The following is a 271701-nucleotide window of genomic DNA, read 5'->3' as shown; positions in this document are numbered from 1 at the left end:
AAGTCGTGCCTCACAAATTTGATAGAATTTTTTGAGGAGGTAACTAAGTGTGTTGATGAAGGTAGGGCAGTTGATGTCATATACATGGATTTTAGTAAGGCGTTTGATAAGGTCCCCCATGGTCAGCTTATGATGAAAGTGAGGAGGTGTGGGATAGAGGGAAAGTTGGCCGATTGGATAGGTAACTGGCTGTCTGACCGAAGACAGAGGGTGGTGGTCGATGGAAAATTTTCGGATTGGAGGCAGGTTGCTAGCGGTGTGCCGCAGGGATCAGTGCTTGGTCCTCTGCTCTTTGTGATTTTTATTAATGACTTAGAGGAGGGGGCTGAAGGGTGGATCAGTAAATTTGCTGATGACACCAAGATTGGTGGAGTAGTGGATGAGGTGGAGGGCTGTTGTAGGCTGCAAAGAGACATAGATAGGATGCAAAGCTGGGCTGAAAAATGGCAAATGGAGTTTAACCCTGATAAATGTGAGGTGATTCATTTTGGTAGGACAAATTTAAATGTGGATTACAGGGTCAAAGGTAGGGTTCTGAAGACTGTGGAGGAACAGAGAGATCTTGGGGTCCATATCCACAGATCTCTAAAGGTTGCCAGTCAAGTGGATAGAGCTGTGAAGAAGGCCTATAGTGTGTTAGCTTTTATTAACAGGGGGTTGGAGTTTAAGAGCCGTGGGGTTATGCTGCAACTGTACAGGACCTTGGTGAGACCACATTTGGAATATTGTGTGCAGTTCTGGTCACCTCACTATAGGAAGGATGTGGAAGCGCTGGAAGGAGTGCAGAGGAGATTTACCAGGATGCTGCCTGGTTTGGAGGGTAGGTCATATGAGGAAAGGTTGAGGGAGCTAGGGCTGTTCTCTCTGGAGCGGAGGAGGCTGAGGGGAGACTTAATAGAGGTGTATAAAATGATGAAGGGGATAGATAGAGTGAACGTTCAAAGACTATTTCCTCGGGTGGATGGAGCTATTACAAGGGGGCATAACTATAGGGTTCGTGGTGGGAGATACAGGACGGATATCAGAGGTAGGTTCTTCACGCAGAGAGTGGTTGGGGTGTGGAATGGACTGCCTGCAGTGATAGTGGAGTCAGACACTTTAGAAACATTTAAGCGGTTATTGGATAGGCACATGGAGCACACCAGGATGGTAGGGAGTGGGATAGCTTGATCTTGGTTTCAGATAAAGCTCGGCACAACATCGTGGGCCGAAGGGCCTGTTCTGTGCTGTACTGTTCTATGTTCTATGTTCTATACAGATAAAAGTAAAATACTGCGGACGCTGGAATCTGAAACAAAAACAGAAAATGCTGGAAAATCTCAGCAGGTCTGATGAAGAATCAGCCTGACTTGAAACGTTGGCTCTATTCTCTCTCCACAGATGCTGTCAGACCTGCTGAGGCTTTCCAGCATTTTCTGTTTTTGTGTTGGAATATACAGGACAGTTTCAAATACAACCTGGCCAGTGTCAGTATTATGTGCAGCGGTTAAAATCTAGACAGTAACAGTTCTGTGAATATCTGAGATTTGTTCCATGAGTATGCTGTACGTTGGAACCTCATCAGGGCTGGAAGCCGTGTAAAACTCCTCGGGCTGTGCGTTTGACATGAAATGAATATTGTTAAATAGAATCTGTAATTGTAAGTGCCACATAGTGTATTGAAAAAAACTGATATGTTTTGCACTTTATGTAATGTCAACTCCGAACTGCAGTGTACTTTTAGAGATTTTGAGCAGTGTATATTTTCCTAAGAGAAAAAAGGTTGGAATCTTGATCGACATACTCAGCAAGTAGCTGGAGATTTACCATAACCTGTCCCCTGGGGTTTATCCATGCAAGGTGGGACAAGTGAAGGATAGACTCAATCATTCATTGCTCCATCTGCTGTTCCATAACTGGTATGACTTAGGTCCTTGCATCAAAGAACAACAAAGAACAAAGAACAATACAGCACAGGAACAGGCCCTTCGGCCCTCCAAGCCCGCGCCGCTCCCCGGTCCAGGATTGAATCCTGAATCCAGGATCCCCGCCCAATTTTCCAGCCTATCTACATACCAATATCCTATCCACCGAGCTGTCCCTCACAGCTACGATGCTTTGTTCATCACAACCTGTTAACTCACCCCCACCCCCCCATTCCAGACCATGTGATCTCCAGGGAGAGGCGAAAACCCAGAGTGAAAACCCCAGGGCCAATATGGGGAAAAGAAATCTGGGAAATTCCTCTCCGACCCCCTGAGGCGATCGAAACGAGTCCAGGAGATCACACTGGCCCTGATCGGAAAATGCTTCCCAACCCTAGTCATTTCCACTTCCACGAACACCATATGAATTCCCTGCCCCCGAGACAGGTTCCCAACTATCCGCAGTCTCGCTCTGTACTGGCACCAGCAAGATGATCATGGAATGAAGCCTTGAAACGAGAAACAAGGAACAATTAGCCCGCGCCGCTCCCTGGTCCAAACTAGACCACTCTTTTGTATCCCTTCATTCCCACTCCGTTCATATAGCTGTCTAGATAAGTCTTAAACGTTCCCAGTGTGTCCGCCTCCACCACCTTGCCCGGCAACACATTCCAGGCCCCCACCACCCTCTGTGTAAAATATGTCCTTCTGATATCTGTGTTAAACCTCCCCCCCTTCACCTTGAACCTATGACCCCTCGTGAACGTCACCACCGACCCGGGGAAAAGCTTCTCACCGTTCACCCTATCTATGCCTTTCATAATTTTATACACCTCTATTAAGTCTCCCCTCATCCTCCGTCTTTCCAAGGAGAACAACCCCAGTTTCCCCAATCTCTCCTCATAACCAAGCCCCTCCATACCAGGCAACATCCTGGTAAACCTCCTCTGTACTCTCTCCAAAGCCTCCACGTCCTTCTGGTAGTGTGGCGACTAGAACTGGACGCAGTATTCCAAATGCGGCCGAACCAACGTTCTATACATCTGCAACATCAGACCCCAACTCTTATACACTATGCCCCGTCCTATAAAGGCAAGCATGCCATATGCCTTCTTCACCACCTTCTCCACCTGTGACGTCACCTTCAAAGATCTGTGGACTTGCGCACCCAGGTCCCTCTGCGTCTCTACACCCTTTATGGTTCTTCCATTTATCATGTAGCTCCTCCCTACATTATTCCCACCAAAATGCATCACTTCGCATTTATCAGGATTGAACTCCATCTGCCATTTCCTTGCCCAAATTTCCAGCCTATCTATATCCTTCTGTAGCCTCTGACAATGTTCCTCACTATCTGCAAGTCCTGCCAGTTTTGTGTCGTCCGCAAACTTACTGATCACCCCAGTTACTCCTTCTTCCAGATCATTTATATAAATCACAAACAGCAGAGGTCCCACTACAGAGCCCTGCGGAACACCACTAGTCACAGGCCTCCAGCCGGAAAAAGACCCTTCCACTACCACCCTCTGTCTTCTGTGACCAAGCCAGTTCTCCACCCATCTAGCCACCTCCCCCTTTATCCCATGAGATCCAACTTTATCCCATGAGATTCACATCATGGAATGTGAATACCAGTCTGAAAGTACCACCATTGCCCTTTGGCAAGACACACTTAACCGGCGCCACGGTGGCACAGTGGCATAGTGATGGGCAATAAATGCCTCGACAGGGATGCTCACATCCCACGAATGAATAAAAAGAACATTTCTTCTCAGTACAGCCCCATGGGGGGGGGGGGGGGGGGGGGTGGCACGGTGGCACAGTGGTTGGCACTGTTGCCTCACAGCACCAGGGACCTGGGTTCAATTCCCAGTTTGGGTCACTCTCTGTGTGGAGTCTGCATGTTCTCCCTGTGTCTGCGTGGGTTTCCTCCAGGTGCTCCGGTTTCCTCCCACAGTCTGAAAGACGTGCGGGTTAGGTGCATTGGCCGTGCTAAATTCTCCCTCAGTGTACCCGAACAGGAATGTGGCGACTAGGGGATTTCCACAGTAACTTCATTGCAGTGTTAATGTAAGCCTACTTGTGAAACTAATAGACAAACTTTAACTTTAAACTTAAAGAAAAGTTTGACTTTGCAAACATTTAGAATGCTTATTTATTTGTTCATGGGACCTGGGTATCCATGGTAGGCCAGCATTTATTACCCATCCCCAATTGCCCCAGGAAAGGTGGTAATGAGCCGCTTTCTTGAACCGTTTCAGTCAGTGTGTTGTGGGAAAATTACCACCGGAGTCAGACTGGAGGTTCAATAACACAGTTTTATTTCGGATACAAAGCTTCGGGGAGAAAGCAGTGGTTCTCCGCAGTACTTGGCAGCGACCTTCTCAATCATACAATAGCAGTCGATCATCTTTATACTTCTCAGACAATGGATAGTCCGGACATTAGCCGTTTAACACATCGTTATAGTTGAGTAGACAGATCATGGTGATCGGTAGTTAACACATCGTTACAATCAGACAGGTACAGACATGGGCATTTAACATAGCATTGTTCATAGAATGGATACATTTCCTCTATCAATGACTATCAATGACTGGTTTCGGTCTTTACGTACAGTGATTGGTTTTGCTGCATTTATGTATTTATCTTCCCATCTATGGCTGATCTTATTATCAGACCTTGTTGTCCTGGTTATGTCCTTATCTTTAAAGTGCCTCAAGCTCTTACTGGCTTCCTGCAGTATCTGATTCCTGCATGTTTAACTTTAAATAACTGTCTGTGCTTTTTTTTATAATTTTAAGTAGCTGTCTGTGCTAAAAGTCAGTGCCTGCTTAATGTCTCTTCCCAGGTAACCATTTTATGTGCCAGGCAACCATTTTGTGTGTCAGGTACCCATCTCTGTGATTTTCCCCACTACATTCCCCTCTTTTGGTCCGGATTATTATTATTTTAATAATCCCCAGACCAACATCTGTAGTTTCACACGTAGAGGTCATTTTTCTTCTTTCCTTCTTCGCTTCTTCTGGTGACTTCAGGGGCTTCCATCATGGGTTCTTCCTCGATGGATACACTGGCTCCTGGCACAATTTGTGTTACCATTATCTTGCAACAGACATTAAGGCATCCAACAATTAGACAACAGACAATTACAATTGAAATGAGTATGACCAATCCATGCAATAAGTAAGATCCCCCAGGATCCCCCTACTAGCCATTCCAGCCAGTTACTTCCTTTCTTTGGTCCCTGTCTGAAGTTATCAAGTTGTTCTCTGATGCTATTGATGACTTGCGTAATGTTGTAGGATTTGTCTGTGACATAGGTTATGCATTTGTTGCCTATGATTGTGCACACTCCCCCTTGTTGTGCGAACTGATAGTCCACTGCGTATCATGTCTGTTGTGCACATAATCTCAGTTCAGCCATTTCTTGGTTAACAGCCTCCAGTGCTTTTGAAGTGCTGTTTCCCAGGACTGTTAGTCCACAAATAATATGATTCCTATTCTTTGCACTAATCACTCCTGCTGCCCCCCGCCCCCCAGAGATAAGGCTCCAAGGAACCCGTATCCCAGTGATGATCCCATTGTGCCCGGGGCTTCCCAATCAGCGCAGAATTCTTTGCTGATAGCCCGGGTTACTATTCTCCTCCGAATATGCCCCTTCTGAGGGCATGGAACAGTCAGTGGTCCGATTGTTCCTACTGCAAAACGGTTTGGGAGGTTTGGTGTTTCTGTCGTGTAAGTACCTTTGAAGAGGAACACATATCCCTTCTTAGCCCGGTAGCATTTAGTGTCCCGATTATGAGTTTGTTTATACTGCCAATTGCTCGGTTTACTTGACTCCCCATTTGATCCCACCATCTGGTAAGTATCAACTGGGTATGTCCATTTGTCTGAGCTTACGTGAGTCCCATTGCATTGTCCACAAATAAGCTGTCTTCCCGCAGTTATATTTCGACATTTCTGTTCGTCACAAGTGCAAGTAAACTGTCCCTTATTAACCCGACAATGTTGACGGACACACTGCGTCTGCACGCAGGAATCATTCTTGGGGACCAAGGCAGAGGCACATCCCCATCCCTGCCCCGTAAAACAAAGCGGATAGCTTGCAGTATCTGAACAAGCTCTTCCTCCCACCTGTTGGAACCCCCTGCACACAGGATCTGTGGAGTTTACAAGTTCCACACATCTCCCCTGTATACCTCTGTTATATTTGCCAATTTGTCCCTTACAGGGTGTCTCTGATGTATCTACAGTATATAAGTCATGAGGGGTCCACCCAGGGGTGGCTACAAATAGGGCTTCTACCGATTGTGCTAACGGGTAACATACAGTTCGATTCCCGTGTAAGTGTATATGAGCTTTGTAAAATAGGTTATCCTCCAATCCAGTCAAATTTATAGTTGCGACAACACAAAGTAGTACAGTTACATACGCGATTACATACATATCCGCAACGAGCAAATATCAATTCTAATACTATGATTTATACACTTTACAAAAGTTATACTATCAACCCGAACGTGCCAGTTGTTCTTGCTTGCAGTCTTTGCCTGTGTTGAGGAAAGCAATTTGGTTAATTCATTAATTCAGTCACTCATTTTCTTGTGTAATTTCAGCTGGGTCCAATGTTTCCAGACACCTTTCCCTCTTATGTCTATACAGGCACAGATGTCTCCACTAATTATAACTTCATACGGCCCATTCCATTTTGGTGCAAACCCTAGTTTGTCAGGTAATGTTTTTACTAGGACGCGACTTCCCGCTGTTGGGACGTCAGGGAGCATTGCAAGCTCTCTCTCTGCGTCTTTTATTTCTTGATTGTCTTTTACCAATTTGCGCATCCCTTTTAGTTGGGTGCTTAGTTCCAAAACATATCTCCTGATTTTATCTTTTAGTGGACCTACATCGGTCCCACCTGTTATGATGCTTTCTGGTAATTGCATCGCCCGTCCTGTCATTAGTTCATAAGGGGTTAATCCGGTTGTCCGGTTTGTGGTAGCTCTTAGTCTCATTAGTATAGTGGGCAATACCTCTGTCCACATTTTTCCCGATGTTTGTATGGCCTTAGCTAGTGCATTATACATTTAATTACACATCCCCCTTCCATAGAAAGCTTAGTGTGAATCAAATAACACTTTGCAGTAGGTCTGTCCTTATCTTTAAAGTGCCTCAAGCTCTTACTGGCTTCCTGCAGCTTTTGGTTCCTGCATGTTTAACTTTAAATAACTGTCTGTGCTGCATGTTTTAACTTTAAGTAGCTGTCTGTGCTAAAAGTCAGTGCCTGCTTAATGTCTCTTTCCCAGGTAACCATTTTATGTGCCAGGCAACCATTTTGTGTGTCAGGTACCCATCTCTGTGATTTTCCCCAGTACAGTGTGATAGGTGCACCCGCAGTGCTGTTGAGCATGGCGTTCCACAATTTTGATCCAGCAACAATGAAGCAACGGCAATAGATTTCCAAGCCAGGACGGCATGCGACTTGGCGGGGGGCGGGGGGGGGGGGGGGGGGGGGGTGGTGGGGCGAGGGGGGGGGGCGAGGGGGGGGGGGACTTGCAGGTGTTTTTATGCATCTGCTGCCCTTGTCTTTGATTGATTGATTGACTTATTTGTCACATGTATTGGGATACAGTGAAAAGTATTGTTTCTTGCGCGCTATACAGACAAAGCATACCGTTCATAGAGTACAAAGGGGAGAAGGAAAGGAGAGGGTGCAGAATGTAGTGTTACAGTCATAGCTAGGATGTCGAGAAAGATCAACTTAGTGCGAGGTAGGTCCATTCAAAAGTCTGACAGCAGCAGGGAAGAAGCTGCTCTTGAGTCGGTTGGTACGTGACCTCAGACTTTTGTATCTTTTTCCCGACGGAAGAAGGTGGAAGAGAGAATGTCCGGGGTGCGTGGAGTCCTTGATTATGCTGGCTGCTTTTCCGAGGCAGCGGGAAGTGTAGACAGAGTCAATGGTTGGGAGGTTGGTTTGTGTGATGGATTGGGCGACATTCATGACCTTTTGTAGTTTCTTGCGGTCTTGGGCAGAGCAGGAGCCAGACCAAGCTGTGATACAACCAGAAAGAATGCTTTCTATGGTGCATCTGTAAAAGTTGGTGAGAGTCATAGCGGACATGCCGAGCTTCCTTAGCCTTCTGAGAAAATGGTGACACAGTGGTTAACACTGCTGCCTCACAGCACCAGGGACCTGGGTTCAATTCCCGGCTTGGGTCACTGCCTGTGTAGAGTTTGTACATTCTCCCCATGTCTGCGTGGGTTTCCTCCGGGTGCTCTGGTTTCCTCTCACAGTTCGATTCGGTGCATTGGCTATGCTAAATTCTCCCTCGGTGTATCTGAACAGGCGCCGGAATTTGGTTACCAGGGGATTTTCACAGTAAATTCATTGCAGTGTTAATGTAAGCCTACTTGCGACATTAATAAATAAACTTTAAACTTTAAAGTAGAGGCGTTGGTGGGTTTTCCTAACTATAGCGTCGGGGTGGAGGGACCAGGACAGGCTGTTGGTGATCTGAACACCTAGAAACGCGAAGCTCTCAACCATCTCCATTTTAACCCCATTGATGTAGACAGGAACATGTCCTCCACTACGCTTCCTAAAGTTGATGACTATCTTCTTCTTTTTATTGACATTGAGGGAGAGATTATTGTCATCGCACCAGTTCACCAGATTCTCTATCTCATTCCTGGACTCCGTCTCATCATTGTTTAAGATCCGAACCCCTATGTTGGTGTCATCGGCAAACTTGGAAATGGAGTTGCAGTGGAATTTGGCTTTCTGGGTGGTGGAGGTCGAGCGTTTCAATGGTGCTGGTGAAGAAACCTGGCGACAATGCATCTTTTCGATGGCACAAACGGCAGCCACAGTGGTGGATAGGGTGCCAATAATCAAACAGGCTGCTTTGTCCTGGGTAATGTTGAGCTTACTGTGTTGGAGCTGCACTCATCAAGGAAAGGGGATGGGGGGGGACTTTTCCTTCATGCTTACGATTTTTGTCTCGGCAGGCTTTGGAGAGTCAGGAAGTATATCTCTGGGTTTTTTTCCTATTCATTCATGGGATGTGGGCATCGCTGGCTGGGACAGCATTTATGGCCCTTCCCCATTTGCCCTTCAAATGAGGGCATTTCAGAGTCAACCACTTTGGCCAGACCGGGTAAGGATGGCAGATTTCCTTCCCTAAAGGACATTAGTGAACCAGATGGGTTTTTCCGACAATGGTTTCATGGTCATCAGTAGATTCTTAATTCCAGATATTTTTTATTGAATTCAAATTCCACCATCTGCCGTGGCGGGATTCGAACCCGGGTCCCCAGAACATTACCTGAGTTTCTGGACTAATAGTCAAGTGATAATACCACTCGGACATCGCCTCCCCTCAGAGCGCAGTTCAGAGGCAGCCACATTGCTGTGGTTCTGGAGTCACATGTAGGCCAGACCGGGTAAGGACGGCAGATTTCCTTCCCTAAAGGACATTAGTGAACCAAATGAGTTTTTCCGACAATGGTTTCATGGTCATCAGTAGATTCTTAATTCCAGATATTTTTTATTGAATTCAACTTTCAACATCTGCCGTGGCGGGATTCGAACCCGGGTCCCCCAGAACATTAACTTAAACTTAAACATAAAGTCTTCAGCGACATTCACACTCCTCAGGTCCTGAAGCAGTTTGGGCCTGCATGCAACTAGACCTGGGCAATATTCGGGCGCCAGAGTGTGGCAACTAGGGGATTTTCACAGTGGCTTCATTGCAGTGTTAATGTAAACCTGCTTGTGACTAATAAATAAATAAAATTAAAAAATAACCACCTTGGACAAAGCAGCCCTGCTTGATTGGCCCCCCATCCACAAACATTCACTCCCTCCACCACCGACGAACAGTGGCAGCCGTGTGTACCATCTACAAGATGCACTGCAGCAACTCACCAAGACTTTGTTTCAATTCATCGGGCCAGCATTTATTACCCATCCGCAATTACCCTTGAGCATTTCAGGGGGTATTTCAGAGTCAGCCTCTCCACATTGCTGGTGATCTGGAGTCACATGTAATCCAGACTTCCACCCCTTAAAGGGACATCAGTGAAGCAGGTTTTGAACGACAATCTTTTAATTCCAGATATTTATCAAATTCAATTTTCACCAACTGCCATGGGTGGGATTTGAACCCGGGTCCCCCAGAGCATCAGCCCAGTGACAGTGCCAGTTTATTTATTATTGTCACAAGTAGACTTACTTAACACTGCAATGAAGTTACTGTGAAACTCCCCTAGTTGCCACACTCCTGTTCGGGTACACTGAGGGAGAATTTAGCACGGCCAATGCACCCTAACCAGCACGTCTTTAGACTGTGGGAGGAAACCAGAGCACCCGGAGGAAATCCATCCAAACAAGGGGAGAATGTGCAAACTCCACACAGACAGTGACCCAAGGCCGAAATCAAACTTGGATGCCTGGAATTATGAGGCAGCAGTGCTAACCACTGTGCCACCGTGCCGCCACCGTCTCCTCAGTAAATCATTGGTGATCAGGATCACCATACTTGTCGCTGTGGTATCAGGTACGGCTTCCAATTCTGAGCTGCTCACCATACTTGCAGAGTCAGTGTCACCGAGCTATCTTTCACTCTGTCCCATAACATGTTATAATATCTGTGAGAAGAAACTAACCTCGGCTTTCAGCTGCTTGACCTCTGCAATTATCGCGGCCACGTTTGTTGAATTAACGAGCTGGTCTGCGACGCATCAACAGGTGGATGTGGGCAACATTGGCTGCAGCTGCACCGAGTCTGTCAGTGAGTCTAATATATCAGGGCCATTACTGTTGCAAGAACTGGGAACAACATGGGATTTTTGATTTCACTCATTTCCATTTGTGCAACACATTTGCAATGTTTTGGGTGAGTTGGGATCATTTTAAGTTATCCGTGACCCCAGTATGCTTAGAAGAGTGAGAGGGGATCTCATAGAAACTTATAAAATTCTAACAGGGTTAGACAGGGTAGATTCAGAAAGAATGTTCCCGATGGTGGGGGAGTCCAGAACTAGGGGTCATAGTTTGAGGATAAGGGATAAACCTTTTAGGACTGAGGTGAGGAGAAATTTCTTCACCCAGAGGGTGGTGAATGTGTGGAATTCACTCCCACAGAAAGTAGTTGAGGCCAAAATGTTGTGTGATTTCAAGAAGAAATTAGATATCGCTCTTGGGGCTAAAGGGATCGAGGGATATGGGGAGAAGGGGGAATCAGGATATTGAATTTGATGATCAGCCATGATCATAACGAATGGCGGAGCAGGCTCGAAGGGCAGAATGGCCTCCTCCTGCTTCTAGTTTCTATGTTTGACTTGATTTGATATTGTCACATGTATTGGGATACAGTGAAAAGTATTGTTTCTTGCACGCTATACAGACAAAGCATACCATTCATAGAGTGCATAGGGGAGAAGGAAAGGAGAGGGTGCAGAATGTAGTGTTACAGTCACAGATAGGGTGTAGAGAAAGATCAACTTAATGCAAGGTAGGTCCATTCAAAAGTCTGACAGCAGCAGGGAAGACGCTGTTCTTGAGTCGGTTGGTACGTGTCCTCAGACTTTTGTATCTTTTTCCCGATGGAAGAAGCTGGAAGAGAGAATGTCCGGGGTGCGTGGGGTCCTTGATTATGCTGGCTGCTTTTCCGAGGCAGCGGCAAGTGTAGACAGAGTCAATGGATCAAGGGAGATGGTGGGGATCAGGATATTGAATTCGATGATCAGCCATGATCAAAATGAATGGCAGAGCAGGCTCGAAGGGCCAAATGGCCTCCTCCTGTTTCTAGTTTCTATGTTTCCATTAACACGATCAGGAAACTAGCTATCGTTCACAAACACCATTGGAAGAGAGCCTGATGAGTTGTTGTGACCACCATCATGTCATCGTGCAGATGTACTGAGTTGGCTTGTATTACAAAATAAAGGACATACTCCCTCCAAATCAACCTAACACTGGATATCAGAAATTAATCTGTTGTATAACCACGTTGTGGAACTCAGTTTACATTTACAGTAAACTCCATCCCCCGCCAATAAATACACTCAATCCATTTTCCCCAGGAAGCAAAGCTTTAGTTTATTAACCTTAAATCCCCTGGACCCACTATGGTGCTGGCTGCTCCAGTGTAAAATCTTGGCGTACAGTTCCTCTCCCCTGAGTTAGCTTGCTTTCTTTCTTTCAAATTAAGCTGTTTGAAATTCAGACTGAAACAGTGTTGCTTTGGCAAGCTCTCTAAATTTGCCCAGTCCCCACGCCCACCATAGATTAGGGCATGGGACCCAGAGATCTGATTCTGACGTGAGTGGATGGATTTTCATTACATTTCTTCCTCGCTGTCTCAGTCCTTTTACTCTCTGACTATTCTTTTCTCTACCGTAGCAGCACTGACAAGCTCACAGCAGGGTTAGCTTATTATGTTGTTAGTAGTCATCTACACTCTTCCACCATGCTGACATGCTGCAGGGGGTGTACATTTTTATCTCAGACCCCATTTGAAAATAAGAGGTGTTTTTCTCCGCAGGAGGGGTTTTCCACAAATTGCACAGATTTCCCAGCACACAGAATTTTGCTTTCCTGATCTCAGAGTACATAAGATTGAGAGCTCAGTGAAGCTAAAAATCCAATTTCATCTCCAAAGAAGCCTTCCTGATGGGCCACTGGGGAATACAGATGCAACTCCTAAGCTACTAATCATAGCTACTGGCATTATCTGTCTCTTTATCGGATCACTGGTTGTCTCAAGGGCTGGGCTTTGCTCCTGAAAGCACCTTAGGGTATCTGCCGACATTGAAGATGCTCCAGTTGGGTGCCCCAAACACACTGTGTCTCTTAATTCAAAGTCACTTCATTCAAATTCCCTGATAAATCATTCTTTAGTGCCAATTCCTGTATCACAATTATTCAATGTTTGGTTCCTTCAGTGCGACAAAGTGAAAAAAACAACATTGCATGATCAGGACTGAACTTCACATCAAACTTGCAACTGAAAAAAATATATATCTCAACAGCATCCCGGACATTCTCTCTTCCACCTTCTTCCATCGGGAAAAAGGTACAAACATCTGAGGTCACGTACCAACCGACTCAAGAACAGCTTCTTCCCTGCTGCCGTCAGACTTTTGAATGGACCGACCTTATATTAAGCTGATCTTTCTCTACACCCTAGCTATGATTGTAACACTACATTCCGCACCCTCTCCTTTCCTTCTCCCCTATGTACTCTATGAATGGTAAGTTTTGTCTGTATAGCGCGCAAGAAACAATACTTTTCACTGTGTCCCAATACATGTGACAATAATAAATCAAATCAAACATTAAGCTGATCTTTCTCTACACCCTAGCTATGGCTGTAACACTACATTCTGCATCCTCTCCTTTCCTTCTCTATGAATGGTAAGTTTTGTCTGTATAGTGCACAAGAAACAATACTTTTCACTGTATCCCAATACATGTGACAATAATAAATCAAATCAAATATTAAGCTGATCTTTCTCTACACCCTATCTGTAACTGTAACACTACATTCTGCACTCTCTCCTTTCCTTCTCTATGAACGGTATGCTTTGTCTGTATAGCGCGCAAGAAACAATACTTTTCACTGTATCCCAATACATGTGACAATAATAAATCAAATCAAATATTAAGCTGATCTTTCTCTACACCCTAGCTATGGCTGTAACACTACATTCCGCACTCTCTCCTTTCCTTCTCTATGAACGGTATGCTTTGTCTGTATAGCGCGCAAGAAACAATACTTTTCACTGTATCCCAATACATGTGACAATAATAAATCTAATATTAAGCTGATCTTTCTCTACACCCTAGCTATGACTGTAACACGACATTCTGCACCCTCTCCTTTCCTTCTCCCCTATGTACTCCATGAACGGTATGCTTTGTATAGCGCGCAAGAAGCAATACTTTTCACTGTATCCCAATACATGTGACAATAATAAATCAAATCAAATCAAATATGTTATACAGCCAAGATTAATTCTTGCAAGCATACCATTGAGGATAAGATAGAGACACTCCCCTTTCCTCAGTTTAGCTTCCATAGAATTGCAATTTGAGTATTATGTTTAAGAAAATAAAATTGGCATCACAATCTATTCTTTCTCTTCTTCCCTGCTGCAAAAGCAGGGGAGGTTGTTGTGGAAATTTGGGGTTTTGTCACTGTAGCGTTCAAATTTTTGACCAAAGCAATAGTTTCCTGTGGTCGATAAAATGAAGGGATTACATTTGCAGCACAAACAACTCAGTTATTGTGGAGATGCCGCAGTTACTTTGACAGCCATGAGTTTAGTTTTAAAAACAGTTTATGCACGCAGTCTGTACATCAGCGTTCTCGGGGAATTTTGTTTGCAATTCTTTTAACCACTATACATGCTTGCTACCCAACTCTTCCTTCCTGCACTCTATGCCCATTCAGCCTTCTCTCACAATGTCTTCTCATCTGCAGCAAGAGCCAACTGTATGAAATATTCTCTGCCCTCCGTGCTCCTATTTATTTAAATGTGCTGCACTCCACAAGTACTTCAATTGGTAAACACTCCTTGAATCTGCACTGGAAAGCTCCAAATAAAGTCAAAGCAGCTAAGGTTCCTACTTCTAGTCGCTTGAATCATTGCCTAAATTATAGAATCCCTACAGTGCAGAAGGAGGCCATTCAGCCCATCTGGTCTGCACCCACCACAATCCCACCCAGGCCCTATTCCCATGACCCCATGCATTTACCCTAGCTAGTCCCCCTGACACTAAGGGGTCATTTTGCATGGCCAATCCACCTAACCCACACATCTTTGGACACTAAGGAGCAATTTAGCATGGCCAATCCACCGAACCTACACATCTTTGGACACTAAGGGGCAATTTAGCATGGCCAATCCACCTAACCTACATATCTTTGGAAACTAAGGGGCAATTTAGCATGGCCAATCCACCTAACCTACATATCTTTGGAAACTAAGGGGCAATTTAGCATGGCCAATCCACCTTACCTACACATCTTTGGAGTGTGGGAGGAAACCGGAGCATCTGGAGGAAACCCACACAGACATGGGAAGAATGTGCAAACTCCACACAGACAGTGACCCAAGGCTGGGAATCGAACCGGGGGCCCAGGCACTGTGAGGCAGCAGTGCTAACCACTGTGCCACCGTGCCACCCGTTTGGTAGTACAGGACTTGAACATAGAACAGTACAGCACAGTACAGGCCCTTCAGCCCTCGATGTTGTGCCGAGCTTTGTCCGAAACCAAAATCAAGCTGTCCCACTCCCTATCATTCTGGTGTGCTCCATGTGCCTATACAATTACCGGTTGAAAGTTCCTAAAATGTCCGACTCCACTATCACAGCAGGCAGTCCATTCCACACCCCAACCACTCTCTGAGTAAAGAACCTACTTCGGACATCCCTCCTATATCTCCCACCATGAACCTTATAGTTATGCCCCCGAGTAACAGCTACATCCGCCCGAGGAAATAGTCTCTGAACGTCCACTCTATCTATCCCCCTCATCATCTTATAAACCTCTATTAAGTCGCCTCTCATCCTCCTCCTCCCTAAAGAGAAAAGCCCTCGCTCCCACAACCTTTCCTCATAAGACACACCCTCCAAACCAGGCAGCATCCTGGTAAATCTCCTTTGCACTCTTTCCAATGCTTCCAAGTCCTTCTTATAGTGAGGTGACCAGAACTGCACACAATATTCCAAATGTGGTCTCACCAAGGTCCTGTACAGTTGCAGCATAACCCCACGGCTCTTAAACTCCAACCCCCTGTTAATAAACGCTAACACACTATAGGCCTTCTTCACGGCTCTATCCACTTGAGTGGCAACCTTCAGAGATCTGTGGATATGAACCCCAAGATCTCTCTGTTCCTCCACATTCCTCAGAACCCTGCCGTTGACCCTGTAATCCGCATTCAAATTTGTCCTCCCAAAATGAATCACCTCGCACTTATCAGGGTTAAACTCCATCTGCCATTTTTCAGCCCAGCTCTGCATCCTATCTATATCTCTTTGCAGCCTACAACAGCCCTCCACCTCATCCACTACTCCACCAATCTTGGTGTCATCAGCAAATTTACTGATCTACCCTTCAGCCCCCTCCTCCAAGTCATTGATAAAAATCACAAATAGCAGAGGACCCAGCACTGATCCCTGTGGTACACCGCTGGTAACTGGTCTCCAGTCTGAAAATTTTCCATCCACCACCACCCTCTGTCTTCTATGAGATAGTCATGATGTGGAGATGCCGGCGTTGGGCTGGGGTGAACACAGTAAGAATTTTAACAACACCAGGTTAAAGTCCAACAGGTTTATTTGGTAGCAAATACCATAAGCTTTCGGAGCACTGCTCCTTCGTCAGATGGAGTGGAAATTTCCACTCCATCTGACGAAGGAGCAGTGCTCCGAAAGCTTATGGTATTTGCTAGCAAATAAACCTGTTGGACTTTAACCTGGTGTTGTGAGACTTCTTATTCTATGAGATAGCCAGTTACTTATCCAATCGGCCAAATTTCCCTCTATCCCATACCTCCTTACTTTCTTCATGAGCTGACCATGGGGAACCTTATCAAACGCCTTACTAAAATCCATGTATACGACATCAACCGCTCTACCCTCATCTACACACTTAGTTACCTCCTCAACGAATTCAATCAAATTTGTGAGGCACGACTTGCCCTTCACGAATCCGTGCTGACTATCCCGGATTAAGCTGCATCTTTCCAAATGGTCATAAATCCTTTCCCTCAGGACCTTTTCCATTAACTTACCGACCACCGAAGTAAGACTAACCGGCCTATAATTGCTTGGGTCATTCCTATTTCCTTTCTTGAACAGATGAACAACACTCTCCAGTCCTCTGGCACTATCCCCGTGAGAAGTTTAACAACACCAGGTTAAAGTCCAACAGGTTTATTTGGTAGCAAATGCCACTAGCTTTCGGAACAGGCAAATAAACCTGTTGGACTTTAACCTGGTGTTGTTAAACTTCTTACTGTGTTTACCCCAGTCCAACGCCGGCATCTCCACATCATGACTATCCCCGTGGACAGTGAGGACCCAAAGATCCAAGCCAAAGGCTCTGCAATCTCATCCCTTGCCTCCCAAAGAATCCTAGGATATATCCCATCTAGCCCAGGTGACTTATCGGCCCTCTGGTTTTTCAAAATTGCTAATACATCTTCCCTCAGAGCATCTACCTCCTCCAGCCTATCAGCCTGCATCTCACACTCATAAGGTGAGTTTTGCTATAAAAAAGTAAGATACATGTTGTCGAAGCTTTTCATCTTGCATTCATCAGTACCTCATCAAACAGTAATTTTTCATGAGCAAGCCCATTCAGTCGTATTGGTGGACTATTTGCCTAGGTGTGGCAGCATATATCAGTGATCTGCCCGCCTCCAACATCCACACCCATACATCTCTGCTGTCAGTCATTAGATGGCAGATGGCATCAAAAGTGGAAGAATTTGGGGACTTTTCACTCCCTTGCTCAAGTGTACAAAGGACAATTAGACTGCTTCGACTGCTGGCCCAGCCAAAAAAATCACCAAATGCAGCACGGATTGGGACTTGACTTTGGAACCTTTTCTTTTGTCTGGATGGCAAAAAGCCACACAGTGATTTTAACCATTGAGCCATCAGGAAAATGATGCTGTGGTCAAATAAAAGTCCTTTCATTTGACAAAAGGAACTTTGTTACTGAGCAAAAAAAAAATGAATCCAGGGAAATTGAAAATTACTGACCAGTCAAGAATAGAAAGTAATGGCTCTATAGTCAGAATATTGGAGATAATTGGCTCATTTAATTTGCTTTTAACTTAAAAGTACCAGCGGTTTCAGAATTCTCTTTCAGTTTTCAGCTCATTTGTCAACCAATGTGTGAAAATTAACGCAGAAGAAGTTAAGCTGAGAGTTTGGGTCGCTGTCTGTCTGGGGTTTGCACGTTCTCCCCATGTCTGCGTGGGTTTCCTCCGGGTGCTCCGGTTTCATCCCACAGTCCAAAGATGTGCAGGTTAGGTGGATTGGCCATGCTAAATTGCCCCTTAGTGTCCAATGATGTGCAGGTTAGGTGGATTGGCCATGCTAAATTGTCCCTTAGTGTCCAAAGATGTGTAGATTAGGTGGATTGGCCATGCTAAATTGCCCCTTAGTGTCCAAAGATGTGCAGGTTAGGTGGAATGGCCATGCTAAATTGTCCCTTCGTGTCCAAAGATGTGCAGGTTAGGTGGATTGGCCATGCTAAACTGCCCCTTAGTGTCCTAAGATGTGCAGGTTGGGTTAATTGGCCATGCTAAATTGCCCCTTAGACCGGAATTGTACCATCCTGCCTGTCACGGGAATTGGAGGGCAGACCATGGAAAGGTGCGTTAACCTCGGGCGGGATTTTACGGTTTTGGGACGAGCGAGGCCGTAAAACTCTACCCTCAGTGTCCCAAGATGTGTAGGTTAGGGGGATTGGCGGGATAAATATGTGGGGTTACGAGGATAGGCTGGAGGGTGGGACTTGGTAAGATGCTCGGTTGGAGAGTTGGTGTAGACTCGATGGGCCAAATGACCTCCTCCTGCACTATAGGGATTCTATGATTTCAGCATTAAAAATATTTGTCTCACCAGAATACATGATGAATCAAGTGGCCAAAAATGATGTAAAATGGGGTTTTTTCCTTTTGTTGTTCCAATCCACAGACTAATTCACATTAGTGGCAAATGTACTGTACCAGCAGGGGACAACCCAAAACACAAGTTGTATGCAAATCATAACACAGTTGTCACTGGACTTCTGAAAAGTGAACATTTGTAATCCACAGTCTAATTTTCTAGTGCACGATGGAATGAGAAACAATACTATTTCTTGAGTATTGCTGAAAAAGAGACATGCTGTGAAAGTTTTTTGCCTTGCACTCATCAGGACAGATTCACAAGAATACCGAATCTCAAAGGGAACACCAACTTATAGTGCACGGAAAAAGGATGCTGATTGGTTGGCAAGTGGACTCTGATTGGTAGAGGCATTGCTACAGGGAATGCACCAGGGAATAGTTAACTGCCAAGCTTTTGTTTAAATTCTAACCAGACAGGTCAATTCTGGTCAAGGCATTCTCTGTTCCTATGAGCGCAAGACAGGACGTTTTGGCAGAATGGTTCTTTTTCAGCAATGCTCATGTTCTATATTACCAAGCGACTTTTTTTGGTGCTGTAGTCAATGTAATTTAGCGTGTCACAATAACCATAATTATTTGCCATAAACAGGATGTGGATTTTGTTGGGAATCTGTGTGTTTGGTGACCTGGTCAATATTTGAATTTGATGGAAGGATATCCAACAATTCATCTCCTGGTGACTTGCGTAACGATTTGGCTTTTCTTCTGACACTCCACAGGAAAAATGCAGATTCCCATATAATCAGACTGAGTTTCTTCAACTTTGTTTCCCATGCATGAGATAGCATGCCACAGGAATAACAACTACTCTTTAATTGCAACACAAAGCACCAGAGACCATGAAGAATGTTTACTGGGACAGGAGACAAACCCACACTGGTAGAAGGCTTCCTTTCAAGCTAAAACTAATAACATTTAATCATACTTTAGATCATTAAAAACCACAATTCTTGAACACTGAACTATAATTGAGTAGCTATGTCACAAAGAGGCCGTTCATATGATAAATGCTAATCCAGAGACAATAAATACCTTCCTCTCAAATACAACCTCTATCGACTGAACTCATGGGATCACAGAATCCCTAAAGTTCAGAAGAGGCCATTCGGCCTATAGAGTTTGAACCAATTCTCCGAAACAGCATCCTATCTATGCCCAATTCCCCACCCTATCCCATAACCCCACGCATTTAGCATGGCCAATCGACCTAACCTACACATCTTTGGATACTAAGGGGCAATTTAGCATGGCCAATCCACCTAACCTGCACATCTTTGTACACTAAGGGACAATTTATCATGGCCAATCCATCTAACCTACACATCTTTGGACACTAAGGGACAATTTAGCATGGCCAATCCACCTAACCTACACATCTTTGGACACTAAGAGGCAATTTAGCATGGCCAATCCACCCAACCTGCACATCTTTGGACACTAAGAGGCAATTTAGCATGGCCAATCCATCTAACCTGCACATCTTGTGACACTAAGGGGCAATTTATCATGGCCAATCCACCTAACCTACACATCTTTGGACACTAAAGAACAATTTAGCATGGCCAATCCATCTAACCTACACATCTTTGGACACTAAGGGGCAATTTATCATGGCCAATCCACATAACCTACACATCTTTGGACACTAAGGAACAATGTAGCATGGCCAATCCACCTAACCTACACATCTTTGGACACTAAGGAACAATTTAGCATGGCCAATCCATCTCACCTACACATCTTTGGATACTAAGAGGCAATTTAGCATGGCCAATCCATCTAACCTGCACATCTTGTGACACTAAGGGGCAATTTATCATGGCCAATCCACCTAACCTACACATCTTTGGACACTAAGGAACAATTTAGCATGGCCAATCCACCTAACCTACACATCGTTGGACACTAAGGAACAATTTAGCATGGCCAATCCATCTCACCTACACATCTTTGGATACTAAGGGGCAATTTACCATGGCCAATCCACCTAACCTGTACACCTTTGGACACTAAGGAGCAATTTATCATGGCCAATCCACCTAACCAACACATCTTTGGATGCTAAAAATAATGCAGCAGATTTTCATCTCCCTTTTAGCATACATTTGGCAGATTGGGGGGTATCTGGGGGCGGAAGAGAGAAACGATGACACGGTGTGGTGCTGAGCCATACAGCTAGGGAACTGTGCAGCTGCTTGACTTCATGTTCTGTTCTCAGCGTCAGGTGGTGATTTCCATATACTCCATAGTCATCTTTGCAGAAAGGTCCACCTGCACATAGCTGTCGAAGGTAGTGCTGGGTTTATTTTTCGATATGCTCCACAATTAAATAGTTCCTGAATAATCACTCTTAAGGGAAAGTGGTGGCTTAGTGGCATTGTCACTGGCCTATTAATCCAGACCCAGAATTTGAATTTAATAATTTTTTAAAATCTGGAATTATAAATTCTAACGACGACCATGAAACTATACTGTTTGTCATAAAAACCCATCTGGTTCATTAAAGCCCTTTTGGGCAGGAAACAGGGGAAGGAAGCAGTGGTGCAGTGGTATTGTCACTTGAGTAATAATCTAGCAACAAGGTCTAGGGACCTGGGTTCAAATCCCACCACAATTTGAAATTTTTTTTTCAATTTGAAATCGATAAAATATCTGAAATTTAAAGTCCGATGATGACCATTGTCATTGTTGGAAAAACCCATCTGGCTCACTAATGTCCTTTGGAGAAGGAAATCTGGTCTACATGCGACTCCAGATCCACAGCAATGGATGCCCTCTGAAATGGATGACAGTTTGGCATGGGCAATAAACGTCTAGGGCAGCACGGTGGTTAGCACTGCTGCCTCACAGCACAAGGGACCCGGTTTGGGCGACTCTGTGCGGAGTTTGCTCCCCATGTCTGCGTGGGTTTCCTCCGGGTGCTCCGGTTTCCTCCCACAGTCCGAAAGACGTGCTGGTTTGGTGCATTGGCTATGCTAAATTCTCCCTCAGTGTACCCGAACAGGCGCCGGAGTGTGGCGACTCGGGGATTTTCACCGTAACTTCGTTGCAGTGTTAACGTAAGCCTACTTGTGACACTCATAAACTTTAAACTTGCATTTAAAAAAATCCTCACCTGGGGATCTGGCCTACATGTGACTAAGGAAATCTGCCGTCCTTACACAGTCTGACCTGCATGTGACATCAGAGGTGCAGCAATGTTGTTGTCTCTCAACTGCTCTCTCAAGGGCAATTAAGGATGGGTAATAAATGCTGGCTGAGTGACACTCACATCCTGTAAATGAACTTTAAAAAAATCAGGCTCACACACAGTCCAGAGACAAGAGGGATACAGAAGTCCAGATCACGTCATGGTGTTCAGGAGGAAGGTGGAATTAAACCATAGAAAATTTGCAATTTAGTAAGAAGCTTAGAGGGAGGGGTGTTCACGTCAAAGTCTCGCACAGTTCATGTTTGTCTGGAGTCTTGGTCGATTTTTTTTCATACCTTCTCAACAATTGACAATAGTGTTTAAACTGTAAGCATCAATTATCAGCATCACTGCTTCTCTATCTATAAATGGCCACATTCACAACTAATTAATGCAATTTGGCATCGCAACATTATGTCACATCCCTCCATTTTCTTTCCTCAGGTGAGTGACTCACCTGATGAAGGGGCAGCGCTCCGAAAGCTTGTGCTACCAAATAAAGCTGTTGGACTTTAACCTGGTGTTGTGAGACTTCTTACTGTGTTTACCCCAGTCCAACACCAGCATCTCCACATTATGAATACATGAAAATAGCATCTGGCTACTTTTTGGTTTTTAAAATGGCACAGCATGATAATGCCTTGTATTTTAGAATGTAGTCCTTCAGTAAATATCTGTTGATAAAATTATAGAACTCTCAAATGTTTATGATCATTTTTTAATTTTTAAAAATGACATTTATGTAATTCTACCATGTGTAACTTTTGGTTTTGCAACTACGAGTGCAGAAAAAAAGTTTAGTTTATTTATTAGTGTCATAAGTAGGCTTACATTAACACTGCAATGAAGTTACTGTGAAAATCCCCCAGTTGCCACACTCTGGTGCCTGTTTGGGTACACTGAGGGAGAATTTAGCACGGTCAATGCACCTAACCAGCACGTCTTTTGGACAGTGGGAGGAAACTGGAGCACTTGGAGAAAACCCACACAGACACGGGGAGAACGTGCAGACTCCGCACAGACAGTGACCCAAGCCGGGAATTGAACCTAGGTCCCTGGAGCTGTGAGGCAGCAGTGCTAACCAACTGTGCCACCTGGCCGGTCCTGTATGCCTGTCCTGTATGGTCATAGTGCAACGATGCTTTATGAGCCTTAGTGCCACCACCCCCCGCCCACCAGTAGTCACAAGATCTACAAAGGATAGGGGGGGGGGCACACATATTGGAACTAATCAGGAAAAACTAATCTGGAAAATTTCCTTCCAACTTCAAGAAAGTGCTCAAAATGAGTTCCAGGAAACCAGAGTGACTATGAGACACACCATCAACATATCTGATCACTGTCAATCATGTCCACCATGCTTCCGGGGAATCTGCGCTCACTCTTTTGGATTCATCATTATCTACAGGGCAGCACGGTGATACACTGGTGAGCACTGCTATTTCACAGCTTCAGGGGCCCAGGTTCTATTCCGGCCTCGGCGACTGTCTGTGTGGAGTTTTCATGGGTGGTACGGTGGCACAGTGGTTGGCACTGCTGCCTCACAGCGCCAGCGACCCGAGTTCAATTCCGGCCTTGGGTCACTGTCTGTGTGGAGTTTGCATGTTCTCCCTGTGTCTGCGTGGGTTTCCTCCGGGTGCTCCGGTTTCCTCCTACAGTCCAAGGATGTGCAGGTTAGATGGATTGGCCATGCTAAATAGCCCTTAATGTCAAGGAGATTAGTGGGGTAAATATGTGGGGTTACTGGGATAGTGCTTGGGCAGGATTGTTGTTGGTGCAGGCTCGATGGGCCAAATGGCCTCCTTCTATGCCGTAGGAATTCTACGGCTCATCCTCTTCCTCAGAGTGCTCTGTATCATGTGTCTTGTTGAGGAGTCTACCTCTTTGCTTCGGCAGTTTATCACATTATGATACTTCAAGTCACCTATTCGCTGTTCCTTGGGCATTACTGGGGTTTATTTGTAATATTATTGCTATGCTAATTCTATCTTCTGCTTTAATAGCCAGATCCGCTAAAGATGCTTTCATCCTCATTCTGCCTGTCTTTAACCCATCTGTTGTATTGGTGCCTGCATCTTGTATCTGGAGCATTTCAAATCCAGCAACCATCGAGTCGATATGTCACTGCGGAATGTCCCATTTATTCACTAAGGCTGAAGGAAATGACCATTTTCCCAGGAATTTGTTAAGGCAGGAGACATCTGATCTAACAGGGCCTCTCTTCCTCTTTGAGAATCAAAAACCAGTTGGAACGAAAACAGAAGATGCTGGAATAGCTCAGCCGGTCTGGCATCATTTCTGGGGGGTTAATGGGTGGGATTTTCTGGCTGCGCTCACCCCAAGACCAGAAAATCCCGTCCGAGGTCAACAGATCTTTGCAATGGTCTGCCCAACACCCGCCACCATGACGGGTGGAGCGGTAAAATTCTGCACAATGTTTCGAGTCCGAGACACAGGAGCAAGATGCAGATGTATAGAATGCTGGTTCGGCCGCATTTGGAATACTGCGTCCAGTTCTGGTCGCCGCACTACCAGAAGGACGTGGAGGCTTTAGAGAGAGTGCAGAGGAGGTTTATCAGGATGTTGCCTGGTATGGAGGGGCTTAGTTATGAGGAGAGATTGGGTAAACTGGGGTTGTTCTCACTGGAAAGACGGAGGATGAGGGGAGACCTAATAGAGGTGTATAAAATTATGAAAGGCATAGATAGGGTGAACGGTGGGAAGCTTTTTCCCAGGTCGGTGGTGACGTTCACGAGGGGTCATAGGTTCAAGGTGAGGGGGGGGAGGTTTAACACGGATATCAGAAGGACATATTTTACACAGAGGGTGGTGGGGGCCTGGAATGCGCTGCCAGGCAAGGTGGTGGAGGCGGGCACACTGGGAACGTTTAAGACTTATCTAGATAGCCACATGAACGGAGTGGGAATGGAGGGATACAAAAGAATGGTCTAGTTTGGACCAGGGAGCGGCGGGGGCTTGGAGGGTCGAAGGGCCTGTTCCTGTGCTGTATTGTTCTTTGTTCAAGGTTTTATACAGTGACAGTAACAGTGGGTTTTGTTTCATTTAGGATCATCCCAGCAATACATTCCAATACTGCTCAAGAAACTCACGCACGATAACACTTTGGTCTCTTTCCTGCTTGACAGATGTTAATTCAGAGTCCAGTATGATGCACATTAGCCCTACCCAAGTATATAACACTACATTTATCGATGTTAAATTACATATGCCATTTTCCCAGGAATTTGTTAAGGCAGGAGACATCTGATCTAACAGGGTCTCTCTTCCTCTTTGAGAATCAAAAACCAGTTGGAACGAAAACAGAAGATGCTGGAATAGCTCAGCCGGTCTGGCATCATTTCTGGGGGGTTAATGGGTGGGATTTTCTGGCTGCGCTCACCCCAAGACCGGAAAATCCCGTCTGAGGTCAACAGATCTTTGCATGGTCTGCCCAACACCCGCCACCATGACGGGTGGAGCGGTAAAATTCTGCACAATGTTTCGAGTCCGAGACACAGGAGCAAGATGCAGATGTATAGAATGTCGGCAGTCAAGAGTCAGCCTTGATTTTGATGGGCAGCACAGTGGTTAGCACCGCTGCCTCACAGCGCCAGGGACCCGGGTTCAGTTCCGGCCTTGGGTGACTGTCTGTGTGAAGTTTGCACATTCTCCCCGTGTCTGCGTGGGTTTCCTCCAGGTGCTCCAGTTTCCTCCCACACTCTGAAGATGCGCGGGTTAGGTGGGTGGCCGTGCTAACTTGCCTCTTGGGGTTTCCAAAGATGCGTAGGTTAGGTGGATTGGCCATTCTAAATTGCCCCCTGTTGACCAAAGGTGTTTAGGTTAGGTGGATTGGCTATGCTAAGTTGTCTCTTAGTGTCCAAAGACGTGCTGGTTAGATGGATTAGCCATGCTAATATGTCCCTTAGTGTCCAAAGATGTGTACATTAGGGAGATTGGCCATGATAAATTGCCCCTTAGCGTCCAAAGATGCGTAGGTTAGGTGGATTGGCCATGTTAAATTGACCCTGAGTGACCAAAGATGTATGGGGTAGGTGGGTTGGCTGTGCTGAATTGTTCCTTAATGTCCAAAGACGTGCTGGTAAGGTGGAGTAGCCGTACTAAATTGCCCCTATCCAACCTAGTGTTAAATCTTGAAATGGGCGGCATGGTGGTTAGCACTGCTGCCTCACAGCGCCAGGGATCCGGGTTCGATTCCTGGCTTGGGTCACTGTCTGTGTGGAGTCTGCACATTCTCCCCGTGTCTGCGTGGGTTTCCTCCGGGTGCTCTGGTTTCCTCCCACACTCCAAAAGATGTGCTGGTTCGGTGGATTGGCCATGGTAAATTCTCCCTCAGTGTACCCAAACAGGAGTGTGGCGATGAGGGGATTTTCACAGTAACTTCATTGCAGTGTTAATGTCAGCCTACTTGTGACTAAGAAATAAAGTTTGAAAAGAAAATGTGAGGCTCATTGCTTATATGACAGCTCTGGTTTGCAGAGTGGCCAATGGGGCTGGCAGAGTGCTCACGTGACCCCTCCCTCCTTGTCGCGAGAGTTGCCCGCCTGTTCCCGGGGCGGGTGGCTGAGTGCGGGCGGACACTCGCCTCTTCCTCAGCAACTCCGCCGGCGCCATGCTGTCCCGCTTGCTGAAAGATCATCAGGCCAAGCAGAACGAACGCAAAGAGCTGCAAGGTGGGTCCCGGCGCATTCGCGATTCTCCGGACTCAGAGCGCTCGGCTGCTGGGCACTAGCCCGGATGGCAAGGCCCAAATCTCCATGGAAACGGCCCTGTCCCGCCCGCTGATTGGTCCCCGCCGCCGGAAGACCCGCCCCAATCTGGAGCGTTTCCACAAATGCATGCTGCTGATTGGTGCAACCCGCTGTCAATCTGCTGAGGCTTTCCCTGCCTTGTTTTTACATATTAAAGATGGAATCATATGAGAAACATTGAATTAAAATTGTTTAATTGCACAACAGTGATTGTAGGACTGAAAATAGATTAAACTTTATAACCACTATAAAGTTCAATCTTTCTATGTCAAGCATTAATGTAGACTGCCTTGATAAACTTGTTTCTGTTACAATCCAGTTGGCCTTCTATTGCTAAACTTGTGTTTAGTCTGAAAATTTGCCCCCCCCCCAATAAAATCTGGATTGCCATCTCCATTGGAAACTGTCATGAGTTTGCTCAGTGCCAACTCGATGGGCCGAATGGATTCCTTCTGCTCTGCTGAATGGAATCCCACAGCACAAAAGGAGGCCCATTGAGCCTGCACCGACCACAATCCCAACCTATACCCGTAACCCCACATATTTACCCTGCTAATTCCTCTGACACTAAGGGGCAATTTAGCATAGCCAATCCACCTAACCTGCACATCTTTGGATACTAACAGGCAATTTAGCATGTTCAGTGCATCTAACCCGCACAGGTTTGGACTGTGGGAGGAAACCCGTGCACCTGGAGGAAACCCACGCAGACCCGCGGGAGAACGTGCAAACTCCACACAGTCAGCCAAGGCCGGAATTGAACCCTGGTTCTGTGGTGCTGTGAGGCAGCAGTGCTAACCACTGTGCCAGCGTGCACATCAAGATCTGATTTGATTCACTATTGTCACATGTATTGGGATACAGTGAAAAGTATTGTTTCTTGCGTGCTATACAGACAAAGCATACCGTTCACAGAGAAGGAAACGAGAGAGTGCAGAAAGTAGTGTTACAGTCATAGCTAGGGTGCAGAGAAAGATCACCTTAATGCAAGGTAAGTCTATTCAAAAGTCTGACAGCAGCAGGGAAGAAGCTGTTCTTGAGTCGGTTGGTACGTGACCTCAGACGTTTGCATCTTTTTCCCGATGGAAGAAAGTGGAAGAGAGAATGTCCGGGGTGCGTGGGATCCTTAATTATGCTGGCTGCTTTGCTGAGGCAGTGGGAAGTGTAGACAGAGTCAATGGACGGAAGGCTGGTTTGCATGATGGATTGGGCTACATTCATGACCTTTTGTAGTTTCCTGCGTTCTTGGGCAGAGCAGGAGCCATACCAAGCTGTGATACAACCAGAAAGAATACTTTCTATGGTGCATCTGTAAAAGTTGGTGAGAGTCGTAGCTGACATGCCAAATTTCCTTCATCTTCTGAGAAAGTAGAGGCGTTGGTGGGGCTTTCTTAACTATAGTGTCATGGAACCCATTCTTAACCAGGACAGGTTGTTGGTGATCTGGACACCTAAAAATATCAATAAAAATCCATAAAGCTCTAAAGTTCTCTCAGAATTTAAGGAAAAATTCCTATAACTTTAGCCATAATCTTAAGTTATGCAGGTGATGAAATATTGGTTATATCTGCATCATAAAGGCCCATGTCTGACTGCACTTCGAATGTAACTAACGTCATGGACTTATGTTTAGGGCTGGTTTTAAGTTGTTAGCTTTCTCGGTTTCTGTCAACTCTTTTGAGGTTGTTGCTCTATTTTTCCTGGTTTTTGTTGGGTTGATTGTGAAGATTTTCAAAACTAATTTCATCTTGAAGCCTAAATGGTCATTACATATAACTTGAATGTCTGAGTAATATGATTAAATTACCAGCTATCAGTCATGAGCCAAAATTTCAAATTATAAGACTGAAGGAATTCTGGCTGTGTATACATCTTCCTTGGAAAATTGCTCCCTTTATGTTTAACGTTTGATGGAAAAACAAAATGTTGACTAAATTTGCAGACGAGATGTCACAGCAAATACAGAACCTATGTAGATAGAGATGGAAGGTAATAGGGGATCAAGTACAAAGAGATACTCAGAGCAGCTCATAGTGGAATGGAGAGAGAGGAAGAAATATGCATGCAATTTAGGAAAGTGAGTGAAAAGACAGCTATCCTGAAATTAATTGGCCAGAAGTGATAAGGGAATGAGGTTTCTACATTGTGTACAGGAATCCTTTCTAGCTCCGTATTTAAGATACCCAGAAAGGGAGGATTCATAAAAACATCCACTACTGGATCTATCATGGAATCCCTACAGTGCAGAAGGAGGCCATTCGGCCCATCAAGTCTGCCCCGACAACAATCCCACCCAGGCCTCATCCCTGTAACCCCACATATTTACCCTGCTAATTCCCCCTGACACTAAGAGGCAATTTAGCATGGCCAATCCACCTAACCCACACATCTTTAGAGTGTGGGAGGAAACCGGAGCGCCCGAAGGAAACCCAGGCAGACACGGGGAGAACGTGCAAACTCCACACACACCATGACCCGAGGCCAGAATTGAATCTGGGTCCCTGGCGCCGTGAGGCAGCAGTGCCACCGTGCCGCCCTCAAAAGTAATGGGAAATGAATCCGAGCGAATAAGAGAAGTGAAAGAAGGGGAACATCTAGGCAATAGTGATCACCGTTTAATATGCTAAAAATAACGACGCAGGTTAAAAAGGCCTTAAACAAGCAAACCCAAGCACAAGGGTTTGTTTTTAGAGGGATAGAATTGAAAAGTAGAGAGTTTATGCTAAACTTGTATTGAACCTTGATTCGGCTACACTTGGAGTATTGTGTGCAGTTCTGGTCAATGTATTATAAAGGGGATATGGAAGCACTGGAGAGGATACAGAAAAGATTTAGTTATACTTATCATGAAAGGAAGTCAGCCTAGATTTATTTTCTCTTGGAAAGAGAAGGCTAAGGGATAGTCTAATGGAGACCTTTAAAAATCATGAAAGGTTTTGATTGAGTAAACATGGAGGAAGTCTTTCCACTTGTCGCAAAGGCAAAACCAAAGGATATCAATACAAGATTTCACCAAGCAATCAAATAGGAAATTTGGAAGAAACTTATTTTCGGTAGAGAATGGTGAGACTCTGGAAATTGCTCCCAAAGAAAGCAGTTGAGGTAAATAGTATTAATGCATTTAAGGAGCGAATGGACAAACGGATTGGTGAACAATGATGTAGAATAGAAATGAAAATGGGAGAAGGGAATAGGAGGGTTGTGTTGGTTGATCGAGTTTGATGAGGAAGGCTTGACTGGTTGGGCTGAATGGCCTTTTTCTGTCCAGTAAATTTGCTGTGATTCTATCTGATGACCCAGGACTTCTGTGGAGTGACAGTCACCAATGTGGGGAAGTGGGGTGGGGATGGGGTTACGCCCCCTTTTTGCGCACTAGCTACTGCCAACCAGATACAGGAAAATTAAAGGCCCCAGCCATTTCAAGAAGCCAGGGAGACAGTAAATGTCTAACGCAAGAGGGTGAGGGGTGGTGGGGTGGGGGCAGGTCAGGATCGGATGGTAGTTCAGGAGTAGTGGGGCTGGGGGTTGGTCTGGGACTTGGGGCCTAGTCGGCTGGGGTATTAGTGGGGGAACAGTGGGGTTTAGTTATGGAGTCGGAAAAGTTTTTTGTGACTGACTTTAAAATAGCTCCGTTACATTCTGAAGGCTGTCTATTTTTCCCAGGAAATAATGGTACAAAAGGCTAGTTGTTCACCCTGCCACTCTGAACTTTGCATAAGACCAAGTTGCAGTTCACAGGGAGTTTGGGCTATCTTGGAGAAGGTGTCTTTTGCACGAGAAAATGCATTTGGAGAAAGCTTGATGCTCACATACGCAGTGTTGCGCAAATGTCTTCTCATTCCAGGACGCAAGGGAACTATTTCTGGCTAACAACACTTGCAAGTGGCTCAATTATATGTTGCACTGCAATGTTTGCAAACAGACTCAGTGAGGTTTGTGGAGCCCTTATTTGTAAAGGCTTTAAAATAACTGAAATTATCGAGCAATTTTTAAGAACAGTAGGGTGATTTTTTAAAAATATAAGCAGTGTTTCCACCATCTGCCTCCACTAACCAGGAATTGTCATGAATGCTTGAAAAGTTTTGGAAAAAGTTTCAATCATTTGTCCTCTGGCCGTCATTAGAAAGTTATACCGTCAAGCTGTAAGCTTCAAATTGCTACCACTATGTAGATAATATTCAACATTGTATAATGTTTCATAATAGTGCAGAATTTTCCTATCCTAGGACTAAGTGCAGTGGCAGGAGCGGGAACGTGGAGTGCTTCCCGCTGTGGAGACTGGTGGGAAAACACACCACATATTCTGTCCCGGCCTCACTAGTTATGCAGCTGGGAATTTTGAACTGTATTCTGGGAGGGACGGGCATGATGGGGCGATTCTTGCCATCATATCTGGGTGCCATATTGAAAAGGCGCCCAGAAAATACACTGATCTACTATTAAACTTGGATCTCCAGGAACACTGTGAGGCTGGACGATGGACCCCCTCGATGCTGGAAGGTCCACCTGACAGATGCTCCCCCCCCCCCTCCCACTCACTGCTGTGGTTTTCGAGGGTCCAGGATTGCTGGTAACCTCCATCCTGAACTCTGGAGGTAGCCCCAGGCATTGTTTAGATGTTCAATTCCGGCCTTGGGTCACTGTCTGTGTGGAGTTTGCCCGTTCCCCCTGTGTCTGCGTGGATTTCCTCTGGGTGCTCCGGTTTCCTCCCACAGTCCAAAGGTTAGGTGGATTGGCCGTGCTAAATTCTCCCTTAGTGTCAGGGGGATTAGCAGGGTGAACACATGGGGTTACGGGGATAGGACCTGGGTGGGATTGTTGTTGGTGCAAGCTCGATGGGCCAAATGGCCTCTTTTTGCACTGTAGGGATTTTATGATTCTATGACTTCTGCATGGCAGGTTGTTCTCGACATGTTCAGCACCGGTGTGTTTTCCTGCTGGCATCACGGAGAATTGGGAATGGGTGGAAGATTCTGGTTGGGTCATCTCCTTGATCAATTTAAGTGGTCCTCATACCTCGTGTCCGAAAAGTCTTTCAAAGGGACTGAATTTCGTTGATTCATGTGATAAATGTGAGGTCATCCATTGGAAATGTGAGGTCATCCACTTTGGTAGGAATAACAGCAAAATGTTATTATTTAAATGGTAAAAAATTGCAGCATGCTGCTGTGCAGAGGGACCTGGGTGTCCTTGTGCAGGAATCACAAGGAGTTGGTTTGCAGGTGCAGCAGGTAATTAAGAAGGTAAATGGAATTTTGTCCTTCATTGCGAGAGGGATGGAGTTTAAAAACAGCGAAGTTATGTTGCAGCTGTATAAGGTGCTGGTGAGGCCACACCTGGAGTACTGTGTACAGTTTTGGTCTCCTTACTTGAGAAAGGATATACTGGCACTGGAGGGGGTGCAGAGGAGATTGTGGTGATATAAACAGGGCCTAGTTTTAAGGCTGATAAAATTGGATATCCTAAATTAAAGAATTGGGCATATTGAAATCAAACACAGTCAAACCTCAGGCAGGCCAATTGTACAATACACAAATGTGTCTGAGCCTGACCCATCAACCACCCATCAAAGGTCGTTACACTCGACTTGAGACTTAGCAGGAGATCATGGCACCTCATTGAAATTATGTGGAGATGCCGGCGTTGGACTGGGGTAAACACAGTAAGAAGTTTAACAACACCAGGTTAAAGTCCAACAGGTTTATTTGGTAGCAAAAGCCACACAAGCTTTCGAGGCTCTGAGCCCCTTCTTCAGGTGAGTGGGAATTCTGTTCACAAACAGAACTTATAAGACACAGACTCAATTTACATGAATAATGGTTGGAATGCGAATACTTACAACTAATCCAGTCTTTAAGAAACAAAACAATGGGAGTGGAGAGAGCATCAAGACAGGCTAAAAAGATGTGTATTGTCTCCAGACAAGACAGCCAGTGAAACTCTGCAGGTCCACGCAGTGGACAATGAAGGACATTGAAATGCATCGGTCTATTGTTAGAAGCCCAGATCGGGCCAGACTTTCTGTCACCAAGAGATCCTGTAGAAACCTTATCTGATAACAAGTTCAACACCATGGAGATGGACACCTGGGGGGCGGACCCTGGTGTCCTGTCAGGCAGACATCAAGAAACCCACTGGGTATCGGAACCCCCTCCTGGGACCTCATTGGCCGGAAGCCAGAGAAGTTTCTGGAAAGGCAAGCAGGCTGGGGATAAAGGGACACACTCAGAGGCACACAGCAGCGAAGACTCGACAGGGGAGGCGGCCGTGACCATTCGGAAGACTGACCAGAGAAGGAAGGAAGGAAGGAAGAAGCGGCCATCGAGACTCACCTTCGTGACGACAGACCAGAGGGACTCAGAGAATCGGGCCTGCAGTTTAACCAAACCACCTTTACGGGTAGTATACTTGAATCTGGAGTATCCTCTTGTTTTATGTGGGTAATTTAAGGGTTAATAGTGTTATTATTAATAAACTTGTTGAACCTTTACTTGTGTTTGTCCTTTGTCCACCTTGCAAATAAGGGCACCAGGGTAAAACCTTGGAGTAAGTAAACTGGTTGAAAGTATCTGAGAATTAACAGGTACAACAAGATTCACTAGGTTGATTCTGGAGTTGAGAGGGTTGGCTTATGAGGAGAGGCTGAGTAGACTGGGGCTATACTCATTGGAATTCAGAAGAATGAGGGGGACCTTTTGGAAACATATAGAATTATGAAGGGAATAGATAAGATGGAGGTTGGGCAGGGAGGTTGTTTCCACTGGCAGGTGAAACCAGAACTAGGGGGCATGGCCTCAAAATAAGGGGGAACAGATTTAAGACTGAGTTGAGGAGGAACTTCTTCACACAAAGGGTTGTGAATCTGTGGAATTTCCCGCCCAGTGAAGCAGTTGAGGCTACCTCATTGAATGTTTTTAAGGCAAGGATAGATAGATTTTTGAACAGTAAAGGAATTAAGGGTGAACGGGTGGGTAAGTGGAGCTGAGTCCACGAAAAGATCAGCCATGATCTTATTGAATGGCGGAGCAGGCTCGAGGGGCCAGATGGCCTACTCCTAGTTCTTATGAGAGCCACCCACATTGCTGTGGCTCTGGAGTCACATGTAGGCCAGACCGGGTAAGGACGGCAGATTTCCTTCCCTAAAGGACATTAGTGACAATGGTTTCATCAGTAGATTCTTAATTCCAGATATTTTATATTTGAATTCAAATTCCAACATCTGCCTTGCCTGGATTCGAACCTGGATCCCCAGAACACTTGCTGAGTTTCTGGATTAATAGTCTAGCGATAATACCACTGGGCCATCGCCTCCCGGTATTGTAATGCTCTTGGTAAGTGATCGTATAAATAATGCTTCCAGATGGTAGAATCCTACAAACAGAAGGAAAATTTAGGCAGGCTACTTACACTAAATAATGTGGTTCTACTTGCACCAACTGATAGTGTATGGTGAATAAGTGTTCACTAGTTGCATACACTTGACATCCTATGGTATAGTTTTATTGGTATCATTGGTTCCATGTACCTTCGAACTAGCATTCTGTACATAGAGGAACCGATTCTAGAGAACACAGCATGTATTGGTGCGAGGAAAGCTGTTATTTATTTTTCTAGTACTGGCTTTACAGGTAATAAGACTTGCACTCCAACCATTATTTTGTAAATTGAGTTTGTGTCTTTATATGCCCTGTTTGTGAACCGAATTCCCACTCGCCTGATGAAGGAGCAGCGCTCCGAAAGCTTGTGGCTTGTGCTACCAAATAAACCTGTTGGACTTTGACCTGGTGTTGTGAGATTTGTATCAAGTCAGCTTCTGTGAGCTGTGTAGGGGGCACTGCATTCTGATAGCAGCTGGCACCCAAGGGCATCTTTTTATTCTTTAATCTGATTATCACCACAGTCGTCCCAGAATTTATTTCCAATCCAGACCATCGTTAAGATAGAATAGCTGCTATGCAGAATGTAGCTTTGAAGTTTAAGATCTGAATTTTCTGGACCTCTGCCGGAATGGAGCATACTTGGCAAAAACACTTTGAATCTAATCACTTCTATCTAAAATCCTGAAACTAGGCCATTTGGACATCATGTTTAATATTGGAATGAAAGCAGAAGTCTGGTATATTAGGGATATCTTGCTCTGCTTGCCATTAGTAGATGCTTTGCAAATTTGCAATACACTGTAATGATGCCAGCGATAGCAAGGATATCATAGAGTTATATTTAATAGAAATTGGAGGCCATTCAGCCTATTGTTTCTGCGCCAGTGCTAGCACTATGGAAGCTATCTTTTCCAATTCCGTTTTCCATACTCTTTCTTATTTTCCTTTTGCAAATGCTGATCCAATCCTTACTTTTAAATTATCTGACACCGCTTCCCCCGCTCCATCTCAATAGCAACTTGCCGTAAAGCATTCCATGTTCTAATAACACTGAAGAAATTTATTCCAACTTCTAACCTCGCTGTCCTCATGACTCTGGGGCCAGCTTCGTTTTTAGGCGGGGTTTTCTGGTCATTCCCACCGACGTGATCTTCCAGTCCCGCTGGCACCAACGCCCGAACCCGTGGCGGGAGGGTGCAAACAACAGAGAACTCCGTTGACAGCATGGGACTGGAAGATTGCGCAACTGGACAATGGAGGGCTGCCGCAATGATTAGATTTATTATTGTCACATGTATTGGGATACAGTGAAAAGTATTGTTTATTGCGCGCTATACAGACAAAGCATACCATTCATAGAGTACATAGGGGAGAAGGAAAGGAGAGAGTGCAGAATATAGTGTTACAGTCATAGCTAGGGTGCAGGGAAAGGTCAGCTTAATATTTGATTTGTTTTATTATTGTCACGAGTTGGGATGCAGTGAAAAATATTGTTTCTTGCGCGCTATACAGACAAAGCATATTGTTCATAGAGTACATAGGGGAGAAGGAAAGGAGAGGGTGCAGAATGTAGTGTTACAGCCACAGGGTGTAGAGAAAGATCAGCTTAATATTTGATTTATTATTGTCACATGTATTGGGATACAGTGAAAAGTATTGTTTCTTGCGCACTATACAGACAAAGCATACCGTTCATAGAGTACATAGGGGAGAAGGAAAGGAGAGAGTGCAGAATATAGTGTTACAGTCATAGCTAGGGTGCAGAGAAAGATCAGCTTAATATTTGATTTGATTTATTATTGTCACGAGTTGGGATGCAGTGAAAAATATTGTTTCTTGCGCGCTATACAGACAAAGCATACCGTTCATAGAGAAGGAAAGGAGAGGGTGCAGAATGTAGTGTTACAGTCATAGCTAGGGTGTAGAGAAAGATCAACTTAGTGCGAGGTAGGTCCATTCAAAGGTCTGACAGCAGCAAGGAAGAAGCTGTTCTTGAGTCGGTTGGTAGGTGACCTCAGACTTTTGTATCTTTTTCCCGATGGAAGAAGGTGGAAGAGAGAATGTCCGGGGTGTGTGGGGTCCTTGATTATGCTGGCTGCTTTTCCGAGGCAGCGGGAAGTGTAGACAGAGTCAATGGATGGGAGGCTGGTTTGCGTGATGGATTGGGCTACATTCACAAACTTTTGTAGTTCCTTGCGGTCAAGGGCAGAGCACTGCAGGAGTGGAAAATCCCGCCCTTTATATTTTACCGTGGCTTCAGGCAGTATTTCAGCCAGCACTGGGGGTGGAGGTGAAAATGGCCAGCAGTGTAGAGGATAGACATTGGTAGACTCCCGTTAAAATTTATTGTTCCTGGCTCTGATGACGTGGCAACACCTACCAGTGCAGAACTGCCAATCTGTTGCCCCTAAATTGATTTGCAATCCTGCCTGGGCATTTAAATTCTTTGCCGTGAGTGTTGCACCTCATCTAGTAACTGAACGCTGCCATTTAGCGTTGCTGAGGAAATAATAATGGAAATGTGATACACAACAGAGCAGGTCCCACAGCAGGTTGCTGGAGTTAACAAGGTGCAATGGGTTCACAGGCAGCAAACATATCAAGCACAGTCTGCCCCAGTACAGGCGAAGTGTGCCAATGAACTGCGTGGCACTCAGCCATTGAGACAAAAGGCTTTGTCTTCACTTCCTGATCTGAGTGAGTTGGCCTCACAATGGATGGTTCCAATTTCTCTCTTGCGATTCTAGTCAAGAAAGGGAGTTCCCACTCCCAGTCGTTTAATCTAGTGACTCCCGTGGGAGAGTGCATGTTGGCTCAGTGGTGATAACCTGAGCATTTGAATAAGCTGTTGGCACTCGCTGTTTGGGCTCGCGCGTGAAGTGGCAACCAGTTGCGCAAGGCACCTCGGGGAAGCTGGCACTTGTGCAATTCACCCCAGCAAGACTCGGAGAAAACTGACAGAAAATAAAGCAAAGTTAGGCACTGGGACATTTGGCTTTGTGGCTCTTCATTTTGTGTAGCAACATCTCTCCTCTGTGATATTTATTGCTTTCCCTTCACTGGCGGTTCGTTGAAAAAGCTATTTGTTACAATAAACGTCACAATAAGTCAACCCAAAGTTATTCAGCTGTGAATTGCCCATAACTTCCAAGATGACTGCTACGGCAATAATGCCAACTTTCTGGCTGGAGCGATGCAGCTGATACGTGAAGTGTTTTCTACCCCTCGTCCCATAGTGTTTATCCCTTGCAACCATCCGATACACTAATCAGAGCAGCCTCTGTTTTCTTGTAAAGATAAAGCTCTTCCACATTCACAGTCCGCCCTTTTCTAATTACCCTGGAGACTCGAGTTATTCTCTAAGCAGAGAAGTTGAGGCCTAGCCAGCAGCTTTTCCCACACTCGGAGGAAGGAAAAATAATCTCCAAAAAACTGTTTAGTGTCGATCCAGCATCTGAGGGTCATTTTTAAAAAATAATTCAAGCAACCACACTGCATCGCACTCCATTTGATCCAACAAAGCCGTTGCAACCTAGCTACCAAATCCAGTTCATCGGCAGCCTTATTTAGCATGTTGTACCGAGGAAATGTTGCCTTAATGGTGCACAAGTAAGATCGAGACTGCAAGGTTAAAAAATGCAAACGCTGGAAATTCACAATCAGTCAATATCTAAGAAGAGAAAATGACAGGGTCACATTTCAGGTCACTGTCTGATGCTTAGACCGAATTGACTTGCCTGATGCCATCAATTTTCAGGGATCTGCAAAAATGTATGAAGCTGAGCTTTGATGATTAAATCAATACCACTTTATTGATTCATTTAATACATCAGTGCTGGAAGCAACGAGAAACACACGACAGACCTGTGAATCCTAGTACCCCACCACAGTGTTATTAAGCTTAAAATTCTCCCTGACCGAATCCATAGCTGCTTTCATATTGTACCACGCTGTGCTAATGCTGCTGGCTGCTGTCATATGGGTCTTACATGGCTCTCCCTCCTGTTCCTTTCCTCTTGCTTTGAAGTCTCTTCAGAATTGCCAACAATGGTGTTAAAACTACTGAGCTAATGGTGCGTTAATAAGGTAACTGCGAGCCTTGCTGTATTAAATGACAATTCGGAAGTCGCAGCCAGATGTAGCTTTTTGCTGTTCAGAGGCTTGAAAATGTGACTTGGGTCAGCAGTGATAATTGGTATGAAATTTCTTTAAAGCAACAGTAATTGTTTATCAGTCGTGAACTGCTTTCGATGTTACTGCTCAAAATTGTGCTCAGCTAACCAATAGTGACTCTCTTATTTCTTTTGCCCCTGTGCTTTTTCCTCTCCCTCTGTCTCTCTGGACAAGTTCCTGTTTCTGCTCGTCACTTAAGCATTATATGTCTCCTTGCCTGTGGCCAGGCCAAGATGGGGAATGCACCATGTGAGGATTTGCAGATATCATGGTGGTGCAGAGTTTCTCCGATTGCTGTCCTCTTATCTTACCAAAATAAAATGAAGAAACAAGTTTTCTTTTCATGTTAAATCAAACACTGGAACTCGCAAAATTAGCCAAGTGGGCAAATGGGCCACATGGTGTGATACCGAACTTCACAGACCAGAAAGGCTCCTGCTTTAATCTTGGGGTTGTGCTGCATGAGTGGATCCCAGCTGAAGACTTCAATTTTTGGGAGGGGAAAATCATTCGGTTTGTGGTAGTCATACAGTGATGCCTGAAACCGCGCCTCTGCCACCGGTAGATGTTGTCCAGAAGATGGGACTCGGCTTACCATTCAGACTTCACAGGATCATAGAATCTCGACAGTGTAGAAGAAGGCCATACAGCCCATCAAGTCTACACCGACGCTTACCCTGTAACCCCATGTAGTTACCCCGCTAATCGCCCTAATCTATATATCTTTGGACACTAAGGGGTAATTTAGCATGGCCAATCCACCTAACCTGCACCTCTTTGCACACTAAGGGGCAATTTAACATGGCCAATCCACCTAACCTACACATCTTTGAACACTAAGGGACAATTTAGCATGGCCAATCCACCTAACCTGCACATCTTTGGACACTAAGGGGCAATTTAGCATGGCCAATCCACCTAACCTGCACATCTTTGAACACTAAGGGACAATTTAGCATGGCCAATCCACCTAACCTGCACATCTTTGGACACTAAGGGACAATTTAGCATGGCCAATCCACCTAACCTGCACATCTTTGCACACTAAGGGGCAATTTAGCATAGCCAATCCACCTAACCTACACATCTTTGGACTGTGGGAGGAAAGACATGTGGAGAATGCACAAACTCCACATGACCCGAGGCCGGAATCGAACCCGGGTCCCTGGCGCTGTGATGCAGCAGTGCTAACCACTGCCACCGTTCCGCCCACAAAGTATCTTGAAAGAGGCACTAAGAGAGCTGTTTGTGCCTATAGAGCAGTTTCCCAGCTTGGGACGGATGGCTGAGGTGTGGGGGTGAGGAGAAGGTCCATTTTTTGGGGAAAAGAGGGAAAGCATTTTGATCTCTCTGTCGCAATTGGAGCACCTCAATGTGACACTGGCATGGAAATTTCGAATATCACGGTTCTTCCGTGAGAAAATTATTTTGGCACGCTTAGTAGTTTTGTAACGAAACAAACAAGTGCTCTGCTGCCTTGTTGCTATCACCAACCTTTTCATGCAAGGAGGCAACAAACATTTGGTGCCAAGGCCAGAGTCCGGAATGGTCGTTATGTATTCTGAGAAGTTTGCAGTGTGATCCTGGCTGGAGCAGTAGTTGTGATTGGCTCCAAGCTGTTCTGTCTGTCACACAATGGCACAATGTTATACTGCTCATTTGGAGAGCTGGTGTCGACACAGTGGGCTGAATGGCCTCCTTCGACGCCTGTTCTGTGTTCTGTAACAATTCTGTGACAGAGGGGAATTGGAACATTTGAATGCTTCGAGCCCATTCCTACATACGGATGAATGATGTGAGGGTCCGTAGGCTATTCGAATTGTGCATTTTCACAGCAACACTGGATAAAGTAAAGTTTATTTATTAGTCAGAAGTAAGGCTTACATTAACACTGCAATGAAGTTACTGTGAAATTCCCCTACTCGCCACACTCCGGCGCCTGTTCAGGTCAATGCACCCTAACCAGCACGTCTTTCAGACTGTGGGTGGAAACCGGAGCACCCGGAGGAAACCCACGCAGACACAGGGAGAATGTACAAACTCCACACAGACAGTGACCCAAGTTGGGGATTGAACCCGGGTCTCTGGTGCTGTGAGGCAGCAGTGCTAACCACTGTGTCACCGTGGTATTTAGAGGGCCAGGTGTTGTTTGGATGATGCATCTGTGGTTACTTTCCTCCCTCCTTCAGAGGGCTAGAATAGACCAGGATGGCTGTGCTGTTCGTCACCAACATTGTGTCTTCATTATCTTTCAGAAAAAAGGAGGAGGGAAGCTGTTGCAGCTGCTACACGTCTCACTGAAGCACTGGTGGATCATCTTAATGTTGGGTGGGTATTTGCTTTTATCAGTGATCTTAAAAAAAAAACATTTTGTACAATCCTTCAGAATTTATGAGAAAACGGGGAAATGATAATTTCTGTACAGATTTCTATCCTTTGTCTTTCTTCCTCCTTCAATTTGGTAAGATTTTCCTGACAGCCTTGTTATTCGTTATAAATGTTCAATCGTCTGCGATAATTGCAGGAGGATAATAGCCTGATTGCCCCAAGGCAGGATTATGCTCTGCTGTAGGTACTGTTTAGACAGGCCCAGTCATTTGTACCCCCTGAGTCTAAGCCTTTTTCACTTGCGCGCTAATCCTTATCATTTGTGAAAAGCCAAAGGCTTGACGCTGGGCAAGCCACTTGAAGCGAGAATGTTTTCTTTCCAAACCAAATGTAGCCGCTTGTTTTTGTTTACTGTGCTATGATGAAAAGGTGACAAATATGTAAGCATAAAATCCTACCTGCTTGAAAATAGACATTAATGTGAGCATTCATTGGTCTACCCGCTTCGGGTAGTTTACCTGGTTACTAATTACTGGCACCAAAAGAGAAAATGCTGGAAAATCTCAGCAGGTCTAGCAGCAGTAATTTGCTTTTATCTACTATTTACTGACCCTTTCCAGGTGTGTGGTTGGGTCATTTTCAGCCGCTGCCTGTCCTGTTTACGGTGGCACACTGGTTAGCACTGCTGCCTCACAGCGCCAGGGACCCGGGTTCAATTCCCGGCTTGGGTCTGTGCGGGGTTTGCATGTTCTCCCCGGGTTTCCTCCGGGTGCTCCGGTTTCCTCCCACAGTCCAAATGACGTGCTGGTTCGGTGCATTGGCCGTGCTAAATTCTCCCTCAGTGTACCCAAACAGGAGTGTGGCGACTAGGCGAGGGTGGTGATCCAGGCTGACTCCTGGAGCGGGGTTAGAGTGCCTTTGCTCCACTCCATCCAGCGTCCTGGTCAGGGCCCCCCTCGAGAAACATGGTGCTGCTTTCCTGACTCCATCCCCTGCAGTCGTTGTGGAACAAGTGCTAGAGAATGCTGGGGTGCCTTTTATATGGAGCTCCCCAGTATTTGCATCAGTTAAGTTGTTGTGGGGCAGGTGAATCAGAGGGAACATGCCGCTGGAGCGCTGGGAAACTCATGGGCGTAAAAATGATCACCAATGAGACTTAAGATTCAGCCCGAAAGCATGCTGGCGCCGTCGGTGAGAAACACTGCCTTTTTCACACTGGAACCAACACTTTTGGTAAGATTTCACCCATGATTCCAGGTGAAGGGCCCTCCCGCGGTGCGTTTTCTAGCAGCAGAGGCAGCTCACCATTGGCCGCTGGCGGGATCGTCCAATCCTGCTTGGCTTGCCCATCCCACTGCCATGGAACGCGTCGCGGGGAGGGGGGGGGTGCCTTTGGCAGGACTGGAAGATCCCACCGGTGGGAAGGGCTGGAAAATCCTGCTCACAATCTAACGGGCGGGGTTTTCCAGTCTTGTCCGGGGTGGGGCCTGTTGTGAGCGAGAATGGAAAATTTGACGTTCCGGCCAAAACTTGAAGCAGCACCAGGAAATCCCAGCCGTGAATGAGCTGGAAGATTTGGGCCAATGGGTCTGAAGATCTATTCTGAACATTGCCTGAGAGGAAACTCCCATTTGATTTCCTTTCATTTTTATAAATAAACCAGCATGCTTTTACATGAAGAAAATGAAACATGGTGGCGAGGGAGTAAAAGGGTGTGGTTGGGAATATTAAATGCTGCCAAGGGTATAATTTCCATAATAATGGGTATGATGTTTACAGAGACGGTTGGACAGCATGACATTCCAAAGTACCAGCTGTGCAAAAAGGCATGAACAGAGGGGAGGCAAACTAGGGAATGAGCTAAGCTCGAATTGCTTCTTGTGAGATTAGCCGAGTGAGTGGGGCGCCACTGCCGACAGTTTCTCAGTGTTCCATGTTTCAATGTAATCGCTGTCCTAGTATTTGAGCAGCAGTGGTCTTCAGGCATTGCTGGGCAGGGCGATTGTTTTATCTCCACTGTGTAATCCACTGCAATGGTAGATAATCATAGAATCATAGAAACCCTACAGTGCAGAAAGAGGCCATTCGGCCCATCGAGTCTGCACCGACCACAATCCCACCCAGGCCCTATCCGCTAATCCCTTTTTTTTTACCCGCTAATTTACCCGCTAATCCCTCTAACCTACGCATCCCAGGACTCTAAGGGGCAATTTTTAACCTGGCCAATCAACCTAACCCGCACATCTTTGGACTGTGGGAGGAAACCGGAGCACCCGGAGGAAACCCACGCAGACACGAGGAGAATGCGCAAACTCCACACAGACAGTGACCCGAGCCAGGAATCGAACCCGGGACCCTGGAGCTGTGAAGCAGCAGTGCTAACCACTGTGCTACCGTGCCGCCTCATGACCCATGACCCATAAGCATGACCCATCACTCGGCAGCGCTATAGCAGCTGCATGAAACAGATGTAGGGGTGGGCGGGGATGCTGAAATGCTTCATGCACTCATTTGATAAGAGTGCATGCTCTTTCTGGTATCTCAGCTGCACTGATGATAGAAATACACCCTCCCCCGTGCCCTGTCATCTCGTGCATGCACCAAGCCCCCTCGCCTATGTGCGTAATATCTGCAGCCACGTCTACCCAATTTGGTCGGCTATCTAACAAGGAACGTGGCTTGTCAATAGAAGGGCAAAGGTTTACAAGGCAGAGTCTGGAAAGGCACAGTGCTCATGACTTGAGAAGCGTCAAACCAAAGCTGAGTGTTTATGGGGCATGTGTGCGTCTCCTTATTTTTAAATCGTGTCCCCCGAGCTCTAGTCACTCCCACAAGGGGAAGCATCCTTTCAACATCCACCCTATCAAGTCACCTCAGGGTCTTGTATGTTTCAATAAGATCACCTCTCATTCTTCTAAACTCGAATGGAACAGATCCAACCCTTGCTCATAAGAGAACCTCTTCCTCCCAGGAATCAGCTGAGTGAACCTTCTCTCTACTGCATCCAATTCAATTTGATTTGATTTATTATTGTCACATGTATTGGGATACAGTGAAAAGTATTGTTTCTTGCGCACTATACAGACATGCATACCGTTCATGGAGTACATAGGGGAGAAGGAAAGGAGAGGGTGCAGAATATAGTGTTACAGTCACAGATAGGGTGTAGAGAAAGATCAGCTTAATATTTGATTTATTGTTATCACATGTATTGGGATACAGTGAAAAGTATTGTTTCTTGCACGCTATACGAAGCATACCATTCATAGAGTAGATAGGGGAGAAGGAAAGGAGAATTCTATCCCTTAAATAAGGAGACTGAAAATTTTAAAAAAGATCACTGTGGAGACTGCACATCACTATTTCTAGGGCAACAAGAGATGGGCAATTAAGCCTCATAAGTGTCCCTCACATCTGAAGACCAAACACAAAATGTCTCAGTTCCTTTGGGGCATTGCCAGGATATGGACAGACAGACACAAACACAATTGTGCTAATATAGATAGATTTGAGGTTTGGGTCCCGTTCTTACCTTGACCTTTCTGCAGGCAGATTTAAAGAATTCCTCAGTTACTGTTCTCAGCTGCTACACATGTGGTAAAATTGCATGCAGGAAATTCTACAGCCGTGGCACTTCCTCAGAGCCAAAAAATTTACAGCTGGGCAGTGTTACAATAGAGGGAAAATTCACTACAAATGTTGGTGTGCAATTTGCCAACTTTTTCTTTAAAGGAGATGTTTGTTTACTGGTCGGGGGGGCGGTGGGGTGGGGGGGGGGGGGTAGTGGGCTCAAATTCCCAGAACCGTTAATGGAGCCATAGTTGAGACCAAGGGAAGCAAATTTAATTATGTTTGAAAAGTTGAAGTGGAACATATTTAGAGGCTTGCGAAAAATTCTGTTGCGGTGAATATTTCTTTTTGTGTAGCAATAAAGGATTGTGGCAAATCAGTAGGAATCAGTTATTTAAATTTCACTTCAAATCTTAACTGTGCACCTTTTTCTTAACTTCTAACAAAAGCAATGATAGATTTATATGCAGAAAGTCTGTCAGAGGTATGTGGCCTGAGTATAAAGCTACAGTGTTGTTGGTTTTTCAAATTGAAACGTTTTTAAAAAATAAAGCTTTCTGAAATGACTCTTGTAAATCAGAAAGCATTGCTGTAACTCTTTCCAGAATTCAAATACTAAATACCTGAACCAGACCCATCGGGTGCCTTTTATTTTCTTGGCAGATTAATTCTTAACTGGCGCCTTCCATGTTATGAGTGCTATCAATTCGTTTCTCTTTCGGGTTAGAAGTGCATCCTCCTCATCGAGCTCATTATGGGCGGGATCTTATGGCCTTGCTCATCCCGAAACCGCAAAATCCCATCCGCGGTCAACGGACCTTTCCGTGGTCCGCCCCTCGCCCGCTCCGATTCCCATGGCGGGCGGGACGATAAAATTCAGGCTTGTATTTCTGTTTTGTTGACTGCATCGCAAAGACAGCCTTGTGTACTTTTACAGAAGCAAGGGATTCAGAGCATACTGCAACAATGATAGCTGAAGTATTTGCTTGGATGACACTTGAATCAAAAACCCTTTGAGAGAATGGGTTCACCATTGAATAGATAGTAGGCGGATGGTGTGAATACAATCAACCAATATATGTTGCTGCTTTTAATGTGTCAAAAAAAGCTTTTGACTCATTGAATAGAGATCGGCCATGATTCTTGTTACAACCTCTAGAGATCCCGTCCAAATTCTATCATTAATCAGAGGGCTTTGTGCCAACACAAGTCGCTGAGTCGACATTGATGGAATGCTTTCTGGGCATTTCAAATTTTATACTTGTGTTCTCGCCCCAACCTTATTTGTGCCGTGTGCCGGCCACGTTATCATCATAGAAATCATAGAAACCCTACAGTGCAGAAGGAGGCCATTCGGCCCATCGAGTCTGCACCGACCACAATCCCACCCAGGCCCTACCCCCACATATTTACCCGCTAATCCCACTACTCTAAGGGGCAATTTTTAACCTGGCCAATCAACCTAACCCGCACATCTTTGGACTGTGGGAGGAAACCGGAGCACCCGGAGGAAACCCACGCAGACACGAGGAGAATGTGCAAACTCCACACAGACAGTGACCCGAGCCGGGAATCGAACCCGGGACCCTGGAGCTGTGAAGCAGCAGTGCTAACCACTGTGCTACCGTGCCGCCCGTTATGAAATCAATAGGAAAAATAAATGGATGCGGAACCAGCCTGGGAAACCTGTGTGTGAACAGAGCTAGGCTTTGCCAACAATATCCAAAACTGGACACTGTACCAAAGCTTCTTCATCAAGCGTTGGTGGGAGCTGTCTCCCTAACAGCTGTAGATGCATTGCACTTGTGACCTTTCCCATGAATGGTGAGTGAACATAAGTTGTAATCTCAAAGTACGGCTCTACAATGCATGAGTTATATCCATATTTAAATATGGCTCAGATACATGGCCGTATAGCAAAGAAATGAACAATTGGATTCATAGATTCAATTCTAGATCACAACCTGAGGATAAAAGCTCGAATGTGAATCCGCAATCGCTGCTGTCCTGGCTGGTGCATTGTTACCAAGTCCACTGGATAGATGCCTTGTGCTCCATTCCAAGTCTAACCTTGCCAGATCATTCAACACCAAACTCCGAGCAAGATGGGATAAAAACATACAAGTATTCCTCAGCAGTATGGGCCTTGAGCAATGGGGTACAAGCGAGAGCCCTGAATTAGAACAGTCAGGAGAAGCTGGTAGCAGCAATGTCTCCAGATGACAGTAACAGTTTCTCGATTCAACCACCCTCAGCCCATCACCTGCGAGGTGTCAGTACCCCACATGGACCTCTACCCACCGCATCTGGAGTCTTCAGGCATCCCCTTCTAGTAAATGTTAACCCCCTTTGTGAGCTTTTCATGCAGCCTTCATAGAATCATAAAAACCCTTCAGTGCAGAAGAAGGCCATTTGGCCCATTGAGTCTGCACTGACTACGATCCCACCCCCTGCCCTATCCCCATAACCACACACATTTACCCCGCTAATCCACCTAACCTACACATCTTTGGAATGTGGGAGGAAACCGGAGCACCCGGAGGAAACCCACGCAGACACGGGGAGAATGTGCAAACTCCACACAGACAGTGACCCAAGCCGAGAATTGAACGCAGGTCCCTGGAGCTGTGAAGCAGCAGTGCTAACCACTGTGCTACCGTGCTGTTGGGGTCCAGATTCTCTTCCCTCTGCCTTCCGTTGTCTGGCTGTCTTTATCCACCTCTTTGCCCCTCTGCCTACCATTGTGAGCCCTTGCCCTTCTCCCTCCTCCTTGAACAGCCTTCCTTCCACATTGCCCCCCCCCCCCCTCCAGCTCGGCATGGAGATGGAGGGCAGGAGCCGGTCTGCCCCAGCAGAGCGGGGAACAGTACACGAGGAGCAGTGCAGCCCCGTGGCAGAAAGTTGTTGCCTTCACCTCAAAGTCTCTTGCAAACTGAGGACCGCCTTGTGCACACCACCCTTTAGCAATTGGGTTTGAGACCAACGTGACTTCCTGCTGGCGCGACGCAGGATTGAAAGGCCTGATTGGGTGCCGGCGGGCAGCTGAGCATTCATGAGATGCAAATAGCGTTCAGGCCACCAGCCAGCGAGGAGACCAACCCAGCATTAACCCGCCATTGGGAGAATTGCAATGAGATTTCACGCCAGCTAAATTCTCCACTCCCGTTCGCCCGCCACCAAACCCGCTGTGGGCAGGATCGGAGAATTCTCCCCGTTGTCTTTATCATTCGATTAGTCAAACATTTTGAGGTTGATCATACATATGTGATAGTGAATACTTTTGTTCGGTTAGCTTTCTTACTGTTGGAGTTTCTGGTGTCTCTGGGTCTGCGGGGCGATGGAGCAGAGGCTGTGGGAGAGGGGAAACTCTCTTAAGATGCCCTTTGCCAAGTTGGAGCCGGACTCCTTCATGCTCCTCGACAGTGACAAGGGGCCACTTGGCAGCCTTGCCAATGCATCCTGGTACCCTGGTCTGCAACCTCATTGGCATCGAGGGACTCCTTGGTGCCCAAATAATGGAACAGAATCTCAAAAGTGCGAGCACCCCAGGATGGGACCAGAGGAACTGGGTTTGGGACTCGTGGGATGCACGAGTGTGCACTGGATAATACATAAATGGAGCAGCTTTGACCAAAAACAAGCGCAGTCACACACACACACACACACACACACACACACACACACACACACACACACACACCCCCCCCCCCCCCCCCCCCCTCCCCCCGGTGAGCAGGAAGCACTGTGCGGATTGTGTCAACTGCTTATACAGCCCTTTTCTTTTGAGGGCAGCAGCTTGTTTCAGAGAGTGTACAGTAGCTGTACCCCTCCGAGTCGTCTTGCTAGGACTGAAACATTCCACTCACCAACCAGCAAGTTAATACCCAGTAGAAACAAAGGAACTGGCCAGCATCCAAGTTCCTTCAGTTATGCACTCCATCATCTTCAATCCCTATGTTGTTAAATCTTGCCGTTACTTGCTGCATTTGATCCACTGTAAAATTTTGCAGGTCTTTGTGATTCCCCCCCCCACTGACTGGCTTCTCTTTTATATTAAGGATGGATGTTATTTCTTTCTTGGATTAATTTTCAAGGGTTGGTGTTGATTCTTTACCCTCCCACGTCCGTACATCCCTTTGCACCGCTCCTAACCTATGGCACGGAACTATAAATGGCAGGCACCTGCCAGTACTTAACTCAAATTACTCACTTCACGTCTTAGTGGGGGGAATTTTAACTTCTCCACCAGGCAACGGGCGACCGAGGGGGTTGCCCAACCTGACTGTCTGCCCCTCTACTATATATGGCTATATTCGGGGCCGGGTGTCCCTGGAGCATGCAGTGTCCGAGGGTACCGTCGAGGCCTGCCATGCCTGTTGGGCACCGCAGGGACTGGGCTGGAGCATTGACACCCTTAATCGTATTTTGATTTGATGTTTTAAGTTTCCTTTTGCTTTGATTTTTGTTTCGGGCGTTTCCCTTTTTGGGGCCTGCCCTTCTTGCTTTGCCCCTGAGTTCATTTCATTTAGTTCCGTTGATTTACCCAAACGAATGCTTTCTGACAGGCCGGTGGCAGTTAAATTGGGACTAACCATTGGTACAGTGGTTGGCACTGCTGCCTCACAGCGCCAGGGGCCCGGGTTCAATTCCCGGCTTGGGTCACTGTCTGTGTGGAGTCTGCATGTTCTCCCCGTGTCTGCGTGGGTTTCCTTCGGGTGCTCCGGTTTCCTCCCACAGTCTGAAAGGCGTGCTGGTTAGGTGGATTGGCCAAGCTAAATTCTCCCTCAGTGTACCCGAACAGAAGTGTGGCGACTAGAGGATTTTCACAGTAACTTCATTGCAGTGTTATGTAAGCCTACTTGTGACACTAATAAATCAACCTAAACTTTCTGTCCACCATCTGGCCCACTGGAGTTATGATGTGGAGATGCCGGCGTTGGACTGGGGTAAACACAGTAAGAGTTTTAACAACACCAGGTTAAAGTCCAACAGGTTTATTTGTAGCAAATGCCATTCGCTTTCGGAGCCCTGCTCCTTCGTCAGATGGAGTGGATATCTACCTGGTGTTGTTAAAACTCCCACTGGAGTTATACATTGCAGGTGGCAAAGGGACCCGTTTGAAACAAGACGGTTCCTTCTTCAAATGTGCCATTGGACTCCAGTGTCACCAACGAGGACTGACTGCAGTATTGGCCTGAGCAAAGAAGGAGTGCTGGCTTCCCCACCAGACCATGGCGGATCACGATTCCGCTGGTGGCTGGAGTGAAACCAATTTGACACAAAGTGGATCCGGGGCCTGAAGAGACCCAGAAAGATAAGTAAGTGCAAAACCTTTACACTTATCCTGATGGGAATCCTGAGCTCCTCTGGGCCCCCCTGCCCCTGACCAACTGCTATCCCACACTCGCCTACAGTCCTGCCCGATCACTTGCCTCCGGGCCAGGGACTGTGTGCTCTGATCTTGGCACAGCCAGTGCTACCAGCTAGCTTGCTGCTGGCCTCCAGGACATTTTGATCGGGTATGTTAATGAGGCGCGCCTGTTAAAATCACCTGGACCTCTGCTTGGCTGGGCACTCTTCTTTTGGGCTGCGCTCCCAATGCTGGATGTAAAATTGAACTCTGTGTCTGCAGGCTGTTGAACTCTGGAGAGCATTGTGGCTGTGCACGATCCTTGGAGTCAGATTGAGTAGGGTTCTGTAATAAGTCCTCAGAGGCGGAAATCCCTTTATTTCTAAGTCTGACAACAGCGTACAGAGTGCTTTCAGTCAGCAGTCTACACTAAGAGCGCCAGAGGAACTGACACGCCTGGTTAAATACAAAGCAAGAGGCTCCCCGATTGGCCCATCAATTTGGTCCTTAATCAGGGACATCTTTTGTGTTTAACCAAATAAACAAAATCAAACTAACTTAAGGACAACTCAAAAAGGGCAGCTCCCTAAAAGGAGGGGAACCGCCCAAAACAAAAGACAACGCGGAAAGGAAACTTAAAACATGGCCCTTAATCAGGGAATTCATATTCTAACAGGCCCACCTCAATTGCCTGCTTCAAGTCATTACAGTCCAAAAGTCAGCTTCATGATGGCGGGATCTTCTGATACTGCCTATTATGGCGGCACGGTAGCACAGTGGTTAGCACTGCTGCTTCACAGCTCCAGGGAGCTGGGTTCGATTCCCGGCTTGGGTCACTGTCTGTGTGGAGTTTGCATATTCTCCTCGTGTCTGGGTGGGTTTCCTCCGGGTGCTCCGGTTTCCTCCCACAGTCCAAAGATGTGCGGATTAGGTTGATTGGCCATGCTAAAATTGCCCCTTAGTGTCCTGAGATGCGAAGGTTAGAGGGATTAGCAGGTAAATATGTAGGGATATGGGGTCGAACCTGGGTGGGATTGTGGTCGGTGCAGACTCGATGGGCCAGATGGCCTCTTTCTGCACTGTCGGGTTTCTGTGATCTTCTATTATGGCATATTGCGATTCCGCGCAGCTCACAGACCTCTGAGAAGGGAAGATGAAGGCCTCCATCTGCTGGACCCTGGAGCACTACGCGCAGCAGAGGGTGGGTGAGTTAATTCACGTGGTTCCTCCACGAAGCAGCTTCCAGAAGGTGGGAGTTCTCCACACAGCCCTGGGTCCAGCTTTGAACCTTCTCCCAGGGACTTGGCCATGGGTTCAGAGCTTCTCCCAGGGACAGTAATGTATCTAGGGAGTGATTCCTAGTACATGCTGAGTGAACTAATTCTATGGGCAGTATTCTCCTGTCTGGGATGAAGCCCCATGGCAGGGGGCGGGGACAGGGACTTTGTGGTGAGCCGGTCAGTATTGATGGAGGTGGGATTCTCGGGGATGAAGGGAAAATGTACGTTCACCTGGACGTTGTCAAAGGAAAGAGGTTTGGGTTCTCGCGAGCAGCTGAAGCTTTTCTTAGCCTGGCGGCGCAGATGAGGTCCTATTCCGCCATTGTTCAGCTGACCCGCGTTGGATAGCCTGGGCACTTGCAGCATCAGCGACCTGCGCCCATCGTTTCCCTGCCTGGCCCCCTCCTCCCATCAGCCGGGTAGAATACATCACCCCTGACTTCAACAAGGTCAAGGAGGGCAAATGAAGAGGTGTCACTGAACTTGGGCACTGGACCTTCACCCCCCCCCTCCTTCCTGGCATCTCGGCCGGTGGTGTTGACAGTAAGGATGTCCGGGCACCTTTTTAAATAAATGGCGCCCGACTATGAGGGCAGGGCACCCTCCATCCAGCTTGTCCCGTCGCACTAGACATTGGGAAACCCCCCGGCTGCATAATTAATGACGACACAGATACCTATGGGATTTCCCATTGGCCAGTGGGAAGCAGTCCATGTCTCACCCGCACCAAGGGACTTTGTCCCGGGTGGGAGAATTCCACCCACGGAGTTCATTCAGTGTGGACGAGGCATCACACCTCTGATCACGCCCTACATGCCTTACCGCCCCACCAGGCCACTGTGTCACCCTGGAAAGCTCTGCGCTTCTAATGGTGAAAAAAGTAATGAGAGATGCAAGAGCAAAATATATTTTCCAACACTGGCAAGCGCCACTGACTCTGCCTGTGGACGTGCAGTTTTGCTTCCAAAAGCAGTCGCTTGATTGTACATTGAGCTGCCTGCCCAGTTCCAACTGTTTTGAGTAGCAGCTTTAACACGGGACCCGGGAGATGAAACAGTGCTTTTTAAAACGATTTTCTAGCTTGCTACACCAACCACATGTCACCCGGGATACAAAGTCACCTGAACTGCAGACAAGTAGGGTTGCTAATTCTCAAAATCCTGATGCAGGTGGCGACGAGAAAGCCTGTCTTGACCACGTTGTCGTGCAGAATACAAATGGGGGCCTGTGCAGAATTAAGGCCCAAATCAACGTTTGCGTGATATTTCGAACAAGCCCCACTTCTCATTTTTAAAGTAGACTTTGACAAAAGTTCTTTTCAGTAGCCAAGCCCTTGCAGAGTCGAGCACCCGCTGTGATGAGTAAACGGCATAATGTAATGTAATTGTAATGCAGTTGAAATCCAAATAAATGCGCAAGTAGCTTGCCAAGAAATTTAAACGTTTGGATCAAACTTTTATGGGCCGCATATGAAAAAAGTTACCAATTTACAATATGCTGTTCCCCTGCCCTTTCTCCTGATAATTGGCAAAAACGAAGCTCGATTCGCTATTAAAATATCAAATGCGTACCTGTAAAGTAACGCAGCTTATTACAGACACGTTCGTTGGTGGTATTGGGTTTGAGGGGGGTATTCAGCTTGTTCTAATCATTCGGTTTGCTGTGTAGTTCAGTTTGTGCTGGTATGAATTAGCAGCCAGCATTCAGTCTTGGCCAGAAATCCCTCCATGCACACAGTTTCGGGAGCAAAGTCTTGTAACCGTTAGGATTTTCCCCATAAGGGAAATGTGGCGGAATTTGTAGCCACTTCAGTTGAAGTAATGAGTGCCTGGAACCAGGAAAATCTTAGTTCCAGCATTAGAGTGTGCCACTGGCTCTTGACAGCAGCCGGTCTGAGAAACGTCTACATTAGTGCTGATCAAAGAAAGGGGACATCTGCTGTTTCTCCCACTTGCTTTAGAACATCAAGGCCCAGGAGATGAAACTGTGCTTTTTAGAATGATTGTGCCAACTAGATTTCACCCTTGATTGACTCCTCCAGTTCAGCCATTGTGATGAGCCTCGCAATTCTTTTGAATGTTCTTTACCTCTCAGAGCAGCCATCAGCAGGAGACGAGGGGGTGGGCGGGCGGGCCGCGGGGAAAAGAAGAATTTGGTGTGGAGCCTCGCCCATCCGCACAAGCTGTCGCCTGTCATTTGGCACCAAGCAGCATTGATGGAGGCCATCTGCCTTGTCCATCCTGTGCAAAAGCACAGAGCGATCGTGAAGCGGGGGAGGAGGTAAAGTTTTCAAACTGTTCAAAAATTTGACTAAAATGAAGATGTTAAGTTCGCCGTATTCCTTTTTCACATCTTCACTGAAAAGCAAGGTTGGTAGTACCACGGAAAATAGCTCATCTTGTAGAAGACCCTGTGTATGGGAGTGAGAGTTTCACCAAGACACGTGAATTCAATTGAAGCAATGACGAGACGGCTTTTAAAGCATTTGAGCATCATGTCCTTGGTACTGGGATACTTGCGTTTGATTTGATGGTTTGTGCCACGTTGTCCAATTATCCTTTATATCCAAAGATGTGCGGGCTAGGTTGATTGGCCATTCTAAATTGTCCCTTAGTGTCCCGGGGTACATAGGTGAGAGGGATTAGTGGGCAAATATATAGGGATATGGGGGTGGGGCCTGGGTGGGATTGTGGTTGGTGCAGACTTGATGGGCCGAATGGCCTCTTTCTGCACTGTAGGATTCTATGAATCTTCACTACCTTTTCCACAGGTGGAGGCGGACACACTGGGAACGTTTAAGACTTATCTGGATAGCCACATGAACGGAGTGGGAATGGAGGGATGCAAAAGAATGGTCTAGTTTGGACCAGGGAGCGGCACGGGCTTGGAGGGCCGAAGGGCCTGTTCCTGCGCTGTATTGTTCTTTGTTTGTTTATGATATACCTATATTCAGAGATGTAGAGTAACATGTAGGTTTACAGCATGGAAACAGGTCCTTTGGACCAACTTGTCCATGGTGCCCCTATTTTTAACCCCTAAGCTGATCCCAATTGCCCGCGTTTGTCCCATATCCCTCTATACCCATCTTACCCATGTAACTGTCTAAACGCTTTTTAAAAGACAAAATTGTACCCGCCTCTACTACTGCCTCTGGCAGCTCGTTCCAGACACTCACCACCCTCTGCGTGAAAAAATTGCCCCCTCTAGACCCTTTTGTATCTCTCCCCTCTCACCTTCAACCTATACCCTCTAGTTTTAGACTCCCCTACCTTTGGGAAAAGATGTTGACTATCTAGCTGATCTGTGCCCCTCATTATTTTATAGACCTCTATAACATCACCCCTCAGCTTCCTACGCTCCAGAGAAAAAAGTCCCAGTCTATCCAGCCTGTCTTTATAATTCAAACCATCAAGTCCCGGTAGCATCCCATAGGATGCTCTATCCTACTCTCTATCTGGAGAGTAGGAAAGAGCATCCTACTCTCCAGAATGCAACCGATTCCGGAGAGTAGTCCATGGTGAGTCTGATGGTGGGATGGAACTTGTTGATGTTATCATGTAGTTGTTTCAGTGATTGTTCACCATGAGTCCAAAGGAAGAAAATATCATCAATGTATCTAGTGTATAGGGTCGTTTGAAGGTCCTGTGCGGTGAAGAGGTCTTGTTCGAACCTGTGCATGAAGATGTTGGCAGGTTGAGGTGCGAATTTGGTCCCCATGGCTGTTCCATGTGCCTGGATGAAGAACTGGTTGTTGAAGGTGAAGACGTTGTGGTCCAGGATGAAGCGAATGAGTTGTAGAATTGCATCTGGAGATTGGCAGTTGTCGGCGTTGAGTACTGAGGCAGTTGCAGCAATGCCGTTGTTGTGGGGGATGCTGGTGTAGAGTGCCGAGACATCCATTGTGACGAGGAGTGCTCCTGGTTCAACTGCTCCATGTGCGCTGAGTTTCTGCAAGAAGTCCGTAGTGTCGCGACAGAAGCTGGGGGTTCTTTGTACGATGGGTTTCAGGAGGCCCTCGACATAGCCGGAGAGGTTCTCGCACAGGGTCCCATTGCCTGATACGATGGGACGGCCGGGTGTGTTGGCCTTGTGTATCTTCGGGAGGCAGTAGAGATCTCCAATGTGAGGAGTACGTGGGATGAGGTACACTTTTTGAGGTACCCTTTTCCTTATAAAAGACTGACTTTTGCAATGTCTGTCTTTTCTTTTGAAAGTGAAATGAAGTGCAGTCAGCTCAGTCTTGGCTTTGGTTGAGAACTTCCTCATGAATTTGTTTTACTCTGAAGCATCAGCAGACTTTCTGGCATACATAAATTTCAGGAAATTGAAAACGGATAAGGCTCTTGAGGAATATAAAGATAGCAGAAAAGAGCTTAAACAGGAACTTAGGAGGGCAAAAAGGGGCCATGAAATGTCTTTGGCAGGTGGGATTAAGGAGAATCCCAAGGCATTTTATGCGTATATAAGGAGGAAGAGGGTAGCTGAAGGGTGGGTCCACTCGAGGACGGTGGAGGGAACTTGTGTGTGGAGCCAGGTAAGGTGGGTGAGGTCCTTAACGAGTACTTTGCATCAGTATTCACAAAGGAGATGGGTGTGGTGGATGGTGAGTGTAGAAAGGAGGATGTTGACATTCTAGGACATGTTGAGATAAAATGGGAGGAGGTATTGGAGGTTTTGAAAAACATTAAGGTGGACAAGTCCCCAGGGCCAGATAGGGTCTATCCCAGAATACTGAGAGAGGCAAGGGAAGAAATTGCTGAGGCCTTGGCCAAAATCTTTGTATCCTCCTTAGCTATGGGCGAGGTACCAGAGGATTGGAGAGCAGCTAACATTGTTCCTCTCTTTAAGAAGGGCAGAAGAAACAATCTGGGAAATTACAGGCCTGTGAGCCTTACATCAGTGATGGGGAAATTATTGGAGAAGATTCTTAGGGACAGGATGTACTCACATCTGGAACAGAATAGGCTTATTAACGATAGGCAGCATGGTTGTGTGAAGGGAAGGCCGTGTCTCACAAACTTGATTGAGTTCTTTGAGGAAGTGACAAGAAAAATTGACCAGGGCAGGGCAGTGGATGTTGTGTACATGGACTTTAATAAAGCCTTCGATAAGATTCCTCATGGCAGGCTGATACAGAAGGTGCAATCATATGGGACCCGAGGTGAGCTGGTAAGATGGATACAAAACTGGCTTGTCTGTGTCTTTATAAGCTCTGTTTGTGAACAGAATTCCCACTCACCTGAAGAAGGGGCTTAGAGCTCCGAAAGCTTGTGTGGCTTTTGCTACCAAATAAACCTGTTGGACTTTAACCTGGTGTTGTTAAACTTCTTACTGTGTTTACCCCAGTCCAACGCCGGCATCTCCACATCTTGGGCAGAGAAAGCAGAGAGTAGCAGTGGAAGGGGACTTTTCTAACTGGAGGCCTGTGACAAGCGATGTGTCAACAAGGATCAGTGCTGGGGCCTCTGTTGTTTGTAATATATACAAATGATTTGGAGGAAAATGTAGGTGGTCTGATTAGTAAATATGCAGACGATGCAAAAATTGGGGGAGTGGTGGATAGCGAGGAGGATTGTCAGAGGATACAGCAGGATATAAATCAGCTGGAGACCTGGGCCGAAAGATGGCAGGTGGAATTTAACCCAGACAAATGTGAAGTGCTGCGATTTGGAAGGTCTACTGCAGAAGGGAAGTATAGAATAAATGGTAGAGTCCTTAGAAATATTAGCATACAGAGGGATTTAGGTGTGCAGATCCACAGTTCCCTGAAGGTGGCAACTCAGGTGGACAAGGTCAGCAAGAAGGTGTAAGGTATGCTGGCCTTCATCGGTTGGGGCATTGAGTGTAGGAATTGGAAAATCATGTTGCAGCTGTAAAAAACTTTGGTTAGGCTGCATTTGGAGTATTGTGTACAATTCTGGTTGCCACACCACCGGAAGGATGTTGATGCATGGGAAAGGGTGCAGAAGAGATTTACCAGGATGTTGCCTGGTTTGGACGATATGGACTATGAAGAAACGTTGAACAAACTTCAGTTGTTTTCATTGCAGCGTCGGAGGATGAGGGAGGAACCTGATAGAGGTTTACAAGATTATGACAGGCTTGGATAGAGTGGATAGTCAGAGTCTTTTTCCCAGGGTCAAAGGGTCAATTACTCGGGGGCAATGGTTGAAAGTGAGAAGGGAAAAGTTTAAAAGAGATGTAAGGGACAGGTTTTTCACACAGGGGGTGATGAATGCCTGGAACGTGCTGCCGGAGGAGGTGGTGGAAGCAGATTCTATAACAATGTTCAAGAGGCATCTGGATAGATACATGACTAGACAGGGAATAGAGGGACATGGACCACATAGAGGCAAGAAAGTATTAGAGTGGAGAGGCACCTGTGTTGGCACAGACTTGGTGGGCCGAAGGGCCGAATCCTGTGCTGTACTGTTCTTTTATTCTTTGGTATTGCATAGCTTAGATGTGATATTTTATAGAATCGTAGAATAGAATCCCTACAGTGCAGAAGGAGGCCCATCGAGCCTGCACCAATAACAATCCCAGCTAGGCCCTATCCCCGTAACCTCAGGTTATTTACCCTGCTAATCCCCCTGACACTAAGGGTCAATTTAGCATGGCCAATCCACCTAATTTGCACATCTTTTGGACTGTGGGAGGAAACCGGAGCACCCGGAGGAAACCCACGCAGACACGGGGAGAACGTGCAAACTCCACACAGACGGTGACCCAAGGCTAGAATCAAACCCGGGTCCCTGGCGTTGTGAGGCAGCAATGCCAACCGCTGTGCCACCGTGCTGCCCAGCGGTGGTGCCCTGGCCTATGGTACCTGCGTGACAGGTTTGCATTGGTGCTGGATTCGACATATTGGCCCGAATTGGTCCCAGGAGATGATGAAGAATTATGAGGTGGTTGAATGATGGGGGTAGAAGATGCAAAGAGGGATGAAGGCTAGGTTTCCGGATGAAATCCTTCCAAATCTGGTCCCCCCCAGCTGACCTGTTCCCTGCCGGCAGACCCTGCATATTTTCCTTGGGCGTTCTTCTTTTTAATAGTGCATCTTTAACTGCTCTGCAATCAGCTGATGGCGGCTTCAGCCACTTCCTCCCCCGCTGTGTGATCGCTTATGCTTCATAAGCGTGTTCTCAGATAAAATTTGACTGAACCACATGAGTTATTAGGGCTTGGTCAAAGGGGTAGGCTTCAAGGAGTGTTTTAAAGAGATGGAAGTAGAGAGTTTAAGGAGGGAAAACCAGAGCTTACAGCTGAATATGCTCTTGTGAGCCACGCTTGTAAAATATCACAATTTTGTATCTTTCATAAAATACTGGGGAGGATTTGCTTCGATTGCAGCTTTCAATTCAATTTATCTTCTTTGAATCTGGGGTGAGTGCCCTTGGCACACTTTAGCTGATCTAATTGAGGGTGACGCACTTGCCCTCAATATATTTTATCAGCCAGATTTCCTCTTTCACATTTTAATTCAATGTCGCCTGTAAAGTGTGTGATCATCAGTTTTGGATGAGGATAGCATTGAGCTTGGCTTTCTTTTAGCCTCTTCCCAGGGTCAAACAACTTGCCAAGCTTTTCTTATTCTTTCATGGGATGTGAGTGTTGCTGGCAAGGCCACTTGGGTAGAGTACCAGGTGGCACTTGCTGCCCACGGGTTTGTAAACCAACATGAGTATCGTCCTACAGTGGAGAAGGGCAGGCAAAAAGTCATTTCTCTTCGGAATGCTGTGTAACCCCCTTTTCTCGAAGCTCATGTACTTGCCGTGTGTTTCCATCTCTTCTCCCACAGCCTCTTCTGTCCCCGGGGAGCAGCATTTGAGTTTTAAAAATGGGATAAGGTCCTGAGATTTAAAAATGAATGTCACCATGTGAACCTTTTCCTTCTATTTTTATTTCCAAGCTATTACAAGAAATGTGATACTTTCATCTTGCCATCTCTTTGCCAAGTTTTTTTGAAAGTATTATTTTTGAACAATAAATAACACTAATCTTGGGGGAACAAGGTTTGCAGGGCCCAATAGCATGTGAAAGCTAAATTATCACCACTTGATATTGTATGTATGTTCGAATCTATTGGGTTTAGTCATCCCTTGACTAGTTGTGTCACACCTGTTCTGTCCAAGACCGCAAGAAACTACAAAGGGTCGTGAGTGAAGCCCAGTCCATCACGCAAACCAGCCTCCCATCCATTGAAACCAAAAGAGAAAACGCTGGAAAATCTCAGCAGGTCTGGCAGCATCTGTGAGGAGAGAGAAGAGCTGACGTTTTGAGTGACTTCGGAGTTTAAAAATTTAGCTGGGCACCAGTTGCAACTATAGTGTGGCTGATGTACAGTGCAAGTTGTGTGAGGTCACCTGTTCATCTGGTTTCAGACACAAAACTGATGATATCTGAGCAACTGGGAGCATTGTATCCACATTTGGTGTACCACGCCCTGCGATCTACAATAACGTCAAACTTCGACCATCAGGGTTCACGATTATTATCATTTTTAAAAGCTTTCTTTTTCTATAAAGTGTCCCTTTTGCTCTCTCATGTATATTGAAAGACTATCATAGTGGAAAGTATTTGGCTCTTAACTGCCTTTTGCAGAAGATTATTTTTTCCATCTGTTCTCTGACACAAATCATGTGCATGCTTTTGGAAAACTGCAAGGTCCATTTGGTGCTCCAAACAGCCTCTTTGCCTTTTTAAGTTCCCACGTCTGGCTTGGTTTTTCCCTTGTGCTCGTGACTGCTGTTTGTTTTTGGTATTCCAGTTCAGAACCTCTTTTTTTTTTAACTGGTCCCACCCTTGGACTGATCCAGATCTTTTCTCGTCATTTTTTCCAACTTCCCACTAATAAAATTGTACAGTTGTGCTTTGCTGGAGTGAGGTTTACAATGTCTTGAGCTGCCTACAGTGGCCAGCAGCTGTGGGATGCCTGAGACTCTGAGATTTGGCAATCGAGACTTTCTTCAGCAACGTGCCAACAGTTTTTAACCCTTTCCTTTTAAAAAAAAAACTAACACGGAGCATATTTTGAAAGAAAACATTTATTTTTAAATCATCCAGAATATAAAAATTAAAACTGTGGGTGATGCTCTTGGTGCAAGTTTGATTAATTCAGTGCTCTCCTGACCAGCCCCCCATCTTCAACCTTCCGCCACTGTTGTCCTTCCATGTCAACTTCCATTCTCCTCCCGTGCCTCCATTTGAAAATGGTCATCTTTGCATTTTCAATCCCCCCTTGGCCTTGCCCCCGCTTATTTCTGTAACCTCCTCCATCACTACACCTCTTCCTCTAGCTCCTGTTCTAGAGGAAGCTAGGTATGGGCTCCTGCTCTGCCCAAGACCGGAAGAAACTACAAAGGGTTGTGAACGAAGCCCAGTCCATCACGCAAACCAGCCTCCCATCCATTGACTCCGTCTACACTTCCCGCTGCCTTGGAAAAGCAGCCAGCATAATTAAGGACCCCATGCACCCCGGACATTCTCTCTTCCACCTTCTTCCATCAGGAAAAAGATACCAAAGTCTGAGATCACATACCAACCGACTCAAGAACAGGTTCGTCCCTGCTGCCACCAGACTTTAGAATGGACCTACCTCGCATTAAGCTGATCTTTCTCTACACCCTAGCTATGACGAACACTACATTCTGCACTCTCATTTCCTTCTCTATGAATGGTATGCTTTGCCTGGGGAAACACTCCACATTCCCAAACCGCCACGGGACTTGGTTAACTGTGTTTTTCACCAGAGATGCTGCCAGACCTGCTGAGGTTTTCCAGCGTTTTGAGTTTTTATTTCAGTCCTGCTTGTCCAGTGACCCTTGTTGCCATGAAGAACCAGCTGGGCCAAATGGCAATGTACTAGCCAGTGGTTTAGGAGCTTATTTCACTTTTATTTCCAAGCCCGACCAGCATTCTGATTTCATCTGCAGAACGGAAAATCCTTGACTGCGATTCTCCCATCCCACTGCTCTAATTGTTTAGCGCAGCGGGCCAGGAGAATTGCGCATCGGCCGATTCGCGGAGTTCACGCCAGCGTTTGCGCCGCGCTTGCGTCTCCCAGTGCTGGATTTCCGGTGGCGTCTTCTCTGCGCCGGAAACTGGCAGGGAGACGTGGAAATGATTTAAATAATCATTTCCCTACAATTTAAATGAGATTAATGGGCCCAGGACTGAATTCTCCAGGCCTGCTAGCCTCAAACACTCTGGCGGAGTTTACAGTAGGTCCCCACTTTTGGGGAACATGGCCCGACCCTGCTGGAGTGCAGGGGGGCAATCAGGGCCTCCCAGGGGGTCGGGCTGTGGGAGGAGTGGTGCCCCCAGGGCATGGGCACACTGGCACTGCCGAAGGGGCAAAGTGCCCATGTCCAAGGGGGCAACTTGGCACTGCCCATCGGGCATCGGGTAGTGTCAAGGTGGCGGGGGCAATCGGTGGGGGGGCGGGTCCCTCTGACATTGGGATCAATGGGGGCAGGAGGGAGCTCAGCGATCAGGGGGGAAATGTCTGCACTGCGGGGGACTGGGGGGAATGGCACTGCGGGGCCGGGGGGGGGTTGGAGATCGGGGTGGACCAAGGCGGGGTTCGGAGCTGGGGCTGGGCCTGGGAATGGTCGGGGTGGGCCGTGGAGGGGGCAGCATTGTGGGGGTCGCGAGGCTGGCCAGCGATTGTGTTGGCCAGCAAGCGGGAGGCTGATAGTGCGGGGCCACTGCGCATGTGCAGAGTTCTGCTGGTCTCAGCCTCCCGCGCACGAATAGGCCCCGCCCCCTGAAATCTAATGATATTCACGCTGGTGGCCTCTGCATTGCGCAGAGTGTGGGAGATTCTAGTCTGAACTCCCACTGAAAAAACCAGCGTGAATTACACCAAGTTTTCCTGTGAATTCAACACTTCGAACTTTTTGGGGGGGAATTCTGTCCCTCCAGATTCTATGAAGGTGTTTTTTATTAAAAAGGCTTCACAGGGTAGAATTTTATGCTCCCCCCACCGCCCCCAGGTGGATCCTGAGGAGGGGGTGGGAGTATTAAATTGCATGGACGGACATTTCCCTGGAATTCCATCCACCCAAACCCAAATGCAATTTCACGGTTGGGCAGGCAGACTTTGGATGGGCAACCCACTCTTTCATTAATTAAGGCCCTTAAGTGGCCACTTTTTATGGCCCTTTCCCATCCACTCCCAATTTTTAGGCTGGTGGAAGCAGCGAGTGGGGCACAGAAATAAATTTTCCCCCATCTCGGGTGGAAAGGTCCCTTCAGTTTTGGTGTGCCATCAGAGACCTTGGATCCCCCCCCACTTCCCCAATGCCCCGAACCCCAGGGCATCCCCTACCCTTCCGCTCCCCCTCCCCCAGGACATACCTTAGGAACAGTCCTAGGGCTCAGTTCCAGACAGATCACTGCAGTACCACCTCTGGCCACTGCAGCGCTGTGCCTGAATTGGCTGGAGAGTTGCTAGCCAATCAGATTTGACTCTCACTGGCGGTCCTTCCTTCCAAGGGCAGCTGGAAGTGCTGCGTCCTGCCAATCAACGCTACAAATGAGCGTTAAATGGTAGCGGGCATCTGAGAGTTGGCAGTAGTGCGTTACTTGCCATCTCTCAGGATGGTGAGCACTTTTACTCATAGTTATTAAAAGTACTTCAGCCTTATGCACTGGAGTTTATAGGATTATAATGTAGCAAAAGTGTGTACCATCAGCATTAATTCTGTTTTCCTGTCAGGCAGAAGTGTTGGAAAGGGTGCAGAGATTTACCAGGATGTTGCCTGGTATGGTGGGAAAATCGTATGAGGAAAGGCTGAGGGGCTTGAGGTTGTTTTCGTTAGAGAGAAGAAGGTTAAGAGGTGACTTAATAGAGGCACACAAGATGATCAGAGGATTAGATAGGGTGGATAATGAGAGCCTTTTTCCTCGGATGGTGATGGCTAGCACGAGGGGACGTAGCTTTAAATTGAGGGGTGAGAGATATAGGACAGATGTCAGAGGTAGGTTCTTTACTCAGAGAGTAGTAAGGGCGTGGAATGCCCTGCCTGCAGCAGTGGTGGACTCGTCAACATTAAGAGCATTCAAATGGTTATTGGATAAACATATGGATGATATTGGAATAGTGTAGGTTAGAGGGGCTTTAGATTGGTTTCACTGGTTGGCGCAACATCGAGGGCCGGAGGGCCTGTACTGCGCTGTAATGTTCTATGTTCTATTACTGATTCTTCTTTATGCAAGAATGATAATTGTCATTTATCAGCGTGACATTTCAGAATATATCAAGAATAGTACCATGGATATATATATAATTTTTTTAATTCCCTCTCGATGAAAGATAACAGTTACATGGCTTCATAACAAACTTTACCTCTGTGAGTTATGTGGCTATCCAAGCTCTTAATTCAATTAGGGTTCGTGCGCCTGACTACCAGTTATCTATCAGCCTGAGTGTGCATCCATATATGCACATACTTCCATTTCTTCTTCAGAAAAATGCTCTCTTCCCATCATTTGGGAAGACCAAACGAGAGAGAGTAATGTGGGAACTTCAGCTGCCAGACACTCTGTCATACTCTCAGGGATTTAGATGGCTGTATAAACAGCTTAATCTTCACTCTTGTGTATGTTTCCAACATTTTCTGTGTTTGTACAAGACCTGCCACATCTGAAGGAAGAAAGATAAGCCCCCATTTCCCATGAAGATGTTCAGGCCTGAGGAAGGGCCTTTACCTGAAAGGTGAGTCTGTCTTTCTCCCAGTACCTGCTGGATCAATCTACTGTGTATTTCCACCGTTTCTTGATTTGCTGCTTAACTCCATTTACAGTTTTCCTTTCTTCTCATCACTGTAACATTTTGTGTTATCCTACCAATCCCTCGGGTATATTGCAGCCTGGCGGGTGTTTTGTTATTCTGTCTGATATGGACATAAAGAATTACATTGCGTCTATAGCACAGTAAAAGACCTTTCGGTCCAACAGGCCTCTGGTGATGTTTATGTTCAACAAGCACCTTCACCCACCCCTTGTCATCTCACCCTATTGCTATAGCATTCTATTCATAGAACCCCGACAGTGCAGAAAGAGGCCATTCGGCCCATCGAGTCTGCACTAACCTGCCAAAAGAGCCGATCCTTCCCTCCTTCCTATCCCCGTAACCCCATGCACTCATCATGAGTAATCCACCTAATTTACCCACATTTTGACACTAAGAGACAATTTAGCCTGGCTAATCCTCCTAACCTACACATCTTTGGACACTAAGGGACAATTTAGCATGGCTAATCCACCTAACCTATACATCTTTGGACACTAAGGGACAATTTAGCATGGCTAACCCTCCTAACCTGCACATCTTTGGACACTAAGGGACAATTTAGCATGGCCAATCCACCTAACCTGCACATCTTTGGACACTAAGGGGCAACAATTTAGCATGGCCAATCCACCTAACCCGCACATCCCCGCACGAGGAAACGGGAGCACCCGGAGGAAACCCACGCAGACATGGGGAGAACATGCAGACTCCACACAGACAGTCACCCAAGGCCGGAATCGAACCCGGATCCCTGGCGCTGTGAGGCAGCAGTGCTAACAGCTATCAGTTGCATAAAACATTGTCATGAAGATGTGCTTTATGATAATGATTTTGAAGTCGCAAACTGGTAACCTGAATTGAATTTTTCAAAACGGTCTTTTTAAAAACACGGAGATGAAAGTGTCTTGAACTCACGGGCCAAGATAGCTCATCCCAATTTGTATAACTATACATTCAATTTTCCCACAAAGTGGGCTGGAGTCAATCTGTCTGCAAAACTCGTCAAAGTTAATGGGTGGAATTTTCCAGCCCTTCCCACCAGTGGGATATTCCAGTCCCACCGATGGTGACCCCCCCCCCCGGTGCGGTGGGCTCCCCAGCGGCGGGCAAGGTGAATCACACAAAACGGACAGGAAGGTCCTGCCGGCGGCCAGTGGTGAGCTGCCTCCACCACTGGAAAATACGCCGGGGGGGTGTGGCGGGTGCGAAAATCCCGCCAAATGACCTCAGGGAGTGTGTCAGACTCGAATCCCCTGTCTCATTGACAAGGCATCTGTGGCAATCACCAGAGATATTCAGCTGTTGGAGATGGGCCATTAAGGCTAATCACTTGCACACTGGCTTTCAGGCTTGAGTTAATCTAGTCACTTTAGGAATACAATGTTGTTTTTTTGAATCCCCTGGCAGTTGGGGAAGGAAGATCACATGACAAACCCACCCTTTATGTTTCCGAGACATGTTTTCTCAGCAGAACTGAGGACAAACCTGTTAGGGAGAAGATCCAAGTGTGATCCCTCTTGCCAGGGTGATCAACTGTTCTGAATTTTACAGGATTGTCCCATAGTTGAGGTGACTGTTCTGGGTTGTATGTTGCTGGGCCGTTGTTCTTCCCCTATTTCAGACCTTTAAATTATGCTTCTGTGCGTTAGCACTGCTCCCAACTACCTCCTCTCACAGCCCCCCACCTCACAACTAAAGTCAACCTCTTCCTTTGTTAAATTCAAGAAAGTTCTTATGATCACAGCACATAAACAGTTAAATGCTCACTGAATTGGCAAGTATATCCTTTTAAAACAGAGTCTGTTGCAATCAAATGAGGGGAGAACAAAGAGGGGAGCCATTCAACTCCTCCTAAATACTGCGGATGCTGGAATGTGAAACACAAACAGAAAAAATGCTGGAAAATCTCAGCAGGTCTGACAGCATCTAGACTCGAAACATTTGTCCTACTCTCTCTCCACAGCTGCTGTCAGTCCTACTGAGATTTTCCGGCTTATTCTGTTTTTGTTGTGTGGAATTTGCCGAACATTGGTCCAGTGGTGAAAAGAAGCTGATGTTTAATATGAAACATTGAGTTTCCAAGACATTGGGTGGAAGACTGACTGGCATCGGTGCAGTGGGGGAATGTTATAATAGCAGAGAAACCATTCTTTGAACTGATTATTAACCCATTTAGCTTCCTTATGGAAGATGATTGGGAAGAGCTCACCGAACATTGGAGCTGGTGTTATTCAGGAAAACCTTCCGAGTCAATAGGAAACTCATGGGCTGGAATTTTCTGGCCGTTCATGCTCCGCCACCAGCGAGAACGGGAAATTTAGCGCTCAGCTCGCTGCAGCGGGACTGGAGAATCCCAGCTGCTGGTGTGCTAGAAGATTCCGGCCCTCGGTGTGCTCATATTGACACACTCTTTTCTAAAATACGATGCAAAAAGCATCTCCTTTCCCCCACGTTCCCACTGCTCGATTAAGTAACTTGGTGTCTTGAGCCATGGAGACCAGGATGTGCAAGATATAATGCCCTGGCACTATGTTAAGTCAGCTAATCTCAGAGGGGACACTGAGTGTGGGCTGTCCCCAGGCCTCCAAAATACAGCCTTACTAGTGACTATTGCTGGAAAGTGTGCCGCAGGGTGGGTCCACGCTGGGCAAGTGAAGGATCGGGCTTTGGCAGTTGCCTTTTGACACTTTGCTTTTGCTCTGACTCAGCATGCGAAGAATAGATGCTTTTGTACTGACGAGCTGTCAGCATCTGTAGAGTTATAACCCAGCCACAGAGGTTGATGTGGACATTTAAAAAGTGGCACTTAGTCCCTCTCTCCATCACCTCAACACTTTTGTACCTTCTGTGCCTGCAATGTATGAATCTGCCCAACAACACCTTGAATTTACATAGCGCCCTATATGCACCGAGTATCAAGAACTGATGGAGGTGTCTATTCCCGGCAAGAGTCATCGCCTTCAGGAAAAGAGTGTAGAACATTGGCAGTGCAGAATTTCAGAATGTAAACATTAATATATTGTAATACAGTACATAACTATAGCCGATAGACAAATCTCTTTTATCTTGCTGTGCTTTAGTTTGGCAGAATACAGCTGAACAAACTTTGTTAATCCCAAGTCCATATCTTAAAATAAATGGGAAAAGGTCACTTGTTAGTTCTGAGGTGAAGATGGTAAGCATGTTTCACAAGGGGCTTCTGTGACTCTTGCAGATTTGTGTTCCAGCTTTGGACTGTTCATCCATAAAAGCAAGTCAAGCAAGTCTCCTCTACACAAAGTCGCATGCCAAGCAAAATAATAAATTAATAACGCCTAAAATATCTTGCATGTTTTTTGCTTTTCTGTCCCTGAATCTGAAACATTTGAAACGGGGGTAGGCTTTTAGATTTTACTGGCCGTTTGATTCTTTTTTTTGCGGGAAGTGTAAGTAACATCCTGGAAATCGGAAGGGCATTCTGTGACAGTCTGAATCCACCCTGTTGGTTTATATTGGCATTTGTTTGAGATGGGTAATGGGAGTGGAATGTGGACTGCAAGGAGCACAGCACACAATGCCTTAAGCGAAGAAGTGTTCCTCCCCGGGACTGGGTGTGTGCCACTTTTGGCCTTTATTTTATATAGCATAGTCATCCTACTGAATCATATATTCCCAGCCCGCCTTGCTTCAATTGATACATTCCATTTGAATAGCCATCTCAATTGCCAATGGATCAAATCAATTTTCAAGGTGCAATATTGAATGATTTCATGCAGCAAGCTCACAAGTGGAGACTGGAAATTAGCTGCAGAAAGCAGTAGAGTGATAACATTAAGCACATGTCATATGTATTAGAAGTGAAGGACGTTTTCATCCATCTAACAAATCAGATTTTTTTTTACAGAGCAGGAGGAAATTCACAAATTCCAAATTTATTTCAACATGCATATCGCCCATGAGAACTTAATTTATTTTCAGATGGAGTTGCCAACCCTTATATGACAGCACATAAATGGAAAGCAAAACCGTTAGTGCTGGAATTTCTTTCTCCTCTCTGGAAGCCAGAACTTTCCCGAGGCAGTTACAGGAGTTTCTTGATGAATAAGGAGATCAGGGGTTATGGGGAAAAGGCAGGAGAATGGGGATGAGAAAGAAAAATCAGCCATGATTGAATGGTGGAGCAGACTCGATGGGCCGAGTGGCCTAATTCTGTTCCTATGCCTTCGAGGAGTGCTGATTGCAAATTTACCAACTTGAGTCATCAGAAGGGCTTGGTGATGGAACCTCCTGCAACCGTACAATACTCCGGAGATCTCCGTGCGCTTCTCCTGGCCTCTTGAGCATCCCCGATATTCATTCCTCCACCATCGATGGCCATGCCGTCAGCTGCTTTGGTCCAAAATTCTGTAATCCCCTCCCGACACCTCTCCACCCTCTCCCCTCCTTAAAGATACTCCATAAAACCTATTTGACCAACCTTTTGATCAGCATCCTCTAATATTTTCTTCTGTGGCTTAGTGGCAAACTTCATAACGCTCCTGTCACATGCCTCGGGGTGTTCTATTACATGAAAGGTGCTATATAAATGCAAGTTGGTGATGATCGGTTACCACTGTGACAATGCCCATCGTGTTACCTGATCGAAGGATGGATTGTTGAATGGGAGGAGCCAACTGGACCTGAAGGATTACGCTGCTCACAATTAGGGCTGGCGCATTCACCTAATAATACAAGCTGGCATCTTCTCCTTGAGACACGTCAGTCTCAATTTACCCTTCTCCATTCGTTCAGACAGCTACACATCCTGAGCTGAGAATGCTTATTGCAGAGTTTGGAAAGGCAAAGCAAACTTGATGTTGTACCTTTGCAGGTATAGGAGATCGCAATAATCACGACTAGCATCCCAGTCCCAGAGGACGTAAGCCCAATGTTCGTTGGGCACAGTTCCTTTACAAAGAGAGGTGCCCCTCCGCGTTCTCCCTGTGTCTGTGTGTTTCCTCCGGGTGCTCTGGTTTCCTCCCACAGTCCAAAGATGTGTGGGTTAGGTGGATTGGCCATGCTAAATTGCCCCTTAGTGTCCAAAGATGTGCAGGGTAGGTGGATTGGCCATGCTAAATTGCCCCTTAATGTCCAAAGATGTGCAGGTTAGGTGGATTGGCCATGCTAAATTGCCCCTTAGTGTCCAAAGATGTGTAGGTTAGGGGGATTGGCCGTGCTAAATTGCCCCTTAGTGTCCAAAGATGTGCAGGTTAGGTGGATTGGCCATGCTAAATTGCCCCTTAATGTCCAAAGATGTGCAGGTTAGGTGGATTGGCCATGCTAAATTGCCCCTTAGTGTCCAAAGATGTGTAGGTTAGGTGGATTGGCCATGCTAAATTGCCCCTTAGTGTCCAAAGATGTGCAGGTCAGGTGGATTGGCCACGCTAAATTGCCCCTTAATGTCCAAAGATGTGCAGGTTAGGTGGATTGGCCATGCTAAATTGCCCCTTAATGTCCAAAGATGTGCAGGTTAGGTGGATTGGCCATGCTAAATTGTCGCTTAGTGTCCAAAGATGTGCAGGTTAGGTGGATTGGCCATGCTAAATTGCCCCTTAGTGTCTAAAGATGTGCAGGTTAGGTGGATTAGTGGGGTAAATACATGGGGTTATGAGAATAGGGCCTGGGTGGGATGCTCTATCAGAGAGTTGGTACGGACTCGATGGGCTGAATGGCCTCCTGCACTGTGGGGATTCTGTGTATGCAGACCAGCGTTTCTGCATCTCTCCCAGATCAGGGAAATGCGTCATTGATTGAAAGTCACAGATTTATGAAATCGCTCTGAAATTTCACTTCTGCCTGCTGGACCTTACCCAGGAATTGTTTCTTAAACAGTTATACTTCCTATCATATTTTTCAGGAGTATCTAATTCTGTAAATCTTGTTCTATGATTGAAGTGATAATGTTTTAGAGTATTTTGTTTTAACTGGATCACACCTCTGAAAGGTGAGTATTCTTTTTCGAATCTGCCCTGTGTTGTTTCATGTAGACCCTTTGAACTCCTACTGTAATTACTTGTGCCATGCGTCTGCAATGAACTAACATCTGGTCCTTGTTGCAAGCTGTTCAGCTACATCTTGACAAATATGGAACTTGTTTGCTTAGATTTTATACTTTGATCAAAGTACACTGCATGCACAAATGCACAAAAATAAGCCATTTGCAAAATCAGTACAGTCCCTTATTTAATTTACTGAATTGATTGGTAAAATGAGGCCATGTGTTGGCAGTGATTTGCGTGATGGAAAGTGAAAACTTCAATCATTGCAAAGGGCGGGATGATTTTTTTTCAGCGAGCTCTCCAATATTAATTGAGCCCCTTTGCTCTTTTAAATCTGGTGTCCCCACTCCTCTTCCCCCGTCCGATTATATTGCACAACTTTCTCAAGTAAGAACAGTACAGCACAGGAACAGGCCCTTCGGCCCACCAATGCGCAGTTTCTATCCCTCTGTTCGCCTACCGTTCATGTGTCTGTCAAGATACACCTTAAATGTTGCTAATGTTCCTGCTTCCACCACCTCCTCTGGCAGCGCGTTCCAGGCACCCACCACTCTCTGTGTGCGAAAAGTTTTCCCCACACGTCTCCCCTAATCTTACCCCCTCTCACCTTGAACCTGTGCCCCCCTTGTAATTGACACTTCCACCCTGGGGAAAAAGCCTCTGACTATCCACCCTGTCTGTGCCTCTCATCATTTTGTAGACCAGGTCTCCCCTCAGCCTCCGTCTCTCCAGTGAAAACAATCCTAGTTTATTCAACCTCTCCTCAGAGCCAACACCCTCGAGACCAGGAAACACCCTGGTGATCCTTCTCTGCGCTCTCTCCAAAGCGTCCTTCTGGTAGTGTGGTGACCAGAACTGCACGCAATACTCCAAATGTAGAAGCAACACGTCAAAGCTCCTGGTGTTGGGGAATGCACTGCACGCTTTTTGTGGGCTGATTTCACAGAATGGCCGCAGTAGGCAAACCGCTTGCACGTTTCCTCCCATCAGACCTTCCCCATGCAGACCAGTGATGGAAAATAAAACTCAACACTGCCTTGTGAGAGTGAGCTGAACATTCAGCCCAACAGCAGCCAGGGGAATGGCGCCTGTGAACGGCAGCCATGCTTGCCGCTGGCATTGCTGCTCCCACCGGAGTAAAACCTGTCTTGTTTTGTTATTGGCATCTGTGGGGCTGACCAGCTTGCCTGCTTTACCTAGCATCATAGAAACCCTACAGTGCAGAAGGAGGCCATTCAGCCCATCGAGTCTGCACCGACCACAATCCCACCCAGGCCCCATCCCCGTAACCCCACACATTTACCCCACTAATCCCCCTAAGCTACGCATCCTGAGACACTAAGGGGGAATTTAGCATGGCCAATGCACCTAAACTGCACATCTTTGGACTAGTATTGAAGTCTGCCTAGTATTGTAGCCCATACCTGGACTGCTTTCTTTTTGGCAAATCAAATGAACCAAATTAAACAATCTCTGCCAGAAGGGAAGCGCCCGAAACAAAAGACAAAGCAGAAACTTAAAACATCAAATCAAAATGTGATTAAAAGGGTCAATAATACACCCCAGTCCCTGCGGTGCCCAACAAGCACGGAAGGCATCAACAGTACCCTCAGACACTGCATGCTTCCTCTCCAGGGACACCCGGCCGCGAATATACCCACGGTAGAGGGGCAGACAGTCGGGTTGGACGACCCCGTTGGTCGCTAGAGTGCGAGGCAAAGAAATCAGAGGAATCTAACGTGATTCTCTAGTCTAATATTGCATTAGGTGAGTCAGAATAAACAAATGCTCCTCGATATTTTAGCGTGCTTTGTTCACCAAGTGTGATCATGATGTGGTAACAGAAGGAACTGGAACACAAACAGAATATATGGGATAAAAACAGAAAATGCTGGAAAAGCCTTCACTGGCAGCATCTGTGGGGAGAGGAACAGAATTAACTAATTTAGTAGACTCGAAACACGAACTGTGTTTCTCTCTCCACAGTCTGCCAAACCTGCTGAATTTTTTCCCGCATTTTCTGTTTTGATTTCCACTTTCAAGCATCTGTGATATTTTGCTTTTATTTGAATGCATGGGATACTGGATAAACACATTTCCATCTGTGCAACAATGCAGTGAATAGTACCTTACTCCTTAATAAACAGGAATCCGTATGGAGTAAGTGAGTGAGCGAGCAAGGTGCAGTCAGTTAGGCCATTGTCTTGTATCACTGCCACCTTAGAGCCGTATCTTAGAAAGATGGGTCTGAATGTTCCTTGCTCTGCATCTAAAGGTTTGAAGTGAATTAAATTTGTCCAGCTTAGCCCAGCTCCAACTGGGTACTGATCCAACGGATAAGGCTGCACAGAGGAAGGTCCCTGAATAACAAAGTGACACTAAATTGGCTAATTAACCAGCAACATTAGTTCTGTACTCACGGAGGAAGACACAGATAACTTCCCAGAAATGCAAAGGATTCATATGAAGGATTCTAAGAAGGAGCAATAGAATGAAATTAGTATTACTAGAAAAGTAGTCCTGGATAGGGCCATGCTAAATTGCCCTGAATCCCAAGGTTAGGGGGATTAGCGGAGTGAATGTGTGAGGTTACGGAGATAGGGTGGGGTGGGCCTCGGCAAAGATGCTCAGAAAGGAGAGTCGGCGCAGACTTGATGGACCGAATGGCCTCCTCCTGCACTGAGGGGATTCTATGAAAATGAATGGGATTGAAAGCTGATAAATCCCCAAGGTCTGATAATCTGTGTCCCAGAGTACGAAAGGAGGTGGCCATGGAAACAGTGGATGTGTTAGTTGTCATCGTCCAAAATTCTGTAGATTCTGGAACATTCCCGGCAGATTGGAGGGTGGCAAATGGAACCCCGCTATTTAAAAAAGGAGGGAGGGAGAAAACGAGGTATTACAAACCGGATGTGATAACAGGACACTTAGGCCTGGATTTTATCATCCCGCACGCCATGGGAATCGGAGCGGGCGAGGGGCAGACCATAAAAAGGTCCGTTGACCTCGGGTGGGATTTTACGGTTTCGGATCGAGTGCGGCCGTAAAATCCCGCCCATAGAAATTGCCAATGCGATTAGACATAGTCAAGATGGATTTATGAAAGACAAGTCATGTTTGACAAACCTACTGTAGATTTTTGAGGATGTTGCTTATCGAATAGATCAGGAAGAACCAGTAGATGTAATGTATTTTGATTTTCAGAAAGCTTTTGATAAAGTCCCACGTAAGAGGTTAGTGTGCAAAATTAAAGCATGTGGGATTGGGGGTAATATGTTGGCATGGATTGAGAATTGGTTGGCAGACAGGAAACCGAGAGTAAGAATAAATGGGTCTTTTTCAGAATGGCAAGCAGTGATTAGTAGGATCTGACTGGAATCAGTGTTAGGACCCCAGCTATCCATAATATACATCAATGAATTGGATGAGGGAACCAAAAGTAACATTTCCAAGTTTGCTGATGACACAAAGCTTGGTGGGAATGCTGAGGAAGGTGTGAAGAGACTTCAAGGTGATTTAGACAAGTTCAGTGAGTGAGCATGGCAGATGGAGTATAATGTGGATAAATGTGAAGTTATCCACTTCGGATGGAGAAACAGAATGGAAGAATATTATTTAAATGGTGATAGATTGGGAAATGTCGATAGACATGGGGACCTGCGTGTCCGAGTACACCAGTTACTGAAAGCAAACATAGTTTCAGCAAGCAGTTAGGAAGGCAAATGGTACGTTGGCCTTCACTGCAAGAGGACTTGAGTACAGGAGCAAGGATGTCTTACTGCAGCTGTACGGGGCCTTGGTGAGGCCACACCTGGAGTATTGTGTGCAGTTTTGGTCTCCTTATCTAAGAAATGATAAACTTGCCATAGAGGGAGTGCAGCGAAGATTTACCAGACTGATTCCTGAGATGGCAGGACTGTCGTATGAGGAGAGATTGGGTCGACTGGGATGTATTTACTGGAATTTCGAAGACTGAGGGGGGGATCTGATTGAAACGTATAAAATTCTGACAGGGCTGGATGGACTGGATTCAGGGATGTTGCTTCTTCTGGCTGAGGGGGTGTCTAGAACAAGGGGTCACAGTCTCAGGATACGGGGGGGGGGAGGCCATTCAGAACTCAGATGTGGAATTCTCTACCACAGAAGGCTGTGGAGGCCATGTCACTGAATATCTTTAAGAAGGAACTAGATACATTTTTAGACTCTAAGGGGTATGGGGAGAGAGCGAAGGGGTATGTTTTTAAAAATTCATTCATGGGATGTGGGTGTCGCTGGCTGGCTAGCATTTGTTTGCCCATCCCAAGTTGCCCTTGTTGAGTTAGAGGATCAGTCATGATCACATTGAATGGGGGAGCAAGCTTTGAAGGCCGAATGGTGTACTCCAGCTCCTATTTCCTATGATTCATCTCATTTGGGCACAGTAAGAGGTCTCACAACACCAGGTTAAAGTCCGACAGGTTTATTTGGTATCACGAGCTTTCGGAGCGCTGCCCCTTCATCAGGTGTGTGGAGAGTTGGGTCTCCACTCACCTGATGAAGGAGCCGCGCTCCGAAAGCTCGTGATACCAAATAAACCTGTCGGACTTTAACCTGGTGCTGTGAGACTTCTTACTGTGCCCACCTCAGTCCAACACTGGCATCTCCACATCTCATTTGGGGTGGAGGTAGGGGGTTTGACTTGATTAGTGAGGGGAAAGTCCGACGGGGCTTCCACTCCTGATTGCTATCCGAGGGAATCCTGCTGGAAATACATATGAAAATGAGTACAGGAGCGCCAGTGACCAAGTGGCCCACCAACTCTCTCTGTCACGGTTCGCACGTGGGTAAGATACTGGAGGAGATTGGAATCTGCAGGTCACTCCTTCAGCTAGGAGACAGCACCTTTAGCAGAGGAAAAGGAATAACTGGAAAGAAACAAAATTAAGTGAGATGGATGGTGTGGAAAATAGAAGTGTCACGGTGGTTGTAGAATGGCATAGTTCCCTGAGAAAGAGAATGAGTAAGAGCACAATCTTGCATTTAAGCTTTGGCGTATCTAACCAGAGCAGCTGCAAGCTGTGGAAGGAGCTGCCATTCCTCAGGGCCAAAGCCCTTCCCTGTGAAAAGATCATTTAAAAAAATAAAATGGTGATTTGTGTGGCTGGTACTGTAAGAGTTAAAGGAACACACATTCCACATTGAAAATTGCAAACTTTCTTGCGTAGAGCTGAAGTTTGGAATATCTATTCGCGCCAACTAAAGGAATCTTGTTTCTAAGGCGCTCAGAACTACACTTGGATGGAGACCCATTTATCTAAAGTCAACTGCTTTATCTGCCTGTCCAGATGTAGACTCAAACCTTTGTTCTGACTTTTGCTTTAGGAAGGAAGTTTAAAAATAGATATATCTTGCAATTGCTTGTCGACTCAACGATGAGTAATATTGCTGGAGTAATGTCAGTGGACAAGAATGGTTATAATTGCTGCCTCTGAGGAGAGAATCTAAATTTGCCACCATAGCCAAGTGACTTTCATTTTTTGTGCTCAGCGTGAACTAGGGTGGGGCAGAGGCAAGGAGGAAATTAGGATTGAGTCTCACGTTTTGCCGTTTGCTGCTGGTGAACTTCATAAAAAAGCTTATGAATCTCAAATAAATGCAGCCATGTTCACAAGGCTTCGGTATATGTGGAGGAAAAACAGACTTTTATTGAGAAAAAAACACTTGATCTCTGACTTGTTGCAAATATCTAGTTTATGTTTCATGTTAACGTGTTAGAGGTGATGCTTAGTCCGAGAAGATTAGCGTTGGGAAGGTAAAGTAACTCGAATACTGGCCTTTAGAGATTGCTGGAACACCAAACAGAAAATGGCAGCCTAGAAGGTTCATTTCAATTCTTTTAGGAGATGTGGGCGTCGCTGCCGAGGCCAGCATTTATTGCCCATCCCCAAGTGACCTTAAGAAAGTGGTGGTGAGCCGCCTTTCTGAACCGCTGCAGTCCATGTGGTGTAGGTATACCCACAGTGCTGTTAGGGAGGGAGTTCCAGGATTGTTATTGGACATCAGTCAGTCCATGTGGTGTAGGTACACCCACAGTGCTATTGGGGAGGGAGTTCCAGGATTGTTATTGGACATCAGTCAGTCCATGTGGTGTAGGTACACCCACAGTGCTGTTAGGGAGGGAGTTCCAGGATTGTTATTGGACATCAGTCAGTCCATGTGGTGTAGGTGCACCCACAGTGCTGTTAGGGAGGGAGTTCCAGGATTGTTATTGGACATCAGTCAGTCCATGTGGTGTAGGTACACCCACAGTGCTGTTAGGGAGGGAGTTCCAGGATTGTTATTGGACATCAGTCAGTCCATGTGGTGTAGGTACACCCACAGTGCTGTTAGGGAGGGAGTTCCAGGATTGTTATTGGACATCAGTCAGTCCATGTGGTGTAGGTACACCCACAGTGCTGTTAGGGAGGGAGTTCCAGGATTGTTATTGGACATCAGTCAGTCCATGTGGTGTAGGTACACCCACAGTGCTGTTAGGGAGGGAGTTCCAGGATTGTTATTGGACATCAGTCAGTCCATGTGTGTAGGTACACCCACAGTGCTGTTAGGGAGAGAGTTCCAGGATTGTTATTGGACATCAGTCAGTCCATGTGGTGTAGGTACACCCACAGTGCTGTTAGGGAGGGAGTTCCAAGATTTTGACCCAGCGACAGTGAAGGAACGGCCGATATATTTCCAAGTCAGGATGGTGAGTGACTTGGAGGGGAACTTCCAGGTGGTGGTGTTCCCAGGTATCTGCTGCCTTGGGTGTTTGGAAGGCGTTGTCGAAGGAGCCTTGATGAGTTCCTACAGTGCATCGTGCAGGTGGTACATACAGCTATCGCTGAGTGTCAGTGGTGGAGGGAGAGAGTGTTTGTGGATGGGGGGCCGATCAAGCGGGGCTGCTTTGTCCTGGATGGTGTCGAGCTTCTTGAGTGTTGTTAGAGCCGCACCATCCAGGCAAGTTGGGAGTATTCCATCACACTCCTGACTTGTACCTTGTAGATGGTGGACAGGCTTTGGGGAGTCAGGAGGTGAGTTACTCACCGCAGGATTCCCAGCCTCTGACCTGCTCTTGTAGCCACAGTATTTTTCTGACTGGTCCGGTTGAGTTTCTGGTCAATGGTAACCCCCAGGATGTTGATAGTGGGGGATTCAGTGATGGTAACACCATTGACTGGCATGGGGAGATGGTTCGATCCTCTTTTGTTGGAGCTGATCATTGCCTGGCTCTTGTGTGGTGCTGATGTTACTTGCCACTTATCAGCCCAACCAATCTGAGGATTCACGAATGGTGCTGAACATTGTGCAGTTATCTTATGATGGAGGGAAGGTCATTGATGAAGCAGCTGAAGATGGTTGGGCCGAGGACACTAACCTGAGGAACTCCTGCAGTGATGTCCTGGAGCTGAGATGATCGACCTCCAACAACCACACCATAACCACCTTCCTTTGTGCCAGGTATGACTCGAACCAGCGGAGAGTTTGCCACCTGGAACCCATTGACTCCAGTTTTGCTCGGGCTCCTTGATGCCACACTCAGTCAAATGCTGCCTTGATGTCAAGGGCTGTCACTCTCACCTCACCTTTGGAGTTCAGCTCTTTTGTCCATGTTTGAACCAAGGCTATAATGAGATAGGAGCCGAGTGGCCTGAGCATAACCCAAACTGAGCGTCACTGAACAGGTTATTGCTGATTAAGTGCTGCTTAATAGCACTGTCGATGACCCCTCCCATCACTTTGCTGATGATTGAGAGTAGACTGATGGAGCAGTAATTGGCCGGGTTTAATTTGTCTTGTTTCTTGTGAACAGGACATACCCAGGTAGAATTCCACATTGATGGGTAGATGCCAGTGTTATAGCTTTGCTGGAACAGTTTGGCGCAGCTAATTCTGTAGCATAAGTCTTCAGTACTATTGCTGGAATATCATCAGGGCCCATAACCCTGTTGTATCTGTGACTGGGACATTGGTGAGGATGAGGTCAAGTCGGTTTTTCCCTCACCACCTGCCACAGACACAGTCGAGCAGCTATGTCCTTTCGGATATGGGCCAAATGCAGGCAAAAGGGACTAGTTCAGTTTAGGAAACCTGGTCGGCATGGACAAGTTGGGCCGAAGGGCCTGTTTCCTTTATGACTTGACCAGCTTGGTCAGTCAGTGAAAAATTGGAATCCCTCATGAGGGATACAGAATTTTAATAAGATATCGTGACTCTCAGAAGCCATTGTCATCTGGGTGAGTTGCTGCAAAATCCATGAGATCTGTCTTGGTCGCATCTGCCATTTAATGTGCAGTGTAGTGTATCTGGCCACAGTTTGCCTCATGTTAATTCTGAATGTTAGTGTACAAGATAGATGGTGGCACAGTGGTTAGCACTGCTGCCTCACGGCGCACAGGGACCCGGGTTCAATTCCGGCCTCGGGTCACTGTCTGTGTGGAGTTTGCACATTCTCCCTGTGTCTGCGTGGGTTTCCTCCGGGTGCTCTGGTTTCCTCCCACAGTCCAAAGATGTGCGGCTTAGGTGGATTGGCCATGCTAAATTGCCCCTAGTATCGGGGATTAGCAGGATAAATATGTGGGGGTGTGGGAATGGGGCGCAGGTGGGATTGTGGTCAGTGCAGACTCGATGGGCCAAATGGCCTCCTTCTGTAGGGATTCTATGATTTCTATGAAAATATTGTAGATGGTTTTACTTATTCTGACTTTGTGTAGCAAGGTTTATTTTGTTAGTTTAAAACCATGGAATCCTGTGGATTTATCCTCCTTGTGGATAACTGGGAATTCAAACTTTGTCCACTTTAAACAAAAAGTCCCGAACTGGTCCCTAACCAGGTTGTAACAGACTTCCTTTTTAAGAAATTCGGGATAATCTGCTCAGAACTGGGCTGTTGATGATCCAAGTCTTTCTTTTACTTTCTTGCATGACTCTAAAGTTTAGGGTTTGACAGTACTTGGCCCAGCGACAATGAAGGAATTGACAGTATATTTCCAAGCCTGGATGGTGTGTGACGTTTCTTTGCACCTCTTGCCCTTGCGCTTCTCGGTGATGGAGGGTCGTGGATTCAGGAGTTGCAGAGAAGTCTTGGCGAGATGCTACACTGTGTATCTTACAGATGGTGCGCTGGTCGTGGAGGGAGTTACTGTTTAAAAAAAGTGGATGGGGTGCCAATCAAATATCAGATGTGAATGACTCAACTGCTGAAATATTCCAGATATTAGAAAGAGGAGTTTAAGATAACATTTCACTGTTCATAAACTTGAGGAAAAATAACCAAGGCCGTCATGCCCTCCAATCTACTGTTTGCCTCCTCTATCATCCCTGCCAAGACTGCTCATCACATTGGGCAGCGCTGACCTTGCAATGATAGCAAGAAACCCTCAAAACAACAGAAAAAAGCAGAGTATGAGAACTGAAATGTAAGGCATTCACGCGCTTGCAACCCCGTGCAGTTAAAGATAGCTCACCTTGAGAAATGTTCCATCTGCTTTTATTTCTCGCTCATCCTACTATATGGCAAATATAGGGTGGAATTTTACCGGCATGTCCGCCCGAGGTTTGTACGATCCTTCCCGAGGCCAATGGAGATTGCCGTTCAGAATTGGGGCGGGTGTGCTGGTAAAATTCCGGCCATCGAGTGCTTTGGGAACATCTCCTTGACCGGTTTCCCCATTTGATACCTGCGACAACATTCTTGTTTTTAAAAATAATGAATTATTCACTGCCATCCCAATCTCTTCATTTTCCCTCCTTGTTCCTAATGCGGGAAATGTAGTGAGTTTTGAGGGAAATCTGTATTCATCAAGATAGAAGATGATGTTGAGAAATGTTTACTTTTCCATTTAGCGCTGAGTAATCCAAGCCTTTGAATGGTCTGGAATAGTTGAAAATAATTGGAAGTTGGATGCTTTTGCTTTTTGCACAGGATAATATTTTTTTTTGAGGCATTTTGCATGGATATGACGCTACATTGCATTTAAATTGCTGGAAGTATTCACTCCAAGCGGCTTCCTTCATGACTCAGTTGGTCAAGGAAGTTAGTCGCTGTGCCAAACATTCCAGAAGGTCCCAGGTTCAATTCAACTTTATGCTGGCCTTGCTAACACCTCAGCGCCACTTGAGCCAAGATGTGTCAAGGTGACAAGTGCCCAACTCCATCAGGGCCTTCACAAAAGTAGCTGAAGTCACTTGAAGGAAATGTTCAAAGTACAACTAAACCCTGACAACACAAAAGTAGATTAATCGAGCTGTAACAAAACCAGACTAAGAAGTAACAAACTCACCATTGTTTCTTTTTTTTTCAACAAAACTGCAGACTTTAAACTAACTTTTAGCATCAGTATGTTGCGAAGTCATAGAGTCATCGAGGTTTACAGCATGGAAACAGGCCCTTCGGTCCAACTTGTCCATGCCGCCCAGTTTTATACCACTAAGTCCCAATCGCCCACGTTTGGCCCATATCCCTCTATACCCATCATACCCATGTAACTGTCTAAATGCTTTTTAAAAGACAAAATTGTACCCGCCTCTACTACTACCTCTGGCAGCTTGTTCCAGACACTCACCACCCCCTGTGTGAAAGAATTGGCCCTCTGGACCCTTTTGTATCTCTCCCCTCTCACCTTAAACCTATGCCCTCTAGTTTTAGACTCCCCTACCTTTTGGAAAAGATATTGACTATCTAGCTGATCTATGCCCCTCGTTATTTTATAGATCTCTATAGCTTCCTAAGTTTCAGAGAAAAAAGTCCCAGTCTATCCAGCCTCTCCTTATAACGCAAACCATCAAGTCCCGGTAGCATCCTAGTAAATCTTTTCTGCACTCTATCTTGTTTAATAATATCCTTTCTATAATAGGGTGACCACTTGTGTCTAGCTTTCAATTATGTCATGGTTTTGTCACGCTTAGGCATTACTTTAAGCTGCAAGCTTTTGTACCTTCCATTAGGCTTGCCTTTCAGTTAACTCACCATAAGGTGGAACTGCTGTTCCTCCAACCGCCATCTCCCAGGTGCTTTCCTCAACATATGAGCCTGTAATTACATTTTATTCTCCTCCTCCTGCCAGTTGCCAGGTGAGTTTTAATTAATTTTTTTTCCTCCTCTTTCTTTTCCTCAACCCTCAAGCTTACTTGATTACTTTTATTCACGGGCCAATCATTGCCCAGTCTTGAACCAGCTTATCAAAATGAAATAGAACTGAGAGGCACAGATAGGGTTAACAGACCTTTTCCCCCAGAGTTGAAATGTCTAATACTCGGGGGCACGCACTGAAGGCGAGAGGGGGAAAGTTGGAAGGAGATGTGAGGGGCAAGTTTTTTTTACACAGAGTGGTGGGTGTCTGGAATGCGCTGCCAGGGGTGGCGGTGGAGGCAGATATGATAGGGGTGTTTAAGGGGCATTTATATAAGCACATGAATATGCGAGGAATAGAGGGACATGGAGCAAGGGCAGGCAGAAGGAATTAGTTTAATTTGACGTCATGTTTGGCACAACATGGTGGGCCGGAGGGCCTGTTCCTGTGTTGTACTGTTCTATGTTCTATATTCTATGCAGGTGTTCAACTCCCTCTCTGTGAAGGACTGAAATCCGTTGCCTCATATATACCCCAATCCCGACACTTTGGAATCCGACACCTGCTTCCAGTTACCCTTGGGCCAGGATCTACGAGATCCCTTCTGATGGGTATAAATGAGCCATGACAGTCGATGTTCAGGGGAGCTCCCCCCAACCTCCTCACCTCATTAGTGTTTGGCCACCAATTATCCCTCGGCTAACATCAGTACAAATCATCTAGTCATTCGTCACCTTATTGACCATGGGATCTTGCTGTGCTCCATTTTGTGTTTCTCTTACAGTCCACCATGACTCATGGCACCTCACTGGCTGCAAATCGTTTTGGGACATGAAAGTGGCTGTGTGAGCTCCACTTCTTTTTCTCTTGCTGCTACCTCTTTGCAGCCTGTCCTGCTTAACCCTGGTGCTGAAGGCTCTCGTGTCACTCCTAGTTCTCCGATTTGCCAGCTGAGAGGTTTCCAGTTTGGTTTAGAGGCAGCCCAGAGAAGGTTCACTAGGTCGATCCCGGGTAGGAAGGGATTTTCTTATGAGGAGAGGTTGAGTAGGTTGGGTCTGTACTCACTGGAGTTTGTAGGAATGAGAGGTGGCTTTATTGAGATATATCGGATTCTCAGGGGGCTTGACAGGGTAGATGCTGAGAGGCTGTTTCCCCTTGTGGGAGAGTCTGGGACCAGAGTTCATAATCTCAGAGTAAGGGGGTCACCCATTGAAGACAGATGAGGAGGAATTTCTTCTCTGAGGGAAGTGAATGTGTGGAATTCTTTACCGTAGAGGCTGGGGCATTAAGTATGTTCAAGGCTGAGATAGAACATATAGAATATAGAACAGTACAGCACAGTACAGGCCCTTCGGCCCTCAATGTTGTACCGAGCTTTGTCCAAAACCAAGATCAAGCCATCCCACTCCCTATCATTCTGGTGTGCTCCATGTGCCTATCCAATAACCGCTTGAAAGTTCCTAAAGTGTCCGACTCCACTATCACAGCAGGCAGTCCATTCCACACCCCAACCACTCTCTGAGATAGACAGATTTTTCATCAGTAAGGGAATCGAGGGTTAGGGAGATAAGGCAGGAAAGTGGAGACAAGGATTATCAGATCAGTCATGGGATCGGAATTCTCTGACCTCGCCCATGGCTGGGATTCTCCGGTCCCGTTGCAGTGAATGGGGTTTTGGCTGAGCGCCAGTTTCTCCGCTCTCGCTAGCAATGGGCGTGTACAGCCAGAGAATGCCAGCCATGATCTTATTGAATGGGGAGCAGACTTGATGGGCTGAATGGCCTACTACTGCTCCTACATCTTGTGGTATTGCGCTGAATGTATTCAAAGCAAAATTGTTGGTTGCCTGGCTCAGTGCTAGAGAGCTGGCAAAGCTCAGGTGCCACACAAGGGGTGAAAGGGTGGCAGTCATCACACTGGGAAAAGCTTTGGGACTCAGGGCAGTGTAGGGAGGGGAAGCAGGTGGCAAGGGGGTAGAGGGGACGTGGGAATGCTGATGGTGATGATAGTTGGAGGAGTACCCTGGATTGAGGAGAGAAAGTGGATGGGGTATGCCAATGCGATCTCAAGTGGGAGGAGTGAAAGTGGGTGTTTCCACCAACCAGTCTCTAAATTTGAGCTGATCCAAGGCTTGGCTGCCCGTATGCCTAACTTTCAGTAAGTCCCGTTTATCTATCACCTCCATACTTCATGACCTACATTGGCTCCCAGGGACATTGCAGTGAGTCGGAACTGGCAAGCTGCCCCAGGTTGGCCGGAACACTCCGGCTGTTCATGCACCGCTGCCAGCGAGGAGGGAGAATATGGCGCTCAGCCAAATCTCCATTCACTGCAGTGGGACAGGAGAATCCCGGTTGCGAGCGAAGTCGGAGAATCCGGCTCATCATTTTCCAGTCAAATGCCAGTGTGGTGCAGTCCTCATAATGGATTGGATCTCTCGCCCAGGCTATCAAATGATTAGTGGCTACCCAAATCTGTACTGGGGGTTAGGGGGGAATCTGCTCTCTTGAGTATCTGTGTGTCCATTCTATTCATACCCTAAGAGTATTACTGTTGGGCCCAAACCCAACATCCAGGGACATTTCAAATGCATCCATTTGGAGAGGGTACAGAAAAGATTTACCAGGATGTTGCCTGGTATGGGGGACATTAGCTATGAGGAGAGGTTGGAGAAACTCGGTTTGTTCTCACTGGAGCGACAGAGGTTGAGGGGCGACCTGATAGAAGTCTACAAGATTATGAGGGGCATGGACAGAGTGGATAGTCAGAAGCTTTTTCCCCAGGGTGGAAGAGTCAATTACTCGGGGGCACAGGTTTAAGGTGCGAGGGGCAAGGTTTAAAGGAGATGTACGAGGCAGATTTTTTACATAGAGGGTGGTGGGTGCCTGGAACTCGCTGCCGGGGGAGGTAGTGGAAGTGGATACGGTAGTGACTTAAGGGGCGTTTTGACAAGTACAGAAATAGGATGGGAATAGAGGGATATGGTCCCTGGAAGGGTAGGGGGTTTTAGTTCAATCGGGCAGCATGGTCGGTGCAGGCTTGGAGGGCCGAAGGGCCTGTACCTGTGCTGTAATTTTCTTTGCATTTTTCAGTGTTGGCCACTTGACAACAGTCAGGAGAGCAGGATACCCTACTCAGATGAAGGGTCACCCGGACACGAAACATTGGCTCCATTCTCTCTCCACAGATGCTGTCAGACCTACTGAGATTTTCCAGCATTTTCTGATTTTGTGTGAGCAACCCAGTGGCAGTGCTCTTATTGCTGCCCCTCAGTTGGATTAGCTGGCTGAGCCCAGACCAGAATATTGTGGCCTACTTGACTTGTCCATTTATCCCCCTCAAGCCACGACAGGAACCTATGCCCACTTTCTTTTCAGTCAACCCCACTCCACTAGGGATTAATGGCAGCAAAGCACATTTCACGTCTCTTTTTTCCCTCTTTTTCACTGTCTCCCCAACTACCAGCACACTGCTGTGCGATAGCGTACTCCAAGCATGTGACAGTCACAAAGATCTCATAAACACGAGTGCCTTGCAGAGTAGTCACTGATTGCAATGAGCTATTCCACAAGGTGGTGCCTTGCTCCAACCTTTTTGCAAGTAAACCTGAATTTGCAGTGAGGTTTGAGAATGTGAATTCCATCACGTAACTCCGATGGTTTAAGAACCTGCGAGAGTGATGCTCAAGCCGCCTTCCGAACAGCAGGAGAGACCAGACATTGAACTATTGCCTGGAGCCTACTGCAAGCTAATTATTTCTTTATAATTTGCGATGCTTTGTTTGGAGGTTTTCCTTTCTGTGGGGTAGTGATCACACTGGGTTCGCTGAAGGCAATGTGGCTGAAAGAGTAGTGAATAATGGTAATGATATTAGACCGAAAGGTATTCGTGACTGTTAGAACAATGCAAGCTTTGATTTCCATTGCTCATCAGTAGAAAACTGGAAAATCGCTGATGCACCATACTGTCATAGATCATAGAATCCCTACAATGCAGAAGGAGGCCATTCGGCCCATCGGGTCTGCACTGACCACAATCCCACCCAGGCCCTATCCCCATAACCCCATGCATTTACCCTAGCTAGTCCCCCTGACACTCAGGGGCAATTTAGCATGGCCAATCCACCTAACCTGCACATCTTTGGACACTAAGGGGCAATTTAGCATGGCCAATCCACCTAACCTACACATCTTTGGACACTAAGGGGCAATTTAGCATGGCCAATCCACCTAACCTGCACATCTTTGGACACTAAGGGGCAATTTAGCACGGCCAATCCACCTAACCTGCACATCTTTGGACTGTGGGAGGAAACCGGAGCACCTGGAGGAAACCCACGCAGACACGGGGAGAACGTGCGAACTCCACACACACACTGACCCAAGCCGGGAATCGAACCCGGGACCCTGGCGCTGTGAGGCAGCAGTGCTAACCACTGTGCCACCGTGCTGTTCTCCTTGTTCAGATTTTAAAGTCGTGCCTATTGAAAATGGATGTGAACCATTCGTTGTTGGTAACGGAAGTTCCTGGTCAATGGTAACCCCAGGATGTTGATAATGGGGGATTCAGCAATGGTAATGGCACTGAATGTCAGAGGAATTTATTGGTAAAGATTGGATAACCTGTTGTTTTTGAAATAAATGTAGGCAGGACATAGAGGAGAACTCTTATGTGGGTTTTCAGATAGTGTCATGGGATTTTTTTCGTGTCCACTTGAGAGACTCAGTTTACCATCTCACCCGAAAGACGGATACTTGATAAGTCCGCCACCCTTTCAACTTGGCTGGTGTCCTGCACCAGTTTCAGTTCGATTTCTGGGAAAAAAGAAAGATATTGCACAAATCGGAAACTGCAGAGACCCTTTGGCAGATGTTGTGTGACTGAAACCATGCCGATTTTCAAAGGAGAATTAGAAGAGTCCAGTTTAATCACTGGAATAGGGAGGAATAACTGGTGACCAAATTAATTGTGTTCTGCACAGTTGTACGTTACATCTGAAGAGGTGATTTTTACCAGAACACAAAGCTTTTGTTTTGTGTTGCAACTTCGCTGAATTATCTAATGTGAAATGATACTAGCAATCTTGGTTCTTGTGTGACAAACATCTGGTTTGATCATCACAGTAAACTTGGTTAAAACGTTCATGGGAATAGAGTTTATCGGAGTGTCCCAGGCACCATCAAGTAGTACAGACAATGCTGCTTATTGTTTATAATTTCACAAATCGAGATTGAGCAGGAATACAGAGAGAGGTTTTTTTTTCATTTTATTTTTGTCCCTCTCTTTTGAAGACACTGGCTGTTGCTGGGATACAATGGCCAGTTCTCTGCTGCCTTTCTAAAGGGACCTTTCCTTGTGCAGGCTTGGTGAGTGTCAGCAAACTATTCAGCACTAGAGCTGTGCCCAACACTGTTCTCCTCTGGCACTCAGTGCACTTTCTAGCTGGACGGCAATCAAAAATGGGAGCCCTGGCTAAGTTCTTTTCTTGCGCCCACCACAAGCTCCTCACGTACTGCCCTGTCTGAGATCGGCTAACTCAACGCAAACAAGATTGAGTGTGGGTGTGGGGGTGAGTCTGTGTGTGAGCGTGCCTGTTGGTGTGAGCACGTGTCTGACTAGCACTACATTCTGCACTCTCTCCTTCTCTATGAACTTTGTGTCGCGTGCAAGAAACAATACTTTTCACTGTATACTAATATGTGTGACAATAATAAATCAAATCAAAAGTATGTGTGCATACTCAAATAGTGCTCAGGATGAGCTTTTCTGCCATTTAGCCCCCATGAGCTTCTCTCTCTTGCTCACATCCTTTCTTGTACCTCAAACCTTGTTCTCTGGATATTTCTTTTGTGCCTTGATGAGCAGACTTGGGTGCGGTATTCAAGGTGCGACGTGACTCGAACCCCATACAGCTTTCAGCCTTTGACTCGACTGATTTGAAAGTGTCGTTAAGCGTTCTTTGTTTACCGTGTTAACTGCAGCCCTACATTGACATGGGCAATGTTGAGGTTAGTATGCTCCTGCAGCTTTCTAAGCCTCTTCCCGTCCTTTGTTCCACTCTATAGGAAGGGATACTGAATCGAGTGGGCAAACGTGATTAAGTCTCTGCTCACATCAAGGGTAATTGCCAGTCTGCATTGATTGGGCTTGTTTCTGTGTCATAACTTTGTGTAATTCACCACGTATGTAAAACCTTGAATTTATTTGTATTGGAATTTCATTTGGGGGGGGGGGGGGGGCGGTCTCCGCACTGAGGCATTCCACTAAGGACGTCACAGCTTGACCTTGCTGTTCTACTACTTGCTGTTTTTCTTCCTCCTTCGTCCACCTCCATGTTTAATCACAGCTAATCATTGCCTCAGGCTTGTGTGGAACCTTATTAAATGGTAAACAATATATTATTTTCTTTGACACCCTTTTTAAAAATTCATTCCTGGAACGTGGGTGTCGCTGGCCAGCATTTCTTGCCCATCCCTAGTTGCCCTTGTTCAGAGGGCATTTAAGAGTCAGCCCATTGCTGTGGATCTGGAGTCACATGTAGGCCAGACCGGGTAAGGACGGCAGATTTCCTTCCCTAAAGGACACTAGTGAACCAGATGGGTTTTTCTGACAATGGTTTCACGGTCATCAAGAGTGAATAAAGAACCTGAATTCGAATGAGGGCAGTGAGTGTGTAGGACCTGGCATGAAACAGGCCTCACCATTCACTGGCACAGGTCTGCCTCATCGTCTGAAGCTGCACTGTATTGTCTGAATGTAACATGAGATCCCAGGGGTTTCTCTGAATCCTTTAATGCCGAATGGTTTGGATGAGAATACAGGAGGCATGGTTAGTAAGTTTGCAGATGACACCAAGATTGGTGGCATAGTGGGCAGTGAAGAAGGTTATCTCAGATTGCAACAGGATCTTGGTCAATTGGGCCAGTGGGCTGACGAATGGCAGATGGAGTTTAATTTAGACAAATGCGAGGTGATGCATTTTAGTAGATTGAACCAGGGCAGGACTTACTCAGTTAATGGGAGGGCATTGGGGAGAGTTACAGAGCAAAGAGATCTAGGGGTACAGGTTCATAGCTCCTTGAAAGTGGAGTCACAGGTGGACAGAGTGGTGAAGAAGGCATTCGGCATGCTTGGTTTCATTGGTCAGAACATTGAATACAGGAGTTGGGACGTCTTGTTGAAGTTGTACAAGACATTGGTAAGGCCACACTTGGAATACTGTGTACAGCTCTGGTCACCCTATTATAGAAAGGATATTATTAAACTAGAAAGAGTGCAGAAAAGATTTAATAGGATGCTACCGGGACTTGATGGTTTGAGTTATAAGGACAGGCTGGATAGACTGGGATTTTTTTCTCTGGAGCGTAGGAGGCTGAGGGGTGATCTTATAGAGGTCTGTAAAATAATGAGGGGCATAGATCAGCTAGATAGTCAATATCTTTTCCCAAAGGTAGGAGAGTCTAAAACTAGAGGGTATAGGTTTAAGGTGAGAGGGGAGAGATACAAAAGGGTCCAGAGGGACAATTGTTTCACACAGAGGGTGGTGAGTGTCTGGAACAAGCTGCCAGAGGTAGTAGTAGAGGCGGGTACAATTTTGTCTTTTAAAAAGTGTTTAGACAGTTCCATGGGTAAGATGGGTATAGAGGGATATGGGCCAAATGCGGGCGATTGAGACGAGCCTCGTGGTTTTAAAAAAAAGGGCAACAAGTTGGGCCGAAGGGCCTGTTTCCTTGCTGTAAACCTCTGTGACCTCTCCTTTTAGGATGTCACTTCCTCAAAAGGATCAAGGACATTGGTCAAATCGAATCTAGTCGGGTTAATCGTGTTTCGATATGTTATTGTCATTTTCCATGATCATAACAGCCTAAAATCCTGTCATCTTGTTCCAAATGCCGGCAGTTGATGGGAAGGGACTTCCATCCCCATGTCGATGTACCTAACCCTGGCTGATATCCTAGGCTCGGTAATTATAAACTTGAGCAGGCGCCGGGATCATTTATCCTGCCTTTGGGTCGCTCACTTCACACGGGATGGGGAGGGGAAGTGCTGATGCACACACTATAGCAAAGCCAACAGTGGTGGACTTTATTATTTCAATTTTTAAAATTCTCCTTTTAATAGTGCTACTGATTTATTGCATTAGTAAAAATGTACCCATAAAATTTAACCACTTCCCCTGGCTCATAACAACACTGGGTGCCAGGAACATGCTTGCAATCCCTTTTGTTACTTTGCAAATGGCTGGCAATCCATTGCATGCTGTATTTCCATCACTTGTTTGGATTTATTGTGGGGTCAATGCTCCAGAAGTGGTGGAAACTCAACCCAATTATGTTTAAACCTGTTGTTTGGAGATCTATTCTTACTGATCTTTAAGCTAGTAAATTCCTTTGTTTTCATTTTGGGCTGTTCCCCTCGACCTGGGCTAATACGTTTGAATCCTTCCCTGCTGCTGTATTTGCCCTCCTCTGCCAGAATGTTGCTACCAATCCAATTTGGTTGCTGGGCATCCCATCGAAATAGCTTCCTCAGCCCTGACAAAGGGTCATCCTGACTCGAAACGTTGGTTCTGTTCTCTCTCCACAGACCCGCTGAGATTTTCTAGCATTTTCTATTTTTGTTTCCGATTCCAACACCCGCAGTCATTTGCTTTTATCCCCATATCTTGGGGATCTCAAGCCCTCTCCCACACCATCTGTCTCGCCACACTTGAAGACATCTAATCTATGTCTGCCAAACAGGCCGAGTGCATGGAAAATCCTGATGCCAACAGGGTTTTGCACCTCGATTTGAGGGAACCAAGTCCTCAAACTCCTTCAGGGGGACCTCCGCCTTCCTGTGTCCTGTATCATCAACGAGCCACTGCTTCTGATGGGCTTTCCATCCCTTTACAGAATCTCTTGAGCTTCTCTACCTTCTTTCCTTCATCCTTTGCCCTTTTATTTCCTCCCAGTTGTCCTCCTTACAACCTGCTCCCCAACCAAAACACATAGATGACTTGAAGAGCAGTATGGGGAGCTGAACGCGCCACCTTTTGGGTGAAGATTTTGCTACGTGTCGAGCAACTTTGAGTTCGAAGGGATCTCATAGAAACTTTTATAACAGGGTTAGACACGGTAGATTCAGAAAGAATGTTCCCGATGGTGGGGGGAGTCCAGAACTAGGGGTCATAGTTTGAGGATAAGGGGTAAACCTTTTCGGACTGAGGTGAGGAGAAATTTCTTCACCCAGAGGGCGGTGAATGTGTGGAATTCACTCCCACAGAAAGTAGTTGAGGCCAAAACGTTGTGTGATTTCAAGAAGAAATTAGATATCGCTCTTGGGGCTAAAGGGATCGAGGGATATTGGGGGGCGGGGGGGGGGGGGATCAGGATATTGAATTTGATGATCAGCCATGATCAAAATGAATGGCGGAGCAGGATCGAAGGGCCGAATGGCCTACTCCTGCTCCTAGTTTCTGTGTTTCCATGTAACTTGCGCTCCTGGTTTGCCCTCATGTTCTTCCTTCAAACACTTGCTTTAACCAGCCTTCAACTGTGATGAAGCCGTGTACTTCTCTGGATTATTGTGAGCTTGAGCATGAGTGTGGTTTATAAATTTGATATGTTCTGCGTCTGTTTGAACACAGTCTGACCATGTCAAGCGCGTGATAATCTGCTGACTGTAAAGATAAAGATATGGATGCTTTCATCCAAAGTATAGCGCTGTCTCAGATTGGCCTCCTTGGCAGAACACAAACCCTACAATTGGGGGCTCTTTCATAAAAGGAACAATTTATTTGCACAATGACTTAGTGTTGTGACTGACTTCAAAAGAAGGCATCTCTGTAACATCAACAAAAGAAATCATTTCACATCAGTGACACTTGTTTGAAGATGCAATGGTTCCACTTCCTCTCTCAATTTCCTTTGAATGCCTGGGACAAAATGTTGTCTTCCCTCAATGGAACCTAAACTTTGGAGTTTTGCTATCATCCTTTTACACACAAGTCTTTTTTTTATTCATTTGTGGGACACCGAGCGTCGCGAGCTGGACCCAGCATTTGCTGCCCATCCCTAGTCGCCCTTGAACTGAGTGTCTCGCTCGACCATTTCAGAGGGCAGTTGAGAGTCAACCACATTGCTGTGGCTCTGGAGTCACATGTAGGCCAGACCGGGTAAGGACGGCAGATTTCCTTCCCTAAAGGACATTAATGAACCCAGATGGGTTTTTCCGACAATGGTTTCATGATCTATTGAATTCACATTTCAACATTTGCCACAGTGGGATTCGAACCCAGGTCCCCAGAGAATTACCCATGGTCTCTGAATTGGCAGTCCAGTGACAATACCATTGCGCCATTGCCTCTCCTACGTGTGCACAGCAAGGTAGCAGAGAGGATTTCAGAAAGCAGTTTAGAAAGCTGTTCTGTTTCCTGAACTCTTATGTGGAGTGCCTTGTGTTTTGTTTTTCTGTTTTTGGTCAGTACTGGAATCCATCTCTTTCTCCAGCATGCCCACATCCACTTCTCACACTGGCGTGCAGTTCCTTGCCCTCTGATACTTGTATTTTGTTGCTCTGGCAATAGAGTTCAGCAGTTCTATTGACTTTGTTCATTGCTACACCACACGATTGAGCATGATGAGTGTCAAGTTTACGTAGGCTTGTAGGCTCTTTCAACTTCATAAATTCATAGAATCCCTACAGTGCAGAAGGAGGCCATTCGGCCCATCAAGTTTGCACCGATTACAAACCCATCCAGGCACCATCCCCGTAACCCCAGATATTTACCATGCTAGGCCCCCTGACAGTAAGAGGCAATTTAGCATGGCCAATCCATCTAACCTGCACATCTTTGGACACTAAGGGACAATTTAGCATGGCCAATCCACCTGACCTGCACATCTTTGGACACTAAGGGGCAATTTAGCATGGCCAATCCACCTAACCTGCATATCTTTGGACACTAAGGGGCAATTTAGCATGGCCAATCCATCTAACCTGCACATCTTTGGACACTAAGGGACAATTTAGCATGGCCAATCCACCTGACCTGCACATCTTTGGACACTAAGGGGCAATTTAGCATGGCCAATCCACCTGACCTGCACATCTTTGGACACTAAGGGACAATTTAGCATGGCCAATCCACCTGACCTGCACATCTTTGGACACTAAGGGGCAATTTAGCATGGCCAATCCACCTAACCTGCACATCTTCGGACACTAAGGGACAATTTAGCATGGCCAATCCACCTAATCTACACCTCTTTGAAGTGTGGGAGGAAACCGGAGTACCCGGAGGAAACTCACGCAGACACGGAGAGAACGTGCAGACTCCGCACCGACAGTGACCCAAGCCGGGAATCGAACCCAGGTCCCTGGAGCTGTGAGGCAGCAGTGCTAACCACTGTGCCACCGTGCCGCCCATCCTTGGCTATTACAGCAGCAATTCTGGAAGCTCGTCCGTCAGCCTTCCGAAGTAATCAGAACAGGAAATGCTGGAAATACTCAGCAGGTCAGGTAGCATCTGTAGCAAGAAAAACAGAATTCATGTTTCACATCTGTAATCTTTGATCAGAAAGGTCACGGAGTTGAAGGGTTAACTCTCTTTTTCTCTCCCTACGGGTGCTGCCAGACCAGTTGAGTATTTCCAGCATTTTTCTGTTTTAGTTTCAGATTTCCAGCATCCGCAGTTTTTTGCTTTTCCCTCCGAAGAGCTCGATTTCACACCTGTCTGCGCTAAATTTAACCTCCAGTTGTTCCACTCGCAAATTTTGCCCAACTCATTTTGTCGCGGCTTCCTGCAGTTCCACTGCTCCATTTTAATTTGGGATCCTGACTAGATTTCTGAATCCAAGTCACTGATGCAAATTGGAAATTGCACCGGCCCCAACACCAAATGGGTACCTCTCCAACCATGACGCAACTCCTTCAACAAATACCTGATGTTTTAGGTTGCTGGGGAGGTAATGGTGTAGTGGTAATGTCACTGGGCTAGTAATCTGGAGACCCAGGGCAATACTCCCACCACGACCGAGTTTAATAAAATATCTGGAATTAAAAGTCTAATGAACCATTGTTGTTAAAAACCCATCTGGGTCACTAATGTCCTTTAGGGAAGGAAATCTGCCATCCTTACCCGGTCTGGCCTACATGTGACTCCAGAGCCACAGCAATGTGGTTGACTCTTAAAATGTCCTCTGAAATGGCCGAGCGAGACACTCAGTTCAAGGGAAACTAGGGATGGGCAATAAATGCTGCCCAGCCAGCGACGCCCATGTCCCATGAATGAAAAGAAAATACCCGGAATTCTCCGGTCTCGCATGCCCTGCTCTTGGCGCTCAGTCAAACCTCTGTTCATGGCAGCGGGACTGGAGAATCCCAGCTGCGGGCGAGCTCGGAGAATCCGGCCCAATATCTTGAGCCAGTTTCTCATTCATCCCACAGCTTTGAACTTATCCGCAGGTCGCGTATCCTCGGAAACCCTCGGGACGATCGCAATTTGGGTTTCAGATCGTTTTGGATCCAGCATTTAGGCTCAGGCCAAGGCTAGCTATCGTCAAAAGTAAATACAATGACTAGAAATGTAAAATGTACAACTGAATAATAAATATAGGGTAGCTGGAGCGAGTTCCCACCCGTGGCGCCTTTGCGATTCTGCTAATAGGAGATGGTTCGCACGGTAAACTGCAGACAAAAACCTGCAAGTAAACAGTGCAAACAAACAACCACACTTGCCATGCTAAAGGTTAAGTGCAGTCAGCAAGGTTCATGTTGGCTTTGGACACCGACTTCCTGTGCTAAAGGTCAAATCAGTTCAAAAAGAGGCATAGGCAAGAAATGCTGGCCTAGCCAGCGACGCCCACATCCCTTAAATACATTTTTTCAAAATGTGGCTCTTGGATTTACGGATGAAGGATATTTGACCGATGTAAGCCTTTTGTGTGGAACTTTGTGCTGTGATTTTCAAAAAGCATTCGACACCAATACACGGCTTTCCACTGTCCACTTTATCCTTTCTTGAAGAAGCCAAAGAGATTGGCAAGGCAAGATCCCCACCTTCTGAATGCATGTAGGCCAAAAGCTTGATCTTTATTCATTCGACTATTTTACTTCGAGTTGAAATAAGACGAATGAGTCTGTCTTTTGGTCGTCTTCTTTTGTGGCCACCATTGTGGCCTATTTACTGGTGAATCCCAGTGGCCAGTGACTCTGTCATAATAGAATCAGAGAATCCCTACAGTGCAGAAGAATTCACTGATTCATTGAGTCTGCACTGAACTCTCTGACATTGTCTTACCCTAGCCCCCTTCCCACCGCGCTATCCCTGTAACCCCGCATGTTCACCGTGACTAATCCACCTAACCTACACATCTTTGGACACTAAGGGACAATTTAGCATGGCCAATCCACCTAACCCGCACATCTTTGGAGTGTGGGAGGAAACCCACGCAGACATGGGAAGAACATGCAAACTCCAGTTATCCAAGGCTGGAATTGAACCTGGGTCCCTGGTGCTGTGAGGCAGCAGTGTAGGGGCGGCACGGTAGCACAGTCGTTAGCACTGCTGCTTCACAGCTCCAGGGACCTGGGTTCGAATCCTGGCTCGGGTTGCTGTCTGTGTGGAGTCTGCACGTTCTCCCCGTGTCTGCGTGGGTTTCCTCCAGGTGCTCCGGTTTCCTCCCACAGTCCAAAGATGTGCGGGCTAGGTTGATTGGCCATTCTAAATTGCCCCTTAGTGTCCCGGGATGCATAGGTTAGAGGGGTTAGTGGGTAAATATGTAGGGATATGTGGATAGGGCCTGGGTGGGATTGTGGTTGGTGCAGACTCGATGGGCCGAATGGCCTCTTCCTGCACTGTAGAATTCTATGATTCAGTGCTAACCACTGTGCCACCATGCCTCTGGGAGCATATCATCTTTCCCTGGGCTTTGAAGCTTTTTTTTCTGATGTTGCAGATTATATTTCACTGGATGATATCATTCAATAAATTCAATAAATTTATCAGCACATTTTGTAAACCGGTCACGTGGTTGATCATTTGGAGATTTATGAAGCAAGTTAACCAAAGCTTTTTGATTCTGTATAAACTACCAAAGCTAGTGGATGTCTGAGCACCTCTTGACGAGTGTAATTAAAGTGTAGAATGCCCTCACATCAGCTCACGTCTTCCAGCTTCCCCGTTGCTGCCCAAGTTCACACGCTGACATGAAGAAGTGGCTGCCTCTGGCACTGAGCTAATCATGTCCCATGGTACAACCGCCTGTGAATTTGAGTCAAGGTAGATGCCATTGCTTCAGGGTTCCTAAGACACTAACCCTGCAAAGTAAGTGATGCGGTTCTTCAATTTTCATTTAAATATTTTGCATTGGAAAGCAGAAAGTTAAAATTTTATCTGGCACCCTTGCCAAAATAAAACTGAGGAATGGGGCGGGGGGGGGGGGGGGGGGGGGGGGGGGCGGGAGCAGAGAAGAGCGACTTTAAAATGGAAATTGAACTATCCTCATTAATTCTTGCCTCCTCTCCTGAAAGGACAAACTCGTGCTCAGAGACAGTTCCCCATGCCTGAATCATTCTTCACGCAAAAGCTTTGGCGATGACTTTTGGCAGCTGTTCGACCATGGCAGGACATCACAGTTGACATTTATGACCTCTATAATTGTGCACATACTGCACTTTTAAGTTTGTGACTGGGAATGACGTTTTGTCAGCTGTTTCTTATTGTACGCTGCCATTAGTGCTGGCTTGTTGGTTTCATTTCATGCTGGAGTTTACTTTGTTGTTAACCAATTAATCCTCAAGTGGATTTTTCAACCTTCTCCAAATCCAGTGCAACCTTGGTTTAAAGTTTATTGGTGTCACAAGTCAGCTTACATTCACACTGCAATGAAGTTACTGTGAAAATCCCCTAGTCGCCACACTCCGGCGCCTGTTCGGGTAACACTGAGGGAGAATTTAGCACGGCCAATCCACCTAACTAGCACATCTTTGAACACTAAGTGGCAATTTAGCACGGCCAATCTTCCTAACCTTAACACCTTGTGACACTAAGGGGTAATTTATCACGGCCAATCCACCTAACCCACACATCTTTGGACTGTGTGAGGAAACCGGAGCACCCGGAGGAAACCCACGCAGACACGGGGAGAATGTGCAGACTCCACACAGACAGTGACCCAAGCTGGGAATTGAACCCGGGTCCCTGGCACTGAGAGGCAACAGTGCTAACCACTGCGCCACTGTGCTGCTCCGCTTTTGGGGGCAGGACTTCCACCCCACAGGGGGCTGGATGACCCTGTGTTTTCCTGCTGGTGTCGTGGAGAATTGGGGGGGGGGGTTAGATTCTGGTTGGGCCTTCATTTGCATCCCATGAGTGGGATGCAATCAGCTTTTTGCCAACCTCCAGCGGGTTTCCTGATCTGCCATGGTGGGCACCATCGGAAAGTCCCGCTGGCGTCAAACCTGATTTGTGCGCCTCCTGGTGAATTCCCTCCCTGGCGCCGCTGATCTCACCGGGAGAATTCCGCCACGTCAGTTGAAGCGATAGCATTGCGCCTGCTCTTTCAGAAGCACAAGTGCCTCTAGCAGCAGCTAAAAACAGCTGCTACTGCTGGCACAAGCCATCATCTTGCCTGGCTGCATACAGGCGAAGCACACAACCTGTCTATCTCGGCTGAACATTGTGGTTTATTGGGCAGCACAGCTTTTGAGGAAAGCCCGAATGCAATAACAAAAGCTATATGGCACGGTTCACGTGTTGCTGCCAATGCTGTAGAATCCATCCCACTGTGTAAATAGCAGCAGCCTCTTGCGTTTATACAGCACTTTTAATGTCGCAAACATCCTGAGAACAGGAGCATTACCAAGTAGAAGTTTGACACCAATCCACATCAGATGTCAGGACAGCTCACTAAAAGCTGGGTCAAAGAGGAAGATTTGAGGGAGTGGTTTTGGGAGGGAATCCCACAGCCTAGGCAACGAAAGGGATGGCTCATGAAGACAGGACAACAAAAATTGGGGATGGTCTAGCGGCCAGAATTGGAGGAGTGCACTGCAGAGAGATAGAGGGTTATAGATGAGCCTAGAAGGTAAGGAAATTGTTCGGTGCAACTTGTGGGCCGAAGGGCCTGTTTGTGCTGTAGCTTTTCTATGTTCTAAGAAGATGCATTTGTGTGTTGCAGAATCACTTCAATTTGAAGTGACAGGAGATCATCTTGCTGGTGCCAGTACAGAGCGAGACTGCGGATAGTTGGGAACCTGTCTCGGGGGCAGGGAATTCAGATGGTGTTCGTAAAGCAGAAGTGGAAATGACTAGGGTTGGGAAGCATTTTCCGATCAGGGCCAGTGTGATCTCCTGGACTCGTTTCGATCGCCACAGGGGGTCGAAGAGGAATTTCCCAGATTTTTTTTTTCCCCATATTGGCCCTGGGGTTTTCACTCTGGGTTTTCGCCTCTCCCTGGAGATCACATGGTCTGGAATGGGGGGGTGGGGGTGAGTTAATAGGTTGTGATGAACAAAGCATCGTAGCTGTGAGGGACAGCTCGGTGGATAGGGTATTAGGATGTAGATAGGCTGGAAAATTGGGCGGGGATCCTGGATTCAGGATTCAATCCTGGACTGGGGAGCGGCGCGGGCTTGGAGGGCCGAAGGGCCTGTTCCTGTGCTGTATTGTTCTTTGTTCTTTGAGACGACATGGGTGGCAGAGTGGTTAGCACTGCTGCCTCACAGCGCCAGGGACCTGGGTTCGATTCCCAGCTTGGGTCACTGTCTGTGTGGAGTCTGCACATTCTCTGGACTGGGATTAGTTCACGACCGTTTGTGTTTTTTTGCGGTCTTGGGCAGAGCAGGAGCCAGACCAAGCTGTGATACAACCAGAAAGAATGCTTTCTAAGTGCATCTGTAAAAGTTGTGAGAATCGTAGCTGACATGCCAAATTTCCTTAGTCTTCTGAGAAAGTAGAGGCGTTGGTGGGCTTTCTTAACTATAGTGTCAGCATGGGGGGACCAGGACAGGTTGTTGGTGATCTGGACACCTAAAAACTTGAAGCTCTCGACCTTTTCCACTTCGTTCCTGTTGATGTAGACAGGGGCATGTTCTCCACTACGCTTCCTGAAGTCGATGACTATCTCCTTGTTGATGTTGAGGGAGAGATTATTGTTGCCGCACCAGTTCACCAGATTCTCTATCTCATTCCTGTACTCTGTCTCATCATTGTTTGAGATCCAACCTACTACGGTGGTGTCGTCAGCAAACTTGAAAGTGGAGTTGGAGGGGAATTTGGCCGCACAGGATAAATAAGGATAAATGATATACGTTCAAGCCAGACTGCTGTGTGAATTAAAAGGAGAACATGGTGAGGATGGTGTTCTGACAACATGGCTGCCCTTTCCTTGTCTTGATGGTAGCTGGCAAAGGAAGGAAAGTGCCGTTACAGAATGCAATGATTGCAGACAATGATTGTAAATTATTTTAAAAGTGCAAATGCGTTGTACTTTAAGCAAAATAATATATTCAGAATGTTTCCTGAGATAAATATTTATTGTGATGAAATTGTTCACCAGATCATATTTTGCCACTTGCGTGGCTGCATTAGCAACCAGCTACTTATTACCTCTGCAAGAATACTGACTGACATGTTGCTGTCTCCCTTTACAGAGTGGCACAGGCCTACGTGAATCAGCGGAAACTGGACAATGAAGTAAAAACACTGCAGATCCAGGCCGCCCAGTTTGCCAAACAGACTCAGCAGTGGCTTGGTATGGTAGATAACTTCAACCAAGCACTGAAGGTAAATTATAACAGGGGAGGACCGCATACACCGTAAAATATCCCAAAATGTCTTCATCACCGTGATTGTGTCTTTAACCGACCACGGTCAAAATCAGTTCAAAATCACTTGGGTGAATTTTTTTTCAAGCGGGGGAAAAAAATTGGATTTGATCCCATCAGTGTTCAAGCCCAAGTGTTGGCTTTTTGAACAGAATCATGCATGGAACAGGAGCAGGGGCTGTGAATTTTTTTAAAAGTTGCATTTATATAGCACCTTACCATGTCTCCAAGCACTCACAGCCAGTGTATCTCTTCTAAAATGCTGCCCATGTTGTTTTGTAGGTAAAAATGGCAGCCAGTTTGCACACAGCAAGATCGCATACGCAGCAATGAGGCACATGAACACTGTACCTCTTTGTTGGTGTCGGCTGAGAGAGAAATGTTGGCCTTGGAGTACTCGCTCTCAAGTAGTGCCGTGAATCTCCTCTTCACCTGGCCAAATAGTTGGGACTGTGGTTGGTGTTTAAACCAAAGAATAGCACCTCTGACAGCGCGTTATTGACGGAATGCTGCACTGTCATGTCAGCCTAGATTATGTCCTGGAAGAGGCTTGAACTTTGAAGCCTTCTGACTTGGGTGAGAGCGCTATCCACTGAGCAAAGTAACACTTTGATCCACAACCAAATAGTTTTACTCTCTCGGTGCTGCCCAAGCATGTACAAGGTTGTAAACGCCCTGGGTGGAAGCTTTGGCATGTGATATCTGAAACACTCTGAACACAGTGTATAACCTGATGTGCAAAATGTGCTTTTTGGAATTTTCATTTTCATCAGAGGGGTTGGTGGGGGGAGTTGGCGTAATCTACACATTTGGCTTCTAATTGTGAGAACAGGGAATTAAGTGTATCCAATTTTTGGCATATTGCCTAGCCAACTTTAAACCATCGTCACTCAGGAAATGTTAAACCTTGAAAGAATGAGCGACTATATCTTTCCAACAGCTGTCAGAGAGACTATTGCTGCCTTCAGTCTGGAACAGCATAATTACTTAATTATCCCAGGTTAATGACTATCTCCACTTATGTCCCAAGTCAGGGAATTGAATCTCTATCCGTAGTGATACACAATAGTCAACACTTGGAATTCTTTGTTTTTGGTGGGCTAAATTTTCTACTGGGTGGCATATTCACTGTTCTTTTACTTCCTTGCCCCTCAGTCATGGTTTTGCGCAATGCTTGTAATATCTGCCAGGTAAAACGATTTGCTACCAATGCTGCAAGAATTGGATGGAATGCTTCCTCTTTCCCCGTTTCAGGTAGACTTTATAAACTGACAATGATCGAATTACAGTCTTCAGTTTCACTTTCCCGCTTGCCCCAATTCAGAGTCATGGGGAGCCAGAGCTTATCCCGACAGACACTGGGCGTTAGGCATGGGACACCAGTACATCGCAGAGCACGCTCACACGCACACCTAATATCCAAGATAAACGTCTCATTGCAAACGTCCTTCTCACAAATGTTAAAACTTAAAATAAAGTAAAGTTTATTTATTAGTCACAGGTAGGCTTACATTAACACTGCAATGAAGGTGCTGTGAAAATCCTGTAGTCGCCACACTCCGACGCACTGCACTGGGACAACCGACGTATGCTGTTTGCCTCAGAACAAGAGCCCACACCTGTGGTTGTGAAGCTCTTACGAGGCCTAGCTCATCGATCTCTTAAGAGGCCTAGCTAACTATAGCTGCTGTAATTATTTTCAGCTCCCCAGCTGTTGCTCAAGCAACTGGGTAAACAGCCATTACCTTCAGTGTCGAGTCCTTGAAGCTGCTGACTTCTTGCTTACTGACAGCATTTTAGGAGGGTTGTTGTTTGTGTGGAAAGTATAGCTCAATCTGTCACTGGGGTTTTGATATTTACTTTGGAATCTTCGTTTTTCCAACCGACTGTCCTAACTCAAGTGATCCAATATTTATAACATTCCACTCTGCCAATCACAGTGATTTAATAAGGGAAGTTGTTCAGGACGATGTAGTTTCAATAACCCATCACTTGCCAGCACACTGCAGATGTGTAAGCAAGCAGCCACCATTGACATCCCCATGGAAGTCATTTTGTAACGCTGATGAAGTCCTTACCACCTGTAAAATGTGTCAGTCGTTTATCCAGGAATGTGGGGGGCACGTGCGAATGATCAACCATGCTGTGAAGCCATAACTTTGTGAAAAGTGCCTTGATCTGCTGGCTGGAAACCTCAAATTGCATTTTTTAAAAGACCAAAGCCACATTTCAGTGACGTTAGATCACAGTCAAAGATGGCTGCACATTTGCATCACGATACCTTTTACGTTCCAAAGCCATTATGTTATGACGCAGAGGTTTTGAGAAGCTACGCCGAATCCCCCAAAGAGGATCACCTCGCTTCGTAATCTGTTAAAAGTATTTGGGAAGGTGTGAACTGTTCTTCATTAACGTTTAGCGGTTCATTAACAGAAAGACCTGACACTGACTTGAAGTGGATAATTAACAAGTTATTTATTTAACCAACCGAGAACTTTAACTAAACAAGTAACATATCAATTAAAGTGAGGTTCTACCGGAATGCTGTTCAAACAAATACAAGGACCATTCATCACCAAACAATAATAATACTAACTTAGTCACTCTCAAAAAATATACAAACAGGTTTTGTGGCTTTGGAAAAAATCTTTGGAGTTTTTCTGGTGATTCTGCTGTTTGTAAGCTCTTTCTGATTGGGTACCCTTTTGTTAGATAGATGGAGAGTTCTCTTAAGAGCTTTTTTTTTAGCTGGCAGGGAGCGGCTCTTTCACACTCCAGGTGTTGAGAGGTGGCAGTCCTTCAGTTGAACTCCAGGCGGGCAGTTGAGTTCCTCTTTATAACTGTGATGACCTGTCCATTTTCCTATACCATGATTGGTCTGATGTCAAAATTCAAATTCCTGGTAGCAGTGTCTTCTTTAAACCGATAGGCTGTCAAAATTCAAAAGCCTACCAAGCCTGTTAGCAAGGTTGCCCTGCTGCTTGGTCCTGGTTATAAATGTTGCAATCTGTGTACCCTGTGTGCCTCTGCATTTTAAACATCCAAGCCCTGACACAAAGCCAGCTTTTAAAGTGACCACACTTCACAAATTCAACTTCACAACAATTAAGATGGATGTTTATCCGGCAGTAAGGATACTCCAGTAGCAGGCAATGAAATTTTTTTTTTAATTCACAAAGAAAATCTACTTAGCAACCATGTATTGTGAATTCTGAAAATTCAAATTGAATGAAGAAATTTCCTCCCCATCTCAATCTCAGATAGCAGAAGCTTCTGCAGCCAGGGAAACATCCTCCCAGCTTCCACCTCAGTCAGTAAATGCGGTATAATCATGACCAATATGGGTAGGGAAACTTTGGGATGCCCCCCATGTTTGGACAGTCTATTGACATGAACTGTTTCGGTTCACATATTGTTTGCCATGCTCCTGGTAGGGTTGCCAACTTTTGGTTGATTGCATTCCTGGAGGTTTCATCACATGACCTCCCGTTTTCCATCACCCTGCCCCCACACTGCTGCCATTGGTTGTCACCCCAGCTCCCCAGACCAGTTAGAAAGCAAAGCAACTCTTTGCTACCCATTTGGATGATTCTCGACTGTCAAACAGCCTTTTTTCACAGCTCTGATACTTTTATAACAAATTCAGAAATGGTCAAAGAAAATTAAGAAAAATATTTGAAATGCTGCTGTTTCTTTTCTCTAGGGCAGGAGTTGGAACATAAGAACTAGGAGCAGGAGTAGGCCATCTGGCCCCTCGAGCCTGCTCCGCCATTCAATAAGATCATGGCTGATCTTTTCGTGGACTCAGCTCCACTTACCCGCCCGCTCACCATGACCCTTAATTCCTTCACTGTTCAAAAATCTATCTATCCTTGCCTTAAAAACATTCAATGAGGTAGCCTCAACTGGGCAGGGGAATTCCACAGATTCACAACCTTTTGGGTGAAGAATTCCTCCTCAACTCAGTCCTAAATCTGTTCCCCTTATTTTGAGGCCATGCCCCCTAGTTCTATGGTAGGCTTCTGCAGAAAATGCAGATGTATGGGATTGGGGGTGATCTAGGAAATTGGATCAGGAATTGGCTAGCGGATAGGAAACAGAGGGTGGTGGTTGATAGTAAATATTCATCATGGAGTGCGGTTACAAGTGGTGTACCTCAGGGATCTGTTTTGGGGCCACTGCTGTTTGTAATATTTATTAATGATCTGGATGAGGGTATAGTTGGGTGGATTAGCAAATTTGCTGATGACACCAAAGTCGGTGGTGTGGTAGACAGTGAGGAAGGGTGTCGTAGTTTGCAGGAAGACTTAGACAGGTTGCAAAGTTGGGCCGAGAGGTGGCGGATGGAGTTTAATGCGGAGAAGTGTGAGGTAATTCACTTTGGTAGGAATAACAGATGTGTTGAGTATAGGGCTAACGGGAGGACTTTGAATAGTGTGGAGGAGCAGAGGGATCTAGGTGTATGTGTGCATAGATCCCTGAAAGTTGGGAATCAAGTAGATAAGGTTGTTAAGAAGGCATATGGTGTCTTGGCGTTTATTGGTAGGGGGATTGAATTTAGGAGTCGTAGCGTTATGTTGCAACTGTACACAACTCTGGTGCGGCCGCACTTGGAGTACTGTGTGCAGTTCTGGTCCCCACATTACAGGAAGGATGTGGAGGCTTTGGAGAGGGTGCAGAGGAGGTTTACCAGGATGTTGCCTGGTATGGAGGGGAGATCCTATGAGGAGAGGCTGAGGGATTTGGGATTGTTTTCGCTGGAAAGGCGGCGGCTAAGAGGGGATCTTATTGAAACATATAAGATGATTAGAGGTTTAGATAGGGTGGATAGTGATAGCCTTTTTCCTCTGATGGAGAAATCCAGCACGAGGGGGCATGGCTTTAAATTGAGGGGGGGTAGTTATAGAACCGATGTCAGGGGTAGGTTCTTTACCCAGAGGGTGGTGAGGGATTGGAATGCCCTGCCAGCATCAGTAGTAAATGCGCCTAGTTTGGGGGCGTTTAAGAGATCCGTAGATAGGTTCATGGACGAAAAGAAATTGGTTTAGGTTGGAGGGTCACAGTTTTTTTTTTAACTGGTCGGTGCAACATCGTGGGCCGAAGGGCCTGTTCTGCGCTGTAATGTTCTATGTTCTATGTTCTAGTTTCACCCGCCAGTGGAAACAACCTCCCTGCTTCTATCTTATCTATTCCCTTCATAATTGTATCTGTTTCTATAAGATCTCCCCCCATTCAGAGCTGACAACTCCCAACTCGATGCATGGGAGTGAGTGCTCTTGATCTATACCGCAGTATCGGTCAGTCAGGGCAGTAAACTAGGTGGAGAAAAGATGAGACATCTTTGGCGAGCATCATTGAACTAATGCAGTGCTGAGCACCATCTACTGGCTTGTGGAGAAAAATCAAACTGATCTTACCATTCCCCTGGCAAATCCAGTTTTAACTCGAATCCTTGGTTCAAAAGAATGACCGTTTTCATGGAGAAGTGGGTTCAGGGAGGCAGGTGCTATTTTTATCACAGTAATGTCATGTTTAAGCGATGCAGCCATGTTGTTTTGGCTTGATCAATGTATCTCTGCATCGCATGAGCCATTACACTCCACAGCTCTGCAGTTATCCTTATTCTCAATTCTATTCATCCAGTTATTCAAATCGTGGAAATTAAATAGTAAACGACTAAAACCAGGACACCCCCCCCCCCCCCCCCCCCCCCCAACCTCCTTCCTGAAGCTGAAATTCAGTCCTCCCACAAGCAATCTGCAACTACGATCTATGATGGGTGGCACAGTGGTTAGCATTGCTGCCTCGCAGTGCCAGGGACCTGAGTTCACTTCTGGCCTTGGGTCACTGTGTGGAGTTTGCACATTCTCCCCGTGTCTGCGTGGGTTTCCTCCGGGTGCTCCGGTTTCCTCCCACAGTCCGAAAGATGTGCAGGTTAGGTGGATTGGCCATGCTAAATTGTCCCTTCGTGTCCAAAGATGTGTAGGTTAGGGGGATTAGCCATGCTAAATTGTCCCCGGCAGCATTTATGGAGAGAGAGAGAAACAGACTTAATGCTTCAAGTCTGTGACCAGAATTTCTGATAAAAGAAATCAACCTGAAACGTGAACCTTGTGTCTGGAATTCTCTGGTCTTGTCCACCCCGACCCCACTGCCAGCGAGAACGGAGAATGTGGCGCTCAGCCAAGTCTCCACTCACTGCAGCGGGGCTGGAGAATCCCAATTGGCACCAAAACAGCAATGAAGGCAATATGAAACGGTGAACTGTGACTCTTTTTAAAATCCTTTTTCATATTGGCTAATGGCTTCCTTAAATTAACAGTGACATGGTGTGACCATGTGGAGGGCAGAGAAACCTAACATAGCTGACACACCCTTGGCAGTAAAGTTTTTCTGTGCTGGATGTTCTTTTGGGCACACCCCTCCACACAGTATAAATGGAATACAAGAAGCCAGGTCATCAGTTTCCTGTTATTGTCGTGTTTGACTGTTAAGACCTTCGACTGATTGACCATCACATCTTGCCTTTGATATTCTGCACCTCCTCTCTGGCGATTAGCCAGTTAAAATTAACAGTGGTGCGGTGTAGCGGCAGCAAAGTGTCATGCAAGAGGCTGGTGAGATGCAGAGACAGTCCCCACCCTGCTGAGTTGCACCCCCAGTCCTGTTCGCCACAAAAGCCTAATTTTCCAGAGAGGCAGAAAAGAAACAGGCGGCACCCATCACTCTTGTACAGCTCACAAGGCGGACTGGGAGCAGGTCACCAACCCAGCTGTTTTGTCTGCCTCACGATGTGGGCAGTGCAGACAACTTAATTCAATAAAAGGAATCTCGCCTGCACCCGAAACCATTTACAGTTGCCGTACTGCGTGTAGTTTTGGGCGACACACTATAGGAAAATGCCCGGGTAATAGAGCGGTGCAGATTCTCGAGGATGCTGTCTTGTTTACGATACAAAGAATTGGGGCATTCCTGGCTGGAACAGAGGACATTGCAATGAAGGAATAGAGCAGGGTAAATAGAAACAGTTTGGCCCCCGGTACATTGTGGGGGCATGCTTTTGAACCTGCAGAGTGGCAGAGGAAGCGTTATGGTTGGAAGTGCAGTATCTCCAAATGCAAGGGGTTTTAATTCCAGGACATGTTTCAGTTCTCTTCCCTGGTTCCCCACCTCAAAGGTCAGCCGGATTGAGCAGGCTTAGCTGCCTGTTTTACGAGGAAGACTTTAACACAAGGCTGCTGTCCAGAAGCAAATAGGTTTGGTGACAGAAATGGGAGAGTGATCATGGAGTAAAACCAGGTTTCCCCAAGATTAGAAAAATCTGGCCAACAGGCGTTAAAATGGAGGCATGTGGCCTCCTTAAAGTGACCGCGCTGAGAGCTGTTTGCAGCTCACTTCCTCTAAAATCCCAAGCCCACCTGCAATGAGGAGTTTTAAAAAATCACCGTTGTGTCCAGTGGTTGTGGGGCCAAGAATGAGGAAACATAAGGTTTAGGATCAAGAACAGGAGGAAGCGTTTTACACAGGATTGTGAGGCTATGGAATGTACTAAAGGAGTTCGTGATTGTAGTAGGATCATCGAATCCTTGCCATTCGGCCCATCCAGTCTGCACCCAGTCTCTAACGGAGTTACTTACCCAGACCCTCTCCCCCGTCCTATACCGTAACCCCACACATTTGGCATGGCTAATCTACCTAACCTGCACATCTTGCAACACTAAGGGACAATTTAGCATGGCCAATCCACCTAACTTACACGGGTGGCACAGTGGTTAGCACGAGTGCCTCTCAGCATCAGGGACCTGGGTTCAATTCCTGGCTTGAGTCACTGTCTGTGTGGAGTTTGCACGTTCTCCCCGTGTCTGCGTGGGTTTCCTTCAAGTGCTCTACTTTCCCCTCTCGGTCCAAAGCTGTGCGAGTTTGGTGGATTGGCCATGCTAAATTGCCCCTTAGTATCCAAAGATGTGTAGGTTAGGGAGGATTGGCCATGCTAAATTGCCCCTTAGTGTCCAAAGATGTGCGGGTTAGGTGGATTGGCCATGCTAAATTGTCCCTTAGTGTCCAAAGATGTGCAGGTTAGGTGGATTGGCCATGCTAAATTGCCCCTTAGTGTCCACAGATGTGCAGGTTAGGTGGATTGGCCCTGCTAAATTGCCCCTTAATGTCAGGGGGACTAGCTAGGGTAAATACATCTGGTTATGGGGATAGGGCCTGGGTGGGATTGTGGATGGTGCAGAATCGATGAGTCGAATGGCCTCCTTCTGCATTTTAGGACTCTATGACTCTATCTTTGGAGTGTGGGAGGAAACCGGAGCACCTGGAGGAAACCCACACAGACACAGGGAGAATGTGCAAACTCCACACAGTCACCCCAGACCGGAATTGAACCCGTGTCCCTGGCGCTGTGAGGCAGCAGTGCTAACCACTGTGCCACCGTGCTGCCCATTTCAACATTCAAGAGTATGTTGGATAGGTGGTTGAAAGTAAATGAAATAAAGGGATGGAGGAGCAGGGCAGAATCATGAGATTCAGACTGGATGACCTCGTAGAGGATGAATAATCAGCATGGACCAGGTCATTGAACAGATGTTGTCTTTTTCCAGTTTTTTATGTAGTGATCTCTGCAATGGTTTAGTAAGCACTACCTTCCATAACCTTAAACCAGACAGACTGCAACGCCCCATGTTTGATTTGCAGGCAGGATGCTGGGGAGCAGAGCAGACAGTCTGTCAGAATTCCTGTTCTCGATCGGGACCAAGATAGCCCGGCTGGAATGTTGCAGTGTAAAGACAGGATTGCGCTTGGCTATGATGCCTCCTATTTGCCAATATCTTGCCAAAATCCTTGCCGTTGCTGGTGGGTTCAAGCCTCACTCCAGGGTCTCGAGCACACACGGCAATCCAGATTGATACTCCAATTGAAGGATATGCTCGTTTGGAGAGCCGGTGCAGACACGGTGGGCCGAATGGCCTCCTTCCGCGCTGTAACAATGCTGCATTGTTTAAAGATGCTGAATTTTGTGAGATTTTAAACTGAGATGCCTGTCTGTTCTATCAGGTGGGTGTGAAACATCCCGTGACACTATTTTGAGTTTTCCACAGTGTCCTCCCAATCAACATCCTCAAAACAAATAATGCCAACTATTTCTCAGAACGCACTGCGCACGAATTGGAAGCAGCATTTGCTGCCAAAACCTACCTCACTGGATGTTAAGTACTTTGGGATATCCGTAAGGTGTTATATCAACACACATGTCTTCCTTTTTGTCTGGAAGACTGGCATCTGTGGGCAGAAACTGGCTGGGTTTAGTAGGTGACAACTGCTGCAGCAAGCGGGTGTTGCTTTTCTCGGGCCTTGCTGAACATTTTGTGTTTTTCTTTCCCCCCTCCCCCCGCCCCAGGAAATTGGTGACGTGGAGAACTGGGCACGGAGTATTGAGATGGACATGAGGACTATCGCCACGGCCTTAGAGTACGTCTACAAAGGACAGCTACAGCCTGCAACATAAAACGTCAAATGTGGAGCTGGGAAAAGGGCATTTTGTTAGCAAGAGGCTGGAACGCCCTTAAAACTGACATCCTAAGCTCTAACGTAGGGTTTCCAACAGGAAGGTTACAGTCAGGCTGGAATGCCCTTCCTAATGAAGACTATTATAGTGTCCCTATTATATTGTCCACCCACTGTGAGGACTGTTAACCACAATCGCCTAAGACTTGATGCATTTGCTTTTGTTTTCCCAGAGTATAATAATCCGGGAAGGATGAGGTGTAAATGTGAAGATCTTGAATAAAATACGTGCAGGCTTCTTCCATCTGTTACTGCTAAAATAATGCCCATGTCTCTGGTTGCTAGCAGCAAACTTTGTTTCAGTAAAACAGCACCAGAGAGCATTCCTGGTAAATATGAGTTTGCAAGCAAAATTCTGACTTTTTGATTCGATTCCCCCCCCCCCTCGAAAGGCCAGTCCTCTGTGCCAAATGATTTGCATCATGTGTATTGTGTAATGTTCCACTCGTATTTATTTTACCAACGAGAGGACATTGTTACTTTTCCTTCCTGCAGTTTGTCAGTGGGGTGATGTCAATTGCCAACCTTGCTTCTCCTCCGAGCAGTGTGCGGGTGACCTCCCTTGCCAGATTCTACACTGCGGCTGCTGTCTTCCCCTTTCTGCAGTGCCTCGCCTGCCCCTCGCCTCTCTTGCTTCCCCATTCTGCAGCTCGCTGTCAGGCCGATAACTTGATTTGCCAGCCCCCTCTCCTGTGGCTACTTCTTCCTGTTCTTACTGGGGTAGACCTTGCATGCTTGCTTTGTGTTGCATCCTGGCATTCCACAGAATGTGGCATCGTAAATAAAACAAATGCTTTTTCTTTATTTAAATGAGTCCAGTTCTTGTGCAGAGGTATGATATTGCCCCAAATAAAAACATCTTACCAGCATACTGATGTCTAGAAATGAGCTGCTAAAAATGAACCTGCCTGTGTTGCATATTTAATAAAGATGCTAATCCTTTGATACAATGAATTAATTATTTGCTGATTGCGTTGCACAGTGTTTGCATCTGCCCCCATCAACCCTGGTGTAAGGCGGAATTTTCCCATTCCACCCGCCACGGGAATTATAGCAGGGTGGGACACGGACCATGCAAGGTCCGTTGACCTCGGGCGGGTTTTTCCAACCTTGGGGTGAGCGGGGTTGGAAAATCCCAACCGCTGGTCCAGTTGAAGTGATTCTTTGATCACATAAAGCAGTACAACTGTGCTGTCCTCTTAACCTCTGGCACTGGGCTAAGTCAAGGCCGGGGTGAAATTGGCCTCTGCCCGTTGCCTGTAACGAGCCCTGATTCAGGGCAGCTTCAACCCAGTTCCTTCCAACTCACATCCACTGGGTTATGGGGATACTGGGTATAAAAGGCATTGAGGTATCCGATCAGCCATAATCTCATTAAAGGGCGGAGCAGGCTCAATGGGCTGAATGGCCTCCTGTTCCTATGAAGCACTGTACAGATAAGATGGAAAGATAGTCGCCAGGCCGAATGGCCTTCTCCTGTTCCTCTGAAGCATTGTACTGATAATCTGGAATGATACTCGACGGGCTGAATGGCCTCCTCCTGCTCCTATGAAGCACTGTGTGGGTAAGCTGGAAAGATGAATACATCCCTAGAATTTGGCAACTTCTGGTTCTCCAGGTATGATGGGTATGGGTGGCAGAGTACCCAGATCACCTGCCCTAAAACTAAATGCTCGTACGATTTGGATTTCATATGTCAATTTGGATAGACCGATTTTCCCTATAAATATTTGTGGTGTCTCAACTCTAATGAGAAACACTTGATTGTGTCCCTGTAGGATCAGGCAAGTGTGCTCAGTGTTCATTCAGGCAGAATCATAGAATTCCTACAGTGCAGAAGGAGGCCATTCAGCCCATTGATTGAGTCTCCACCATCCACAATCCCACCCACGCCCTATCCCCAAAACCCCATGCACTTACCCTAGCTAGTCCCCCTGACACTAAGGGGCAATTTAGCATAGTCAATTCACCTAACCTGCATGTCTTTTGGAGGAAACCGGAGCACCCAGAGGAAACCCACGCAGACATGGGGAGAATGTGCAAACTCCACACAGACAGTGACCCAAGCCGGGAATTGAACCCGGGTCCCTGGCGCTGTGAGACAGCAGTGCTAATCACTGTGCCACCATGCCACCCAATAGAATCTGCTTTTTAATATCTGTCCAAAACCAAATGCTTAGAAGCTACAGCACAGAGGGAGAGCCATTCTTTCTCGAGAGATCTACTCTTAATCCCACTTCCCTTCTTTCAATCGATGCTTTTCCCATTTTAAATGTCAGCCTCTGTCTCGGTAGCTACTTTTGGTAAAGTGTTGCATGTTGTAATGATCTGTGTGGGGGAAAAAAATCCTTCAAACTTCCCCTTTCATTGCTCTTGTGGTAATCCTCCATCTGTTAGTGGTTTGGCAAACAGTGGAAACAATTTTTAATTTAACCTCTTGAAACCTTTCATAATTTTCAAAGCCTCTATTAAATTCTCCCGCTCCTTAACGTTTTTCTATTCTGTTGAAAAAACTTACAATTTTTGAACTTTTTTTCCATAATTAGAACCTCTTATTTGCGCTTTTCTGATAATCTTATCATAGAATATAAATCCCCACAGTGCAGAAGGAGGCCATTCAGCCCATCGAGTCAGCATCGACTCTGACAGGGCATAGCACCCAGGCCCCATCACTATAACCCTGTATGTATCCTGCTAATCCCCCCCTAACCTACACATCTTTGGACACTGAGGGAGAATTTAGCATGGCCAATCCACCTAACCTGCACATCTTTGGACACTGAGGGAGAATTTAGCATGGTCAATCCACCTAACCTACACATCTTTGGACACTGAGGGAGAATTTAGCATGGTCAATCCACCTAACCTACACATCTTTGGACACTAGAGGACAATATACCATGGCCAATCCACCTAACCTACACATCTTTGGACACTGAGGGGCAATTTATGGCCAATCCCCCTAACCTGCACATCTTTGGAGTGTGGGAGGAAACTGGAGCACCCGGAGGAAACCCACGCAAACACGGGCAGAACGTTCAAACTCCACACAGGCAGTCACCCTAGGTTGGAATCGAACACCGTTCCCTGGAGCTGTGAGGCGAACCAATTGTGCTAACCATTGTGCCACCGAACTTGCCATGTCTGTTTTTTGTTTCTAATATCCGCCTTAGAATGTCGTGGCCAGAGCTACATGCAATACTCGAATGATCCCTAACCCATGTTTGGTACTAAATGAACATTAGTTCCTTGCTTTAGTGTTCAATGGCTGCATATGTAAAACCGAGAAACCAATTTGCCACTTTCCAGTTCCAATGAAAGGCCATTGTGCTGAAACATTAACCGTGTTTCTCTCTCCATGGAATGCTGCCAGACTTGCTGAGTATTTCCAGCATTTTCCGACCATTTCTACTCGCGCTCCTACTTTTGAAAGATTTTGGCTGGAAGTATCCGATCTTGTATGCCCTCCCACTGCTGCCAGTGGGAATGGAGAATTTGGCGCTCAGCCAAATCTGCATTCACTGCAGCGGGACTGGAGAATCCCAGCCACGGGCCAAGTTGGAGAATTCCAGCTTTTGTATTTGTATTTTTGAGTAGGGGGTTTTAGTTCAGTCGGGCAGCATGGTCGGTGCAGGCTTGGAGGGCCAAAGGGCCTGTTCCTGTGCTGTAACTTTATTTGTATTCTCTTGTTTAGGGTGATTTTTCCTATTACTCTTTTATTCAGTTGTGGGACATGGGTGTCGCTGGCTGGCTAGCATTTATTGCCCATCCCTAGTTACCCTTGAGAAGGTGGTGGTGAGCTGCCTTCAACTGAGTGGCTTGCTATGCCATTTCAGGGGGCAGTTAAGAGTCAACCACATTGCTGTGGCTCTGGAGTCACATGTAGGCCAGACCAGGATAAGGGCAGCAGATTTCCTTCCCTCAAGGAACCAGATGGGTTTTTCTGACAATGGTTTCATGGTCATCAGTAGATTCTTAATTCCAGATATTTTTTGAATTCAAATTCCACCATCTGCCGTGGCGGGATTCGAATCCGGGTCCCCAGAACATCAGCTGAGTTTCTGGATTAATAATCCAGCAATAATACCACAAGGCCATGGCCTCCCCTATAACTACCCAGCTTCATATTTTTCTGCAGTGATCTGTATCTTCTCTCCACTAACTTAGCTTCTCCCTTCTACAATTTGCATTCTTCCTCGCAGATTGAGACCACCTCCACTCGACATACATTACCACCGACAAGCTGCTAATCAGTAATACATCCATTTCTCCCTTTCCCTCTATTTTCAGTTATTCAACCATCTCTCTATCCATGCGACTACATGCCTCTCAATATCGTGTCCTTTCAGAAGTCTCTCGTCTCTCACCTTATCAGATGCCTTCTGAGAATCCACGCCCGCCATATTCCCTTCAGACACTCTCTATAATTTCCTCAAATCCTTCAATTAAATTGGTCAGGCATGACTTGCTATTTACAAATCCTTCGCAGTTTGCCCACGACTGATTGCTCTATAATTTTCTGGCTTATTCCTTCTTTCTTGAACAGGACTGTAACATCTGCGATCCCCCAGTCTTTTGGCATAATTCCTGTTTCCACATTTTTTATCTCAAGTATTACGGTGTGCAATTTATGTGGGCTTGATGACTTTCTTTCAATGTGATTTACTTTTGAAGGTTTCCAAGTTCTCGCTAATTACCCCTGTTGTGCCATCTTAATGTTTCTCATACATACTTTGCTTAATTTTTCAACCACTCCTTGACTTTTCCAAGCACTTTACTTCCCCTTTTATTGACTTATCGTTCTTCATCCAGATGTTATTTTGTCTTCCAAATCTCCTATTTTTCTCGCTAGCTCTTCTTCTGTATCATGCCCTCTATATTTATACGAAATAGGAGCAGGAGTAGGCCATTCAGCCCCTCGAACCTGCTCCGCCATTCAATAAGATCAGGCCTGATCTGTTTGTTTTGAATTCTACATTCCCATCAACCCCGAATAATCTTTCACTCCTTGCCCAACAAAAATCTATCAAACTCCATCTTAAAATATTCTCTCGAATCATAGAATCCCTACAATGCGGAAGGAGGCCATTCGGCCCATCGAGTCTACACCGACAACAATCCCACTCAGGCTCTATCCCCGCAACCCCACGCATTTACCCTGCAAATTCCCCTGACACTAAAGGGCAATTTAGCGTGGCCAATCCACCTAACCTGCACATCTTTGGACACTAAGGGACAATTTAGCATGGCCAATCCACCTAACCCGCACATCTTTGGACACTAAGGGGCAATTTAGCATGGCCAATCCACCTAACCTACACATCTTTGGACACTAAGGGACAATTTAGCATGGCCAATCCACCTAACCTACACATCTTTGGACACTAAGGGACAATTTAGCATGGCCAATCCACCTAACCAACACATCTTTGGACACTAAGGGACAATCTAGCATGGCCAATTCTCTCAGGCAGAGAGTTCTAAAGTTGTACAACCCTCTGAGAGGAAAGAATTTCTCCCCATCTCTGTCCTAAAAGGGCGACTCCTAATTTTAAACCAGTGCCCTGAGTTCTGAACTCCCCCACAAGAGGAAACATCCTTCCCACATTTACCTTGTTGAGAGCGTTCAGGATCTTAGATACTTCAATCTAGTCACTCCTTAACGCCAGCCCCCGCCCCTCCTCGCACCCCTCACTCTTCTAAACTCCAGTGGAAACAAACCCAGTCTGTCCAACCTTTCCTCATAAGACAACCCGTTCATTCCCAGATATCGATCCTCCTCTGAACCGCCTCTAACACATTTAAAGTTTTATTTATGAGTGTCACAAGTAGGCTTACATTAACACTGCAATGAAGTTACTGTGAAAACCCCCTAGTCGCCACACTCCTGGTCGGGTGCACTGGCAGAGATGTACAGATTCTGTGGTTAACGATCGATTCTAACACCTTCCCCACGAAAGACGTCAAACCAACTGGCTGAGAGTCACCGGTTTCTGCCTCCCTCTCTTCATAAATGGCGGCACAGTGGTTAGCACTGCTGCCTCACAGCACCAGGGACCCGGGTTCGATTCCCGGCTTGGGTCACTGTCTGTGCGGAGTCTGCACGTTCTCCCCGTGTCTGCGTGGGTTTCCTCCGGGTGCTCCGGTTTCCTCCCACAGTCTGAAAGGCGTGCTGGTTTGGTGCATTGGCCATGCTAAATTCTCCCTCAGTGTACCCGAACAGGAGTGTGGCGACTAGGGAATTTTCACAGTAACTTCATTGCAGTGTTAATGTAAGCCTACTCGTGACACTAATAAATAAACTTTAACTTCGAATATTTTCTACTTTCCAGCCTGAAGGGACCTTTGCAGAATCTAACGAATTATGAAAAGTTAACACCGACTACCTCAGTAGTCACCTCTTTTAAGACCCTAGGATGAAATCCATCTGGACCTGGAGACTTGTCAGCCTGTGTAGCTCCATCAGTTTGATCAGCACCGCTAGCCGAATGATTGTAATTTCACCAGGTTCCTCTCTCCCCTCCACCCACTTTCCAGCTATTACTGGAACACTCCTTTGTATCTTCTGTAGTGAAGACAGGAGAAAAATATTTGTTAATTTCATCTGCCATTTCCTTATTATCTACTATTAACTCCCCAAACTCACTTGAAGACCAACATCACTTGAGTTACTCTCTTTTTAAATACCTGTGAAACTCTTCCTATCCGTTTTTACATTTCTAGCCATCTTCCTCTCATACTCTAATTTCATAATTAAGCTACGATATCGATGGAAATTTAAAGACGAAACATTTCTTATTACTGTTTCATCACAATGTTATATTTTGTCTAATAAAGAACAACAAAGAGTACAGCACAGGGACAGGCCCTTCGGCCCTCCAAGCCGTGCCGATCATGATGCCCTAACTCAACTAAAAAAAAAACCTTCTGCCCTTACCCGGTCCGTATCCCTCTATTCCCTCCCTATTCATGTACCCATCTAGATGCCTCTTAAATGTTGCTAATGTATCTGCTTCCACAACCAGCATAGCCTACTCTAGTTTGAGCCAAATGAGAATGGAAACCACACTTGGCTTTTTTTCGCTAAAGGGTAGATTGATCCCCATGGATTGTTGAGCAAGTGCGAGACCGAGAAGGGCAGGTTCAAATTCTTGGTTTGTGCTGTGTTAGTGAATCCCAGAGAGTACAGTTCTCGGCACCTCACTATGGGTGGGATTTTCCAGCCGCGCTCACCCCAAAACCAGAAAATCCCGCCCAAGGTCAACGGACCTTTCCATGGTCCGCCCCCTCGCCCGCTCCAATTCCTGTGGCGGGCGGGATGGTAAAATTCACTCCTATGTGTGATAGCAAGAGAGGGAGTGCAGAGGAGGTTCACCAGGATGCTGCCTGGGATGAGGAGAGGCTGGATAGGCTTGGATTGTTTTCTCCAGAGCAGAGAAGGCTGAGGGGGGACATGATTGAGGTGTATAAGATTATGAGGGGTATGGATTGGATATGTAGGGAACAGCTGTTCCCCTTGGTTGAGGGGTCAATCACGAGGGGGATAGTTTTAGGGTGAGGGGCAGAAGATTTAGAGGGGATTTGAGAAAAACCTTCTTCACTCAGAGAAAGGCGGGAATCTGGAATGCGCTGCCTGGGAAGGTAGTGGAGGCTGGAAACCTTACAACGTTTAAAAAATATTTGGATGGCACTTGAAATATCATATCATACAAGTGCTAGAAAATGGGATTAGCATGACTTTAGTAGTAGGTTCTGTTGGTGCAGACTCGATGGGCCGAAAGGCCTTTTCTGCACAGTACAACTCTCTGTTGGGGCACTAGAATGATAGAATCCCTACAGCGCAGAAGGAGGCCATTCGGTCCATCGAGTCTGCACCGACAACAATCCCACCCAGGGCCTATCCCTGCATCCCCACATATTTACCCTGCAAATCCCCCTGACACTAAGGGTCAATTTAGCATGGCCAATCCACCGAACTTACACATCTTTGGATACTAAGGGTCAATTTACCATGGCCAATCCACCGAACTTACACATCTTTGGACACTCGGGCAATTTAGCATGGCCAATCCACCTAACCTGCACATCTTTGGACACTAAGGGACAATTTACCATGGCCAATCCACCTAACCTATACATCTTTGGACACTCGGGCAATTTAGCATGGCCAATCCATCTAACCTGCACATCTTTGGACACTAAGGGACAATTTACCATGGCCAATCCACCTAACCTATACATCTTTGGACACTCGGGCAATTTAGCATGGCCAATCCACCTAACCAGCACGCCTTTGGAGTGTGGGAGGAAACTGGAGCATCCAGAGGAAATCCACACAGACGCGGGGAGAACATGCAAACTCCACACAGACAGTGACCCGAGCCGGGAATCGAACAACTGTCCCTGGCGCTGTGAGGCAGCAGTGCTAACCACTGTGCCACCGTGCCAGCCACACTTGGTCTGGGTACTCATGGATTTGGAAGACAAAAATATCATCACTTTGGATCACTATAGTGAATGGGAGAGGACGCAACTGAGCTCTGGTGAGATGTCTCCTGTGGTCAGATGGACATGTGGGATCAGGCCTCAGAAGCAGCAATTCAGATGAGGTACGGGATGAGGTTGATGTGCTCAGACAGCTGCAAGAAGCCAGCAGCTTCAGGAGTTGCAGAGAGAGAACCTCTCCCAGTCCCCACCTTTCCTGTCACACACAACAGTTATGGAATCTGTACTTCCTAACCATCTCATACTAGTCAAGGAAATAACTTTTTTTGTGCAGGGATTGGTGAGTTCCTATTATGCTATGCCCTCCTTCCACTGCAGCTTGTTTTGTTCTGAATCTGGCCGAAACTGGCGAAAGGTGAGTCCTTCCTTTTAATTCCCTCCAGGAACTGCATGGAAACCTGACATTGTGGGCCAGGAAGTCTCCCAAACGCCACTTGCCTGACAGTGAGCGACTCCACTGAATTAGCGGAGATTAGCATCCCTCTGGGTTGGCCACTCAAAGGAAGCTTTCTGCTATTAGGTAGGGGAGCTTTGTTTCACAACAAAACACTTGGCAGTGGGAGAACTGAAAAGACGGATACAAGAGTGACCCCCCTGACCTTGCTTGTGCACATACGCACACAGCTAGTTCCTCTTTCTCATTGAAAAGACTGAATGATCCACCAGCTTCGCCACTGTGGATATTGGATCGTTGCAGCTTTTGCCATTCCAATGGGCAGTCGAGCACAGACTGCTTTCGTTTAAATTACCCGGCATGTAAAATGAGTCATGATCGGTATGTCTGATAAGGGAAAGATAGTCAAGTCAGCCAGCTGGCAAACGGAGCAGGCTGTGCAGTTCATCACGTGCTGGAGCCCTGGCTGTATTGGCAGCAAATGTGACTGTCAGAATTTCAATAAAGTGTTAGCACTGCTGCCTCACAGTTCCAGGGACCCGGGTTTGATTCCAGCCGTGGGTCACTGTGCAGAGTCTGCACGTTCTCCCCTTGTTGGCGTGGGTTTCATCCGGGTGCTCCGGTTTCCTCCCACATCCCAAAGATGTGTAGGTTAGGTGGACTAGCCAGGCAGAATAGCCCCTTAATGTCCAAAGACGTGTAGGTTAGGTGGATTGGCCATGCTAAATTGCCCCTTAGTGTCCAAAGGGTTTAGGTCAGGTGGATTGGCCATGCCAAAATGCCCCTTAGTGTCCAAAGATGTGCAGGTTAGGTGGATTGGCCATGCTAAATTGCCCCTTAGTGTCCAAAGAGTGCAGGTTAGGTGGATTGGCCATGCTAAATTGCCCCTTAGTGTCCAAAGATGTGGAGGTTAGGTGGATTGGCCATGCTAAATTGCCCCTTAGTGTCCAAAGAGTGCAGGTTAGGTGGATTGGCCATGCTAAATTGCCCCTTAGTGTCCAAAGAGTGCAGGTTAGGTGGATTGGCCATGCTAAATTGCCCCTTAGTGCCCGAAGAGTTTAGGTCAGGTGGATTGGCCAAGCTAAATTGCCCCTTAGTGTCCAAAGATGTGCAGGTTAGGTGGATTGGCCACGCTAAATTGTCGCTTAGTGTCCAAAACCATGCTAAATTCTCCCTCAGTGTACCCAATAGAGAATATTGAGATAGAGAATCTGGTGAACTGGTGCGGCAACAATAATCTCTCCCTCAATGTCAACAAAACGAAGGAGATTGTCATCGACTTCAGGAGAACATGCCCCTGTCTACATCAACGGGGACAAAGTAGAAATGGTCGAGAGCTTCAGGTTTTTAGGTGTCCAGATCACCAACAACCTGTCCTGGTCCCCCCATGCCGGCACTATGGTTAAGAAAGCCCCACCAACGCCTCTACTTTCTCAGAAGACTAAGGAAATTTGGCATGTCAGCTACAACTCTCACCAACTTTTACAGAGGCGCCATAGAAAGCATCCTTTCTGGTTGTATCACAGCTTGGTATGGCTCCTGCTCTGTCCAAGACCGCAAGGAACTACAAAGCGTCGTGAATGTAGCCCAATCCATCACGCAAACCAGTCTCCCATCCATTGACTCTGTCGACACTTCCCGCTGCCTCGAAAAAGCAGCCAGCATAATCAAGGACCCCACGCACCCCGGACATTCTCTCTTCCACCTTCTTCCGTCACGAAAGATACAAAAGTCTGAAGTCACGTACCAACCGACTCAAGAACAGCTTCTTCCCTGCTGCTGTCAGACTTCTGAATGGGCCTACCTTGCATTAAGTTGCTCTGTCTACACCCTATCTGTGACTGTAACACTATATTCTGCACCCTCTCCTTTCCTTCTCCCCTATGTAGTCTATGAACGGTATGCTTTGTCTGTATAGTGCGCAAGGAACAATACTTTTCACTGTATCCCAATACAGGTGATAATAATAAATCTAATCAAATCAAACAGGCGTCGGAGTGTGGTGACTAGGGGATTTTCACAGTAACTTCATTGTAGTGTGAATGTAAGCCTGCTTATGACACTAATAAATAAACTTTAAAACAAAGATGTGCGGGTTAGGTGGATTGGCCATGCTAAATTGCCCCTTAGTGTCCAAAGATGTGTCGGTTAGGTGGATTGGCCATGCTAAATTGTCCCTTAGTGTCCAAAGATGTGTAGGTTAGGTGGATTGGCCATGCTAAATTGCCTCTTAGTGTCCAAAGATGTGCAGGTTAGGTGGATTGGCCATGCTAAATTGCCCCTTAGTGTCCAAAGATGTGTCGGTTAGGTGGATTGGCCATGCTAAATTGTCCCTTCGTGTCCAAAGATGTGTAGGTTAGGTGGATTGGCCATGCTAAATTGCCTCTTAGTGTCCAAAGATGTGCAGGTTAGGTGGATTGGCCATGCTAAATTGCCCCTTAATGTCCAAAGATGTGTAGGTTAGGTGGATTGGCCATGCTAAATTGCCTCTTAGTGTCCAAAGATGTGTCGGTTCGGTGGATTGGCCATGCTAAATTGTCCCTTAGTGTCCAAAGATGTGTAGGTTAGGTGGATTGGCCATGCTAAATTGCCTCTTAGTGTCCAAAGATGTGCAGGATAGGTGGATTGGCCGTGCTAAATTGCCCCTTAGTGTCCAAAGATGTGCAGGTTAGGTGGATTGGCCATGGTAAATTGTCTCTTAGTATCCAAAGATGTGCAGGTTAGGTGGATTGGCCGTGCTAAATTGCCCCTTACTGTCCAAAGATGTGCAGGTTAGGTGGATTGGCTATGCTAAGTTGCCCCTTAGTGTCCAAAGATGTGCAGGTTAGGTGGATTAGCCATGGTAAATTGTCTCTTAGTATCCAAAGATGTGCAGGTTAGGTGGATTGGCTATGCTAAGTTGCCCCTTAGTGTCCAAAGATGTGTAGGTTAGGTAGATTGGCCATGCTAAATTGTCCCTTAGTGTCCAAAGATGTGCAGGTTAGGTAGATTGGCCGTAGTAAATGTCTCGGGTTACGGGGATTGGGTTAGGGGAGAGCTCTGGGTAAGATACTCTGTCAGAGAGTCAGTGCAGACTCAATGGGCTGAATGGCCTCTTCTGCACTGTCGGGATTCTATGACTCTATGATAACCTGGAGTATTTTTCTCAACTCAATTTCACATTGTCAAGTGATGCATGTCCTTGGGGCCCCCCCCCCCAGCGCCCCCACCCTCCCCTTTCTAAACCGTACAAACCAGAAGGTCAAAGACGTGATTCCTGCTCTGTGCTGAATGAGCTCATTTCAACTGTGACAAGTGTTTGACTTCTCATCCACTGGGCTATCTGGATGGCATGCTGTTCTAACCTGTTGCCATAATCACACTGCTTCTCCCTGACAGGGGAGCCTGAGACCTTCTGCTGCGTCCTGGGGAATTCTGTATTTTGCTTGCCCAGAATGTACGTATTCACTAAATGAATGATGAATTTTAAGGTGTACGCGGATGAGAAGGCAAGCCTTGTTTTTGTGTATGTGTGTGTGTCGGGGGGTGGAATTTACAATCAGGCCAGACAGGTTTCTGAGTACAGAGACTCAGCTCAGCAGCACCACCAACTGGCATTTAGTGGCTGTTGCAGTTATTCTGCTATCATTTCGGTCAGTGGTTAAAGTTTTTTAATGTGGAGATGCCGGCGTTGGACTGGGGTAAGCACAGTAAGAAGTCTCACAACACCAGGTTAAAGTCCAACAGGTTTATTTGGTAGCAAATACCATAAGCTTTCGGAGCAATGCTCCTTCGTCAGATGGAGTGGTCTCTGTTCTCAAACAGGGCACAGACACAGAAATCAAATTAATGTCTGTGCCCTGTTTGAGAACAGAGACCACTCCATCTGACGAAGGAGCATTGCTCCGAAAGCTTATGGTATTTGCTACCAAATAAACCTGTTGGACTTTAACCTGGTGTTGTGAGACTTCTTACTAAAGTTTTTTAAGTCATAGAGGTTTACAGCATAGAAACAGGCCCTTCGGCCCAACTTGTACATGCCGCCCTTTTTTTTTAAACCCCTAAGCTAATCCCAATTGCCTGCGTTTGGCCCATATCCCTCTATACCCATCGTACCCATGTAACTATCTAAATGCTTTTTAAAAGACAAAATTTTACCCGCCTCTACGACCTCTGGCAGCTTGTTCCAGACACTCACCACCCTCTGTGTGAAGAAATTGCCCCTCTGGACACTTTCGTACCTCTCCCCTCTCACCTTAAACCTGTGCCCTCTAGTTTTAGACTCCCCGACCTTTGGGAAAATATATTGACTATCCAGCTGATCTGTGCCCCTCATTATTTTATAGACCTCTATAAGGTCACCCCTCAGCCTCCTACACTCCAGGGAAAAAAGTCCCAATCTATCCAGCCTCTCCTTATAACTCAAACCATCAAGTCCGGGTAGCAGCCTAGTAAATCTTTTCTGCACTCTTTCTAGTTTAATAATATCCTTTCTATAATAGGGTGACCAGAATTGCACACAGTATTCCAAGTGTGGCCTTACCAATGTCTTGTACAACTTCAACAAGACGTCCCAACTCCTGTATTCAATGTTCTGACCGATGAAACCAAGCATGCTGAATGCCTTCTTCACCACTCTGTCCACCTGTGACTCCACTTTCAAGGAGCTATGAACATGTACCCCGAGATCTCTTTGTTCTGTAACTCTTCCCAACACTCTACCATTAACTGAGTAAAGAAGTTTGTTTATTTATTAGTGTCACAAGTAGGCTTACGTTCGCACTGCAATTAAGTTACTGTGGAAATCCCCTAGTCCCCACACTCCGGTGCCTGTTCGGGTACACTGAGGGAGAATTTAGCACGGCCAATGCACCTAACTCGCACATCTTTCGGACTGTGGGAGGAAACCGGAGCACCCGGAGGAAACTCACAAAGATACGGGGAGAACGTGCAGACTCCACACAGACAGTGACCCAAGCCGGGAATCGAACCCGGGTCCCTGGCGCTGTGAGGCAGCAGTGCTAACCACTGTGCCACCATACCATCCCCAGTGGTGACAACCTGCGGCCGGTGAGGGGAGGTGGAGGGGGGGGGACACATGCGGCCCATCTGAGTGCGGCCCCCACGCAGGGTTGCCCCATTCCGCTGATTCCCGTCCATGTAGTTTTTTTTTCCTCCCGGTGTGACTGAAGTGATTCGCAGGTAAAGCAAGGGCGAGTGAAGTGAGGTGTGTGCTGATTCCGCACAACATTGAGTGTGAGAGCCGTGCGTCCAAAGTATCAATATTCTGCTTTTACCATTGGAAGTTGATGACAGTTCCACTGCCAGAAGGACGTGGAGGCTTTGAAGAGGGTACTGAAAAGATTTACCAGGATGTTGCCTGGTATGGAGGGCATTAGCTATGAGGAGAGGTTGGAGAAATTTGGTTTGTTCTCACTGGAGCGACGGAGGTTGAGGAGAGACCTGATAGAAGTCTACAAGATTATAAGAAGCATGGACAGAGTGGGTAGTTGGAGTCCTTTTGCCAGAGTAGAAATGTCAATTACTGGGGGACGTAGGTTAGAGGTAAAAGGGGGAAAGTTTAAAGGAGGTGTGAGAGGCAAGTTGTTTTACACAGAGGGTGGTGAATGCCTGGAACGCGCTGCCAGAGGAGGTGGTAGAAGCAGATACAATAGCAACGTTTAAGAGGCACCTTGACAGATACAGGAATAGGCAGGGAATCGAGGGATAGGGACCGCACAGAGGTAAAAGGTCTTTCACACATGGTGGCACAGTGGTTAGCACTGCTGCCTCACAGCGCCAGGGACCTGGGTTCGATTCCCGGCTTGGGCCACTGTCTGTGTGGAGTCTGCACATTCTCCCCGTGTCTGCGTGGGTTTCCTCCGGGTGCTCCGGTTTCCTCCCACAGTCCGAAAGACGTGCTGGTTGGGGTGCATTGGCCGTGCTAAATTCTCCCTCAGTGTAACCCGAACAGGCGCCAGAGTGTGGCAACTGGAGAATTTTCACAGTAACTTCATTGCAGTGTTAGTGTAAGCCTACTTGTGACACTCATGAATAAACTTTAAACTAGTTTAGAAAGGCGTTGAGGCAGGTTTGGTGGGCCAAAGGGCCTGTTCCTGTGCTGCACTGTTCTTTAATATAGAAATGATGAAGCATTTTCTACAACTCATTATGGGATATTCGGTGTGGATTAAATATATTTAATCTTATTCATGGGGACACGGTTAGTGAACCAACCCGATTTCAATCTCGTGGCCGACTGAGATGGAGGAGGGTCACTCACGCTGCCCACTCACCAGCCCAGGTTGCCCCTCACTGAGCTGAACTATGTTCCACTTTGAAATCATAAACGTTAGCGATGGGGAAGAGTTAGGAGATGTATCGGTGGAGCCTGCAGTGAATTCTATTGTTAAAATAAAACAATAGCAGCAATTGTTTAATTGAATTGTGACTGGTGTGAAATAACAGCCAGGATTTTAGCTCCTCATGCAGTAATCCTCAGCTGAAAGGTTTAAGTTTTTAAGTTTATTTATTAGTGTCGTAAGTCGGTTTACATTAACACTGCAATGAAGTGACTGTGAAAATTCTCTAGTCGCCACACTCCTGTTCAGGTACACTGAGGGAGAATTTAGCACGGCCAATGCACATCTTTTGGACGGTGGGAGGAAACCGGAGCAAACCCACACAGACACGGGGAGAACGTGCAAACTCTGCACAGACAGTGATCCAAGCTGGGAATCGAACTCTGGTCCCTGGTGCTGTGAGACAGCAGTGCTAACCACTGCACCGCCGTGCCACCCAAGAACAGTGTATGCACACTTACAATAAACAGCTCCCAGTGTTCAAGTTACCAAGCATACCTCGTGGATCTTTAGGCATCATAAATTGACAGGTGATTTGATTTGATTTTTTATTGTCACATGTGTTGGGATACAGTGAAAAGTATTGTTCCTTGCGTACTATACAGACAAAGCATACCGTTCATAGAGTACATGGGGAGAAGGAAAGGAGAGGGTGCAGAATATCGTGTTACAGTCACAGATAGGGTGTAGAGAAAGATCAGTTTAATATTTGATTTGATTTATTATTGTCACATGTATTGGGATACAGTGAAAAGTATTGTTTCTTGCACGCTGTACAGTTCATAGAGTACATAGGGGCGAGGGAAAGGATAGGGTGCATATAGTGTTACAGTCATAGCTAGGGTGCAGAGAAAGATCAACTTAATATAAGGCAGGTCCATTCAAAAGTCTGACGGCAGCAGGGAAGAAGCTGTTCTTGAGTCGGTTGGTACGTGACCTCAGACTTTTGTATCTTTTTCCCGATGGAAGAAGGTGGAAGAGAGAATGTCCGGGGTGTGTGGGGTCCTTGATTATGCTGGCTGCTTTTTCGAGGCAGCGGGAAGTGTAGATAGGATCAATGGATGGGAGGCTGGTTTGAGTGATGGACTGGGCTACATTCACAACCCTTTGTAGTTCCTTGCTGTCTTGGGCAGAGCAGGAGCCAGACCGAGCTGTGATACATCCAGAAAGAATGCTTTCTATGGTACATCTGTAAAAGTTGGTGAGAGTCGTAGCTGACATGCCAAATTTCCTTAACCTCCTGAGAAAGTAGAGGCATTGGTGGGGCTTTCTTAACTGTAGCGTCGGCATGGGGGGACCAGGACAGGTTGTTGGTGATCTGGACACCTAAAAACCTGAAGCTCTCGACCCTTTCTACTTCGTCCCCGTTGATGTTTTGATTTGATTTGATTTATTATTGTCACATGTATTGGGATACAGTGAAAAGTATTGTTTCTTGTGCGCTATACAGACAAAGCATACCGTTCATAGAGAAGGAAAGGAGAGGGTGCAGAATGTAGCGTTACAGTCATAGCTAGGGTGTAGAGAAAGATCAGCTTAATATTTGATTTATTATTGTCACATGTATTAGTATACAGTGAAAAGTATTGTTTCTTGCGCGCTACACAGACAAAGCATACCGTTCATAGAGTACATAGGGGAGAAGGAAAGGAGAGGGTGCAGAATATAGTGTTACAGTCACAGATAGAGTGTAGAGAAAGATCAGCTTAATATAAGGCAGGTCCATTCAAAAGTCTGGCAGCAGGGAAGAAGCTGTTCTTGAGTCGGCTGGTACATGACCTCAGACTTTTGTATCTTTTTCCCGACGGGAGAAAGTGGAAGAGAGAATGTCCGGGGTGAGCATGTAGACAGGGACATGTTCTCCACTACGCTTTCTGAAGTCGATGACGATCTCCTTTGTGTTACTGACATTGAGGGAGAGATTATTGTTGTCACACTATTTCACATACATAACACATTCCCCAAACAGCCTTTTCTCAGGTGGAGGTTGTGTGAGCTGCTCAGATAACTGAGCCCTGTGCTCAGGCCTCACACATATCTTCAAGCAAGCCAATTGCTGTATTTTCCAAAACATTAGGCCAGTCGAACACAGCCCTCATTTTTAAAATTCCACTTCATGTACTTTTCCAAACATCTGACTGACTCGCCTGAGGTCATGTTTCTGTTTTTCCTTTGGAAGGCTTTCTACATAATTGCTGCAAACTTACAATTTTCCACATTGAGTGAATCACGCCCGACCGTGTAATGTCAAGGATGGAATCTGTGATTCAGCCACTCAGTGAGGTGTGTGTGACCGAATATTTCCACACATTCCGCATGCATTCAAATGAGTCACAGTCAGAAATCAAGTGCAAACACGCCCTCAGTGAGGTTATTAATATGCAATGCCCCATGTTGTTAGGATATATTGGGCGGTTGATGAAGGAAGGGCCGTGGATGTCGTCTATATGGATTTCAGTAAGGCATTTGACAAAGTCCCTCATGGCAGGTTGGTTAAGAAGGTTAAGGCTCATGGGATACAAGGAGAGGTGGCGAGATGGGTAGAAAACTGGCTTGGCCACAGGAGACAGAGGGTAGCAGTCGAAGGGTCTTTTTCCGGCTGGAGGTCTGTGACCAGTGGTGTTCCGCAGGGCTCTGTACTGGGACCTCTGCTATTTGTGATATATATAAATGATTTGGAAGAAGGTGTAACTGGTGTAATCAGCAAGTTTGCGGATGACACGAAGATGGCTGGACTTGCGGATAGCGCAGAGCATTGTCGGGCAATACAGCAGGATATAGATAGGCTGGAAAATTGGGCGGAGAGGTGGCAGATGGAGTTTAATCCGGATAAATGCGAAGTGATGCATTTTGGAAGAAATAATGTAGGGAGGAGTTATACAATAAATGGCAGAGCCATCAGGAGTATAGAAACACAGAGGGACCTAGGTGTGCAAGTCCACAAATCCTTGAAGGTGGCAACACAGGTGGAGAAGGTGGTGAAGAAGGCATATGGTATGCTTGCCTTTATAGGACGGGGTATAGAGTATAAAAGCTGGAGTCTGATGATGCAGCTGTATAGAACGCTGGTTAGGCCACATTTGGAGTACTGCATCCAGTTCTGGTCGCCGCACTACCAGAAGGACGTGGAGGCATTGGAGAGAGTGCAGAGAAGGTTTACCAGGATGTTGCCTGGTATGGAGGGTCTTAGCTATGAGGAGAGATTGGGTAAACTGGGGTTGTTCTCCTTGGAAAGACGGAGAATGAGGGGAGATCTAATAGAGGTATACAAGATTATGAAGGGTATAGATAGGGTGAACAGTGGGAAGCGTTTTCCCAGGTCGGAGGTGACGATCACGAGGGGTCACGGGCTCAAGCTGAGAGGGGCGAAGTATAACTCAGACATCAGAGGGACGTTTTTTACACAGAGGGTGGTGGGGGCCTGGAATGCGCTGCCAAGTAGGGTGGTGGAGGCAGGCACGCTGACATCGTTTAAGACTTACCTGGATAGTCACATGAGCAGCCTGGGAATGGAGGGATACAAGCGATTGGTCTAGTTGGACCAAGGAGCGGCACAGGCTTGGAGGGCCGAAGGGCCTGTTTTCCTGTGCTGTACTGTTCTTTGTTCTTTGTCTTTGTTGTTTTGGTACGGCGGCACAGTGGTTAGCACTGCTGCCTCACAGCGCCAGGGACCCGGGTTCGATTCCTGGCTTGGGTCACTGTCTGTGTGGAGTTTGCACGTTCTCCTCGTGTCTGCGTGGGTTTCCTCCGGGTGCTCCGGTTTCCTCCCACACTCCAAAAATGTGCAGGTTAGGTTGATTGGCCGTGTTAAATTGACCCTTAGTGTCAGGGGGACTAGCAGGGTAAATACGTGGGGTTATGGGAATGAGGCCTGGGTGGGATTGTGGTCGGTGCAGACTCAATGGGCCGAATGACCTCCTTCTGCACTGTAGGGATTCTATGTTTTATCTGGATGTGGCAAGGTAGAAGCACGAGGTGTGTAATCCAGAGACCCAGAGTAATGCTGTGGGGATCTGGGTTCGAATCCCACCATGGTAGATTTTTAAAAAAATTTGTTCTTGGGATATGGGCACCATTTATTGCCCATCCCTGATTGCCCTTGAGGGGGGATTTTATGAGTCAACCACATTGCTGCTGACTTTTAATTCCAGTTTTCTTTCCTTACTCAATTCAAATTTCACTATCTGCCGTTGTAAGATTCGAACCTGGGTCCCCAGAACATTTCATCTCATCCTCCATTCTCTCCTCCTTCCCACCACCCCCAGCCCCCCAATCGTCAGGCCAACTGCCACATTCCTCAGGTAGTCCTTTACCGAGCTGTACCTTTGCTTTGCCATTCATGCATTTTGATTACTTAATGGACACTTTTTTTTAGCACCCCCTCAGCCTTCTGTATCCTCATTTACATTCCCTTTGTCCCATTCCACCTCTCTACCCACATAGTATAAATCTCTGCTGACTCTCTTCCCTCTCAGCTCTGACGAAGGGTCATCCAGATTCGAAACATTGGCTCTATTCTCTCTCCACAGATGCTGTCAGACTTGCTGAGATTTTCAAGCATTTTTCTGTTTTTGTCCCCAGAACATTACCCTGGGTTTTTAGATTACTAGTCTAGTGACAATACCACTACACCACTGTGGGCCTGCAGTCATGTGTAGGCCAGACCGGGTAAGGATGGCAGATTTCCTTTTTTTAATTTGATTTTTTTATTTGATTTGATTTATTATTGTATCATGTATTGGGATACAGTGAAAAGTATTGTTTCTTGCGCACTATACAGACAAAGCATACCGTACATAGAGAAGGAAAGGAGAGGGTGCAGAATGTAGTGTTACAGTCAGAGGGTGTAGAGAAAGATCAGCTTAATAGATGCTAAGTCCATTCAAAAGTCTGACAGCAGCAAGGAAGAAGCTGTTCTTGAGTCGGTCGGTACGTGACCTCAGACTTTTGTACCTTTTTCCCGACGGAAGAAGGTGGAAGAGAGAATGCCCGCGGTGTGTGGAGTCTTTGATTATGCTGGCTGCTTTTCCGAGGCAACGGGAAGTGTAGACAGAGTCAATGGATGGGAGGCTGGTTTGCGCGATGGACTGGGCTACATTCACGATCTTTTGTAGTTCCTTGCGGTCTTGGGCAGAGCAGGAGCCATACCGAGCTGTGATACAACCAGGAAGTATGCTTTCCCTAAAAGACATTCGTTTATTTATGAGTGTCACAAGTAGGCTTACACTAACACTGCAATGAAGTTACTGTGAAAATCCCCTAGTTGCCACACTCTGGCGCCTGTTCGAGTACACTGAGGGAAAAATTAGCATGGCCAATGCATTTAACCAGCATGTCTTTCGGACTGTGTGAGGAAACCGGAGCACCCGGAGGAAACCCACACAGACACAGAATGTGCAAACTCTACACAGACAGTGACCCAAGCCAGGAATCGAACCCGGATCCCTGGATAGGTAGCAGTGCTAACCACTGTGCCACTGTGCCACTCCAGGTATGATTCCGGTGACCCACTAACTAGCTTTTATCAAAACAAACTTTATTGAAGAACACAGTTAGAATATAACAAAAAGAATTAGCATAACTTTTACCAATTGAAATGCTTAGATGTGACAAGTTATAATTCTTAACAGCTAGCTATCTCTATTGTTCCAATTTAAGCAACATGCCCTATAGACATAAATCCCTCCTTCAGAACCAAAGAACAAAGAAAATTACAGCACAGGAACAGGCCCTTCGGCCCTCCAAGCCTGCACCGACCATGCTGCCCGACTGAACTAAAACCCCCTACCCTTCCGGGGACCATATCCCTCTGTTCCCGTCCTATTCATGTATTTGTCCAGACGCCCCTTAAAACTCACTATCGTATCTGCTTCCACTACCTCCCCCGGCAGCGAGTTCCAGGCACCCACCACCCTCTGTGTAAAAAACTTGCTTCGTACACCTCCTTTGAACCTTGCCCCTCGCACCTTAAACCTGTGCCCCCTAGTAATTGACTCTTCCACCCTGGGGAAAAAGCTTCTGACTATCCACTCTGTCCATGTCCCTCATAATCTTGTAGACTTCTATCAGGTCGCCCCTCAACCTCCGTCGTTCCAATGAGAACAAACCAAGTTTCTCCAACCTCTCCTCATAGCGAATGCCCTCCATACCAGGCAACATCCTAGTAAATCTTTTCTGTACCCTCTCCAAAGCCTCCACATCCTTCTGGTAGTGTGGCGACCAGAATTGAACACTATTCCAAGTGCGGCCTAACTAAGGTTCTATAAAGCTGCAACATGACTTGCCAGTTTTTAAACTCAATGCCCCGGCCGATGAAGGCAAGCATGCCGTATGCCTTCTTGACTACCTTCTCCACCTGCATTGCCACTTTCAGTGACCTGTGTACCTGTACACCCAGATCCCTCTGCTTATCAATTCTCTTAAGTATTCAGTAACACCAAAGCAAATATGCTCATGTGGATGCTAGATTTCCAGCCTTTTAACACCTCCAGACAGAGATCGAGACAGCAATTTCCGGAGAAGGATATATCATCAAACAGCAGAACATCTAAGAGGCTTATTTCCTGGCAGATTCCAGTCTCCAAATCCAGAGAGAGAGAAAGAGACACAAAGATAGCGACCTGTCTCTAAAGATCTCAAACAACAGACTGCCCTTGATTGCTCTGTGTAAGCCTAGCTCCACCCAGTCACCTGAAAGTACTGTCAATCAACCCAATCAAGTTGGACTCTACAAAACCCCAGGGGAATGCCAAAAATAGCAGAACAGCATTAGTTCAGATTAAAACAAACATTCTAGCAATTAGGAACAATTACGCTGCTGCAGTAACAATGTAGGGCTGCCAGATATCGACCCAGTGGCACCGGTTAGAACAGACTGTTAACACAGAAACATGGCTATAATACTTTTCTTAAAGGCACAGTATCGGTACACAGGTTGATACTCAACCTTTTTGACCCTGTGTGAGCACATCTTCCTTGGCCATCCAGTCCTGGGGTGGGACTCTTACCCAGAGCTTCTGGCTCAGAAGCAGCGACACTGCCCACTGTGCCACAAGATCCCTTCTATGGGCCTATCGTATGGTTCATCCCTGCACTGCCTCCAGTTCGCGAATGCCTCCTCTGACCATCAGCGACTGGATATGGACACAGGTGTAGTCAGACCTCAAACCCTCCGTCTCTACCCTGTGATCCACAGCTTTGACCATGCCATTCGCGCTCGGTTCGCTTTGCTGATTGGACATGTTGAACCTCGAGTCAATGATAGATTCCTGAGTCTCATTCAGCTTCACAGTTTTAACTCTCCCAACGCCAATGTCAATTACTCAGGGACGTAGGTTTGAGGGAAAAGGGGGAAAGTTTAAAGGTGACGCGAGAGGCAAGTTTTTTACACAGAGGGTGGTGAATGCCTGGAATGCGCTGCCAGAGGAGGGGGTAGAAGCAGATACAATAGCAACGTTTAAGAGGCACCTTGACAGATACAGGAATAGGCAGGGAATAGAGGGGTACCATGCGAATAGAGGGATATGGACCACGTCGAGGCAAACGATCTTCAGAAAGGCGTCATCTGTCGGTGCAGGCTTGGTGGGCCGAAGGGCCTGTTCCTGTGCTGTACTGATCTTTGATATAGAATCATATAAACCCAACAGTGCAGAAGGAGGCCATTTGACCCATTGAGCCTGCACTGACCAGGCCCAGGCCCCATGCCCGCAACCCCACATATTTACCCTGCTAACCCCCCTGACACTAAGGGACAATTTAACATGGTCAATCCACCTAACCTACACATCTTTGACACAAAGGGACAATTTAGCATGGCCAATCCACCTAACCTACACATCTTTGACACAAAGGGACAATTTAGTATGGCCAATCCACCGAACCTACACATCTTTGGACACTAAAAGGCAATTTAGCATGGCCAATCCACCTAACCTACACATCTTTGGACACTAAAGGGCAATTTAGCATGGCCAATCCACCGAACCTACACATCTTTGGACACTAAAAGGCAATTTAGCATGGCCAATCCACCTAACCTACACATCTTTGGACACTAAAGGGCAATTTAGCATGGCCAATCCACCTAACCTACACATCTTTGACACTAAGGGGCAATTTAGCATGGCCAATCCACCTAACCTACACATCTTTGGACACTAAAGGGCAATTTAGCATGGCCAATCCACCTAACCTACACATCTTTGGACACTAAAGGGCAATTTAGCATGGCCAATCCACCTAACCTGCACATCTTTGGACACTAAGGGACAATTTAGCATGGCCAATCCACCTAACCTACACATCTTTGGACACTAAAGGGCAATTTAGCATGGCCAATCCACCTAACCTGCACATCTTTGGACACTAAGACCGTAAGACATAGGAGCAGAATTAGGCCACTCGGCCCATCGAGTCTGCTCCACCATTCAATCATGGCTGATATTTTTCTCATCCCCATTCTCCTGCCTTTTCCCCATAACCCCTGATCCCCTTATTAATCAAGAACCTATCTATCTCTGTCTTAAAGACACTCTATAACCCGGCCTCCACAGCCTTCTGCGGCAAAGAGTTCCACAGATTCACCACTCTCTGGCTGAAGAAATTCCTCCTCATCTCTGTTTTAAAGGATCGTCCCTTTAGCCTGAGGTTGTGCCCTCTGGTTCTAGTTTTTCCTACTAGTGGAAACATCCTCTCCACGTCCACTCTATCCAGGCCTCGCAGTATCCTGTAAGTTTCAATAAGATTCCCCCCTCATCCTTCTAAACTCCAACGAGTACAGACCCAGAGTTTGTACAATCTGTATAAGGGATAATTTAGCATGGCCAATTCACCTAACCAGCACATCTTTGGACACTAAGGGGCAACTTAGCATGGCCAATCCACCTAACCTGCACATCTTTGGACACTAAGGGGCAATTTAGCATGGCCAATTCACCTAACCAGCACATCTTTGGACACTAAGGGACAATTTAGCATGGCCAATTCACCTAACCAGCACATCTTTGGACACTAAGGGGCAACTTAGCATGGCCAATCCACCTAGCCTGCACATCTTTGGACTGTGGGGGGAAACCGGAGCACCCGGAGGAAACCCACGCAGACACAGGGAGAATGTGCAAACTCCACACAGACAGTGACCCAAGCCGGGAATCGGACACGGGTCCCTGCCTCTGTGAGGCAGCAGCATTAACCACTGTGCCACCGTGATGACTTGTAACCTGCGGTGAACTTGTACTCCAGTATGTACGGTAATTTGCATCAACTCTTATCGAGCTCAAGTTGCGATATCTCAGTCACTCTTAAATCAATGCAATTCTCTTGTGGTCTGCGCGTGCTGAGGGTGCGAAATGGATTTGGATGTCTAACGATTTGACGCGATAAAGTCCTTTGTCACTTTAAACACTCAAACTCCACCCTCTGGGGAGTGCTCAGAAGTCTTAGCCTGTTGCAGAAGCTTTACTTAAGCACAAGGTGTTTTCTCACCCTCTTTATTTTTAGGCATCTGAAGTAGAGAGCAAAGAGAAGCTGCTCGGAGCCTGGCATTCCTTCAATCTACTGGCAAACAGGACTGGGCAAAGAAGTCTGTTCACTTTGTTGTCGTCCAGGTAAGTCCGATTAGAACCATTAAGGCCTTTTAAATTGGCCAATAGAGATAATGTGAGCTGAAGTGAATGTGTAAGTCTCTGTTACGAATCAACATGCTGAGTCCTGTGTGCTGCATGGATAACTGGAGAAAGGTTTTGCAATGCAGCCTACATAACCCGTTCATTAACTTGTTTTAACTACAACATTTTTGGGCGGGGAGGGCTAATTTTTTCCTCCAGTTTATTTCAGGGAGGTTTTTTTTTGGTTCTGTTCACCGTAAAGATGGGAGATTCACGCCAGAGTAACCAAGACAACAGTCGGCTTTCACACACGCACGTAGACAAGAAACACTTTCACAGCCCAGCATCAATCCTTAACGTCTGTAGTAGGGAAAAGTCAGCTTAACGTCTGTAGTAGGGAAAAGTCAGCTTAACGTCTGTAGTAGGGAAAAGTCAGCTTAACGTCTGTAGTAGGGAAAAGTCAGCTTAACGTCTGTAGTAGGGAAAATGCTGGAATCCATTATTAAAGAGGAGATAGCAGGGCATCTGGATAGAAATGGTTCGATCAATCAGACGCAGCATGGATTCATGAGGGGAAAGTCGTGCTTGACGAACATGTTGGATTTTTATGAAGATGTGACGAGGGCGGTTGATGGAGGAGAACCGGTGGATGCGGTGTTTTTGGATTTCCAAAAGGCGTTTGATAAGGTGCCCCATAAAAGGCTGCTGAAGAAGATTAGGGCACACGGAGTTGGGGGTAGTGTGTTAAAGTGGATTGGGGACTGGCTATCCGACAGGAAGCAAAGAGTCGGAATAAATGGGTGTTTTTCCGGTTGGAGGAAGGTAACTAGTGGCGTGCCGCAGGGATCGGTACTCGGGCCGCAACTGTTTACCATTTATATAGATGATCTGGAGGAGGGGACGGAGTGTAGGGTAACGAAGTTTGCAGACGACACAAAGATAAGTGGAAAAGTGAATCGTGTGGAGGACGGAGAAGATCTGCAGAGAGATTTGGACAGGCTGAGTGAGTGGGCGAGGATATGGCAAATGGAGTATAACGTTGAGAAATGCGAGGTTATACACTTTGGAGGAAATAATAACAAATGGGATTACTATCTCAATGGAAACAAATTAAAACATGCTACCGTGCAAAGGGACCTGGGGGTCCTTGTGCATGAGACGCAAAAGCCCAGTCTGCAGGTACAACAGGTGATCAAGAAGGCAAATGGGATGTTGGCCTATATTGCGAGGGGGATAGAATATAAAAGCAGGGATGTCTTGATGCACCTGTACAGGGCATTGGTGAGGCCGCAGCTGGAATACTGTGTGCAGTATTGGTCCCCTTATATGAGGAAGGATATATTGGCATTGGAGGGAGTGCAGAGAAGGTTCACCAGGTTGATACCGGAGATGAGGGGTTTGGATTATGAGGAGAGGCTGAGGAGATTGGGTTTGTACTCGTTGGAGTTTAGAAGGATGAGGGGGGATCTTATGGAGACTTATAAGATAATGCGGGGGCTGGATAGGGTGGAGGCGGAGAGATTCTTTCCACTTAGTAAGGAAGTTAAAACTAGAGGACACAGCCTCAAAATAAAGGGGGGTCGGTTTAAGACAGAGTTGAGGAGGAACTTCTTCTCCCAGAGGGTGGTGAATCTCTGGAATTCTCTGCCCACTGAGGTGGTGGAGGCTACCTCGCTGAATATGTTTAAAGCGCGGATGGATGCATTCCTGATCGGTAAGGGAATTAAGGGTTATGGGGATCAGGCGGGTAAGTGGTACTGATCCACGTCAGATCAGCCATGATCTTATTGAATGGCGGGGCAGGCTCGAGGGGCTAGATGGCCTACTCCTGCTCCTATTTCTTATGTTCTTATGTTCTTAATCCTAGGTCACGTGACATCCTTTTCACATATGTGTTCTCAGCTGGGGATACCTCCATAAGGCACGGTAGCACAGTGGTTGGCACTGCTGCCTCACAGCGCCAGGGACCCGGGTTCAATTCCCAGCTTGGGTCACTGTCTGTGTGGAGTCTGCGCATTCTCCCCGTGTCTGCGTGGGTTTCCTCCGGGTGCTCCGGTTTCCTCCCACAGTCCGAAAGACATGCTGGTTAATAAAGTAAAGTTTATTTATTAGTCACAAGTAGGCTTACATTAACACTGTAATGAAGTTACTATGAAATTCCCCTAATCGTCATACTCTGGCGCCTGTTTAAAGTTTATTTATTAGTCACAAGTAAGGCTTACGTTAACACTGCAATGAAGTTACTGTGAAATTCCCCTCCAATGCCTGTTCGTGTACACAGAGGGAGAATTTAGCATGGCCAATTCACCTAACCTGCACATCTTTGGCGTGTGGGAGGAAACCGGAGCACCCGGAGGAAACCCGCGTAAACACGGGGGAGAACGTGCAGACTCCGCACAGACAGTGACCCGAGGCCAGAATTGAACCTGGGTCCCTGGCGCTGTGAGGCGGGGATGCCGGCGTTGGACTGGGGTAAGCACAGTAAGAAGTCTCACAACACCAGGTTAAAGTCCAACAGGTTTATTTGGTAGCAAATACCATAAGCTTTCGGAGCACAGCTCCTTCGTCAGATGGAGTGGATCATCTGACGAAGAGCTGTGCTCCGAAAGCTGATGGTATTTGCTACCAAATAAACCTGTTGGACTTTAACCTGGTGTTGTGAGACTTCTTGCTGTGAGGCAGCAGTGCGAACCACTGTGCCACCGTGCCGTCCTATGTGCATTGGCCGTGCTAAATTCTCCTTCAGTGTACCCGAACAGGTGCCGGAGTGTGGCCTCTTTTAAAGTCAAACCAAATTAAAAAACTCAAATTAAATCAGGACAAAGTAAAAGGGACAGCTCCCCAAAAGGAGGGGGAACAGCCCGAACAAAAATCAAAGTACAAAGGAAACTTAAAGACATCAAATTAAAATGTGATTATTAGGGTCGATAACGCACCCCAACCCCTGCGGTGCCCAACGGGCACGGAAGGCATCAACCGCCCGTGGACACCGCATGCTCCCTCTCCAGGGACACTCGGCCGCGAATGTAGCCGCGGTAGAGGGGCAGACAGTCAGGATGGACGGCCCCCTCGATCGCCCGCTGCCTGGACCTGTAAATGGCGCGTTTCGCCAGGCCCAGGAGCAGGTTCACGAGGAGGTCGCCATCCCGACCTGCCCCTCTCTGCGCTGGAGTGTGGCGACTAGGGGCTTTTCACAGTAACTTCATTGTAGTGTTAATGTAAGCCTACTTGTGGCACTAATAAATAATAAAGTGGTTAGCACTGCTGCCTCACAGTGCTAGGGACCTGGGTTCGAATCCGGCCTTGGGTGACTACGTGGAGTTTGCACCTTCTCCCCGTGTCTGTGTAAGTTTGCCTCAAACCCGAGGTTGCTCGGAACACCCTCGCTGATCCCTGGGCTAAGAATCTTGTTAATTTAGCGGAGATTCCCAATTTGAGTCCAGTCTCCTTGCAAGAGCTCTCCAGATCACCACCCTGCCTTTTCCCCCATCCCCTGCAGAAGTTTTCCATTACCCGAGTCTATCACTAATTTTCTCAGGAAAGTTTAGATTGAATCAGCCTCTCAGCCAGCGCATCCCAGATCGCAGTGACTCATTGCAACTGAATCTTCTCATTCCGCCCCCCCCCCCCCCCCACCTTTCCACCTGAGATCATAGAATCATAGAATCCCTACTGTACAGAGGAGACCATTCGGCCCATCGAGTCCATACTGTCCACAACCCCACCCAGGCCCAATTCCTGTAACCCCACATATTTCATAGAATCATAGAATCCCTACAGTGCGGAAGGAGGCCATTCGGCCCATTGAGTCTGCACCGACCACAATCCCACCCAGGCACTATTCCCGTAACCCCACATATTTACCCTGCTAGTCCCCCTGACACTAGGGTCAATTTAGCATGGCCAATCCACCTAACCTGCACATCTTTGGACACTAGGGGCAATTTAGCATGGCCAATCCACCTAACCCGCACATCTTTGGACACTAGGGTCAATTTACCATGGCCAATCCACCTAACCTACACATCTTTGGACACTAAGGGACAATTTAGCATGGCCAATCCACCTAACCTGCACATCTTTGGACACTAAGGGGCAATTTAGCATGGCCAATCCACCTAACCTGCACATAGAGCCATAGATGTTTACAGCGTGGAAGCAGGCCCTTCGGCCCAACTTCTTCATGCTGCCCAGTTTTTAACCACTAAGCTAGTCCCAACTGCCCGCATTTTGCCCATATCCCTCTATGCGAATCATACCCGTGTAAGTGTTTAAATGCTTTTTAAAAGACAAAATTGGACCATCTTTAGAGTGTGGGAGGAAACTGGAGCACCCGCAGGAAACCCACACAGATATGGGGGAGAACGTGCAGACTCCACACAGACAGTGACCTGAGGCCAGAATTGAACCCAGGTCCCCGGCACTGTGAGGCAGCAGCGCTAACCACTGTGCCGATCTGTGTCCTGTGTCATATATGCCAGTACAATGCAAAAACCTCATGATATTGTTCAGCCGATGAGATTGATCAGGGTCTGGGGGTCCTAGTTAGAGAACCCTATCAGATAAGGATGAAACTATGCATTGGGAATGCACGCAATCTCTGCATTCACATTAAGACCGACAGTGCAATGTGTTCCTCTTGCTTGAGGCTGGAGGATCAGAGCTCTTGTTGCTGTTTGGATTGATAATCCCCCGGGGAGCCAGTGCAACAGGTTTGGTGAAAGACTCGGCTGCGTGTTAGATTCACTTTTCCAATTTAAAGCAAACCTCCTTCATTTGCGCTCTTGATGTAACAGCAGCAATTTACGGAGCTTATTAAAATGCTTACAATGGGGAGGCAGACAGTGCTATTGTCACTGGACTAGCGGGCCAGGTTCAAACCTCACCACGGCAGATGGTGGAATTCAATACAAATCTGGAATTAGCTTCCTACCTGAGTGCCTCTTAGCTGGAACGTTGAGGAATAATTATTTTCCACCCCAGCCCAGAATTTGATGCTCTGGAACTGAAAAGTCTAGTGTTGATTACAAAACTATTGTCTAATGTAACTAGAACTGCTGCTTCACAGTACCAAGGACCTGGGTTTGATTCCAGCCTTGGGTCACTGTCTGTGTGGAGTCTGCACGTTCTCCCCGTGTCTGCATGGGATTCCTCCGGGTGCTCCGGTTTCCTCCCACAGTCCAAAGATGTGCAGGTAAGGTGGATTGGCCATGCTAAATTACTCCTTCGTGTTCAAAGATGTGTAGATTAGGTGGATTGGCCATAGTAAGTTGTCCCTTAGTGTCCAAAGATGCGCTGGTTAGATGGAATGGCCATGCTAGATTACCCCTTAGTGTCCAAAGATGTGTAGGTTAGGCAGATTGGCGATGCTAAATTGCCCCTTAGTGTCCAAAGATGTGCAGGTTAGGTGGATTGGCCATGCTAAATTGCCCCTTAGTGTCCAAAGATGTGCAGGTTAGGTGGATTGACCATGCTAAATTGCCCCTCAGTGTCCAAAGATGTGCTGGTTAGGTGGATTAGCCATGCTAAATTGCTCCTTAGTGTTCAAAGATGTGCAGGTTAGATGGATTGGCCATGCTAAATTGCCCCCTCGTGTCCAAAGATGTGTAGATTAGATGGATTGGCCATGCTAAATTGCCCCCTCGTGTCCAAAGATGTGCAGGTTAGGTGGATTGGCCATACTAAATTGCCCCTTAGTGTCCAAAGATGTGTAGGTTAGGCAGATTGGCTCTGCTAAATTGCCCCTTAGTGTCCAAAGATGTGCAGGTTAGGTGGATTGACCATGCTAAATTGCCCCTCAGTGTCCAAAGATGTGCTGGTTAGGTGGATTGGCCATGCTAAATTGTCCCTTAGTGTTCAAAGATGTGCAGGTTAGGTGGATTGGCCATGGTTAATGTGTGGGGTTACGGGGATAGTGTTGGAGGGGAGGTCCTGGCGTACTCTGCAGGAGAGTCGGTGCAGTCTCGATGGGCCGAATGTCCTCCTCCTGCACTGGAGGGATTCTGTGGATTCTATGGAAGTATTAGTGCCCTGCTCGCCGAGACAATATGGTCATTCAAGCGTTGCTGGAGGTTAATATTTGCTTAATTTGGCACATTACCAATGGCCTGCCCTCTCACATTCTTTACAATCCCTGGTTTAAACATTAATTAGTACAGAGTGCCCTCAAAACTTGATAACACGTACATTTTGGTGATGCAGTGATGTAATGTCGAGGCCAAGGCCACAATTCCGCCCAACCCCGTGGTGTGTTGTTTACATCTGTCCCTATATCGCAGGCCATTGGAAATGAAGGCATTTATTCTCCGACTTTAGCAGATTCCACCCACTTTGAACAGCTTCCCTTTGGCTGGCTTGCTGAGTAGATACTCGCAAACAAACTCTGAATCCTGAAGGGAGTGTCTGGCTCCACAGTGGTTAGCACTGCTCCCTCACAGCGCCAGGGACCCGGGTTCGATTCCGGCCTCGGGTAACGGTCTGTGTGGAGTCTGCATGTTCTCCCCGTGTCTGCGTGGGTTTCCTCCGGGTGCTCCGGTTTCCTCCCACAGTCCAAAGATGTGCAGGTTAGGTGGATTGGCCATGCTAAATTGTCCCTTAGTGTCCAAAGATGTGGGTTAGGTGGATTGGCCATACTAAATTGTCCCTTAGTGTCCAACGATGTGTAGGTTGGGTGGATTGGCCATGCTAAATTGCCCCTTAGTGTCCAACGATGTGTAGGTTAGGTGGATTGGCCATACTAAATTGCCCCTTAGTGTCCAAAGATGTGTAGGTTAGGTGGATTGGCCATACTAAATTGCCCCTTAGAGTCCAAAGATGTGTAGGTTATGTGGATTGGCCATACTAAATTGTCCCTTAGTGTCCAAAGATGTGTAGGTTAGGTGGATTGGCCATACTAAATTGCCCCTTAGTGTCCAAAGATGTGTAGGTTAGGTGGATTGGCCATACTAAATTGCCCCTTAGTGTCCAAAGATGTGTAGGTTAGGTGGATTGGCCATACTAAATTGCCCCTTAGTGTCCAAAGATGTGTAGGTTAGGTGGATTGGCCATACTAAATTGCCCCTTAGTGTCCAAAGATGTGTAGGTTAGGTGGATTGGCCATCCTAAATTGCCCCTTAGTGTTCAAAGATGTGCAAATTGGGTGACTTGGCCATGCTAAATTGTCCCTTGGTTTCCAAATGCATGCAGGTTAGGTGAATTGGCCATGCTAAATTGTCCCTTAGTGTCCAAAGATGTGCGGGTTAGGTGGATTGGCCATGCTAAATTGTCCCTTAGTGTCCAAAGATGTGCGGGTTAGGTGGATTGGCCATGGCAAATTGCCCCTTAGTGTCCAAAGATGTGTTGGTCAGTTGGATTGGCCATGCGAAATTGACCCTTAGTGTCCAAAGATGTGTAGGCTAGGTGGATTGGCCATGCTAAATTGTCCCTTAGTGTCCAAAGGTGTGCAGGTTAGGTGGATTGGCCATGCTAAATTGTCCCTTAGTGTCCAAAGATGTGCAGGTTAGGGGTATTAGCGGGGTTAAAAACTTGGGGTTATGGGGATAGGGTTGGGGGTGAGCCTGGCTAGAATGCTCTGTCAGACAGCTGGTGCAAACCCAAAGGGCCGAATGGCCACCTTCTGCACTGTTGGGATTCTGTGATTCTCTGCCAATATCAATCACCGGCAACTGGACTTGATTGTCACGGACTGGAGTCCTGTAATCATTGGTGACACTCACAATTTCAGGCTTATATATTTTCTTCCGATTCCCACTGTTGCCTCAATGTGAAATAATAAGAGGCAATGCTCAAAGGTTTAAAACGACCGAGACTGGGTAACTCTGATATGAAAGGATCAGCACGATATCTGGAATGAGAACAGCTCTGTGCATTAGGGATTACAGATTCAGGTTGTAATCCATTGATCCATCTTGTTTATTGTCTTATTAATGGACAATGGTGCTACTTGTGCCTGCTTTCTCATTGCCTGCACTAATTGGGCCTCCAGCTTACAAGCACTTTGTAGATCATTGCATGTGTTGGGATTTAACCAGATTAACAGTACCGTGCTAATCCTCCATGAAGCATGCCATTTTCATTGAGAGAGGGCTTGTGTAATAAGATTTATTAAAATGCAGGAGTATTTTGGTGTTATATAAAGTGGTTGCAAATAGCTTTAAGAGCAGATCACATGATTTGATGGTGACGTTGGACAGGCTTTATTTTCAACTTGTACTCTGTACAGGCAAGAGGTCCTAGAATAAATGTGTTGTTGTTAGCTTGAATCTACGCGTGCATCTTTTTCTTTTTGTTTAAACCCCACATCCCCTGGCATTGATCGGAGATGACATCTGGAAGCTAGCCCAGGGTAATGCAGAAAACCCAAGCTATGGATGCAGGGGTCAGCATTCGGAGCTTTGGAGTTGGAAGGTTGCAGGTTTCTCTGGATCAGCACCTGAAATTCGGAGAGTGACCAGACAGGGCACTCGCTGTCAAGCGTGGCTGCCTGCCACCTTTTGCGGGGATGCCACCTTTTGCAGAGTTGCCACATTTGATTGTGTGGCAGGAGTTACAGTCTCCCTGTATATTGGCAATTCCACACGCATTCATCTTGAGGGATCTACAGTGCCCTGTACCCAAGGTCATTTTGCCACCCAGTGAGCCTTTCTTTTCCCCAACTGATGCCACCTTTTGTCAAGAAAAATGATGACAAGTATTACTCCTTAACATAGAAACTAGGAGCAGGAGTAGGCCATTCCGCCCTTTGAGCCTGCTTCGTCATTCATTATGATCATGGCTGATCCTCCATAACAATGCCATATTCCCACTTTCTCCCCATTCCCCTTGATTCCATTAAAATCGGGTGTCTGAGTAAATTAGCAGGGTAAATACATGGGGTAACGGGAATAGGGCCTGGGTCGTCGGTGCAGGCTCGATGGGCCGAATGGCCTCCTCCTGCACTCTTAGGGATTCTATGATTCTATGAAAGTCTGCCTTTGGTGCAGGAAGAGAATTGGAATTGGAGACTCAAGCTGTCCTCATTTTATAGTTCCCCCAATTTCCCCACTGGAAAATTGGACACCCTGTGAATTGGACAGGGGAGGTTAGATGCCACGCCCCCATGCCACCAGGGCACATGGGATCAAATCCCAGTGATCAGGTCCATTCCACCATCCATTTGCCAGAGACAGGATATATGGCCAGTATGAGGGTCTCCGGGATCACATTTCTATCCAGTTAAGGAACTAATCCTCAGACCAAATATTGGAGAGCATTCCTTCTGTTCCACAAGCTCCACAGGGGAGACGGAATATTTTGTCTTCAACCCACTGCCCTTTCCTTCCTGGGATCCCGGGCAGCATGGTGGCACAGTGGTTAACACTGCTGCCTCACAGCGCCAGGGACCCGGGTTCAATTCCCAGCTTGGGTCACTGTCTGTGTGGAGTTTGCACGTTCTCCCCGTGTCTGCGTGGGTTTTCTCCGGGTGCTCCGGTTTCCTCCTACAGTCCGAAAGACGTGCTGGTTAGGTGGATTGGCCATGCTAAATTGTCCCTTCGTGTCCAAAGATGTGCAGGTAAGGTGGATTGGCCATGCTAAATTGCCCCTTAGTGACCAAAGATGTGTAGGTTAGGTGGATTGGCCATGATAATTTGCCCCTTAGTGTCCAAAGATGTGTAGGTTAGGTGGATTGGCCATGCTAAATTTCCCCTTAGTGTCCAAAGATGTGTAGGTTAGGTGGATTGGCCATGCTAAATTTCCCCTTAGTGTCCAAAGATGTGTAGATTAGGTGGAATTTTAATTTTTTTTTGTTCATTCGTGGGACATGGGCATCGCTGGCTGGGACAGCATTTATTGCCCATCCCTAGTTGCCCGAGGGCAGTTGAGAGTCAACCACATTGCTGTGGCTCTGGAGTCACATGTAGGCCAGACCGGGTAAGGACGGCAGATTTCCTTCCCTAAAGGACATTAGTGACCCAGATGGGTTTTTCTGACAATGGTTTCATGGTCATCAGTAGATTCTTAATTCCAGATATTTTTTTATTGAATTCAAATTCCACCAGCTACCGTGGCGGGATTCGAACCCGGGTCCCCCAGAACATTAGCTGAGTTGCTAGATTAATAGTCTAGCGATAATATCACTAGACCATTGCCTAACTGGCCATGCTAAATTGCCCCTTAGTGTCAGGGGAACTAAGAGGGTAAATACGTGGGGTTACGGGGATAGGGTGGGATTGTTGTTGGCACAGCCCTGATGGGCCCAATGGCCTCTTTCTACACTGTAGGCATTCTATGATTCTATGATCCCAGTAGATCCTTGTGATTTCTCATTCCAAGCACAAGATTTGTTTGGGAGCCCTTTGGTAAATAAATCGTACTGCAACCTCCAGAACTGCGGCTTAGATTTAAGCCCCTAAAATCCCTTTAAAGTGACACATTGATTTTTTACAAAGGAATTCCTTCGAGGCAGCTCTCGGAAGCAAACTCAGGAAGGAGCTGCAGTGTGTGTTATCTTCTCATGCTTGCCACTGCCAACAGAGCAGTTCAGTGAGTTTGAGTCTTCCCTCTAACTTGTGTGTGCCTCTTCAGGCTGTGTGTTTGTTCCAGTTCAGTTAGGCCAATCACGTATGTCTGTGAAGTCAGTCATGATGTGGAGATGCCGGCGTTGGACTGGGGTGAGCACAGTAAGAGTTTTAACAACACCAGGTTAAAGTCCAACAGGTGTATTTGGTATCAAATGCCATTAGCTTTCGGAGCGCTGCTCCTTCGTCAGATGGAGTGGATATCTGCTCTCAAACTGGGCATACAGAGACACATACTGTCTCTGTCAGCCCCAGCTGCAGAGTTGTCCCATTCCACATACGTCTCTGTATGCCCTGTTTGAGAGCAGATATCCACTCCATCTGACGAAGGAGCAGCGCTCCGAAAGCTAATGGCATTTGCTACCAAATAAACCTGTTGGACTTTAACCTGGTGTTGTTAAAACTCTGACTGTGAAGTCAGTGGCAGGGTACGAGGTCAACCAAGGTGACTAACTGGTCATGGAACAAGGACTTATTCAGACACGAGGGGAAATACTTCTACGGCTTAAACAACAGTGCCCCTTGAGGATAGGAAGAGGAATGGCACTCATGTCATTGCGAAGAAGCAACGACAGGAGAAATGACAAGATCCAGTTGAGTTACGTTTGGGGTCAGTGGGGGAGAAAGGAGCAGCAGTTGGAAGCCTGCGGCCTGGGGGAGGCCACATGCGGCCCATCTGAGTGTGGCCCCCACGAGACATTTTGTTGACCGTTTTTTTTTCAAAAATATACTTTATTCACAAAAAAAACTCTCCAATAAAACATTGCAAAATGACAGATCCAAAAGTTGCAAACAGTGCAAAAAAGAATCATTTTTACAGTACAATACAGTGCTTATTTACAAAAACATTACATTTCGTTACATTTCATTTCTTAAAACTATATACATGTGTCAGAGTTTACTGTGTGCTGTTATTTTTCAGGTTGGCACACAGTTTCACAGGCCGAGGGTATTCTGCAGTTACCCGGCCCTCGGTCTGCCTCGGTTGAGACGCTTTACACAGTGGCCTTTCCCCATTGTGCCTTGGCGGCGGCTGCCCCAAGCTTGAGCGCGTCCCTGAGCACGTCGTCCTGGACCTTGGAATGTGCCAGTCTGCAACACTCGGTCGAGGATGATTCTTTCAGCTGGAAGATCAGCAAGTTTCGGGCGGACCAAAGCGCGTCCTTCACCGAGTTGATGACCCTCCAGCAGCAGTTGATATTTGTCTCGGTGTGCGTCCCCGGAAACAGCCCGTAGAGCACAGAGTCCTGCGTCACCGAGCTGCCCGGGACGAACCGCAACAAATGCCACTGCATCTCACTCCAGACCTTCTTTGCAAAGGCACATTCCACAAGGAGGTGTGCGACCGTCTCATCACCCCCGCAGCCGCTTCGAGGGCAGCGTGCGGTGAGGTTGAGACCTTGGGCGTGCATAAAGGATCTGACGGGGAGTGCCCTTCTCACCACCAGCCAAGCCAGGTCTTGGTGCTTGTTTGTGAGTTCTGGTGATGAGGCATTCTGCCAAATGACATTGACAGTCCGCTCAGGGAACCATCCGACAGGATCTGCCGTCTCCTTTTCTCTCAGGGCCTCAAGGACATTACGTGCTGACCACTGCTTGATAGCCATGTGGTCAAAGGTGTGTTTCCGGAAGAATTTCTCCACGAAGGACAGGTGCTGCGGTACGGTCCAACTACTTGGAGCGTTCCGCGGCAATGTGGCCAGACCCATCCTCCGCAACACTTGGGACAGGTAGAACCTCAAAAAATAGTGGCACTTGTTGTTACTGTACCGAGGATCTACACACAGCTTGATGCAGCCGCACACAAAGGGGGCCATCAGGATGAGGGCGGCGTTGGGAACGTTTTTCCCTCCGTTCTCTGGAGGTTTGTGCATCGCCTCCCTCCGGACACGATCCATCTTTGATCTCCAGATGAACTTGAAGATGGCCCGGGTCACTGCTGCTGCGCAGGACTTGGGGAGAGGCCACACCTGCGCCACGTACAACAACACGGACAGAACCTCGCACCGGATCACAAGGTTCTTCCCAGTAATGGAGAGGGAGCGTTGCTCCCACAATCCCAATTTTTGTCTGGCTTTGGCGATGCGCTCCTCCCAGTTTTTGGCGCATGCCCCTGCCGCTCCGAACCATATCCCCAGCACCTTGAGGTAGTCTGCCCTGACGGTGAAGGGGACAAAGGATGTGTCAGGCCGGTTCCCAAAGAACATGGCCTCACTCTTACCCTGGTTGACTTTGGCCCCCGAGGCCAGCTCGAACTGCTCACAGACTCGAAGAAGCCTGCGAACAGACGAGGGGTCCGAGCAGAAGACAGCCACGTCATCCATGTAGAGGGAGGCTTTGACTTGCGTCCCTCCGCTGCCTGGGATTGTAACCCCTTTGATGCCTGGGTCGCTTCTGAGGGCCTTGGCAAAGGGTTCAATGCAACACACAAAAAGGACGGAGGAGAGAGGGCAGCCCCGCCTGACTCCAGACCTGATCTGAAACATATCTGATTCCCACCCATTGATTGAGACTGCGCTACTGATGTCTGTGTAGAGCAGTTGGATCCAATTGCAGATTCCCTCCCCAAACCCCATTTTGGAGAGCACATCCATCATGTAGCTGTGCGATATTCTGTCAAACGCCTTCTCCTGGTCTAGGCTGATGAGGCAGGTGTCCCACCTGCCTGTCCTGCACGTAGGCGATCGTATCCCTGAGTAGCACGAGGCTATCAGAGATCTTCCTGCCTGGTACAGCACAGGTTTGATCAGGATGGATCACTGACCCCAGAGCAGACTTGACCCGGTTGGCGATGACCTTGGCCAGAATCTTGTAATCCACATTCAATCGTGAAATAGGTCTCCAATTTCTAATTTCTTCCCTTTCCCCCTTCTGCTTGTAGATGAGGGTGATGATGCCTTTCCTCATGGATTCTGACATGCTGCCTTCCAGAAGCATACTCTCGTATACTTCCAGGAGGTCCGGGCCCGTCAAGTCCCACAACGCCGAGTAAAATTCAGCCGGTAAGCCGTCGCTACCGGGAGTTTTACCCTTCTGAAGGGACTCGACTGCCTTTGTCAGCTCATCCAGAGCTACCGGTCTGTCCAGGCTCTCCCGCTCGCCGTCGTCCAAGACTTGCGTGATTGACGACAGGAAAGACTGGGAGGCCGTGCTGTCTGTTGGCTTCAGGTCATACAGTCCGGCATAGAAGGATTTGCAAATCCTCAGAATGTCAGACTGCGATGACCTTACAGAGCCATCTTCTTCCTTCAGGCTTGTGATCACAGAGGTTTCTCTGTGCACCTTCTGGAAGAAGAAACGCGAGCACGTTTCGTCCTGCTCCACGGAGCGGACCCTGGACCGGAAGATAACCTTGGAGGCCTCCGAGGCAAAGAGCGAGGCTTGCTGGCTCTTCACCTCCCGGAGGTCCTCCTTGACATCCACCCCCATCGACTGCAGTTGGAGTAGTTCCTGCATGCTTTTCTGGAGTCGGGACATTTCCCCCCGTCTCTCCCTGGCCTTCTGAACCCCTTTTCGGATAAAGAACCTCTTGATGTTGCCCTTGATGGTTTCCCACCAGAGCGATGGAGACTCAAAGAAGGGTTTCACGGTTCTCCAACCGTGGTAAACCCTCTTGAGTTCCTCGAGGTTCTCTGGGGTCAACAGTTCTACATTAAGCTTCCAGGACCCCCTGCCCACTTTCTGGTTTTCCTCCAGCTGACAGTCTGCCAGCAGGAGGCAGTGGTCAGAGAAGAACACCGGCTTGACGTCGGTGGACCTGACCGTGAGCGCGCGGGATGCAAACATGAAGTCGATCCTGGAGCGGACAGACCCGTCTGGCCGCGACCACGTGTATCTACGCTGCCCTCCGTCTGCTTGGTCGCTGAAGACGTCGAGCAGCTTGGCATCTTTGACTGTTTCCAGCAGGGCTCTGGACGTAGCGTCCAGTTTACTTTCGGCCCTGTTGGATCGGCCGGCCTTGTCAATGATACAGTTAAAGTCCCCACCCAGTATGATTGGCCTGGAGGTGGTGAGTAGCAGTGGCAGCTGTTCAAAAAGTGCCAGCCGCTCGGTCTTGACGGCCGGGGCATACACATTAATCAGCCTGAGAGGGCAGTTTTTGTACGTGACGTCTGCTACGAGGAGGCGTCCTCCCACCACCTCCTTAACTTCGGAGACGGTGAAGTTGCCCCCCCCGCAGCAGAATGCCTAGGCCGGATGAACGGCAGTCGTTCCCACCTGACCAGATGGACGGTCCGTGGGACCACACACTCGACCAGCGCCTGTAGTTGCTGAGGTGTGGTATCCCACACTCCTGCAGGAACAGCAGGTCGGCCTTGACCTTGGCCAGGTAGGACAAGCTGGCCGCACATCTCAGACTATCTTTAACGCTGCGAACATTTAAAGATGCAAACTTTAAAGACATTTTAATGTTTAAAAGGTTTGTCAGTTCTTGCGTGTCCTTCAGTCAGCCTCTTCCAGGTGCTGCATTCCTGTGGCGCCGACGAAATTCTGCAGGGCTGCAGGGCTGAGGTAGCAGTCCGACCCTGCCTCAGGTCCCCGACCACGACTGGGTGACATGGTCGGTGTCGTGTGGCCCTCGGTTGGTGCCGGGCTTGCGGGCCGATCTCCGCCTTGGGCGTTGTCGGTGTCCTCGTTCCTGTTGTCTGGGGTTTGGGGGGCCTCGGCCGCACTGCTGTATCCGTCGGCTGGATGGTCCCCGGCTGCTTTCTGGTTGTTGGTCCGAGTCCATTGTGGTTCCCGTGCCGCTTTTCTAATGCGCCGTTTGATGCTTTGTCGGCTGCCCGCTTTCTTTTCCTCGTCTGAGGAGACGTCGCCCCTGGAGACCCTGGCTGCGCAGGATTTCCTTTTCTGGGTTCTTTTCTTTTTCTTTACCACCTGCCAGGGGCCCTCGGGATCTCCGTTCTCCTGCTCCATGTCCTCTGCGCCCTCTGCTGGTGGTGGTGTGGATGTGTCGTCATCCTGCTGCACTGGGGGGTCCACCTTTGCTTGAGAAGCTTTCTCCGTGCCAGCTTCTTTTGCGGTGGGCTTCTTGTTCCCTGAGGCGGCAGGAGCACTCGCCTACCTCGCTCCGCCTCCGGTGATCTGGGCGTACGTGACCTTCCGCTTGGGGCAGACTCTGTAAACATGGCCAGTCTCCCCACACAGGTTGCAACATTTGCTGTCTTTGCACTCGTCGGTCGAGTGCCCCTCCTTCAGGCAGTTTCTGCAGACGGTGACGCTGCAGCTCGCGGCAAAATGGCCGGTTTTGCCACAGTTGCGGCACAGTCGTGGCTGGCCCGTGTAGTACAGGAAGCCTCGATTCCCTCCGATGGTAAAATTGGAGGGCGGGTGCAGAAGGCCTCCCTTGGGGTCAGTCTTCAGGGTGACTCTTACCTGCCTTTTACAGGTCCATGTTCCGTACTGGTCCATGACGTCCACGCTCTCTCCCTTCACCTCCACGTACCTGGAGAGGAACGTCAGCACATCAGCCGCAGGGACGTAGTGGTTATACATATGGAATGTGATAACCCGGTTCCGCTGGGACGGCATGGTGAACAGGGGCTCCGCCGTCAGGATAGAGAGGGGCCCCTCTTTGCCTTTCTCCTTCACCGCTGTCAGGAGCTTGACGCATCCTGACAGGCTTCTGAAGCTGACATCCACGTGCGGCGGCTTGCTGTACTCAGCCACACTGTAGACGTCTGCTGCTTGGAATCCGCAGCACTCGAACAATACCTTCTTCACGAGGTAATGGCGGCCCACAGGCGAGCCTCCTCCCGAAGGCTTCACCTGGATGGTGTTGGGCTGCCTTTGGCCTGTAGCTTTCAGAGCAGCTGCAGCCATAGCTCGAAAACACTGAGTCTTGCTGTACCGGCGTTAGGTCCAAGACAGAGGCTTGAAACCAGCATAAAGATCCACCAGTAGCAGCAGAGCTCAAGTGTTGCAGACGGTCGTCTGCCGGTTGTCTGACGCCTGCTTCTTCAATCCACAATCCCCATCGAGACTCAATAGCTCCTTGCGAAATCCGAGCTCTTGGCTTTGATCATACACTTGATCTTAGCCAAAAGGCCAAGAGGTCACAGGGGAGGTTAGATGCCACCCCCCCCCCATGCCACCAGGGCACATGGGATCAAATCCCAGTGATCAGGTCCATTCCACCATCCATTTGCCAGAGACAGGATATATGGCCAGTATGAGGGTCTCCGGGATCACATTTCTATTCAGTTAAGGAACTAATCCTCAGACCAAATATTGGAGAGCATTCCTTCTGTTCCACAAGCTCCACAGGGGAGACGGAATATTTTGTCTTCAACCCACTGCCCTTTCCTTCCTGGGATCCCGGGCAGCATGGTGGCACAGTGGTTAACTGCTGCCTCACAGCGCCAGGGACCCGGGTTCAATTCCCGGCTTGGGTCACTGTCTGTGTGGAGTTTGCACATTCTCCCCGTGTCTGCGTGGGTTTCCTCTGGGTGCTCCGGTTTCCTCCCACACTCCAAAGATGTGCAGGTTAGGTGGATTGGCCATGCTAAATTGCCCCTTCGTGTCCAAAGATGTGCAGGTAAGGTGGATTGGCCATGCTAAATTGCCCCTTAGTGTCCAAAGATGTGAAAGTTAGGTGGATTGGCCATGCTAAATTGCCCCTTAGTGTCCAACAATGTGTAGGTTAGGTGGATTGGCTATGCTAAATTGTCCCTTAGTGTCCAAAGATGTGCAGGTTAGGTGGATTGGCCATGCTAAATTGTCCCTTAGTGTCCAAAGATGTGTAGGTTAGGTGGATTGGCCATGCTAAATTGTCCCTTAGTGTCCAAAGATGTGCAGGTTAGGTGGATTGGCCATGCTAAATTGTCCCTTAGTGTCCAAAGATGTGTAGGTTAGGTGGATTGGCCATGCTAAATTGTCCCTTAGTGTCCAAAGATGTGCAGGTTAGTGGGATTGGCCATGCTAAATTGTCCCTTAGAGTCCAAAGATGTGCAGGTTAGGTGGATTGGCCATGCTAAATTGTCCCTTAGTGTCCAAAGATGTGTAGGTTAGGTGGATTGGCCATGCTAAATTGTCCCTTAGTGTCCAAAGATGTGTAGGTTAGGTGGATTGGCCATGCTAAATTGCCCCTTAGTGTCCAACAATGTGTAGGTTAGGTGGATTGGCTATGCTAAATTGTCCCTTAGTGTCCAAAGATGTGCAGGTTAGGTGGATTGGCCATGCTAAATTGTCCCTTAGTGTCCAAAGATGTGTAGGTTAGGTGGATTGGCCATGCTAAATTGTCCCTTAGTGTCCAAAGATGTGCAGGTTAGGTGGATTGGCCATGCTAAACTGTCCCTTAGTGTCCAAAGATGTGTAGGTTAGGTGGATTGGCCATGCTAAATTGTCCCTTCGTGTCCAAAGATGTGCAGGTTAGGTGGATTGGCCATGCTAAATTGTCCCTTAGTGTCCAAAGATGTGCAGGTTAGGTGGATTGGCCATGCTAAATTGTCCCTTCGTGTCCAAAGATGTGTAGGTTTGCTGCCCGTTACTGGAGACGGGCGGGAAATTAGTGGTGTCCAACATTACATAAAAACAGAGAAACTCGAAGCAGGAGGAGGCCCTTCGAGCCTGCTCCACCATTCATCTTGATCATGGCTGTTCATCGAATTCATCCCCCCTCCCCCCTATATCCCTTGATCCCTGTAGCCCCAAGATGGCGCCACGGTGGCACAGTGGTTAACACTGCTGCCTCACAGCGCCAGGGACCCGTGTTCGAATCCTGGCTTGGGTCACTGTCTGTGCAGAGTCTGCACGTCCTCCCCGTGTCTGTGCGAGTTTCCTCCGGGTACTCCAGTTTCCTCTGAAAGACCTGCTGGTTAGGGTGCATTGGCCATACTAAATTCTCCCTCAGTGAACCCGAACAGGAGTGTGGCGACTAGGGGATTTTCACAGTAACTTCATTGCAGTGTTAATGTGATCCTGTTTGTGACATTAATAAATAAACTTTAAAACCTTAGCTTATATCTAATTTCTTAGAAAGAAGTCATAGAAACCCTACAGTACAGAAAGAGGCCATTCAGCCCATCGAGTCTGCACCGAACACAATCCCACCCAGGTCCTACTCCCATATCCCTACATATGTACCCACTAACCCACACATCTCAGGACACTAAGGGCAATTTTTAGCATAGCCAATCAACCTAACCCACACGTCTTTGGACTGTGGGAGGAAACCGGAACACCCGGAGGAAACCCACACAGACACGAGGAGAATGTGCAAACTCCACACAGACAGTGACCCAAGCCAGGAATCGAACCCAGGTCGCTGGAGCTGTGAAGCAGCAATGCTAACCACTGTGCTACCGTGCCCGCTTCTTGAAATCAGACAACGTTTTGGCCTCAACTACTTTCTGTGGGAGTGAATTCCACACATTCACCACCCTCTGGGTGAAGAAATTTCTCCTCACCTCAGTTCTAAAAGGTTTACCCTTTATCCTCAAACTATGACCCCTAGTTCTGGACTCCCCCACCATCAGGAACATTCTTTCTGAATCTACCCTGTCTAACCCTGTTAGAATTTTATAAGTTTCTATGAGATCCTCTCTCACTCTTCCAAACTCCAGTGAATATAATCCTAACTGACTTAGTCTCTCATCTAATCCTAACAACTCATTAACTCCACACAGACAGTGACCTGAGGCTGGAATTGAACCCAGGTCCCTGTGAGGCAGCAGTGCTAACCACTGAATTCAGGGTTTGTATCAGTGACTTCGAGGAAAGTGTTCCAGTTACTGTCCATGCACTGTGGATAACACATTAAGATCTGCGCTGCTTTCAGAATCTTGACGCTGGGTTCTGAATTGAAGTCTATTTCAAAGAATGAGTCCTGTCGGTAATAATCGATAAATATCTGAAATTCATGACCAGTGGTGAGGGTTGACAGGGAAGGAGGATGTAAGTAAAGTACAAAATCGCAAATAAGTGGGTGGCACGGTAGCACAGTGGTTAGCACTGCTGCTTCACAGCGCCGGGGACCCGGGTTCCATTCCTGGCTTGGGTCACTGTCTGTGTGGAGTCTGCACATTCTCCCCGTGTCTGCGTGGGTTTCATCCGGGTGCTCCGGTTTCCTCCCACATTCTGAAAGACGTGCTGGTTAGATGCATTAACCCCAACAGGCACCGGAGTGTGGTGACGAGGGGAATTTCACAGTAACTTCATTGCAGTGTTAACGTAAACCTTACTTGTGACTAATACATAAACTTAAAAAAAAGAATTAGTTGACCTGCTGAGATTTTCCAGCAATTTTCTGTTTTTGTTTCAGATTCCAGCATCCACACTGCCTTTATCTCAGCATTCAACTCTTCTCTTCCAGTAAGAAGTCTCACAACACCAGGTTAAAATCCAACAGGTTTATTTGGAATCACGAGCTTTCGGAGCACTGCCCCTTCATCATCGACTCACCCTCACAGTACAAATCTTATCCTATTTTCTTTGCTCTCAGCTCTGACGAAGGGTCATCCAGACTCGAAACGTTGGCTCTATTCTCTCCCCACAGATGCTGTCAGACCTGCTGAGATTTTCCAGCATTTTCTGCTTTTGTTTCCGATTCCAGCATCCGCAGTAATTGACGTTTATCCGAGTGAGTGTACAATACCGTATACAATATATGCAGATAAACTCAGCAGGTCTGGCAGCATCTGTGGCGAGAGACAGGGGGCCGGATTCTCCGACCTCGCCTGCAGCCGGGATTCTCCAATCCCGCTACAGTTAATGGAGATCCAGCTGAGTGCCAAATTCTCCGTCCTCGCTGGCAACGGGGCGTGAACGGCCGGAGAATTCCGGCCAGAGTTAACTTTCCGGATGGAAATGAGCCTCAGAATGCTGGGTCCATTTCTGGCCCGTCACACAGTGGGAGTTATGGAGACCCCAGTAAAGCTTCAGAGGAAGATGACTGGACCAGATTAGTCGAGGAACACTCTGCTAGTCTGAGGGAGAGACTTTGGCCAAACAATAGTACTTCAATGATGAGGCAACGTGTGGACAAAGAGTCATATTGGACTCAAACCCCCTCACTCACGTCGGGTTAGATTCATAGAATCATAGAATCCCTACAGTGCAAAAGGAGCCCATTCGGCCCATCGAGTCTGCACCAACCACAATCCCACCCAGGCCCTATCCCCATAACCCCACATATTTACCCTGCTAATCCCCCAACACTAAGGAGCAATTTGCCATGGCCAATCAACCTAACCCACACATCTTTGGATATGAAGGAGCAATTTAGCATGGCCAATCCACCTAACCTACTCATCTTTGGACACTAAGGGGCAATTTAGCATGGCCAATCCACCTAACCTACTCATCTTTGGACACTAAGGGGCAATTTAGCATGGCCAATCCACCTAGCCTACTCATCTTTGGACACTAAGGGGCAATTTATCATGGCCAATCCACCTAACCTGCACATCTTTGGACACTAAGGGGCAATTTAGCATGGCCAATCCACCTAACCTGCACATCTTTGGACACTCAGGGGCAATTTAGCATGGCCAATCCACCTAACCTGCAAATCTTTGGAGTGTGGGAGGAAACTGGAGCACCCGGCGGAAACCCACGCAGACACGGGAAGAACATGCAAACTCCACACAGACAGTGACCCAAGGCCGGAATTGAACCCGGGTCCCTGGCGCTGTGAGGCAGCAGTGCTAACCACTGTACCACCATGCCGTGCTGGTGGCCATACAGGCGAGCCACACTAAACGCAGCAGAGATTGGCGGGACTGGAAGATCCTGCTGGTGGCCAATGGCGAGCACCCTCCACCTCCCACTGCATGGGGGGCGGATCTGGAAAATCCTGCTCGTGAACCCTGTGCTTTTCTCCAGCGCTTCCTGCTTTTATTCCAGGCCTCCAGAATCGGCAGCCCTTTGCTGCTTTTTTAGTGAAAATTATTTAAATTGGTCAGGTGCTTTTATTTGAATTAGATAAGTTAAAGAGAACGAGGGGGTCAGACATCCAAGCTGTGTCAGCACAGGACAAAGTTCACTGTTGGGAAGGTTTTCCTTTCCAACAGGCTCATTGATCTTTGGAACTGGCTTCTCCAGTCGGTGTACATTTGTACACTCCATGGGAAGGCAGTGATGCAGCGGTATTGTCGTGGGACTAGTAATCCAGAGGATCAGGGATCGAATCCCACCCTGGTAGATGGTGAAATTTGAATTCACTAAAAAATTTTAATTAATCTGGAATCTACTGGTGACCATGAAACCATTGTCGGAAAAACCCATCTGGTTCACTAATGTCCTTTAGGGAAGGAAATCTGCCGTCCTGACCCGGTCTGGCCTACATGTGACTCCAAACATGCAGCAATGCCCCTCTGAAAGGGCCGAGCAAGCCATTCAATTGTAGGACAATGAGGGATGGTCAATACGGGTGGCACAGTGGTTGGCACTGCTGCCTCACAGCCTGGGTTCGATTCCTGGCTTGGGTCACTGTCTGTGTGGAGTCTGCACATTCTCCCCGTGTCTGCGTGGGTTTCCTCCGGGTGCTCCGGTTTCCACAGTCCAAAGATGTGCAGGTTAGATGGATTGGCCATGCTAAATTGTCCCTTAGTGTCCAAAGATGTGCAGGTTAGATGGATTGGCCATGCTAAATTGTCCCTTAGTGTCCAAAGATGTGTAGGTTAGGTGGATTGGCCATGCTAAATTGTCCCTTAGTGTCCAAAGATGTGCAGGTTAGGTGGATTGGCCATGCTAAATTGTCCCTTAGTGTCCAAAGATGTGCAGGTTAGGTGGATTGGCCATGCTAAATTGTCCCTTCGTGTCCAAAGATGTGTAGGTTAGGTGAATTGGCCATGCTAAATTGCCCCTTAGTGTCCAAAGATGTGCAGGTTAGATGGATTGGCCATGCTAAATTGCCCCTTAGTGTCCAAAGATGTGCAGGTTAGATGGATTGGCCATGCTAAATTGTCCCTTAGTGTCCAAAGATGTCTAGGTTTGGTGAATTGGCCATGCTAAATTGTCCCTTAGTGTCAGGGAGATTTGCACGGTTAATATGTGGGGTTACGGGGATGGGGCCTGGGTGGGATTGATGTTGGTGCAGATGGGCCGAATGACCTATGAAATGCTGGCCCAGCCAGCGACAACCACTTCCCCTGAAGGAATTGAAAGAAAATTAAACCTTTTGTGTCAACCTTGGAACCCTGGGGCTTGCTCGCTCTGTTTGAAGCAATAGCACACTGAGTCGTGTATTTGCCTATTTAAGACAACCACACTATCTGTAGGTCAAAGGGTAACTTGTGCGCGGTGTTGATATTGTGAGCCAGTGAAGATGACTTTCTCTTTTACAACTCATTGCCCCCTCAGGTTCTTCAGACAGACTCCATGTGGGGGTATCTCCTCTTTGCTGCTTTTCTGCTTGCTGTTGGCTGGCTGCTCAGGGACCGTCAGAAGATCAGAAATGTCAGAGACAAGTACGTCTTCATCACTGGGTGCGACACGGGCTTTGGCAACCTCTTGGCCAAACGCCTGGACCGGCAAGGATTCCGAGTCCTCGCCGGCTGCCTGACGCAAAAAGGAGCGGACACCCTGCAGAGGGGCGACTCAACCAAACTCAAAGCTGTCTTGCTTGATGTGACCGATTCTAGCAGCATTAAGAAGACCGCGGACTGGGTCCAGGCAGAGGTGGGAGAGAAAGGTACCTGTCGGCCGGTCGGTACGGAAAGAAGGGCCTTCCCTTCCTCGTGTTGCACTATGGTGAACTATTGCAGACAAAGACATTTCCATTCTTGGCGTCACCACCAACACCCCACAATGCTGTAACCAAACTCGGCACCCTCTATAACCCGTCGGTTGTGACCAGATTTGATTTGAATTATTATTGTCAGATGTATTGGGATACAGTGAAAAGTATTGTTTCTTGCGCACTCTACAGACAAAGCATACTGTTCATAGAGTACATAAGGGAGAAGGAAAGGAGAGGGTGCAGAATATAGTGTTACAGTCATAGCTCGGGTGTAGAGAAAGATCAACTTAATATTTGATTTATTCTTGTCACATGTATTGGGATACAGTGAAAAGTATTGTTTCTTGCGCGCTATACAGACAAAGCTTACTGTTCATAGAGTACATAGGGGAGAAGGAAAGGAGAGGGTGCCGAATATAGCGTTACAGTTACAGATAGGGTGTAGAAAAAGAACAATTTAATGCGAGGTAGGTCCATTCAAAAGTCTGATGGCAGCAGGGAAGAAGCTGTTCTTGAGTCGGTCGGTACGTGACCTCAGACTTTTGTATCTTTTTCCCGACGGAAGAAGGTGGAAGAGAGAATGTCCGGGGTGCCTTTGATTATGCTGGCTGCTTTTCCCGAGGCAGCAGGAAGTGTAGACAGAGTCAATGGATGGGAGGCCGGTTTGCGTGATGGATTGGGCTACGTTCGCAACCCTTTGTAGTTCCTTGCGGTCTTGGGCAGACCAGGAGCCCATACCAAGCTGTGATACAACCAGAAAGAATGCTTTCTATGGTGCATCTGTAAAAGTTGGTGAGAGTTGTAGCTGACATGCCAAATTTCCTTCGTCTTCTGAGAAAGTAGAGGCATTGGTGGGCTTTCTTAACTATAGTGTCGGCATGGGGGGACAGGACAGGTTGTTGGTGATCTGGACACCTGGAAACCTGAAGCTCTCGACCATCTCCACTCCATCATCTTTGAAGTAGACAGGGGCATGATAATGTGACACCGACCAATTTACAATCTCACCTTCCAGGTCCACTTTCCCAAGTGTAGGAACGTTGTTTCTTACCCAGATACTAACAGAGCCAAGAAAATGTCACACTGTTGCTAAAGGTACCTGACTTGACCTCAGTCAACACAGATCAGGAGTCGAACTTGTGACTCCCTGGTCTCCATGACGCTTGGTTAGTGGTCTCACGAGCTGAGCCGTTACACGGTCAATTTACCACTGGCTTTGTGATGTGACCCAATGACCATCAGATAAGATGGGAGGAACTTTTTTCAGCTCCTTGGAGACAGGTTTGGAGATGATCAGGCTGGCAAGATGGCAACAAAAAAAACAAAATGGCTGACTCACATCCTCGCACTTATATTGGACGCAACTTCAGAGCAGTGAGGGCAACCTCGTGGCGCCAAAAAGCCAATTCAGGACAGAAATAGCAAATGCTGGGAAAACTCTGCAGGCCTGGCAGCATCTGTGGAGAGAGGAACACAGAGTTAATGTTTTGAGTCCCTGTGAGCCTTCTACAGATCTCAGTTCCAAAGAAAGACCTGTTCCTCCTAATATCCCTAAAGTTTTGTGCAAAGATCACTCCATACAAATGATTGTTATCTGCTGAAGAGAGTCCGTACCATGTGTCCTTTGCATTTTCCAAAGCAGAAATTATGATTGATCAAGAAATGTAACCCTACGTAGAAGATTTGGGGTGGGCATGGTGGCGCAGTGGTTAGCACTGCTGCCTCACAGCGCCAGGGACCCAGGTTCGATTCCCGGCCTCGGGTCACTGTCTGTGTGGAGTTTGCATGTTCTCCCCGTGTCTGCGTGGGTTTCCTCCGGGTGCTGCAGTTTCCTCCCACACTCCAAAGATGTGTAGGTTAGGTGGATTGGCCACGCGAAATTGTCCCTTAATGTCCAAAGATGTACGGATTAGGTGGATTGGCTATGCTAAATTGCCCCTTAGTGTCCAAAGATGTGCAGGTTAGGTGGATTGGCCATGCTAAATTGCCCCTTAGTGCCCAAAGACGTGCAGGTTAGGGGGATTGCCCATGTTAAATTGTCCCTTAGTGTCTAAAGATGTGTAGGTAAGGTGGATTGGCCATGCTAAATTGACGCTTAGTGTCCAAAGATGTGTAGGTAAGGTGGATTGGCCATGCTAAATTGACGCTTAGTGTCCAAAGATGTGTAGGTTAGGTGGATTGGCCATGCTAAATTGCCCCTTAGTGTCCAAAGATGTGCAGGTTAGGTGGATTGGCCATGTTAAATTGTCCCTTAATGTCCAAAGATGTACGGATTAGGTGGATTGGCTATGCTAAATTGCCCCTTAGTGTCCAAAGATGTGCAGGTTAGGTGGATTGGCCATGCCAAATTGCCCCTTAGTGCCCAAAGACGTGCAGGTTAGGGGGATTGCCCATGTTAAATTGTCCCTTAGTGTCTAAAGATGTGTAGGTAAGGTGGATTGGCCATGCTAAATTGACGCTTAGTGTCCAAAGGTGTGTAGGTAAGGTGGATTGGCCATGCTAAATTGACGCTTAGTGTCCAAAGATGTGTAGGTTAGGTGGATTGGCCATGCTAAATTGCCCCTTTGTGTCCAAAGATGTGTAGGTTAGATGGGTTAGCCATGGGAAATGTGTGGGGTTATGGGGATAGTGCGGGGTTATGGGGATAGGGTTGGACTGAGGGCTTGTGTAAGGTGCTCTGTCAGAGAGTCGGTGCAGACTCAATGGGCCGAATGGCCTCCTTCTGCATGGCAGGGATTCTATGATTGACTATGATTTCCAAGGTACACTTGGAAGCAGCAGTGAGTCACTTTTGTCCTTTCTGGTCCATGTGAAGAACGGGTGAAAAAACGTCGCAAAAAATCTCCCCATTTCAGTCACAATTCTGGAATGTCTCAAGTTGTCTTTTATGTGTATGTGTTTTTTGACAGGCCTCTGGGGGTTAGTCAACAACGCGGGCAGGGCTATTCCCATTGGCCCCACGGAATGGATGACAATGGAGGATTATTTCAAAGTACTGAACGTGAATTTGATCGGATTGATGGAGGTCACGCTGACCTTTCTCCCGCTGGTCAAGAAGGCCAGGGGTCGGGTGGTGAATGTGGCCAGCGTTATGGGGAGGGTGTCGTTCGCAGGCGGTGGATACTGTCTCTCAAAGTGTGGAGTGGAGTCTTTCTCCGACAGCCTGAGGTTAGCGTTGATACTTGCACCCACTGGTATTGGACTAACAAAGGCATCGTGCAATATATGTGTGTACCGGTCAGTCTGAACTCTCCCCAAGGAGCTAAAGTGTTCTTAAATTTCAGCAGATGTTTACGCAACAATACTCTCTCCTGCCTCACTGCGTGGAGTCTTTCTTTTCTTTAAAGAAGTTCCATAGGGGTGGCATTAGAATCATAGAATACCTACAGTGCAGAAAGAGGCCATTCAGCCCATCAAGTCTGCACCAGCAACAATCCCACCCAGGCCCTATCTCTCTAACCCCATGTATTTACCCCAGCTAATCCCCCAACACTAAGGGACAATGTGGCATGGCCAATCAACTTAACCCGCACATCTTTGGACACTAAGGGACAATTTAGCATGGCCAATCCACCTAACCTGCACATCTTTGGACACTAAGGGACAATTTAGCATGGCCAATCAACTTAACCTGCACATCTTTGGACACTAAGGGACAATTTAGCATGGCCAATCCCACTAACCTGCACATCTTTGGACACTAAGGGACAATTTAGCATGGCCAATCAACTTAACCTGCACATCTTTGGACACTAAGGGACAATTTAGCATGGCCAATCCACCTAACCCGCACATCTTTGGACACTAAGGGGCAATTTCGCATGGCCAATCAACTTAACCCGCACATCTTTGGACACTAAGGGGCAATTTAGCATGGCCAATCCACCTAACCTGCACATCTTTGGACACTAAGGGACAATTTAGCATGGCCAATCAACTTAACCTGCACATCTTTGGACACTAAGGGACAATTTAGCATGGCCAATCCCACTAACCTGCACATCTTTGGACACTAAGGGACAATTTAGCATGGCCAATCAACTTAACCTGCACATCTTTGGACACTAAGGGACAATTTAGCATGGCCAATCCACCTAACCCGCACATCTTTGGACACTAAGGGACAATTTAGCATGGCCAATCCACCTAACCTGCACATCTTTGGACACTAAGGGACAATTTAGCATGGCCAATCCACCTAACCCGCACATCTTTGGACACTAAAGGGAATTTAGCACGGCCAATCACCTAACCTACACATCTTTGGACACTAAGGGGCAATTTAGCATGGCCAATCCACCTATCGACACATCTTTGGACACTAAGGGACAAATTAGCATGGCCAATCCACCTAATCTGCACATCTTTGGACACTATGGGGCAATTTAGCATGGCCAATCCCCCTAACCTGCACACATTTGGACACTAAAGGGCAATTTAGCATGGCCAATCCACCTAACCTGCACATCTTTGGACTGTGGGAGGAAATCGGAGCACCCGGAGGAAACCCACGCAGACACGGGGAGAATGTGCAGACAACACACAGACAGTGACCCAAGCCGGGAATCGAACCCGGGTCCCTGGCGCTGTGAAGCAGCAGTGCTAACCACTGTGCCATCATACAGTCCGTTAATATCGACATTCAAAATCCTAAGGGGTATTGACAGGGTGGATGTGGAGAGGACGTTTCTTCTTGTGGGAGATTCTAGAACTCGGAGGTCACTGTTTAAAAATAAGCGGTCGTTCATTTAAGACGGAGATGAGGAGAAATGTTTTCTCTCAGAAGGTTGTGAGTCTCTGGAACGCTCTTCCTCAAAAGGCAATGGGAGTAGAATCTTTTTTCAGACAAGTGGCTAACTGGGGGAGGGGTGCAGCTGTGCTCAGAGAGACGAAAAATCAACAAAAGTTGGCAGTGGTGGGGAACATGTCTTGTTGAACCCTGTACTTGTTCCATTTTCCTTTTTAGGCGGGACATGCACTATTTTGGTGTTCGGGTTTGCATCATTGAGCCTGGCTTCTTCAAAACAGCTGTGACAAACCTGGAAGGCATTGAAAATGACCTGCAGCGTCTGTGGGACAGACTATCTCCAGAGGTCCGCCAGAGTTATGGACAGAAATACTTTGAGAAGTGTAAGTGGCCCTCAGTTCAGTCTGACTGGACTGAATCATACCGCGATGGCTCTGACCATCGGGAACACCTGTTAGGAAGCTGGATGATTTTAGAGTCATGGAATCCCTACAGTGCAGAAGAAGGCCATTCAGCCTATCGTGTCTGCTCCAACAACAATCCCACCCAGGCCCTATCCCCATAACCCCATGCATTTACCCCAGCTAGCCCCCTGACACTAAGGGACAATTTAGCATGGCCAATCCACCTAACCCACACATCTTTGGGCACTAAGGGGCAATTTAGCATGGCCAATCCACCTAACCTGCACATCTTTGGACACTAAGGGGCAATTTAACATGGCCAATACACCTAACCTGCACATCTTTGGACACTAAGGGGCAATTTAGCATGGCCAATCCACCTAACCTACACATCTTTGGACACTAAGGGACAATTTAGCATGGCCAATCCACCTAATCTACACATCTTTGGACACTAAGGGGCAATTTAGCATGGCCAATCCACCCAATCTACACATCTTTGGACACTAAGGGGCAATTTACCATGGCCAATCCACCTAACCTACACATCTTTGGACACTAAGGGGCAATTTAGCATGGCCAATCCACCCAACCTACACATCTTTGGACACGAAGGGGCAATTTAGCATGGCCAATCCACCCAACGTACACATCTTTGGACACTAAGGGGCAATTTAGCATGGCCAATCCACCTAACCTACACATCTTTGGACACTGAGGGACAATTTAGCATGGCCAATCCACCTAACCTGCACATCTTTGGACACTGAGGGACAATTTAGCATGGCCAATCCACCTAACCCACACATCTTTGGACACTAAGGGACAATTTAGCATGGCCAATCCACCTAACCTGCACATCTTTGTTCAAAGAGGTAGTTACATCAGTCAGTTGCAGAACAGACTGTTCAGGAGATAATCTGTGCTTGGACCCCAGCTGTTCACATTATATATTAATGGTTTGGAAGAGGGAACTGAATGTATTATCTCCAAATTTACAGATGATACAAAGTTGGGTGGGAGGGTGAGCTGTGAGGAGGATGTAGAGATGCTTCAGCGTGATTTGGACAGGCTGAGTGTGTGGGTATCTACATAACAGATGCAGGATAATGTGGATAAATGTGAGGTTATCCACTTTGGTAGCTTAAATAGGAAGACAGATTATTACCTGAATGGGTGTAAATTGAGAGAGGGAGATACTCAGCGAGACCTTGGAGTCCTCGGGCATCAGTCGCTGAAAGTAAGCGCGCAGGTACAGCAGGCAGTAAAGAAGGCAAATGGTATGTTGGCCTTCATAGCGAGAGGATTTGAGTACAGGGATAGGGATGTTTTGCTGCAATTGTACAGGGCGTTAGTGAGACCACACCTGGAGTATTGTGTGCAGTTTTGGTGTCCTGATCTGAGGAAGGATGTCCTTGCTATAGAGGGAGCGCAGCGAAGGTTTACCAGGCTGATTCCTGGGATGGCATGTCTGTCATATGAGGAGAGACTGAGTCGGTTAGGATTATATTCACTGGAGTTTAGAAGAGTGAGAGGGGATCTCACAAAAACTTATAAAATTCTAACAGGGTTAGACAGGGTAGATTCAGAAAGAATGTTCCCGATGGTGGGGGAGTCCAGAACTAGGGGTCATAGTTTGAGGATAAGGGGTAAACCTTTTAGGACTGAGGTGAGGAGAAATTTCTTCACCCAGAGGGTGGTGAATGTGTGGAATTCACTCCCACAGAAAGTAGCTGAGGCCAAAACGTTGTGTGATTTCAAGAGGAAATTAGATATCGCTCTTGGGAGTAAAGGGATTGAGGGATATGGGGGGAAGGGGGGATCAGGATATTGAATTCGATGATCAGGCAAATGCAGTATTAAGTGGATAAATTTAGGATTGTTATTGGACATCAGCCATTCCATGTGGTGTAGGTACACTCACAGTGCTGTTAGGGAGGGAGTTCCAGGATTGTTACTGAACATCAGTCAGTCCATGTGGTGTAGGTACACCCACAGTGCTGTTAAGGAGGGAGTTCCAGGATTGTTATTGGACATCAGTCAGTCCATGTGGTGTAGGTACACCCATAGTGCTGTTAGGGAGGGAGTTTCAGGATTGTTACTGAACATCAGTCAGTCCATGTGGTGTAGGTACACCCACAGTGCTGTTAGGGAGAGAGTTCCAGGATTGTTTTTGGACATCAGTCAGTCCATGTGGTGTAGGTACACCCACAGTGCTGTTAGGGAGGGAGTTCCAGGATTGTTATTGGACATCAGTCAGTCCATGTGGTGTAGGTACACCCACAGTGCTGTTAGGGAGGGAGTTCCAGGATTTTGACCCAGCGACAGTGAAGGAACGGCCGATAGGTTTCCAAGTCAGGATGGTGAGGGACTTGGAGGGGAACTTGCAGGTGGTGGTGTTCCCAGGTATCTGCTGCCCTTGTTCTTCTAGATGGAAGTGGTTGTGTGTTTGGAAGGTGCTGCCTAAGGATCTTTGGTGAGTTGCTGCAGTGCATCTTGTAGGTGGTACACACTGCTGCTACTGAGCGTCGGTGATGGAGGGAGTGAATGTTTGTGGATGGGGTGCCAATCAAGCGGGGCTGCTTTGTCCTGGATGGTGTTGAGCTTCTTGAGTGTTGTTGGAGCTGCACCCATCCAGGCAAGTGGGGAGTATTCCATCACACTCCTGACTTGTACCTTGTAGATGGTGGACAGGCTTTGGGGAGTTAGGAGGTGAGTTACTCGCCGCAGGATTCCCAGCCTCTGACCTGCTCTGGTAGCAGAAAAAAAAAGTTTGTGACAGACCCCAATTTCCTCCAACCCTTTGTGTGTATTTTCCACTGACTCTGCCGAGTCAGGAAAGGGGGAGCAGCCTCACGATAACTCATTGGCATCACTAAGCAAATTTATACAATTGACGCATTGGGGACCGGGGTAAAATGAAATGAAGAGATATTATATTTATGAGCACTGAGTACCTTCGGTACAGAGCAGTCCAGCGTATTTGAAGGTGTTTCTCTTTCCTTTCCAGATGTGAAGGTCCAGAGGTTTTCCATGAATGCGATTTGCGATGGGGACCTGTCCAAAGTCACAGACTGTATGGAGCATGCTCTAACCGCCAGTCACCCTCGCACGCGATACGCTGCCGGTTGGGATGCCAAGTTGTTCTGGATTCCTCTCTCTTACATGCCGACGGTCCTTAGCGATTTCATGCTCGCTCTCCTCTTGCCAAAACCTTCCCAAAGTGTCTGCTAAATGGGGGTTCGAGGTCAAGTCAGCAGATCCGAACGAGGCGAAGGGACCACGCCGGTCCACAACAATTCTAGGGGCTGATTTTCAGGGCTTCCACCTGATGGCAACAAGGCCAAAAATGGAAGGTCCCCACCCGCTGTCCAATCCTCACTTCCGATATGGTGACTATTTCCAATCCATGGTAACAATGGTCGTCCTCAGCTGCCTGATTTGGAAGACACATCTGATTCCCACTCTGATTTTTAAAAAATGTCCTTTTATGAGATGTGGGTGCCGCAAGGTCAGCATTTGTTGCGCAACCCACCACGGCACGGTGGCACAGTGGTTAGCACTGCTGCCTCACAGCGCCAGGGTCCCAGGTTCAATTCCGGCCTCGGGTCACTGTCTGTGTGGAATTTGCACACTCTCTGCGTGTCTGCGTGGGTTTCCTGCGGGTGCTCCGGTTTCCTCCCACAGTCCAGAGATGTATAGGTTAGGTGGATTGGCCATGCTAAATTGCCCCTTAGTGTCCAAAGATGTGCAGGTTAGGTGGATTGGCCATGCTAAATTGCCCCTTAGTGTCCAAAGATGTGCAGGTTAGGTGGATTGGCCATGCTAAATTGCCCCTTAGTGTCCAAAGATGTGCAGGTTAGGTGGATTGGCCATGCTAAATTGCCCCTTCGTGTCCAAAGATGTGCAGGTTAGGTGGATTGGCCATGCTAAATTGCCCCTTCGTGTCCAAAGATGTGCAGGTTAGGGGGATTGGCCATGCTAAATTGCCCCTTAGTGTCCAAAGATGTGCAGGTTAGGTGGATTGGCTGTGTAAATTGCCCCTTTGTGTCCAAAGATGTGCGGGTTAGGTGGATTGGCCATGCTAAATTGCCCCTTAGTGTCCAAAGATGTGCAGGTTAGGTGGATTGGCCATGCTAAATTGCCCCTTCGTGTCCAAAGATGTGCAGGTTAGGTGGATTGGCCATGCTAAATTGCCCCTTAGTGTCCAAAGATGTGCAGGTTAGGTGGATTGGCCATGCTAAATTGCCCCTTAGTGTCCAAAGATGTGCAGGCTAGGTGGATTGGCCATGCTAAATTGTCCATTAGTGTCCAAATCTGTGCAGATTAGGTGGATTGTCCATGCTAAATTCCCCCTTTGTGTCAGGGGGATTAGCAGGGTAAATGCGTGGGATTACGGGGATAGGGCCTGGGTGGGATTGTGGTCGGTGCAGACTCGATGGGCCGAATGGCCTCCTTCTGCACTGTCGGGATTCTACGATTCTAATTGCACTTGAACTGAGTGTCTCGCTGGGCCATTTCAGAGGGCAATTGAGAATTAACCACATTGCTGTGGCTCTAGAGTTACATGTAGGCCAGACCGGGTAAGGACGGCAGATTTCCTTCCCTTAAGGACATTAATGAACCGGAATGGTTTTTAATGACAATCAATGATCTTTGTCATGGTCACCGTTGGGAGACGAGCTTTAAATTCCATTTACTAATTGTATTTACGTTCCACCGGCTGCTATGGTGGGATTTGAACCCCTGTTTCCCAGAACGTTATCCTAGGCTTCTGGATTACTAGGCCAATGATGTTTATCACTGTGCCACTGTCTTGCCATGATTGTAGGAGCCTGATGTAATTTTCAGATGGCAGGCATGCGTTGTGCCCACTCGACCAAGCATTGGGCGGTGTAATGGTCTAAATGTTCTTCGTGGCCCCACAAAACTCTTCTGGCTTGCCGCTGACCTACCCTCGCCCTCCCCCCCATCTTTAACTGGGATTTCCCGCTTTGGATCTATGGAGGATCTTCGGAATTTCTGCAGGTCACACCCTCCCACGCCCACCCACCCAAGAACACGCATTCAGTCGCTCATTGGCGCCACAGCTGGGGCCTCGTGCTGAGGATGCTGGGTAAGCAGGACAGTTGCGCTATTCATCTTGTGCCTGATTTCAGCCCAAAGCAAAATCACCCCCTAGATGTTGAGTCGGTGAAAGACTCGTTGTAGTTTTCTCAGGCCTTAGACAAGTAAGTTGTTGTTCTGCCATAGGTTAACAATTTCACACTGTCTTCGGAGGACGACAGATTCATCTGCAACTATGCGATTGGCACACTGCGCCACAGGTTGGCAGATTGGTTTCAGTCCCTCCCTTGTCTCTAACACCCCTGAAATAGTGTATTTTGGGCACCTTGTTTGCCGTCACTGGGTGGAAGGTAGATTGCTGGAATGGGGAAGAATTAGAGCGGGTTTCGAGCCTGAGTTTCCCAGGAGCATTTGTGAGTTACATTGATAATAGTCAGAAGGTGCCAATGGCCATCTATCCTCCTCTTATCCGGAACCCAGGATTCATGGCCAAGGAGTCTCCGAAAGGGAGAACGGCGCCGTGAAGACATGTGAAAAGTTCCTTGCTTCTCTGAGAGAAGGCTGAGCGAGAAGGAACAGCAACCAACGTGTTTCCCCCCCGCTCCTGTTCACTGGCACGACTCTGACGCAAATTCTAATGCAGAAACTGGCAAAGTGCTGGAAGATCGCGGGCATGAGGAACCCAATTTCAGCAGAGGGTGGAACCAATGAAGAGATGGGGGGGAAGGAAATCACTGTAACACACCATGAGTCCGGCACTGTTATATCACCGAGAAGTATTATGAATTGTGTTTGCTGACTATTTTGTAATGGAGGTGGGAATTTGTAAATCAGGCAATAAATTTTCTAAAACTTACTTTGGTTTTTCAATCTCATTCCTTTTAAAAATAGGATTAAATAGAACTCACACAGGCCAAACTGGTCAATGTAGATTTTTTATGCTACATAGTATAAAGGCAAACCATGTTCAAGATCTGGACAATATCCAGGCTTGGGCTGACAAGTGGCAAGTAACATTCACACCACACAAGTGTCAGGCAATGACCATCGCCAATAAGAGACACTCTAACCACCGTCCCTTGACATTCAATGGTGTCACCTTCACTGAATCCCCCACTGTCAACATCCCGGGGGTTTCCATTGACCAGAAACTCAACTGGACTCACCACATAAACACAGTGGCTACCAGAGCAGGTCAGAGGCTGGGAATCCTGTGGTGAGTAACTCACCTCCTGACTCCCCAAAGCCTGTCCACCATCGACAAGGTACAAGTCAGGAGTGTGATGGAATACTCCCCACTTGCCTGGATGGGTGCAGCTCCAACAACACTCAAGAAGCTCGACACCATCCAGGACAAAGCAGCCCCGCTTGATTGGCCCCCCCATCCACAAACATTCACTCCCTCCACCACCGACGCTCAGTAGCAGCAGTGTGTACCATCTACAAGATGCACTGCAGCAATTCATCAAAGATCCTTAGACAGCACCTTCCAAACCCACGACCACTTCCATCTAGAAGGACACGGGCAGCAGATACATGGGAACACCACCACCTGCAAGTTCCCCTCCGAGCCACTCACCATCCTGACTTGGAAACCTATCGGCCGTTCCTTCACTGTCGCTGGGTCAAAATCCTGGAATTCCCTCCCTAACGGCATTGTGGGTCAACCCACAGCACGTGGACTACAGCGATTCAAGATGGCGGCTCACCACCACCTTCTCAAGGGGCAACTAGGGATGGGCAATAAATGCTGGCCAGCCAGCGACGCCCATGTCCCACGAATGAATAAAGTAAAAACATACACCCTCCACCTCCCTCCGTCCAATTTAAATGAGAGGAGTGTCACATGGGGTTGCATCTGTTACCAGTATTCTTAATTTGGAAATGATTAAGGGTTTGGGGGAGGAGTCACACTCTTACCTCTGAGGTTGTGGGTTCAAGTCTCACTCCAGAAATTTCGACACATGATCCAGCATTGAATCGTCATCATGTGGATGTCAACAAATCCATTCAAAGGACAGAGAGAGAGTCCTCCTGGATACCCTGGCAATACACATCATGATCTGGCCATTTTCACATTGCTGTGTGGGGCAGCGTGTATAAGCTGTGTGTTTCCGATGATAGAACAGTTACTACGGTTCATTGGCTGTGAGATGTGTTGGCAATGTCCCAAGGTTGGGAAAGGTGCTATCTAAACGCAAATTCCTTCCAACGAGGCCCCACGAACACTGCAAACAATCGTCACTCTATACTGAAAGGAGCATGTCACCGTGCCAAAGGGTTCCCCGCGCAGGCTGAGTATCAGGGTGGCACGGTGGCACAGTGGTTAGCGCTGCTGCCTCACAGCGCCAGGGACCTGGGTTCGATTCCGACCTTGGGTCACTGTCTGTGTGGAGTTTGCACATTCTCCTCGTGTCTGCGTGGTTTTCCTCCGGGTGCTCCGGTTTCCTCCCACAGTCCAAAGATGTGAAGGTTAGGTGGATTGTCCCTTAGTATCAGGGGGATTAGTAGGGCAAACACATTGGGTAATGGGGATAGGGCCTGGGTGGGATTGTTGTCGGTGCAGGCTCGATGGGCCGAATAGCCTCCTTCTGCACTGTAGGGATTCGATGATTCAATATCTTGACAGGTAACACCTGTTCGAGTGTACGCAGCATTTCTTTTCAATTCGTTCTCAGGATGTACGCATCACTGGTCAGCCCATTGCAACTTGCCCTGAGAACGTGCCGCTGGCAACAGCGGTGAGGCGTGAACCGTCGGAGTCTTCCACCCAATGTGTCGAGAGTGTATAAGCGAGCAATACTGTCAATATTCACCAGAGGGCAGCAAATGCCCTTCTTTACAATTTCCAGCTGCTGGATTGTATTAGCCAGAGAAAACGGATTCACATGACAGGTTTCTGTTCCAAAAATCGTGTAGGACGGGATGTGACGTGAGTGCACCTTTAAGAGTTTCTTTTTAATGTCATGTTCTCTGTAGCTCTCCCCTGATATCATTTTTGTCAAGTTAGTTGGAGAGGTTCTTTTACCTTGATGAAGGGTCATCCAGACTCAAAACATTGGCTCGATTCTCTCTCCACAGATGCTGTCAGACCTGAGTCATAGAGGTTTACAGCATGGAAACAGGCCCTTCGGCCCAACTTGTCCATGCCGCCCCTTTCTTTTTAACCCCTAGGCTAGTCCCAATTGCCCACATTTGGCCCATATCCCTCCATACCCATAGAATCCCTACAGCGCAGAAGGAGGCCATTCGGCCCATCAAGTCTGCATCGACCACAATCCCACCCAAGGCCCTATCCCTGTAACCCCACACATTTACCCTGCTAGTCCCCCTGACGCTAGGGTCAATTTAGCGTGGCCAATCCACCCTAACCCGCACATCTTTCGGACTGCGGGAGGAAACCGGAGCACCCGGAGGAAACCCACGCAGACACGGGGAGAACGCGCAGACTCCGCACAGACAGCGACCCCAAGCTGGGAATCGAACCCGGGTCCCCGGCGCTGTGAGGCAGCAGTGCTAACCCCACTGTGACACCGTGCCGCCCTGCTGAGATTTTCCAGCATTTTTCTGTTTTTGTTTGATATCCTTTAATTGCTCCTTAAGTGGCTTAAATGGGGGTTGTTCATTTTGACTTTGGGAATTAGTTTTATTACCCTGCATTGTCAGGAGGAAGAATGTTCGCAGGTCAGGTGACCGGAGCACTTTCATTTTCAGTTTTGAGCTGCAGGTTTTAGTTTTAGAAGGGACATCAAACTGGAAAGAAGTCTCTCTCTCTCTCTCTTTCTCTCCCTGGTTTTGGAAACTCTGTTGGTCTAGCAGAAAGCCTTCCTGGAATAGAAAATCTGCCATTGGTGGCTTGACCAGAAAGTCTCCCTGGTCTGGGAAGCTGTTCTGACTTCAAACTGTTCTGAGTGCCTCAAGAGAACTGCAGCATTCATCCACAGGACTCAGTTCCAGTGTCACGTGAGCAGTAGTCTTTGCTGTGTTAAACCTGTGAAAAGGTTGTTTCTAGGATTGGTTTTGATTGGAACATATTAGATATATTTGTTAAGGGTTAAACGTTATCGTGGTTTTGTTTCTGTTGTAATTGATAGAAATTATTGCTAATTTTCTTACTATACGTGTTAACTATATTCTTAAATAAACTTTGTTTAATAAAAGCTCCCTAGTGGGTCACTTGAATCATACCTGAAGTGAAACATCTCTTGCTTATCCTAGCCAAATTCTGATGCAAAAATTATGATCCAGACGGGCTCCATATAACACTTTGGAATTTCTGACCTAAACCATAACAGGAGGTCACGAAGGTAATGCTCGCTTCGAAGAATCCCCGATGAAGTCAGCGAAAGATCCAACTCTGCCGCTCCGGAGCAGAATTTTCCTGGCTCGTCACGCGGCAGCAAGAACACACTGCATTTATATAGCAACCTTTAACAGAGTAAACTGTCCCGAGGTGCTTCACAAGAGCATAATCATAGAATCCTGACGGTGTAGAAAGAGACCAATCGGCCCATCGAGTCTGCACCGACTGTTTAACAGACCATCTTACCCAGGCCCACCCCCTGTCTATCCCCATAACCCCATGCATTTACCCCACTAATCTACACGTCTTTGGACACTAAGGGGCAATTTATCATGGCCAATCCACCTAACCTGCACATCTTTGGACACTTAGGGACACTTAGGGACAATTTAGCATGGCCAATCCCCCTAACCCGCACTCCTTTGGACACCAAGGAGCAATTTACCATGGTCAATCCACCTAACCTGCACATCTTTGGACACTAAGGGGCAACTTAGCATATCCATTTAATCTAAACTTCACATCTTTGGTCACTAAAGGGCAATTTAGCATGGCCAATCCACCTAACCTGCACATCTTTGGACACTAAGGGGCAATTTAGGATGGCCAATCCACCTAACCTGCACATCTTTGGTCACTAAGGGGCAATTTAGAATGCCCAATCCACCTAACCTACACATCTTTGGACACTAAGGGGCAATTTAGCATGGCCAATCCCCCTAACTCGCACTCCTTTGGACACCAAGGAGCAATTTAGCATGGCCAATCCACCTAACTTACACATCTTTGGACTGTCGGAGCACCCGGAGGAAACCCATGCAGTCACAGGGAGAATGTGCAGACTCCACACAGACAGTGACCCAAGGTCAGAATCAAACCCGGGTGTTAATCAAATCCAATGTTAAATTGCCCCTTAGTGTCAGGGGGATTAGTAGGGTAAATATGTGGGGTTACGGGTGTAGGGCCTGGGTTGGATGGTTGTTGGTGCAGGCTCGATGGGCCGAATGGTCTCCTTCTGCACTGTACAGATTCTATGAATCTATGATCTCCAAAATCAAACCCAATTCATGGTCCCCAGACAATGGACATACTGGATACAAACTGCCAAGAACAGTTACTACACCTGATCGCACACTTGATTTTATCCAAAAAGCTGAGAAGATTGTTTTTTTCCAAAAATATGCTTTATTTGTAAAATATCTGAAAGGGCGTTACAAACATTTCAAAATGGCCACCACACAAAGGGCAATAATATTCAGATTCTCTACATAGATCATGTTGCATTCTGTCTGAGGTGCTTCAATACGGGCAAAGAAACATTACAGACATTTTAAAATGATCCGTACAAATGGTGCAAAGATATTTAAATTGTCTACTGAGGTGAGGAGAAATTTCTTCACCCAGAGGGTGGTGAATGTGTGGAATTCACTCCCACAGAAAGTAGTTGAGGCCAAAACGTTGTGAGATTTCGAGAAGAAATTAGATATCGCTCTTGGGGCTAAAGGGATTAAGAGGTTGGCATGATGGCACAGTGGTTGGCACTGCTGGCTCAGTGCCAGGGACCCGGGTTTGATCCTGGCCTCGGGTCAATGTGTGTGGAGTCTGCACATTCTCCCCGTGTCTGCGTGGGTTTCCTCTGGGTGCTCCAGTTTCCTCCCTCAGTCCAAAGATGTGTGGGTTAGGTGGATTGGCCATGCTAAATTGCCACTTAGTGTCGGGGAACTAGCAGGGTAAATGCATGGGGTTTGGGGATAGGGCCTGGGTGGGATTGTTGTCGATGCAGGCTCGAAGGGCCTAATGGCCTCCTTCTGCTTCTGGTTTCTATGTTTCTATGCTTCTAAAATGTTTTTGGAAAAAATCTTCTCAGAGTTACTTCGCCAATGTGCAGAGTACTTGCTGCAAAACCACCTCAAATTCAAATTGAATCTAATTCATGGGGTCCCCACAAGAGAGGCATGCAAGATCCAGCTGACAAGAGCAGGCATTCCACCCCATCTCGGGCTTGATCCTATGCTTGATCTCAGTCGATTGTGGCCGGGTGGCCAACAGCAACAGGGAGGGTGACAGTAACCCCGAGAATCAAGCATGCTGGGAATTTTGGTCAAGTCACATTACACACTGATGCAGGTCAGAAAGGCAGCAGTGAGTCGTGACCTGTCCTGTGAACTGTGACCTGACACTTCCTGTGCTGACCAAATAAGGAGGGTTGTTTGGACTATGATAGACAACCCAGAGCCATTGTTACCATGTATGGTGAGGCGAAGTAATGTACATGTAGCTTGTTTACGAGTACCTTTGTGGGTTATAATCGAACATTGTGATCATTTTCTGATGATACCGTTGAATTGATTTGATTTATTATTGTCACATGTATTGGGATCCAGTGAAAAGTATTGTTTCTTGCGCGCTATACAGACAAAACATACCGTTCATAGAGTACATAGGGGAGAAGGAAAGGAGAGGGTGCAGAATATAGTGTTACAGTCATAGCTAGGGTGTAGAGAAAGATCAACTTAATGTTTGATTTGATTTATTATTGTCACATGTATTGGGATACAGTGAAAAGTATTGTTTCTTGTGCGCTATACAGACAAAGCAGACCGTTCATAGAGTACATAGGGGAGAAGGAAAGGTGAGGGTGCAGAATGTAGTGTTACAGTTACAGATAGGGTGTAGAGAAAGATCAACTTAATATTTGATTTGATTTATTATTGTCACATGTATTGGGATACAATGAAAAGTATTGTTTCTTGCACACTACACAGACAAAGCATACTGTTCATAGAGAAGGAAAGGAGAAGGTGCAGAATGTAGTGTTACAGTCATAGCTCGGGTGTAGAGAAAGATCAGCTTCATATTTGATTTGATTTATTATTGTCACATGTATTGGGATACAGTGAAAGGTATTGTTTCTTGCACACTACACAGACAAAGCATACTGTTCATAGAGTACATAGGGGAGAAGGAAAGGAGAGGGTGCAGAATATAATGTTGCAGTTACAGATAGAGTGTAGAGAAAGATCAGTTTAATGTAAGCTTAATTCAAAAGTCTGACAGCAGCAGGGAAGAAGCTGTTCTTGAGTCGGTTGATACGTGATCTCAGACTTTTGTATCTTTTTCCTGACGGAAGAAGGCGGAAGAGAGAATGTCCGGGGTGCATGGGGTCCTTAATTATGCTGACTGCTTTTCTGAGGCAGCGGGAAGTGTTGACGGAGTCAATGGATGGGAGGCTGGTTTGCGTGATGGACTGGGCTTCGTTCACGACCCTTTGTAGTTCCTTGTGGTCTTGGGCAGAGCAGGGGCCCATACCAAGCTGTGATACAACCAGAAAGAATGCTTTCTGTGGTGTATCTGTAAAAGTTGGTGAGAGTCGTAGCGGGCATGCCAAATTTCCTTAGCCTCCTGAGAAAGTAGTGGCGTTGGTGGGGCTTTCTTAACTATAGCGTCGGCATGGGGGGACCAGGACAGGTTGGCTGAGTGCTGGAGAACTTTCCTGTAGAATGTGAGAATTTTAAGATGTAAGATATGCTTTGAGTCTTTGTCCTGAGCGAAAACGCGAGACTCACATTCGCAACGTGCGCCCTGAAAATTTTTTTCAGATAAAGACAAAGAATCACAAGGGAGAGCCCCTGGAGAGCGAGCCTGGCCAGTTCACTCAAGCGGGTAGTATTTGTTTTCGGTCAAGAGCTTAAGTTCGGGTTTGAGTTAAAAGGGTTAAAGTTAAATGAGTTAAAGTAAGTGTTGCAACTGATGTGAGTTCGTGTTGAATATTGGGTAACCCGAAGATTGAATGAAGTTTTGTTTAAGTTAAATTTGTGTTGACGCTGTTCTTTGATTTGTCACTCAGACAGGGAAAATATCTGGGGAAAAGGTTTAAGTTTACAGTTGGATGACACAATACTTTCTATAACTCAGTGAGGTTCCTTCTTGCAGACTTTGTCATAAGTTGATAAGATAGAGGAGCAGAATTAGGCCATTCGGCCCATCGAGTCTGCTCCGCCATGGCTGATATGCTCCTCACCCCCATTTTCCTGCCTTCTCCCCATAACCCTTCAACCCATCACCAATTAAAAATCTGTCTAACTCCTCCTTAAATGTACTCACTGTCCCAGCATCCACCACACTTTGGGGCAGCGAATTCCACAGATTCACAACCCTTTGGGAGAAGTAGTTTCTCCCCAACTCTGTTTTAAATTTGCTGCCCCTTATCCTAAGACCTCTCGTCCTAGAATGTCCCACAAGAGGAAGCATCCGCTCCACGTCTACTTTATCCAGACCTTTTATCATCTTGTGTACCTCAATTTGATCTCCCCTCATTCTTCTAAATTCCAGAGAGTGTCGTCCTAAACTGTTCAATCTCTCTTCATACGACAAACCCCTCATCTCTGGAATCAATCTAGTGAACCTCCTCTGAACTGCCTCCAATCCCACTACATCTTTCCTCAAATACGGGGACCAAAACTCTGTACAATACTCCAGGTGCGGCCTCACCAATGCCTTGTATAGTTGCAACAATACTTCCTCACCTTTATATTCTATTCCTTTAGCTATAAAAGCCAACATTCCATTCACTTTCTTTATTATCTGCTTTTTAAAATTTATTTATTAGTCCCAAGTAAGGCTTACATTAACAATGAGGTTACTGTGAAATTCCCCTAGTCGCCACACTCTGGCGCCTGTTCGGGTCAATGCACCCTAACCAGCACGTCTTTCGGACTGTGGCAGGAAACCGGAGCACCCAGAGGAAACCCACGCAAACACGGGGAGAATGTGCAAACTCCATACAGACAGTGACCTGAGCATCGAACCCGGGTCCCTGGTGCTGTGAGGCAGCAGTGCTAACCACTATGCTACCGTGCCACTCACCGTGCCTACATACTAGTTTTCTGTGACTCACGAACGAGGACACCCAGATCCCTCTGCACTGAAGCACCCCCAAGTCTCTCCCCATTTAGATAATAAGCTGGCATCCTATTTTTCCCACCAAAATGCATGACCTCACACTTATCCACGTTAAACTCCATCTGCCACATTTTGGCCCACTCTCCGAACCTATCCATATCCATTTGTAAAGTTCTTATTTCCTCATTGCAACTTACTGTCCCACCTAGTTTTGTGTCATCTGCAAATTTGGCTATGGTATCTTCTACCACTGTATCCAAGTCGTTAACATAGATTGTAAATAGCTGGGGCCCAAGGACCGAACCCTGTGGCATTAGTTACTCTTTGCCATCCTTTCTCCTTCACTCTCGGCCTTGTTGTTCTGAGGCACAGACTGTGTTTGTGATTCCAGCTGCCGTGGTGACCAGAATTGAACCCAATACTCTGCATGTGGTGGAACCGGTTCATGATAACGGTTGCAGGCGTGTGCAAGTGGATTCAATAACATCCCAACATTAACATTTGCACGGGCAAAAACATTGATAGGGAAAGTGCGCGGGGAATGGAACTGATGGAAGCGATCTTTCGAAGAGCCTGTACAACAAGCAAGATGGGCAGAATGGCCTCCTTCTGTGCTGCACGATTTGATGATACTATGGGGTAGATTTTATAGAGCGGTGGGGGGGTTTGGGAGGGGGGGGGTGCAGATTACTGGTGTCTCCACCGCGCCGGCCTGAAGGTTGACCGCGCACCTTCGCCAATGTGAAGTTTGGCTGCCACATCTTAACTAGTGTGGGACTACCACCCTTCCAGAGACTGGATGTCCTGCCCTAGCTGGCTAATCAGATTGGCTGGCAACATTGTCACCCTCCTCCTCCCCTGCATCTCTCCACCAGCAGTTCTAGAAGACAGTCGTGGCCATTGCCTGTGTTACACCCAGTCCCCACGAAGAAGTGAAGAGGTCCCCGGGGTTCAGACAAGGCCAGGGATTTTGTGCAGGGCATGGCTGGGAGTGTCATCGGTTTTGGGTTACAAACAACACTTAAACCCAGAGTACTCAAGTTCCAAGCCTTAATAACTTGTGCATAAGTGAGAACACGGTGCATTACTATGCATTGAAAGGTATTCTGATGATACATACAAACAATTTAATAGTTCTCATTAATTACAGCAAATGAGAAATGAGCAATGTTCTAATCCTTCATTTGCATACATAATCCACCAATCATAGCATAGCTTTTTGTCCTTTCTTATCCAATAGAAAACTGTCTCCTGCCAATCCTTCATTAGCGTAATATGTCCCCATAACTTGCTCCTTGGTATTCAGTTATTGAAATGTCTTATTTTTCATCCTCTGGTGAAGGGTGGGAACGAAATGTTTACAGAACTTACTCAAGGTGAAGATTAGTCGCTTATCCTGAATACGCAAGCTGAAGGCCTCGTATGCTGAGAAGCATTCTCCATTACCTGACAGGGATTTTTGATAATTATGAACTTTAATTATCACTGTTGTTGTAACCTAACTTCCATAGGGGACCCCAGCGAGTGGTGGGTGGAGGGGGAAGGGGAACGTGGGGGCAGGGGGGTGAGTTTCGAGAAGCCTGGTGGTGGAGGGGGGGGGAACACAAATAATGTGGGGGAGTTGGGAGGTTGGCCAGAGCTGGGGGGGGGAATGCCCTTGATGGGCACAGTGGGGGGGGGGACAGCCCCCGAAGGAGATACTCCTCTTCCTATTAGACTAGACGATATTGATGTTCATAAGGAGGAGGTGTTAGCAATTCTGGAAAGTGTGAAAATAGATAAGTCCCCTGGGCCGGATGGGATTTATCCTAGGATTCTCTGGGAAGCGAGGGAGGAGATTGCAGAGCCTTTGGCTTTGATCTTTATGTCGTCATTGTCTACAGGAACAGTGCCAGAAGACTGGAGGATAGCAAATGTTGTCCCCTTGTTCAAGAAGGGGAATAGAGACAACCCTGGTAATTATAGACCGGTGAGCCTTACTTCTGTTGTGGGCAAAGTTTTGGAAAGGATTATAAGAGATAGGATTTATAATCACCTGGAAAGGAATAATTTGATTAGGGATAGTCAACACGGTTTTGTGAAGGGTAGCTCGTGCCTCACAAACCTTATTGAGTTCTTTGAGAAGGTGACCAAAGAGGTGGATGAGGGTAAAGCAGTTGATGTGGTGTATATGGATTTCAGCAAAGCGTTTGATAAGGTTCCCCATGGTAAGCTTTTGCAGAAAATACGGACACATGGGATTGAGGGTGATTTAGTGGTTTGGATCAGGAATTGGCTAGCTGTAAGAAAACAAAGGGTGGTGGTTGATGGGAAACATTCATCCTGGAGTTCAGTTACTAGTGGTGTACTGCAGCAGGTGGTAAAGAAGGCTAATGGTATGTTGGCCTTCATTGCGAGAGGTTTCGAGTACAGGAGCAGGGATGTGTTGTTGCAATTATACAGGGCCTTGGTGAGACCACACCTAGAGTATTGTGTGCAGTTTTGGTCTCCTTTTCTGAGGAAGGATGTTCTTGCTCTCGAGGGAGTGCAGAGAAGGTTTACCAGGCTGATTCCGGGGATGGCGGGACTGATGTATGAGGAGAGATTGACTCGGTTAGGATTGTTTCCGCTGGAGTTCAGACGAATGAGGGGGGATCTCATAGAGACTTATAAAATTCTAACAGGACTGGACAGGGTAGATGCAGGGAGGATGTTCCCAATGGTGGGGGGAGTCCAGAACCAGGGGTCACAGCCTGAGGATTCGGGGTAGACCTTTTAGGACTGAGGTGAGGAGAAATTTCTTCACCCAGAGAGAGGTGAATGTGTGGAATTCATGGCCGCAGAATGTAGTTGATTCCAAAAGATTGAGGGCGCGATCTTACCAGCCGTTCACCCCAGGCTCCTACTGCAGCGAGGGGGGAGAATTTGGTGGCCAGTCAAATCTTTGTTCATGGCCGCAGGATGGGAAAATCCCACCGGCATGAACAGGGGGAAGATTCCAGCCTGATTGTTTTCAAGAAGAAATTAGATATCGCTCTTGGGGCTAAAGGATCAAGGGATATGGAGGGAAGGGGGAATCAGGATATTGAATTTGATGATCAGCCATGATCAAAATGAATGGCGGTGCAGGTTCGAAGGGCTGAATGGCCTCCTCCTGGTTCTAGTTTCTATGTTTTAATTAATTTAAAACTATCTGCAATTCTTAGCTAGAGGTTGTGTGTGAAGTGTACATTAAAGCTGCTTCTGTCAGTGCCAAAAAAAATGTTTTGGTAATTTACATAGTGCCTTTGAACCTTTATCCATCTGTTGTTGAGTCATTATTTAGCATTTGTTCTCCAGTTAGTCTCCCACGACCATACACAGAGTGAGGCTAAGAGAGGAAGCCCATGGCTGCTAGGCCAGGCAGGGTGCAGCTCATCAACTGGCCACAAGGTGGAACCATTGAGAGACTCACAGAGACACTCCAGCCAGGAAGATGACGATTCCCAAACCCGGATTTCAAAAATGGATTTGCATTTTGTGAGAATTACTCTCTAAAATTCCTCCAAAACTAACTTCTCCCCTCCCCTGACATCACCGATTCTTGCTGGGGCCAAGTTTCAGAGACACTGCTTTTACCCTCACCCACGTGGCCATCTTGCGAGTTGATGGGCTGGTTTACTGTGGAGGGCATCACTTCAAGATGTATTACAAGATGTATTTCAAAGCAAACTTGCAGAACAATCTCCCCCCCTCCCCCCCCCTCCACCTCCACCTCCCCCTCAACCTCTGCACACATGCACCCAGCCAAAAGCAGTTTGGCGCATTCTGAAGATGTGCAAGGTGTTATACAAATGAAATTTCCTTCCTTTGAGATATATAGCTGGCGACAGAATCCTTAGCCAGCTGCATAATCCAGTCAGAATGAATCAGGTGACATTGTTGAAATCTCACTTTCACTATCATATTCTCACACGCAGAGGTTATAGCAGATGCGTTTGCAGGCACCTGCTATCACTGTGTCTCACTGATCCAGTGACCAGGCCTCTCTAGTTACAGTACAGATTTACGGCCATTCAGCCCATCTTGCCTGCTCCAGCTCTCCGAAGGAGCAATGTGCTTGCTGCCACTCCTCCCTTTGCCTTCTCCCCATAGCCCTGCGCACTCTTCCTTTTCCGATAATGATCCAATTCTCTTTGGAAAGCCTCGATTGCATCCTTGCCCTCAGGCAGCCCCTTCCACATTCTAACCACTCACTGTGTGAAGAAGATTTTTCCTCGTGTCTGCAGAGCTTCCTTAACCAATCGCCTTAAATTTGTGTCCTCTGGTTCTCGATCCGTCCACCAGTGGACGGCACGGTGGCACAGTGGGTTAGCACTGCTGCCTCACAGCGCCAGGGATCCGGGTTCGATTCCCGGCTTGGGTCACTGTCTGTGTGGAGTTTTCACATTCTCCTCGTGTCTGCGTGGGTTTCCTCCGGGTGCTCCGGTTTCCTCCCACAGTCCGAGAAACATGCTGGTTAGGTGGATTGGCCGTGCTAAATTCTCCCTCAGTGTACCCGAACTGCAGTGTGGCGACAAGGGGATTTTCACAGTAACTTCATTGCAGTGTTAATGTCAGCCTACTTGTGACACTAATAAATAAACTTAAACTAAGGGGCAATTTAGCATGGCCAATCCACCTAACCTACACATCTTTGGACACTTAAGGGGCAATTTAGCATGGCCAATCCACCTAACCTGCACATCTTTGGACACTAAGGGACAATTTAGCATGACCAATCCACCTAACCTGCACATCTTTGGACACTAAGGGGCAATTTAGCATGGCCAATCCACCCAGCCTGCACATCTTTGGACACTAAGGGGCAATTTAGCGTGGTCAATCCACCCAGCCTGCACATCTTTGGACACTAAAGGGTGGCGCGGTGGTTAGCGCTGCTGCCTCACAGCGCCAGGGACCCGGGTTCGATTCCTAGCTTGGGTCACTGTCTGTGTGGAGACTGCACGTTCTCCCCGTGTCTGCGTGGGTTTCCTGCGGGTGCTCCAGTTTCCTCCCACAGTTCGAAAGATGTGCTGGTTAGGTGGATTGGCCGTGCTAAATTCTCCCTCAGTGTACCCGAACAGGAGTGTGGCGACTGGGGGATTGTCACAGTAACTTCATTGCAGTGTTAATGTAAGACTACTTGTGACACGAACAAAAAAACTCTAAATTATACGAACGGTTTCTCTCTCTGTACTCTGTCCTGCCCCCTCATGATTTTAAAATTCTCAATCAAATCTCCTTCCCTTCTCCAAGGAAAACAGTCCAAACTTCTCCGATCTATCCACGTCACTGAAATTTCTCCTCCTTGGGTCCATTCACATTCATCTTTTCTGCACTCGCTCCCATGTCCTCACATACTTGCTCAAGTGTGGCGCCCAAAACTGGACACAACACCCCCTTTGAAGCTAAACTGGTGTTTTATACAAGGTTAGTCTGATGTGTTACCAAGAAAGGCCCAGGCTCGATCCTGGTTAGGCCCAGTTAGCCGATCACTGCCAGTGCGCCAACCAGCAAGTACTTCTGTGTCAGGGGGAGAGCTGTTACCCTCCCCCGTCCCTCATCAGTCGGCCTCCCCACTCTTGAGCGTGGCTGCAACAAACTGTGCATTGGAGGAGGGGCGGGTTTCTATTCGACTGTGATGCCCCATGGGGGCGAATAGCCCACCAACCTTTGCTTCGCACAAACGACAAATACTTCCGTGGGTGGGTCACTGGGGGGACAGCCTTTGTGCAATGGGTGACTTCAAGGGAGGGAGAGAGTGGGTAGGGGAAGAGAGGAGCGACTGAGGGCAACAGGATGGGTTTGGGCATTTAACCAGGAACCTAAAGTTTATTTATTAGTGTCACAAGTAGGCTTACATTAACACTGCAATGAAGTTACTGTGAAAATCCCCTGGTCGTCACACTCCAGCGCTTGTTTGGATACACCGAGGGAGAATTTAGCATGGCCAATGCACCTAACCCACATATCTTTGGACACTAAGGAGCAACTTAACATGACCAATCCACCTAACCTGTACATCTTTGGACACTAAGGGACAATTTAGCATGGCCAATCCACCTAACCTGCACATCTTTGGACACTAAGGGACAATTTAGCATGGCCAATCCACCTAACCTGCACATCTTTGGACACTAAGGGACAATTTAGCATGGCCAATCCACCTAATCCGCACATCTTTGGACACTAAGAGGCAATTTAGCATGGCCAATCCACCTAACCTGCACATCTTTGGACACTAAGGGGCAATTTACCATGGCCAATCCACCTAATCCGCACATCTTTGGACACTAAGGGACAATTTAGCATGGCCAATCCACCTAACCTACACATCTTTGGACACTAAGGGGCAATTTAGCATGGCCAATCCACTTAACCAGCACATCTTTGGACACTAAGGGGCAATTTAGCATGGCCAATCCACCTAACCTATGCATCTTTGGACACTAAGGGGCAATTTAGCATGGCCAATCCACCTAACCTATGCATCTTTGGACACTAAGGGGCAATTTAGCACGGCCAATCCACCTAGCCTACGCAGCTTTGGACACTAAGGGGCAATTTAGCATGGCCAATCCACCTAACCTATACATCTTGGACACTGAGAGGCAATTTAGCATGGCCAATCCACCTAAGCAGCACATCTTTGGACACTAAGGGGCAATTTAGCATGGCCAATCCACCTAAGCAGCACATCTTTGGACACTAAGGGGCAATTTAGCACGGCCAATCCACCTAACCGCCATGTCTTTCGGACTGTGGGAGGAAACCGGAGCACCCGGAGGAAACCCACGCAGACACGGGGAGAACGTGCAGACTCCGCACAGACAGTGACCCGAGGCCGGGAATCGAACTCGGGTCCCTGGCGCTGTGAGGCAGCAGTGCAAACCACTGTGCCACCGTGCCACCCTCACATCAATATGAAGGAAAGGACAAGGATGTAACATTGACTCACTTGTCAAGTGGATTTTTCTGCACATTACACCCTCAGAGTTCCACCATGGTGCACTGATTGGATTTAAATTGCCTCCTTTCAAAGCGTTCATATAACTGGAGCTTTATAAACGGAGCTGTCACTTAGCCAACTCTTTAATAGACATCATCTTGATCCGTGTACAAAGGCTGCAACATATTTTGCACTTCCAGTGATGTCTGCTTAATTAAAAAACACCAATGTTTTGTGTCATAATTGCTTTTTAATCATGCATTTCACAGCAGTCTCATGTATCTGTGTCGAACACAGACACCCACACACATACAAATGAATAATTTTCTGAAGGACATGCTTAGATATTCAGCAGAATACATTGCCCACAGGTTTGCAAGAATTTAAACATGAACATTTTCTTCCTCCCCTCCCCCCCGTCCCGACTCAAGCCAAGCCCGTTCCCCAGCACCTCGTGCGTCAAGTGTGCGCAGGCTGTTCGACTCTGGGCGGCATCGCAGGCGATGCTGTCCTCGCGCATGCGCAGTGGGGGACAGGAATTGGAGGCTGGAGTCTAAAAGCCAGAAGGTGCTGCTCTGCTGAGGCCTGCTCTCGGCACTGAAGTATTTCAAGAAAGGTGGATAGAATCCCATAGAATTCCTACAATGCAGAAGGAGGCCATTCAGCCCATCGAGTCCACAGCGACTCTCCAAAAGAGCACCTTACCCAGGAGCACAACCCCTGCCCAATCCCAACAACCCCGTGCATTTACCCCACTAATCCATGTAACCTGCACATCTTTGGACACAAAGGGGCAATTTAGCATGGCCAATCCCCCTAACCTACACATCTTTGGACACAAAGGGGCAATTTAGCATGGCCAATCCACCTAACCTACACATCTTTGGACACTAAGGGGCAATTTAGCATGGCCAATCCACCGAACTTGATGACAGATCATCAAATGGCTGTGCCATTTGTGGGATCTTGCTGTGCACACGTTGGCTACAGTGCTCCCGACATGACAACCGTGACTACACTTTAAAAGGTACTTCATTGGCTGGAGAGTACTTGGCACATCCTGAGGTCACGAAAGGGGCAATATCAATGTGAGCCTTCCTTTCCTCTGTAACGCATTCCTGCCTGATTCTCGCCTCTTGCCAGATGTGAAGTGCGGGAATTCCAGACCATGTTGACGAATGAGGATTTGAATCCGCAGATTTACTTTGCTGCCACTCAGTGTCCATTGGAAGCTTGGTCCACATGCCAGTGTTGGGCTGTTTTTCCGTGGGCATTGCTGGCTGGGCCAGCATTTATTGCCCATCTCTAGTTGCCCCTTGAACTGAGTGGTTTTTGCTGAGCTATTTCACAGGGCAGTTTCAGAGCCATCCACATTGCCGTGGTTCCCATTCTCCTTTGACAACTCACGTAAGCAGGATTCCTGAATGCTATTGTTGGAAGGCTGGTTGACCTTGTGAGGCATCACAACTGATTTAACCTCCCGCGCAACCCTCCGAGAGCTCTGTGATCCTCCAATTCTGGCATCTTGCACATCCTCCAACTTTCATTATCCCACTATTAGTGATTCTGAGCATGAAATCCTCTCCCTCAATCGCACTGTCTCTCTCTCTCTCTCTCTATCTCTCTGTCTGTCTCTCTCTGTCTCTCTCTGTCTGTCTCTTTCTCTCTCTGTCTGTCTGTCTCTCTGTCCCTCTCTCTCAGTCCCTCTCTCTCTGTCCATCTCTCTGCTTCTGTCTGTATCTTTCTGCCTCTCTCTGTCTGTTTGTCTCCCTCTGTCTGTCTATCTCTGTCTGTCCGTCTCTGTCTCTCTGTCTCTCTTTCCGTCTCTCAGTCTCTCTCTCTGTCTTTTTCTCTCTCTCTCTCTCTCTGTGTCTCTTTCTCTCTCTTTCTCTTTCTCTCTCTCTCTGTCTCTCTCTCTCTCTGTCTCTCTCTCTCTCTGTCTCTCTCTGTCTCTCTCTCTCTCTGTCTGTCTCTCTCTCTCTGTCTCTCTCTCTCTCTGCCTCTCTCTCTGTCTCTCTCTCTCTCTCTCTGCCTCTCTCTCTCTCTGTCTCTGTCTTTCTGTCTCCGTCTCTCTCTTTCTCGTTGTCTCTCTGTCTCTCTCGGCCTCTGTTTGTCTTTCTCTCTCTCTCTCTGTCACTCTCTGTCTCTCTCTGTCTCTCTCTCTCTCTGCCTATCTCTCTCTCTGTCTCTCTCTCTCTGTCTCTCTCTCTCTCTGTCTCTGTCTTTCTGTCTCCGTCTCTCTCTTTCTCGTTGTCTCTCTGTCTCTCTCGGCCTCTGTTTGTCTTTCTCTCTCTCTCTCTCTGTCTCTTTCGCTCTCTCTCTCTCTCTCCTCCTTTAAGGCACACCTATGCTTTTGGTCACCTGTTGTAAAATCTTCTGAGGGGACACAGTGTGAAAATTTGTTCGGTGGTTTGCGATATTTCGACCGTGCGACTGCACCTCGACAAAGGCAAGTTGTTTCGAGTGAGGTGGGATGGAGTGGGGAGGGAAATATGAGTTTCTATCTGAAGAGGTCAGACGGTTGCTGCCCAGAACTACATTTGACAGATTTGTGAACACTATGGTCCAAGATGCGAATGATTCAGAGGTTGCGGCCTCTGATGGAGTGGGCTGCATACTGTGATTAAATCGAGACATTAAATGGAGACATTGCTCGAAAATGAACGAGGTCACCATGTCTTGGGTTTCTTTTTGGAAGGAATGTTATGTGAAAACCTTTTTTACTGGGAGCAAGGAGGAGGAGAGTCAAATTAACCTTTCTGGAGAGAAACCTTCAGCCCAAATGCTGAGAATCAGAGAATAGAATCTCCACAGTGCAGAGGGAGGCCATTCAGCCCATCGAGTCTGCAGCAATTCTCCGACAGTGTATTTTACCCAAGCCCTATCCCCGTAACCAAACTCATTTACCCACCAATCCCCCTAACCTGCACATCTTTGGACACTAAGGGACAATTTAGCATGGCTAATCCATCTAACCTGCACATCTTTGGACACTAAGGGACAATTTAGCATGGCCAATCCACCTAACCTGGACATCTTTGGACACTAAAGGACAATTTAGCATGGCTAATCCATCTAACCTGCGCATCTTTGGACACTAAGGGACAATTTAGCATGGCTAATCCATCTAACCTGCACATCTTTGGACACTAAGGGACAATTTAGCATGGCCAATCCACCTAACCTGCACATCTTTGGACACTAAGGGACAATTTAGCATGGCCAATCCACCTAACCTGCACGTCCTGGGGCACGAAGGGACAATTTAGCATGGCCAATCCACCTAACCTGCACATCTTTGGACACTAAGGGACAATTTAGCATGGCCAATCCACCTAACCTGCACATCTTTGGACACTAAGGGACAATTTACCATGGCCAATCCACCTAACCTGCACATCTTTGGACACTAAGGGACAATTTACCATGGCCAATCCACCTAACCTGCACATCTTTGGACACTAAGGGACAATTTAGCATGGCCAATCCACCTAACCTGCACATCTTTGGACACTAAGGGACAATTTAGCATGGCCAATCCACCCAACCTGCACATCTTTGGACACTAAGGGGCAATTTAGCATGGCCAATCCACCCAACCTGCACATCTTTGGACACTAAGGGACAATTTAGCATGGCCAATCCATCTAACCTACACGTCCTGGGGCACTAAGGGACAATTTAGCATGGCCAATCCGCCTAACCTGCACATCTTTGGACACTAAGGGACAATTTAGCATGGCCAATCCACCTAACCTACACAGGTTTGGACTGTGGGAGGAAACCGGAGCACCCGGAGGAAACCCACGCAGACACGAGGAGAATGTGCAAACTCCACACAGACAGTGACCCAAGCCGGGAATCGAACCCAGGTCCCTGGTGCTGGGAGGCAGCAGTGCTAACCACTGTGCCACCCACCAAATCTCGGTCCCGAGAGCGATATTTGAACCCACAGTCCTCTGGCTCGGCCTTGAGGCCTAGCCACTGAAGCACACGCAAGAGCAGGCTGGTTAGTTGAACAATTCTCCTGTTCCAGAATTTGGAGCATTGAGGAGCAGACGGGCGTACACAGCGGCCATCAGGATGGGCAGAAGGTGAATATATGCCACTTCTCCTGAAGGAATGAATTCTCCAGCTGCTCTGCACTGCCTCTGAGTCGCCGCATTGCCAAACCTGTACCCAAAAAATCAGAACGCGCTGCTTGAATGCAGGAGGTCAGAGAGTGTCTCTGGCCAATTGATACGTCAGGTATAAAGCACCCCCATAACTAGAGGACTGTACAGCCAAACAGTCCTGAGGACAGAACAGAATGATGGACAGGGATATGGGGAAAATCTAAGGGCACGCACAGCTGGAGAGCTGTGAAGTACAGAATAAATTCCTACAGGAATTAAAGACCGATTATCGAACTCGACAGCAGACAAAGCCGGGAGAAAAATCGAAAGGGACAAAATGGAGGGTATTTTTGTTTTGACCTCCGCGTTGCTATGGCATCTCATCAAAAGTACTCAAAACATTGGGCGGATCAGAGAATTCCCACAGTGCAGAAAGAGGCCATTCGGCCCATTGAGCCTGCCCCGCCTCTCTGACATCTTACTCAGGTGCAACCCCGTGCATTTACCATGGCCAATCCACCCATTCCGCTCACAGTCACAGAGTTAACAGGAGGGATTTTTATGGCCTCGCCCGACCCGGAATTGTGAAGTCCCGCCCAAGGTCAATGGGCCTTCCCATGCTCCGTCCCTCGCCCTCTCCGATTCCCGAGGCAGGTGGGACGGTAAAGTTCCACCCTCAGCGTCATAGAGTTGTACAGAGCAGAAAAGGCCATTTGGTCCATCAATTCTGCACCGACTTTCCGACAGAGAATCTTACCCAGGCCCTATCCCTGTAACCCCGTGCGTTTACCATGGCCAATCCTCCCTTTTTTGTTTATTCATTCAAGGGATATGGATGTCGTTGGTTGGCCAGCATTTATTGCCCATCCCTAGTTGCCTGAGGGCAGTTGAGAGTCAACCACATTGCTGTGGCTCTGGAGTCACATGTAGGCCAGACCGGGTAAGGATGGCAGATTTCCTTCCCTAAAGGGACATTAGTGAACCAGATGGGTTTTTCCGACAATGGTTTCATGGTCACCAGTAGATTCTTAATTCCAGATATTTTTTATTGAATTCAAATTTCACATCTGCTGTGGTGGGATTCGAATACAAGTCTCCGGGGTGGCAGGGTGGCACAGTGGTTAGCACTGCTGCCTCACAGCGCCAGGGACCCAGGTTCGATTCCCGGCTCGGGTCACTGTCTGTGTGGAGTTTGCACGTTCTCCCCGTGTCTGCGTGGGTTTCCTCCGGGTGCTCCGGTTTCCTCCCACAGTCCGAAAGACGTGCTGGTTAGGGTGCATTGACCGTGCTAAATTCTCCCTCAGTGTACCCAAACAGGAGTGTGGCGACGAGGGGATTTTCACAGTAACTTCATTGCAGTGTTAATGTAAGAATATTTGTGACGTTAATAAATAAACTAAACAGAACACTAGCTGAGTTTCTGGATTAATAGTCTAGTAATAAAACCACTCAGTCATCGTCTCCCCTTATCTGCTCATAGTCAGAGAGTCATGGGGCAGAATTTTCTCGTCTTTGGGAATCGTAGTGGGGCGGGACAGGGACCATGCAAAGGTCTGTTGGCCTTCCGGCTTTGGGGCGAACGCGGCTGGAAAATCACATCCATAGAGTCGTACAGCGCAGAGAAGGCCATTCAGCCCATCAATTCTGCACCGACTCTCCGACAGAGCATCTTATCCAGGCCAATCACCACGGATTTACCACGGCCAATCCACCTAATCTGTTCATCTCTAAACACGAAACAGAATCACATTGGATCAGGAAAAACGCACTGTAAATCCGGGCCTCCCACTCTGAGGGAATGATAGGAGATGGTTAAATGGCCTTCCGGCACGGTAGCACAGTGGTTAGCACTGCTGCCTCACAGCTCCAGGGTCCCGGGTTCGATTCCCGGCTTGGGTCACTGTCTGTGTGGAGTTTGCACATTCCCCTCGTGTCTGCGTGGGTTTTCTCCGGGTGCTCCGGTTTCCTCCCACAGTCCAAAGATGTGCGGGTTAGGTTGATTGGCCAGGTTAAAAATTGCCCCTTAGACTCCTGAGATGCGTAGGTTAGAGGGATTAGCGGGTAAAATATGTGGGGGTAGGGCCTGGGTGGGATTGTGGTCGGTGCAGACTTGATGGGCCGAATGGCCTCCTTCTGCACTGTAGGCATTCTATGATTCTATGAAATGGCGGAATATGGTGTAATAGTGTGAGGCACAACAACAACGTGGCAGGAGTGAGTCAGCGAAGGAGTTCAATGCGAACTTGACTCAAAACAACGTTTTTTTTTAAGTTTATCTCGAAGTCACAAGTAGGCTTACATTAACACTGCAATTTTCACAGTAAATCCCCTACTGTTCGGGTTACACTGAGGGAGAATTTAGCACGGCCAATCCACCTAACCAGCACATCTTTCGGACTGTGGGAGGAAACCGGAGGGAACCCACGCAGACACGGGGAGAATGTGCAAACTCCACACAGACAGTGACCCAAGCCCGGAATCGAACCTGGGACCCTGGCGCTGTGAGGCAGCAGTGCTAACCCACTGTGCCACCGTGATAACCCACGCAGAGCAGAACGAAAACAGGTCGTTGCTCTCTGCCTCCCGAGGTCACACAACAGGGCAGGTCGCTCACCACCCCTCACTCTCCGCCATGATTGGCCCAGGTTGGCGCGGTGTGCCGCGATAGGCTCATGGGGCCCACGTGACCCCCCTGAAAGGGGCCACGCTACGACAAATTTGCAATTTTCACAGCTGCGCCCTGACCTGCTGTTTTGGCTACTCTGCCCTGTTGTTGTGCTTTTTGTTGAATTAATCGTGGTGGCACACACAGCTTTTTAGACTCTTTTAACACATTTACTTCGAAGTGTGAATTAAGTCTAATTATAGTCCACAGCCCGAAAATGATGTGTTGGAAACAAGTACGCTTAACAGCTGAACGGAGTTAAACTTATACAGTCTGACTTACGACCAATTCAGAACAAAACCCGACTTCACTTTCACTCCCGGTCAGACTCCGGATTCCTCCAGTAGAACTCCTTATTTAGAAGCAAAAAACTGCCTCCTTGTTCACGATTAATCCTTCAATTAACACTGTAGCGGCTGGAAATCCGAGATAAAAATCAGAAAATGCACAGTGGCACAGTGCTGCCTCACAGCACCAGGGACCTGGGTTCGATTCCCGGCTTGGGTCACTGTCTGTGCGGAGTCTGTACATTCTCCCCGTGTCTGCGTGGGTTTCCTCCGGGTGCTCCGGTTTCCTCCCACAGGCTGAAAGATGTGCGCGTTAGGTGGATTGGCCATGATAAATTGCCCCTTCGTGCCCAAAAATGTGCAGGTTAGGTGGATTGGCCAAATTCAGTTGCCCCTTAGTGTCCAAAGATGTGTAGGTTAGGTGAATTGGTCATGCTAAATTGCCCCTTAGTGTCCAAAGATGTGCAGGTTAGGTGAATTGGTCATGCTAAATTGTCCCTTAGTGTCCAAAGATGTGCAGGTTTGGTGGATTGGCCATGCTAAATTGTCCCTTAGTGTCCAAAGATGTGGAGGTTAGGTGGATTGGCCATGCTAAATTGTCCCTTAGTGTCCAAAGATGTGTAGGTTAGGTGGATTGGCCATGCTAAATTGCCCCTGAGTGTCCAAAGATATGTAGGTTAGGTGGATTGGCCATGCTAAATTGTCCCTTAGTGTCCAAAGATGTGCAGGTTAGGTGGATTGGCCATGCTAAATTGCCCCTTAGTGTCCAAAGATGTGTAGGTTAGGTGAATTGGTCATGCTAAATTGCCCCTTAGTGTCCAAAGATATGTAGGTTAGGTGGATTGGCCATGCTAAATTGTCCCTTAGTGTCCAAAGATGTGCAGGTTAGGTGGATTGGCCATGCTAAATTGCCCCTTAGTGTCCAAAGATGTGTAGGTTAGGTGAATTGGTCATGCTAAATTGCCCCTTAGTGTCCAAAGATGTGCAGGTTAGGTGGATTGGCCATGCTAAATTGCCCCTTAGTGTCCAAAGATGTGCAGGTTAGGTGGATTGGCCATACTAAATTGTCCCTTAGTGTCCAAAGATGTGTAGGTTAGGTGGATTGGCCATGCTAAATTGTCCCTTAGTGTCCAATGATGTGCAGGTTAGGTGGATTGGCCATGCTAAATTGCCCCTGAGTGTCCAAAGATATGTAGATTAGGTGGATTGGCCATGCTAAATTATCCCTTCGTGTCAGGGGGATCAGCAAGGTAAATACGTGGGGTTCAGGGGAAAGGGCCTGGGTGGGATTGTTGTCGGTGCAGACTTGATGGGCCAAATTGGCCACTGTTGGGATTCTCTGATTCTAAAATGCTGGAAATCAGCATCTTTGGAGAGAGAAACGGATATGGCCGGCGGGAATTTCTCTGGTCCCAGGGCGTAGCTGGGAAATAATTTCCCAGCCCTTCCTGCCACTGAGGTCTTCCAGTCCTGCCGGCAGCGAGACCCCCGCGGCGGCGGAAGGTGCGGACACACTCAGAACCCCATGGGCAGCGACGGGACCAGATGATCCTGGTGCCATCCAATGGCGGGCAGCTTCATCGCACGAAAATACCCCTTGAGGGGTGGGGAGTTGGTGGAAAATCCCGCCCAATGCGTTGGCGCAACTTCCTGAAGCAAGATTCCCAGCAGCTGGTCCAGATGTGGGTGGCTACCCGCCAAACCAAGGTGGTCGGCCATTTTAACTATTAAAGGACCCCCATTAAATTCAATTCTTCAGGCCACATTTTGCCAGTGGAGGAGGGCACACCCCACCCGCCTGCCATTGGGGTCTTGAGGCCCTCAGCAAGATTCAGTCCAACCTTTTCCATGCAACGAGGCAGCACTAACTCCTGCTTGTCGCCCATCCGATATTGCATGGCCTCCTGAGGGTTTGCAGCACTGCCTATTTGCCCTTCAATTAAGCTCGTGCGGTAACTGTGTGGGGAACCAGCTTCCCGTCAGTCTTGCCTCCTGCAGAAACCCACATGCCAACATGAGGACAGCAGCAACAGTCAGCCTTTCCTTCCTACAGGTGTGACTGAAGTGATTCGCGCGTAAAGCGAGGGTGAGTGAAGTGAGGTGGGTGCTGATTCCGCACAACATTGAGTGTGAGAACCGTGCGCTCCCTCTGTGTCCAAAGTGTCAATATTTCTTTTGTTTTTACCATTGGAAGTTGATGACAGTTCTATTAATATAGAAATGACAAAGCTTTTTCTATAACTCATTACGAAATATTCAACGTGGATTCATTCACGGGATGTGGGCGTCGCTGATTGGACCAGCATTTCACAGAATCATACAATCCCTACAGTGCAGAAGGAGGCCATTCGGCCCATCGAGTCTGCACCGACCACAATCCCACCCAGGCCCTATCCCCATAACCCGATGTATTTATCCTGCCAAATTCCCTGACACGAAGGGGCAATTTATCATGGCCAATCCACCTAACCCGCACATCTTTGGGCAGTAAGGGGCAATTTAGCATGGCCAATCCACCTAACCCGCACATCTTTGGGCAGTAAGGGGCAATTTAGCATGGCCAATCCACCTAATCTACACATCTTTGGACACTAAGGGGCAATTTATCATGGCCAATCCACCTAACCTGCACATCTTTGGGCAGTAAGGGGCAATTTAGCATGGCCAATCCACCTAACCCGCACATCTTTGGGCAGTAAGGGGCAATTTAGCATGGCCAATCCACCTAATCTACACATCTTTGGACACTAAGGGGCAATTTATCATGGCCAATCCACCTAACCTGCACATCTTTGGGCAGTAAGGGGCAATTTAGCATGGCCAATCCACCTAACCTACGCATCTTTGAACACCAAGGGGCAATTTAGCATGGCCAATCCACCTAACCTGCACATCTTTGGACACTAAGGGACAATTTAGCATTGCCAATCCACCTAACCTGCACATCTTTGGACACTAAGGGGCAATTTAGCATGGCCAATCCACCTAACCTACACATCTTTGGACACTAAGGGGCAATTTAGCATGACCAATCCACCTAACCTGCACATCTTTGGACACTAAGGGGCAATTTAGCATGGCCAATCCACCTAACTGACACATCTTTGGACACTAAGGGATAATTTAGCATGACCAATCCACCTAACCTACACATCTTTGGACACTAAGGGACAATTTAGCATGGCCAATCCCCCTAACATACACATCTTTGGACACTAAGGGATAATTTAGCATGACCAATCCACCTAACCTACACATCTTTGGACACTAAGGGACAATTTAGCATGGCCAATCCCCCTAACATACACATCTTTGGACACTAAGGGGCAATTTAGCATGGCCCATCCACCTGTCCTGCACATCTTTGGACACTAAGGGGCAATTTGGCATGGCCAATCCACCTAACCTGCACATCTTTGGACTGTGGGAAGAAACTGGAGCACCCGGAGGAAATCCACGCAGACACGGGGAGGGAGAACGGGAGAACTTCACACAGGCAGCGACCCAAGGGTGGAATCGAACTCAGGTCCCTGATGCTATGAGGCAGCAGTGCTAGCCACTGTGCCACCATCCTTAACTGCCCTCCATTTCAGAACTTTTGGAAGTCAACCACACTGCTATGGGTCTGGAGTCACATGTAGTCCAGACCAGGTAAAGATGGCAGATTTCCTTCCCTGAAGGACATTAGTGACCCAGGTGGGTTTTTGTGACAATGGTTTCACGGTCATCAGTAGATTCTTCATTCCAGATATTAATTCGAATCATATTTCACCAGCTGCCATCATGGGATTTGAACCTGGGTCCCCAGATCTTGTCCTGGGTGTCTGGAGTACAAGTGCAGTTACAATACCACTATGCCACTGCCTGTATTAAATGTATTGAATCTTATTCATGGGGACATGGTTAGTGAACAAGCCCGATTTCCACTCATTAGCCGAGGTTGCCTGTCACTGGCCTGGCACGTCTCCGAGTGATCTCCCAATCTCCCACCATCAGCTCAGAAACATCCTCAGAGAAATGATACATTTTACACCCGGATGTTTATCACTTGGCAAGCGCTGGCTAACATCTGCTGATTCAAATGAGATAATACGACTCCAAAGCGACTCTTCCCAGGAGGCAAGGCTGTTTGCCGAGCCAATATTCCCACCCTCTGTACACAGGGCTAAAAACAGCCAAACAGCTTACCTGGCTCAAAGCTGTTGACTTTGTGCACAAAATGATCATCCTCTGTGTCAGCACTTCCAAGCAATTCATTGTTTGCAAAGAGGACTGAATTATTTCTTCAAGGTGTCATGTAAACAGAGATGTGCTTGTTATTGTCCCATTGTGTATCTGGCCTCCAAACTCCAGTGTTTTCCTCCCTTGTTAATTCCTGCAAAATCCCATTAGTTTATCAGCATCCAAACTGGCTATAGAATCATAGAATCCCTCCAACGCCATTCGGCCCAGCGAGTCTGCGCCAACTCTCTGACAGAGCATCTTACCCAGGCCCACCCACCGCTCCACCCTATCCCCACAACCCCCCATCTTTAACCTGCCGATCTCCCTAATCTACTCATCTTGAACATTAACTGGCAATTTAACTTGGCCAATCCACATAGCCTGCACATCATTGTACACCAAGGGGCAATTTAACTTGGCCAATCTACCTAACCTACACATCTTTGGACACTAAGGGGCAATTTAGCATGGCCAATCCACCTAACCTACACATCTTTGGACACTAAGGGGCAATTTAGCAGGGCCAATCCACCTAACCTGTACATCTTTGGACACTAAGGACAATTTACCATGCCTGGACTTGCAAAATCTCACTAACGGTCCTGTCTGGAGACAATACACATCTCTTTAACCTGTGCTTAACCCTCTCTCCACTCGCATTGTCTGTACCTTTAAGACTTGATTACCTGTAAAGACTCGCATTCTGACCATTATTTTGTAAATTGAGTTTGTGTCTTTGTATGCCCTATTTATGAACACAAGTCCTCACTCACCTGAAGAAGGAACTTGAGGCTCCGAAAGCTTGTGCTGCCAAATAAACCTGTTGGACTTTAACCTGGTGTTGTGAGACTTCTCACTGTGCTTATCCCAGTCCAACGCCGGCATCTCCACATTTTCATCCAGGCCAGCAGGTGGAGTGCATGTTGGGCTGGGAAGGATATTAGGATGAAGCTGAGCTGATGCCTGGAGAAAGTTGTTGGCCCTTTTGGGTAGTCTTGTTCCAATTAAATCCCATAGTGCATCCAATTGCTTGCTGCTGAAGTCCTCATCCATGCCTTTATCTTTGGCACTAAGGGGGCAATTTAGCATGGCCAATCCACCTAACCTACACATCTTTGGACACTAAGGGGCAATTTAGCATGGCCAATCCACCCAACCTGCACATCTTTGGACACTAAGGGGCAATTTAGCATGGCCAATCCACCGAACCTGCACATCTTTGGATACTAAGGGGCAATTTAGCATGGCCAATCCACCTAACCTGCACATCTTTGGACTCTAAGGGGCAATTTAGCATGGCCAATCCACCCAACCTACACATCTTTGGATACTAAGGGGCAATTTACCATGGCCAATCCACCGAACCTGCACATCTTTGGACACTAAGGGGCAATTTACCATGGCCAATCCACCGAACCTGCACATCTTTGGACACTAAGGGGCAATTTAGCATGGCCAATCCACCGAACCTGCACATCTTTGGATACTAAGGGGCAATTTAGCATGGCCAATCCACCTAACCTGCACATCTTTGGACCCTAAGGGGCAATTTAGCATGGCCAATCCACCCAACCTACACATCTTTGGATACTAAGGGGCAATTTACCATGGCCAATCCACCGAACCTGCACATCTTTGGACACTAAGGGGCAATTTAGCATGGTCAATCCACCTAACCTGCACATCTTTGGACTCTAAGGGGCAATTTAGCATGGCCAATCCACCTAACCTGCACATCTTTGGACACTAAGGGACAATTTAGCATGGCCAATCCACCTAACCTGCACATCTTTGGAGTGTGGGAGGAAACCGGAGCACCCGGAGGAAACCCACGCAGACACAGGGAGAACGTGCAAACTCCACACAGACAGTTACCCGAGGCCGGAATTGAACCCGGGTCCCTGGCGCTGTGAGGCAGCAGTGCCACTGTGCCACCGTGCCACATCGTTAATCCTTTCTGACCCTTTGTCGTAAATAACTATTTATCATTGGCAGGAAACCCTGTGTTACTTTGAGCCGCATCGAGTCCCCCTGATTTATTGCAGTCCTTGATTGTCCACAGGACCTTATTATGGAGGGATGGGACACTTTGCATTCTCTAACAGATGCCAATGAGTGACAGCACGACAGAGGATAGATTTGAATGTGAAAGGGAACATATCTTTGCTGTACATCTTTCACATGAGTCTCCAATCACTCAAACTGAATTTCCTTTGCAAAGTAATCACAAAGAATCATCAAAATGCAGAGGAAAAAGGGGTTTGGCAAGTAGTGTTATCACATCACACTGCTGACTGTAGCCGCTGTATAAACTGGCCTGCTTATCACCCCCTTCCGAAATACAATGCAACAGATTGGACATAAGGATCTCGGAAATAACGTGTTCTTTATTGTTCCACGAGGGACCTCTGTCAGAACAGTCAAAGTCATTTTTTGCACGGGAAGTGAGACATCTTGAGAGATGTGATAAGGGTGCGTAAACACAATCAGCAGTCAGGCCTGATTGAGGATAGGAAAGGGCCGGTGAATGTTCAGTCATATTGAGCGCCAAGGTCCATGTGGTGGTTGTCCCTTTAAGAACGAAGGGGCAGGGTAAGAGTCACATGACCTGGGGAACCAATTGTGCAGCAGGGTGGGGAATCGCCCTCCTGTACTTCAATTCATCTCGGGAGCTGATTGCAGTCACGAGGCTGTGAGCCTCTGTATAGTTTTAACCTGTAAATAAACGAGGTGTGATTTCCTTAACCTGGTGAACGAGCACCTTTACAGTCTATTAAGTAAATGTGAACCAGCTTCTGCGCCAATGACACTGTGTCCACATCCTTAAAATTCATTGGATATAGGAGTCACTGGCCAGGCCCAGCATTTTTTGCCCATCCCTAATTGCCCCTCCTTGAGAAGGTGGTGGTGAGATACTTTCCTGAGTGGCTTACAAGAACAGCGCCAGTTAAAGGTCAACAACATTGCTGTGAGCCTGGAGTCACATATAGGCCAGCCGGGTAAGGAGGGCAGATTTCGACCACTCACCATCCTGACTTGGAAATATTTCGGTTATTCCTTCACTGTCGCTGGGTCAAAATCCTGGAACTCCCTCCCTAACAGCATTGTGGGTGTACCTACACCACGTGGACTGACTGACGTCCAATAACAATCCTGGAACTCCCTCCCTAACAGCACTGTGGGTGTACCTACACCACATGGACTGACTGACGTCCAATAACAATCCTGGAACTCCCTCCCTAACAGCACTGTGGGTGCACCTACACCACATGGATTGACTGATATCCAATAACAATCCTGGAACTCCCTCCCTAACAGCACTGTGGGTGTACCTACACCACATGGACTGACTGATGTCCAATAACAATCCTGGAACTCCCTCCCTAACAGCACTGTGGATGTACCTACACCACACGGACTGACTGATCTCCAATAATAACCCTGGAACTCCCTCCCTAACAGCACTATGGGTGTACCTACACCACATGGATTGACTGATATCCAATAACAATCCTGGAACTCCCTCCCTAACAGCACTGTGGGTGTACCTACACCACATGGACTGACTGATGTCCAATAACAATCCTGGAACTCCCTCCCTAACAGCACTGTGGGTGTACCTACACCACATGGACTGACTGATGTCCAATAACAATCCTGGAACTTTCTCCCTAACAACACTGTGGGTGTACCTACACCACATGGACTGACTGTCCAATAACAATCCTGGAACTCCCTCCCTAACAACACTGTGGGTGTACCTACACCTTTGGGATTGCAGCGGTTCAAGAAGGCAGCTCACCATCACCTTCTCAAGGGGCAATTAGGGATGGATATACTGGCACTAGAGGGGGTGCAGAGGAGATTCACTAGGTTGATTCCAGAGTTGAGAGGGTTGGCTTATGAGGAGAGACTGAGTAGACTGGAGCTATACTCATTGGAATTCAGAAGAATGAGGGGAGATCTTATAGAAACATATAAGATTATGAAGGGAATAGATAAGATAGAAGCAGGGAAGTTGTTTCCACTGGCGGGTGAAACTAGAACTAGGGGGAATGGCCTCAAAATAAGGGGGAGCAGATTTAGGACTGAGTTGAGGAGGAACTTCTTCACACAAAGGGTTGTGAATCTGCGGAATTCCCTGCCCAGTGAAGCAGTTGAGGCTACCTCATTGAATGTTTTTAAGGCAAGGATAGAACAGTAAAGGAATTAAGGATTATGGTGAGCGGGCGGGTAAGTGGAGCTGAGTCCACGAAAAGATCAGCCATGATCTTATTGAATGGTGGAGCAGGCTCGAGGGGCTGGATGGCCTACTCCTGCTTCTAGTTCTTATGTTCTTATGGGCAATAAAAGCTGGGCCCAGCCAGTGATGCCCATGTCCCGTAAATAATTTTTTAAAAAATGACAGAATTACACCCACATTCTCTGGAATTGAGCTGTTGTTTACCAGGAAGTTAACTTGACTCATCCCTGGCCTGTAGTGAGGTAGCTGACGACAATTGAGACTTACCTAAGAGTGTGGCGAGCTTGAGTAGAGAGTGGCTCAGTTAGTATAGCACTCTTAACCCTTGAGTCAAAAAAGGCTGTGGGTTCGAATCCCACTCACGGACTTGAACCTCAAGTGGGCAGATACACCGACATGGTGATTGTGTCAGAGGGAATTCAGAATAAAAGACTTAAACGACTAACAGATCAGGGTAGATTAAATCAGAGTGAATAGTGTATAGTGAAGTTACAGAGTGCCCGAAAAATAATCTTTGCATAGGGACACCTAAAACCACTGTTAGAGAATTTAGACATGTATTTTTGAAAACATATTCTATATTGAAAGCATATACCTTGGTTAATAGCACAATGCTCGTAAGGCATGCTGGGACATAGTTAAGTAAAAAGAACGACATTCCTTGGAACAATGCAGCTACAGAGCAAAAGAAAGAGCAACTCTTATCAAGGGCCAGACAGTCTGAATGAATGGGATACACATTGCAGCAGATAAGAGGGTCTGGAAAGTATCAGGAGACTGTGAGAAAGACTCGTCAGGTCCACGTACCGATCATGTAATTAATTTAGCCATCCTTCAGTGCCCAAAGATGTGCAGGTTAGGTGGATTGGTCATGCTAAATTGTCCCTCAGTGTCCAAAGATGTGCGGGTTAGGTGGATTGGCCATGCTAAATTGCCCCTTAGTGTCCAAAGATGTGCAGGTTAGGTGGATTGGCCGTGCTAAATTGTCCCTCAGCGTCCAAAGATGTGCGGGTTAGGTGGATTGGCCATGCTAAATTGCCCCTTAGTGTCCAAAGATGTGCAGGTTAGGTGGATTGGCCATGCTAAATTGCCCCTTAGTGTCCAAAGATGTGCAGGTTAGGTGGATTAGCCATGCTAAATTGTCCCTTAGAGTCCAGAGATGTGTAGATTAGGTGAATTGGCCATGCCAAATTGTCCCTTAGTATCCAAAGATGTGCAGGTTAGGTGAATTGGGCCATGCTAAATTGCCCCTTAGTGTCCAAAGATGTGCGGGTTAGGTGGATTGGCCATGCTAAATTGCCCCTTAGTGTCCAAAGATGTGCGGGTTAGGGGGATTGGCCATGCTAAATTGCCCCTTAGTATCCAAAGATGTGCGGGTTAGGGGGATTGGCCATGCTAAATTGCCCCTTAGTGTCCAAAGATGTGCAGATTAGGTGGATTGGCCATGCTAAATTGCCCCTTAGTGTCCAAAGATGTGCAGATTAGGTGGATTGGCCATGCTAAATTGCCCCTTAGTGTCCAAAGATGTGCAGATTAGGTGGATTGGCCATGCTAAATTTCCCCTTAGTGTCCAAGCTGTCAGAGGGTAAATGTTATTGACCAAGGTAAATAATGTATGCCAATAATGATTGGCTGATACCAAGCTGGGATGAGCAAGAGGTTGGCAAATGGCTTTCGAAAATTGTATAATTGTCGTACTGAGAGTGAGGTAATCTCAGAGTAGATTTGGGACTGCCCAGAATCTCTCTCCCTCGTACATTGACCAAGCTTGGAAAATAAAGAAATGTCTTTGACCAGAGTATTTGTCTCCGCGAGTCTTTGTGTTCACTGAGCCGTAATTAAGAAGGGAATCCCTCACGTGAAAACCAGCTTAATACACCGTCTCTGAAAACGCTCCGACAAGCTGTCTTTGAGATGAGGGGGGAAACCAAAGTGGACAATCCCATGGTGCTATTTGGAAGGAACGTGGGGGATGGGGGGGGAGGGAATGGGGGGAATGGGGGTTGGGGGGGTGGGGGTGGAGGAACATTCTCCCCAGTGTTGTGGCCAATACCTGTCCTTCAATTCAAATCGTGAAGACGTTCTGACGAAAGGTCCTCGCCCTGATGAGTTGACTCTGTTCCTCTCGCTCCTGATGCTGCCTGACTGGATGAGGACACCTGGCATTTTCCCCTGTCGTTTCACACCGTGGGATCTTCCTGTGCGCAGATTAGCTGCCATGTTTCCCACAAGGCAACAGTGACAACGTCTCCAGAAGTACTTCACTGGCTGTAAAGTGCTTTGGGGATTTTGTGAAAAGTGCTCACTAAATATTAGTTTTTTCCCCCTTTTTAACTTGGGTTGTGTCATTTTCAGGAATGCCTTCTTCCGGCTAAGTTAATATTTGACAGTGTTAGTGCTGTGAAGAGACATCTCCTATCTGCCTACAGCAAACAACTGCCTGGACACCTAAATCAATGGTTAAAGCAACAGGCTTTTAACCCTCCCACTGCTCACTTCCGAATGGGTAGGCCTCTGCCTCTGCTCGTCCAATTAGGGACCTCGTACTCCACAAAGCCCCCTAGAAGATCTATCGACATCCTCCGTGGCTGTCACAACACTTGCTCTCTACGGTTGAGCGAGCAGGCGATTTTTTGATGGGCAAAGCCCGGGGCTAAATAGTCAGTGCACTCACCCTGTGTGGGGAAAATGGCGCAAATTGGCTTTGGCCCAGTTTTGCGCCATCAATTGGGCACTGCATCCATGCCTGAAGATGGAGACCCAAGGATCAGGTGCGGTTATACAATATAATCATCGTGGCAAACTTGTCTTCTGGTGGCTGCCGGTGCCTTTCAGTGCCTACTAATGACTGCCAACGTCTCCAATGTCTGCGGGCACCTGCCAATGTCTATCAGTGCCTCTTGGTGTCTGTCAGTGCCAATGGTGACGGGAGAGAGAGAAACAATAGCTCTGATTTTACTGGCACGCTTGCCCCGAAATCGGGGCGGGCCAGGCTCGCAAAACGACATTCTCCGTTGGCCTCGGGCACGATCTTACGAGCCTTGGGCTGGCGTGCCGATAAAATTCCGGCCATCGAGTACAGTTATCCATCCTGTTTTGGAATGTAACCAGTGATAACATTGGATCTGTTGTAATGTGACCAATGGTAACAAGCCGTAAGGGTCAGCTGACCCAGTAAACCATGTAGCCAATGACACAATGATGTGATGATCAGCTGACTCAGTATAAATAAGAACCTGTTGGGAGTTGTTAAATGCTTGGAATGGCCCAGGGTGAGGCCTCAAGTGTTGGAGTAATGAAGTTTCTTAATTCAACCTTTTCTTTGATTGATAAGTTGGAGTAAATTTTGTTATATTTTTATTGTGGACACTGAATCAACATCCTGGGCCCCTCACTCCCTCCCAGTAACCAGTAAGTCTGGACACCGGTAACCCGACAGCATCCCATTTGGAATATTGTGAGCAGTTTTAGGCCCCATATCTAAGGAAGGATGTGCTGGCCTTGGAAAGGGTCCAGAGGAGGTTCAGAAGAATGATCCCTGGAATGAAGAGCTTGTCGTATGAGGAATGGTTGAGGACTCTGGGTCTGTACTCATTGGAGTTTAGAAGGATGAGGGGGGATCTTATTGAAACTTACAGGATACTGCGAGGCCTGGATAGAGTGGACATGGAGAGGATGTTTCCACTAGTAGGAAAAACTAGAACCAGAGGACACAACCTCAGGCTGAAGGGACGATCCTTTAAAACAGAGATGAGGAGGAATTTCTTCAGCCAGAGAGTGGTGAATCTGTGGAACGCTTTGCTGCAAAGGAGGCCAGGTCATTGAGTGTCTTTAAGACAGAGATAGATAGGTTCTTGATCGATAAGGGGATCAGGGGTTATGGGGAAAAGGCAGGAGAATGGTGATGAGAAAAAAATCAGCCATGATTGAATGGCGGAGTAGACTTGATGGGCCGAGTGGCCTAATTCTGCTCCTATGTCTTATGTCTTATCCCCGGTGCCATGTGTCACCTCAATGGGTTGCCTACGGTTAATATCCTGCCCACGGCAAGCAGGGAGAGCATATGGGTGGGTGTGCATTGCGGACCCTTGAAGCATAGACATGGGTGCAACCACTGCCAATGTCTCCAATGTCTGTGGGTACCTGCCAATGTCTGTCAGTGCCTCTTGGTGTCTGTCAGTGCCAATGGTGACGGGAGAGAAACAATGGCCCTGATTTTACTGGCACGCCCGCCTTCCAGGTATGAGTTCACCCAGACGGGCGGAGGGGCAGCCTCGTGGCTATCGTGAGGTGGGTTCCCATCGAGGGCAGCACTGCAGAGTTCATGCAGTGTGAGTGGCTGTATTAACTCCTGCTGATCTCTTTGCTTGGAGCAGCAGCAGTCAGACCTGCTGCCGAATACTGGTCAGTGCGGCCTGGGATACAACGTTCCCCAAACCCAGAACCCATGCAACTGCGCCCCCACCCCCCCCACCCCCCAACCCCACCCAGCAACTTTGCAGTGTCTGGGTAGCGCCCGCCCCTCCCCATCCCCCTCCCTCTCTGCACTCCGGGGGCTGCCGCTCAATGGCACTTACCACCTCACTCCCCTTCGCTACTGTTCATTGAATCATAGAATCCCTACAGTGCAGAAGGAGGCCATTCAGCCCATCAAGTCTGCAACGACGACAATCCCACCCAGGGCCTATCCCCATAATCCCACATATTTACCCCGCTAATCCCTCGAACCTACGCATTCCAGGACACTAAGGGGCAATTTAGCACGGCCAATCCCCCTAACCTACACATCTTTGGACACTAAGGGGCAATTTAGCATGGCCAATCCACCCTAACCTGCACATCTTTGGACACTAAGGGGCAATTTAGCATGGCCAATCCACCCTAACCTGCACATCTTTGGACACTAAGGGGCAATTTAGCATGGCCAATCCACCTAACCTGCACATCTTTGGACACTAAGGGGCAATTTAGCATGGCCAATCCACCCTAACCTGCACATCTTTGGACACTAAGGGGCAATTTAGCATGGCCAATCCACCCTAACCTGCACATCTTTGGACACTAAGGGGCAATTTAGCATGGCCAATCCACCCTAACCTGCACATCTTTGGACACTAAGGGGCAATTTAGCATGGCCAATCCACCTAACCTACACATCTTTGGACACTAAGGGGCAATTTAGCATGGCCAATCCACCTAACCTACACATCTTTGGACACTAAGGGGCAATTTAGCATGGCCAATCCACCTAACCTACACATCTTTGGACACTAAGGGGCAATTTAGCATGGCCAATCCACCTAACCTACACATCTTTGGACACTAAGGGGGAATTTAGCATGGCCAATCCATCTAACCTACACATCTTTGGACCCTAAGGGGGAATTTAGCATGGCCAATCCGCCTAACCTGCACATCTTGGGACACTAAGGGACAATGTAGCATGGCCAATCTGCCTAATCTGCGCATCTTTGGACACTAAGGGGCAATTTTGCATGACCAATCCACCTAACCTGCACATCCTTGGACACTAAGGGGACATTTAGCATGGCCAATCCACCTAACCTGCACATCTTTGGACACTCAGGGGCAATTTAACATGGCCAATCCACCTAACCTGCACATCTTTGGACACTAAGGGGCAATTTAGCATGGCCAATCCTCCTAACCTGCACATCTTTTGGACTGTGGGAGGAAACCGGAGCACCCGGAGGAAACCCATGCAGACACGGGGAGAACGTGCAAACTCCACACAGACAGTGACCCGAGCCGGGAATTGAACCCAGGTCCCTGGCGCTGTGAGGCAGCAGTGCTAACCACTGTGCCACCATGCTGCCCATGTTGCGCCTGGCGATTCACGCATATAACCCATTCGTGTGAATCATCACGCCGGAGAGGGGGAGGGGAACAGAAGTGGGTGGAGAGAGCCCTGCCGAACCCGCGAACGATATGTAAACCTAATCAGATTCATCTTCATTGACATCAGCCCCATTTTGGGCACGAGATTGTTGGCGCAGGACAATGTGGCATGGGGGTACCCCGAACCACCTGACACCTGGCGCAATTTGGATTTTTTGCCTGCCTGGTCTAATTTCCCGCCCAGCTACACTAATCGACCAGCGTGGCTGGGCGGAAAGATTGTGCCCAGAATGTTTAGAAGATAAAAACGTAAGAACTAGGAGCAGGAGTAGGCCATCTGGCCCCTCGGGCCTGCTCCGCCATTCAATAAGATCATGGCTGATCTTTTCGTGGACTCAGCTCCACTTACCCGCCCGCTCACCATAACCCTTAATTCCTTTACTGTTCAAAAATCTATCCATCCTTGCCTCAAAACCATTCAATGAGGTAGCCTCAACTGTGCAGGGAATTCCACAGATTCCCAACCGTTTGGGTGAAGAGGTTCCTCCTCAACTCAGTCCTAAATCTGCTCCCCCTTATTTTGAGGTCATGCCCCCTTGTTCTAGTTTCACCTACCAGTTGAAACAACTTCCCTGCTTCTATCTTATCTATTACCTTCATAAAATTAGATGTTTCTGTAAGATCTCCCCTCATTCTTCTGAATTCCAATTTACAGCATTAGAGGAGATCATTCGGCCCTGTGCTGGTTGGTCAACTTAATACTTGGAAAAAGGGGAGGCGAGGTTGACAGTGCAAGACAGATAATCGACCAAACAAATGCCACGAATGAATAGGAAACTGAGGAGGAACAGAGAGTGGGAGTGTGTATGAAAACACGAAATAGGATTTAGTGTGCTTTTGTAGTCAGCTACCCTACACATCAATTCAGACAAGTAATTGATTATTGTTCAAGTTTTTTAAAGTTTATTCATTAGTGTCACAAGTCGGCTTACATTAACACTGCAATGAAGTTACTGTGAAAATCACCCAGTCACCACACTCCTGTTCGGGTACACTGAGGGAGAATTTAGCACAGCCAATGCACCTAACCAGCATGTCTTTTGACACTAAGGGGCAATTTAGCATGGCCAATCCACCTAACCTGCACATCTTTGGACACTAAGGGACAATTTAGCATGACCAATCCACCTAACCTGCACATCTTTGGACACCAAGGGGCAATTTAGCATGGCCAATCCCCCTAACCTACACATCTTTGGACACTAAGAGGCAATTTAGCATGGCCAATCCACCTAACCTGCACATCTTTGGACACTAAGGGACAATTTAGCATGGCCAATCCACCTAACCTGCACATCTTTGGACACTAAGGATCAATTTAGCTTGGCCAATTCACCTAACCTGCACATTTTTGGACACTAAGGGGCAACTTAACATGACCAATCCCCCTAACCTGCACATCTTTGGACACTAAGGGACAATTTAGCATGACCAATCCACCTAACCTGCACATCTTTGGACACTAAGGGGCAACTTAGCATGACCAATCCACCTAACCTGCACATCTTTGGACACTAAGGGGCAACTTAGCATGACCAATCCCCCTAACCTGCACATCTTTGGACACTAAGGGACAATTTAGCATGGCCAATCCACCTAACCTGCACATCTTTGGACAGTAAGGGTCAATTTAGCATGGCCAATCCACCTAACCTGCACATCTTTGGACACTAAGGGGCAACTTAGCATGACCAATCCCCCTAACCTGCACATCTTTGGACACTAAGGGGCAACTTAGCATGGCCAATCCACCTAACCTACACATCTTTGGACAGTAAGGGTCAATTTAGCTTGGCCAATCCACCTAACCTGCACATCTTTGGACACCAAGGGACAATTTAGCATGGCCAATTCACCTAACCTGCACATCTTTGGACAGTAAGGGTCAATTTAGCTTGGCCAATCCACCTAACCTACACACCTTTGGACACTAAAGGACAATTTAGCTTGGCCAATCCACCTAACCAGCACGTCTTTAGGACTGTGGGAGGAAACCAGAGCACCCGGAGGAAACCCACGCAGACACGGGGAGAACGTGCAGACTCCACACAGACAGCGACCCAAGCTGGGAATCAAACCCGGGTCCCTGGCGCTGTGAGGCAGCAGTGCTAACCACTGTGCCACCGTGCCGCCACTGCTTGGAATAATTGGGAAATCGGCACTCTCCCAGCCTCTGGGGATTTTACGCGGTATTGCTATGGTCAGAGCATTAGATTGTCCTGTGCATGGAAAGAGCAGCATTTGTTGTTGGATCTGAGGTAAAGTCACCTTGGCATTAATGGCTTTTGACCTGCGCTTCGGGCCATACGCCCAATGGCAGGATGCAGGGTGCTAAACCACTGGCCCCCACAATATCCCACTATGGGAAAAGGCAGCTGAGTATCAGACCAAGGATGGAATGTTCGAGCTCTACAGAATGTGGTAGCACAGTGGTTAGCATTGCTGCCTCACAGCGCCAGGGACCCGGGTTCGATTCCCGGCTTGGGTCACTGCCTGTGTGGAGTTTGTACATTCTCCCTGTGTCTGCATGGGTTTCCTCCGGGTGCTCCGGTTTCCTCCCACACTCCAAAGATGTGCAGGTTAGGGGGATTGGCCATGCTAAATTGTCCCTTATTGTCCAAAGATGTGCAGGTTAGATTCATTGGCCGTGCTAAATTCTCCCTCAGTGCACCCAAATAGGATTGTGGCGACTGGGGGATTTTCACAGTAACTTCATTGCTGTAATGTAAGCCTACTTGTGACACTAATAAATAAACTTTAATATTGGTGAGGCCACAGCAGGAGTGCTGTGTGCAGTTCTGGTCACCTCACTATAGGAAGGATGTGATTGCAGTAGAGAGGGTACAGAGGAGATTCACCAGGATGTTGCCTGGGATGGAGTATTTGAGCGATAAGGAGAGACTGGATAGGCTTGGATTGTTTTCTCTGGAGCAGGGAAGGCTGAGGGGGGACATGATTGAGGTGTATAAGATTATGGGGGGTTTGGACAGGGTGAGTTGGGAGCAGCTGTTCCCCTGGGTTGAGGGGTCAATCACGAGGGGGATAGTTTTAGGGTGAGGGGGGAGGAGATTTAGAGGGGATTTGAGAAAAACCTTCTTCACTCAGAGGGAGGTGGGAATCTGGAATGCGCTGCCTGGGAAGGTAGTGGAGGCTGGAAACCTGACAAGCTTCAATAAATATTTGGATGGTACTTGAAATATTAGAACTTTCAAGGATATGGGACAAGTGCAGGAAAATGGGATAAGTGTGCCTTTAGTGGGAGGTATTGTCAGTACAGACTCGATGGGCCGAAGGGCCTTTTCTGCGCTGTATGATTCTATGGGCCCGATATTGCCATCGCGTTGCGCCCATTTTTGGGCACAAAAACTTGGTAAAGGTGAGGTGAGTAGCACGATCCACGCCCGCCTCCGCGCCGGTTCCCCCTTTACCAAGGCCCGAAAATGGCCGCGATTGGGACAGTGCCCGAAACGGGCGCGACGGCCATTTAAATATATTTGCATGAATTTAAATTGACTTAATGGGCTGCACGCCCAACCTTACCGGCACTTCCCCCTTTTCCCCCGCATTCACCCATCCAGAATCGGCGTGAAACAGACATGGTCCACAAAGGTCCGATTCGGGCGCTCCAGTTGGTGAGGGGGTAAGTGGCGAGCGTCCAACGGCTCTCTGCTTGAGATCAGTGAGGGGGAGGGGGGGTCCGCTGCCACTCTGCGTGTGATCAGTGAGGGGGAAGGGGGGGGTCCGCTGTCACTCTGCCTGTGATCAGTGAGGGGGAAGGATGGTCTGCTGCCACTCTGCTTGAAATCAGTGAGGGGGAAGGGGGGTCCGCTGCCACTCTGCCTGAGATCAGTGAGGGGGAAGGGGGGGTCCGCTGCCACTCTGCGTGTGATCAGTGAGGGGGAAGGGGGGGGTCTGCTGCCACTCTGCCTGTGATCAGTGAGGGGGAAGGGGGGGTCCGCTGCCACTCTGCGTGTGATCAGTGAGGGGGAAGGGGGGGGTCCGCTGCCACTCTGCCTGAGATCAGTGAGGGCGGAGGGGGGCAGGGGGCCGTGATCGGTCTGGGTGGCGGAGGGGGTGGGGGGAGAAGGGGGTCAGTAATGTTGTGGGAGTGTCTGTGGGAGCCAGGGGGAGGCATTATCCGGCCCGGGAGTGATGTGGCAGGGGAGCAGTATTCTATCATTTATTTTCTGCGCATGTGCAGATGGAGACTCCGATCGGAGCTGCTGGATTGTGGGTGCGTTAAGCCCCGCCCACAGGATTGTGCAGCGCGATTCGGAATCGCTGATATTGTTTCAGGCAGAGTGTGTATGGGGGCGCCTGAGAACGGGTCTAAAAGTCAGATCTGAAACACTCCCAGATTCAAGTCCGCCCAGCACTTAGAATCAAAATGGTAAAATAGGGCCCTGTGATTTTGAACGTCGGACCAGGCAGTAGCAAGACATTTCCTTCTTCTGAGGCAGAGCTAACAGTTTTTTTTGACCCCCACAGTGTGACATTGGAAAGTATGCAGGGAGCCACAAGAGGGAGCCAGCAATTTCCATTAAAACGTCAAAGGTTCAAGTTCAACAGGAAACTAAAGACTCAGGAAGCAGTCGGAATGACGTGCTGACCAGTTTCAGGAAGTCCTTTATTAATCCTTTGTGTTTCTCTCCAGGGCTGGGGTTTTTTTTTGCTTATCTCATGTCTGACTCTGTTGCAGACTAATTGCTGGAATGTGTTTGCTACGATTAGTTAACATCCCATTATATCATGTGATGAACTGATCCCCAGGAACAGTTCCCCAGTTTGTTATCCTGGACGAGATCCCTCAATTTGTGGCAACTATCTAAGCACGAGATTTTGTTAAATTCCAGATGGAATACCCGCCACCCCCCTCCCCGCAATTGTTATGCCCCCAGGTGGTGCGGCACGGTGGCACAGTGGTTAGCACTGCTGCCTCACAGCGCCAGGGACCCGGGTTCGATTCCCAGCTTGGGTCACTGTCCGTGTGGAGTTTGCACATTCTCCCCCGTGTCTGCATGGGTTTCCTCCGGGTGCTCCGGTTTCCTCCCACACTTCAAAGATGTGCTAGTTTGGTGGATTGGCCATGCTAAATTGTCCCTTAGAGTCCAAAGGTGGGCAGGTTAGGTGGATTGGCCATGCTAAATTGCCCCTTAGTGTCCAAAGATGTGTAGATTAGGTGGAATGGCCATGCTAAATTGCCCCTTAGTGCCCAAAGATGTGTAGGTTAGGAGGAATGGCCATGCTAAATTGTCCCTTGGTGTCCAAAGATGTGCAGGTTAGGTGGATTCGCCATGATAAATTGTCCCTTAGTGTCCAAAGATGTGCAGGTTAGGTGGATTGGCCATGCTAAATTGTCCCTTAGTGTCCAAAGATGTGCAGGTTAGGGGGATTGGCATGCTAAATTGCCCCTTGGTGTCCAAAGGTGTGCAGGTTAGGTGGATTGGCCATGCTAAATTGCCCCTTAGTGTCCCAAAATATGTCGGTTAGGGGGATTGTCCATGCGAAATTGTCCCTTAGTGTCCAAAGATGTGCAGGTTAGGTGGATTGGCCATGCTAAATTGCCCCTTAGTGTCCCAAAATATGTCGGTTAGGGGGATTGTCCATGCAAAATTGTCCCTTAGTGTCCAAAGGTGTGCAGGTTAGGTGGATTGGCCATGCTAAATTGTCCCTTAGTGTCCAAGGATGTGCAGGTTAGGTGGATTGGCCATGCTAAATTGTCTCTTAGTGTCCAAAGATGTGCAGGTTAGGTGGATTGGCCATGCTAAATTGTCCCTTAGTGTCCAAAGATGTGCAGGTTAGGGGGATTGGCCATGCTAAATTGCCCCTTCGTGTCCAAAAATGTGCAGGTTAGGTGGATTGCCCATGGGAAGTGGATGGATTTATGGGAATAAGGTGGGGGAGACGGCCTGGTTAAGATACTCAGTCAGAGCGTCGGTGCGGACTTGATGGGCCGAATGGCCTCTTCTGCACTGTAGAGATTGTATTACTTGACCTCCAGTCGCTCATATCAGCAAACAGCCTTCTTTTCCTGTCTCAAGCATGGATATAATTAGCAAGAGTGTTATGAGGACAAAACACGATGCCCCAAGGGTTTTTCTCCCCTGGTGCTCTCAGGAGATGAATTTGTAATCCATGGAGATTATCCAGGAACCCGGCATGGACAGTTGACAACCCAAACGAAGCAATTCACCAGAAGCATGTAGCAGGCTGTTTACCATGGAAACTGTTATTCATATTAGTGAGATAGCTGAATGGATACAAAACTGGCTTGATGACAGAAGCCAGAGGGTGGTTGTGGAGAGTTGTTTTTCAAACTGGAGGCCTGTGACCAGCGGTGTGCCTCAGGGATCAGTGCTGGGTCCACTGTTATTTGTCATTTATATCAATGATTTGGATGAGAATATAGGAGGCATGGTTAGTAAGTTTGCAGATGACACCAAGATTGGTGGCATGGTGGACAGTGAAGAAGGTTATCTCCGATTGCAACGGGATCTTGATCAATTGGGCCAGTGGGCTGATGAATGGCAGATGGAGTTTAATTTAGATAAATGCGAGGTGATGCATTTTGGTAGATTGAACCAGGGCAGGACTTAATTAATGGTAGGGCGTTGAGGAGAATTACAGAACAAAGAGATCTTGGGGTACATGTTCATAGCTCCTTGAAAGTGGAGTCACAGGTGGACAGGGTGGTGAAGAAGGCATTCGGCATGCTTGGTTTCATTGGTCAGAACATTGAATACAGGAGTTGGGACATCTTGTTGAAGTTGTACAAGACATTGGTAAGGCCACACTTGGAAAACTGTGCACAGTTCTGGTCACCCTATTATAGAAAGGATATTATTAAACTAGAAATAATGCAGTAAAGATTTACTAGGATGCTACCGGGACTTGATGGTTTGAGTTATAAGGACAGGCTGGATAGACTGGGACTTTTTTCTTTGGAGCGTAGGAGGCTGAGGGGTGATCTGATAGAGGTCTATAAAATAATGAGGGGCATAGATCAGCTGGATAGTCAATATCTTTTCCCAAAGGTAGGGGAGTCTAAAACTAGAGGGCATAGGTTTAAAGTGAGAGGGGAGAGATACAAAAGGGTCCAGAGGGGCAATTTTTTCACACAGAGGGTGGTGAGTGTCTGGAACAAGCTGCCAGAGGTAGTAGTAGAGGCAGGTACAATTTTGTGTTTTAAAAAGCATTTAGACAGTTACATGGGTAAGATGGGTATAGAGGGATATGGGCCAAATGCGGGCAATTAGGACGAGCTTAGGGGTTTTAAAAAAAGGGGCACGGACAGGTTGGGCCGAAGGGCCTGTTTCCATGCTGTAAACCTCTATGACTCTATGACTCTATATTTACCTCATCAGCAATGGACAGGAAAAGATTGAGGGCAGATAAATCTCGTGCTTAAATGATACTTTTGGGTGATTCATTCCCACACTTCGTTCAAGTCAGAAAGCGCAATGGGGATAATTCTGCCCATTTTTCCCACTTGACCGTCCGTGCTGAAGCTTAATCACTCCAAGATTTTTTTCCCCAATTAACAAGGTTTCGATGGCGATCTCTGGCTGTCCAGCCCTGGCCTGGCTGGAGGAGAAAGTCTGACATTCGCGAAACAAAGTGTGAATTGAAGGCCTTCATGGAAGCCTGGTGGCTTTTGCGGTTTTCCATTGGGTTGTTTATTTCTCAAACGCCAACAATTTCCTTTTCTTCCACAGCGCCTTGGAGTCCGACAGCACAGCAAGAGGCCCTTCAGCCCATTGCTTCTGCACCGGCCATCGATTCTGATCCCATTCTCCGGCACTTGGTCTGTAGACTTGTGTGTTACAAACCACAGGAACCCTACAGTGCAGAAGGAGGCAATTCAGCCCATCGAGTCTGCACCGACCACAATCCCGTCACCCCACATATTTACCCCACTAGTTCCTCTAGCCTACACATCTTTGGACACTAAGGGGTAATTTAGCATGACCAATCCACCTAACTTGCACATTTTAGGACACTAAGAGGCAATTTAGCATGGCCAATCCCCCTAACCTGCACATCTTTGGACACTAAGGGGCAATTTAGCATGGCCAATCCACCTAACCTGCACATCTTTGGACACTGAGGGCCAATTTAGCAGGATATAGATAGGCTGGAACATTGGGCGGAGAAATGGCAGATGGAATTTAATCCAGATAAATGCGAAGTGATGCATTTTGGTAGATCTAATGTAAGGGGGAGCTAGACAATAAATGGCAGAACCATCAGGAGTATAGACACACAGAGGGACCTGGGTGTACAAGTCTACAGATCCTTAAAGGTGGCAGCACAGGTGGAGAGGGTGGTGAAGAAGATATATGGCATGCTTGCCTTTATTGGACGGGGCATAGAATATAAAAGTTGGCATATGATGTTGCAGCTGTATAGAACGTTGGTTCGGCCACATTTGGAATACTGCATCCAGTTCTGGTCGCCACACTACCAGAAGGACGTGGAGGCTTTGGAGAGAGTACAGAAAAGGTTTACCAGGATGTTGCCTGGTATGGAGGGTCTTAGCTATGAGGAGAGATTGGGTAAACTGGGGTTGTTCTCCCTGGAAAGACGGAGGATGAGGGGCGACCTAATATGGGTGTATAAAATTATGAAGGGCATAGATAGGGTGAACAGTGGGAAGCTTTTTCCCAGATCGGAGGTGACGAACACAAGGGGTCACAGGTTCAAGGTGAGGGGGGCAAGGTTCAACACAGATGTCAGGGGGATGTATTTTACACAGAGGGTGGTGGGGGCCTGGAATGCACTGCCAAGCAAGGTGATTGAGGCGGACACGCTGGGATCGTTTAAGACTTATCTAGATAGCCACATGAACGGAGTGGGAATAGAGGGATACAAAAGAATGGTCTAGTTGGGCACATGAGCAGCGCAGGCTTGGAGGGCCGAAGGGCCTGTTCCTGGGCTGTATTGTTCTTTGTTCTTTGTTCTGGGTGAAAATGTTTCACCTCAAATCCCCTCTAACTCTCCGGCCTCTCACCCGAAAACCCCTGGTTATTGACCCGTCTGCCATGGGGAAAGGTTTCTTCCAACTTTCCTATCTATGTCCCTCGTATCTCTGCTCCTGAAAGCCTATCTCTTTATTTGAACATCCTCTTATGTAGCTTGGTGTCAATTTTTGCTTTGTGCTCCTGTGAAGCACCTTGGGGCATTTTGTGAAAGTGGCTATGTTAATGCAAGTTGATGTTCTTCCTCCATAGCTGTGGCCAACAAGTTCCCTAGCACCTCCATCAGCCATCATGGTTTTACCCACTCTCTTCATCTGTCCGTAGCTCTTGTAACTCTCTGCACCCAAATACACTACATACTCCTCGCCTTCTGTCACCTGGAAACATACCTACACAACTGAATTGAATCCGGACAGTGCAGAAAAAGGCCCATCAAATCTGATCTGACTGTCCGAAAGAGCATCGCATCCAGACCTGCCCCATACAGACATGGAGAGAACATGTAAACTCCACACAGACAGTCAGGGAATCACTGAATCATACAATCCCAACAATGCAGCAGGAGGCCATTCAGCCCATCGAGTCTGCACTGACCACAATCCCACCCAGGCTCTATCCCGCAACCCCGTGTATTTAACCTGCTAGTCCCCCTGACACTAAGGGGCAATTTAGCGTGGCCAATCCACCTAACCTGCACATCTTTGGACACTAAGGGGCAATTTAGCGTGGCCAATCCACCTAACCTACACATCTTTGGAGCGTGGGAAGAATCCAGAGCACCCAGAGGAAACCCACAACAGACATGGGGAGAATGTACAAACTCCACACAGACAGTAACCCGAGGCTGGAATTGAACCCCTGTCCCTTGCGCTGTGAGGCAGCAAACCACAGTGCCACCGTGGGGCCAGCATGAGCCAGCATTAGCAATTTAGCATGGCCAATCCACCCAACCTACACATCTTTGGACACTAAGGGGCAATTTAGCATGGCCAATCCACCCAACCTACACATCTTTGGACACGAAGGGGCAATTTAGCATGGCCAATCCACCTAACCTACACATCTTTGGACACTAAGCGGCATGGTGGCACAGTGGTTAGCACTGCTGCCTCACAACGCCAGGGACCCGGGTTAAATTCCTGGCTTGAGTCACTCTCTGTGTGGAGTCTGCACGTTCTCCCCGTGTCTGCGTGGGTTTCCTCCGGGTGCTCAGGTTTCCTCCCACAGTCTGAAAGACGTGCTGGTTAGGTGCATTGGCCATGCTAAATTCTCCCTCAGTGTACCCGAACAGGAGTGTGGCGACTAGGGAATGTTCACAGTAACTTCATTGCAGTGTTAATGTAAGCCCACTTGTAAACTTCACTTTAAAAAAAAACAAAGGGGCAATTTAGCATGGCCAATGGCAATTCTATCTGTGGATCCAAGATGGAGTTGGAGGTAGAGATTGACCGAACTGGGCAATGACTGACTCCTGTCCCCAAGTTCCTATGTGGAGATGCCGGCGTTGGACTGGGGTAAGCACAGTAAGAAGATAACCACTCCATCTGACGAAGGGGCAGCGCTCCGAAAGCTTATGGTATTTGCTACCAAATAAACCTGTTGGACTTTAACCTGGTGTTGTGAGACTCCTTACCCAAGTTCCTATCCAGTGTCCTAAAACTGTCAATAACAGCATCAACCATGTCGTGTAATTGGGTTGATCCAATTACAAGCCATTGCTTGACTTGTTTCCCTGATATGAGAGGTTGGAGCAATCCCAGGAAGGCTGAGGAGTTGCAGTTCCCAGGGGTTTTTTTGTTGCCAAACAAAGGCAATCAAATCATAAATCTTCTGGGAGCTTTCTGCTTTCAGAAATTAAACGCGAATGCACGAGGGAGATCTTCTGAAACTCATGATTTCTGCAGACTGCAAATGGGTTTTGCTGGCAATAAATGCGGCCATGAATTGCATCAACAGCGAGGGCCAGTGAGCTTGACGCGGTGCTGGGTGACATTATGAGTGCACAGCAGCAACATAGGAAGAGGAGGAGGCCATTCAACCCCTTGAGAGGCTGTTCCCCGCGTTCAATGGTTGATTTGTAACTTGAAAGCAGCCTATGCTCTGTATCGGTAACAAAATCTGAGTGATCTGATTCCTGACATTAACCTGCACATCTTTGGACACTAAGGGGCAATTTAGCACGGCCAATCCACCTAACCTGCACATCTTTGGACACTAAGGGGCAATTTAGCACGGCTAATCCACCTAACCTGCACATCTTTCGGACTGTGGGGGGAAACCGGAGCACCTGGAGGAAACCCACGCAGACATGGGGAGAACGTGCAGACTCCGCACAGACAGTCACCCGAGTCCGGAATCGAACCCGGCTCCCTGGTGCTGTGAGGCAGCAGTGCTAACCACTGTGCTACCCATTACTAGTCCAGTGACAATACCACTAGGCCTCTCCTATACTGTACCAAAACTCAATACAGGGGAAAGCCATTGACTAATGGGCCAATCACTCACGTCTGTGCAAGCTTTATAAATATTTACACAGCAATGCATACAGTACAGTTACATTACGTTTCTGCTGACACAGCTCAGGTACATTGCCATATATTTTCTCCGTGACAGTGACCAGCGAGGCATGCTAATATGAATTGCCTCTGACTTTACCATTTATCTCACAGAGACCGACTTTCAATTGGGAGAAAATGGATGGATGATCTGATTAAGGGGCCTAGTTAATCCTGAATTAAGGTGAACTGCAGTGATGTTCCATTTCGCTCCTCAGTGCTTGCCTCAGCAAGGCAAGAGTTTCAAGTGGATAATGTCTGACTCACCGTTTTGTCACAGAATTTTCATAGAATCCCGACAGTGCAGGAGGAGGCCATTCGACCCATCGAGTCAGCACCGACCACAATCCCACCCAGGCCCCATCCCTGTAACCTCACATATTTACCCTGCTAATCCCTCTCAACTGGGCGGCACGGTGGCACAGTGGTTAGCACTGCTGCCTCACAGCGCCAGGGACCTGGGTTCGATTCCCGGCTTGGGTCACTGTCTGTGTGGAGTCTGCACGTTCTCCCCGTGTCTGTGTGGGTTTCCTCCAGGGGCTCCAGTTTCCTCCCACAGTTTGAAAGACGTGCTGGTTAGGTGGATTGGCCGTGCTAAATTCTCCCTCAGTGTACCCGAACAGGAGTGTGGCGGCTAGGGGGTTTTCACAGTAACTTCATTGCAGTGTTAATGGAAGCCTACTTGTCACTAATAAATAAACTTTAACCAATGCATCCCAGGATATTAAAGGTCAATTTAGCATGGCCAATGCACCTAACCTGCACATCTTTGGACACTGAGGGGCAATTTAGCATGGCCAATCCACCTAACCTGCACATCTTTGGACACTGAGGGGCAATTTAGCATGGCCAATCCACCTAACCTGCACATCTTTGGACACTAAGGGACAATTTAGCATGGCCAATCCACCTAACCTACACATCTTGGACACTAAGGGACAATTTAGCATGGCCAATCCACCTAACCTACACATTGTTGGACACTAAGGGGCAATTTAGCATGGCCAATCCACCTAACCTACACATCTTTGGACACTATGGGGCAATTTAGCATGGCCAATCCACCTAACCTGCACATCTTTGGACACTAAGGGGCAATTTAGCATGGCCAATCCACCTAACCTGCACATCTTTGGACACTAAGGGGCAATTTAGCATGGCCAATCCACCTAACCTGCACATCTTTGGACTAAGTGTCTGACTGTTGTCTATCTGGAGAATGGGAATCCCACTGTATTATCTGACCTGACTGGGATCTTGGGCTTCAGAACTAAAGGGATTGGCCGGGATTCTCCGGCTGTTCATGCCAGCTGGATTTTCTAGTCCCGTCGGCAGTGCACTCCCCCTGCCGGCAGGAAACCGGTGACGTTAATGGGGATTGCCATTGACAGCGGCGAGACCGGAGAATCCCATCGCGAGCAAACAACACGCTACCTCCCCCCGCCGGGAAACACGCGGCCTGAGTACAAAAACAGGCAGTTTATGCTACACCTTTCTAAAGAACTCCCTCCCTAACAGCACTGTGGGTGTACCTACACCACATGGACTGACTGATGTCCAATAACAATCCTGGAACTCCCTCCCTAACAGCACTGTGGGTGTACCTACACCACATAGACTGACCGATGTCCAATAACAATCCTGGAACTCCCTCCCTAACAGCACTGTGGGTGTACCTACATCACATAGACTGACCGATGTCCAATAACAATCCTGGAACTCCCTCCCTAACAGCACTGTGGGTGTACCTACATCACATGGACTGACTGATGTCCAATAACAATCCTGGAACTCCCTCCCTAACAGCACTGTGGGTGTACCTACACCACATGGACTGACCGATGTCCAATAACAATCCTGGAACTCCCTCCCTAACAACACTGTGGGTGTACCTACACCACATGGACTGACTGATGTCCAATAACAATCCTGGAACTCCCTCCCTAACAGCACTGTGGGTGTACCTACACCACATGGACTGACCGATGTCCAATAACAATCCTGGAACTCCCTCCCTAACAGCACTGTGGGTGTACCTACACCACATGGACTGACCGATGTCCAATAACAATCCTGGAACTCCCTCCCTAACAGCTCTGTGGGATGGAGAATGAATGTTAACATTGCGCAGTTCCCTGAAAATGAATCTTTAAAATAACGTTAAATTAACCTTAAACCAAGTTGCAATGCCATGGTTGCCCAATACAATGTGGAAAGGTGCTGAATTAAAAAGTCATGCAGTTGAGTGGGGAATATTGTGCAATGCAATTACCCCTAATCCCCTTACCGATCAGGAATCCATCTATCCGTGATTTAAACATATTCAACGAGGTAGCCTCCACCACTTCAGTGGGCAGAGAATTCCAGAGATTCACCACCCTCTGAGAGAAGAAGTTCCTCCTCAACTCTGTCCTAAACTGACCCCCCTTTATTTTGAGGCTGTGCCCTCTAGTTCTAGTTTCCTTTCTAAGTGGAAAGAATCTCTCCACCTCTACCCTATCCAGCCCCTTCATTATCTTATAGGTCTCTATAAGATCCCCCCTCAGCCTTCCAAATTCCAACGAGTACAAACCCAATCTGCTCAGTCTCTCCTCATAATCAACACCCCTCATCTCCGGTATCAACCTGGTGAACCTTCTCTGCACTCCCTCCAAGGCCAATATATCCTTCCGCAAATAAGGGGACCAATACTGCACACAGTATTCCAGCTGCGGCCTCGCCAATGCCCTGTACAGATGCAGCAAGACATCTCTGCTTTTATATTCTATCCCTCTTGCGATATAGGCCAACATCCCATTTGCCTTCTTGATCACCTGTTGCACCTGCAGACTGGGTTTTTGCGTCTCATGCACAAGGACCCCCAGGTCCCTTTGCACAGGAGCGTGTTGTAATTTTTTTCCATTTAGATAATAATCCAATTTGCTATTATTTCTTCCAAAGTGAATAACCTCGCATTTGTTAACGTTATACTCCATCTGCCAGATCCTCGCCCACTCACTCAGCCTGTCCAAATCTCTCTGCAGACCTTCTACGCCCTCCACACGATTCACTTTTCCACTTATCTTTGTGTCGTCTGCAAACTTTGTTACCCGACACTCAATCCCCTCCTCCAGATCGTCTATATTAATAGTAAATAGTGGATAAGGCTGGAAAGTGGAGTTGAGGGATATCGCAACAGATCAGCCGTGACTAGATTCACATACTAAATGTTTAATCATCTGGGACTGTGTAAATTGAGTATTGAAGTTTGTATCCAGCGACTTAGAGGGGGAGGGATGTGGTTATTGGCCCTTTAAGGATGCATCTGCAGAGTAAAGGTGGAGTTTACAGTCCTCCCCCCCTCCCTCCCCCCTCCGCCCCCCACGGGAATCGTAGTGGGCGGGACACGGACCATGCCAACGTCCGTTGACCTCGGGCAGGATTTTCCGATCATGGGGCGAGATGGAAAATCTCATCTTAGTGTCACATGACCTGGGGAACCAATCGGTGTCGTGGTATTGTCATTGGACTCGCAATCCAGAGACCCAGGATAGTGTTCTGGGGACCTGGTTTCGAATCCCGCCATGGCAGATGGTGGAATTTGAATTCAATTTTAAAAAAGCTGGAATTAAAAGTCTAATGAGGACCATGAAACCATTGTCAATTGTTGTAAAAACCCACCTGATTCATGATTTGTCGAGAGCTTCAAGTTTTTACATGTCCAGATCACCAACAACCTGTCCTGGTCCCCCCATGCCGACGCTATAATTAAGAAAGCCCCACCAACGCCTCTACTTTCTCAGAAGGCTAAGGAAATTCAGCATGTCCGCTATGACTCTCACCAACTTTTACAGATGCATCATAGAAAGCATTCTTTCAGGTTGTCTCACAGCTTGGTATGGCTCCTGCTCTGCCCAAGGCCGCAAGGAACTACAAAAGGTCATGAATGTAGCCCAATCCATCACGCAAACCAGCCTCCCATGCATTGACTCTGTCTACACTTCCCGCTGCCTCGGAAAAGCAACCAGCATAATCAAAGACCCCACGCACCCCAGACATTCTCTCTTCCACCTTCTTCCATCGGGAAAAAGATACAAAAGTCTGAGGTCACGTACCAACCAACTCAAGAACATCTTCTTCCCTGCTGCCATTAGACTTTGGAATGGACCTACCTCACATTAAGTTGATCTTTCTCTCCGCCCTAGCTATGACTGTAACACTACATTCTGCACCCTCTCCTTTCCTTCTCTATGAACGGTATGCTTTGTTTGTATAGCGCGCAAGAAACAATACTTTTCACTGTATCCCAGTACATGTATAAATGTCCAGAGGGGCAATTTTTTCACACAGAGGGTGGTGAGTGTCTGGAACGAGCTGCCTGAGGTAGTAGTAGAGGCGGGTACAATTTTGTCTTTTAAAAAGCATTTAGACAGTTACATGGATAAGATGGATACAGAGGGATATGGGCCAAATGCGGGCAATTGGGATTAGCTTAGGGGTTTAAATAAAAGGGCGGCATGGACAAGTTGGGCCGAAGGGCCTGTTTCCATGCTGTAAACCTCCATGACTCTATGTGACAATAATAAATCAAATCAAATCAATTAAGTGCCCCTTAAGGGAACAAAATTTGCCGTCCCTACATGGTCTGGCCTACATGTGACTCCAGAGCCATAGCAATGTGGTTGACTCTTAACTGCCCTTCTGAGATGGCCTAGCGAGACACTCAGTTCAAGGGAAATTAGGGATGGACAATAAATGTTGGCCCAGCCAGCGATGCCCATATCCCAAGAATGAATAAAGAACCTGAATTCGAATGAGGGCAGAGAGTGTGTAGGACCTGGCATGAAGCAGGCCTCACCTTTCACTGGCACAGGTCTGCCTCATTGTCTGAAGCTGCACTGTATTGTCTGAGTGTAACATGAGATCCCAGGAGATAGCTGGGGTTTCTCTGAATCCTTTAGTGCCTAATTGAGCCCAAGGGACAAGCTTCTACTTGCTTGCCAGGTTCGAGCGATGCCCGTAAGGAAACATGGTATCTACGTTCACACGAGCCTCAGGTTGGCATTTGTTTTACTCCTTCCCCAGTACATCCAAGTGTAAACAGGAAGGCCTTTCCTGACTGGGTCTCACCAGACCAACAGTACATGTACAGCCTCCTAGCCCAATGTCAAAACAGCTTTTAGATGGCATGAGTAGCCTCACATTTACCATTGCAACGATCTGAGTGAGCTATCCGTTAGAACCATAGAATAGAATCCTTACAGTGCAGAAGGAGGCCATTCAGCCCATCCAGCTTGCTAAATTGTCCCTTACTGTCCAAAGATGTGTAGGTTAGGTGGATTGGCCATGCTAAATTGTCCCTTCGTGTCCAACGATATGCAGGTTAGGTGGATTGGCCATGCTAAATTATTCCTTAGTGTCCAAAGATGTGCAGGTTAGGTGGATTGGCCATGCTAAATTGCCCCTTAGTGTCCAAAGATGTGTAGGTTAGGTGGATTAGCCATAGTAAATTGCCGATGAGTGTCCAAAGATGTGCAGGTTAGGGGGATTAGCCATTCTAAGTTGCCCCTTAGTGTCCAAAGATGTACAGGTTAGGTGGATTGGCCATGCTAAATTGCCCCTTAGTGTCCAAAGATGTGCAGGTTAGGTGGATTGGCCATGCTAAATTGCCCTTTAGTGTCCAAAGATGTGCAGGTTAGGTGGATTGGCCATGCTAAATTGTCCCTTAGTGTCTAAAGATGTGCGGGTTAGGTGGGTTGGCCATGCTAAATTGTCCCTTAGTGTCCAAAGATGTGTAGGTTAGGTGGATTGACCATGTTAAACTGCCCCTTAGTGTCCAAAGATGTGCAGGTTAGGTAGATTGGCCATTCTAAGTTGCCCCTTAGTGTCCAAAGATGTGCAGGTTAGGTGGATTGGCTGTGCTAAATTGCCCCTTAGTGTCCAAAGATGTGCAGGTTAGGTGGATTGGCCATGATAAATTGCCCCTTAGTGTCCAAAGATGTGCAGGTTAGGTTTAATGGCCATGATAAATTGCCACTTAGTGTCCAAAGATGTGCTGGTTAGGTGGATTGGCCATGCTGAATTCTCCCTTCGTGTACCTGGTCAGGAGTGTGGCGACTGGGGGGATTTTCACAGTAACTTCATTGCAGTGTTAATGTAAGCCTGGCTGTGACAATGATAAATGAACGTTTTAATTCAGCACTCTGCTACATTAATTAGTTGCAAATAAAGGGAACAATTAAATTGGTGGGTGACTCCATCACAGACCAGTGGCTTCTTCAGGAGGCTGCAAGAGGGTCCTTTTGAAGGCTGCCCGTTTACCAGCCTGCAGTGAATGGGTTAACACACTTGCCACTGCTGCTGCTTCGTGTATGGATTCAACGCCATTTGATGTGCCAGTTTTGATTTTATTATCCTCCAGCTTTTCCAGCCCATTACCGACTAATTGAACACTGCTCTGGATAAACAGATTACCACAGATTGTAATTGCTGCCACACTATCTAATTATCAATTGAGAGCGACACTACTTTCTGTCGAGTGGAGTTGATTATATCATTTAAATGGCCATCAACATATCCTTTCAGGATGAGCGTACGTGAGGCAGAGTAGGCCCCGGTGACCCCGCTTGTGGTCGCCGTGGCGACGCGGCTCTGCTTGCAGTGGGCTGTGCACCGCAGCTTGCTCGGAAGATTAATGAGATAGGCCATACTCAATTTTACTTCTCTCCGAATCAAAGCCAATCGTGCTCCCCAGGTGCTGTGATGCCCAGGACTCGAAATCCAGTTAGGCCTGGCCTTTTCGAGAAAGGCGTGCCTGGTTTAAACGCCGCGGTTTCGAGCTCTGCCCACCCGAGGACAGGAGAAGCAAATCGATCTCCTTTTGAGATGGGGATGGCTTCACCTGTTAAAGATTAATCGCCACCCTTACAGCTGTTCATTTCTCACTGTTAGATGGCAATTTATTGCGTAATTGCATCAAAAGCCCACAGAAACCTCTTTCCCTCCCACTGGTGAATCTCCTGTTGACTTCGATACGCCATTCGGAAATGTAAGCAGGGACGCAAAATGGCAAAGCTTGCATCTCTCCCCCTGCCTCCACCACCCCCCGCCCCTCTCCTATGGTGGCACGGTGACACAAGATGATGACTTCAGTCAGGCCATTGAGGTTGGCCGATTGGAATAGGAACTCCCTGATTATGGATCCAATTGATAGGCCAATCAGGGAGTCTTTTACCAGTATTTAACTGGGCGTGTCAGTTCCTCTGGCACCCCTGAAGGTAGACTGCTGACTGATAGCACTCTGTGTACTGCTGTTAGAGTTTGTAAACAAAGGGATTTTGATGAAGGGACTTCTGCTCCAAAGATTTATTACAGCCAGGGACCTGAGTTCCATTCCCGGCCTTGGGTCACAGTCTGTGCGGAGTCTGTATGCTCTCCCCGTGTCTGCGTGGGTTTCCTCCGAGTGCTCCGGTTTCCTCCCACAGTCCGAAAGACGAGCTGGTTAGGTGCATTGGCCGTGCTAAATTCTCCGTGCAACAGAACTCCCTTCCCCCTTTCTGACAACCCACTGACCACAAGTTCCTTCAACATGGCGTCACCGTCACTACAACCTCAAAAAAGTCCGATCGCGCCACGCTCCCACTGAAGCGAGGTCGGGGAATTTGGCGCCCAGGGGGTAAGATTTCGGCCCTTATTTTTCTCCACCCTCTCACAACAAGACATTTTCTTCCGCCCTGCCACCACCCACCCCACCCCCTTTTTCTTCACATCCGCCATTCTGCATCGCGACACTGAGTCAGGGAAATTGTTTTGGGTGGGATATGGTGGAAGACAGTGAGGTGGAGTTGAAGCCGCTACCAGATCAGCCATTGAGTGGCCCAGAGCAGGCCCGATGGGCTGAATGGCCTGTCCCTGCTCCTGACTCCTACGTGTCTTTGTGCAGGTAACGATGAGAGTCTGTGCTTTACTGCTGGATGGGAGGCAGTGTCCAGCAATCATGTCATGGTGAAAAGACAACACCCCCAACAGTGCAGCACTCCCTGAAGACTGCACTGGACCATCAGTCTAGATTTTGTGCTGATGTCGTAGAATCCCCACACTAAGGAGCAATTTAGCATGGCCAATCCACCTAACCCGCACATCTTTGGACACTAAGGGACAATTTACCATGGCCAATCCACCTAACCTACACATCTTTGGACACTAAGGGACAATTTACCATGGCCAATCCACCTAACCTGCACATCTTTGGACACTAAGGGACAATTTAGCATGGCCAATTCATCTAACTGCACATCTTTGGACACTAAGGGGCAATTTAGCATGGCCAATCCACCTAACCTGCACATCTTTGGACACTAAGGGACAATTTAGCATGGCCAATCCACCGAACCTGCACATCGTTGGACACTAAGGGGCAATTTAGCATGGCCAATTCACCTAACTGCACATCTTTGGACACTAAGGGGCAATTTAGCATGGCCAATCCACCTAACCTGCACATCTTTGGACACTAAGGGGTAACTTAGCATGTCCAATCCACCTAACCTGCACTTCTTTGGACACAGTAAGAAGTCTCACAACACCAGGTTAAAGTCCAACTGATTTATTTGGTAGCAAAAGCCACTAGCTTTCGGAGCGCTGCCCCTTCATCAGGTAAGTGGGAATTCTGTTCACAAACAGGGCATATAAAGACACAAACTCAATTTACAAAATAATGGTTGGAATGCGAGTCTTTACAGGTAATCAAGTCTTAAAGATACAGACAATGTGAGTGGAGAGAGGGTTAAGCACAGGTTAAAGAGATGTGTATTGTCTCCAGACAGGACAGTTAGTGAGATTTTGCAAGCCCAGGCAAGTCGTGGGGGTTACAGATAGTGTGACATGAACCCAAGATCCTGGTTGAGGCCGTCCTCATGTGTGCGGAACTTGGCTATCAGTCTCTGCTCAGCGACTCTGCGTTGCCGTGTGTTGTGAAGGCCACCTTGGAGAACGCTTACCCTAAGATCAGAGGCCGAATGCCCGTGACCGCTGAAGTGTTCCCCAACAGGAAGAGAACACTCTTGCCTGGTGATTGTCAAGCGGTGTTCATTCATCCGTTACCCCAGTCCAATGCCAGCATCCCCACATCATGACTTCTTTAGACACTCCGGGACAATTTAGCACGGCCAATCCACCTAACCTACACATCTTTGGACACTAAGGGGCAATTTAGCATGGCCAATCCACCTAACCTACACATCTTTGGACACTAAGGGGAAATTTAGCATGGCTAATGCACCTAATTTACACATCTTTGGACTGTGGGAGGAAACCGGAGCACCCGGAGGAAACCCACACAGACACGGGGGAGAATATGCAGACTCCACACAGACAGTCACCCGAGGCCTGAATTGAGGTTCACTGGCGCTGCGAGGCAGCAGTGCTAACTACTGTACTGCCATGCCGCACTAGACTGGGACTTGAGCCCACCATCTTGGGCCAGATATACAGGGCCCCACCCATCTGGTGGGATGTTACGGTTCTGGCAGAAGTTAAGGGAAAGTTAAACGGCCCGTCTCATCCACCGGTGGGGAGGGGGCATACCACGGTAGGACTGTAAAATCCTGACCTCTGACCCGGAAACAAGACCTGACTGGAGGCAACAAGAATGCCTGTTGAGAAATCAGACTGGACAGCATTTTGGTCATTGGTTGGTGAGATTTGCTCTTATTTCCCTCTCTAAACTAGACCAATGCTTTAAACCAGGACTCGGGAACAAGAAAGCAATGTAATAAATTTTCAGCTTAGCTACTTGAAGCAATTAATAAAATTCCAATTGGAGCATAACAGTAAGTGAGTTAATAACAGAGCACATCAAAAGGCAGTAATTAAAACTAATCATCTCTGCAAAGAAACAAGTCGGTTATAAAAGAGGGAATGGACATTTTTTTTTTAGCTCGTGAATCATGCTCTTCATGCACCTTGTGGGAACCTCTTTGTCCTGGGAGATGGTGACTGGAATTTTATGTGGAGGCCTCGGCAACCATTTTCTTCCACTCCCATCGTTCAAAGGTCACAAGAGAGCCCGTCTCCACTGCGCTGGCTCGAGCCCAATGGGGAACCAAATCACAGCATTGAAGGAAAGCACCATGGGTAAAAATGCCAATATTCAGTGGACATTAGATGAGCAATGATCAATTTTTCCTTGTCATTAATTACCAGAGGAGCGTGTCTCAGCCTTGCCTGGAGTGCAGCTCCAACAACACTGCAGCCATTCCCCAAGGCTCCTTTGACAACACCAGCCAAACCCACAACCGCTACGATCTCAAAGGACAAGGGCAGCAGATATCTGGGAACACCCCCAGCTGCAGGTTCCCCTCCATCACACTCACCATTCTGACTTAGAAATGTATTGGCTGCTCCTTCACTGTCACTGGGTCAAAATACTGGAACTCCCTCCCTAACAGCACTGTGGGTGTACCTACACCACATGGACTGACTGATGTCCAATAACAATCCTGGAACTCCCTCCCTAACAGCACTGTGGGTGTACCTACACCACATGGACTGACTGATCTCCAATAATAACCCTGGAACTCCCTCCCTAACAGCACTGTGGATGTACCTACACCACACGGACTGCAGCGGGTTCAAGAAGGCGGCTCACCACCATTTTCTCAAGTTCGGGATGGGTAATAAACAGTGGGTCCAGCCAGCGACGCCCACGTCCCATAAATTAAAAAGTATTGAGAAGGAATCAAGGTTTTTGTTGAATACTAACCCAACATCAAACTGTCCAAAGCGTGACTCTCCACCATAACATGTAAAGAGATCGGGAAGACTTCATAAGCAAGTTTTTCAACTTGATTTGCAGATGTGGCTTAGAGAAAAATAGTCAGTCGTAATCGTGTCAATTGTACATATTCAACATGATTTGTTTATTTGCTTTTCACTGTTGAACTTAAACAGTTGGTGAACCAGGAAATAGTTCATTAGAAAGAAACCCTTGTTTTCAAGAAAGGAGGAAGAATTGTAATGTGTTGATGTGGTGAACCATTGTTGGTTCCCACCAGGAGTGCTGAGCCATGGTCTGGCCAGTACTATGAGTCTGTAGATATGTTACTGTTGGGGTTAGGGTTGGGCTGTTCTACCTGTTAATATAGTCCTATGGTACACCCCAGTTGGCTCCGCCTCCTGGGAGAGGTATAAAGGTCACTGCTCTGCCTGGTGACCCTTTAGTCTGGGATCGTATACTGTATATAGTAGCTCTGTTATTGTTGGCAATAAAAGCCTTTATTTCCCGAGTACATCCTGCCTCCCGTGTGATTTATCGCGCATCAATTTTATTGCCAACAAGTAAATTCTTTTTTTTGAAAAAAAAAACGACAAAAGAAAACATGGAGCAAATGCTTAAACCCGAACGGCTTACGTTGGACCCACGTGCGGCGGGAGCATCGAACACTTTCGACCACTGGTTGAAGTGTTTCCAAGATTACCTCGACGCCTCCACAGCGGTCACCGACGACGCCAACAGACTCCGGGTCCTCCACGCGAGGGCAAGCGACGCTGTATACTTAGCGATCCGTGGGGCCACCGACTACAAAGGGGCCCTCGAGCTTCTCAAGAAGCGATACAACAAACCGCCGAATGAGATCCATGCTCGATATCTTCTAGCCACTTGACGGCGGCAGCCCGGCGAAACGACGGAACAGTACGCGTGCGAGCTTCAGCAGCTAGCCAGAGCCTGCAACTGCAAGTCAGTGTCGGCAGACCAGTATATGAGCGACCTAGCTCGAGATGCGTTCGTGGCGGGAATCGGCTCGTCATACATCCGCCTTCGGCTGTTGGAGCAAGGTAACCTCGATCTCACTAAAACCATAGAGTTAGCTGACGCTCTAGAAACGGCCTCCAAAAGTTTGGCGATGTACCCCGACAACCACGTGGAGACAGCGTGGCAGGGGCAGCCGCAGACTCCACTTCATTCAGCGGGACCGAAAAACTGCGCGATTGCGTTCCCAGCCTCGGACCTGACGACGGCAGCAGCTCCAGGTGGCCCGCGGTGTTACTTCTGTGGGGGGGGGTGAAACACCCTCGGCAGCGATGTCCAGCTAAAGCGGTGTTGTGCTCCGCCTGCGGCAAGAAGGGGCATTATTCCAAAGTATGCCGGTCCAAACCTCCATCCAAGAACAGCAGTGCGGCGTGTGACTCCCCGGAGCCGGCCTCCTTGTCTTCTGCGTCTTCAAGGTCTTCTACCACGTGCGATTCCAGGACGTCGCCATTCCGAACGACAGAGTCGCAAGACACGTGCGACCTGCAGGGGCCGCAGGTTTTGGCGCCATTGTCCACCTGCGACCTATGGGGGCAGCCATTTTGGTCGGCGCCGACCGTGAATGACCAGCAGGGGTTGTCATCAACCATCTCAGCTGCCTGCAGTTGCACCCATGAACCAACGGTGGCGTCGATCATCCTGGACCAGGCCAAGCCTCACAGACTCGACAAGTCCATGATGGACATACAGGTAAACAAACGCACGATTTATTGTTTGTTTGACAGCGGGAGCATGGAGAGCTTCATTCACCCGGACACCGTGAAGCGGTGTGGTCTCCAGATTCGGACTGTCAAGCAGACAATTTCGATGGCGTCAAGGTCCCGGTCTGTCACCGTGCTAGGGAGCTGCGTGGTCAATCTGACGGTGCAGGGCACGGTTTACGAGAACTTCAGGCTCCTTGTGTTACCGCACCTTTGCGCGCCAATACTCCTAGGACTAGATTTTATGGTCCACTTGAAGAGTGTAACCCTGTAGTACAATGGGCCACTCCCTCCGCTTTCAGTGGGAGACCCGCAGCCTCTAAATTGCCCAACGCGCTCCACATGTAGTCTCTCAACGCTTAGGATTACCACACGCTCCCTATTCCAGAATCTCGTGCTAGGCTGCAAGCCCATCGCGACTAAGAGCAGGCGTTACAGCGCTGAGGATCGGATCTTCATTCGATCTGAAGTTCAGCGGCTCCTCAAGGAAGGGATCATCCAACCTAGCGCTAGTCCTTGGAGAGCGCAAGTCGTGGTGGTTAAGAATGGGAACAAACCCCGGATGGTCATAGACTATAGTCAGACCATTAACAGATACACGCAGCTGGATGCGTATCCCCTCCCGCGCATATCTGACATGGTCAACCAGGTTGCGCAGTACTGGGTGTTCTCCACCATCGACTTAAAATCTGCTTATCACCAGCTCCCCATTCGCCCAGAGGACCGACAATACACGGCCTTTGAGGCGGATGGTCGCCTGTACCATTTTTTAAGGGTTCCTTTTGGTGTCACGAATGGGGTCTCGGTCTTCCAGCGTGCTATGGACCGAATGGTGGACCAGAACGGGCTGCAGGCTACCTTCCCGTACCTGGATAACGTCACCATCTGCGGCCATGACCAGCAGGACCACGATGCCAACCTTCTTAGATTTTTACGCACTGCATCTCGCCTGAATCTGACCTACAACAGGGAGAAGTGTGTATTTTGCACGTGCCGCCTAGCTATCCTCGGATACGTGGTGGAAAACGGGGTCCTTGGCCCTGATCCAGACCGTATGCGTCCCCTCCTCGAACTCCCCCTGCCCACTAGCATCAAAGCACTGAGAAGATGTTTAGGCTTCTTCTCATACTATGCACAGTGGGTTCCCAATTACGCGGACAAAGCCCGTCCGCTCATCAAGTCTACCTCTTTTCCCCTAGCAACAGAGGCTCGCTTAGCCTTTGCAAGAATAAAAGCCGACATCGCGAAAGCCACGATGCACGCTATCGATGAGTCCATCCCCTTCCAGGTGGAGAGTGATGCATCTGATTTCGCCCTGGCCGCCACACTTAACCAGGCGGGCAGGCCCGTCACCTTTTCCTCTCGCACCCTCCAAGGCCCTGAAATTCGACATTCGGCGGTGGAAAAGGAGGCCCAGGCCATCGTGGAGGCCGTTCGGCATTGGCGCCATTACTTGGCGGGAAAACGGTTCACTCTGCTCACGGACCAGCGGTCCATGGCGTTCATGTTCAACAACACGTTACGGGGTAAGATCAAGAATGATAAAATCTTGAGGTGGAGAATCGAACTCTCCACCTACAATTATGATATCATGTACCATCCAGGGAAGCTCAACGAGCCCTCGGATGCCCTGTCGCGTGGAACATGCGCTAGTGTGCAGGAGAATCGATTACAGGCTCTCCACAATGACCTCTGCCATCCGGGGGTCACTCAGCTCTTCCACTTCATAAAGGCCCGGAATCTACCCTACTCGGTGGAGGATGTCAGGTCCATAACCAGAAGCTGCCGGGTATGCGCGGAATGCAAACCGCACTTCTACCGACCTGACAGGGCACACCTCATTAAGGCCACTCGTCCCTTCGAAAGACTGAGTGTGGACTTTAAGGGCCCCCTTCCCTCGACAGATCGGAACGTGTACTTCCTCAATGTGGTTGATGAGTACTCACGATTCCCTTTTGTCATTCCCTATTCTGATATGACCGCTGCCACGGTTATCAAGGCATTTCGTGATCTTTTCACCCTGTTCGGTTACCCCTGTTATATCCACAGCAATAGGGGCTCGTCGTTCATGAGCGACGACTTGAGGCAATACCTGCCCTCATATGGGATTGCCTCTAGTAGAACCACGAGCTACAACCCGAGGGGTAACGGACAGGTTGAACGAGAGAATGCTAGTCTGGAAGGCTGTCTTACTGGCGTTGAGGTCTAAAGGTCTTCCAGTCTCCCGTTGGCAAGAGGTACTCCCTGATGCGCTCCACTCCATACGCTCACTCCTGTGTACGGCAACCAACGCTACTCCTCATGAGAGAATGTTTTCATTCCCTAGGAAGTCTTCCTCTGGGACCTCATTACTGTCTTGGTTGACGTACTCAGGACCTGCCCTCCTGCGGCGGCATGTTAGGACCCGCAAGTCCGACCCTTTGGTTGAACAGGTCCATCTCCTCCACGCCAACCCTCAGTATGCCTACGTGGCATATCCTGACGGGCGAGAGGACACGGTCTCGATTCGAGATCTGGTGCCAGCAGGGGGCTTGGAAACCCCTGTCACTCCCACACCCCCTGTTAGGGACCCCCCCAACCATTATCTCCCCTCCTGACACGGCGCGGGCAGTATCGGGACCACCACTTAACCCTCTTACTCCCGTGTACAGCTTGCCTGAGTCCAGGAGATGGTCGCCACTTCAAGGCGTGCCCGAGTTCAGCGGATTGTCACCACCTCGTGGTCTACCGGCCCGTGAGGAACTGGAGGAGTCGCTGGACACCGCCTTGGAGAGAACGTCACCACGATTGCCTGAACCGGTGTCATCGCCGGTGTTGAGGAGGTCACAGCGACGGTGCGGTCCCCCAGACCGCTTGAACTTATAGACAGATGAACAATTGTTCTGTGTTTTGTACCCCGCCGGCCTTTGTTTTCAAAGGAGGGGTGAATGTGGTGAACCATTGTTGGTTACCACCAGGAGTGCTGAGCCATGGTCTGGCCAGTACTATGAGTCTGTAGATATGTTACTGTTGGGGTTAGGGTTGGGCTGTTCTACCTGTTAATATAGTCCTATGGTACACCCCAGTTGGCTCTGCCTCCTGGGAGAGGTATAAAGGTCACTGCTCTGTCTGGTGACCCTTTAGTCTGGGATTGTGTACTGTATATAGTAGCTCCGTTATTGTTGGCAATAAAAGCCTTTATTTCCCGAGTACATCCTGCCTCCCGTGTGATATATCGCGCATCAGTAGGTCCATTCAGAAGTCTGATGGCAGCAGGGAAGAAGCTGTTCTTGTGTCGATTGGTATGTGATCTCAGACTTTTGTATCTTTTTCCCGATGGAAGAAGGTGGAAGAGAGAATGTCCGGGGTGCGTGGGGTCCTTAATTATGCTGGCTGCTTTCTCGAGGCTGCGGGAAGTGTAGACAGAGTCAATGGATGGGAGGCTGGTTTGAGTGATGGATTGGGCTACATTCACGACCCTTTGTAGTTCCTTGTGGTCTTGGACAGAGCAGGAGCCATAAAAAGTTGTGATACAACCAGAAAGAACGCTTTCTACGCTGCATATTGTGATGTGAACTGTTCTTAGCTAACCTATCTGTAAATTCCCTACAGTCCCAGTTTTGGGGCCTCCTTCTGTTGGGCTCACTGAGCCTGCAACAACAGGACAAAGTGTCCATTTGCACCGTCACGTCAGTTGGCTGTTTGGAGGAAGTTAAAATTATATTTTGAGGAACTAAGTGACCAGAAGAAAATCCGTGTCTGTTCATTTTGAAGTCACCCCACTGTGCAAGCTCAGAGGTGTGAAGCAGAATTAACCAGAAAAAGGCGTTGATATTAGATTTAAACTGAAGGCCAATTTAGGCCCAATTTACCCAGGATAGTCCCTGTAGTGCTACACCATATCTAATGACGGCCCTGCATCGTCGTGGAGGGCATGCCCATGTCTACATCAAAGAACAAAGACTACTTTCTCAGGAGGCTAAGGAAATTTGACATGTCCGCTACGACCCTCACCAACTTTTACAGATGCACCATAGAAAGCATTCTTTCTGGTTGTATCACAGCTTGGTCTGGCTCCTGCTCTGACCAAGACCGCAAGGAACTACAAAGGGTCGTGAATGTAGCCCAATCCATCACGCAAACCAGCCTCCCATCCACTGATTCTGTCTACACTTCCCGCTGCCTCGGAAAAGCAGACAGCATAATCAAGGACAGCACACAATCTGTGTTGGAGTGTAACCAGTGACAAATTTGTATTGGATGTAATGTGACCAATGGGAACAAGATGTCAGGGTCAGCTGACCCAGTAAAACATGGAACCAATCGCAGAGTGATGTAATAGTCAGCTGATTCGCTATGAACAAGGAGCTATGTTGAATTGTGGGAAGTTTGGATTGGCCCAGGATGAGGCCCCAAGTTTGGAGTAATGATGTTTCTTTATTAAACCCTTTCTTTGATTTATAAATTGGAGTAACATTTGTTGTTGTTTCATGAGCTGCATTTGGAAGAGTTCCTTCTGAAGAAACACCCTGGACATTCTCTCTTCCAATTTCTTCTGTTGGGAAAAGGATACAAAAATCTGAGGTCACGTACCAACTGACTCAAGAACAGCTTCTTCCCTGCTGCCATCAGACTTTTGAGTGGACCTACCAAATATTAAGCTGATCTTTCTCTGCACCCTATCTGTAACTGTAACACTATATTCTGCACCCTTTCCATCTCCCCTATGTACTCTATGAACGGTATGTTTTGTCTGCATCGTGCGCAAGAAACAATACTTTTCACTGTATTCCAATACATGTGACAATACTAAATCAAATCAAATATTAAGTTGATCTTTCTCTACACCCTAACTACGATTGTAACACTATACTCTGCACCTTCTCCTTTCCTTCTCCCCTATGTACTCTATGAACGGTATGCTTTGTCTGTATCGTGCGCAAGAAACAATACTTTTCACTGCATCCCAATACATGTGACAATAATGAATCAAATCAAATATTAAACTGATCTTTCTCTACACCCTATCTGTGACTGTAATGTTATATTCTGTACCCTCTCCTTTCCTTCTCCCCTATGTATTCTATGAACGGTATGCCTTGTCTGCATAGCGCACAAGAAACAATACTTTTCACTGCATCCCGATACATGTGACAATTATAAGTCAAATCAAATATTAAGCTGACCTTTCTCTACACCCTATCTGTAACTGTAACACTATATTCTGCACCCTCTCCTTTCCTTCTTCCCTATGTACTCTATGAACGGTATGCTTTGTCTGTATAGCGCGCAAGAAACAATACTTTTCACTGTAAACTAATATTGGCCGTGCACCTGGCGCAAGGAATACGTCGCCAGGGCACACCATCGAGGGGTGGGGTCAATGTAAAGGTATCTCTGCAGGGTCTCAAGGCACACCAGCACCTGACCACCCTCCCTAAAACTGTGTGCAATACAGCCGCTGTGGTCTCACCAAGGCCCTGCATCAATACTTCCCTACTTTTAGTTAAATCGCTGTAGTCCCAGATGGCTGCTCTCTCCTTTGAGGGGGGAAGACTGACTGCTGGCAATTTAACCTGAGGATCACCACACTTCAGGCGAGGGGCAAGGCATGAATAACCTCAACCAGTCCGGGAATTGAACCCGCGCTCGCTCTGCATCACGAACCAGCCATCCAGCCAACTGAGCTAAAGCAGCGTTTAGGCCCTGCTCCTAGCATGCAGAGTTCTGAGACTTATTATTCCCAAAACAAACAGCTTTGTCAATGAAACCTTATAAGGTTTAGTTACTGCGCTGCACAGGGTGACTGATCGTTAGCCAAATGAGCTGTGAGGCTTCTTGCCAAGTCACTTATGATCATGCATGACCTCCCTTCCATGGGGTAAATTAGGCAACTCCAAAGCATACCGATATTATATTACATTGTGACTTGACCTGGGTTCACAATCTTTCATTTGGTGTTACCGGCTCAGTGGTTAAGAAAGGGTTCTGCGTAAAATATAATCACTTAGGCTTTGCCGTTTTTGTCACTAAAATGCAGATGAGATTGAGAGAAAGTGAAATCTTTGCCAGAGAGCCGTGTGAAAATGAGTGGGTGCAGTTGGAATCGTCCATTAAGAATTGCCAGTCAATTGTCTCCAACATCCTTCCTGTCTCAATATAGTGATGGGTACAATAGGGGGAGGCGATGGCCTAGTGGTATTATCGCTAGACTATTGATCCAGAAACTCAGCTAATGTTCTGGGGACCCGGGTTCGAATCCCGCCCCGGCAGATGGTGGAATTTGAATTCAATAAAAAATATCTGGAATTAAGAATCTACTGATGACCATGAAACCGTTGTTGGAAAAACCCATCTGGTTCACTAGTATTCTTTAGGGAAGGAAATCTGCTGTCTTTACCTGGTCTGGCCTACATGTGACTCCAGAGTCACAGCCAATGTGGCTGACTCTCAACTGTCCTCGGGCAATGAGGGATGGGCAATAAATGCTGGCCCAGCCAGTGACGCCCATGTCCAACGAATGAATTAAAAAAATTCTCCTTGTCAAACAAGCTTGATTGCTACCCCTTCCACAAACATTGTCTGTATAGTGCGCAAGAAACAATACTTTTCACTGTATCCCAGTACATGTGACAATAATAAATATTTAATAAATAATAAATTATTAAGCTGATCTTTCTCTATACCCTATCTGTAATGGTAACACGATATTCTGCACTCTCTCCTTTCCTTCTCCCCTATGTAAGACCATAAAACATAAGAGCAGAATTAGGCCACTCGGCCCATCGAGTCTGCTCCGCCATTCAATCATGGCTGATACTTTTCTCATCCCCATTCTCCTGCCTTTTCCCCATAACCCCTGATCCCCTTATTAATCAAGAACCTATCTATCTCTGTCTTAAAGACACTCTATGACCTGGCCTCCACAGCCTTCTGCGGCAAAGCGTTCCACAGATTCACCACTCTCTGGCTGAAGAAATTCCTCCTCATCTCTGTTTTAAAGGATCGTCCCTTTAGTCTGAGGTTGTGCCCTCTGGTTCTAGTTTTTCCTACTAGTGGAAACATCCTCTCCACGTCCACTCTATCCAGGCCTTGCAGTATCCTGTAAGTTTCAATAAGATCCCCCCTCATCCTTCTAAACTCCAATGAGTACAGACCCAGAGTCCTCAACCATTCCTCATACGACAAGTTCTTAATTCCAGGAATCATTCTTGTGAATGTCCTCTGGACCCTTTCCGAGGCCAGCACATCCTTCCTTAGATTTGGGGCCCAAAACTGCTCACAATACTCCAAATGGGGTCTGACCAGGTCCTTATACAGCCTCAGAAGTACATCCCTGCTCTTGTATTCTAGCCCTCTCGACATGAATACTAACATTGCATTTGCCTTCCTAACTGCCGACTGAAACTGCATGTTAACCTTAAGAGAATCTTGAACAATGACTCCCAAGTCCCTTTGTGTTTCTGATTTCCTAAGCATTTCCCCATTTAGAAAATAGTCTATGCCTCCATTCCTCCTTCCAAAGTGCAGAACCTCACACTTTTCTACAGTGTATTCCATCTGCCACTTCTTTGCCCACTCTCCTAACCTGTCCAAGTCCTTCTGCAGCCCCCCTGCTTCCTCAATACTACCTGTCCCTCTGCATACCTTTGTATCATCTACAAACTTAGCAACATGTACTCTATGAATGGTATGCTTTGTCTGTATAGCGCGCAAGAAACAATACTTTTCACTGTATCCCAATACATGTGACAATAATAAATCAAATCAAATATTAAGTTGATCTTTCTCTACACCCTAGCAATGACTGTAACACTATATTCTGCACCCTCTCCTTTCCTTCCCCCCTATGTACTCTATGAACGGTATGCTTTGTCTGTATAGCGCACAAGAAACAAAACTTTTCACTGTATCCCAATACATGGGACAATAATAAATCAAATCAATCAAAGTTGTTCTAATCTGGCCAGGATTTGTCCAATTAGATGCCTGCGATGTGCCTTGGAGGGGGGGGGGGGTTTCAAAGGTGCTACATAAATGCACATCATTGTTATTTAATGCAGGTTGCACTCAACTGTTTGAGGAACTGGGCGACATTCGCATTGTGTTCAGCACAACAGCTGGAGTGTGCAAAATGACTCAATCAGGATTCTTTGCCGTGCTTGGAAGTCAGCCCAAAGCTGTCAATTATTAAACAACTCAGTGAGGCCTGAGTACACACTGATACTTTGGCCAGCATCGAGCAGTTTAATGATTGGCTAAACAGCATCGGAGCCACAGTAAAAGACCTGCGCTAACGTGAGGCAATTGTAGGAAGATGCCCCTGGCAAGAAGCCTTACCAACTGGATGCACAGCAGAATTTCATACAACCATAGAATCCCTACAGTGCACAAGAGGCCATTTGACCCATCGAGTCTGTACCGACTCCCTGACAAAACATTTTAACCAGGCCCTCTCCCTGCCCGATGTCCACACATTTAGCATGGCCAATCCACCTAACCTGCACATCTTTGGACACTAAGGGGCAATTTAGCATGGCCAATCCACCTAACCTACACATCTTTGGACACTAAGGGGCAATTTAGCATGGCCAATCCACCTAACCTGCACATCTTTGGACACTAAGGGGCAATTTAGCATGGCCAATCCACCTAACCTACACATCTTTGGACACTAAGGGGCAATTTAGCATGGCCAATCCACCTAACCTGCACATCTTTGGACACTAAGGGGCAATTTAGCATGGCCAATCCACCTAACCCGCACATCTTTGGACACTAAGGGGCAATTTAGCATGGCCAATCCACCCAACCTGTACATCTTTGGACACTAAGGGGCAATTTAGCATGGCCAATCCACCTAACCTACACATCTTTGGACACTAAGGGGCAATTTACCATGGCCAATCCACCCAACCTGCACATCTTTGGACACTAAGGGACAATTTACCATGGCCAATCCACCTAACCTGTACATCTTTGGACGCTCAGGGGCAATTTAGCATGGCCAATCCACCCAACCTGCACATCTTTGGACACTAAGGGGCAATTTAGCATGGCCAATCCACCTAACCTACACATCTTTGGACACGAAGAGGCAATTTAGCATGGCCAATCCATCTAACCTACACATCTTTAGACACTAAGGGGGCAATTTATCATGGCCAATCCACCTAACCTACACATCTTTAGAGACTGAGGGCAATTTAGCTTGGCCAATCCACCTAACCTGCACATCTTTGAGCTGTGGGAGGAAACTGGAGCACCCGGAGGAAACTGACGCAAACACGGGGAGAATGTGCAGACTCCACACAGACATTCACCTGAGGCCAGATGAACCCGGGTCCCTGGTGCTTTGAGGCAGCAGTGCTAGCCACTGTGCCACCGTGCCGCCCCACATGTCCTGGGGCCTGGCTTACAAAAGCCACGGGGTCGATGTCAGGTGGTCCGTCCAGTTTTGACAGTCCTGCAGTGGTTTTGATCCAAGCGAGTGTCTCTGTCGACCAGTTCAGAGAGGGCAGCTAACGGTCACCAGCTTGTTGTGGGTCTGGAGTCACCTGTAGGCCAGACTGGGTCAGGATGGCAGATTTCCTTTCCTGACGGGCACTAGTGGACCAGATGGGTTTCATGACACACTGGTAGTTCAGAATGGCGACAAGCTCCCCGCCAAGCTGCTTCACGCTTTGAGTCACAACATCTACACGATGAGACAAAATGGCGGCAGAGAAGAGAACACATCCTGCGTGGATCCCAATGCCTCATGGGATTGTCCTGCCCCATGTTCCCAAAGATCAGTGGGTCAAGAATGGGCCCATAGAATCATAGAATCCGTACAGTGCAGAAGGAGGCTATTCGGCCCATCAAGCCTGCACCGACCACAGTCCCATCCAACCCTATCCCCATAATCCCATGCATTTACCCAGCTAGTCCCCCTGAAACTAAGGTGTAATTTAGCATGGCCAATCACCTAACCTACACATCTTTGGACAATAAGGGGCAATTTAGCATGGCCAATCCACCTCACCTACACATCTTGGGACACTAAGGGACAATTTAGCATGGCCAATCCACCTAATCCGCACATCTTTGGACACTAAGGGACAATTTAGCATAGCCAATCCACCTAACCTGCACATCTTTGGACACTAAGGGGCAATTTAGCATGGCCAATCCCCCCAACCTACACATCTTTGGACACTAAGGGACAATTTAGCATGGCCAATCCACCTAACCCGCACATCTTTGGACACTATGGGGCAATTTAACATGGCCAATCCACCTCACCTACACATCTTGGGACAGAAAGGGGCAATTTTGGTCTGTGGGAGGAAACCGGAGCACCCGGAGGAAACCCACGCAGACACGGGGGACAACGTGCAAACTCCACACAGACAGTGACCCAAACCGGGAATCGAACCTGGGTCCCTGGGGCTGTGAGCAGCAGTGCTAACCACTGTGCCACCGTGCCCATCACACGAGGGCCCATGGCAGAAACTCTGGACCCTGAGTCGACGCCATCCTCGGATCGAAGGTCAGCTGAGATCGATGTTAAAGAATTCAAATCTAAAAGTCCTCAGCCGTCACGGTGGGATTGGAACTCTCATCTCCAGCTCATTCGTCCAGGTGAGGGGATTACTAGTCTAGTAAAATAGCCCTCTTTTTAAACAGAGACCACGGCTGGAGTTCTCCAATCTCGCATGCCCGCTGCCAGCAAGAATGGAGAATTTGGCGCCCAGCCAATGCAGTGGGACCGGAAAATCCCAGCCGCAGGAGGGGTTGGAGAATTCCGGCCGACATCCCGAAGGTTCTTGCTTGCATGCAAAATGGTGATACACACACGCATGTGCGGATGCACATGCGTGGTCCTATTTTAACATGATGTGCTCAGGAACTGGCACATTTTAAGTAAAGCAGGCCATTGGATGCGACGAAAACATCACTACCTGACTCTGGGTGCATCAGTCGCTGAAAGTAAGCGCGCAGGTACAGCAGGCAGTAAAGAAGGCAAATGGTATGTTGGCCTTCATAGCGAGAGGATTTGAGTACAGGGATAGGGATGTTTTGCTGCAATTGTACAGGGCGTTGGTGAGGCCACACCTGGAGTATTGTGTGCAGTTTTGGTGTCCTTATCTGAGGAAGGATGTCCTTGCTATAGAGGGAGCGCAGCGAAGATTTACCAGGCTGATTCCTGGGATGGCAGGTCTGTCATACGAGGAGAGACTAAGTCGGTTAGGATTATATTCACTGGAGTTCAGAAGAGTGAATCATAGAATCCCTACAGTGCAGAAGGAGACCATTCAGCCCATTGGGTCTGCACCGACCACAATCCCACTCAGGTCCTATCACCATCACCCCATGTATTTACTCGAGCTAGTCCCCCTGACACTAAGCGGCAATTTAGTATCGCCAATCCACCTAACCCACATATCTTTGGACTGTGGGAGGAAACCGGAGCACCTGGAGGAAACCCACGCAGACACGGGGAGAATGTGCAGACTCCACACAGACAGTGACCCAAGCCGGGAATCGAACCCGGATTCCTGGCGCTGTGAGGCAGCAGTGCTAACCACTGTGCCAAATGAGAGGGGAGCTCATAAAAACTTATAAAATTCTAACAGGGTTAGACAGGGTAGGTCCAGAAAGAATGTTCCCGATGGTGGGGGGAGTCCAGAACTAGGGGTCATAGTTTGAGGATAAGGGGTAAACTTATAAAATTCTGACAGGGTTAGACAGGGTAGATTCAGAAAGAATGTTCCCGATGGTGAGGGAGTCCAGAACTAGGGGTCATAGTTTGAGGATAAGGGGTAAACCGTTTAGGACTGAGGTGAGGAGAAATTTCTTCACCCAGAGGGTGGTGAATGTGTGGAATTCACTCCCACAGAAAGTAGTTGAGGCCAAAACGTTGTGTGATTTCAGGAAGAAATTAGATATCGCTCTTGTGGCTAAAGGGGGGATATTGGGGGGGAAGGGGGGATCAGGATATTGAGTTCGATGATCAGCCATGATCACAATGAATGGCGGAGCAGGATCGAAGGGCCAAATGGCCTCCTCCTGCTTCTAGTTTCGATGTTTCTGTGCATGGTGGCAGATGTGCGTCGCTGTAGAAATTCAAAGCTAATTGTTTGCAGGAACAGTTCCTCCAAGGATCCAAGCAATTCCCCACACAACAGTTATGCACTGCCAAAGATCTCCCCATCCACCTGACTCACACTCGCATCATAAGAACATAAGAACATAAGAAATAGGAGCAGGAGTAGGCCATCTAACCCCTCGAGCCTGCCCCGCCATTCAATAAGATCATGGCTGATCTGAAGTGGTTTAGTTCCACTTGCCCGCCCGCTCCCCATAACCCTTAATTCCCTTATTGATCAGAAATCTATCTACCTGTGTCTTAAACATATTTAACGAGGTAGCCTCCACTGCTTCAATGGGCAGAGAATTCCAGAGATTCACTATCCTCTGAGAGAAGAAGTTCTTCCTCAACTCTGTTCTAAACTGACTCCCCCTTATTTTGAGGCTGTGTCCTCTAGTTCTTGTTTCCTTTCTAAGTGGAAAGAATCTCTCTGCCTCTACTCTATCCAGCCCCTTCATTATCTTATATGTCTCTATAAGATTTCCCCTCAGCCTTCTAAACTCCAACGAGTACAGGCCCAGTCTACTCAATCTCTCCTCATAAACTAACCCCCTCATCTCCGGTATCAACCAGGTGAACCTTCTCTGTACTCCCTCCAAGGCCAATATATCTTTCCGCAAATAAGGGGACCAAAATTGCACACAGTACTCTAGTTGCGGCCTCACCAGTGCCTTGTACAGTTGCAGCAAGACCTCCCTGCTTTTATACTCCATCCTTCTCGCGATAAAGGCCAACATTCCATTTGCCTTCTTGATCACCTGCTGCACCTGCAGACTGAGTTTTTGCGATTCATGCACAAGGACCCCCAGGTCCCTCTGCACAGTAGCATGTTGTAATTTTTCACAGTTTAAATAATAGTCCATTTTACTATTATTCCTTCCAAAGTGGATAACCTCACACTTGTCAACGTTATACTCCATCTGCCAGATCCTCGCCCACTCACTTAGCCTATCCAAATCTCTCTGCAGACTTTCCGCATCCTCCACGCAATTCGCTTTCCCACTCATCTTTGTGTCATCCGCAAACTTTGTTACCCTACCCTCAGTCCCCTCCTCCAGATCGTCTATGTATATGGTAAACAGTTGAGGCCCCAGCACCGATCTCTGCGGCACGCCACTAGTCATCAACTGCCAACCAGAAAAGCACCCATTTATTCCAATTCTCTGCTTCCTGTTAGATAACCAATCCTCAATCCACGCTAACACTTTACCCCCAACTCTGTGTACCCTAATCTTCTGCAGCAACCTTTTGTGAGGCACCTTATCGAACGCCTTCTGGAAATCCAAAAACACCACATCCACCGGTTCCCCTCTGTCAACTGCACTCGTTACATCTTCATAAAAATCCAGTAAATTCGTCAAACACGACTTTCCCTTCATGAATCCATGCTGCGTCTGCTTGATCGAACCATTTTTTTCCAGGTGTCCTGCTATTTCTTCTTTAATGATGGATTCCAGCAATTTCCCAACTACAGATGTTAAGCTAACCGGCCTGTAGTTACCCACCTTTTGTCTACCTCCTTTTTTAAACCGTGGCGTCACATTAGCTGTTTTCCAGTCAGCTGGCACTTCCCCAGAGTCCAGCGAATTTTGATAAATTACAACCAACGCATCTGCTATTACTTCTGCCACTTCTTTCAGTACCCTGGGATGCATTCCATCCAGACCAGGGGACTTGTCTACCTTTAGTCCCATTAGCCTACCCAGCACTACCTCTTTAACAATAGTAATCGTTTTAAGGACCTCGCCCCCTACAGTCCCACGACCATCATTTTTCGGTAAGCTATTGGTGTCCTCTACCGTGAAGACCGACACAAAAAACTTGTTTAAGGCCTCGGCCATTTCCTCGTTTCCCATTATTAAATCCCCTTTCTCGTCTTCTAAGGGACCAACATTTACTTTAGCCACTCTTTTCCTTTTTATATATTTGTAAAAACTTTTACGATCAGTTTTTATATTTTGTGCTAGTTTAGTTTCATAATCTATCTTTCCTTTCTTTATCGCTTTCTTAGTAGTTCTTTGTTGTTTTTTAAAGCTTTCCCAATCTTCTAATTCCCCACTAGTTTTGGCCACTCTGTATGCATTGGTTTTTAATTTAATACTCTCCTTTATTTCCTTAGTTATCCATGGCTGGTTATCCCTTTTCTTACATTCCTTCTTTATCACAGGAATATATTTTTGCTGAGTACTGAGAAAAATCTCCTTAAAAATCCGCCACTGTTGCTCAGCTGTCCTACCAACTAGTCTGCGCTCCCAGTCTACATTCGCCAATTCTGCACTCATCCGATTGTACTCCCCTCTGTTCAAGCAGAGGACACTGGTTTGGGACCCTACTTTCTCACCCTCCATTTGTATTAGAAATTCAACCATATTGTGATCACTCATTCTAAGAGGATCCCTCACAAGAAGATCATTAATTTTACCTGTCTCATTACACAGGACCAGATCCAAGATAACTCGCTCCCTCGTAGGTTCTGTAACATACTGTTCAAGGAAACTATCGCAACAGCATTCTAAGAACTCTTCCTCAAGTCCACCGCGTCCGACTTGAGTCAACCAATCACGTGAAGCTAGCATGTATTGAGAATCCCTTTGAGAAGTGACACTAAGTAACTGTGCAGCATTAGATTGAGTCTGCCATTCACACGGACCTGAGTGACCTCGGTGTGCGTTAGAATCGAGAAAAGACGACACCCACGACCTCATTTCCCGAGCTCTCAGGAGCAAATTTTGACAAAATTAAAACATGGAGACGAAGTAGATATGGTCGAGAGCTTCAGGGTTTTAGGTGTCCAGATCACCAACAACCTGTCCTGGTCCCCCCCATGCCGACACTATAGTTAAGAAAGCCCACCAACGCCTCTACTTTCTCAGAAAACTAAGGAAATTTGGCACGTCATCTACAACTCTCACCAACTTTTACAGATGCACCATAGAAAGCATTCTTTCTGGTTGTATCACAGCTTGGTATGGCTCCTGCTCTGACCAAGACTGCAAGGAACTACAAAAGGTTGTGAATGAAGCCCAATCCATCAGGCAAACCAGCCTCCCATCCATTGACTCTGTCTACACTTCCCGCTGCCTCGGAAAAGCAGCCAGCATAATTAAGGACCCCACGCACCCCGGACATTCTCTCTTCCACCTTCTTCCTTCGGGAAAAAGATACAAAAGTCTGAGGTCACGTGCCAACCGACTCAAGAACAGCTTCTTCCCTGCTGCCATCAGACTTTTGAATGGACCTACCTCGCATTAAGTTGATCTTTCTCTACACCCCAGCTATGAGTGTAACACTACATTCTGCACTCTCTCATTTCCTTCTCTATGAATGGTATGCTTTGTCTGCATAGCGCGCAAGAAACAATACTTTTCACTGTATCCCAATACATGTGACAATAATAAATCAAATCAAATATTAAGCTGATCTTTCTCTACACCCTAGCTATGTCTGTAAGACTATATTCTGCACCCTCTCCTTTCCTTCTCCCCTATGTACTCTATGAACAGTATGCTTTGTCTGTATAGCGCGCAAGAAACAATACTTTTCACTGTATCCAAATACATGTGACAATAATAAATCAAATCCTTCTCCCCTATGTACTCTATGAACGGTATGCTTTGTCTGTATAGTGCGCAAGAAACAATACTTTTCACTGTATCCCAATACATGTGACAATAATAAATCAAATCAAATCAAATCAAAAACACGCCAGGCCCAGGAGCCCTCAGCAAAAGTCATTCGGTGGAAGCAAAGAGCTTGCGACGGGAGGGGAGAGGAGAGGTGAGTGCGTGCCAAGTCTTAGCCAAGATATGATGAGACAGAAAAAAAAGCGGCCAAAAAAGGACAGGGGAGCGATAAGCCACATGAGTCAAGAGGTTAGATTGAGAGAGAGAGAATGGAGATAAAGCTTCAGCAAGATCAGACAAGGACACAGGAAGAAGATTAACAGGCTGCCTTTGGGGAAGGTTTTGCAACAACAGAAAAACATGCACTTATTTGGTACTTCAGAACAGTGCAAAGCACGCTACAGCCACTGAAGCACCTTGGTGGTATAGCCACTGGTGAAACCTCAAAGACCCGGCAGCCAAGCTGTGCACAGCATTCTCCCACTAAAGGCAATAAGATGATGACCCAGATTATGGGTCACATATGGATGGGCTTTCTGCCTCACAGCGCCAGGGACCTGGGTTCGATTCCCGGCTTGGGTCACTGTCTGTGTGGAGTCTGCACATTCTCCCCGTGTCTGCGTGGGTTTCCTCCGGGTGCTCCGGTTTCCTCCCACACTCCAAAGATGTGCTGGTTAGGTGGATTGGCCATGCTAAATTGCCCCTTAGTGTTTAAAGATGTGCAGGTTAGGTGGATTGGCCATGCTAAATTGCCCCTTAGTGTCCAATGATGTGCAGGTTAGGTGGATTGGCTATGCTAAATTGCCCCTTAGTGTCCAAAGATGTGCTGGTTAGGTGGATTGGCCGTGCTAAATTGCCCCTTAGTGTCGAAAGATGTGCTGGTTAGGTGGATTGGCTATGCTAAATTGTCCCTTAGTGTCCAAAGATGTGCAGGTCAGGTGGATTGGCTATGCTAAATTGTCCCTTAGTGTCCAAAGATATGCAGGTTAGGTGGATTGGCTATGCTAAATTGCCCCTTAGTGCTTAAAGATGTGCAGGTTAGGTGGATTGGCCATGCTAAATTGCCCCTTAGTGTCCAATGATGTGCAGGTTAGGTGGATTGGCTATGCTAAATTGCCCCTTAGTGTCCAAAGATGTGTAGGTTAGGTGGATTGGCTATGCTAAATTGCCCCTTAGTGTCCAAAGATGTGCTGGTTAGGTGGATTGGCCGTGCTAAATTGTCCCTTAGTGTCGAAAGATGTGCTGGTTAGGTGGATTGGCTATGCTAAATTGTCCCTTCGTGTCCAAAGATGTGCAGGTCAGGTGGATTGGCTATGCTAAATTGCCCCTTAGTGTCCAAAGATGTGTAGGTTAGGTGGATTGGCTATGCTAAATTGCCCCTTAGTGTCCAAAGATGTGCTGGTTAGGTGGATTGGCCATACTAAATTCTCCCTCAGTGTACCCGAACAGGAGTGTGGTGACTCGGGGATTTTCACAGTAACTTCATTGCAGTGTTAATGTAAGCCTTCTTGTGACACTAGTAATCAAACTTTAATTCTCTTCTGAATGCTTCCAAATTCATTTTGAGTTTGCAAGGAGACAGCGCACAATTTTGGAACACCACAAGACCTCCGAAAAGCAACTTAGCACAATGGACACTCTCTCACTTAGCACATTTATGTCCAGAAGTAAAAGTTGCCATAATCGACACCTACACAGTCATAGGTTTTGAAACATCTGATATGCGGCTAGAAGGTTTTGTCATCTATTGCAAGGTTCACTAATGTCCGTCAAGGAAGTCAATCTGCTGTCCTTACCCGGTCTGGCCTACATGTGACTCCAGAGCCACAGCAATGTGGTTGACTGTCAACTGCCCTCTGAAATGGGCTTAGCAAGACATCTCAGTTCAACTAGGGATGGGCAATAAATGCTGGCCCAGCTAGTGACACCCTGATTCATTCAAGAATAAAATAAAGGTGGAGGACATCATCGATAGTCACGGGTGAGGTGCCTGAAGATTGGAGGGTGGCAAATGTTTTGCCTTTGTTTAAGAAGGGCTGCCGGGAAAAGCCTGGGAATTACAGGCCGGTGAGCCTAACATCTGTAGCGGGAAATTTGTTCGAAGGTATGCTGAGAGACAGGATCTACAGGCATTTAGAGAGGCAAGGACTGATTAGAGACAGTCAGCATGGCTTTGTGAGTGGAATTTGATTGAGTTTTTTGAAGAGGTAACCAAGAAGGTAGATGAGGGCAGTGCAGTTGATGTTGTCTACATGGGCTTTAGCAAGGCCTTTGACAAGTTATCGCATGGTAGGTTGTTGCATAAGATTAAGTCTCACAGGATCCAGGGTGAGGTAGCCAATTGGATATGAAATTGGCTTGATGACAGATGACAGAGGGTGGTTATAGAGGGTTGTTTTTCAAACTGGAGGCCTGTGACCAGCGGTGTGCCTCAGGGATCGGTGCTGGGTCCACTGTTATTTGTCATTTATATTAATGATTTGGATGAGAATATAGGAGGCATGGTTAATACGTTTGCAGATGACACAAAGATTGGTGACATAGTGGACAGTGAAGAAGGTTATCTCCAATTGCAGTGGGATCTTGATCAATTGGGCCAGTGGGCTGACGAATGGCAGATGGAGTTTAATTTCAATAAATGTGAGGTGATGCATTTTGGTAGATCAAATCAGGGCAGGATTTACTCAGTTAATGGTAGGGCGTTGGGGAGAGTTATAGACCAAAGAGGTCGAGGGGTAAGGTTCATAGCTCCTTGAAAGTGGAGTCACAGGTGGACAGGGTGGTGAAGAAGGCATTCGGCATGCTTGGTTTCATTGGTCAGAACATTGAATACAGGAGTTGGGACGTCTTGTTGAAGTTGTACAAGACATTGGTAAGGCCACACTTGGAGTACTGTGTACCGTTCTGGTCACCCTATTATAGAAAAGATATTATTAAACTAGAAAGAGTGCAGAAAAGATTTACTAGGATGCTATCAGAACCTGATGGTTTGAATTACAAAGAGAGGCTGGATAGACTGGGACTTTTCTCCCTGGAACGGAAGAGGCTTCGGGGTGAAATTATAGAGGTCTATAAAATAATGAGGGGCACAGATCAGCACGACAGTCAATATCTTTTCCCAAAGGTAGGGGAGTCTAAAACTAGAGGGCATAGGTTTAAGTTGAGAGGGGAGAGATACAAAAGTGTCCAGAGGGGCAATTCTTTCACACAGAGGGTGGTGAGTGCCTGGAACAAGATGCCAGAGGCAGTAGTAGAGGTGGGTAAAATTTTGTCTTTTAAAAAGCATTGAGACAGTAACACGGGTAAGATGGGTATAGAGGGATATGGACAAAACACAGGCAACAGGGACTAGCTTAGTGGTAAAAACTGGGTAGCACAGTGGTCACCTCCGACCTAGGAAAAAGCTTCCCACTGTTCACCGTATCTATACCCTTCATAATCTTGTACACCTCTATTAGGTCTCCCCTCATTCTCCGTCTTTCCAGGGAGAATAAGCCCAGTATACCCAATCTCTCCTCATAGCTAAGACCCTCCATACCAGGCAACATCCTGGTAAACCTTCTCTGCACTCTCTCTAAAGCCTCCACGTCCTTCTGGTAGTGTGGCGACCAGAACTGGACGCAGTATTCCAAATGTGGCCTAACCGGCGTTCTATACAGCTGCATCATCAGACTCCAGCTTTTATACTCTATACCCTGTCCTATAAAGGCAAGCATACCATATGCCTTCTTCACCACCTTCTCCACCTGTGCTGCCACCTTCAAGGATTTGTGGACTTGCACACCTAGGTCCCTCTGTGTTTCGATACTCTTGATGGCTCTGCCATTTATTGTATAACTCCCCCCTACATTAGTTCTTCCAAAATGCATCACTTCGCATTTATCCAGATTAAATTCCATCTGCCATTTCTCCGCCCAGTTTTCCAGCCTATCTATATCCTGTTGTATTGTCCGACAATGTTCATCGCTATCTGCAAGTCCAGCCATTTTCGTGTCATCTGTAAATTTGCTGATAACACCAGTTACACCTTCTTCCAAATCATTTATATAGATCACAAATAGCAGAGGTCCCAGTACAGAGCCCTGCAGAACACCACTGGTCACAGACCTCCAGCCAGAAAAAGACCCTTCGACTGCTACCCTCTGTCTCCTGTGGCCAAGCCAGTTTTCTACCCATCTAGCCACCTCTCCTTGTATCCCATGAACCTTAACCTTCTTAACCAACCTGCCATGAGGGACTTTGCCAAATGCCTTACTGAAATCCATATAGACGACATCCACAGCCCTTCCTTCATCAAGGAACAATACTTTTCACTGTATCCCAATAAGTGACAATAATAACTCATAGAACTCATAGAAACCCTACAGTGCAGAAGGAGGCCATTCGGCCCATCGAGTCTGCACTGACCACAATCCCACCCAGGCCCTACCCCCACATATTTACCCGCTAATCCCTCCAACCTACGCATCTCAGGACTCTAAGGGGCAATTTTTAACCTGGCCAATCAACCTAACCCGCACATCTTTGGACTGTGGGAGGAAACCGGAGCACCCGAAGGAAACCCACGCAGACACGAGGAGAATGTGCAAACTCCACACAGACAGTGACCCGAGCCGGGAATCGAACCCGGGACCCTGGAGCTGTGAAGCAGCAGTGCTAACCACTGTGCTACCGTGCCGCCTGATCAATCAAGCTGATCTTTCTCTACACCCTAGCTATGACTGTAACACTACATTCTGCACCCTCTCCTTTCCTTCTCTATGAACGGTATGCTTTGTCTGCATAGCGTGCGAGAAACAATACTTTTCACTGTATCCCAATACATGTGACAATAATAAATCAAAAATATTCAGCAGACACTGGCGTGCCATCACACTAGTGCCATTTATAACAGGTTCACCCCAGGGGAGAGGGACATGACCAGACAGAGACCTGGCAATGCTGCTGGCACATTGACACTGCCAGGTTAGCAAGGGGAGCAAAGAGATTCATTTAGATGTGGTTGGTCACCGATAGGGGACGCCGACTCAGACTGTGGAGGGGGAAAGAGAGAGCAGAAGTTACTCAGCTTCTGATTGGGGGGGAGGTTTAACACGGATATCAGAAGGACATATTTTACACAGAGGGTGGTGGGGGCCTGGAATGCGCTGCCGGGCAAGGTGGTGGAGGCGGACACACTGGGAACGTTTAAGACTTATCTAGATAGCCACATGAACGGAGTGGGAATGGAGGGATACAAAAGAATGGTCTAGTTTGGACCAGGGAGCGGCGCAGGCTTGGAGGGCCGAAGGGCCTGTTCCTGTGCTGTATTGTTCTTTGATAACTGTAGAATAGTGCTCAAATAAAAAGACAACACAGCAAGATGGCACACAAACTAGAAAAATGTTTATTTTGCCACATGGAACACAGGAGAAATCTCTCTACACTTTTAATATATGAGAAGCCATATTGAAAGTAGCATGCAGTCAGATTTTCCATGCTGAAGAGATCGGAAAAATACCAACTTGTCTCCAACCCTCCATATTCATTTTGTTAAGCCCTCTTCCCTCTGCAGTACAGGACAGCCATTAACCCTCGGGAAGTTTACCAACTTTCCAAGACAGACACTACTGAAGACTGCCTCCTACTCCAATCTCGGGGAATTCCACTCACCCCTGTATTATTAAATAAACAAAAGCATTTTTGACCCTAGGGTGGGGGAAAAAAAATTAGTCGGACGTTCTTAGGATGGAGTATTTTGACAGTCAGGTGGCCAGAGGAAACCTACTTCTCCTTATACCTCCACCACAAAGACCAAACGCACTTCAGGTCCCAAATGCATCTCAAGAATTATTTGGGAGATAATTCCACCTCTTGAAGGTCGAGACTGCAACTGCAACAGAAAAACCCGCCCTGGCATTGACCAAGTTATGTGGCACACTGGACAGTTGCACTATTCGGCTTTAGATAGCGAGTGACTGGAATAAAATTGTGGGGTGGGGGAAAAAAGAGAGGGGTCCTTTTATTCCCACATCTCAAGACATCCACTCCCGCTTCTCCACAAGAGTACACGCACCTATCCAAACCCCGGGTAGGGGAGGAAAAAAAAAAAGAGGAAAAAGGAAGTCCCTTGCTGCTGCCATCAGATTAGGCTGTGACGCCAGGATACACAACATTGATCACTGCGGCACTTCACTCAACATCACATCTCGACACACGCACAATCTTCAAATGTCCCAAAAATAAAATTTAAAAACCAGGCATTTTCACAAGCAGAGAGCCAGCTTTAAGCAGGCACTCAAACAACCCTCCTGAAAAAAGCAAACATCCCCCACCGCCCCCCCCCAGGGGTACGGGCCGAGGGTGCATTTCAACAACTAGAAGGATGCCAAGCAGTAGACAAACCCAAATTACGATGGAGGGGCACAGGAAAAAGGCAAGGGGCACAAGCAAGGGTGCATCTCAACAACTAGAAGGATGCCAAGCAGTAGACAAACCCAAATTACGATGGAGGGGGCACAGGAAAAAGGCAAGGGGCACAAGCAAGGGTGCATCTCAACAACTAGAAGGATGCCAATGCATGCCCCCCATACCAGGATTCCTGGGCAGGCAAATAAATACCAGAGAAATGGTTCACACCATACCCGTGGTGGGTGGCTTTGATCACTACCTAAAAAAGGCCAAGGAAAAGAAAGGCATTCGAACCCCCAGCTTCTCTCTCTCTCTCTCTTCACCTCAACCCGTCCTGTGTGCATGCACAAGAGATTTGGCAGATAATGCTGTCAAAAGATAGAGGCCTCGCAATGGAACCACATTGCGGAACACATGGAGTGCCTGGTAGTCTCAATTAAGGCAAACATACAGCTAAGTGCTGTCCAACTGGAAACCACCTCACACCAAAAGGCTCCGTAAGGGGGTGGTTGGGTAGGCCACAATGCTAAATTAAGGCCCATCAGCAATTTTTTAGCAAGGCGCCTCCCAAAAGGAGGCTGCCCCTGCAGAAGATGCTTTTCTTCAGAGTGCGCCGAATCTTCATAGTCCGCAAGGAACAGAGTATGCCCGAAAAGAAACTGGAGATGGGAGCTGCATTTGGCAAGTCGGTCATGTACATTTTTAGTATTTATACATTTAAAAAAAAATAACCATCAAAAGCAGGATAGAAAAAAGTACAGACATTAAATTTCCTTTTAAGGAATGAATTTCCATTGCGATTAACATTCACAGTTGTGGCAAAAAAAATTACAGACAAAAATATATATCGACATAAGTCGGCATTTTTCAAGATGGCGACTACATCACTTCGTAGCCACTTCTGATCCCTTTCATCAGCACACACGCAAAGATGATTCCCAGAAGCTGAAAGAAAAACATTTTGTTTTTAAAAACGCAAAGCTATTTCATACGTTAAAACTGATTAACTGGTCATTTCTCTTGTTACTATGGAGAGGTCCAGATGGGATACAAGATGGCTGACTGCTCCAGATGGGAGACATTTTGGTATAGGTTCCAATCTTGCCTCCAAATTGGCCTCAGGTCACTGTGTGTGTGGAGTTTGCACATTCTCCCAGTGTCTGCATGGGTTTCTTCCGGGTGCTCCGGTTTCCTCCCAAAGATGTGCGGGTTAGGTGGATTGGCCATGCTAAATTGCCCCTTCATATCCAAAGATGCATAGCTTAGATGGATTGGCCATGCTAAATTGCCCCTTAGTGTCCAAAGATGTGCAGGTTAGGGGGACTGGACATGGTAAATTGCCCCTCAGTGTCCAAAGAAGTGTAGGTTAGGGGGTTATGGCAGGGGGTGGGTCTGGGTAAAATGCGCTGTCGGAGAGCCAGTGCTGATGCAATGAGCCGAACGGCCTCCTCCTGCCCTGTAGGGATTCGATCGGTTCGATTTGTGTCTCAATTGCGCTGGCTGTTAAATTTTGCTTTATAGATCAGTGCTACACAGAAGCTGTGGAACTGCCCTTACCTGGAACAAGGCGATGCCCAGCGCCACCCCTGCAACAATCACAATGTTGTTTTGGAGCCAGGTGTTAATGAGGCTCACACAACCCTGTGGGAAAGGTCGAGAACAAGACCATTAAAACAGCAGTTACTGAAAGGCAAAAGGTGCAGGAGAAAGAGGGCAAATGATCACACTGTACGGCATTAACCAGGCTGCAAACACATGGTGAATGAACGACATAGACCTCATGACAAGATCCCCAAAATGCTGTATGGAAAGGATTTATAGATAGCGGGTGCATCGCGCTGAGGTAGTGCAGGACAGCTTCAGCGCGCAATGCAAATTTTGTACTCTTCAGGTAGATGCCAATTCGGGGCAAGAGTCAACTCAATAAGCTGTGCCAACCGTCAGCCTACTCCGCCAGGATTTGATAGCGTGCGACAGGGAAGCCCAGTGCTCTGATCACAACGGAACAAAGTCCCCAGAGTGTCCGCCATCTTGCTGGATTGGGTGTGGGCATTGTTGGCAAGGCTGACATTTATTGCCCATCCCTGAGTAACTGGGCACAGTGGCTTCTGGAGTTAAGAAAAAGGCTCATCTACATTAAGTAAGGGATATGAATGAACTCGGATTGCAGGATAAGGGATATTAGTGAACCAGTGGCGTTTTTACAGTAATTATAACAGCTTCACGGTCACTTTGTTATACATTAAGTGGTTGCAGGCTGCTTTAAGAGCTAATCATATGATTTGGTGGCAATGTCATTAGGGTGTTGCACAGACTGTTTTCCGGGTTCCCTTTTCTCTAAAAAAATAAAGGAATATTAATGAACCTATTGGGTTTCTACAGCAATGTGGTATATATATATATATATATATAATATATATATATATTTAAGTGGTTGCAGGTTGCTTTAAGAGCTAATTACGTGATTTGATAGTGATGTCATTAGGGTGTTGCACAGGCTGCTGCTTTACTTTGAGTTTGTACAAGCCAGAGGTCCCAAAATAAATCTGTTGTTAGTTTGAATCTACGCGTGCAAACCACATCTTGTGTAAAACCCAACATAATTAGGACATTAACCGGCCAGTTTCTTTTGCTAAAAAGAGCTAATTGCAGAATATTAAGTGTTCTGTGGAAGATTTGGGCCGATTTCCTAATCCAGTGACATAACCAGGTACAAGTGCACAATCTGCTCCATCGCCCACTTGGCTTCCAACCATGTGCCTTTTGGCTGGGGTGCCACTGCAGCAAATGGCAGATCACTCGAGCAACAAGACACAAGATAGGCCTCTGCATTTTACAGCGCGCACGGATTCACAGAAACAAACCTGCCAGACACAAGGCAGGTTCTGATGTGCGCCAAGGCTCTCCTTTGCTTAAAGAAAGTGATGCAAATGGATGCTAAACTCCCCTAGCACCTCAACCCTACCAAACCTACCCAGCGGGATAGGTCAGAGACCGTGATGGCAGCAGAGGGATCAGACCCTCTGTGAATGGAGATCGAGAATCTGGTGAACTGGTGCGGCAACAATAATCTCTCCCTCAATGTCAACAAAACAAAAGGAAATTGTCATCGACTTCAGGAAGTGTAAAGGAGAACATGCCCCTGTCTACATCAACGGGGATGAAATAGAAATGGTCGAGAGTTTCAAGTTTTTAGGTGTCCAGATCACCAACAACCTGTCCTGGTCCCCCCATGCCGACGCTATAGTTAAGAAAGCCCACCAACGCCTCTACTTTCTCAGGAGACTGAGGAAATTCAGCATGTCCACTACGACACTCACCAACCTTCACAGATGCACCATAGAAAGCATTCTTTCTGGATGTATCACAGCTTGGTATGGCTCCTGCTCTGCCTAATACCGCAACAAACTACAAAGTGTCTTGAATGAAGCCCAGTCCATCACGCAAACCAGCCTCCCATCCATTGACTCTGTCTACACTTCCCGCTGCCTCGGCAAAGCAGCCAGCGTAATTAAGGACCCCACGAACCCCGGACATTCTCTCTTCCACCTTCTTCCTTTGGGAAAGGGATCAAAAGTCTGAGGACACGTACCAACCGACTCAAGAACAGCTTCTTCCCTGCTGCCATCAGACTTTTGAATGGACCTACCTCGCATTAAGCTAATCTTTCTCTACACCTTATCTGTGACTGTAACACTACATTCTGCACCCTCTCCTTTCCTTCTCCCCCTATGTGCTCTATGAACGGTATGCTTTGTCTGTATAGTGCGCAAGAAACAATACTTTTCACTGTATCCCAATGCATGTGACAATAATAAATCAAGTGTTTCTCTACTTGGGATTGTGCACAGTTGCAGCCTGCCTAAGCAAGGAGAACTATGGGGTGGTGGGACCGTCTGCCCGTTTTTGCAAAAATATACTTAATTCCCAAAATATCAGGAAGAACATTACAAACCTTTTAAACTGGCCGCTACAGAGAATGCAATAATATTCCGATTTTCGCCAAGTTGCACTCTGAGGTGCTTCCATGCTAGTGAGACATGGAATATTCACCATACATTCACCCAGAGGGAGTTTGATACAATCCCTCTCAGTTTGCTATGCCTAAAAAAGGCATCAAGCCAGCAACCGGGAACTCCTTCCCACCCTCCCATTCCCATCTGGTGGGCACTCACACACAATGCAACGTGGAAGACAAGCAGTCATGACTGGACACTCACCTCCTGGTATATGTTGGAAGCAGTCACGTTTCTCCCACAGTGTAGGACGGGGACCTTACAGCAGGAATCTGGGACTCGATTGGGGGGAAACCAGTCTGTGTAACGAGCACTTCCACAGCAGTGAAACTGAAGAGGGAACCAAACACACATTCAGGTGACTTACTCTACATATATGCTGCAGGGTGAAACAGGGGCACACTCAACGAATGGGACACTAAGAAGCTCAGGGAATCTGGGAGCATTTGTCCACAGATCCCTGAAGGTGGCAGGACAGACTAGTAGGGTAGTTTTTCTCAAACTCATTCATGGGACATGAGCATCGCTGGCTGGGCCAGCACTTACTGCCCATCTCTCATTGCCAGAGGGCAGTTGAGAGTCAACCACATTGATGTGGCTCTGGAGTCACATGTAGGCCAGGCCAGGTAAGGACGGCAGATTTCCTTCCCTAAAGGGAACCAGATGGGTTTTTCCAACAATGGTTTCATGGTCATCAGTAGATTAGTAATCCCAGATTTTGTTTTTCACCGAATTCAAATTCCACCATCTGCCGTGGCGGGATTCGAACCCGGGTCCCCAGAACATTTAGCTGCGTTTCTGGATTAATAGTCTAGCGATAATACCACTCAGCCATCGCCTCCCCAAAGTTAAGACGACATGTGGGTCACTTGCTTATATCAGTCGTGGTATAGAGTATAAGTGTAGGGAGGTAATGTTGGAGCTGTACAGAGCGTTGGTGAGGCCACAGCTGGAGCACTGTGTGCAGTTCTGGTCGCCACATTATAGGAAGGATGTGGTTGCACTGGAGGGGGTGCAGAGGAGATTCACCAGGATGCTGCTTGGGATGGAGTATCTGAGTTATAAGGAGAGACTGGATAGGCTTGGATTGTTTTCTCTAGACCAGAGAAGGCTGAGGGGGGACATGATTGAAGTGGATAAGATTACGAGGGGTATGGAGAGGGTGAGTAGGAAGCAGCTGTCCCCCGTAGTTGAAGGGCCAATAACAAGGGGGCATAGGGTTCAAGGTGAGGGGCAGGAGGCTCAGAGGGGATCCAAGGAAAAATGTTTTGCCCCAGAGGGTGGTGAGGGTCTGGAATGCGCTGCCTGGGAGGGTGGTGGAGGTGGGATGCCTCACATCCTTTAAAAAGTACCTGGATGAGCACTTGGCACATTCAGGAGATGCTTAGGAAATCAGAAGCACAAAGGGACTTGGGAATCCTTGTTCAAGATTCTCTTAAGGTTAACGTGCAGGTTCAGTCGGCAGTTAGGAAGGCAAATGCAATGTTAGCGTTCATGTCGAGACGGCTAGAATACAAGAGCAGGGATGTACTTCGGAGGCTGTATAAGGCTCTGGTCAGACCCCATATGGAGTATTGTGAGCAGTTTTGGGCCCCGCATCGAAGGAAGGATGTGCTGGGCCTTGGAAAGGGTCCAGAGGAGGTTCACAAGAATGATCCCTAGAATGAAGAGCCTGTCGTATGAGGAACGGTTGAGGACTCTGGGTCTGTACTCGGAGTTTAGAAGGACGAGGGGGGATCTTATCGAAATGTACAGGATACTGCGAGGCCTGGATAGAGTGGACGTGGAGGGGATGTTTCCACTAGTAGGAAAAACTAGAACCAGAGGGCATAACCTCAGGTGAAAGGGACGATCCTTTAAAACAGAGATGAGGAGGAATTTCTTCAGCCAGAGAGTGGTGAATCTGTGGAACTCTTTGCCGCAGAGGAGGCCGGGTCATTGAGTGTCTTTAAGACAGAGATAGATAGGTTCTTGATTAATAAGGGGATCAGGGGTTATGGGGAAAAGGCAGGAGAATGGGGATGAGAAAAATATCAGCCATGATTGAATGGCAGAGCAGACTCGATGGGCCGAGTGGCCTCATTCTGCTCCTATGTCTTATGGATTTAGGACTATGGGTCAAGTGCTCGTAGATGGGATTAGTTGTGTGGGGGGGGGGGTCAGGTGTTTCTCACGAGCTGGTGCAGACTCGATGGGCCGAAGGGCCTCTTCTGTACTGCAGGAGTATGATCACGGTCAGGTGCAAGGTCAAGTGGGGGGTGGCGGAGAATAATTCTCAAGCGATTTGACCTCCTCGCTCTCATTAATCCAGGGTGACCAGACTAACACCTTGTACATTTGCATTTTATTTTCCCTTCAAAACAAGCAAGCACTGGCTTCGCAGCACCGACAAAGCTTCCAGATATCACCAGCTTTCCTTTGGTAGGCAATCTGAAGGGACAATTGCAAAGTTAACGACATTTAAAAAGAGGGTGCAGCATCACTGAAGGAGATGAGATGGTTAATGTTTATCTGCGTCTACACCCCAGCCAACAGCATGGGCCAAAAGGAAGACATTTTTAACAAATTAGGAAGCGCTCACCTGGAACTGCCCGCTCTCCACTTTTCTCCAATTTGTTTGGGGTGCCACGGTGGTTAGCACTGCTGGCTCACAGCGCCAGGGACCCGGGTTCGATTCCCAGCTTGGGTCACTGTCTGTGTGGGGTTTGCACATTCTACCCGTGTCTGTGTGGGTTTCCTCCGGGTGCTCCGGTTTCCTCCCACAGTCCAAAGATGCGTAGGTTAGGTGGATTGGCCATGCTAAACTGCCCCCTTAACATCCAAAGATGTGCGGGTTAGGTGGATTGGCCATGCTAAACTGCCCCCTTAACATCCAAAGATGTGCGGGTTAGGTGGATTGGCCATGCTAAACTGCCCCCTTAACATCCAAAGATGTGCGGGTTAGGTGGATTGGCCATGCTAAACTGCCCCCTTAACATCCAAAGATGTGTGGGTTAGGTGGATTGGCCATGCTAAACTGCCCCCTTAACATCCAAAGATGTGTGGGTTAGGTGGATTGGCCATGCTAAACTGCCCCCTTAACATCCAAAGATGTGCAGGTTAGGTGGATTGGCCATGCTAAATTGCCCCTTAGTGTCCAAAGATGTGCGGGTTAGGTGGATTGGCCATGCTAAACTGCCCCCTTAACATCCAAAGATGTGCAGGTTAGGTGGATTGGCCATGCTAAACTGCCCCTTGGTGTCCAAAGATGTGCAGGTTAAGTGAATTAGTGGGGCAAACACATGGGGCTAGGTAAGATGTTCTGTCGGAGAGCCAGTGCAGACACGACAGGCCAAACAGCCTCCTTGTGCACTGTTGGGATTCTATGAACTCACCTGTTGCTGCAAGTTGTCAATATTCTTGGCATTTTCTGACGTGTTGTAATTCTTCATAGTCTCATTAAAAGAGCTCTCAAAGGCTCCACGAATCTGGGCAATGGAGGAAAATAATGTCCACAGAAATCAGTACTACACCAAAATGGACAAATCATTCCAATTTCAACCATTAATGATCAACAGTGGAGCAGGGTTCAAAGGTTGCATGCTCTCTGCCATTGGCCAAATGTATCATAATGATCTCCTTGTCCATTCTTTATGGAATACACCCCTTTTCAACAATAACCACCAATCAATCGGCTAAAAACATCTGATTGAAGCTTATAACCATTACACCATTCACACTGTGAAACCTCAGTTGGGACGTCCTGGGTTTAAGATGAAATCGGTCACCATTTAAAGTCTTTAACCTGGGTGATTAAACTGAACAAGAGTTACAAATGCCCTTTGCTTCCACTTGCCGACTCAACTAAAAGGGAAACAGCTTAGAAAGTTCAAGGACAAAGCTTAAGAGTTTGTTAGCAATGTCCAATCAGTAAAAGACATTCTTCGATGAGGGGACAAAAAATCTAAGCGGATTGATACTTCTGCAGCCAGAGCAATGGAAAATGTTTATATATAAAAAAAGGTTTTTGTTCAAAGAACGATCGAACTGGAGCATTCTTCCACCTTCCCTAGGCTCGGCGGGGCAAATTCTTGCAGGAGGTCTCATGAGGTAACTCCTACTGAAGGTAATAAAACGCCATTAAACCTAGTCATCTTGTGGAACCACAAAATCCACTGGGCGCTACAGTGGCACAGTGGTTAGCACTGCTGCCTCACAGCGCCAGGGACCCGGGTTCGATTCCCGGCTTGGGTCACTGTCTGTGTGGAGTTTGCACGTTCTCCCCGTGTCTGCGTGGGTTTCCTCCGGGTGCTCCGGTTTCCTCCCATAGTCCAAAAGACATGCTGGCTAGGGTGCACTGGCCGTGCTAAATTCTTCATCGGTGTACCCGCACAGGAATGTGGCGACTAGGGGATTTTCACAGTAGCTTCATTGCAGTGTTAATTTAAGCCTCTTCTTGCTCCCCCCGCCCCCCCAAAAACCCTTCGGGGCAACTGCCACATTTCTCAGGCACTCCTTTAACAGTCTGTACCTCCATTCTGCCATTCACACATTCCGATCACTTAATGGACGCCATTAGCACCTTTCTCAGCCTTAATCATCACCATTTACATTCCCTTTGCCCAATTCCAGCCTCCCCATATCCTCATAGTATAAATCTCTGCTGATTTTCTTTGCTCTCAAGTCTGACGAAACGTTGGCCCTCGTCTCTCCCCTCAGCTGCCGGCAGACCTGCCGGGATTTTCCAGCATCTTCTACTTTTACTGTTAATGTAAGGCTACACGTCCATAGCATCAAATGCAATGGACAGTCTGATCTGGCTCCTCCAAGTTGAAGGACAGCCCCACCACACAGACACGACAGTGCACTACTCACCTTGTCCTTGAAGACGTAACCAGTGATGGCAGCAGCAATTTCCACAATGAAAATCAGGATGAGCAGAACTGCAAACTAAAAGACAAAACAACAATTTTTCACCTCCAGGAAAACATTTTAGAAATTGGCTCCCCAACTCATGACAACTTTTTGGTAGATTGGCCATGCTAAATTGTCCCTTAGTGTCCAAAGATGTGCGGGTTAGCTGGATTGGCCATGCTAAATTGTCCCTTCGTGTCCAAAGATGTGTAGGTTAGCTGGATTGGCCATGCTAAATTGTCCCTTCGTGTCCAAAGATGTGTAGGTTAGCTGGATTGGCCATGCTAAATTGTCCCTTAGTGTCCAAAGATGTGTAGGTTAGGTGGATTGGCCATGCTAAATTGTCCCTTAGTGTCCAAAGATGTGCGGGTTAGGTGGATTGGCCATGCTAAATTGTCCCTTAGTGTCCAAAGATGTGCGGGTTAGGTGGATTGGCCATGCTAAATTGTCCCTTAGTGTCCAAAGATGTGCGGGTTAGGTGGATTGGCCATGCTAAATTGCCCCTTAGTGTCCAAAGATGTGCGGGTTAGGTGGATTGGCCATGCTAAATTGCCCCTTAGTGTCCAAAGATGTGTAGGTTAGCTGGATTGGCATAGTAAATGTGCACGGTTGGGCCTGGGTAAGATGCTGTGTCAGAGAATTGGTGCAGACTCGAGGGGTCGAATGGCCGCCTTCTGCACTGTAGGGATTCTAAGAAAACATTCCCTCACATCCAGCAAACAGTGGCTTTTACTGAGGCTATTGGATTCAAGAAATCAATTGGGTAGAAAATTAGAAGCTAAATTTGAATGGTCACGATCCCCGGTGACCAGAAGCCAACCAATGGGTGAACAATTATTCTAGATTTAGGCCCAAGACGTGACCGAGGGAACACCATTGTGTCCCCAATGATTGGCAGAGCATACAAGCTGGTCACTAAGCTGCCCATCAGATTGTCTCCACACACTTCCCCAGGTGATTGCGGAGTATCCAAACACGTCAACCTCTCCTCATCTGCATTTTTGGTCTTTGGGGAGGGGTAAGTGGTGACATCACCATTGAGTCCATCGTGCGAGTGCAGACTCTTGGGAAAGAGAAACGTACACCACCGTTGCAACAAGACCTGGACACTGCCAAGTAACATTTGTGCCAGCCAAGTGCCAGTCAACAACCATCTCCTACAACAGAGAATCTAACCATCGCCCCATGCCATTCAATGGCACTACCATTGCTGAATTCCCCACTGTCAACAGCCTGGCGGGGGGTTATCATTGACCAGAAACTTGTGTTGCAACTGTATCTATGACTGTTCAAGGGTGGGTTTAAAAGGCTGGGAGTTCTGCGGCAAGTAACACTTAAGACTCTCCCAAAGCCTGTCCACAATCACAAGTCAGGAGTGTGATGGAATACTCCCCACTTGCCTGGATGGTGCAGCTCCAACAACACTCAAGAAGCTCAACACCATCCAGGACAAAGCAGCCCCGCTTGATTGGCCCCCCATCCACAAACATCCACTCCCTCCACCACCGACGCTCAGTAGCAGCAGTGTGTACCATCTACAAGATGCACTGCAGCAACTCACCAAGGCTCCTTAGACAGCACCTTCCAAACCCACAACCACTTCCATCTAGAAGGACAAGGGCAGCAGATACCTGGGAACGCCACCACCTGCAAGTTTCCCTCCAAGTCCCTCACCATCCTGACTTGCAAATATATCGCCGTAACTTCACTGTCGCTGGGTCAAAGTCCTGGAACTCCCTCCCTAACAGCACTGTGGGTGTACCTACACCACATGGACTGACTGATGTCCAATAACAATCCTGGAACTCCCTCCCTCACAGCACTGTGGGTGTACCTACACCACATGGACTGACTGATGTCCAATAACAATCCTGGAACTCCCTCCCTAACAGCACCTACATTAAGGCAGCAGGTCACCACCACCTTCCCGAGGATAAATAGGGATGGACAATAACTGCTGGCCAGGCCAGGCATGTTCCGTGAACAAGTTCAAAAAATGTGACCGTGGATTAACATCACTTTACACCTACCCACCTAGAAAAACCAGCATAGCAACAGACACCTCAATACCCACCAGGAATACAGGAATGCTGGATAAATCACCAGTCTATGGAAGTGCCACAGTAGCATAGTGAAGATCGGGAGGAACTTAACATTTATCCCACAGGTTTGATGCAAGCCTCACTAAAATACATGAAGCAAAAGTGGAAAGGTACCTACATAGAATCCTGACAGTGCAGGTGGTGGCTATTTGGCCCATCGAGCCTGTACTGACAACAATCCCACCCAGGCCCTATCCCTGTAACCCCATGTATTTACCCTGCTAATCCCCCTAACACGAAGGGGCAATTTACCATGGCCACTCCACCTAACTTATACATCTTTGGACTGTGGGAGGAAATGCACGCAGACACTGGGAGAACGCAAGAAACACAGTCACCCAAGGCTGGAATTGAACCCGGGTCCCTGCCGCTGTGAAGCAGCAGTGCTAACCACTGTGCCACAATGTCACTCTACAGTGGGCGATCTGTGCACCAGGCTTGCCAATCCACATGGGATGCTCACTCCCAGCCTCCCCAAAGGTTGGCATGGAATCAACTTGGAAGTGGTCAACCCACCCTACTAACCAGTGCCACCTTCACGTGGGCAGCTTGGCATGACAAGCGGCTGCAAATGCACGAGTCCCAGAAGACTGGGGCTATTTGGGATCGAGACAAAAAGCAATGATGTAAAATGCCCTCGGTGCCACATTGGGACTGGCGAGTGCCCCTATACCTTTCCGATGGTTTAAACAGTCCCGATCGATCTCTTACCGTGGTCACCATGCAGTAGTTTTCCTTCCAGGCACCACAACAGCCAAAGAAAGCCACAAAGTTGATGACGACACCAACTACGATGAGGACGATGGGGGCTCCGGAGGCAGCAACACTGCTGATGTGCAGGGTGCCATTGACTTTGGTCTGGACCAGAATACCAACCACGATGAGGGCAATGCCAGAGATCTGTAGGGAGGGCGAGAGAAGAGGAACAGTTAACAGTGGCGGCGGGGGGGCCGTAGGAACACAGAAAACTGGTCACAACACTTGCTCCTGTCAGAATCCATTGCCACCTGAAACAAAACAGCCAGAGTGGGGTAGAAACATATAATAGGAAACAGTTGTCAAGGCCAGGCACACAAGTTTCAATAAAGTGGCACAGAGTCACATTAAGGCAGAGAGTCAGCAATTCTCTCCATCACCCTGGCTTCCTGCAGAGTAATCCTGTCAGTCGCTCCATTTCTCCAAGTTTGCCCCCGCCCCCCCTTCCCTCCCAAGCACCCATCCAATTAAAAATCATGGTTTTTGCTCCCACCACTCTGATAGGCAGCGAGTTCTCAGTCATTACCACTCGCTGTGTAAAAAGGTTCCACCTCACATTCCCCCCCCCCACCATTGTATACCCTGTCCAAAGTCCGAGTCCTTAATCAGCCAGTGGGAACAGGTTTCGTCTATCCGCCTTACCAGAAAAATATCCTCAAGTACATGGAAGGCAATCAATCTTTACACGTTGCCGCCTTAGTCCTCTACTGTGCTAATTTCTACCGCCCTACGTTTCAAATGGATGGCCGTAGAATCCAGACAGTGCAGAAGGAAGCCATCCAGCCCATCGGGTCTGCAATAACAATCCCACCTATCCCCATAAGGGCGGCACGGTAGCACAGTGGTTAGCACTGCTGCTTCACAGCTCCAGGGTCCCGGGTTCGATTCCCGGCTCGGGTCACTATCTGTGTGGAGTTTGCACATTCTCCTCGTGTTTGCGTGGGTTTCCTCCAGGTGCTCCGGTTTCCTCCCACAGTCCAAAGATGTGCGGGTTAGGTTGATTGGCCAGGTTAAAATTGCCCCTGAGATGCGTAGGTTAGAGGGATTAGCGGGTAAATATGTGGGGGTAGGGCCTGGGTGGGATTGTGGTCGGTGCAGACTCGATGGGCCGAATGGCCTCCTTCTGCACTGTAGGGTTTCTATGATTCTATAACCCTATGCATTTACCCTAGCAAGTCCCCCTGACACTAAAGGGGCACTTTAGCATGACCAATCCACCTAACCCGCACATCTTTTGGACTGTGGGAGGAAACCAGAGCACCCGGAGGAAACCCACGCAGACACGGGGAGAATGTGCAAACTCCACACAGACAGTGACCCAAGTTGGGAATCAAACCTGGGTCCATGGTCTGTGAGGCAGCACTGCTAACCACTGTGCCACCGTGCCGCCCTAAAGATTACCCTTGGGTTAAGGATAAAAGATAACGCGAGGTCTAATTTTATATGGGTGGCACAGTGCTGCTGCCTCACAGCGCCAGGGACCCGGGTTCAATTCCCGGCTTGGGTCAATGTCTGTGCGGAATTTGCACATTCTCCCCGTGTCTGCGTGGGTTTCCTCCGGGTGCTCCGGTTTCCTCCCACAAAAGATGTGTAGGTTAGGTTGATTGGACGCTAAGGGGCAATTTAGCATGACCAAAGATGTATAGATTAGGTGGATTGGCCATGCTAAATTGCCCCTTACTGTCCAAAGAGATGCAGGTTACGGGGATAAATGTGTGGAGTTACAGGGATAGGGCCTGGTTAAGATGCTCTTTGAGAGTCGGTGCAGACTCAGTGGGCCGAATGGCCTCCTTTTGCACTGTAGGGATTCTATGCACCTCATGTCTGCACACAAAGCAGTAGCCATTGGATAACCACCCAGAGATCAAACCTCACCCATTCCTCTTCTCTATCGATCTCTAAACCCACAAGGGCAACTGCAGGGCCATAACACAATGGGCCAAGCAACCAAAGACCTTCCAGACCACGCATTTACCAGCTGAACCACTGGGAGAAGCGGACCGAGACGCCAGTTAGCCCAGAAGAGAGAGTCAAGTAAGAGCAATCAGAACAAGAGTCAGGTCCCCACATCCCATGGACAAATAGAAACCACAACAAAAGTACTGTAATGGGCTGAAGAGGAAAGGTTGGCCCAGAGTAAACTACCACCACAAATTAAACAAGACGCATCCAGACTCAATTCCTCATCTGCGTTGGAGGGGGTTGATATTGGTTGGGTGGTAAATACAGAAGAATTAGAGGAAATAGGGCAAAAATCTCTGATTATCCATGATCTGTTGCTGAATAGATTACGCCATTTAATTCTGCTGTGAACAGTAACCAGACTCAGGAGGAAGAAACTACCAAGATGCCGAGGGGGAAGAGACAGTCCCCCCTGCAATCCCAGATTGCCCCATGCCTAGGTCGGGATTTTCCAGCCTTTCCCACCGACGGAATCTTCCGGTCCCACGAGACATAGTATGAAGCCAGACTAGGTCCCAACAATTTTCTATTTTGGCGCTTGCGTGAGAATAGGATGCTGCACTCCCAAGCGCGATTCTACTGATAAACAAACTTCTGCTTCCGAGTTTAACGATGACAAGTGAATTAGCACATTCACACTGGAACAATATTTAAATATGACAAGATACAAATCTTAACTGCTAACCGATCACAATGAATTTCAATTCAAGCCATGTTCCTCATATAGACTGAAAACCCCTCTTTAAAATTAGTTAGCAAATAAACATAAGAACTAGGAGCAGGAGTAAGCCATCTGGCCCCTCGAGCCTGCTCCGCCATTCAATAAGACCATGGCTGATCTTTTCGTGGACTCAGCTCCACTTACCCGCCCGCTCACCATAACCCTTAATTCCTTTACTGTTCAAAGATTTATCTGTCCTTGCCTTAAAAACATTCAATGAGGTAGCCTCAACTGCTTCACTGGGCAGGGAATTCCACAGATTCACAACCCTTTGTGTGAAGAAGTTCCTCCTCAACTCAGTCCTAAATCTGCTCCCCCTTATTTTGAGTCTATGCCCCCTAGTTCTAGTTTCACCCGCCAGTGGAAACAACTTCCCTGCTTCTATCTTATCTATTCCCTTCATAATCTTGTATGTTTCTATAAGATCTCCCCTCATTCTTCTGAATTCCAATGAGTATAGCCCCAGTCTACTCAGTCTCTCCTCATAAGCCAACCCTCTCAACTCCGGAATCAACCTCGTGAAGCTCCTCTGCACCCCCTCCAGTGCCAGTATATCCTTTCTCAAGTAAGGAGATCAAAACTGTACTCAGTACTCCAGGTGCGACCTCACCAGCACCTTATACAGCTGCAACATAACCTCGCTGTTTTTAAACTCCATCCCTCTCGCAATGAAGGACAAAATTCCATTTACCTTCTTAATTACCTGCTGCACCTGCAAACCAACTCCTTGTGATTCCTGCACAAGGACACCCAGGTCCCTCTGCACAGCAGCATGCTGCAATTTTTTACCATTTAAATAATAGTCCATTTTGATGTCCAATAACAATTCTGGAACACTCTCCCTAACAGCATGGTGGGTGTACCTACACCACATGGACTGACTGATGTCCAATAACAATCCTGGGACTCCCTCCCTAACAGCACTGTGGGTGTGCCTACACCACATGGACTGACTGATGTCCAATAACAATCCTGGGACTCCCTCCCTAACAGCACTGTGGGTGTACCTACACCACATGGACTGACTGATGTCCAATAACAATCCTGGAACTCCCTCCCTAACAGCACTGTGGGTGTACCTACACCACATGGACTGACTGATGTCCAATAACAATCCTGGAACTCCCTCCCTAACAGCACTGTGGGTGTGCCTACACCACATGGACTGACTGATGCCCAATAACAATCCTGGAACTCCCTCCCTAACAGCACTGTGGGTGTACCTACACCACATGGACTGACTGATGTCCAATAACAATCCTGGAACTCACTCCCTAACAGCACTGTGGGTGTACCTACACCACATGGACTGACTGATGTCCAATAACAATCCTGGAACTCCCTCCCTAACAGCACTGTGGGTGTGCCTACACCACATGGACTGACTGATGTCCAATAACAATCCTGGAACTCCCTCCCTAACAGCACTGTGGGTGTACCTACACCACACGGACTGCAGCGGGTTCAAGGCAGCAACTCAGCACCACCTCCAAGGGGCAATTAGGGATGGGCAATAAATGCTGGTCTGGTCTAGCCAGTGATGCCCACATCCTGTAAAATGGATGAAGACATTCAGGAGGGAAGCATTGTATCAAACAAAAAAAAAACACATCTCCTTAAAGAGTGCGTCATGCTCAGTGGGGTTGAAGACTGCAGTGGCACCACATCATCAGAGGAACAGAGTGCATAAATCATCTTTAGAAATTGCTGCCTCATCGAGGACACTCCAGGATTCACTTGTGGCATTTTTCTTTTTGGGTAAAAAAAATTCAAGTTCATCAGGACATTGCACAGAAAGGCTCCTTCAAACCCGCCCTCTGCAAGATCAAAAGACAGTGTCATGCTCCACACAACTGTTACAATGCAGGAAAGAGGATACTTCACCTCAATGAAACATTTTAAGGGGGCAGAAAGGCAGTTTGTTGTAAAAAAGGATTCAGTTGTTATTTTCAGGAGAGTTTATCAGCATCACAGCACCATAAGATGCAGGAGTAGAATGAGGCCATTCAGCCCATCTGCTCCGCCATGGCTGATACGTTTCTCAACCCCATTCTCCCGCCTGTTCCCCGTAACCTTTGATCCCCTTACCAATCAAGAACCTATCTATCTCTGTCTTAAATACACTCAATGACCCGGCCTCCTCTGTGCCAATGAATTCCACAGATTCACCACCCTCTGGCTGAAGAAATTCCTCCTCATCTCGGTTCTAAAGGGATGTCCCTTTACTCTGAGGCTGTGCCCTCGGATTCCAGTCTCTCCGACCAATGGAAACATCTTCCCCACGTCCACTCTACCCAGGCCCATCAGTATTGGAACAAAAGAAAATTCCAGCACAGGAACAGGCCCTTCGGCCCTCCAAGCCTGCACTGACCATGCTGCCCGACTGAACTAAAACCCCCTTCCCTTCCGGGGACCGTATCCCTCTATTCCCATCCTATTCACGTACTTGTCAATGAGATTCCCCCCACTCCGCCGTCAAGCCTTTCATTCCTGGGATCGTTCTCATGAACCTCCTCTGGACCCTCTCCAAGACCAACACATCCTTCCTTAGATACGGGGCCCAAAATTGCTCACAGTATTCCAAATGTGGTCTGACCAGAGCCTTATACAGCCTCAGCAGTACATCCCTGCATCGTGTGGGATAGTGGAGAGAGTTCCATGGCACAGAATCTGAAATAATATAGAATCCCGCAACTTGGGAAGAGGCTATTCAGCCCATCACATCCAGGCTAGCCAGAGCCACCCAGCCTAATCCAACTTTCTCGATCTTAGCCTGCAACCTTGAATATACACTTGTAGTGCTGTAACCTAAAAGCAATGAACTGTTATGGCCCTTTTGAGGCAATGAGTTCATTACCCCTCAACTCATTTCCCTCACCCGGAATCTACGCCCACCCAGCCAAGTTACAGGACCCCTCAACAAAGCCCTTCCTCTTAAGAATGGCTGCATGGTGGTTAGCACTGCTGCTTCACAGCGCCAGGGACCCGGGTTCGATTCCCCGGCTTGGGTCACTGTCTGTGTGGAGTCTGCATGTTCTCCGTGTCTGCATGGGTTTCCTCCGGGTGCTCCGGTTTCCTCCCACAGTCCGAAAGACGTGCAGGTTAGGGTGCATTGGCCGTGCTAAATTCTCCCTCAGTGTACCCGAAGTGGAGTGCGGCGACTAGGGGATTTTCACAGTAACTTCATTGCAGTGTTAATGTAAGCCGACTTGTGACTGATAAATAAACTTTCTTTTTTAGTACAACCACATCTTTCCCAAGCTGGTTGCAGCTGGAGCCCAACTACTGTTCCACACAGTTCCAGCATCGCATTGCCTTGGCAAACAAAGGCAAGAACCCCATAAGCTTCCCCGGAGGTTGCGGGTTCAAGTCCTACTCTGGAGACTTGGGGAAAAAGCACAAAACTGAAGTCAGGTCCTCCCAATGCAGTGCTGAGGGAGAGCCCAAAGTGGTCAAACAGATACTATCTTTCAATAGGGACTGTCTGCCCCCCCACCACCCCCCCCCGTCACATAGAGGTGGAAGATACGACCATATTAGGCCATTCAGCCCATTGAGTCTGCTCCACCATTCAATCATGGCTGATATGATTCTCATCCCCATTCTCCTGCCTTCTCCCCGTAATCCCCAATCCCTTTATTAATCAAGAACCTATCTATCTCTGTCTTAAAGACACTCAATGACCCGGCCTCCTCTGCGGCAATGAGTTCCACAGATTCACCACTCTCTGGCTGAAAAAATTCCTCCTCGTCTCGGTTTTAAAGGAATGTCCCTTCACCGAAGATCCGAGCCTCTCCCACTCGTAGAAATATCCTCTCCATGCTCACTCTATCTAGGCCTCTCAATATTCTGTAAGTTGCGATTAGATCCCAGTCCACCCCATCCTCCTAAACTCTCCGAGTGCAGACCCAGGCTCCTCACATGACGTTCCCGTAACACCATTAGAGAGACACACCACGGAGGTGGGGGAAGTTTGTCAAAGCTTTTCACCTGGCACTCATCAGAACAATATCAAAAGGAAAAACAACAATTTATGAATGTCAATTGGTTGGGTTTCTCTCTCTCTCTCCCCCCCTCGCAGTATAAATTGTTGTTCCCCCCCCCCCACCTTGTATTGGCATCCAAGTACCTGATGAGTGGCAGACTAAAAGCTTCGACGGTTCTGTCATAACCAAACTCCAGTTATATTTGTCAATCCACCTCAGAACATCAGGGAATGGATTGTTGGGCAAGCGAGTAGGGGGTGAAGAGAGAGTTCCTATCCCATCGCATTACACACAAAAAGGGAAGCCAGTTGGACTTTTGGTGTCGATGCCAGCTCTTTACTACACCAAAAATCCCACTCTAAAAGGAACTGCATCTTCCTCCAGAAAAGATTTCCAAATTATTTCAAACAAGTCATGCTATGTCACCATGATTTTTAAAAATCAACCTTTCACTGATTCACCAGCTGGAGGAAATAAATGTTTCCTCATTTAACCTCAAAACCTAACCTAACATTTAAAAAAACGTCAATCTAGCACGCCCCCTCAATTACAGCGTTCTCCAAAATTCCAATATCCTCACATAATGCTTTCTCACTGCCTAACCAAGTGCTGCAAATTCAGGCTCACGTCATAGCTATCTTCTTGGGCTTGGAGTAGCATTAGGCAAAGCTTCTGAATGTCTCGCTTCTTTAACCGTCAACCTGCATTCCTCTACAGCGACTGCGCAGCCATGTGACCACGAAGCAGCCTCGTAATCGGGGCTCGGTCGGTATTTTATGGGCCCATTCTCTCCATCTCCTAGCACGGCAGTCGGAAGCCTGCGGCCTAGTGGGCCACATCCGAGTGCGGCCCCCACGAGACATTTTGTTGACCGTTGCCCCGGGCGCAGGGTTGCCCCATTCCGCTGATTCCTGTCAGTGTAGTTTTTGTCCTCCTGGTGTGACTGAAGTGATTCGTACGTAAAGCGAGGGTGAGTGAAGTGAGGTGTGTGCTGATTCCACACAACATTGAGTGAGAGAGCTGTGTCCAAAGTGTCAACATTTCTTTTGTTTTTACCATTGGAAGTGGATGACAGTTCCATTAATATATAAATGATGAAGCATTTTCTATAACTTGTTTATTTTATGTGCGTCACAAGTAGGCTTATATTAACACGGTGAAGTTACTGTGAAAATCCCCTCGTCACCACACTCCTGCTCGGGTACACCGAGGCAGAATTTAGCGTGGTCAACGCACCTAACTGGCACATCTTTTGGACTGTGGGAGGAAACCAGAGCACCCGGGGGAAACCCACGCAGACACTGGGGACAATCCGCATGACAGAGTCACCGGAGGCCAGAATCGAACCCGGGTCCCTGGCGCTGTGAGGCGGCAGTGCTAACCACTGTGCCACCATCTTCAGGATAGTTAAGTTGGGGTATTTCAGGGTCAGACAGAGAGAGGACATGCCCCCTTTTCTTCGTGCTCTGCCGCTTTTCTATCGGCTCATGTTGTTGCCCCAGTGATGCCTTGTTGTCTGAGGCAGAATGCTGACAGAGTCTAACCAGCTACTCGCCACTGGGGATAGGACACCGGATGGTCGAAAACCATCTCCCCTGCCATGCCGTTTCCTTAACTCTCAAAGTGTTCCAGCAGAGGACGAAGAAATGCCCCAAAGACACTCTCAAGTGCTCCTTCAAGAACAACAGGAGCTGGCGACCATTCAGAATGGCGACAACCTTCCTGTCAAGTTGCTTCAGCAAGCCTCTTAACGGTGAGGCAGAAGGAAGCAACTCCCGGATCCCACTGCCTCCATCCTGCCCAAAGACCTGGGGGCCGGGAATGGGCTTGCGGAGGGGACGGAGAGGCATCACCCCAAGTCACAGGAGGGCAGAGTTTAAGGACGACAGCGTAAAAATTCTGGGTAATCCGTTTGCCCGCGAGTGTGCCCTTTACCATTGCATGCTTATTCCTTACGAAAACTAATAGAAGCATTCGAACCCTCGAAATCGGGAGGAATTATGCATTCATTGCCGAACAGTAGCATTAGTGTTTGGCGGGAAGAACAAAGGTCACACTGATTTCTGCTCAATGATTCAACACCACATGGCGGTACCCGGCGGTTCCAACAAACAAGCTTTGAACAAATTCACTGCATCGATTGGAGCGCTGCTTCAACTAAGCCCTCCAGATAAAGACAGACCAATTACGTATCCTTCCACGGGGTTTACAAGAAGCTCTTGCATTGCCAGTGACAACTGAAGCACGGCCAATCACCTTTCGAGATGGTATTTGTCGAGTACGGGGCAAGTTGGGGGTAGAACGGCATTCACGCCGATTCTTAAAAACAAAAGGGAATTGGAGAGGGTGACGGAATTCGCTCAGCGTGAAGAGGAATAGGAAAGCTACTGTTACAGAAAACCAAACAAAAAGGGTGGCACAGTGGTTAGCACTGCTGCCTCGCAGCGCCAGGGACCCAGGTTCGATTCCGGCCGCGGTCACTGTCTGTGTGGAGTTTGCATGTTCTCCCCGGATCTGCGTGGGTTGCCTCCGGGTGCTCCGGTTTTCTCCCACAGTCCAAAGATGTGCAGGTTAGGTGGATTGGCCATGCTAAATTGCCCCTTAGTGTCCAAAGATGTGCAGGTTAGGTGGATTGGCCATGATAAATTGTCCCTTAATGTCCAAAGATGTGTAGGTTAGGTGGATTGGCCATGCTAAATTGTCCCTTAGTGTCCAAAGATGTGCAGGTTAGGTGGATTGGCCATGATAAATTGTCCCTTAATGTCCAAAGATGTGTAGGTTAGGTGGATTGGCCATGCTAAATTGTCCCTTAGTGTCCAAAGATGTGCAGGTTAGGTGGATTGGCCATGATAAATTGTCCCTTAATGTCCAAAGATGTGTAGGTTAGGTGGATTGGCCATGCTAAATTGTCCCTTAGTGTCCAAAGATGTGTAGGTTAGGTGGATTGGCCGTGCTAAATTGCCCCTTAGTGTCACAGAGATTAGCAAGTTTAAAGTTTTAAAGCTTGTTCATTTGTTAGTGTCACAAGTAGGCTCACATTAACACTGCAATGAAGTTACTGTAAAAATCCCCTATTTGGGTACACTGAGGGAGAATTTAGCATGGCCACTGCACCTAACCAGCACATCTTTGGAGTGTGGGAGGAAACCGGAGCACCCGGAGGAAACCCACACAGACACGGGGAGAACGTGCAGACTCCACACAGACAGTGACCCAAGCCGGGAATCGAACCCAGGTCCCTGGCTAACCACTGGGCCACCATGCCGCCCCAGGATAAATACTTG

At 47.5% G+C, this 271701-nt stretch overlaps 3 protein-coding genes across 4 annotated transcripts in view; 2 read left to right on the top strand and 1 right to left on the bottom strand.

Annotated features, from left to right (window-relative positions):
* Positions 1 to 26339: 26339 nt before the first annotated feature.
* bloc1s1 (biogenesis of lysosomal organelles complex-1, subunit 1) lies at positions 26340 to 108868 on the top strand. The gene is made up of 4 exons (XM_078201320.1): positions 26340 to 26486; positions 40372 to 40444; positions 98186 to 98318; positions 107760 to 108868. The coding sequence occupies exons 1-4, from the start codon at positions 26426 to 26428 to the stop codon at positions 107865 to 107867; spliced, it is 375 nt and encodes a 124-aa protein (XP_078057446.1). The 5' UTR covers positions 26340 to 26425; the 3' UTR covers positions 107868 to 108868.
* A 23620-nt stretch (positions 108869 to 132488) lies between these two features.
* Positions 132489 to 220745, top strand: rdh5 (retinol dehydrogenase 5 (11-cis/9-cis)). Of its 2 annotated transcripts, XM_078201060.1 has the most exons (7): positions 132489 to 132771; positions 152590 to 152661; positions 155631 to 155961; positions 158919 to 159177; positions 160976 to 161139; positions 164171 to 164814; positions 220640 to 220745. In XM_078201060.1, exons 3-6 carry the CDS (start codon positions 155649 to 155651, stop codon positions 164392 to 164394), a joined length of 960 nt encoding a protein of 319 aa, XP_078057186.1. In that variant the 5' UTR covers positions 132489 to 132771; positions 152590 to 152661; positions 155631 to 155648; the 3' UTR covers positions 164395 to 164814; positions 220640 to 220745. The 2 variants fall into 2 exon arrangements, with proteins under 2 accessions (XP_078057186.1, XP_078057185.1); XM_078201059.1 differs by lacking the exon at positions 152590 to 152661 and having other exon boundaries at positions 220640 to 220744.
* Positions 220746 to 250755: 30010 nt separating this feature from the next.
* cd63 (CD63 molecule) overlaps positions 250756 to 271701 on the bottom strand; it is a 53347-nt gene continuing 32401 nt past the window's right edge. Inside the window, exons 3-8 of the mRNA XM_078201062.1 lie at positions 261704 to 261892; positions 258852 to 258926; positions 257372 to 257464; positions 254202 to 254327; positions 251539 to 251622; positions 250756 to 250926 (exon numbers count right to left, since the gene is read on the bottom strand). Of these exons, the coding sequence (XP_078057188.1) occupies positions 250861 to 250926; positions 251539 to 251622; positions 254202 to 254327; positions 257372 to 257464; positions 258852 to 258926; positions 261704 to 261892 (633 nt within the window). The 3' untranslated portion in view covers positions 250756 to 250860. The remainder of the gene's footprint in view (positions 250927 to 251538; positions 251623 to 254201; positions 254328 to 257371; positions 257465 to 258851; positions 258927 to 261703; positions 261893 to 271701) is intronic.

The sequence above is a fragment of the Mustelus asterias genome, chromosome X, assembly GCF_964213995.1.
Source record: "Mustelus asterias chromosome X, sMusAst1.hap1.1, whole genome shotgun sequence".
NCBI lineage: Eukaryota > Metazoa > Chordata > Chondrichthyes > Carcharhiniformes > Triakidae > Mustelus > Mustelus asterias.
This window is presented reverse-complemented; position numbering and strand designations above follow the sequence as displayed.

What these genes read in the sequence shown, in the direction of transcription:
- bloc1s1 (XM_078201320.1), top strand. Translation starts at nt 26,426, where the DNA reads ATGCTGTCCCGCTTGCTGAAAGATCATCAGGCCAAGCAGAACGAACGC. An exon ending in CGAACGCAAAGAGCTGCAAG is followed by an intron (nt 26,487 to 40,371) that starts GTGGGTCCCGGC and finishes ATTATCTTTCAG; the next exon opens with AAAAAAGGAGGAGGGAAGCT. An exon ending in GTGGATCATCTTAATGTTGG is followed by an intron (nt 40,445 to 98,185) that starts GTGGGTATTTGC and finishes CTCCCTTTACAG; the next exon opens with AGTGGCACAGGCCTACGTGA.
- rdh5 (XM_078201060.1), top strand. Translation starts at nt 155,649, where the DNA reads ATGTGGGGGTATCTCCTCTTTGCTGCTTTTCTGCTTGCTGTTGGCTGG. An exon ending in TCTTTCTCCGACAGCCTGAG is followed by an intron (nt 159,178 to 160,975) that starts GTTAGCGTTGAT and finishes TTTCCTTTTTAG; the next exon opens with GCGGGACATGCACTATTTTG. An exon ending in ACAGAAATACTTTGAGAAGT is followed by an intron (nt 161,140 to 164,170) that starts GTAAGTGGCCCT and finishes TTTCCTTTCCAG; the next exon opens with ATGTGAAGGTCCAGAGGTTT.